Source organism: Phocoena sinus, chromosome 1, assembly GCF_008692025.1.
Source record: "Phocoena sinus isolate mPhoSin1 chromosome 1, mPhoSin1.pri, whole genome shotgun sequence".
Classification (NCBI taxonomy): domain Eukaryota; kingdom Metazoa; phylum Chordata; class Mammalia; order Artiodactyla; family Phocoenidae; genus Phocoena; species Phocoena sinus.
Window position 1 is genome coordinate 64819338 of NC_045763.1, and position 243793 is coordinate 65063130.

Below are 243793 nucleotides of genomic sequence, written 5' to 3' on the forward strand. Positions count from 1 at the left end.
AATTTTAAAATATTTTTGTCAAGGCAAAAAAAAAAAACTAATTGGAGCTTGATTTTAATTATATTAAACTTGCAATATAAGTTTAGACAAGCTGACATTTTAACAGTACTCAGACTTATCAACCAGAAATATGGTATACTCATTTACTGAAGCATTCTTTCATGCCTCTCAGTAAAATAGTACATGCATTTCTCATTCAAGTTATTCCTACATGTTTTACATTATTTGTTACTGCAAATGGAATTTTAAAATTATTAGTAGTATTTTATTTTCTGACTGCTTATTGTTACTATGGAAGTGGTAAGCATTTCTCTTTATAAATGATTTCAAGGATATATTTAAGAGTAAAACCACTGCATTTTCAGATAATGCCAGGTCAAGTAGAATTGCTACTATCTTAAGAATAGGTAAGTAATTCAAAGTTAACAAAAAGTAGATAGAAATAAAATCAGGATCGAAACACAGGTGTGCACTTAATGATTTTTTTTAAAAAGGAGAGTCTAAAGAAAGACATTATAAATAAATCAAAAGAAGACAAAATGGACTGAAGTCACAGGAGTTCATAAGTCTAAGCAGAAATGTAAAGTGTATGATGCTCTCTGAAAACAAACAAACAATGGGCAAGACAACTAGACTGTTAAAAAAGAAAAGGTCAAGCAAGAGCCTGCAAGTAATCATCTTTATTCAGCGATAACTGGGCTCCTGGTATAATAGTGAATTGTTGGGAGCCAACATTGCTACCAATAATCGCTTCTTTCATAGTAGTTTACTTTCTTTCACTAAATGTTTTAGAATCATCAAATCATTAATGTTGGAGTTACTTGACAACTTAGTTTGTCTTCCTTATATAAAAAATAAGGGAATGTAAGCTCCAAATAGGCAAAGTTAAGCTCCAATTAAGCAAAATTATTTTCCTTGATTTCCCTTTTTTGGTTAAAGTCAACAGAATTCATCTAAGCCAGAAATCTGGGTCATCTTAATCCCACATCCAATCAGTGATCCAACTGCTCTTTATTTTTGAATCTTAAACACACACCTCACTAACTCATAGCCACAGAGGTATTTTAGGTCCTCATCATTGTCTCCATTCTTTCATGCCACAAGTATTTCTGTGCAGCCTCTGCCAGACACATACTGCACCAGACACTGCAAATTCAACAGCAAAATTCTGTTCGTCTCTGTATTAGGCTCCCACTTACTCCTTATTTTGATCTATCTTCAATACATTTCCTGAAGAATTGTTACAAAACACAAATCTTATTACAATTTTCCTTGACTAAAATTATCAGTAACTTTCCACTACCTAATGGAACTAACATTGAACCCATTAGCTCTCCTCAATGTGATCTGTCCATATGATTTACCTCCCTTTCCTGCTTATGTATGCTTTTGGTCTACCATCCCACAGATCCTGTGCTATAGCCACAAAGAAGTATTAACGTTTACCCAAATATGACAGGTACTTTCATATTGTAAACATAGAATGTTAGCCTGCCTTTCTCTAGTATATTTGGGGGAAAGTGAGTATGTCTTGTATCTGATCCTGAGTCATCCCTTGGCTGTTGCTGTCATATGAGATATGATTTTCCCTACTGCTCTCAGCTCTAGTTCTGGTCATCATTCACTCTATGGCTGGGTAACAACTGATGTTCCAGGATGCTCTGATCTTCTATATAGTGCTGCCACTGCAGTGCTAGCTGCAGTGGAAGGTGATATGGGGACAGACACTCCTTCCTTTATGGGCCCATCCCGTAATTCTCCACAAGAATCAAGACAAGAAGTCTTATGTATGTAACAGACTTTACTGCAGTGTTGATAACTAGAAGAATTAAAATGAAGGTAAACAAATCTAGATGCTATGCATGATTGTTCCTTGTGTTCAAGGAAAAAGAATCCTTAATTCCTTTGTTCCTAGAATTGCTTTCCCATCCTGACATTCCTCCTCTCTCTCTCTGAAGGAACTGCATTCTTCAGCACATCCCAGGGTTAGTATTCATCCCACCCTACCCCTGCCCCCTTCCCACCAGAATACTCTAACCCATCCCTAAACACTGAAGTTGCTCTAGCTTTAGAACCATGAGGCTTCAGCAGTACAGTCCAGGGAGTGCATTAGAAAACTCCAAGGAATGTTTTGTCACATCATGTATATTCCTTTAAGATCGCCATCACGGTGTGAGGTACCAATATACCTCCTAATTCTTCCTGTAGTTTTGGGGTAGGTAACTATTGAGACATGTACACATACAAAGAAGCCCTTTATAAGAACATTAGAAATGAGTCTAAAACCACGTTAAAGCAAGTTTTTTCTATATGCAAAAGGCCTGCAATATTTCCCCTGGTCACAATTTATGTAGAACTGAATCTTAAAAGAGCAAATTTACCTTCTTTTTACATTCTTTTTCTAAGTCCCAGAGAATGCCCAAAGGATTATTGGATCTTTAAAAGTAGGCCATTAGGATACCTTTACAAACATTAGAACCATTCATTGCATGCTCTTGTCCAGAAAAACAAAAAGCGAAAAACAAAAAACAGGGGTTAGCCATGTGAGTGTTAGAGAGAGAAGGAAGAAAAATGATTGCCTTTTTATTTAAAATATTTTCACATCTTTTCACTTATTTCTTCGGCTAAAAATGCCACTTCTTCTAATGAAGAGATTCAAGTTGAAATGTGTTCTCTGGGATGCCTGTCCCTACTCCCCTGCAGTTTATCCAATAGTCTCCCCTGGGCCTCACATTAAATAACCTGCACTTACCTCCACTATAGCTCTTAACACATTTCTGTGTTTGTTTACACCTGTCTGTCCCATGTAGCCTGTGAGTGAGCTCCTGTGAGGACAAGAGCTATGTTTTATTCATCTTTGTCTTCTAGTATGTTATCACCATAGGTGCTTAATAAATTTTTTGTGAATAAATGAAAGAAGGCATAAATTCCTAAAGTTATACAAGTTAGTGGCAGAGTAGACAGCAAAACTCAGACTTTCTGACTCCTACTTTAGTATTTTCTACAAACATTACCTAATTTAGTCTCCAAGTAACAATTAATTTCCAAATTGCAGGCTTGAAATTCAAGAGATTTAATTAATTTTTCAAGGTCATACTCATAATGTCAGAAGTGCCATTATTTCAGTCAAGATAGGCTAGATCATGCTGCAGAAATGACCTAAAAATTCCAAAGGCCTAAAACAACAAAGTTCTATCTGTCGTTCCTCCTACAGTTTCACTATGGGTTAGGAGGGGGACTTAACACCTTCATTCAAAGACAAAGGCTGATAGAGCAGCCATAGTTGCGAGCATTGCTTATCTTTGTGCCAGAGGAAAAAAAGTGTTTTGGCACTAGCTGCCACATGGAAGTTACACATGTTGCTTCCACTCACAACTCATTGAATAAAACTGGTTATGGTCCCCACCCACCAACAAGGAGATCGTGAAGTACAATTCTACCATGTTCCTAGATGGAGATACTTGGTTAGCAACCATTTTTCATAGAAATTCAGGTTGGTCAGGACTATTGCAGAGACATCTATAAGTATACCACAGATGTTTAAGTTGAGTATAATTTTCATGTCTAGACTAGAATTCTTTCTCCCAAGCAGTTCTGGGATCTCCTTATTTCAGGAAAGATAAAATAGATGTGGGCTATATTTTAAGATGATTCAGATTAAATAAAACAAATGTGAAGCTGTTCAATAAATTATACATCTTGGCTTAAAACTAAGATATTTGAATGAAAAATAGCTGACTTCAACCACAGAGAAGATGATTATAGGAAAAACCATGACAAGTTGTTCTCAGATGACTCAATATAAAGAAATGGACTTAAAGTCAATTTATAAATTTAAATTGGGTGATTTTTCATAAGAGTTATATAAAAATGTCATGGCATACAAAAAAAAGGACACAATATTCTAGACCTAAGTCCATCATTAATTAGCTATGTGTCCTTGGGTCTTTGGTAGGCATATATCTTGCTATATAAAATGAAAACTGCAAGAGATGTATAAGGTTCCTTGCAATTTAAAATTATTTGACCCATGTCATTCAGCTTGTCATAACTCAATTTAGGAGTAACTGTTATAGTAATTAGAGTGATAATAACTGCTGTAGCAAGTACACCCCAAAAGTTCAATGGCTTAAAATAACATAATTTTATTTTTCACCCACATAACAGTATTCCTATCTGACAGGTGGCCTTTTTCCATACTCTGATTCAGGGACCCAGATTTTTTCCATCTAGTGGCTACATCCTCCACTGGAGCCTCAGAGTTCTCCGCCACCAGTCAGAAGAAGCAGGGAGAAGAGTGGAGAAGCCCAGTCCAGAAGTGGCACACATCACTTCTGCTCACCTTTTGTTGGACAAGGTCCTCACTGGTGAGAACACATGGCCTCATCTGGATACAAGGGAGACTGGAAAATGCAGTCCCTGGCTGCAGACTCTCCTCCCAGCACCAACTTCATACTGTGGAAGTAGGGATTCAAATTTGTGGAGAACATCTAGCCCTCATCTAGTCTTTCTTGATGGCCACCTCCCTCCTTCAAAGAATTAACCACTCCTCTCTGTTGCTCCTCCTGTACTCAGACAGAATGCTATCCTGGTACCTCCATCACTTGATAAATATTCAAGGGCAGGGACCACTTTTTATTTAGTCTTGCACTTCTCAACACATGGTCCTATTCCTGGAACAAAGTAATTATTCAATAACAAATTTTGACTAAATGAATTTTTTCAAAATCCTCTCTGCCACCTTTGTGCTTTTTCACAGTATGTGAACTTGGAAAAGTACCTTAAATCTAAAAGAATTTTGTTATAGAACTTTATCAGAACCCAATGATCCTGCAAAGCTGTTAGGGATATTATATGAAAAAACTTATTAAGTGTCTAGATACAAATGATGATTCCCAGCCCTTAATTCTCCACTGGAAACCACAACCCCTTCATAAGTAGATGGAGGGCAAGGTTCTTTTTGATATCCTGATTTTAGGGACAGGGCTTGAAATATTCCTTCATTCTTTCAGTTTATGTCCATAAACCTTAGGTTTTTAAATGAAAAAGATAAGTCATATCATACCTCTAGAAAGACAGAATAATTAGACTGTGTAAACTTACAAAAAAATATGTATGTGTACCCTGAAAAACAACATTTAGACTTTATAGAAAACACCTAGAAGATTTTGCCCATAAGCAACAATGAGACATTTTGGAAAAATCAAGTTTTAGGTCAATTCTTATTTAGTCCAGACCAAATATATAAATATGTAATGATATGTTTATTGCAGAATCCATTCATTTATCTGACAAACATTTATTAAGCACCTACTTTGACTTATGAACATAAACTGTTTAGGAAAAAAATCAAGCCATGTTTTCATATTACCTGGATAATTATAGAATGCTCATCATTGGATATGCAGCAAGATCTTTGGGGAGCATTTTAAATTATAACACATACATGGCTCTTTAAGGACAAGAGGCCACATCTACCCATTGCTTGAATCCCCAATAAATATTTATAGAATAAATTATTATCAAAATAAATCCTCTGGGTTTTCTTCAATCCCTTATTAAAACATTTTACCTATGACAAGGTCGAACTTTATCAGAATCCAGCGATTCTAGAAAACAGAAATGTTTAAAAACAAACAAACAAAACATCTTTTTTTGTTCCAGGCAGTGGTTTACTGCAAAGAAACTTTCCCCATGTGAGTTAGGTAAGAATAATGGATGCTCCCCTTGTTTATCTATGACAAAGCCAAACAAAATCCCTCTCTTTGACTTACTAATGATTAGCTGAACTGCTTGTCTCCACTGATCAATCAGAACAGAATGCTTATTAAGCAAAGTTTGGTTAAGCCTCTCTCCTTCCTGCAGGCCTCTGAACTTTGACCTGAGCCAGCATAAAACTCCTTAAGAATCCATCCTGAGAATAGGCAGCATTAGAGTAACACACTCTCTGATCCACACTTTCATCCCACTTCCCCACATTCTGTTTTTTTCTAGCCTTGTTTATTTTTCCCTATAAAAGACAAAACCCTGTCTAATTTTTGAATGCTTGCAAATCTCATGGCTTATTGCAATAGTCCCTATTATAATAGACCCTTTCCCCCGTTGCAATAATCCTTTCCAAAAAGTCTCTTCTTTCTTCCAGTTTTGTTTTTTATATTATACCTACTTTAAAAGAAAATTACTCTCCCCCAACACACCCCATACACAAATGTGAACTAAATATCTAATAGACTCCTGACTTTATTTTTCCATCTGACCTCATAGGTATGATTTTATGACTCTCTGACGTAAAAATGTGTATTAAAATTCAAGCTGAGTAAAGGCAAATATTTATACCAAATAAATATAATTTTGCAAATAAGAGTTCTGCATTCCATCTTTGGGTCTGGGGAGCATTTGTAGAAGGACTACCTGAATGTTAGGGGCTACTCTGTTTTTATTATCAAACTCTCTTTCCTTAAGATTGAATATGTACTGCCATCTACTGGTAAGTGGTACATAATCAAGTCAATACAAATAGTGTTGCTTCCACAAAATTATGTGAGCATACTTGCTGAAAAGATGGTCTTCTCAAATATATAACAGACTTAACAACAAATATTTATGTTCTGTATGCATTATATATTGATCCACCATGTTTAAATACTCTTTTGTCTCAGATTTTCTCAAAAACATTTTTTAGTTGGTAAAATATTTTTAAATGATTCGGGGTTAAATATCTGAGCAATTCAAATCATTACATACATTGAACAGGGTAGTAAAGTTCAGTATAATACAGAGCTCTGATGCAAAAAGTATGGTGCGTAGACTAGCAGTACCAGTATCATTTGGAAACTTGTTAGAAATGCAGAATCTTAGGCTTCTCCCCACACCCACTTGAACAAAATCTGCATTTTAACAAGATCATTAGGTAATGTATATGCACATTAAAGTTTAAGCACTGATACAAAGTACTGTATAGCACTGTATATCAAAAAACTTTTTTTCTTTAAAGGAAAGTGCTCAAGACTTTTGTCATGGTTTCAGAATCATTTTTCAATCTTCAAATGGATTTCATCTTGCAATTATTTTTTTTGAATCACTGTAAGATCAATCGAAGCAGTCTTGAAACAAATTATACCTCTGTTAAAGAAAGATAAAGAACAATACCCTCAGACTACATGTTAATATTACATTTGTGCATATTGAGGTTCATTATACTGTTCAGCAGCATTGATGAGACTTCCCATAAGATTAATTACTGAAATAACCATGCCAGCAGCCTTCCAAGTAGGTCAAGGGATAGATAATCAAGGGAAAGATCCAACCAAACTAAGGAGTTGGAGTTGAGAATAAGGTCAATTCAGGCAGTAAATCACATGCACATGGGCACATACACATACATACAGTGACAAGGAACTACCAAAATCAAGTGGACAGGCCACAGGAGCCAAACTTTAACAGTTCCCTGGTTGTTCATGGGTCCCACAATTACATGTATTAGAAGGGGGTGCCATTGCCTCAAGCAATTTTATTTACGGTACCAGATGCCTCTTACTTGAAAAAGGAACACAGATAAAAGTGTACATTCTACAGAGTAAAGGGTATAGCCTCAGTTTTTCATGAGCTATATATAAAAGGCCATTTTGAGGGGAAATTTGTTAAGACTTTCTTCATGGTTGAGCACACAATTTTTAAACACTTCATGTATGCTTGAAAATGTGCATTTTCTAGTTATTGGGTGCTAAGTAGAGAAATCAAAATTGTTAATTATGTTGTCCATGTTTATACCATTACTAACTTTTTTCTCTGTCTGACCCATCAATTAATATACATACATTAGTGTCTCCCACTATGATGATGAATTTTTTTAAATGTATCTTGTTCTAGCAATTTTGCTCCCTGAATTTTAAGGCTATTCTACTAGACTGTTTATATTTTTCTGAGGAATATAGTATTAAAATTATATTGTGAACCTCTTCATTTTTCATAATGCTTTCATCTTAAATTTTTATGATTTATACTACCCAAAGTAGGCCAAACCTCACAGGTTAAGGGCACAGCCTTCCACAAGACTTCACTACAAGCAGTACCCACGAGTTCAGGTGTCCAGAGGGCCACCTTCACTGCTAACCAGCTGGCTATAATTTCGTATAGGTTCTTTATATATGTTGAATACTAACCACTTACTAGATATATGATTTACAAATATTCTCTCCCATTCCATAGGTTGATTTTTCATTTTGTTGATGATCTTTTCCTGTGCAGAAGCTTTTAGTTTGATGTCATCCCACTTGTTTGTTTTTGTTGTCTTTTCTTTTGGTATCAGTGGAACTTTAATTTTCAAAGACAAAGACCGCCTTTCTAGGATTTCCTTTGTGTTGCCTTTTGCAGCAGGATTGAGATGACACTATTCATATCCACAAATAAATCTTTTGTCCATTCTCCTCCAGCAGTTGTTTCAGCAACTGCTCATTAAATTCCTAGCCAGGTGTCATTTTCTAATATCAAGGGTTCTAAGGCATCTAGAAGTCTAGGCATTCTATCATTAGTAGAGGTATAGGCAAAACCTCTAGCTAACTCACAATACACAAAGAGAGGTGGCGAGATAGACATTGGAACTGTAATGTCTCTTCAACTGTCTCATATTCCAGTTTTCTGTTGCCTAAATTAAAGCCTCACAATATTCTGCCTAGATTATTTTTAACAACTTCCTAATGGGCTTCCAATCTTGTCCCCTTCAAACCCATTCTCCACTTTACACGCAGAATGATCTTTCTAAATCACCCACTTAATTATGTCACTCCTGTCCTCAAAATCCTACATTATCTTGCAGCTGCTCTTAGGATAAAGTCCCAAATTCTGATAATACCTTTCAGGCCTTTTAAAAAATGAATTTCAATTAGTTCAATTCACTCTGCTATCTTTGTCCTTCAGGTCATTTCTTTTGCTTTTGTTTCTACCTGGAATACTCTTTCCACATCATCTCTTTATGTGGCTAACTCAGCTAAGCCCTTAATCCTTGCATAAAATGTTCCTAAATTTCCAAAGGCCAGATGAGATGCTGCCCTCCTGTACCATCAAGTACTACCGTAGAACTCAGTACTTAACTCATTGCAGCACTTATCACTCTCTTATTGTTACCTGTGTACTCCTCTGTTTTCTCAACCACTCTCTAAATTCCTTGAGGGTCAGCATCATATCTTAACTTGTTCACTATTCTATTTCTAACACCTAGCAGTGCATTCACATAGTAAGTGTTCAGTAAATTTTTTCTGCATGGGTGAATTAGTAAAATAACAAAATTATTCAGAAAAAGATATATGTTTGTTTTCTGCCAGTATTTTCTTCTGTGAGTAGAACTGTTCCCAAACTCATTTTTAGAGAACAATTTTCACTAATCTGAATACACTGGAATGTTGCTCTAAAGTTAACAGATACAAAGTAACACTTTATGTAAAATAAACTCATGTTGGACTCCATCCAGATAGAGTTAGTTGCTGATGTTCCCCAAAGTACTTCATTATAAGGTGGCCAGATTTGAAAGGCTTGGATGCCAAAATGTATGGCTAAAACATGTCTCTCTTACAAGGTAAGCCTTTCCAGCACAAGAAATGCTCCAGTGCTTTGCTTCAGAACACTGAAGTGCTTGACATGTAAGGAAATTTGTTAAAGATGATAGGTATTTTGAGATATTAAAAAAAGAGTAGAGAAGTGAAGCTTTTGTTCATAAAATAGAACTCTTTTGTTTTGCAAATCGAGTTTAATTCACACAGACACAAATATCCGCCACTCACTGGAAAGAAAAGTGTGAATTTTTTTTTTTTTAAGGGAGAGAAAAATACTGTACTTTAAATGATCTTATTCTCCTACCTTGCCAAACTGGAATCATGCATAGCTCTTTATAATACTTCATGTCACCTTGCAAGAATGAAAACAAAACAAAAAGCTAGCACACTTTTTTGTAAAATAAAGAAGCACAACCCACACACATATGGTCACCTTATCTTTGATAAAAGAGGCAAGAATATACAATGGAGAAAAGACAGCCTCTTCAATAAGTGGAGCTGGGAAAACTGGACAGCTACATGCAAAAGAATGAAATTAGAACACTTCCTAACACCATACACACAAAAAAGCTCAAAATGGATTAAAGACCTAAATGTATGGCCAGACACTATAAAACTCTTAGAGGAAAACATAGGAAGAACACTATGACACAAATCACAGCAAGATCCTTTTTGACCCACCTCCTAGATAAATGGAAATAAAAATAAACAAAGGGGACCTAATGAAACTTAAAAGCTTTTGCACAGCAAAGGAAACCATAAACAAGACCAAAAGACAACCCTCAGAATGGGAGAAAATATTTGCAAATGAAGCAACTGACAAAGGATTAATCTCCAAAATATACAAGCAGATCATGCAGATAATGCAGCTCAATATAAAAAAAAACAAACAACCTAATCCAAAAATGAGCAGAAGACCTAAATAGATGTTTCTCCAAAGAAGGTATACAGAATGCCAACAAACACATGAAAGGATGCTCAACATTACTAATTATTAGAGCACTGAAAATCAAAATTACAATGAGGTATCACCTCACACCAGTCATAATGGCAATCATCCAAAAACCCACAAACAATAAATTCTGGAGAGGGTGTGGATAAAAGGGAACCCTCTTGCACTGTTGGTGGGAATGTAAATTGATACAGCCACTATGGAGAACAGTATGGAGGTTCCTTAAAAAACTAAAAATAGGGCTTCCCTGGTGGCACAGTGGTTGGAAGTCTGCCTGCCGATGCAGGGGACGTGGGTTCGTGCCCTGGTCCGGGAGGATCCCACGTGCCGCAGAGCGGCTGGGCCCGTGAGCCATGGCCGCTGGGCCTGCGCGTTCGGAGCCTGTGCTCCGGGACGGGAGGGGCCACAGCGGTGAGAGGCCCACACTGCAAAAAAAAAAAAACTATAAATAGAACTACCATACGACCCAGCAATCCCACTACTGGGCACATCCCTTGAGAAAAACCATAATTCAAAGAGACACGTACCACAATGTTTATTGCAGCACTATTTGCAATAGCCAGGACATGGAAGCAACCTAAGTGTCCATCGACAGATGAATGCAGAAAGAAGATGTGGCACATATATACAATGGAATATTACTCAGCCATAAAAAGAAATGAAATTGAGTTATTTGTAGTGAGGTGGATGGACCTTGAGTCTGTCATACAGAGTGAAGTAAGTCAGAAAGAGAAAAATATCAAATGCTAACACATATATATGGAATCTAGAAAAAAAAAAAAGTTCTGATGAACATAGGGGTAGGACAGGAATAAAGACACAGACGTAGAGAATGGATTTGAGGACATGGAGAGGGGCAAGTGTAAGATGGGATGAAGTGAGAGAGTGGCATTGACATATATACACTACCAAATGTAACACAATAGCACAGAGAGATCAGCTTGGTGCTTTGTAATCATGTAGAGGGGTGAGATAGGGAGGGTGGGAGGGAGATGCAAGAGGGAGGGGATATGGGGATATATGTATATGTATAGCTGATTCACTTTGTTATACAGCAGAAACTAACTTAGCATTGTAAAGCAATTATATTCCAATAAAGGTGTTAAAAAAAAAAGAAGCGCAAATGTGAAATTTGGTGTATTATTGCAAACAAAGCACACGTTCTGAATGCTTCAGAGAAATATAACACTGTAGGTTGTTTGTTTTTTTAACATCTTTATTGGAGTATAATTGCTTCACAACGGTGTGTTAGTTTCTGCTTTATAACAAAGTGAATCAGTTATGCATATACATATGTCCCCATAACTCTTCCCTCTTGCATCTCCCTCCCTCCCAACCTCCCTATCCCACCCCTCTAGGTGGTCACAAAGCACCTAGCTGATCTCCCTGTGCTATGCAGCTGCTTCCCACTCAAGCTAGTAGGTTGTTTCTTATAACTGTATGCCAGGATGCCTATCAAAAGCACGTGCATATCTAGTCAAGAGGCTGACATAGTTTCAAAGAGAGGCCATTAATCTGGTGACAGTGCTCCATTAAACTAACTCTGCAAATCATTTTGTTGGAGGAATGAAATATTGAAGTGAGAGTATGACCCTTGTTTAATCGTCATTATTGACTAATTACAACACGACTGCTTAGGGACAAGCCAATTTTTTGTACCATGTAGAAAGATAACAAAGATAAAGAAACTTATCCCATTTGGAGCAACTCAGCTTTTTAAGGGCATACATTTCTCCTTTTGACTCTCCAAAGAAAACAAAGAGAAAGAAACTTGTTCTTCTATTTTAGTTAGGATGGATGGGAGCAGATTTAATTTACAGTAACTTACAATTACTATAACACATTTTTATTCTGTGAATAAACTATATGAAAAATTCAATAGAATTCTGAATAACTTATTGTCTAATATCTCCACTTTACACACTACTAAAGCTGATTATTTGTCTCTCAAAAAATAAAGTTTCTTAGATTTTGGTTTCCAATATAGAGATATGACAATAACAGCCAGAAAAATATTGATCTAACTAAAGGAATTAAATATCTGTTAAGGTTGCATTTACCAGCTTTTTAATTTAATCTAAGTTTGCCATTAGGAAAACTCATGAGATTCTTGTTGGAATCATTCTCCCAGATGTACACTCAATTCTTGATTATCTAAGATAGCAGAATGTAGATAATAGCAAAGATAGCTAAATCTACAAATCACCCCCTTGCCTAAACCTCTACTAACAAATTCCACAAAACAACTTCAAGTTAAAGTATTAATGATCAGGAAAATGACCAAAAGGTGAGTAGCAAAAGAGAAAAGAAAGAAAAGAGGACTCTGGAAAATGCGTTAACTGCAAGATTAACTCCCAAAATACTCCTTTATGAGGCGGTGGGGGGTGGGAGGAGAAGGATTCTTCCATTGAATAAAATGTAGGCCAAAGTTTGTCCTGCTGGGTGTAAGTAATATATACACAGAGATCTAATATATTATGAGATATAAATAGAGTAACTGAACAGGCTGCATGGGACAGTGGAATAAAATTTAGTTTCTGTAACTGCAGAATGATGCAGGAATTGGTTAAGCATTTTTCACCCACATATAAAATATCCTGAGTGTCTATAGTTGCTGCGCTAGGTGCAGGAACAGTGGTCAGTAAGACAGGTACAGTAACTGCCTTCATGAATATTTAGAAAAACAGATATTAGGTAAATGACTACAATTAATTAATAATTCATTCATCAACACTGTGAAAAGTCTATGAGGAAATAAACGGTGCTATGAAAATACAAAAAAAGGACCTGACTGAGTCTGAGATGGAATTATCCTCCGAGGAAGTAAAATTTAAAGGTGACAAGGGGGTTATTCCATTTTAACAAAAACGTTATTGAGCATACGCTGTGTGTAAGGTACCACACCTATTTTTCCTGAACAACAGTGGTAGAAGGCATACCTCTAAATGTATTCCCAGGACCAAGAAAGGATAGCAAAGTCTGAATGAATAGCTTGCATTCTGCATTCATTAATATCTTGCCAGAGAAAGAGTCCTCTCAACACATGTTCTAGGACCAGATCCTATAATGACGTGAAAACAATGGTCCCAAGAAGCCTCTAGAGCTGGACTTTCTAGTGGAACATGGGTGGTTATAGGGCTGATAATTTGGGTACATGAAGCTCCAGTTCTTCTGGCTTCAAAAGCTTCCATTTTATATTATATATATATATATATATATATATATATATATATATATATATATATTTAGGAATATATTAAAGGAAGGATAAAATAATGCCATTTGCAGCAATATGGATGGACCTAGAGATTATCATGAAGTGAAGTAAGTCAGACAAAGACAAATATCATATGATACCATTTATATGTGTAATCTTAAAAAATGATACAAAGGAACTTATTTACAAAACAGAAATAGACTCACAGACATAGAAAACAAACTCATGGTTACCACAGGGGAAAGCAGGGGAAGGGATAAATTAGGGACTTGGGATTAACAGATACACACTACCATATATAAAATAAGTAAACAAGGACCTACTGTATAGCACAGGGAACTATATTTGATATCTTATAATAACCTATAGTGGAAATCTGAAAAAGAATACATAACTGAATCACTTTGCTGTACACCTGAAATACTGTAAATCAACTATACTTCAATTAAAAACGCATGAAAAAGATAAAAGAAAATACACCCCCCCCCCCACCAAGAAGAAACCTTCCATTTTATGTCTCCTATTCAGTAGGCTGAATTAATATCACCCTTAGGACATGGGCTTCTGTTTAGGAAAATGGTAGAAACCTGCCAGGCTGTTTTTAGCCTTTATATCACTAGAAATCCTGAACTCTATAAATCCAATAACATTACATGTATGGACGGTACTTCAATAAGTGAGTACTCAACTGGTAATGAGTATCCATGTAAAACAGTATTGGTAATTTGTCAAGTGAATCTCAATGAACAACATGGTTTGCTCCATTCTTTTAAGAAGAAATATGAGTGCCTTAGTAGGTAGATAATGATGAAGATCACCATTCTCATTATGATAACAACTCATGTTTATTAAGTGCTTACTAAGTTGCAGACCCTGAATAAAGCATTTAATATACATGATCTCACTTAAGTCTCCCAATAAGTCTATGAGAAATGCTGTAATCATCTTACAGATGAGAAAGTTTGTTCACTTATTGTCATTCAAAAAATATATTTTATACCAGGCACATTTTCTGTACTCTGGGAACACAAACCAGATCAGTATTTGTAAAGTGATGGAGGCTACACTCAGCAAATAGTGGACCCAGGATTTGAACCCATAATCTTATCTACCATGCTTTTATCCTCCCATTGTTAATGGTAGTCAATATTCAAAAATTTAATGAAATTTCAATTTTAATTCAACTCTGAGTTGCAAAGTTCAGAGATAAAGGCAGGAAAGAGGTCTCTTGAGGAGAAGTGTTTGTTGTTCTTCCGGTCACATTCCTTACAGCTACAGTGACTCTCACTTGTTGCACTGGGCCTCCACCACCTTCTGGGCAAAGCAGATCCCATGAAAGCTATGGTCTGCGTATGTTGTTTGATTTTAATTTAAAAAGGATTTTTAAAGTAGCCAAAAATTTTAAAGTCAGTTTAAGAAGCATATTTTAAGGCTTTGTTTTTTGGGTTGTTTTGTTTTGTTTTACCCATTCATCTGATTCAGTGGCCCTTTATTGATTTTCTCATGTTGTGTCTCCTCTTTGCTGTTTTCTTGGAAAGTGAATCTATTCCTTCTTTATTTTCTTGACACTAATATAGATGGTCCTATCACCTAAAAAGGTAAATTAAATCTGTAAGAGCTACAAGTTTGCTGGTTCAGTGATGACATGCCAGGGTTAAAGTAAGTTGATTACAACTCAAGACACCAGAAATGACCAAAGAAGAATCACTGGTATATGTCCATATTTACTCACTTAATGAAGGAACAAAATGATATTATATGGATGACAAAGTACATTGTAGTAGTGACTAATCTGATTTTAATTGCTCCAGAGTCCCAGTTTTTCCTCTATTTTTGAATAATGTTCAAACAAATCAATTCTTTATTCATAGAAGACTTTTTTCACATCATTAAAATTGAGAAAAAATCCTATATATCATTGTGCTATTGGTTTCCATTTTAAATATGCCTACACATTTTCATTTGGAAATTGTTTGGAATTCTGGGCTAAAGCCTCTGTGAGTATTTGGCCAATTATGCCAAAAAGCTCAAGACAAATGAGACCCCTCTGAATGATCTAGTTTTGCATACAATGGAGATAAAACAATTGATGAGAAAACAGATCATTATCTAAGTCTTGCAGATTTACTTTTAACAATAAGATTGTTGATTTTTTTAACTGTATGAAAAATGTACCACTGTGATCTTCTGAAAATGAAAATTTCCATGGATACTGTTACAATTTCAAGTACGAGGTCATCTGAAAAATGTTCTTGTGATCATTTCTAGCCTAGCCATTTAGCTAAGGTTAAAAGCAAACAATACCAGTTATTTTTATGTTTATTCAAGTGTTGCCTTTTCAAACTTGAATTTATACAGTTTACTTCATATTGTTCACCTGTTTTAGCTATTTTTCATAGTTGGTAAATTCATTTCAGGTACATAAAATGCTTTTTTCTCTCCCCTCCCGTTTTTGCTCATCTCCAGTTTGGGAAGCTTATAGGTAGTATGAGACAGGAATTGATACAGTTGCTGCTGTTAACTACATTCATCAACTGTCAACTGTGTGCACGATATCAGATTGCATTAAGTACTGTGGAAAGTTATAAGTAGATAGATACTTAGCTTCTGCCCTCAATGAATGTGCAGTCTAATGAAATTCATATACACTCCTGGAAAGGTAAGATACCCTAGAGAAACATATTACAAGTATTTAAAGAGCAATATTTTCAAGTGCCAGTTCAACTGTCATAGAGAAATGTCTCTCATTCTTTGCTTAAAAAAATTTCACTGGGATTCCATTGCTAGTACTATTAAGAGCAATAGATATCAAAAGGGCCATGAAAGACCCAAGGATCTACAAAGATAACGTGGTAATTAAATTTTACAGAATGTCTAATAAATGCCAAGCCAGGGAGCTTTACATACATCATTTCACTTAATCCTCATGACAACCCTGCCTACAAGGTTTATCCCCATTTTCCACATGAGGAACTGAGGCTTAGAGAAATTAAGTATTTAGTTAGGTCATATAGCTAATAATGGCAGAGTCTGGAATGAAAACAAATTATTCTAACTCCAAAGTCCAAACTTTTCCCATTTCCCCACATGGCCTCTCAAGCTTCTTTACCTGGCCAATCTAATTTTCTCAACTATTTCTCCCTGCTATATTGCCTATGTCTACTCTCTGACCTCAGCCAATTTTTCATTATCTCCTCCTCTTTCTTTTGCACCTTTCTTCCTGGGCTGAACTGTATGTTGTCACCTCACTGGATGACACCAGCGCCACCACCAGGCACTGCAACTTCTTGAACTTCCCTGTGGGGCCCAGCCTCTCCAGACATGCTTCTGGCTACAGTCAGTGACTGGCTGTCTAATCCACCAGCTCCACTTTCAGACCTTCCCTTCCTTCCCTCCTCACACATTCTTTAATCCCTAAACTCCCTTTAATCCCAACAATATCTTTTGAAACTGAGACTTATACAATTCCCAATTTATAAAGCTCCTCTTTCTCATCATCATTCATGTAATTGCAATCAATTTTTAATAGATAATTCTAGGGAAAGGGGATTAGTATTAATTGAGCAGTTTCTGTGCCTGACAGACAATGTCTGCTGGGTCTTGTGCATCTTACCTGGTTTTATTTCCAATAAGTCATTATATCTAAGGTAATTGCTCACTCTCCTGAGTGTCTAGGGTATTTATTGACTCAACTCAACAAATGTTTACCAAGTGCTCATTATATATCAGGCACTGTGTGGGTTGCTGATGAGAAAGCGATGAGAGGACAGGTCTCTACCCTCAAGAATCTTACAGTCTATGGGAAGAAAGGCAATGGACAAATACAGCACTATGTCATAAAAAATAATCACAGCCATGATTAGGGTCATATGCACATATGGAAGGGACACCAGACTCAGAATGGGAGTAGGAAGGGTAAAGTGAGAAGGAAAATTTTCCAAGGGAGGTATATACATAGGCTATCTCTCAATTCTGAATATGGCTAAGCCAAAACAAGTAGGTGGTAGGCTAGAACACTGCCGGAAAAAAGAGGCACCATCTTCAGAGTGGCTGCATGTGACTGGAGAACAGTGTAGTAGATGCTGGTGGCGAGCTAGAGGCAGAAGGAGGAACCACATCTCAAAGGGCTTTGTGTGCCAGGCTAAGTTGCCTAGACATTAAGCTTAAGGCAATGGGGAGGAATTAACAGTTTATTTTTAGCTAAGTGAGTCTAGATTTATACTTTAGAAATGTTGATGTGCCTGAGGTTTGGAGATAGAGAAGCTAGAAGAAGAAGAGAATTAAGGAGAGAAGTTAAGTGACTTCTCTGCAGTATATCCAAGACAAAGATGGTGAGTGTCTGAACTAGTGAAGGCAAAACGTACTTTGCTTTAAGAAATAGATTTTAAAGATGTTAAATAGAAATGGCCTATAGGTTACTAGATACAGGGAAAAGAGGGGGACAGTGGAGCAGTTGGATCTAGGATGATGCCTTGGTGTCTGCTTTGGATGGTGGGGCCCTGGGGAAGAGCAGCATTGGTCGGATGGAGGAGGAGTTGAGAGTACCTTTGGTTATAGCTTGAGGTATCTACCAAAATTTCAAATGGGAATGCCCAGTGTACATTTCTGTATGAATCGATTGGGATGTATCACATGTTCATTTTTATTGTAAATTACTATCTCATGTGTATTTTTAATCTGACCAAATATTATTTTTTAATTCTTTGAGCAAAGAGTGGGCATTGCCTTTTAATTCTTTGCATTCATCACTGATCAAGCACAATATACTGCTTATGGTGGGAGCTCAGTAAAGATTTGTTTCTTGACAATTGAATTGATTGATTAATTGCTATGGGTTGACTCTAATACATACCAAGTAAAGTTAGATAAAGTTTGCCTGCAAAGGCTTCATAAAGGTTTTATGTGTGAAGGTTAGAAGAATAGCAGCATAGTATAATTATGAAAACTTTATGTATTTTTTACATGTAACCCTAAATATGTAGTATCCTAAAAGTAATTATTTATATATATTTTGAGAACAAAGATTGTCTTATTTTGCCCTCCATCTTCTCCCCAGCTTTTATGGCATGAAGTAGGTATTCAAAATATATTTTTTGAATAAATGTGAAAACCACAATCACTAGGTCACAGTGTATTTAAATAGCTATCTACAGTTTATATACCACAATTCCAAATTATGAAAACCTATATTTAATAACAGTTACATTAAATAATAGATGGAGTTTACCCAACTTTTACTATCCAATAATCAAAAAGTATCTTTGTTTACTATGTTTGTAATATATTTGCAGTTGGAGTCTGTCCCTTTATATCTGAGCAATTCTGCCTTCTGCTAGTGATGTCAGATAGAGGAGAGGCAGAGAGACCAAGAGATTAATGAAACAACCCATCAAGTTGTTTGAAAGGCAAAAATATATAAGAAAATCAAATCTGTTGAAATGCCCTATCCAAAGAGTGATGGTTGCATATTGTGTAAATTTACAGTTTCTGGAGGGAAAAAAAAAACAAAAAAAAAACTAAAGGAAAACTTCTGGGAGAGAGATTGTTAATGACTTGTAAAGATGTCCATTTTGGAAAAACACAGACTATCATCTTCTCCTCAGTGACTACGTTACACCCTGGTAGCAAAGAACATTAACTCATTCTGACCATAAAGTGAAATTAACTACACTGGGGAGTACTGAGTCCATTAGTGAAAATAGTTTCCCAAGGCTCTTGGTTAGTGATGGACTCAGACACCATGAAATAAGGGGGCAAGCTAGTCTTTTCAAAGAAAACTCAGTACTTTAGAACAGAGTTATTGCCTGTAATTTATAGGAGAAAGGAAAGGCAAAATCAGGTGGACCCTGCTGTATCTTACAATTCTCCAGAAAGTAGTAGTGAAAATGGAGCGGAAAAAACACACATACACAATATTTTAGGACAGTACCAGACTTAAGCCAGTGGGAGGTAAAAGGTAAAATAATATCCCTCAAATAGTGCTATAATGCAATAAACTATATTATTCAACTCATCATACAAAATATATTCTAATAGAAATAAATTCATTTTAAATGTTGGTAAGTTGTAAAATTGCATGACAAAGAAAAGATATTAGTAATATTTCAAAGGAAAAAATACAGAATGAGAAAGTATGTTTAAATAACAATCATAAGAAGTAAAAACATCTATATATCACTCAAAACAAATATCATTAATAAAATAATCATGGAACCATTCATTAAATTTAGATAATTTCCCTCTTTAAAGAAAACTCCTATTTTCTTAGTTTTCCTTCTCAGCTCCTTCTGAGGCAAGTGACAAGTCGATCTGTAGCTGACAGTCAAATTCTCCCTGGACCTATCTTTGCTTTTCTTGACATTTAATTTCTCAAGGTCAGTTTTTTTTTGTTTAAAAATATATCAATCCTAGTAAGAATTCTGAGTTCAAATTCTTTTCTAAACCTGGCTCACTTGACAGAATATAAGATTTTTGAAATGCAAAAAAATTTATTTATTAAAAGCCACAATCAGGTCAGACTTGAAAAGAGATATAGAAAGAAGAAGAAGAAGGAGAAGAAGAAGAAGAAACAGGAGAAGGAGAAGGAGAAGAAGAAGAAGAAGAGGAAAAAGAAGAAGAAGAAGGAGGAGGAGGAGGAGGAGGAGAAGAAGAAGAAGAAGAAGAGGGAGGAGGAGGAGGAGGAAGAAGAAGAAGAAGAGGAAGAAGAAGGGGAGGAGGGAGAAGAAGAAGAAGAGGCAGCAGCAATGCGAAGTTATAGTATTAGGACTTACTTGATGTATATTTTAGGAACACATGCTTGCTTTTTGAGTCTTACAGGAATTAGAGTCACTGTGAATGATCTGTATTCATTCATTTATTCCTTCATTCACTCATTTATTTTAAAAACATTTTAAAGAACTCTTTATATACCAATTACTATTCTAATTATTAAATATATATGGCATAGATCTTAAGTTTCCATATATGTGTAAATATCAGAAATGAAGTCTCCTTGGAATTAGCAGTTAAAAAGAATGCCCAAATATTCTCCATACTATAGGTGAGTATGGCTCTGCATGTCCCAAAACATTTTATCTGCTCCCCAGCATTTCTCAAAGCCCTTGTGTTAGGCAAGTCCATGTGAAAATTTCTGGACAAAGGGCTAAAAGCAAATGTGACACATATCACTTTGGAGCCAAGAAATTCATGGGCTGTTGGACTATGTTCTTTCCACTATGCTCCCTTTCCTTGCCATAGCAGCCTTGGAGATCATGTGTAACAGATGCTGAAGCTATAAAATGGTGATGCCTTCCTCAGGCCCATTGGACATGTAGTATCAGTGAGAAATGAACTAAGTAGGACTAAGCCACTGAGACTGGAGGGTCTGTCACCCTAGCCTGACTATTTCAGGTCAAACAGCATGAAGAGATTATCCTGAAATGATAGAGGAAGTGCTGATATGAAATACAAAGGTTATATTTCAAACATGTCTTGACTTCTAGAAACTATGCATATCAATTCAGAAGTATTGCATATTATACAAATACAACATTCATTTCTCACCTGGTTGGTGACCATCTCTATTCATGAGAGTATGAAAGAAGGTTCTGTAGCTCTGACAGTCACATTTTCTCAAGGATTCTTTCCTTCCTCATCAAGAGATTTCCAGGTTTCCAGTCTGTGGAGGAAGAGTTATACTGAAGACAAAGGGACTTTTAAATTTTAGTACCCATTGCATTATAGGCCCCTTCCAAGGTCTTTTGCCTAACTTTATATTTGTAATTTCAGATAATTTTTCTAAAAGAGGATTCTCTCAAGTTGAGTAAGTTCCAGGACCAATAAAAACCTGGATCCAGCCCTACCTGGTCTTTTATATTACACTTCTTACCTAGCACTAGGTGTTACCTGTTTTCACCAGGTATTGTCATTCTCTCCAAAAGTAAACTATATGAAAAAGTACCTCTTACCTGGCACTAGGCATTATGCTTCCGTTTTCATCAGGTATATATCTCACTCTCTTAAAGTAAAGTAGATAAAAAGGCCTTTTCTCCTCATGGTCTGGGAAAGTATCATGTATATATTTCCCTTTTAGGCAATTAAACCCAAGAGATAGTTCCTTTGGCTGAGTGTTTAAACCACTGCTTTTCTAGCTTCAGTTATTTTCAGTAGCTCTCATTTGCACATATAGACTGGCACTGCTTATGTTCAAATGGAAACACATACATACACCCACAGACTTAAGAGCACACACAGTAAGTATATTTTATGATGTGTTGTGTTCTTTTTTGCCATATATTAAGATGACTTTATAATAGAGACCCTTACCACAGGCCAACATCAGGTAAACAAGGCCAGTGTCTACAGATTTCTGACACACAAGTCATCCATTTTCATGAGGCCCAGCTTATCTCCAAGGCCACATATTGAACTCTGAGGCAAATTACCTGAACAATTAAAAGCCTGTGCTGATGATTTTTTTGGAGCTAGCACTCCCTGGCCCTTCAAATATAAGAAGACCAATGTTTGTATGATAAGCAGGTGGCTTTCGTCTTTTGCAACGCACTTAACTTTGTGCATCATGAGAGTAGTGGCATGATGGTGGCTGTCATTTTCATAGGGAGCCTAACTGCAGTCTGTATTCTGGCTAGCAGAACGGCAGCAGGAGAGGAGACAGGAGGTCAGGAAAAGTATAGTTAACAATTATGCATGCAGGTAGTGTGTTAGGAACTCTTTCCAAAGCTATGATAAAGTACTTCATTCTTTGTTTAAACTCTCATAATCACTCTTCTTCTTTATCTAAAGAGTCACATTTTTAGAAGAAGCAAAATTCCAAAAAAAAAAAAGTCAGCTTTCAAGTTTGTTTTTTCCCTCTAAATGTGGGGAAAAGGGAGAGTAGGAGGTTTTTGAAATTACTATAAATGGGGCTTTCAACCTAAAAGTTGATTCCTCACCAGAACAGTTGAGATGGTTAATTCAAAGAATAAGGCAGATGAGAGTTTACTTCTTGAAATTTTAGTGGTACTTAATGACTTTATCTCAATTTTATCAGTCTGTAAATTATATTCATCAATCTGTTGCCCCTTCACAGGTGAGAAGATTTTAATAAAAACAAATATCTTAAAGGACAATCCTTTGTTCTTGAAACTATTCCAAGGACTAAATAGTATACAGAGAAAAATAAAAAATATACTATTTTCTTAGCACTGGGATACAAAATTAAATATAATACTAGTCAAATGGGTGGAACAGTATGTAATCAATTTTGTTGTAATGCCACGTAATAAATATTATAATGGAGGCATGCACAGAAGCACTGTGGAAAAACTCTTGCAGAGATACCCTTCAACTCTAAAAGATCAATCAGAAATTCTCCAAGCAGAAAAGAGGATAAGGGAAATTAAGACAAAGGAATTTGAGAATTGTGAATAGTCAAATGGCTGGAACATTGGGATTGAGAGTTGGCTAGAAAGGCAGGGGGTGGCAAGGTCATTAAGGATTTTTTTTCTGCTAAATGAAAAGGGTTTTGACTTCATCCTATAACAATGGAGACACAACCAAAGAGTAGATTTACATTTTAGAAGGTTATGTGAGGCAGACTTGAGGAAAGAATTAGTAAGAATTAAACATTGCCATTGGAGAGTCAGAGATGGAGAGTTTTGAAAGCCTAGATAAGAACATGGACAGGATTTGATTATATAAGGTATGAGGTAAAGAAGGATGTTTGGGATGACCCATAGGATAGGTTCTAAACAGAAAGAAAGTTATTTTAGTTCATAGCATGTTGAGTTTGAGTTCTGTGGAGGACATCCAAGTAAACATATGCAGTGGATGGTTAGAAATATATCTGGAGCTCAGGAGCGATGCTTTTAGGACCTGTTAGAATATAAGCTATACCATAAACTATGGCCCTGCATTCTGTCAATCAGAAAACAAATATGGACTGAGAAAAAAATTGCAGACGGAAGGATGAGTAACAACAACATTTAAGGAAAAAACAATAAGAGTGCAAAAAAAGGTCAAAGAGTAAGGAAGAATATGAAGAACAGAACATGGTATCATGGAAATTGAGGTGTAAAAAGATGTAGCAAAGAGGAAGAAATCAGTATTATCCAATGCTTCCACAAATTCCAGAAAAATAAGGACTAAAAATTGCTGATTTAACCAATAGAAGATTATTAGTGATAGTTTTAAAGGTGATGCCACTGGAGTGTCATAGGAGGTAACAGAAATCTGATTTTACAGAATTGACATGTATATTTCAGTATACACACTTATAATAAAAATAAATATATATATAAGCAGTTTTTCTGTTCTTTTTTTGGATGTAGACTTTAAGAAAAATCTTTCAACTTAATTATCAAAGTGAACACACACTAAATCACAGCTGAGGAAGACATAAGTGAATGATCACTGAGGACCACCTATAGTGTATAGGACTCTGCTAGAGACAGCTGGGAACAGAAAAATGGTGACACATATTCCTGACCCCAAGGATTTTATAACCTAACTGGAGATGTTAAACAAGAAGACAGATGATCATAATACAAGGGAAGATGAGTGTCACAGGGCTGTAGCCTCAAAGTACCATGATTGACTTTTAACATGTGTCTTCTCATTACCAGCCTCTGATGCATTCCCTTCCAATTTCCCCAAAAGCTGAAAAGTTACAGCACTGAAAATGATTAACAATAATCATTTATTAATGTAAATATAAATTAATATAATAATTAATAACATTATTATAGCATTTCTTATGGCCCTGGCACTGTTCTGGGTGTTTTACATTCACTACCTTTAAAATCTCCATGATTGGTTATTATAACCATTTGACAAATGATTAAGACAAAAAGCCTACTGTGCCACTTTCAGAAAATAAATCATTTACACTTGAAAATTAAGGTTTGTTGAGGTCAACTAAGTGTATTAGAATTTTTCTTATTCTTGCATGCAACTGACAACGTTGCTAGTGAAACAATAAATGTACTCAGTGGAAGGATATTAGGTAACTCATATCAACAGGAGAAATCTGGGGACTGAGCTCAGAAAAATGAGCTAAAACCAAAGGAGGCTAGGTAGCAGTAGTCCAGGCTGGACAATGCCACAGAAATGATCAACTTTTGGTTTTCTAATCCTGGAAATTTGATGCTGTCACTATTGAACTCTTAATGCCACCGTGAATGACCTCTTAATGGTCTTTGGTCTTTGTACCACTTTTTCAGGATGAAAAGTACTAGCATGAGCATCAAATGGCTGGCAGAAGTTGGGGTGACAATTATTTGATCCTTCTAAATTTTGTGTGGGGACACAGGTCCATAGCTCAAAGCATGATCTAACCAAAAGTATTTCCCCTGAAAAAGGGTATTTAGATGATATAGAGACAAAAACACAAAAAAGAACTTGACAAATACCCAGCTACACCTTTCTTCTGATGCTAACACTTTTCATTCCCCCCAAAAGTGACTCAATTCTAACACAAATATTCTTTATTCAACAAAAAAGCCCCCATACATCCATTTCTATAAGGGAAACAATCCAAAGTCTCATTAGTTGCTATATCCTACTCGGAGCTCAGGATCACTGTACAATGTCCCTTCCTCTTTAGGCCTATTATAATTACATTAATATTACACATATGGACTAGGGGAAATGGAGAGGAAGAATAAAAGATACCAATTAAACTATAAAAATATGTTCATGACACAACAATGAAAATGATATGAGTAGAAGCTGTAATCTTTATTTCTGTATGTAATTATGAGGCCATAGTTAAAATATATGACTCCCTCCACTGTGGTAGACAGGCCTGTTTATTCCCTAAAAACCCACAAAGTGGGAGGGTTTTCTGCAAATATAAGAAGGGTGTTGAGATACAGATTTTTTTTTTTAAAAAAAAGGTTAAATGCCCACCAAACTGAGAAAAACATTCTCTAGTCTATCAGTACTTTGCCTCATTAGCTGAAAAAACTCCACTTTCCTAAAATAAGGTAGGAAGATAGATTATTCCCCTATCACTTCTTCCTCTTGGTTCAAACTCAGGATCTGTAGCAGCATAAAAATGGGATAACTCTTTCCCAATATGTGCAAGTACTGCTATTTACACTTCATTCTGCTGAATGACTCTGTATATTCATCCACTTATGATACATGAATTACAATACACAGTTGGTCAGAGAGAGGATATGCTTGGATGTGTTGGGTGATGCTGATATTAACCCATATTAGACCTAGTTACCACAGGGGTATGTGTGAGGCCAAAGACAAGAAGAGCTCAGCTAACAATCATGTATCAGTGACCCAGAAAGTGGTAGAGTTGGGTGGAGGGGTTGGGTGGGAAGCAGAGAAGAGAGATTGGTGAAAAGGACACACATACACACCTAAATCTGAAATGAAAGACTCCAAAATGTTAACAGTGATTATCTATAGGTTGCAGCCTTTTAAATGCTATTAATTTTATTTTATAAGTTTTAATGTATTCTCTACTTTTCAAAAATGATATTGCTTTTATTATTGAAATACAATATTTTAAGTACTATCGTGGTTCAGAAGGTGTAAAATACATCTGATTGAAATAATCAGGCAAATTTTCATAGACCACATTATTGGGGTATTAGGTATCTTGAGAAATTATTCTGCTAGTATTTGTGATATGGAGCATTCCTGCTGGGAGGGAGAAATACTGACATCAAAGGAGGAAAGCAGAAAATCATGGCATTTTTAAGAACCATTGGTATTCAGCATGATTGGAACATAAGTAACCAAGAATACTAGTAGAAGATAAATACTAGAAACAAATCAGGGAATTTGATAGCACTTCTAAAGAGAGAATTCTGGGCAGAGATCAAATATTGTTCTTTAATTTTTTTTATTGTGTATATGCCTGCACATACATGGAATCTGTGTCTGTCTATGGGTAGAAAGATAAGAAATTATCCTGATTAAGTCTAGAATCTGCACAGAAGGCAAGAGTCATTCTATGAAAGAGTGAAACAGAATTCTAAGAAACTTTTAAAAATGAACTGGCTGGAAAAGTGGAGTAGGGAAACTAATTATATATATATATATATATATATATATATATATACACACACACACACACACACACACACACATAAATTTACATATATAAATGTACATTTATATATAATATACAATATATATTACTATCTCAGTTTAATTGAGAAAAACTTTCTGTGCTGATTTTAGACATAAGCAATCTGAAAATACTGACATTCAAAGGCAGTGGAGGGGACTAACATGGGTAACACTTAAACGTCAGTAACCAGTAACACCAGTAACACTTACATGGCTTTCAGTAATTATTTGTAAGACAGATATGAAACAAGTAAACAAGTATTTGTTATGAATTCTCCATTTCTCAATATTCTTTGTTCACTTTGAATTACTTCTAGATGAGAAAGCCTCAAATATTTCATATATATATATATATATATATATTTTTTTTTTTTTCCCCCTTTGTGTGCTCTAGTTTGGGTAATTTCTAATTTCTCTTGACTGTCTTCAAGTTCTTTCTGCTCTGCCCAGTATGCTAATAAACCCATCCAATAAATTCTTAATTTATTATATGGCATTTTTAACTTCTAGAAATTGACTTGGTTCTCTTTTAGAGATTTTATGTCCCTGTTAAAATTCTCCATCTTTTAATCCATTTGGTTGATTTTTTCCTCTAATTTTTAAAATATTTATGAAACATTTTACATAAAGTTCTTGTCTACTGATTGCAACATCTGGGGCATCTGTGGTCATATTTTCCTACGTACTCATACATCTCACAGCTTTCTTTATTGTATGTAAGACACTATGTTTAAAATAACTTGAGAGAATGGAGTACATTTTGTTTTCCCTTAAAGAGGGCAAGACCTTCCAGGCTGCTAAGAGCAAGGCATTGTTCACTTCTATCCAATTAGGGATTGAGTAGGATGGGGGACCTATTGCAGCTTTAGTATTTTTTTGTTCTGTGGTTTTGAGGGTGAAATCAACCACATGTATATTACCAATTCCTCATTCTAGCAGGTCTTTGGAATCTAACCATGAAGGTTACACATCTCTCTCTCTCTTTCTCTCTCTCTCTCTGCTTTCAAGCACAGCCTTCCAGCTTCCTGAATTACTAAAACTCAGCAGAAGTTCTACTGGAGAAATTCAGCAAGGAGAACTAACTCTGTATCTGAGGGTTTTAAAGATTCTAATCCATTATACCAACCCAAAAGTCTTTGTAAATTTATAAATTATGAAAATATAAATTTTAAATTAACCCAGTAAAATCGCTCTGCCTGACGAGTCCAAGTCTCAGCCTACCCATGCCCAGATTTTGGCATTTCTACTCACCTAGGAAGGGGTCCTCCCTATTAATAATTCAGTGCCTACACTTTTCCTTGCAACTACAGCTCTCCAACTGTCAAACAGATAGATACATACATGCATAATACATAATACACACATACATGGAGAGAGAGGGAGAGAGAGTCTGAGATAGAATGGTTATCCATTTTGGCTAGTTGTTATGGGGAAATGTGACTTCCTATTCTACTCCCGCTATTGATTTCGAGTTTCATAGCATTGTGTTTGGAAAAGATACTTGACACAATTCTATCTTCTTGAATTTGTTGAGACAGGTTTTGTGGCCCAACATATGATCTGTCCTGGAGAGTTTTCTTTATATGCTGGAGAAGAATTCTGCTGCTGTTCAAAGGAATATTCTATGTATGTCTGCTAGGTCCATCTTGTCTAAAATATTCAAATGCACTGTTTCTTTATTAATTGTCTGTCTGATGACTTTTCCATTGTGTGAGTCAAGTATTAAAGTGCTCTATTATTGTACTGTTGTTTATTTCTTCTTTTAGTTCTGTTAGTATTTATATATATATATACTTAGGTGCTTCAGTGTTAGGTGCATAAATATTTACCATTTTATCTTGTTGTGAATTGACCCCTTATCATTATGACCTTGTTGTCTTTTGTCACCATTTTTAGCCTAAAGTGTATTTCATCTGATATAAGTATAGCTACCCCTGCTCTCTATGGTTACCATTTGCTTGCAATATCTTTTCCTATCCCCTCACTTTGAGCCTATGTGTATCCTTAAAGCTAAAGTGAGTCTCTTGTAGGCATCAGTATCACTGGATCTTATTTTTTAATCCATTCAGTTATTCTATTTCTTGATTGGAGATTTTAATCCATTTACATTTAAAGTAATTGTTGATAGTTAGGTCTTACTATTGCCATTTTGTTACTGTTTACTGACCGTTTTACAATTTCTCTGTTCCTATCTTCTCTTGCTGTCTTACTTTTTGATTTGATGACTTCTTGTGGTGGTATACTTTGATTTCTTTACTTTAATCTTTTGTGTATCTACTACAGTTTTTCCTTTGTGGTTAACCATGAGGTTTACATAAATATGTTAAAGTTATAACATCCTATGCTAACATATTAACATGATAACAACTTAACTTTGATAGCATACAGAAACTATACTTACCCCCTTATATTTTAGGTTTTTGATGTTACAAAATACATCTTTTTATATTGTGTAACCAATAACAAATTATTGTAGTTAGTAATAAATAGTCAAAATAATAGGCAGACTAGCCAAATAATAGAATAAAACTTTTATCTGGGAACATTTTGAGAGTCTCTTACTATGTTTGCCCTTGCATGATTATGTGAATGAACGTATATTTGCATAATGGCTCCTTTCTCTTGTTTTTGTCTTGTCCGTCCCTTTAACCTTCCCAGCAAATGACTTTAGATAGGTCTTTTTAGCTTCTGTAATTCCAAGGCTCACTCCTGCTGGCAGATAAAAATGCAATTTTAGGAAATATTTTTTTCAAAACACAATACAAAGGTATCAAAAAAGACACTAGATGAATTTAAAGAGAATAAGTCATTTCTTATGAATCCATGAAATCTCTACTGCCTTTGTACGTAAGTATGCTGCCATGAACTGAGTGCTTACCATGATATAGTAATATCCTAAACACTTTACATACATCATCTCATTTATGAATGAAGAAACTGAAATTTCTATTGAACTTCCAAAGAATTTAAGCTCAGGTCTTTCTGATTTCAAAGCCTGTGCTCTTAATCATTGCACTCTATTATTATAGAGCTTGGACTAGTGGATTGATTATCAGACGGAAAACACAAATTTAACCTTGGTTCTAAGAAAGATAAAGAGGAAAAGCTTGTTAAGTGACATCTTAATTTTCTTCTAAGATGAGATGCTGCTGCTGTAATCTCTGGATACTGCTTCAGGCCTATAGTGGTCACTGCTTCTGTTAAGGAACTCTAGGAAGAAATGAAAAGAAATCTTTTCTTCTAACGGTATCTGACTATTCGAAGAAAGTGCTCACAGTATGTCACCTCTTTGGCTCTAATCCCCTTTTTTTTCCATCACCCTCTTTTTTAGTGTAACCTGCTGCTACTTCTTCCTGTTACCTTGACTTCAGTATAGCACTTTCCTATTTAAGGCAAATTTTGTCCTGGTGTTTGTACATTGGTTTCAATGATGATTTATTTTGAAATACTTCAGTATTATTAGCATGTGTAAACAGTTATTTTAATCTGTAAAAATACTTTAGGATAATCTTATTTGCTAAGGAATGTTGTAAGTAGTTATTTATTTGAGAAGTTGGTTATGTTTAACATTTGTATTGGGTTAGAAGAATCTAGCACCCTTGCATATATAAGGTCTAAAAAATTGCAAGCCCAACTATCTATATTAAGGGGTCGGGAAACTATCACCACCCATGGGCCAAATCTGACAAACCTCCTGTTTTTGTAAATAAATTTTACTGCAACACAAGCACACTTATTTTTTTTTCATCTTATCTATGGGCTGCTTTTGTGCCACAACATGGAATTGAGTAGTTGCAACATATACTATATGGTCCACAAAGCTTAAAATATTTACTGTCTTGTCCTCAGTGAAAACGTTTGCCAAGGAACAAAACACGTGTTCTTGATCACACTACAAGCAGTGATTTGGGAACCCAGACTCTTTTTATCTTGTGGCTCAGCCATCTTTAACATGTGTTTTCCAAGGTGGCAAAAGAAGAGGAAAAATATGGAGGACACTGCATGGTATATACCTGGAAGGGGCTGCCATCACTTTTACCCAGATTCCATTGGTCAAAATTCAGTCCTTTGCCTTGATTAACTGAGTAGGAGGCTGGAAAATATGGGCTATTTGTGTCCTGAAGAAACAGAAAATAGGTTTGGTGAAAAGCTAGCCAGTCTCTGCCAAAGAGACCTTCTGCAAGTTGAATTTTTGGGCTTCATGTTTAATATGTGGTGAGGTAAGAGAAAGAAGTCGAAGGTATATTCTAAAATTTTAATATGGGAAACTTTAGATGGTTATGAACCTAGGGAAGTTTGGGAATATAGAAAGAGAAGCAAGATTGAAAGGGAGGGAAATAGTAAAAAATAATAATAAATTCCATCTCAATGTATGATTTTTTAAAAGATTTATGCATTCAAAGTAGAGGTATCTAGCATGCATTTGGAAATATAGGAGATATATGAAATTTAAGATATAACCTAGAGATACAGATTTTTGATTCTTCAAAACATAAACAGCAAGCAGGCAGTAAAAGTCATGAGATTGACCTGGGACCACACATAAATAGGAAAACAGAGCTATAAACAGAAAAAGCGTTGTGTGTATATAATATCTGCATTAGTAACAAAGTAATAGAAATACAGAGATGAGTAAAATCGTCTTTGCCTTAAAGAAGCTCACAGTTCCGTGGAAACTAGCAAGGAAATTATCGATTACCTGTTGTGTGATAAAGGTTACAAAAGATCTGTAGTATGGAATGGGAACATATAGAAAGGGCAACAAATAGTAAATAAAGGTATTGATTGAATGAATGAATTATATTCAAATATATAATACAAAAAAAATTCTACCATTCCTTGAGAAAGTGTCCCTTAGCTCTTAGATAGTTGACAAATCCTCCTATAAGTACACAGAAAAGACTTCTGCATCCACTACTACACACTTACCTTTATTAAGTGCCTACTCTATGGAATGCACTTTGTTGCTTTTTGTGTTTTTCTCATTCAAGTCTCATAACAATGCTACATGACATGGACTATTATTTTTAATTAAATCCCAAAATATATGTATTATTTCCAGAACAGAAAAACGGGGTAACAGAGAGATTATCTAATTTGTTATGGAAATCTACATCTGTCACACTTTTACCACTTCACTGTATACCCCTTTGTTCTTTTTGAAGAATAATTAGAAACACCAATACGACTTGCTCATTAGTTATCTGCAAATTAACAAGAAAAGGGAGAACTGATACCATGGATTTAAATAGACAGCTATTATTTTACAGAACATAAGGAAAATGCTACTAGCATTTTTTAGCAGTCCAGCATAGAAGCACAATGAACAACTGCTGTTGTAAAATATTTAATTTTGGGAAATTTACCATAGACTAATAAAATTAGAGAATTTTAAAAAGAAACACTTAAAAACTTGCATATATAACTGATGAGTATTAAAAGAGAAATTTGAATGGTATTAGTTACATTGTATTAAGTGAGCATGTCATAGTAAGTGGAGACATTTATCTTTCTAGATTGAAAATACTATTGAAAATCGACTAAATTTTACAAAGAATTTTTGTATCTTTTTATATTGTTCTTTATTTTTCAAATTCTAACACCATGAATATGTATTAAAATAGACTTAAAATGAATATATACCATTTCTGAATACTTTATGATCACAATTACTCAATTACATGCATCCTTTCTCTCTCTATTTCTCCTCTCTGCCCCCCCATATATGTAAAGGCAACACATTGAAAGTAAATATACAAAAATCTTACAATCTTCTAGGAAGTTAATAAGAATGTTTAGGTTTCCCTTTTACAATTTATATTTTCTGAATTTTTATAAGAACCATGAGTCACCAATATAATGGTGAAACTTTTATTTTGAAAAAAGAAATTGTTTTAACAAAATAAACAGGAAATATAATTAAATATATGAAAGCAGGCAAAGAAACTAATCAAAGAACACAGTGTTTTAATAAAAGTCAATAGCTGGGGCCGAAATTACTATTCTAAGGTTGCCAGAGAAACTGAGAATGGCTTACAAATTGCTGTACTCAGGTTATGAAACAATACAAGCAATGCCTTTGCAGTATTTCCTCCAATAATTTAAATCACTTTTCATTGTTCCTTGGGTATCTGGATATGTAAGGAACCTTTAGGTGAGCCAACTCACCTGATTTAAGTTAAATTATGATCGAGAAGAGAAAACATTTAATCACTCTTTATATTTTTAGAAGATTTACATACAAATCCATCTGTGAGATAGAGTACTTCTTCTTTATAGTATTATTTCAAAGTGCTTTAACTAAAAATAATGGTCATAAATTAAAATGACAATAGAATGTGATCTGGCATTGGTTCACTTTGTCATTCCATCGGGAACTTTAAGGATTAAATTCTTTTCACATTGCAGCTTTTGTTTTAGTATCTTGAAATCTTTCACAAGCTTTTTGAAAGGCAATTATATCATTAACAATCTTTTCTTCACAGTGTCTTTTATCTATTTCTTGAGCCCTAAGAAGAAAAAAGTAAGGTAACAGAATAAGATACTTTTAAATGACTAAAACCATAACAATCAATCAAATTGTTAATGATAATTAAATGTTTTCAAAATAGATACATACAAAATGGGAAAAAGATAGAACTCCACTTATTGCTTAAAATATTATTATATCATTAAATAATATTCATCTTAGGCTAATATTTCTAAGTTTTCTATTAGCTATAACTGAGAATTTTTACAAATGCTGGCTTAGATTCCCAAAGAGGCATCTAACCAAACTATGCCATGACTTGCAAAACTTTTACTTAAGCCTCACTAAATCCAAGCTCTTTCTAGGACTCTACTATGGACTGAACTATGACCTCCACAAATTCAAATGTTGAAATCCTAACCCACAGTATCTTAGAATGTGACTGTATTTGGAGAAAGGCCTTTTAGAGCTGTCCTTATGACAAGATGAAGGAACACCAAGGATGTGTATACACAGAACAAAGGCCATGTGAGGACACAGTGAGAAGGCAGGCATCTTCAAACCAAGGAGAGAGGCCTCAGGGGAAACCAAACCTGACAACACCTTCATCTTGGACTTCTAGTCTCCAGAACTTGAGAAGACAAATTTCTGTTGCTTAGGTTACCCAGTCTGTGGTATTTTGTTATGGTAGCCCTAGCAGACTCTGATTAAGTTAGAGAAAGGTGAACCAGGTTACTCTGGAAAACCTGAAAAATGGCATGGGCCTTAGGAAAATTCATTCATTCATCCTCATTCATTCAAGAGTTATGTGTTATAATGCTTGGCACTATCCCTAGATCCTGGAAACATAAAATAAATAAGACATGATATAATTTTGAGAAGCTTGTAGAAAGTAAAGAGAAATAAAGGTATATGAACATATAAATGAAATACATATATTTATTTGTATTTAAGTATACTCAGAAATGTGGACTTAGGGAGTGGAAGAGAGGCCTAAGTCTAGAAAGTCTGTAACTTATTGACTATGTGATTTTGGACAAGTTACTTAAGTTCTCTCTATCTCACTTTCTTCATCTTTATAAAGGGAATAATTCAACTCATGGGGTTTAGTAAAGGACTAAATGAGTTAATACATTTAAAATCCTTAGAGGAGTACCTAACATTTAATAATTTATTTTATTGTATGGATAACAGTGGCATTCATCAGGATAGGAAACTTAAGAGCAGCCAGATGGGAAGAAAGATTAGAATTCTATTTTGGTAATACTGAGTTTAAAGAGCCTGGCTATCTATATGGAATTGTCTAGGGAGCTGAATACAAAGAAGCAATGGCTTATGGTTAAGAGTACACATAGTGAAACCATTCTGCTTGGATTTGACATCCAGATCTGCAATTTACTGATTGATTTTTGGACAAGTTATTTAAGCTCTACATGCATCATTTCTTCACCTTTAAGAAGGGACAATCCAACTCATAGGGTTTAGTAGGGAGTAAATGAGCTAATACATTTAAAATCCTTAGAGGAAGGCTGGTACTTAATAATCACTCAATGAAAATTAGCTACAACTCTTTTGAAATAGGAGCTCTGGAGAGTAGTCATGTCTGGACATGCAACAGAGTAGAAGTCACAGAAAAATAGACCTTGCACATGTAATTAATTAATGGTACTAATTCAGTCTAAGACATTTATTGAAATAGCCCTGCTACAGATAACAATTATAAACTTGGACAAAGTGTAAAAAACAAACTATTTAAAAGAATTGAAGAGTGAAAAACATAATAATCTATTATATCAATATTAAGAAATTCCATTTACTATACCATCAAAAAATAAATACTTTGATATAAGTTTAATAAAAAGCATGCAAGGCCTATAACTGAATATGATAAAATATTGCTGAAAACAATTAAAGAAAATTTAAATTAATGGAGAGTTATATCGTGTTCAAGGATTGGAAGACAATATTACTAAGATGTCAGTTCTCCCCAAATTAATATGCAAAGAGCTTTTTGGGTAGAAATTAACATTTAAATTTGTTTTAAATATATATGTGATTAAATTTAGATTACCATTTATTTTAAATGTATTAACTTTAGGTAATTTGAATGTTTTAAAAGCTAATTGTAATGGAAATGCAAAGGTCCTGGAATAACCAAAGCAATCGTAAGAAAGGAGAAAAAAAGAGTCTGTATTTTCCTATTGCTATAAAACAAACTATTATAAAATGTATTGGCTTACAACAACCACCATGTATTATCTTCATAATTTCCATGGGTCAGAAGTCTAGGAACAGCATGGCTCAGCTGAATTTTCTGCTTGGGTTCTCACAAGACTGAAATCAAGGTGTCAGCCAGGGCCATGGTTCTCATCCAGGTCTTGAGGTTCTCTTTCCAAGATTGCTGGTTGTTGTCAGAATTCATTTCCTTCTCACTTTTTCTACATGGCTCCCTTCATCTTTAGGTCAGCCATGTCATGTCAAGTCTTTCTCCTACTTTGACTCCCTCTGACTTTGTCTCCTGCCTCTGCATTTCAAGGCTCATGCAATATGCTGCCCCCATCTGAATAATCCAGAATAATCTTCCTATTTTAAGGTCAACCCTCAATTACATGTGCAGAGTCCCTTTGCCATGTAAGGTAGCATATCCATGAGTGTAGTATTGATGGGGACAAGGGCAGGCTTCCCAAAGATATGCCACTCTGGAATGCAAATTATTTTGAGCTAAAAACAATCCAGGCCCAAAAGAACCTTTGAACTTCCCCCTTACTGCCTAAATAAAATTAAAATAGGGGGCCTGTGCCAGGAAGAAGCTGTCACCGTAGTTACTATAGTAAAGTATTGGGCATTGTAGACAGGGAGGAACCTACCAAAGCCCATTTGATCAAAGTGCCTTATTGTCTTAGGATGGCCCAGCAAACATGTTTCTACCAAACATTAACTATTTTTGTTCTTCCTGTGAATAACCTTACTTCCCCTTGAAGCCTCAGACCCCCACCTTCTTCTCCTTAGTCCAGAGTATATATATACCTTACCTTGCCTTGCTGACTTTGGAATACTTCATACTTACATGGATTCCCTTTGCACATGTAATACATTTGGTTTTCTCCTGTTAATCTGCCTTATGCTATTTTACTTGCCAGCCAAAGGAACTAATAGGGGAAAGAGGAGAAATTTCCCCTCCCCCACCATCTCTTATCCTATTCTTAGTCCTAGGGATCAGGGCATGGTATCTTCTTGGGGGCCATAATTCTGCCTAGCACAGAGGTATTGCATTACCCACTTCCAGGCTTACTAAGAGCAAAAACAGAGGGATTATTAGCTCTTAACAGGAAAATGGGAACCTAATCCTGAGACAGTAGAAAAGGAAATGAGGATAAATATAGGATATGTAGAATTTTATAGATAGGGAATTGGAAAATTGAACAAATTCAAGCTTGAAGGCCTAAAATTCCTTTGGGACAGAGTGACTTGTTGAGAAGGAAAGGTCAGAGGTGGTATGTGCATAGGAAGCTCTATAGCTGATGAGGTTTAAAATCATTTTTGTAGGTAATGGGATAAAGAGCAAGCACCTGAGGGAGCAGCTAAAATTGGAGGCCATAGAATTGATATCAGCATAAATCTACAAGTCACTGATGTCTTCTAGCCATTTTTACCTGAATACAAAAAATGAAGATAGATAATTGGATTGTTCCAAGGTAGGGGCTGAGGCGGTTAGCATGGTGGAGGCAATGAAAGAAAAAGACATCAGAGACACTGGGTGAAACGGAAAAAAGAATAATCGAATGAAAGAACCCTGGAAGCTACACTAGAAAGTCTATAAGAAAGGTTATTTGAGGGATGACTGTCACAATATATTTGAAGAATACATGTGGTGAAAGTAAAGGAAAAAAAGAGTTGAAAAGATAAGGATTTTAGCCATAAGTAAATATATGAGTTTAAAATTTAAGAGGTGGTGCAGTTCCAAGTGATGAGGTGGCGTTTATATGTCTATGGAAATGAGTTTAAAGGGTTCTGGGATCCAAAAATGTTTAGGTTAGGTTAGGCAGTTGGGAGGGTTGTTCTTCTGAATTTGGAAGTTAACAGTGATAACGGCAGAAGCTGGATAAAGAAAAGCTTTATATATCAGGATATAAGGACCACAGGGAATGAAGAGGGTAGTCAAGAAGGTCAATTGATGACAAAAATAAGGACAAGAAGAAGATGATGTAATTGGATAACTGCCTTAGGTGCCAGATCTTCCAAGCTAAATGATACTCTACTTCAAAATGTACACGATGCTGTTCTGCCCTGAGAAGTGTCATCACTTTTTTCGAGTAGGGACAAGAATATTTGGGGAAACTTATGACCAGCTTTTACCTGATATAGAAATTCTTTCATTTTAAAGTCTCTTATTAATTCCTTCTTAAACACTCCTATGGGTATTTTATCAATTTCCTAAACTAGAGCTTTATGGTTCCCCTTTCTTCATTCATTTTTCCTCATTCCAGAGCAGGATCAGGAAGTTATATTCTCAGTAATGACTTCACTAGTTATTGAGATTCACCAGAATACTTTTAGGTGAAGTGTTTGATACGTTAATGAAGAATCAAATGGCAGAAAAAGAATTGAGAAACTTCTGAAGTCTCTAGACAGATTTTACTTTTTTGAGTCACAGCTCTTTTCTGCACATTGATAATCTTTATTTGAAAACATTTATAATAAAACTTGGTAATGCCTTTTAGGATACATTATTGACATAACCAGAACATTGCCTTATTCCTGTGTACTCTCAAGGATAATATCTGTGCAGCAGCTTACAAGAGAAGATAATTCAGTTAATACACATTAGGAAGCTCACTTGACTCTGCATCCTCTACAGATTAATGATGGCCAGACATTCAATTTGCTGTAATAAAACTAAGCTGCTTAAATTTTCTTTAACATTGATTTGTGCTAGACTTACATTTTGATATACCAGACTAGCTTTCATTCTCTTTTCCAAAATATATATTTTCTATTAAATTATAAAAAAAATTATTTCCAAAATCTTTCTCTCTCTCTCTCTCTCTCTCTCTCTCTCTCTCTCTCTCTCTCTCACACACACACACACACACAAACACACACACAAAGTATACATTAAGGAAAATGTTTTTAAATTTTGGAGGAGAAAAATATATTTTTCATACTTAAAAAGATATTATATAAAGTACCTCAGTAAATAGCTTTAAATTTACTTATCGCTAGGAAAAGACAAATGTTTTCTTCTTATTTTACACTCCTTTCTAGTACAGACTACTTTTTTTAAACAATAGCATTTTAAAATGTAAATGAAATAATCAGTTATAATGATCTTTAAGTATTTCTAGATAAGCCTTAAACATACGTATTCACAGTTTGGTCACTTAAAATATAACCAGGATAAAACTGGCTGATAAGCTTCAATCTAATATCAGAACAAAAAAAAAAAAAAAAACTGTGAAAGACACACAAGGGTAAAAAAGGGTAAAAAAAAATTACTGGGGGTCCTGTCTGGTGTACCCTTTAGAATTATCTGTGTCTTTTTATCTCTTTGAGCTATTTTACAACTCTATAAGCTGAGGAAGAGGATGACCAAACCTCTAGAAACTTGATGGAGAAGACAGGTGACAGATCTGTATGACAACCTTACCCTTGTTTACTGTGCTTTTCCTGGTAACCTCTCATAATTGGTTCTCCGTCCTCAACACCTCCTTTTGTCTTTAGCTGAAGATGGTATTTAAGGTGATGGCTTCAGCTACTTGGGGGAGTTACTCAGTTTTCCCGGGTCCCTCCCACGTGTAGATGTTATTAAACTTTTGTTTGATTTTCTCCTGTTAATCTGTCTCACATCCATTTAGTTCTTAAACCAGCCAGGAGAACCTAGACGGCAGAGGAAAATTTTTTCCTCCCTAACAATGTAAAAGCTTCTATTATATCAAAACTGTACCTACCTAATTTCCTTCATTTGTTTAAGTAAATCCTTTTGATATTTTTCAGTTGCCAGTTTTTGCTGAACAACTAGGCTCTTCTCTTTTAAGACAGCCTGCTTCTTCTTCAATCTGTCAATTTTAGTCATTTCTTTGGTCAAAAGAGTGCGCTCATTATTTAAGTTTTGAATTAATAAACGGTCTTTAGCCTTTTGGTTTTTTTCTTCCAGAAACAGGACTCTCCTCTCTTTAACTTTCTCAAGGTAGTTGGATCTGTCCTGCCAAAGTCGTTGTAAACCATTCTGAATGGTCTTATTATCTCTTGCAGTTAGTTTATGCGTAGCATATATTTTCTTATTTAAATTTTCTTGAATAGTTAATCTAACTCGTTCTTGGGCCACTTGTGCCACTCTAACAGCTGTTACTTTATTTTTATAGCTTGCCTGCTTCTTTTGTTCTGAGCAATATTTATCAATATCATAAAGTGCTTGGAGTTTCATACCAGTTCTTTGTGTTGTAAAAAACTCTCTTCTTACACTCTTCTCCAACAGCATGTCTTTTATTTTAATTACTGGTTTTTGATGAGTGGTACAAAGTGGCTCGGTATACACAGGAAAATAATCTTGTTCTTTTGCTTTCAATAATGCAGCATACCTCAGTGAATCTGAAGTACGTACTGGTAGTTTGAACATTGATATCCTAAAACTGACATCCAATTCTTCATCCTCAATTTTATCTTCAGACTCTTTCTGACCTACATCACACAGCAGACAAATATAATCCATTAAACAAGTGTTAAGCACAGTTTATTTTCTGTCCCAGTTGTTTTGAAAGCCACATTAATAAAATTGACAAGAACCTGTTACTTACTTTATTAAGGGGCATTTTCCCCAACTGATATTCCTTTTCAATTTGTGATTTAATCGTGATTTTTGGAGAGAAACATCACTATTGGAATATTTTAACAAAGAAATGCACTGATTCCTATATTTCCTTTATTATCTCTCACAATTTTTAACTTGCACTGACTCAATAGCAGCATTTTACCTTATACTTATTACTTAATCATACGTATTATTTTTACATATAGTTATTATTACCTCAGATTTGCAAGGGACTTTGTAATTCATTTTACCTTATTTTTCTTAACTCTGGTGGAAACTAACAGCTGCCTTAAATATTGCTTTTCCCTTCACTGGATACTCAAAGAAATGAAATCTCTCAGCCTCCTTTGCTATTAAGTGTGGCTGTGAGACTAAGTCTTCTCTAGGACATTGTCAGCAAAAGTTATATGTGTCATTTCTGGTCCAAGGCTATTAAGAAACAAATGTGCTTCCTCTATATTTTCTTTCTTCTTCTGACCCACTGCACAGAGATTAGGATAAAGTGCTAGAAGGTGGTAGATCTACAAGGTAGAAGGACTCTGGCTCCCTGAATCCCTGCTTGAAAAAGTACTCGCTGACCAGGATTATCCAACTTGGACTCTTATGGAAGCCAGAAATAAAAGGTAATTATATTTGATCAATATATGTTTCTGGGTTTATTTGTTATCAGAGCCAAGCTATCCAATATAAAAACCTGAATCACATTGTTGTTCATTATTTATTTTCTGACAAACCAGATGATGAATTTAGGACCAGGTGGCAAATACAGGTAAAAAAAGAATGCTTATTAATCTTCAGAAAAGATGTTTCCCGTGTTTGACTGATTCCCTCTCTCTATTGAAATTGAATCTCTGCTAACTCTAGTCTATGAGGGTTTCATCTTTTCTAATCTTTTAATCTTCTAATAGAAGACTCTCTTAAAGTTTTTATATGTCGTAATGCCAAATCTGATGGTGGAACATTTATGGAAATTAAGGTGGCCATGAAGAAAGGCAGAACCTGTGGGCTAGTCAGGCAGTAGGAAAGAAGTGAACAGGTAGGATTTTCACTTGAGGCCACAGGAATATTAACATTAGAAAAGGAAGCAGAGCCTAGAGCAAAGTAGAAAAACAAGGCTAGCAAGTGAAAGCCAAGGTGTCCAAAAATAAGCATTAAGAGTTTGAGTCCAAAGCAAATCACTAGAGACTCAGAGGAATGAAAGCCAGAATTTCAAGTCTAGAGTAAACAGGGTGTGGTCTGGAACAACTACCTAGAAAAGGTACTCTTATGGGTAAATTTAATTTTATGTGTAAACCTTGACATGGGAAACCTGGCCAAGAATAAAAGATCAGGGATAGAAAACACAACACTAAAATGTTCCTAAAGGTTCTGGTTTGTGTGGAGTGAGGGAGTTTTCTCATACCACCAAACGACGCTCTGACACAAGCTGGGTGTCCTACAATTCAACTTAATTCTGATACTACCTACCTGGAGATAGGATCAGGTCCCATAGGTTAAGAGCTCAGTCCTACCATCCTGCCCTCTCCCTTCTCTCTTTGGATGCTAATTGCAAGTCTGAGATAGGAGGGAAGGGGGCAGGGCACAACCTTTAAAAGAATGCCACAGTACTTGAGGATACACAAAAACTGGTTAGAACCTACTGGGCCCAAGATGGCTTAAGACTGGACTTCCAGTAGATCTTGAGCCTCAGTATAGGCTCACTGTAATACATCAGCATGCTAAATGACACTCCCACAGGTGCCATGACAGTTCCTAGGCTGACCATAAAAGGCCAAAAAGTGGGCAGTGGCCTAATTCTTGGAAATCGCTGCCCCTTCCCCAAATTAGTTGGAATAATCCTCCCACTTGTTAGCCTATGAAATTACCCAGCCCATAAAGCTAACAACCCTATATCCTGGGGCCTCTTGCCTTCTGAGACAGCCCACACTCTGTCTATGGAGTGTATATCTCCCTGAATAATTCTGCTTTCACTCTATTTCTGCTCGCTCTTGAATGCTTTCCTGTGCACAGCCAAGGAACCTCACTTGGTGGTCTGTCCCAAGGACTTGCCCAGGACCTGGGATGTGACCATTCTCTTGCACCCCATTTCCTGCAACAAGTCCATCTTATCATGTGTGCTTCTGACCAACCAGCTATAGATTGGAGGTTCCAACAACCCTCTCCTTGGTATCAATTAATTTGCTAGAGCAGCTCACAGAACTCAGACAAACATTTAAGTTAGTAAATTACTGGTTTGTTATAAAAGGATATAACTCAGGAACAACCAGAGGGAAGAGATGCATAGGGCAAGGGACTGGAAAAGGGTGAGAAGCTTCCATGCTTTCTCTCTAAGCACATCACTCTCCCTGAAACTCCATGTGTTCACCAATCTGGAAGCTCTCTGCACCCAGTCCTTTTGGAGTTTTATGGAGGCTTCATTACGCAGGTGTGATTGATCAAATCACTGGCCTTTGACAACTGAACTCAATCCAGCTACTCTTCCCTCCCCAGAGGTCATGTTTGGGATTGAAAGTTCTAACCCTCTAATCATGTGGTTGATTCCCCTGGAAACCAGCCCCCATCCTTAGATGAGTTCCAAAGTCACCTCACTAGCATAACAAAAGACGTCTTTGTTGCTCTGCTGTCATCACTTAGGAAGTGTCAGGAGCTCTATGCCAGAACAGGGGACAAAGACCAAATATACCTTTCTTGTTATAAGTCACAACATCACAGTTACCAATATATATATATATGTTTGTCCCTTAATAGTTTAGTGTAAGTAAGTCTTGCCTCCTTGGTGAAACTGGAGGCTCTTTGAAGATAGAAGCTGTACTTCATTGTGTATACTAACTATAATTACTTTTTGGCTGATGATTGACATTTTTCTCAGTGGTTGGTTGAACATAATCCCATTAGTACTTTTAAAAACCTCCCAGTTTCCTTCTCTGCTTCAAGATATCACTCACTGCTATATCATTCATCTTTTAAAACTAGGACTCTAATCATGTCATGCCTTCTACCCAGACAAAGGAAAACAAAACCTTCATGGTCCTTTACAGTTAAGCTTAGGATCCTATATTATAGGAGAAGAGCTCCATTTTTTTCCCCCCTATACATCTGCCACATCTTTCTATCTTTGGGCTTTTGCTTATGTTATTTAATGTTTTGTCCAGTATGTTGTTTTCCCTATTTACGTAAGTTCAAATTCTATGCATTTTTCAAGGTCTCTTCACATGTCACTTTTCTTTATTCTTTAAATAAGAGTGGATAGTTTTTAATTCTCATATCACTTCCTTCCTTATAGAATTTACCACACATTTCATTTATATTAAAGCTCTATGTAGTAATTCTTTGCCATAGTAGCAAGCTAGATATAATTTCCTTAGTGGTAGGGACTGTATTTTTTTTTTCATCCTCCATTCTTAGTATTTTGCAGAGAGTAGGGTTTTCTTTTTAGGGGGGTAGTGGGCTTAACTAAATAGTAAATGCCAATAAATATATTTGTTGAATGGATGAGTAGATGAATGGACGAGTGAATCTGTTGCTCAAGATCAATGTCCTTTGCATAGTGGTGAAAGCCTAAAATCTGGAGACAATTTGGCTGGATTTGAATCTAGTTCTACTATTTATTAAGTGTAGGCAAGTTATTCAATTCTCTGGGCTTCAGTCTGATAACTGTGGATGATAATACCCAATTTATAGGGTTCTAACAGGATTAAGTGAATTAAAAAAATGAAAAAAGCCTGATAAAGTATAATATATAATTATTAGAGCAGGGCCTGACAAAGAGTAAGAACAATATGTTATTGTTTTTTTCATTATATTTGATATGGAAAACAAGGAGTTTATCTTATCTCTTTAATTCCATCAATGGCATAGTGTTCAAATAGCCACATAATTTAGTAATGAGTGGGGAAAATACAGCAAAGCATTTTATCACACCCCTCAACATCCACTGGACAGTTAACACAGAACATACAGGAAAGCCTTCTTTGTATGTATATTTTGTTTCAGGACTTTATAATTCATCTCATTCATTATAGTAAAAACAGAAGTCAAGTGATGGAAATGTTCTCATATTTCCATAACCAAATTTATAAACTTGTCTGTACATTCATGAGTCTTCTTCTACCCTGATACAATGAAGGAAGCATCCCTTCTTTCAGCAGAGGCCAAATTCTTTACATGTGCTTTGGTCCCATCCCCCTTTAGCTTCGCTTCTGCAATTATCTTAACTCTCTCCTTTATCATCCCCTCACTACTGGATCATTCACAGCCATGTTTAAACTACCATAACCACCTCTACCACCACCAATGCAAGAACAACAACACTCCCTTGACCCTCATTGCCCTCTAGCTACTATTCCATTTTTCCTGTTTGATTTCAGAGTGAAAACTACTGTGAGAGTTGTCTCCCTGTACTATGTCCTTTTATTCACCTTTTATTAATTTTTCAATTTATCAATTTTTTATTTATATATGGATTTCAACTCTACTGTACTCACCCACCTGTTGAAACTCTCCCTAACAAAAGCTTCTATGGTGATAAATACAAGGGACACTTTTTTTTCTGTTCTAATCTTTCTTGAACTCTCAATGGCATTTAACACAGCTGATCATTTCTCCTCCTTGAAATCTTTTTTTTTTTTCATATTTTCTGATTTCCAGATTCTCTAAAGCTCTCCTGATATCCTGAAGATATCTCTTTTTTTTCCCCTATGTTGTTTAAAGCTCTCCTGATTTTTCTTCCAAAACCAATCCCTTGAAAGTGATAGCAGTACAATACATATTTATAAGCACCTTAAATACTAATATGTAAAATACTTAAAATATTATTACTTGATCATCAACTAATAAGGTTGCTTACAAATCGTTGTTTTGATTGCAATGTTGTTTCAATTGCTCCTGTTAATGACAGCAACATCTCAGATAAACATCACCATTGTTGACATCCACATGCTTTAAAAATGTTTACCTGTGACTTTTTCAAGATCTTTACTGAGATATATTTAATATACCATGAAAATTAACCATTAAAGTATACCATACAATGATTCTAATATATTCAGAGTTCTGCAACCATCACCACAATCTAGATTTAGAATATTTTTATTATGCCAAAAAGAAATGCTACAACCATTAGAGTCACTCTCCAGCCCCCAGCCTCCACCACCTCACCACACCTAGGCAATGACTTATCTACCTTACATCCCTATAGATTTATATATACTGGACATTTATTACAAATGAGATCATACATATGTAGTCTTTTGTGATGAGTTTCATTATTCCAAAGAAATCATTTGCAGCTTTATGATTTCTTTCCTTTTTAAGTTTGCCTTTTGTATAATTTTAGAAACTTCTACTTATCTGGTAATTTTAGATAGAACAAAATATTCAAAAAATTCCATGCCTAGCCATAAACAGTGAAAACCAAAATAAATTTCTCTCTGGGCAAATGTTGGCTCAGTATTAAGGTCAAACTTTCTATAGGTTCCTGAATTACTATGAATCAATCTTTTGATGATTATATTATTTTCCTTTACCCAGGTTCACCATTTCTGTAATCTTCTAAGGAACATGATGCCTCCGTCTATTTTTGCTCCAACAGCAGGATCTTAATTTGAAGATCTAAACTTCTCAACCTAATATCCTGTCAAATATGCGTTCAACTTGGACCACACTGACCATACAGATCATACTAGTCCAACTCTACTGAAAAAATGGTTTGCCTCTTCCATTCTGTTGATTTTGGACCATTGGACAGTAAGAATCACTGTTGGATAGTGATTAGGCGAATAAAACCAAGAACAAAATTAGCTGGATTTCTGAAATGCCATATCCTAGTATTTCAGAAAGTAACTTTAAGCAAGATATTTAACTTCCAAGGCCACAGTTTCTTCATCTATAAAATGGAAGAACAAAACTGCCTACTTTACAGATAAGCTGTGAGGATTGAGTGAAAAATGTTTGTCACATTGGAAAAATTTTTTAAATCTAGGTTTTATTATCTAAGCTATAAATTTCACTTTGAACTCTACAAATTCTCACTTCCTTGATGATGACAGACATTTCATTTACACAAAGGCCTTTTTTTCCACACTCCTAGATGTTGTCTCAGAATCTGTCTCAGAATCTCAGAAACAAAAACAGCACTGTAGGAAGAGTACTGCAATTAATCAGAATACACTGTAAGCCAATACACATTTACTATCTTTATCTGAGATAATAAATTTTGATTAACCTTTTATTATACAATAATTACAAATCCCTTCTGGAGCTTTTCTCTCTTTATAATATACTTGAACTACACTTCTTAGCCTCAAATATCTGTCACACCTGACTATTTTCAAACAAAACAAAATTCTAGATTGTGTAAATCTTAAAACTGATATTAATCCAGATTTGCAATTAATTTTTAGTTTAAAGGTAATTGTTTATCCATTTATTTGTTCACTATTCTTTTTGATATTTTCAAATGACATGTTTATTGAGATATAATTCACATACCAAAGAATATATCTTTTTAAAGTGTGCAATTACAGTAATCAAGACAGTGTGGTATTGAGGAAGAATAGAAAAATAGACCAATGGAACAGAATGAAGAGCCTAGAAATAGACCCACATAAATATAGTAAACTAATCGTTAACAAAGAAGCAAAGGCAATACAATGGAGCAAACTCGTCTTTTCAACAAGTGATGCTGGATCAACTGGACATCCACATGCAAAAAAATGAACCCAGACACAGATTTTATGGCCTTTACAAAAATCAACTCAAAATGGGTCATGGACCTAAACCTTAAGTAAGCTTAAAATTACTTTCTGAAATACTAGGATATGGTATTTCAGAAATCCAACTAATTCTGTTCCTGGTTGAATTCTTAGATGAAAATACAGAAGAAAACCTAGATTACCTTGGGTATAGCAATGGCTTTATAGATGCAGCATCAAAGGCACAGTCCTTGAAAAGAAAAATTGATATACTGCACTTTATTAAAATTAAAAATTTCTGCTCTGAGAAAGATGACATCAATAGAAAGAGAAGACAAGCCACAAACTTAGAGGAAACATTTGCAAAAGACATATGAGATAAAGGGCTAGTATCCAAGATATAGAAAGAGTTCCTAAAACTCAACAATAAGAAAACAAGCGATCTAATTAATAAAATTGGCAAAGATAAAAACAGACACCTCACCTGAGAAGATACATAGTTGGCAAATAAACATATGAAGATATTCAACAGCATATATCATTAAGGAATTACAAATGAAAGCAACAAAGAGATATAGTACACTCTATTAGAACTGTGAAAATCCAAAACAATGACAATACCAAATGCTGGGGGGGTATATGGAGCAACAGGAAATCTTATTCATTGCTGGTAGAAATACAAAATGGTACAGCTACTTTGGAAGACAGTTTGGCAGGTTCTTACAAAACCAAACATTGTCTTACCATATGATCCAGTAATCATGATCTCTGGTATTTAACCAAATGAATTGAAAACTTATGTCCACACAAAAACCTGCACATGGATATTTATAGCAACTTTATTCATAATTGACAAACTTGGAAGTAACCAAGATGCCTTTCATACGTGAATGGATAAGTAGACTAGGAACATATACACAATGCAGTATTATTCAGCACTAAAAATAAATGAGCAGTGCAGAAGATCTACAAGGATATAGAAGGCTTCACCAACACTATAAGTTAATCAGACCTAACAGACCACCCAATGACAGAATACATATTCTTCTCAAGTGGCCACATTCTCCAGGATAGACCATATATTAGGCTATGGAACAACACCCAATGTGCAAAATGATTTGCTGAGATCGTAATTGGTATTGTTTAAAAATTGTAGATCAAGTTGGAATATTGGTAATATTGTGTCTCCCTATCTATGAAAACAGAATATATCTCCAGTTATTTAATTCTTTGATATTGTCCACCCTAGTTTTATAGTTTTCCTCACCAAGATACTGTATATAATATCTGCGTGTAGATAGATAGATAGATAAATTCAGATTTCGATTTTATCTATTTCACTTGGGGGGGGTTGCTAAGGTGAATAGTAAGTTTTTCTTTTCAAATTCACTTCTTAATTGCTGGTATGTAGGAAATTGATAGAATTTGTACATTAACTTTTTACCATTTAACCTTGCTATAATCACTTAATAGTTCCAGGAGGGCCTTTAAGGAAAACATTTATGCATAGAAAATAATGTTATTTGCAAACAAAATTTTATTTCTTCTTCCTTAACATGTTTATATTTCATTTCCTTTTCTTGTATTACAGCATTAACTACAATTTCCAGAGTGATATAGAAATGCAGTGATGAGAGGGAATATCCTTGCCTTGTTTCTGATCTTTGTAAGAAAAACTAATGGCTGAATGCATATGACAACAAGACTCATATATACACTGCCTAGAGGAGACTCACTTCAGATCTAAAGGCACAAAGAGACTGAAAGTGAGGAGATGAATAAAGGTATTCCATGAAAATGGAAATCAAAAGAAAGCCAAGGTAGCAATACTTATACCAGACAAAACTGACAATAAAATAAAGACTGTTACAAGAGACAAAGAAGTACACTACATAATGAGCAAGGGATCAATCCAAGAAGATATAACAATTGTATATATATGTGCATCCAACATAGGAGCACCTAAATATATAAAGCAAATATAAATAGGCATAAAGGGATATATCAAGAGTAACACAATAATAGTAGGGGACTTAAACACCCCACTTATATCAATGGACAGATTTCCAGACAGAAAATCAATAAGGAAACACTGGCCTTAAATGATGCATTAGACCAACTGAACTTAATTGATATATATAGAACATTCCATCCAAAAGCAGCAGAATACACATTCTTTTCAAGTGCATACCATTCCAAAATCTATGGGATGCAGCAAAAACAGTTCTAAGAGGGAAGTTTAGAGCAATACAAGCTTACCTCAGGAAATAAGAAAAATCTCAAATAAACAACCTAATCTTACATCTAAAGGAATTAGAGAAAGAAGAACAAACAAAACTGAAAGTTAGCAGAAGGAAATAAATCATAAAGATCAGCGCAGAAATAAATGAAATAGAGATGAAGAACACAATAGAAAAGATCAATGAAACTAAAAGATAGTTCATCGAAAAGATAAACAAAATTGATTAACCTTTAACTAAACTCATCAAGAAAAAAGAGGGCCCAAACTGAAAATCAGAAACGAAAATGGAGAAGTTACAACTGACCCAACAGAAATACAGAAGATCATAAGAGACAACTACAAGCACTACATGCCAATAAAATGGACAACCTGGAAGAAACGGACAAGTTCTTAGAAAGGTACAATCTTCCAAGACTTAACCAGGAAGAAATAGAAAATATGAACAGACCAATTACTAGTAATGAAATTGAATCAGTAATTAAAAAACTCCCAACAGACAAAAGTCCAGGACCAGGGCCTTCCCTGGTGGCGCAGTGGTTGAGAGTCCACCTGCCGATACAGGGGACATGGGCTCGTGTCCTGGTCCGGGAAGATGCCACATGTTGAGGAGTGGCTGTGCCCATGAGCCATGGCCGCTGAGCCTGCGCTTCCGGAGCCTGTGCTCCACAATGGGAGAGGCCACAACAGTGAGAGGCCTGTGTACCACAAAAAAAAAAAAAAAAAAGTCCAGGACCAGATGGCTTCACAGATGAACTGTACTAGACATTTAGAGAAGAGTTACACCGATCCTTCTCAAACTATTCCAAAAAATTTCAGAGGAAGGAACATTTCCAAACTCATTCTATGAGGGCAGCATCACCCTGATACCAAAACCAAACAAAGATATTATGAAAAAAGAAAATTATAGGTCATTGTCACTCATAAACATAAATGTAAAAATTATCAACAAAAATACTAGCAAACTGGTGCTCGGTTCAAGATGGCGGAGTAGAAGGACATGTGCTCACTCCCTCTTGTGAGAGCACCGGAATCGCCACTAACTGCTGAACAATTATCAATAGGAAGACATTGGAACTCACCGGAAAAGATAATGCACATCCAAAGACAAAGGAGAAACCACAATGAGATGGTAGGAGGGGCACGATCACAATAAAATCAAATCCCATAACCGCTGTGTGGATGAATCACAAACTGGAGAACGATTATACCACAGAAGTCCACCCACTGGAGTGAAGGTTCTGAGCCCCACGTCAGGCTTCCTAACCTGGGGTTCTGGCAATATAGGAATAATCAGTATTGTGAAAATGACTGTAATACCCAAAGAAATCTACAGATTCAGTGCAATCCCTATCAAATTACCAATGGCTTTTTTTTACAAAACTAGAAAAATAACCTTAAAATTTGTATGGAGACACAAAAGACCCCAAATAGCCAAAGCAATCTTGAGGGAAAAAAACGGAGCTGGAGGAATCAGACTCTCTGACTTCAGACTATACTACAAAGCTACAGTAATCAAGATAATATGGTACTGGCACAAAAACAGAAATACAGAACAATGGAACAGGATAGAAAGCCCAGAGATAAATCCATGCACCTATGGTCAACTAATCTATGACAAAGGAGGCAAGGATATACAATGGAGAAAAGACAGTCTCTTCACTAAGTGGTGCTGGGAAAACTGGACAGCTAAATGTAAAAGAATGAAATTAAAACACTTACTAACACCATACACAAACATAAACTCAAAATGGATTAAAGACCTAAATGTAAGACTGAACACTATAAAACTCTTAGAGGAAAACATAGGAATAACACACTTTGACATAAAGCACTGCAAGATCTTTTTTGACTCACCTCCTAGAGTAATGGAAATGAAAGCAAAAGAATATAAATGGGACCTAATGAAACTTAAAAGCTTTTGCACAGCAAAGGAAACTACAAACAAGACAAAAAGACAACCCTCAGAATGGAAGAAAATATTTGAAAATGAATCAACAGACAAAGGATTAATCTCCAAAATATATAAACAGCTCAGGTAGCTCAATATTAAAAACCAAACAACCCAATCCAAAAATGGGCAGAAGACCTAAATAGACATCTCTCCAAAGAAGACATACAGATGGTCAAGAGGCACATGAAAAGCTGCTCAGCATCACTAATTATTAGAGAAATGGAAATCAAACCACAATGAGGTATCACCTCATACCAGTTAGAATGGGCATCATCAGAAAATCTACAAACAACAAATGCTGGAGTGGGTGTGGAGGAAAGGGAACCCTCTTGCACTGTTGCTGGGAATGTAAATTGATACAGCCACTATGGAGAACAGTATGGAGGTTCCTTAAAAAACTAAAAATAGAATTACCATATGACCCAGCAATCCCACTACTGGGCATGTGCCCAGAGAAAACCATAATTCAAAAAGGCACATGCACCCCAATGTTCATTGCAGCACTATTTTCAATAGCCAGGTCATGGAAGCAACCTAAATGTCCATCAACATAGGAATGGATAAAAAAGATGTTGTACATATATACAATGGAATATTACTCAGCTATAAAAAGGAACGAAATTGGGTCATTTGTAGAGATGTGGATGGACCTAGAGACTGTCATACAGAGTGAAGTAAGTCAGAAAGAGAAAAACAAATATCGTATATTAACACATATATGTGGAACCTAGAAAAATGGTACAGATGAACCAGTTTGCAAGGCAGAAATTCAGACACAGATGTAGAGAACAAACATATGGACACCAAGGGGGAAAAGTGGGGGGTGGGTGATGGGATGAATTGGGGGATTGGGCTTGACATATATACACTGATTTGTATAAAATAGATAACTAATATGAACCTGCTGCTTAAAAATAAAATAAAATTCAAAAAAAAATACTAGCAAACCAAATCAAACACTACATTAAAAGGATCATACACCAAGATCAAGTGAGATTTATCCCAGGAATACAAGGATTTTTCAGTATTCACAAATCAATCAATGTGATACACCACACTAAGAAACTGAGGAATAAAAATCATATGATTATCTCAATAGATGCAGAAAAAGCTTTTGACAAAGTTTAACATAAATTTGTGATAAAAACTCTCCAGAAAGTGGGCACAGGGAGAACCTACCTCAACATAATAAAGTTCACATAAGACAAACCCACAGCTAACATCATATTCAGCAGTAAAAAGCTAAAAGCATCTTCTCTAAGATCGGGAACAAGAGCAGGATGCCCACTCTTGCCACTTTTATTCAACATAATATAGGAAGTCCTAGCCACAACAATCAGATAAAAAAAAAAAAAGAAAGAAATAAAAATAATCCAAATTGGAAAGGAAGTAAAACTGTCACTGTCTGCAGATGACATGATAGTATATATAGAACATCCTAAAGATATCACCAGAAAACTACTAGAGCTCATCAGTGAATTCATTAAAGTTGCAGGATAAAAAAATAATACACAGAACTCTGTTGCATTTCTGTACACTAACAACAGAAGATCAGAAAGATAAATCAAGAAAGCAATCTCATTTTCCATTGCATCAAAAAGAATAAAATACCTAGGAATAAACCTACTTAAGGAGGTAAAAGACCTGTATTCAGAAAACCATAAGACAGTGATAGAAGAAGTTGAAGACAACAAAAACAGATGAAAAGATATAACATGTCCTTGGATGGGAAGATTTAATATTGTTAAAAAGACCATAATACCCAAGGCAACCTACAGATTCAATACAATCTCTATCAAAATACCAATGGCATTCTTCACAGAACAAGGACAAATAATTTTAAAATTTGTGTGCAAACACAAAAGACCACAAATAGCCAAAACAATATTGAGAAAGGAACACAGAGCTGGAGAAATCACGGTCCCTGACTTCTGACTATATTACAAAGCTACAGTAATCAAAACAGTATGGTACTGGCAAAAAACAGACACAAAAATCAATGGAACAGAATCAGGAGCCCAGAAACCAACCCACACACTATGGTCAATTAATCTACAACAAAGGAGACAAGAATATACAATGGAGGAAAAAACGTTTTCTCAATAAGTAGTGCTGGGAAAACTGGACAGATATATGTAAAAGAATAAAATTAGAACATTCTCTCACAGCATATACAAAAATAAACTCAAAATGGATTAAAGACCTAATTGTAAGACTGAGAACCATAAAACTCCTAGAGGAAAGCATAGGCAGAACATTCTTTGACATAAATCACAACAGTAGTGTTTTGGATCTGCCTCCTAAAGCAAAGGAAGTAAAAGCAAAACAGATAGGACCTAATTCAACTTAAAAGCTTTTGCACAGCAAAGGCAACACTGATGAAATGAAAATACAATCTACTGAATGGAAGAAAATGTTTGGAAATGTTATGACCAATAACAGGTTAATATCCAAAATATATAAACATCTCATACAACTCAACATCAATAAAATCAAACAACCACTTAAAAATAGGCAGAAGACCTTAATAGACATTTTTCCAAAGAAGGCACACAGATGGTCAATGATGGCCAATGGGCATATGAATAGATGTGCAACATCACTAATCATCAGGGAAATGCAAATCTGAACCACAATGACATATCACCTCACACCTGTTAGAATAGCTAGCATCAAAAAAAAAAAAAAAAAAAAACCAAACAAACCCACAAATAATAAATGTTGGCAAGGATGTGGAGAAAAGGGAGCCCTTGTACACTGTTGGCAGGAATGTAAATTGGTGCAGCCACTGTGGAAAACAGTATGAAGGTTTCTCAAAGAACTACAATTAGAACTGCCATATGAACCAGCAATTCCACCCCTGGGTTTATATTAAAACAAACAAACAAACATGAATTTGAAAAGATACATGAACTCCAATGTTCATAGCATTATTATTTACAAGATATGGAAGAAACCTAAGTGTCCATCAACAGATGAATGGTAAATAAGTAGTAATATATGGGACTTCCCTGGCAGTCCAGTGGTTAAGACTTTGCCTTCCAATGCAGGGGGTGTGGGTTCAATCCCTGGTCAGGGAGCTAAGATCCCACATGCCATGCCTTGTGGCCAAAAAAAACCAAAACATAAAACAGAAGCTATATTGTAACAAATTCAATAAAGATTTATAAAAAAAGAAGTAGTAGTATATATATGATGGAATACTACTCAGCCATTACAAAGAATGAAATTTTGTCATTTGTAACAACATGAATGGACTTGGAGGGTATTATGCTAAGTGAAATAAGTCAGAGAAAGACAAATACAATATGATATCACTTATTTATGGAACCTAAAAAATAGAAGAAACTAGTGAAAATAACAAAAAAAGAAATAGACTCACAGATATAGAGAACAAATTAGTGGTTACCAATTAGGAGGGGGAAGGGGGAGGGGCAAGAAAGGGGTAGGAGATTAAGAGGTACAAGCTATAATGTATAAAATTAGCTACAATGATTCATTGTACAATACAGGAAATACAGCCAAAAATTTACAATAACTCTAAATGGAGTATAACCTTTAACAATTGTGAATCACTATATTGTACACCTCTAAATTATATAATACTGTACATCAACTATACTTCAACACAAAAAAGGAAAAAAATCCATTCTGATTTTCATTAAAAAAAAAAAAATTTTCTAGCTTCTTGCCATTAAGCATGAAGTTAGCTATAGACTTTTGTGTTCTTTCCCAAGTTGAGGAAGTTCCCGTTTCCTAGTTTACTTTGAGTTTTTATCATCAATGTGTGTTGGATTTTGTCAAATGATTTTACTGTATTGAATGGTCACATGATTTTTCTTTCTTAGCCTGTTCATGTAATTGATTATGTTATTTGATTTTTGTATGTTGAACCAGGTTTGGATACCTGGTATAAATTCCACTTAGTCATGGTTATGTTTCTTTTCATTCATCAGTGGATTCAATATGGCAATATTTTGTTGAGAATTTTTACATCTATGTTTATGGAATATATTGGTCTGTAGTTTTCTTTCCTTGCAATATCTTTTTCTGATTTTCTTACAAGGGTAATTTTGGCCTCGTAAAATTAGTTAAAAAGTATTCCCTCTGCTTATATCTTCTGAAATAAACTGTAGAGAATAAGTGTGATTTCCTTCTTAAATCCTTGGTAGAATTGACCAATAAATCTATCTAGGTCTGTTGCTTTATGATTTGGAAGGTTATTAATTATTGATTCAATTTCTTTAATAGATATAGGACTGTTTGATTGTCGATTTCTTCTTGTGTGAATTTTGGAAGATTTTGTCTTTCAGAAATTGATTCATTTCATCTTGACTGTCAAATTTGTGGGCATAAAGTTGTTTTATTCATTTATTAGCCTTTTAATGACCATGGGATCAAAAGTGATATCGCCTCTTTATAAATATCTGATATTAGTAAAACTGTGGCCTTTCTCTTTTTCTTAATCAGCTTTCCTAGAGGCTTATCAATTTTATATATATTTTCAAAGAGCCAATTTTTTTCTTTTGTTGATATTCTCTATTGATTTCTTGTTTTCAATTTCATTTATTTCTGCTCTAAATTTTATTACCTGTTTTCTTCTCTTATTTTGAACTATAAATTCGTCTTATTTCTCTAGTTTCTTAAGGTGGGAGATTAAATTATTGCATTTAGATCTTTCTCCTACTCTAAAATATGCATTCAATGCTCTAAATTTCCCTCTAAACCCTGATTTTGCTGTATCCCAGTAATTTTGGTAAGTTGTATTTTCATTTATTTACATATTTAAATTTTCTCTTGAGATCTTCTTTGGCTTATATATTATTTAGAAACATTTTATTTAATTTCCAAGTATTTTGGGATTTTTCCAGCTATCTTTCTGTTATTGGTATCTAGTTTCATTCCATTGTGGTCTGAAAGCAGATATTGTATGATTCCTATTCTTTTAAATTTTAGTGTTTTTAATGGCCCAGGACATGTTCTATCTTGGTGAATGTTCCACGTGAGCTTAAGAAGAATGGGTATTCTGCTGTTGTTGCATGAAGTAGTCTATAGATATTCCTTATACCCAGTAGTTTGATAGTGTTTGGGGTTCAACTATGTCCTTACAGATTTTCTGCCTACTGGATCTGTCCAATTCTGATAGACAGGTGTTGAAGTCTTCAACTATTACAGTGAATTCATCTATTTCTCTTTGCTGTTTTTTTCAGTTTTTGCCTCACATATTTTGATGATCTGTTGTTAGGCACATAAATGTTAAGGACTGCTATGTCTTCTTGGAGAAATGACCCCTTATTGTTATTTAATGCCTCTATTTATGCCTGATAACTTTCCATTGTCTAAAGTCTGCTCTGTCTACTAATAAGCCCATCAAAGACATTCATCATTACTGTTAAGGTGTTTTTCATCTCTAGTATTTGCTTTCAGTTCTTTCTTAGAATTTTCATCTCTCTCCTTACATAGGCCATCTGTTCTTTCATGCTGTCTACTTTATCCATTAGATTCCTTAGCATATTAATCATAGTTGTTTTAAATTACAGCCTGATAATTGCAACAGCCCTACCATATCTGAGTCTAATTCTGATCTTTGCCCTATCTATTCAAGTTGTGTTATTTTATGTCTCATAGTTTTTTCCTGATAGTGGACAGGATGTAGTGGGTAAAATGCATTGCTGTAAATAGGCCTTCATTAATGTTTGCAGTAAGGTGTCAGGGAAGGGAAGCATTCTATGGTCCTATTATTAGGTCTCAGTGTTTCAGTGAGCCTTGCCTCCGAACTATAAACTTCACATGTGTTTTCAGTCAACTCCTCCCTTAAGTGGGATAGGAATGCTAGATGGTAGTTGTATTTCCCATCTTCCATGTGGAAAGCTAGACTTGGCTTTGGTTAGGTAGGTATTTTCTTTCAAATCAGTTAGGCTCTGATTAAACCTCAGTAGTTTAGGCTCTTGTTATACAGTTTCTCTTAAGGGCAGACCTTGTTGTTAGGAAGAATAGAATGCTCCTGTGCATTTCAAAGTGATTCCTTTCACCTTCTCTTTGTGAGAAGCCTGAAAGTGTATTTCTCCAATATTTACTGTGAGAACTTATTTAAAGCTCCAGGAGGTAAAACTCACAAAAATGTGGGGGTCCCTTAATGACTGGGTCCCCTTGTCACTTTTCTCTCTCAGACTTTGCCACATTGTGCCTCTAGCAATCCATTAATCATATCAGGTTTTCCTACTCTGGCATTGGTTCCTCCAGAGGTTTCTGCTCACTGTTCCTCATTGAAAACTGTTCTGATTGCTCCTGAGCATGTGCACAGAACTTCTTGATCCTCAAGGTTGACTGTGATCCCAGGAGTATTCTTTGCTGTCCTTTCCCATGGTATCTCTGTTAAACTTCTGGGTGTTCTGTCACTTCACTTGTTGCTACCAGTTCCATGGAATTATCAACACCCTCTTATTGCTCTCCACCAAAACATCCATTGCTTTAAACAATGTCCTTTGGCATGGAATTTTCCAACTGTTTCAGATAAACTCAATCTTTTTAGTCAGAGCTCCAGAAATTTTCATCCTTATGGTCTGCTTCACCTCCTAGGCAGAACTTCTGTTCCACTACATAGAAGGTGGGGTGAGGGCAGGGGCCTGTTTCTACTGGAATGATAGTACTGCTCTATGAGCAGACACATGGAAAGAAAAGTAGTAGCCTCTGGTCTTATTTGTTTGCCCCTCCCTGTATGGAAGCTCTGACCTAAGAGGAAGCTGGAGTAGGGGTAATCTAGTCCCAGTTTTCTTACCCTTCCATGCCTGAGGTAGAGCTTCCACTTATGAGTAGAGGCTAGGAGAGGGTAGGGGTCTTCTGTCTTTGCCAGACTGGAATACAGCTTCTGCAACATAGGGCTAGGGGAGGGAGAAATGCCAAGAGCCTACCCCTCCATGGTATAACTGTAGCCCTACACTAGGAACTGAAGGAAAGAAGAACACTCTTTTCAGCCTCATCTGTCCAGAGTAGAGTATCCTAGGTAGAGGTTCTGTTTCTTTAACTTGGAGCAAAACTGAAGTGGGCAAAGAAGCAGGTCATGGCTCACATGCCACAAACTCTCACTCTTTTTACTGAGATTTAGTAGATTTTCTTGAATGAATGTTCTCCATTTGCTATATGTCCTTTGGATAATTTACAGGGACTTTAAATGATTGCTTTTTATAATTTTCACCAGTTAAATGGTGGTTTTGCTGGAGAGAGGGTCTGACAGTACTCTCTGGAAGTCCCCCTTCTACATAGGATTTCGACTTTATTAAACTTGCAATGTGACTCTAGGCTTTTGCCACATATTATTTTGCTTGGGGTTTGTTGGGATTGTGAATGTAATTTTTTTCCTTTATGAATATGGCTAAAAAAGGTTATATTTAAAGATAACTATGAAGAGGAGTACAACAGGGTAGGCCTGAGTTCTGGTATTCGGGTTACTTACAAGCCTCTTCTCATTTAGCCAAACTTATCATTCTTCACTCACTATACACTAGGTTCATAGGACTTCACTTTGATCCTCAAATATATGAAGCTTGTTCCTATTTTATAACTTTTGTTGTTGCCTTTGCTTGGCATACTTTTTGGCATACTACAACGTTCACATGGATCTTTCCTTTTCATCACAGAACAAGTACTATCTCTTCAGAAGCGACCTTACTTTTCTAAAGCAGACTGACATATAAAGAAGGTTGTGTTACCTAAAGTACCCCATCACCCTTCCCTAAACTCTCTATCAGATTTCTATTTTTAATTCATATTACTTACTACCATTTTTTAACATAGATCTTTACTGGAGTCTAATTGCTTCACAATACTGTATTAGTTTCTGTTGTACGACAAAGTGAATCAGCCATATGCATACATATATCCCCACCTCCCTTCCCTCTTGCGTCTCCCTCCCACCCTCCTTACCCCATCCCTCTAGGTCATTGCAAAGCACCGAGCTGATCTCCCTGTGCTATGCTGCTGCTTCCCACTAGCTATTTTCCATTCAGTAGTATATATATGTCGATGCTACTCTCACTTCACCCCAGCTTCCCCCTCCCCCCTCCCTGTGTCCTCAAGTCCACTCTCTATGTCTACACCTTTATTCCTGCCCTGCCACTAGGTTCATCAGTACCATTTTTCTTTTTTAGATTCCATATACATGTGTTAGCATATGGTATTTGTTTTTCTCTTTCTGACTTACTTCATTCTGTATGACAGACTCTAGGTCCATCTACCTCGCTACAAATAACTCAATTTTGTTTCTTTTTATAGCTGAGTAATATTCCATTGTATATATGTGCCACATCTACTTTATCCATTCATTTGTTTGTTGTCTATATTCCTGCTTTAGAATGTAAACCCCATGAAATCAGGAATTTTGATTCTGTAGTCAGAGCACCTAGATCAACTTCTTATTCAGAGTATCACTTTATACCTTTAAAAATTGAGAACTTTGAAGAGCTTTTTAAATTTATACCATATTGTAAATTAAAACAGAATTTTAAAAATTATTCATTTAAGAATAAAAAAGTCATTACATGTTAAAGTCAGCGATGCTATCATCACATATGTAGCCTCTGGAAAACTCTACCTATGAGAGAATGAAAGTGTAAAGGACAAATAATGTCTTACTATTATCATGAAAATAATTTAAATTTTGTAGACCTCCAGAAAGAACTGCTGGCCTACAGTGTCTGATATTACAGTAGCAACCTAAAGACAATGTATTTACAACCAAAGAATTACAAACTATGACAAAATAGATGGCACTACAAACCAGCCAATTAATTTTACTGTCTTCATATACTCTCAGCAAATGCTTATCCCAGCTTTTGCTTGCATACTTTCATTGAAGGATGTCACTAATTCTTGAAGTAGTTCATTTTAATTTTAAGCTTCTCTAATTTTAAGAAATTTTTTGTATCAAGAAAGTCATCCCTTGCTTAATTCCAAGCCCCATAGCATCATAATTATACTTCCCAAAATGATCTTCCATTGGTTATGATGCTTTTAAAGGGTGAACCATAATCTGAACACCAAGTACTGGTGTAAGAGTCCTGTCATTAGAGTGTAACGATAGGCTTTTCTTTCATTCTAAATGCCATAATATATAAAACCAAAGACCTACCAGCTATTGAACAGGCACAGAATACACTCTCCATTCATAATAAGATTGAGGGCAACTGAAAGTCTAACTCTATATCACATGAATTTGCTTTAGGCCATGTATCCTTTAGTCTGTGTTTAAATAGTTTTTTTAGGTGAAAAGCTTATACCTATTCTTATAAAATATTATTTTATGGGATTGAGCTTATTGTTTCAGTCTCAATATTCATAATCCTATTCTTTCATTGGATATTAGCTAACTCTTCCAGCCTCATGAAATATATAATCATGCTGTTTATACTTTATACTAGGTCTTTCCTAAAAATAGTGAAATAAAGAGGGGGTACCAAGCTATTCCATTAAAAATATAACTCCAAGTTAATACTGATTCATTTATAATTGTTGTTAAGTATTAGAAAAAACTGTACCTATGTGTAAATATTTTCCACTTTATCCAGAATGTTCTTATGAGAATCTCTTTAATTCAAAGATATGCCTGAAATCAAGATAGACTGTATAGAAATTATCTATCTATTGTTGTTTTAATACATAAAAATGGAAATTAGATTTAATTGACATAATTTGTACTCAGTAATCTCCTATGGGCCTCTATCATTTACCACCTATCTTGGTAAATTCTCAAAAATATTTTATGCAATGGATAAATTTCTTGGTGAAACCACAGAGAAATTTCATAGATAAAAGCTCAGGTCTATCGGCATATGAGGTCTAACAATAACAACAGAAACAATAACAGCAGCAGCTAACATCTATTGAACATTTACTACATGCTAGATATTTTACTGTGTGACTGAATTTATGCCATGTGCTCAGCCTTATGCCAAGTACTATACACATCTGTTATTAATTAATTTTTATAGCAGACTTGTGGAATACCTTTTTAGTACATCCTTTTATTATACCCTTTTGACTAAATAAGATGCAATACTATAGTTAGAATAATTAACACTAGCAGATAAAACTTAAAATCGAATGGTTAACAAAGGTTGATTTTTTACTCATGTAAATCTAAATTAGATGGGACCTCCCTCTTCCACAGTGTAGTGAGACCATCTGAAACATGAGCTCTCCAAGCACTTTGAAGGAAAAAAAGTGAGGGAATGGTGTGCTTAACTACCTTATCCCAGAAGTAACGTACTTACTTCGAATGGCAATCTACTGACTAGAACTAAATTTTATGGCCCCAATCAAACTTCGAGAGAAGCTGGGAACTGTACAGAAACAAGTGGAATATTTTGTAAGCACAAAACCATTGCCAGAGGTCACCACAGATCCTTTGATCCCCTTTTTTCCTAAATATAAAATATACTCCTGAAGAAAAAAAAATTAAAGTCCCATCAAGTTCAGCATCTCTAGATGTGTGCAACAGTCTATTAATCAGGTCTGGATAAAGTTTTGTCTAAAGATTAATGAATTACAAAGACAAGTCATCTGCCTCCTGCCCCACCCATCCATACACATACTGAATATACATACTGGTATAGGGAAAAATCAACTACAAATGGGAAGAACTGGAGGCACACACTAGTCACTGGTACCCTCTGTGAAGCTCTCCTACCTTTAGGTGTGGATGGTTCCTGGATTAGTCCTGATACTGCTTTTTGTGAGGAGTTCTGTCTTTCATTATCCTCCTTGGCCATATCTCAGGTGGGGCAAATTGCCTACTTTGGAGGCTACAAAAGCTTTCTCAGTGTATTTCCTGCTTGCTTGCTAAAGATTGGAGACTCAAGTGTATATTTAAGTCTTGGATGATCAAAGATACTTCAGACTAAGATACTCTGGTAATACCTCTGCATTAAAATTTCAGATGTTGATCTATTTCCTTCTGTCCGTTCCATGTGCCAGTAATCACATTTAGAAGTCTTTGGAGTCATACGTAGCCCTCAGATCTGTTTTTTTTTTTTTTTCTTACTTTCTTCCAATCTCTCTAGCAATTAATGGAAGTTACTATGAAGCTATCTGCAACAATAGGTGGGAAGCCCACACACTTAATCTAATCTCTGTCCTAAATCACCATTTTCAACTAAGAGGTTTGGGCCTTTATCTCAAAGCCTTATTAAATCTCCTGTTTTGTTTTACTATTTGGGATTATAGAAGCAGACAGATTTTCCATAGGTGCAAAGCCCTAAATTTCTGAACTCTCCATTATCTTTTATTTTGCTTTGAAAAACAGCTACTTTGCTGAGATCTTCTTTCTTTCTATAGGGTAATTTGCCAAACACAGTCCAGAATCAATACTCTGTTTTTCAACTTTTTCCCCTAAAGCCATAAGTTAGTAGACACATAGTTTGCCTTCCAAGTTATAACAGGGAAATGCTTTGCTACTACAAAACTTAGATTGCCATTTTTTCTAGTCTCTATCAGTTCGCATCTGGTCACTAAGATGAGGCAATATTTAAGGCTTTGCTATGGTATCAATTTCTGTATTTATCAGCATAATTAACCTTAATTTCTATCTTTATAAACACAGTAGCTTAGCAGAGTAAAGATTTATCTATTTCTCATCTAAGAACCAATGTGTGTCAGTAGTACCTTTCAGATATGCTAATGGAACACATGGCCTCCAAGATCTACAAGCAGGGAAAGAGAATGATGCTCTTAATTGCTTTTACTCTGAAGTGATTAAGTTTCACTTTTGCTCACCATCAAGTAGACGGAAATAATCACATAAATCCTAAGTGCGTGGGAAACTGGGCAATGTAGGAGAGTATATGGAATATATGGTATTGTCGCTTAGAATCAGAAAGTAAATCCAAATATATCTGACTCAAAAACCTATTTTCTTTCCATCAAGCTATACTTACTTTCATTTGAATTTAACCTTCTCCCTCTCCGTTCTTGGTAGTAAGAATATTAAATATACTTGAAAAGCAATGTGAATTATTATACTGATATAAAATATATTTTTGTTTTCTTTGAATTTTATATCTGGCAACAAAGGTTTCTAGTTTTATATGCATGAGTGTACTCTAATTACTCATCTGAAGTAATTTAGTTGATACTGCTTTATATCCTGGACTAAAATTCAGTCATTCCAGCAAACAATTTAGGAGAAAAGAAAAAAAAAAGCACTGTTCAAATTGCTTAAAGCACAAATGGATTGAAATCAGCAAGATATGATAAATTGGATGAATCTGGAAGAAAAATGTTGGAGGCAGAAAATGTAATGTGTTTCAATGGAAACCATAAAATATCCTTTAGACTCTTCATTGCAGACTCATAAGTGGATTTAGAAAGACAAAGTATATAATGGAGGTAAAATAACTAAAAGTTATATAAATCTGATCACAGGCACTTGGATATAATGACCCTCAAATAATTAACCCTGTGACCTTATATTCTGAATTGGAAATAGCAGTTTTGTTCTCAGAAATGTCTTTTTAGTTGGCACTTTCTGAAAAATATCTGAATTTGCTTCCTCATAACTGTACCTGAAATATAAATGCTGTCTGAAATAACTGTATAAAATTGTCCCATCTTTCAGCTATACTTATAATAGAGGGTTAAGAAAACACTAACACACACTTGTAGGGTTGCAGTGTCTGTCTGGTATGCCACACTCTTTCAGTATAAATCAAGAAATTTATGTCTAATTTCTAACAATGGAAAAAACTCAAAACACTAGATAGAACAGGTATTTGTGAAGCATCATGCCTCCTTAAAAAATCTGACCTGCAGTATTTCACAAAGAAAAAATAAAATATTTGGTTAAGCAATATAAAATAAAAACTAGAAGTTATTATAGTTTTAATTTAAGTTAAATAAGATAAATCATATATTTATTACAAGCTAGTAATTAGAGGAATATTGGATAATATAAAAAACAATCAGCAGTTAAGCTGTCATGTATAATTTGACTGATTTATTTGCTAATATAAATGAAACAATGTAGTATATACCCTTATTCATATGTTACAGGTAGGGCTTTTTAACTTCATAATCTTACAGAAGTTCCACTGACACATGTAATATGTCTACCACTAATATGCTAATTCCATGAGGGTAGGGTTTTACATGCCTTGTTTACTGTTGGATTTTGAATACCTAGAGCTGTTAAAAATTATATATGTAGTAATAACCTAAAGTGTAGTTTTAAAAAATCTAAGTGTAATAAAATACTCTCTAAATTTCAAAACCTGTGGGAAGTGTGGGAGGAAGGAGTTAAAGTATCCGAACAGTGACCCATTCATTCTGTTTATAAGGTGCTCATGGGGAAAGGAAAGAATGCAGATGATCTGGTCTAATTCCCATGCCATCTGGAATTCCAGAAAAAAAAAAAATGGGCAATGATATTTTCTAGGAGGAAGAGACCTTATCTATTGAATGACCTTAGCAGGATGGTGCCTGGCTAAAGGATTGCTTGTATTAAATAAACCTAGAATGTATGAGGTTACACCCTCTGGAGAATGTCATAGAAACTATACAACTTTCTGAAATATAAAGTAGAAATATTTCATAATGGAAACACTTGCCTCTGTGTGAGGTAAACCCATAAACCTCATTAGAGATTTCATCTATTTTGCTGGGCCATACGTGCAAATGCTTCAAGGGAAGAAAGAACCTGGAAAGCCACCCCAACGTCCCTGATCTCTCCCACTTCATCTGAGCCTCTTGATTATTTGTATCCTTGAAATTATTAGTAAAGTTTTAAATTGGCCTATGGATGAGAGAAAGTGAGAATGACACATAACTTATGTACTCATATATTATATCATTCAATTTGGGACATGTTCAAGACTGAAAGGCACTATTACTAATAATTACACCAGGCACTAATTGAAACTTTCCAGAGCAAAAGTGAGACACATAATCATGGTACAAATAGCCATGGGTGCTTCATTCATTAGTGTATTTGTTTATCTGATAACTATTTTAAAAGTTTTGGCAACTTGAAATGTCATGGTGAGAAAGTAAATAGGGAAATATGGTCCCATGTAGGAGTTTCAATACTCAGCATGTATAAACTATGAATTATTCTGGCTGGTCTTACAGTAACAATATAAGGATCATAAAAACCACAGTATGACATAATTATATGTTATTTCTAATTAAACATTAAAAATCATATATTACCTTTGTGGATAGTTTGCTTCCCCACATTATGTTTATCCATTTGCTTACTTGTTGCCATGCAATTTACCTCTCTCAGATAAAGATAGTTTTCATTTATACATTGATTCAAGATCACTTAAGAATACTCTGTGTGGGTACGATACACTGCCAAATGTTAGGGAAGACAGAGAGAAAGAAAACCCAGTCATTATTTTCAATAAATTCATATTTTGGCAGGGGGAAGTTTGCCAAAAACAATCATAATAAAAAGTACATATAGGAGTTCCCTGGTGGAGCAGTGGTTAAGAATCTGCCTGCCAATGCTGGGACACAGGTTTGAGCCCTGGTCTGGGAAGATCCCACATGCTGTGGAGCAACTAAGCTCATGTGCCACAACTCCAGAGCCTATGCTCTACAGCCCACAAGCCACAAGTACTGAGCCCATGCTCTGCAGCAAGAGAAACCACTGTAATGAGAAGCCTGTGTACCAGAACAAAGAGTAGCCTCCACTCGCCACAACTAGAGAAGGCCCATGTGCAGCAATGAGACCCAAAGCAGCCAAAAATTAATTAATTAAATAAATAAAAATTTTACAAAAGTACGTATAGAGTGTTATGAGATGTGTAAGATGAAGGCATTAATTGTAATTATTGAGGAGAACAAAAGCTTCGTGGAGAAAACAAATGTAATCAAGGTATTGAAGAACAAGTGGGTTTCAACAGGCAAAAATGGATACATTTCAGTTGGAGGAAAAAACATAAGCAAAGGCACAGTGTCATATTCTTGGAATTATAAGTAGCACTGTATACGTAACTGGAATATAGCCTTTGTAAAGAAGGATAAGCATTGAGATATCAGAGAATCTCTGGGAATATGTTCTCACAGGTTAAAATAAAACTGTATCAAGAAAAAGATAACAATCTGGACAACAGATGCTACAAGAAGCAAAATTAGAAAAAAAAATTTCAAATAATTACATTGAACTTACCAAAAAAAGAAAAGGGAATAAAAAGTAATATAAAACAAGAATGAGAAAAATTAGTAATAAAGGATATAAGTGAAAATCTTAGTTAGGTAGACGATACAAACAGTAAAATGGATGTTACTAAAGAATAATTCATGAGTTTAAAGATCAGACTGAGCAATTTTCCCAAAAGAAGTCTGGGGAGGATGAAGAGATACAAAATTAAAAAGAAATTGAAAGATACAGAGAAGAGAAGTAAAAGTGCTTAGGTAACTGGTGTCCCAGAAGGCGAGAAAAATAAAAATGGAGAGGAGAAAATATGTGAAGAAATAAATGTAAGATATGCTAAGTAGAAGAAAGAGTAAAAATAAATAAATAAATAAATAAATATATATATATATATATATATATATATATATATAAAATACAACCATATTGTAGTGAAATTTAAAGACCAGAGAGACAACTTTAAAAGCTTCTAAAGGAATAAGAATAAAATGATATCAGATTTCTCAACAGCAACACTGAATGCAAGAAGACAATGGAGTGATAGTTTTGAAATACAGGCATAATTCAGAGATACTACAGGTTCAGTTCCAGACCACCAGGATAAAGCAAATATAGCAATAAAGTGAGACCCACATATTTTTTGGTTTCCCAGTGGATGTAAATTATATTTACACTATAGTATATTATATTAAGTGTGCAATAGTCTTATGTTGAAAAATGTATATACCTTAATTAAAAGTACTTTATTACTAAAAACTGCTAACCATCATCTGAGATTTCAGCAAGTCTTGGGAGATCTTGCCCTGACGTTGATGGCTGCTGGCTGAAGTGTGGTAGTTGCTGAACATCAGGGTGATTGTGGCAATTTCTTAAAATAAGACAGTAATGAAATTTACCTCATCAATCCACTCTTCCTTTCACAAACAATTTCTCTGTAGCATGCAATGCTGTTTTATAGCATTTTGCCTATAGTAGAACTTTCAAAATTAGAGTCAATCCTCTGAAACCCTGCCGCTGCTTTGTCAACTAAGTTTATGTAATATTCTAAATCTTCTGTGGTCATTTCAACAATGTTCACAGCATCTTCACCGGGAGTAGATTCCATCTCAAGAAACCACTTTGCTCATCTATAAGATGCAACTCGTCATTTGTTAAAGTTTTATCATGAGATTGAAGCAGTTCAGTCACATGTTCAGCCTCCACTTCTAATTCTTTTGGTATTCCCACCACATCTGCAGTTACTTCCTCCACTGAAGTCTTGAACTCCTCAAAGTCATCCATGACGGTTGGAATCAACTTCTTTCAAACTCCTATTAGTGTTGGTATTTTGATCTCCTCCCATAAATCATGAATGTTCTTAACAGCATCTACAATGGTGAATCCTTTCCAGAAGGTTTTCAATTTACTTCGCACAGATCCATCAGAGGAATCGCTATTTATGGCAACTATAGCTGTACAAAATATATTTCTTAAAATAAGACTTGAAAGTAGAAATTACTCCTTGATCAATGGACTGCAGAATGGATATTGTGTTAGTAGGTATGAGAGAAACATTAATCTCATCATATATCTCCATCTGAACTATTGGATGAGCAGTTGCATTTTCAATGAGCAGTAATGTTTTGAAAGAAATCTTTTTTTCTAAGTGGTAGGTCTAAACAGTGGGTTTAATACTCAGGAAACCATGTTGTAAAGAGATGTGCTGTCATCTAGGCTTTATTGTTCCATTAATAGAACACAGACAGAGAAGATTTAGCATAATGCTAAGGACCCTAGGATTTTCAGGATGGTAAATGAGCATTGGCTTCAACTTAAAATCCCCAGCTGCATTAGCCCATAACAAGAGAGTCCTTTGAAACCAAACATTGACTCTTCCTCTCTAACTAGGAAAGACCTCAATGGCATCTTCTTCCAATATAAGGCTGTTTTGTCTACATTAAAAATCTGTTGTTTAGTGTAGACACTTTCATTAATTATCTTGGCTAGATCTTCTGGATAACTTGGTGCAGCTTCTACATCAGCACTTGGTGTTTCACCTTGCACTTTTATATTATGGAGATGGCTTCTTTCCTTCAACCTCGTAAACCAAACTGCTAGCTTCAAACTTTTCTTCTGCAGCTTCCTCAGCTCTCTCATCATTCATAGGATTGAAGAGAGTTAGGGTCTTGCTCTGGATTAAGCTTTGGCTTAAGGGAATGTTGTGGCTGGCTTGATTTTCTATCCAGACCACTAAAACTTTCTCAATATCAGTAATAAGAATGTTTTGCTTTCTTATTATTCATGTGTTCACTGGAGTAGCACTTTTAATTCCTTCAAGAATTTGTCCTTTGCATTTACAACTTGGCTAACTGTTTGGTGCAAGATGCCCAGCTTTTGACTTGCCTTTCTCAATAAGCTTAATCATTTCTAGCTTTTTTTTTTTTTTAATTTATTTATTTTTGGCTGTGTTGGGTCTTCGTTTCTGTGTGAGGGCTTTCTCTAGTTGACGCGAGCGGGGGCCACTCTTCATCGCGGTGCACAGGCCTCTCACTATTGTGACCTCTCTTGTTGTGGAGCACGGGCTCCAGATGTGCAGGCTCAGTAGTTGTGGCTCACAGGCCTAGTTGCTCTGCGGCATGTGGAATCTTCCCAGACCAGGGCTTGAACCCGTGTCCCCTGCATTGGCAGGCAGATTCTCAACCACTGCACCACCAGGGAAGCCCCCATTTCTAGCTTTTGATTTAAAGTGAAAGATGTTTGTCTCTTCCTTTCACTTGAACACTTTGAGGCCATTGTAGGGTTATTACTCGGCCTAGTTTCACTATTTTTGTGTCTCAAGGAATAAGGGAGGCCCAAACAGATGGCAAGAGATGGGGGAATGGCTGGTTGGTGGAGCAGTCAGAACATGCATAACAGTTATTGATTAATCATCTTTTATGGGCATGGTTTGTGGTGCCCCAAAACAATTATAATAGCAATATCAAATATCATTGATTACAGATCACCATAACAAATATAATAATGAAAAAGTTACAAATACTGCAAGAATTACCAAAATGTGAAACAGAGACACAAAGAGAGAAAATGTGGTTGGAAAAACACTGCCAATAGACTTGCTTGATGCACATTGCCATAAGCCTTCAATTTGTAAAAAATGCATATCTACAAAGTGCAATAAAGCAAAGTGCAATAAAATGAAGTATGTCTGTATTGAAAGAAAATAATCTTAAACATAGACTTTAAAATTTATGGTACTTCCCTGGTGGGCCAGTGGTAAAGAATCTGCCTTATAATGCAGGGTACATGCGTTCGATCCCTGGTCCGGGAACTAAGATCCCACATGCCGTGGGGCAACTAAGCCCGTGTGCCATAACTACTGAGTTTGTGTGCCTCAACTAGAGAGCCTGCATGCTGCAAACTACAAAGCCCACATGCTCTGGAACCCGTGCGCCAAAACTACAGAGCCCATGTGCCCTGGAGCCTGCACGCCACAACTAGAGAGAAAAAAACCCACACGACAAAACTAGAGAGAAGCCCACACACCACAACTAGAAAGAAGCCTGCATGCCACAACTAAAAAGAAGCCTGCAAGCTGCAATGAAAGATCCTACATGCCTCAGTGAAGATCCCATGTGCCACAACTAAGACCTGACGCAGCCAAAAATTAATTAATTAATTAATTTAAATTTAGCCAACTTATTGTTCAAATGTGAGGGTAAAAAATTATTGTCTACCATAAAAGGTAAAAGGTTTTCTACTATAGCCTCATATATTAAACACTTTTGAAGAAAAGTGAGATGAAACAAGATGAAAAATCAGCCTAGGAGTTGCAAATGGTATGGAAAGTAAGGTCAAACCAACTACTTGATAAGATTTATCGTTTCTTAAAAAAAGTTTTTTTTTTAAATAAAATCAAATAGAAAATAAGGAGTATATATATGATGACACAACTAAAACCTAAACAATAATAGGACTTGATCCTGGACAAAAAATAGAATATTAGTCAGATAACTGGCAAAACATGAATATGGTTCACAGTTAAGATAGTATTGTATGAATGTTAATTAAATTTCTGGTTTTGATAAATGTGCTATCATTATATAAGGTGTAATATATGGGGGACAGGTGAAGGATATTTAGGAATAATTTGCAATTTTTGTAACTTCTGTAATTTGAAATGATTTCAAAATAAAAAGTCAAAGGGAAGAAAGAAATGTAGATATCAAATATGAAGAAAAATAAGAAAAAAAGCAGAAACAGAAAGGGCAGAACTGGAAGAAAAATGTAGAAGCTAGAAATAGGCCCAACTATCTCAATAAATATAGTAAAAATAAATGGAGTACAGAAACTGGACCAACAATTTCCTATTTTCATAACATATATATATAACAAAAATTCAAAAGTGAAAAGATGAAAAAATATATTAGGAATATTTTATCCAAAATACACCTGAGCAGCTATACTAATATCAGACAATAGAGGGTCTGAGGAAAAAGCATTATCAGGAATAAATGAGATAAATATATAATAATAAAAGATTCAATTTACCAAAAATATGTAGCAATTATAATCATGTGGGTACTTCATAAAATAACTTCAAAATTTGACAGAATTAAGGAGAAGCAAACAAATTCACATTTTTAGTGGAAGATTTCAACATATCTCTTTCAATTCTTGGTTAAGTAGACAAAAGAAAAATCAGCAAAGAAATAGAATATTTGGATAACAATGAAAAATGTGATCCAAAGGACTTAAGAATTTGTCATAACTAGTTTTTTACAAACACCAAAAAATAGGTAGAAGCAGGGATTGAAAAGGATTCGTCTTATGAAAATCATGAAAGTTAGAAGAGGCTGCTTCCTATGGGACTGCAGCAGCACTCTTCCCACTCAATACTCTCAGAATTGCTCATCTTTCAATTTAGAGTAAATTAATAAGTAGCCCAGAAAGGTTTGCATCTCGAACACAATGGTTTTACTTAATAGTAACTAAATAGTAAAAGGAGGAGACTGCCAAAGTTCCTAATCTTCCAAACTAAGGTTTGTTGAACCCATATTTGAGTATGGTCAGAGAAAGAAATTATACCAATCATTCTGAAAGGAAATCTTTATACTGAAGGAAGGAGAAACACTGCTAAGAAGAAAAGGCATTTCTCATCCTGTATGACCTTAACTATATATTTGAATATGTCATTATTTAAAAATTGGTAAAGTGGATTAAAATGTTCCTAAATAGAAAAATGTAATAATTGCAAAGTAACAGAAAATACTACTTGGTTAAAGAAAATAAAAGTAATTTTTAATAGTGACTTGATAAAAACTCATGCTAAAAAAATAATAATAAACTGTTGAAGCAACATCAGTACAATTTCTGGCTGCTTTAAAATTGACCAATTTGTTAAAGCAAGTATAAGTTAATTGTGATTTAAATAAAATAAATATGGAGGGAATGTTATTTTTACTTTAATTCTTCTAATTATAATGATTTTAGATAAGTAAGATACTCTTTAACTCTCATGGCTTTTTTTAAACCTCAGAAACATTAAAATAAATGGGAAATAATTAATAGAATTTTATATAAAATGGGTGGGTCCACAATATTTGGAATGATGGAGTGACAGATTTTATTAGGTTTCATAGATTCAGATAGCTTAATCTAATACAACCATATTTCCATACATATGATTTAATTATTACATAGTGATACATTTACAGTCCTCAGGAGACATCATGGTGAAACAGAAAGGGCACTAGATTTTGAATCAGGAAACAGAGCCTGGGAATAGTACAGCTCTGAATCTTTTGGATTATGTGACCTTGGATAAATTATCTTAGCTCTTTAGACTCACTTTCCTCATCTGTAAAAGAGAAGTAATAAAATTAAATTAAATGTTACAATGTGACATTATCTAGCACTGGGATGGTTAACACATTTTAATGTTCATGATCCATTGATTGTGGCTGCACAAAGCATTCACTTGAGAGGGAAGTCAATCAGGATTCAGCATGATTTAAAAGTGATGTTTTCCAAGGGTTAAAACATCCCTTGTCTGTAACAGAATATGTGCTCCAAAACTCCCTATTCCCTCCTTTTCACCTTCCTACCTTTCCTTACTTTTCCTTACTTTCATATATTTAATATAAAATGTGAATACAAGTTGGCTTAATTTAAAATATCAATATAGATTTCAGATAAAAAAGAAAGAGTTAAATTGTTTAAACATATTAAGTTTTTTTGTTTCCTCCCTATACCCCAGTACCATAATCAAAAAGAAAAGAACATGTAAAGACAATGAGACAGAAAGAAATAAAATAGCAGTGACACCAAAAAAAACATTTGGAAGCTGGAAAGTAGATGAATGAAAGGTAACAGACAACAGATATTATAAAGTTTAAGTTTAATGCAAGGAAACAAAGAAGAAGAAAGCTGATTCACAATACAGAACACTAAAAAGGCAGGGAATTTGAAACATGGTTTAAATAATTGTGTGAAAAGCATAATTAGGTCAACAGATCGTTAGGCAACCATATATAACCAAGTGACTCCTCCACCCTTTTGTCCTGATGGGAAACTAAAATTCATCCTCCAGAAAAGTTAAACCAGAGAGAGTCTGCATTCAGGGACATCAAGGACAGCTAAGGATTCAGGGGTATCTGACTGAAAACTGGGAAATGAAACTCCTCATGCCAAGTTTTGCTGAGAACAGTGACAGTTACTCAAATATCACAGGCAAGATATTGGAACAGTCAACTTTTAAAGAAATCACATATTACAGGTCCTTGAATAAAGAATATTTATTCCCCAATTAATTATCCTACATTAAAGCTCACAAATCAATAAAACCCAACCATATGTATGAACAGAGTATCTAAGTGGCATTTTAGAACCTTATCTTTTTTTCTTATTCACTTTTATTTTTAAAATTTTTATTGGAGTATAGTTGATTTATAGTGTTGTGTTAGTACAGCAAAGTGAATCAGTCATACATATACACATATCCACTTGTTTTTTTTAGATTCTTTTCCCCTATAGGCCATTACAAAGTACTGAGTAGCATCCCCTGTACTATATAGCAGGTTATTATTAGTTATCTATTTTATATATAGTAGTGTGCATATGTCAGTCCCAATCTCCCAATTTATCCCTCCCCTCCTTATCCCCTGGTAGCCATAAGTTTATTTTCTACATCTGTGACTCTACTTCTGTTTAGTAAATAAGTTCATTTGTACTCTTTTATTTTTTTAAGATTCCACATATAAGCGATATCATTTGATATTTGTCTATCTGTGTCTGACTTACTTCACTCAGTATGACAATCTCTAGGCCCATCCATGTTGATGTAAATGGCATTGTTCTGTTCTTTGTTATGGCCAAGTAATATTCCATTGTATATATGTACCACATCTTCTTTATCCATTCCTCTGTTGATGGACATTTAGGTTGCTTCCATGTCCTGACTGTTGTACATAGTACTGCAATGAACATTGGGATGCATGTATCTTTTTGAATTATGGTGTTCTCCAGGTATATGCCCAGGAGTGGGATTGCTGGGTCATTTTTAAATATGAGTGAACAAAGAAGGATTAGCAGAATTTTTTAGAAAATCTCTAAGGATAAAGTAACTTGGAAGAATAGCAGAACATAGCATGCAGAAGAACCACCCACAAACACACAAACAAATCTATATGATATTCATATCCTCAGAGATATAGAGAAGATATTGCATCTATGAACTAAGAACAGTGTGTGTGTATTTTAGAAATTGTATTACATAATAAAAAAAAAAATAGAGTTAGAAGAAAACAATGAGTAAATATCCCACGGAAGTGGATAAATATAAATAGAGATGAGGAAATAAGTGATAAAAAGTAGAAAAATAAGTGATAAAAAGTAGAAATCACTACAGAATGACTAAAATAACTTTATAGAAGCTTTGGAAATGAGTCAAAGATTTACAGCGACTAAGCAAATACCCAATCAGGAAGAAGCCACATTCAAAACATTAAGATATTTCATAGCATTTTTACTTGCAGTTTCCCACCCCCACCCCAATGTGGTGAAGCACAGTCAGGAGGAATCAGCCCATTTATAGTTTCTCTTCCTTAGGATAGGATGAAATGAACAGAGTAGAACTTGTTTGGTATGTTCTAGCCTGTTTCTGGGCTGAAGGAGGACTGGTGTGTGTCTCACCTGACCCAAGGCTCAGAAGAGAAATGGGAATACAGTTTAGACTCCAGACTAGAAACCAAAGAAATAGTAGTGAGCACCATAAAAACTGCAGGGAACTGCTGATCCACAGACCTCAGGGGGAAAACAATGTGGACTGAGAAATACAATAGAAAAATCTAAGGCCCCAAAATAAAGCTGGCAAGAAACCTTTGGGAAATTAAGACATTTCACCAGGGGACATAAAACAACAATAAACAAATGGGACCTAATGAAACGTAAAAGCTTTTGCACAGGAAAGGAAACCATAAACAAAACAAAAAGACAACCTAAAGAATCAGAGAAAATATTTGCAAAGGATGCAACTGACAAGGGATTACTCTCCAAAATATACAAACAGCTCATACAGCTCAATATCAAAAGAAACAAACAACCCAATCAAAAATGGGCAAAAGATCTAAAAAAAACATTTCTCCAAAGAAGACATACATATGGCCAAACGACACATGAAAAGATGTTCAACATTGCTAATTATTAGAGAAATGAAAATCAAAACTACCATGAGGTATCACCTCACACTGGTCAGAATGGCCAACATCAAAAAGTCTATAAATAATAAATGCTGAAGAAGGTATGGAGAAAAAGGAATCCTCCTACAGTGCTGGTCTGAATGTAAATTGGTACAGCCACTGTGGAAAACAGTATGGAGGCTCCTTAAAAAACTAAACATAGAGCTACAATATGATCCAGCAATCACACTCCTAGGCATATATCTGCAGAAAGACATAATTTGAAAAGATACATGCATCCCAGTGTTCATAGAAGTACAATTTACAATAGGCAAGACATGGAAGCAACCTAAGTGTCCATCAATAAATGAATGGATAAAGAAGATGTGATATATGTGTGTATGTGTCTGTGTATGTGTGTGTGTGTGTGTGTATGTGTGTAATGGAATATTACTCAGCCAAACAAAAGAATGAAATAATGCCATTTGTAGAAACAGGGATGGACCTAGAGATTATCATAAGTAAAGCAAGCCAGATGGAGAAAGACAAATATCATATGATATTACTTATATGTGGAATCTAAAACAGTGATACAAATGAACTCATTTACAAAACAGAAATAGACTCACAGACATAGAAAACAAACTTATTGTTACCAAAGGGGAAAGGGTGGGAGAGGAGGGATAAATTAGGAGTTTGCAGTTAAAATATACACACTACTATATATAAAATAGATAACAAGAACCTAGTGTATAGTACAGGGAACTATACTCAATATATTATAATAACCCATAATAGAAGTAAATGTAAAAATATATATATGTACGTATAACTAAATCACTTTGTTGTATACCTGAAATTAACACAACATTATAAATCAACCATATTTCAATAATTTTTTTTAAAGTACCTGGGAAAAACTGAAAGAAATGAAAAGCCACACATACACTGACCCAGAGAGACTGCCTGCCCAGAAAAGACCCAAGAAGACCTTAAGCATTCACCCTGAGCTGAACTCAAGGCTCAGGAGTTCACTAAATAATAAGAATCTTCCATGCAAGTCTGCAAAGACTGGAAAAGGTGGCTATTTTACAAATGTCTAATTTTCAACAATCAATCACAAGGCATACAAAAGAAATAGGGAAACAAGGCCCATTCAAAGGACAAAAAATAAATCCCCTGAAACCATCCCTGAAGAAACACATATATCAGCCTTACTAGACAAAGATTTTAAAACAACTGTTTTAAAATTTGCTCAAAGAGACAACAGAAAAATATAGACAAAAAACTAAAGGAAATAAGGAAAAAAAATGAATAAAATAAGAATATCAACAAAGACAAAGAAATAATAAAAAAGAATCAAGCAGAATTCAGGGTGGCAGAAAAATAAAATAACCAAATTGAAAAAGTTCACTGGAGGGGTTCAAAAGTAGACATTAACAAAAAGCAAGCAGAATCAGCAAAAGTTAAAGACAGCCCATTTGAAATAATTGAGTCTGAGAAACAAAATGAAGAGAGAATGAAGATAAGTGAACAGAGACTAAGGAACTTATGAGATACCATCAAATGCACTGATATATGCATCATGGTAGACCCAAAAGGAGAAGAGAGAAAGGAGCAGAGAGGTTATTTGAACAAATAATGGCTGAACATCCCAAATTTGAGGAAATACATAAATTTGCAAATCAAAGAAGCTCTGTGAACTCCAAGGAAGATAAACAAAATCAGACCCATATTGAAAGACATTATAAATAAACTGTCAAAAGCCAAAAGCAAGGAGAGCACCTTGAAAGCCAAAAGAGAAAAGTGACTCATCATATACAAAGCATTTGCAATATGACAATAAGCAGATGTATCAGCAGAAACTTTATAATCCAGAAGGCAGTGGGATGATATATTTAAAGTGCTGAATAATTTTTTTAAAACTGTCAACTGAAAATTCTGTATTTAGTAAAACTATCTTTGATAGTCAATTTTATGTGTCAGTTTAGGCGATGGTACCCAGATATTTGGTCACACATTATTCTAGATGCTTCTGTGAAGGTATATTTTAGATAAGATTAACACTTAACCAGTAGACCATGAGTAAGGATATTATATAATAAAATAAAGACAAAAAAGACATTATATAATAAAATAAGGACATTATATAATAAAGACATTATATAATAAAAGTGTTGATTCACTAAGAAGATATAATAATTATAAACACACGCGCCAAACATCAGATTTACAAAATATATGATGCAAACATTTACAGAATTGAAAGCAGAAATAAACAACTCTGCATTAAATAATAGGAGACTTCAGTGCCTCACTTTCAATATAGGATAGAACAACAAAGAGATCAATAAGTAAACAAAGGAGTTGAAAAAAACTATAGACCAATTGGACCTAAGAGACATATGCAAAACACTCTATCAACAACATCAGAATATACATTTTTCTCAAGTGCACATGGAGCATGATCCAGGATATGCAATATGTTAGGTTGTAAGACAAATTGTAATAAATTTTAAAATTAAAATCATACCAAGTATACTTTCCAATCATAAGGAAATGAAAGAAATCAACAGCACAAGGAAAACTGGACAATTCACAAATATGTGAAAGTTAAATGGCACACTCTTAAACAGCCAATAAATCAAAGAAGAAATCACAATGGAAATTATAAAATATCTTGAGACAAACAAAAATGAATATACAGTATTTTAAAACTTATGGGATGCAGCAAAATCAGTGCTAAGAAGCAAGTGTATGGCTGTAAATGATTACATTATAAAAGAAGAAAGGTCTTAAATAAACAATCTAACTTTATACTTTATGGAACTAGAAGAAAAAACTAAACAGAAGAAAGGAAATAATGAATATTAGAATAGAAATAACCAAAATAGAATTATAAAAACAACAGAGAATGTCACTGAAAACAAGATTTGGTTCTGCAAAAAGATAAACAATATTGACAAATCTTTATCTAGAAAGACTAAAGAAAAAAAAGAGATAAGGATCAAATAACTAAAATCAGAAATCAAAGGGGACATTATTAACATTTTAGAAAAATTTAAAATATTATAAAAGAGTACTATAAACAACGGTATTCAAATAAATTGGATAACTTAGATGAAACGGTCAAATTCCTAGAAACATGCACCTACCAGTATTAAATCATGAAGAAACAGAATCAGTAATCAAAAACTTCCCAACATTTTCCCAAAAAAAGTCAAAGACCAGATGGCTCTACTAGTGAAGAAGAATAATCAGCAATCCTTCTCAAATTCATCCAAAAAAATTGAAGAGCAAGGATTACCTCCTAACTCCTATGAGGTCACATTAGCCTGATACCTAAGCCAGACAGATAAACTATAAGAAATGAAAACGAATATCCCTTATGAATACTGATGTGAAAATCCTCAACAAAATACTAGAAAATTCAATTAAACAGCACATTAAAAATATTATACACCGAGACTCTGGGAGGGTGCACGCCAAGGAGTACTTGCCAGAACTTCTGCTGCCAGTGTTCTTGTTCCCATGGTGAGCCACAGCCACACTCCGCCTCTTCAGGAGGCCCTCCAACACTAGCAGTTTAAACCATGATGATGGAGGAGGCTTCCGGGAATATGGCGGAAGCGTAAGATGCAGAGATCACCTTCCTCCCCACAGATACACCAGAAATATATCTACACGTGGGACAACTCTTACAGAACACCTACTGAACACTGGCAGAAGATCTCAGACCTCCCAAAAGGCAAGAAACCCCCCACATACCTGGGTAGGGCAAAAGAAAAAAGAAAAAACAGAGACAAAAGGATAGGGACGGGACCTGCACCAGTGGGAGGGAGCTGTGAAGGAGAAAAGGTTTCCACACACTAGGAAGCCCCTTCGTGGGCGGAGACTGCAGGTGGCAGAGGGGGAAAGCTTCAGAGCCGCGGAAGAGAGCGCAGCCACTAGGGTGCAGGGGGCAAAGCGGAGAGATTCTCGCACAGAGGATCAGGGCTGACCGGCACTCGCCAGCCCGAGAGGCTTGTCTGCTCACCCGCCAGGGCGGGCGGAGCTGAATTTCGGCTTTGGTTGGAGCACCGGGAGAGGACTGGGGTTGGCAGTGTGAACAGAGCCTGCAGGGCATTAGTGCACCACAGCTAGACAGGAGGGAGTCTGGGGAAAAGTCTGGACCTGCCAAAGAGGCAAGAGACTTTTTCTTCTCTCTTTGTTTCCTGGTGAGCAAGGAGAGGGAATAAAGAGCGCTGCTTAAAGGAGCTCCAGAGACGGGCGTGAGCCTCCGCTAAAAGCGAGGACCCGAGAGACGGGCATGAGATGCAAAGGCTGCTGCTGCCGCCACCAAGAAGCCTGTGTGCGAGCACAGGTTACCATCCACAACCCCCTTCCGGGGAACCTGTCCAGCCTGCCATTGCCAGGGTCTCAGGATCCAGGGACAGCTTCCCCAATAGAACACATGGCGCGCCTCAGGCTGGTGCAATGTCACATGGGCCTCTGCCGCCGCAGGCTTGCCCCACACTCCGTGCCCCTCCCTCTCCCCCGGTCTGAGTGAGCCAGAGCCCCTGAATCAGCGGCTCCCTTAACCCCGTCCTGTCTGATCGAAGAACAGAAGCCCTCCGGGGACCTACATGCAGAGGCGGGGCCAAATCCAAAACTGAGCCCCTGGGAGCTGTGAGAACAAAGAAGAGAAAGGGAAATCTCTCCCAGCAGCCTCAGAAGTAGTGGATTAAAGCTCCACAATCAATTTGATGTCTCTGGAATACATGAATAGACAACGAATCATCCCATATTGAGGAGGTAGACTTTGAGAGCAAGATTTATGCTGTATAGCTTTCCTTCCACCATTTGTCCTAGGGTTCTATCCATCCTTTTTTTTTTTTTCTTTTTTTAAAAATTTTTTTCTTAACAATTAATGTTTTATATTAATAACTTTATTTTATCTTTATTTTACTTTACTTTATCTTATTTTTCTTTCTCTTTTTCCTTCCTTCCCTCCTTCCTTCCTTCCTCCCTCCCTCCCTGCCTCCTTTCTTTCTTTCTTTCTCTCATTTGTTACTTCTTTCTTTCTTTCTTTCTTTCTTTTTTTCTTTCTTTCTACTTATACTAATTCTTTCTCTCTACTTTTTCTCCCTTTTATTCTGAGCTGTGTGGATGAAAGGCTCTTGGTGCTGCAGCCATAAGTCAGTGCTGTGCTCTGAGGTGGGAGAGCCAACTTCAGGACACTGGTCCACAAGAGAGCTCCCAGCTCCACATAATATCAAATGGTGAACATCTCCCAGAGATCTCCATCTCAACACCAGCACCCAGCTTCACTCAACGACCAGCAAGCCACAGTTCTGGACATCCTATGCCAAAAAACTAGCAAGACAGGAACACAACCCAACCCATTAGCAGAGAGGCTGCCTAAAATCATAATAAGTCCACAGACACCCCAAAACACACCACCAGACGTGGACCTGCCCACCATAAAGACAAGATCCAGCCTCATCCACCAGAACACAGGCACTAGTCCCCTCCACCAGGAAGCCTACACAACCCACTAAACCAACCTTAGCCACTGGGGACAGACACCAACAACAATGGGAACTACGAGCCTGCAGCCTGCAAAAAGGAGACACGAAACACAGTAAGATAAGCAAAATGAGAAGACAGAACACACAGAAGATGAAGGAGCAAGATTAAAACACACCAGACCTAACAAATGAAGAGGAAATAGGCAATCTACCTGAAAAAGAATTCAGAATAATGATAGTAAAGATGATCCAAAATCTTGGAAATAGAATGGACAAAATGCAAGAAACATTTAACAAGGACCTAGAAGAATTAAAGTTGAAACAAACAATGATGAACAACACAATAAATGAAATTAAAAATACTCTAGATGGGATCAATAGCAGAATAACTGAGGCAGAAGAACGGATAAGTGACCTGGAGGACAAAATAGTGGAAATAACTACTGCAGAGCAGAATAAAGGAAAAAGAATGAAAAGAACTGAGGACAGTCTCAGAGACCTCTAGGACAACATTAAACGCACCAACATTCGAACTATAGGGGTTCCAGAAGAAGAAGAGAAAAAGAAAGGGACTGAGAAAATATTTGAAGAGATTGTAGTGGAAAACTTCCCTAATATAGGAAAAGAAATAGTTAATCAAGTCCACGAAGCACAGAGAGTCGCATACAGGATAAATCCAAGGAGAAATATGCCAAGACACATATTAATCAAACTGTCAAAAATTAAATACAAAGAAAACATATTAAAAGCAGCAAGGGAAAAACAACAAATAACACACAAGGGAATACCCATAAGGTTAACAGCTGATCTTTCAGCAGAAACTCTGCAAGCCAGAAGGGACTGGCAGGACATATTTAAAGTGATGAAGGAGCAAAACCTGCAAACAAGCTTACTCTACCCAGCAAGGATCTCATTCAGATTTGATGGACAAATTAAAACCTTTACAGACAAGCAAAAGCTGAGAGAGTTCAGCACCACCAAACCAGCTTTACAACAACTGCTAAAGGAACTTCTCTAAGCAAGAAGCACAAGAGAAGGAAAAGACCTACAATAATGAACCCAAAACAATTAAGAAAATGGTTATAGTAACATACATATCAATAATTACCTTAAATGTAAATGGATTAAATACTCCAACCAAAAGACACAGACTGGCTGAATGGATACAACAACAAGACCCATATATATGCTGTCTACAAGAGACCCACTTCAGACCTAGAGACACATACAGACTGAAAGTAAGGGGATGAAAGAAGATATTTCATGCAAATGGAAACCAAAAGAAAGCTGGAGTAGCAATTCTCATATCACACAAAATAGATTTTAAAATAAAGACTATTAGAAGAGACAAAGAAGGACACTAAATAATGGTCAAGGGATCGATCCAAGAAGAAGATATAACAATTGTAAATATTTATTCACCCAACATGGGAGCACCTCAATACATAAGGCAAATGCTAACAGCCATAAAAGGGGAAATCGACAGTAACACATTCATAGTAGGGGACTTTAACACCCTATTTTCACCAATTGACAGATCATCCAAAATGAAAATAAATAAGGAAACACAAGCTTTAAATGATACCTTAAACAAAATGGACTTAATTGATATTTATAGGACATTCCATCCAAGAACAACAGAATACACATTTTTCTCAAGTGCTCATTGAACATTCTCCAGGATAGATCATATCTTGGGTCACAAGTCAAGCCTTGGTAAATTTAAGAAAATTGAAATTGTTTCAACTATCTTTTCCAACCACAATGCTATGAGACTAGATATCAATTATAGGAAAAGATATGTAAAAAATAGAAACACATGGAGGCTAAACAATACACTACTTAATAACGAAGTGATCACTGAGGAAATCAAAGAGATAACAAAAAAATACCTAGAAACAAATGACAATCGAGACACGACGACCCAAAGTCTATGGGATGCAGCAAAAGCAGATCTAAGAGGGAAGCTTATAGCAATACCATCCTACCTTAAGAAACAGGAAACATCTCGAATAAACAACCTAACTTTGCACCTAAAGCAATTACAGAAAGAAGAACAAAGAAAACCCCAAAGTTAGCAGAAGGAAAGAAATCAGGTCAGAAATAAATGAAAAAGAAATGAAGGAAACAATAGCAAAGATCAATAAAACTAAAAGCTGGTTCTTTGAGAAGATAAACAAAATGGAAAAACCATTAGCAAGACTCATCAAGACAAAAAATGGAGAAGACTCAAATCAATAGAATTAGAAATGAAAAAGGAGAAATAACAATGGACACTGCAGAAATACAAAAGACCATGAGAGATTACTACAAGCAACTCTATGCCAATAACACGGACAACCCGCAAGAAATGGACAAATTCTTAGAAATGCACAACCTGCCAAGACTGAATCAGGAAGAAATAGAAAATATGAACAGACCAATCACAAGCACTGAAATTGAAACTGTGATTAAAAATCTTCCAACAAACAAAAGCCCAGGACCAGATGGCTTCACAAGAGAATTCTATCAAACATTTAGAGAAGAGCTAACACCTATCCTTCTCAAACTCTTCCAAAATATAGCAGAGGGAGGAACACTCCCAAACTCATTCTATGAGGCCAGCATCACCTTGATACCAAAACCAGACAAGGATGTCACAAAGAAGGAAAATTACAGGCCAATATCACTGATGAACATAGATGTAAAAATCCTCAACAAAATACTAGCAAACAGAATCCAACAGCACATTAAAAGGATCATACACCATGATCAAGTGGGCTTTATTCCAGGAATGCAAGGATTCTTCAATATATGCAAAACAATCAATGTGATAAACCATATTAACAAATTGAAGGAGAAAAACCATATGATCATCTCAACAGATGCAGAGAAATCTTTCAACAAAATTCAACACCCATTTATGATAAAAACCCTCCAGAAAGTAGGCCTAGAGGGAACTTTCCTCAACGTAATAAAGGCCATATGTGACAAACACACAGCCAACATCATCCTCAATGGTAAAAAACTGAAAGCATTTCCACTAAGATCAGGAACAAGAGAAGGTTGCCCACTCTCACCACTCTTATTCAACATAGTTTTGGAAGTTTTAGCCACAGCAATCAGAGAAGAAAAGGAAATAAAAGGAATCCAAATTGGAAAAGAAGAGGTAAAGCTGTCACTGTTTGCAGATGACATGATACTATAGATAGAGAATTCTAAAGATGCTACCAGAAAACTACTACAGCTAATCAATGAATTTGGTAAAGTAGCAGGATACAAAATTAATGCACAGGGCTTCCCTGGTGGCGCAGTGGTTGAGAGTCCACCTGCCAATGCAGGGGACACGGGTTCGTGCCCCGGTCCGGGAAGATCCCACATGCCGCGGAGCGGCTGGGCCCGTGAGCCATGGCCGCTGAGCCTGCGCGTCTGGAGCCTGTGCTCTGCAACGGGAGAAGCCACAACAGTGAGAGGCCCGCGCACCGCAATGAAGAGTGGCCCCCGCTCGCCACAACTAGAGAAAGTCCTCGCACAGAAACGAAGACCCAACACAGCCAAAAAACTAATAAATAAATAAATTTTAAAAAAAAATTAAAAAACAATTAATGCACAGAAATCTCTAGCATTCATATACACTAAGTATTAAAAATCTGAAAGTAAAATGAAGAAAACACTCCCATTTACCATTGTAACAAAAAGAATAAAATATCTAGGAATAAATCTACCTAAGGAGACAAAAGACCTGCATGCAGAAAATTATAAGACATTGATGAAAGAAATTAAAGATGATACAAATAGATGGAGAGATATACCACGTTCTTGGATTGGAAGAATCAACATTGTGAAAATGACTCTACTACTCAAAGCAATCTACAGATTCAGTGCAATCCCTATTAAACTACCACTGGTATTTTTCACAGAACTAGAACAAAAAATTTCACAATTTGTATGGAAACACAGAAGACCCCGAATAGCCAAAGCAATCTTGAGAACAAAAATCGGAGTTGGAGGAATCAGGCTCCCTGACTTCAGACTATACTACAAAGCTACAGTAATCAAGACAGTATGGTACTGGCACAAAAACAGAAAGATAGATCAATGGAACAGGATAGAAAGCCCAGAGATAAACCCACGCACATATGGTCACCTTATCTTTGATTAAGGAAGCAGGAATGTACAGTGGAGAAAGGACAGTCACTCCATTAAGTGGTGCTGGGAAAACTGGACAGGTACATGTAAAAGTATGAGATTAGATCACTCCCCAAGACCATACACAAAAATAAGCTCAAAATGGATTAAAGACCTTAATGTAAGGCCAGAAACTATCAAACTCTTAGAGGAAAACATAGGCAGAACACTCTATGACATAAATCACAGCAAAATCCTTTTTGACCCACCTCCTAGAGAAATGGAAATAAAAACAAAAATAAACAAATGGGATCTAATGAAACTTCAAAGCTTTTGCACAGCAAAGGAAACCATAAACAAGACCAAAAGACAACCCTAAGAATGGGAGAAAATATTTGCAAATGAAGCAACTGACAAAGGATTAATCTCCAAGATTTATAAGCAGCTCATGCAGCTCAATAACAAAAAAACAAACAACCCCATCCAAAAATGGGCAGAAGACCTAAACAGACATTTCTTCAAAGAAGATATACAGACTGCCAACAAACACATGAAAGAATGCTCAACTTCATTAATCATTAGAGAAAGGAAAATCAAAACTACAATGAGATATCATCTCACAACAGTCAAAACGGCCATCATCAAAAAATCTAGAAATGATAAATGCTGGAGAGGGTGTGGAGAAAAGGGAACCCTCTTGCACTGTTGGTGGGAATGTAAATTGATACAGCCACTATGGAGAACAATATGGAGGTTCCTTAAAAAACTACAAATAGAACTACCATATGACCCAGCCATCCCACTACTAGGCATATAACCTGAGAAAACCATAATTCAAAAAGAGTCATGTACCAAAATGTTCATTGCAGCTCTATTTACAATAGCCCAGAGATGGAAACAGCCTAAGTGTCCGTCATTGTATGAATGGATAAAGAAGATATGGCACATATATACAATGGAATATTACTCAGCCATAAAAAGAAACAAAATTGAGCTATTTGTAATGAGTTGGATAGACCTAAAGTCTGTCATACAGAGTGAAGCAAGTCAGAAAGAGAAAGACAAATACCATATATATATATGGAATTTAAGGAAAAAAATGTCTTGAAGCTCTAGGGGTAAGACAGGAATAAAGACACAGACCTACTAGAGAATAGACTTGAGGATATGGGCAGGGGGAAGGATAAGCTGTGACAAAGCGAGAGAGAGGCATGCACATATATACACTACCAAACGTAAGGTAGACAGCTAGTGGGAAGCAGCTGCATAACACAGGGAGATCAGCTCGGTGCTTTGTAACCACCTGGAGGGGTGGGATAGGGAGGTGTGAGGGAAGGAGATGCAACAGGTAAGAGATATGGGAACATATGTATATGTATAACTGATTCACTTTATTATAAAGCCAAAACTAACACACCATTGTAAAGCAATTATACGCCAATAAAGATGTAGAAAAATATATATATTATACACCAAGAACAAGTGGGATTTATTCCTGGAATGAAAAAATGGCACAATATATGAAAATCAATGTAATATACATTAACAGAATGAAGGGAAAAAATCACACAATTATCTTAATCAATTCAGGAAAAAAACTGACAAAATTCAACACCCTTTGATGATAAAAACACCCGACAGGGAATAGGAGGAAACTACCTCAACATAATAATGGTATATAAGAAAAAAGCACAGCTAACATCATATTCAATGTAAAACACTGTAAATTTTTCCTCTGAGATCAGAAATAAGAAAAGGATGCCCACTTTTATCATTGTATTTAATATAGTACTTCAAGTCCTATCCAGAGCATTTAGGCAAGGAAATGAATTAAAACACATGCAAATCAGAAAGGAAGAAATAAAATTTTCTCTCTTCATAGAGTGCATATCCTATATGCAGAAAACCCTAAGGATTTTACTCACACACACACCCCATACTCACAAAATTCTGTCAGAATTAATAGACAAATTTAGCAAAATTACAGCATACAAAGCTAACATGCAAATATCATTTGTGTTTCTACACATTAACAATGAGGAATACCAAAAGGAAATAAAGAAAACAATTCCATTTATCATAGTATCAAGAAGACTAAAATATATAGAACAAACGTAACCAAGGAGGTGAACAGCCTGTACACTGAAACCTTAACGTGTTGCTGAAAGTAATTATATATGACACAAATAAATGGAAAGACATCCTGTGTTTATGAACTTGAAGACTTAATATTATTAAGCTTCTATTCAAAGTAATCTATGAATTCAATGCAATCCCTATCAAAATCCAATTGTTCTCACACATACACCCCCATTTTAAAACTTACTACAAAGCTTTGGTAATCAAAACAGTGTGGCCCTGATATAAAGACACACATACAGATCAATGTAAACAGAATAAGAGCCCAGATGTAAACTGCACACAGGGTCAAATATCTTTCAACATGGGTATCAGAACTATTCAATGGGGTAAGGACAATCTTTTCACCTCCATTCCATATGCAAAAAAGTGGGTTCCTTACTTAACACCATATACAAAAATTAACCCCAAATGGATCAACAGTCTAAATATAAGAACTAAAACTATAAAACTCTTAGAGGGAAACACAGGGCAAAACGCTTCATGACATTGGATTGTGCAATGACTTCTTGGTTATAACACCAAAAGCACATACGACACACAAAAAACAAATAGCCTGTACTTCATCAAAATTTAAAACTTGGGCATCAAAAGTAAAAAGGCAAACAACAGCATGGGAGAAAATATTTGTAAGTCATATATCCGATAGAGGATTGATATCCAGAATACATAAAAAATCATACAACTCAGCAACAAATATCAAACAATCCAATTAGGAAATGAGCAAAGAATATGAATAGACATTTTTCCAAAGAAGATATACATACAGTAGATAAGCACAATAAAAGATACCCAGGGAGAGACCTTCAAGATGGTGGAGGAGTAAGACGTGGAGATCACCTCCCTACCCACAAATACATCAGAAATACATCTACATGTGGAAAAATGCCTACACAACACCTACTGAACACAGGCAGAAGACTTCAGACCTCCCCAAAGGCAAGAAACTCCCCATGTACCTGGGTAGGGCAAAAGAAAAAAGAAAAATCAGACACAGAATAGGGATGGTATCTGCACCTCTGGGAGGGAGCTGTGAAGGAGGAAAAGTTTCCACACACTAGGAAGCCCCTCCACTGTTAGAGACGGGGGGTTGTGGGGGAAGCTTCAGAGCCACGGAGGAGAGCACAGCAACAGGGGCTCAGAGGGCAAAGCAGAGAGATCCCCACAAAGAGGATCAGGACTGACCATCACTCACCAGCCTGAGAGGCTTGTCTGCTCACCCACTGGGGTGGGTGGGGCTGAGAGCTGAAGCTCAGGCTTCAGAGGTCAGATCCCAGGGAGAGGACTGGGGTTGGCTGTGTGAGCACAGCCTGAAGGGGGCTAGTGCACCACAGCTAGCCGGGAGGGAGTCCAAGAAAATACCTGGAACTGACTAAGGCAAGAGACCATTGTTTCGGGGTGCGCGAGGAGAGGGGATTCAGACCACAACCTAAACAAGCTCCAGAGACAGCCGCAAGCCACAGTTATCAGTGTGGACACCAGAGACAGGGGCATGAAATGCTAAGGCTGCTTTTGCAGCCACCAAGGAGCCTGTGTGCAACCACAAGTCACTAACCACACCTCCCCTCCAAGGAGCCTGTGCAGCCAGCCACTGACAGGGTCCTGTGATCCAGGGACAGCCTCCCCAGGAGAATACACAGCATGCCTCAGGCTGTTGCAATGTCAAGCTGGCCTCTACAGCCACAGGCTCGCCCTGCATTCTGTACCCCTCCCTCCCCCTGGTCTGAGTGAGCCAGAGCCACCTAATCAGCTGCTACTTTAACCCTGTTCTGTCTGGGTGGGGAACACATGCCCTCAGGCAACCTACATGAAGAGGCAGCACCAAATTCAAAGCTGAACCAAAGGAGCTGTGCGAATAAAGAAGAGAAAGGGAAATCTCTCCTAGCAGCCTCAGGAGCATCGGACTGAATCTCCACAATAAACTTGATGTACCCTGCATCTGTGGAATACCTGACTAGACAACAAATCATCGCAAAATTGAGGTGGCAGATTTTGGGAGCAACTGTAGACTTCAGGTTTGCTTTCTGCATATAATTTGTTTCTGGTTTTATGTTTATCTTAGTTTAGTATTTAGAGTTTATTATCACTGGTAGATTTGTTTACTGATTTGGTTGCTCTTTTCCTTTTTTTAAAAAAATATATATTTTTTTCCTTTTTCTCTTTTTTTGAGTGTGCATACGTATACTTCTTTGTGAGATTTTTGTCTGTATAGCTTTGCTTTTACTATTTGTCTTACAGTTCTGTCTGTCCTTTTTAGTTCTTTTTTTTTTTTTACTACAGTTTTTAGCACTTGTTAACTATTAGTGGATTTGTTTTCTGGTTTTGTTGCTCTCTTTTTTCTTTCTTTCTTATTATGTTTTTACTTTTAATAATATTTTTCTTATTTTAATAACTTTATTTTATTTCTTTCTTTCATTCTTTCTTTTTTTTCTCCCTTTTCTTCTGAGCCTTGCAGCTGACAGGGTCTTGGTGCTCTGGCCAGGTGTCAGGTGTGAGCCTCTGAGGTGGGAGAGCCGAGTTCAGGACATTGGTCTGCCAGAGACCTCATGGCTCCACGTAATAACAAATGGCAAATGCTCTCCCAGAGATCTCCATCTCAACACTAGACCCAGCTCCACTCAAAGACCAGGAAGCTACAGTGCTGGACAGCCCATGCCAAACAACTAGCAAGACAGGAACACAACTCCACCCATTAGCAGAGAGGATGCCTAAAATCAAAATAAGGTCACAGACACCCCAAAACATACCACCAGACATGGTCCTGCCCACCAGAAAGACAAGATCCAGCCTCATCCACCAAAACACAGACACCAGTTCCTTCCACCAGGAAGCCTACACAACCCACTGAACCAACCTTAGTGACTGGGGGCAGACACCAAAAACAACGGGAATTATGAACCTGCATCCTGCAAAAAGGAGACCCCAAACACAGTAAATTAAGGAAAATGAGAAGACAGAGAAATACATAGCAGAGGAAGGAGCAAAGTAAAAACCCACCAGACCAAACAAATGAAGCAGAAATAGGCAGTCTACCTGAAAAAGAATTCAGAGTAATGATACTAAACATGATCCAAAATGTTGGAAATAGGATGGAGAAAATATAAGAAACATTTAACATGGACCTAGAAGAACTAAAGAGCAAACAAACAAGGATGAACAACAAAATAAATGAAATTAAAAATTCTCTAGAAGGAATCAGTAGCAGAATAAGTGAGGCAGAAGAACGGATAAGTGACCTGGACCATAAAATAGTGGAAATAACTGCCGCAGAGCAGAATAAAGAGAAAAGAATGAGAAGAATTGAGGACAGTCTCAGAGACCTCAGGGACAACATTAAACACACCAACATTCAAATTATAGGAGTTCCAGAAGAAGAAGAGAAAAAGAAAGGGACTAAGAAACTATCTGAAGAGATTATAGTTGAAAACTTCCTGAATATGGGAAAGGAAATAGTTAATCAAGTCCAGGAAGTGCAGAGAGTACCATAGAGGACAAATCCAAGGAGAAACATGCCAACACACATATTAATCAAACTATCAAAAATCAAATACAAAGAAAAAATATTAAAAGCAGAAAGGGAAAAGCAACAAATAACTTACAAGGGAATCCGCATAAGGTTAACTGCTGATCTTTCAGCAGAAACTCTGCAGTCCAGAAGGGAGTGGCAGGACATATTTAAAGTGATGAAGGAAAAACCTACAACCAAGATTACTCTACCCAGCAAGAATCTCATTCAGATTCGATGGAGAAATTAAAATCTTTACAGACAAGAAGAGCTAAGAGAATTCAGTACCACCAAACCAGCTTTACAGCAAATGCTAAAGGAACTTCTCAAGACAGGAAACACAAGAGAAGGAAAAGGCCTACAATAACAAACCCAAAACAATTAAGAAAATGGTAATAGGAACATACATATTGATAATTACCTTAAATGAAAATGGATTAAATACCCCAACCAAAAGACACAGACTGGCTGAATGGATACAAAAACAAGACCCATATATATGCTATCTACAAGAGACCCACTTCAGACCCAGGGACACATACAGACTGAAAGTGAGGGGATGGAAAAAGACATTCCATGCAAATGGAAATCAAAAGAAAGCTGGAGTAGCAATTCTCATATCAGACAAAATAGACTGTAAAATAAAGACTATTTATTACAAGAGACAAAGAAGGACACTACAGAATGATCAAGGGATCAATCCAAGAAGATGTAATAATTGTAAATATTTATGCACCCAACATAGGAGCACCTCAATACATAAGGCAAATGCTAACAGCCATAAAAGGGGAAATCGAAAGTAACACAATCATAGTAGGGGCCTTTAACGCCCCACTTTCACCAATGGACAGATCATCCAAAATGAAAATAAATAAGGAAACACAAGCTTTAAATGATACATTAAACAAGATGGACTTAATTGACATTTATATATATATAATTGACATTTATATATTTGCATTCCATCCAAAACCAACAGAATACACTCTCCTCTCAAGTGCTCATGGAACATACTCCAGGATAGATCATATCTTGGGTCACAAATGAAGCCTTGGTAAATTTAAGAAAATTTAAAACGTATCAAGTATCTATTCCAACCACAATGCTATGAGACTAGATATCAATTTCAGGAAAAAATCTGTAAAAAATACAAACACATGGAGGCTAAACAATACCCTATTAAATAACCAAGAGATCACTGAAGAAAACAAACAGGAAATCAAAAAATACCTAGAAACAAATGACAATGAAAACACGACAAACCAAAACCTATGGGAAGCATCAAAAGCAGTTCTAACAGGGATGTTTATAGCAATACAATCCTACCTCAAGAAACACCTCAAATAAACAAACTCACCTTACACCTAAAGCAATTAGAGAAAGAACAAAAAAAAAATCCAATGTTAGCAGAAGGAAAGAAATCATAAAGATCAGATCAGAAATAAATGAAAAAGAAATGAAGGAAAAAATAGCAAATATCAAAAAAACTAAAAGCTGGTACTTTGAGAAGATAAACAAAAATTGATAACCATTAGCCAGACTCATCAAGAAAAAAAGGGAGAAGACTCAAATAAATAGAATTAGAAATGAAAAAGGAGAAATAACAACTGACTGCAAAAATACAAAGGATCATGAGAGATTATTATAAGCAACTATATGCCAATAAAATGGATAACCTGGAAGAAACAGACAAACTCTTAGAAAAGCACAACCTTCCGAGACTGAACCAGGAAGAAATAGAAAATATAAACAGACCAATCACAAGCACTGAAATTGAGACTGATTAAAAATCTTCCAACAAACAAAAGCCCAGGACTCGATGGCTTCACATGCAAATTCTATCAAATATTTAGAGAAGAGCTAACACCTATCCTTCTCAAACTCTTCCAAAATATAGCAGAAGGAGAAACACTCCCAAATTCATTCTACGAGCCCACCATCACCCTGTACCAAAACCATAAAACGATGTCACAAAAAAAGAAAACTACAGGCCAATATCACATAGATGCAAAAATCCTCAACAAAATACTAGGAGACAGAATCCAATAGCATATTAAAAGGATCGTATACCATGATCAAGTGGGATTTATCCCAGGAATGGAAAGATTCTTCAATATACACAAACAATCAATGTGATAAACCGTACTAACAAGTTGAAGGAGAAAAACCATATGATCATCTCAATAGATGCAGTAAAAGCTTTTGACAAAATTCTACACCCATTTATGAAAAATACCATCCAGAAAGTAGCCATAGAGGGAACTTACCTTAACATAATAAAGGCCATATATGACAAACACACAGACAACATCATTCTCAATGGTTAAAAATTGAAACTATTTCCACTACAATCAGGAACAATACAAGATTGTCCACTCCACCACTATTATTCAATGTAGTTTTGGAAGTTTTAGCCACAGCAATCAGAGAAGAAAAAGAAGTAAAAGGAACCCATATCGAAAAAGAAGAAATAAAACTGTCACTGTTTCCAGATGACATGATACTATACATACAGAATCCTAAAGATGCCACCAGAAAACTACTAGAGCTAATCAGTGAATTTGGTAAAGTAGCAGGATACAAAATTTATGCACAGAAGTCTTGCATTTCTATACAAGAATGATGAAAAATCTGAAAGAGAAATTAAGGAAACACTCCCATTTACCATTGCAACAAAAAGAATAAAATCCCTAGGAATAAACCTACCTAAGGAGACATAAGACCTGTATGCAGAAAACTATGACACTGTGGAAGAAAAAATAAAGCTGATACAAACAGATGGAGAGACATACCATGTTCTTGGATTGGAAGAATCAACATTGTGAAAATGATGGCACTACCCAAGCAATCTACAGACTCAATGCAATCACTATCAAACTACCAATGGCATTTTTTACAGAACTAGAACAAAAAATTTCACAATTTATATGGAAACACAAAAGACCCAGAATAGCCAAAGCAATCTTGAGAGAGAAAAACAGTGATGGAGGAATCAGGCTCCCAGACTTCAGACTACACTACAAAGCTACAGTAATCAAGACAGTATGGTACTGGCACAAAAACAGAAATATAGATCAATGGAACAGGATAGAAAGCTGATAGATAAACCCAAGCACACATGGGCACTTTATATTTGATAAAGAGGCAAGAATATACAATGGAGAAAAGACAGCCTCTTCAATTAGTTGTGCTGGGAAAACTGGACAGTTGCATGTAAAAGAATGCAATTAGAACATTCTCTAACACCATACACAAAAATAAACTAAAATGGATTAAAGACCTAAATATATGGCCAGACAGTATAAGACTCTTAGAGGAAACATAGGCAGAACACTCTATGACATAAATCACAGCAAGGTCCTGTTTGACCCACCTCCTAGAGAAAGGGAAGTAAAAAACAAAAATGAACAAATGGGACCTAGTGAAACTTAAAAGCTTTTGCACAGCAAAGGAAACCATAAGCAAGACGAAAAGACAACCCTCAGAATGTGAGAAAATGTTTGCAAACGAAGCAACTGACAAGGTTTTTTCTCCAAAATATACAAGCAGCTCATGCAGGTGAATATCAAAAAAAACAAACAACCCAATTCAAAAATGGGCAGAAGACCTAAAGAGACATTCTGTAAAGAAAATATACCAATTGCCAACAAACACATGAAAGGATGCTCAACATCACTAATCATTAGAGAAATGCAAATCAAAACTATAATGAGGTATCACCTCACACCAGTCAGAATGTCCATCATCAAAAAATCCACAAATGATAAATGCTGGAGAGGGTGTGGAAAAAAGGGAACCCTTTTGCACTGTTGGTGGGAATGTAAATTGATACAGCCATTATGGAGAACAGTATCGAGCTTCCTTAGAAAACTAAAAATATAACTACCATATGACCCAGTAATCCCACTAGTGGGCATATACCCTGAGAAAACCATAATTCAAAGAGAGTCATGTACCACAATGTTCACTGCAGCTCTATTTACAATAGCCAGGACATGGAAGCAACCTAAGTATCCATCGACAGATGAATGGATAAAGATGTGGCACATATATACAATGGAATATTACTCAGCCATAAAAAGAAACGAAATTGAGTTATTTGTAGTGAGGTGGATGGACCTAGATTCTGTCATACAGAGTGAAGTAAGTCAGAAAGAGAAAAACAAATACCGTATGCTAACACATATATATGGAATCTAAAAAAAAAAAAAAAAATTGGTCTTGAAGAACCTAAGGGCAAGACGGGAATAAAGATGCAGACCTACTAGAGAATGGACTTGAGGACATGGGGAGGGGGAAGGGTAAGATGGGACAAAGTGAGAGAGTGGCATGGACATATATACACTACCAAATGTAAAATAGATAGCTAGTAGGAAGCAGCCACATAGCACAGGGAGATCAGCTCAGTGCTTTGTGTCCCCCTAGAGGGGTGGGATAGGGAGGGTGAGACGGAGATGCAAGAGGGGGGAGATATGGGGATATATGTATATGTATAGCTGATTCACTTTGTTATAAAGCAGAAACTAACACACCATTGTAAAACAATTATACTGTATTAAAGATGTTAAAAAAAGAAAAAAAGATGCTCAACATCACTAATGATTATGGAAAGGCAACTCAAAACCACCATGAAATATGACCTCACAGCCACTAGGATGGCTACCACTACTACAACAATAATAACAACAACAACAGCACAAAATAACCAGTGTTGGTCAGTTTGTGGCGAAATTCGAATTCTTGTGCACTATTACTGAGAATGTAGAATGTTATAGCCACTGTGGAAAGAAGTATGGTAGTTCCTCAAAAAAGTAAAATAAAATTATCATATGATCCAGAAGTTCCACCTCTGGGTATACACACAAAATAACTGAAAGCAGGGTCTCAAAGAGATATCTGTACACCCATGTCATAGCAGCATTATTCACAATAGCTGAAATGTAGAAGCAACCCAAGGGTCAATTGACAAATGAATGGATAAAAATGTGGTACTTATAATGGAATATTATTCAACCTTAAAAAGAAAAAAATTCTTAGATGTTACAACATGGATGAACTTTACGACCTTATGCTAACTAAAATAATCCAGGCACAAAAGGACAAATACTGTATAATTCTGCTTTTATGAGATACCCATAGTAATCATACCCATAGGAATTCTAGAAACAGAAAGTAGAATGGTGATTTCCAAGAGCTGGGAGGAGGGGAGAATTGGGAGTCAATGTTTAATGGGTATAGTGTTTCAGTTGAAGCATATGAAAAGGTTCTGCAAAAGGATGGTCATGATGGTTACACAAGAACATAAATATGCTTAATGTACAGTTAAGATGGTTAAAATGGTATGTTCTGTGTTATATATATTTACCATCAAAATAATACAAGAGAAACATACATAAACGAGGGATATAAAATTTCAGATTAAAAAGTCACAGTAAATTGAATTGAAAGAAAATCTACACAAGCAAACAAAAAAATATCTGAGCCAAATCACTGTGAAATTGAAGAACACCTAGTACAAAGATAAAATGCTGAAAGTTTCTAGTCAGAAGAGATAAACAATGAACAGAAGTTCACACACATCAGACTGAGAACTGAATGGCAATGGACTTCTCAAAGGAAACACTGGAAGCTAGAAGACAATAAAACAATTCTGAGAAAATTCTGAAGGTTCTACACAGTTAAATCATCAATTAAACATAAATGTAGCATAAAGACATGTTTAGATTTTCAAGGTTTTAAAAAATTTACCTCCTATATATAATTTCTCAGTAAACTAATAGAAGAAAGCACTGCATTAACTTAAGAAAATAAACCAAGAAAGAACAAGATATAGAATCCTGGAAACAGGAGTCACAACACAGCATAGAAATAAATGAATTCTCGGGATCACAATTGAAGTGATGTACCAAGATGACAGCTGTTAAGAACAAGTTTAGAAAGCAAGCAGTCCTGATCAGCAAATTAAGGGCTCAAGCAGAAGTATCTTGAAAATAGATATATGTGGGTGTGCTTGGTGATAAGTGGAGGTTTGACTCTTATGAGGTTTCCAAACAAGTTTTAAAAAAATAGTATAAGAAAGAAAACATAGCCTAATATATTGTGTGATTCAGCTGTGAGTAGTATTTACATAGCCATAATAATAAAAATAGTAAAAATTAATTAACCCCCAAATAGTGATAATATAATTCTATTGGGAGAAAAGAGGAGGGGACATGTTAAGAGTGTGTATTAGGGAGGATTTATAAGATAATTAAACCTCTATCTTTCACAGTAGAAATTGTATATAATATCTAAAATTGAAAAAGAAATTTTAGCAGAATAAGCATATTACTTGGAAATATAAAAGTAAATAACAGAAGAGTCATTAATAATTATTAAATGATTATTGTCTTGGGGTAGCAAGAAGAGTGAGTGGGGAGGTATGGAGCATGGGACTATTATTTTTCCTTCATTTCATTTTGGTTTATAAACCTAGGAGTTCAATAACTGGATTAAAATAAAATTACCTTTAAATAAAAGATGCAGAGCTTTAGGAAGTATATAAAGTACATGAACCTCATAACGAAGTGAGGAAATAACAAAGCCTGACAAATGAGGATCTGGTAGAGTTCGACCAGTTCACATACACAGAAGAAAAAAAAATCAATAAGGATAAAGACACTACCATGAATTTTTAAAAAGGAAAAAAAATCAAATATTTCAGAATTAAAAGGATGGAGGGAGGGGAAAATGGAAAATTGCTGTTTAAAGATTATAAAATTCCAGTTTTACAAGATGGAAAAGTCCTAGAGATCTGCTGTACAACACTGTGCTTATAGCTAACAATACTGTATTGTGCACTTAAAAGTCTGTTAAGAGCGTAGGCCTCATACTAAGTGTTCTTATCAAAATAATGTTTAAAAGGTTTAAGAGAAACCTTGAGAAAAGTTTTAAGACCTTCAAATTATTTTACAAAACTGTTTTTATGATTCTTCTGTGAAAGAAAGAGGTAAAGAAAATGTCATCTGATCATAACACATTTTAACAGAAGAAATTCTGCAAAAACAAAATAAAAACAGGTACACATATGATGACCAAAATTTTATTAACAATAAAATGTATTTTTGTGTACAAAAAATAATTATCTTCAAAGCCTGAAGGACATTTAATATAATTTTAACTGAAATAATTTATATTAATTAATCTGATACTTGACAGATTTCCTGAAGGAGGTAACATCCTGGCACAGCCATATGGTAACAAAACTATCAATTCAATATGGTTCTTGCTAATACTTATTTCTCCTAATTCCCAACTTCTACTCAAAATCAGGTCCTTCATATCCATGAAACAACTTTCTGCATATATATATTTATAAACTATTGAAAGAGATATGAATATTTTATCTAGAAGTCTCAAAATGTATTTCATATTTATAGTTCAAAATTAACATGCCCAACATCTAACAAATTTAATTACTCTTCATCAAAATATGTTCATTAAATATAATTTTTAATTCATATAACTAACCTTTTTGAATGAGATGTCTTGGTTTTCCTGTTTTTAATTCATATAAAATAGAAGAAACATGTTTTCTCTGTTCACTAGAAAATTTTAAATCAACAGGAGAATGTATATTCTGTGGAAACAAAATAAAAACAATGACAACAATAATAATATCTCATATATGTTTCAGAGTTCTCAAAGAACCCTCACATGTATTATAACATATTATCATAATTGACTTTTATTTAAAAAACAGCAGCAAAAACCTGTGAGGTAGGCAGAGTTAAGAAAAGATGAAAAGAGTTCCATTATATATGATTCTGATAAATTATCTTTCTATTAAGAGTTAATGATATACTTTGGACAATATTCTAAGGGAAATTGAGGGGAAGGGGGACCTGTCAGGAGGGTGCCATGACAAAAGGAATCAGAGGGGAGGAGAAATAAGGAATAAACAAAGAGAAGCAAGATACTGTTGCCCAGGAAGGCTGATGGAAGATTCAGAGTAAGAAAGGAGGGACACAATTATTTTACAGAATACTAAAGGATAGTAAAATAGGTAGAAATAAATAGGGCCAGAATTATCACAGGCCTTAAAAGTACAAATGGATCAGATATGTGTGGAAGGGATAATAAGTAGAATATTGATAAGGAGCTTTGTGTAAAGCAGAGGCACTGTCAGATGTAAACTATACAATGTCTGTAAACTGGTTGATGATGTTTTAATAATTGATACTGTGTTATCTCTCTTTCTCTTCACAGACCATTCAGGATTGATACAGAGGAACCAGGTCAATAAAGAATCCAGGCTCTTTCAAAATGTATCATCTCTATCTTACTGCATCACCTACATGGCTTCCAGCCTCAAGATTTACTCATGAGTCAAGATAGCTACTAGAGCATCAAACACCATGTCTATATTTCAGTCAGCAAGATGGAGGAAAGGATAAAATGACAAAAGGGCACAGGCCATGTGTCTTAAGAAACTTTCCCAGAGGCCCTTCCAATAATTTCTGTTCATAACTCACTGACCTCCCACAACTAAAAAGGAGAGGGTAAGAAATGCAGGCTTTTAGCTAGGTACTTTACTTCCTGGAGTAAAATGGTGGGTCTGTTACCAAGAAAGAAGAGAAGGGCAGATATTTGTAGGCAACTAACAGTCTGCTACAGGAAATAAAAAAATCAGAATCTTGGGAAGGGACATATGTTTGTATTTGGAAAAACTTTCCCAGGATATTATGCTTTCCTTGATGAGAACCACTGGTCTAAATTCTGAAGATCCACAAATATATACCCTCAGATAGATCTCTTTTCTGAGGTGCTTGGTTCTGTATATTTGTTTATGGAATACTTGTACAGTGCTTACCATTTGCCATTATTTTAAGCTCTTTATAGATATTAATTTATGTAATACTCATAACCACCATGAGCTGCGTTCTTTCGCCCTGGAAAATCTCACAGACACAACATACTCAAGAGATTTGAAGTCATATCTCTCCTCTAAACCTATTAATACTTATTTCTAGTTGTAGTGAATAGCATTACCTTCATCCAAGGGGAGAAAAAGTCACATAAATTCTCTAACGTGATAGCTGATAGAATTTTTAAACAGATAATTTTTTTCATATTTCCCCTGCCTTGACTGTCCACTTATCCAAACCTCCTTTACTCTACAATTTAGAAGAAACACTTGGATATGTGTCCTAGTCTCCTGTACTTACAATTTTATGCCCAAATTCCTACACCATATAACACAGATATATTTAATTAAATATCCTTGAGCTTATTTTGTCTTTTAAATTTTATATGTAAAGTCCTTTAACTGATTTTTTGAAAACATGGTCTCTATGCAGTGACTCATTGTGCAAGAATTTTTTTTAATGCTCATGATAGGTACTAGGTATTATCTCACCCTGGAATGAATCTGTTTTTATTCCTCTCTAAAAAATCCTTTACTATAACTCTTACACAACACTATTTTCAGTCTCTGCATGACAAAAATATTACTTTTTGCTAGAAAGACAAATAAATAGCTACTTTTGAGTTAACCTATTCTCTCTATATTTAGAATTTTTTTAGGTTGTCAAGAATAAATATAATATAATAATACACTATCAAAACATGACTATTTTAAATAATGCTGTTTCTATTTTCATTTGGGCTCAAATCTTACTATTAAAATATGACAAAAAATGTAGACCACTGTTTTGCAATCAAATCTGTAACAATCAGTTCTAAATGCTTTTTCAACCTCAGATTTGTCCATCAATCTTCTTCAGGCCATATCATTCTTATATCTTCTTACTTCTATGAATTTTGCTCTATTTTGGTAACTACTCTCTGTCTTTCCCTCCTGACAATGCAATTCATCATATGTTAAAAAATCACCTCAAATTCTACTTCAATCATAGAAATGAACCCTTTCTGTGCTCTAGATCTCACACTTATATTCTCCTCATGAGAAAATAATGAAAGTGGAATGAAAGGATATGTTCAACAATTCTGTTTCCACTAGTACTTATTTCTTTACACCCCCGAAAGAATAAAGAAAAATTTAAAAAGGTATATATCTGTCAAATCTGAGTATCCAGACTCTATCACAAATAAAGTTAATTTGCAGAATCATGAAATTTAAAAGCCTCCAAGTCAAATCAGTAGCTAGCTAGTTCCTTTTAGAAATATATTTTCTTTAGTTTGCCAACTTAGCCGTTTTTATATACTATCCACATATCATTGTTTGTCATCATTTAAAATAACTTTCCCTTCCTTGGCTTTTATAAAAGAAGAACCATGACAAATGGTGCATATGTGAGAGTGAAACAAATCTATAGAAAAATGATCAGAGTGTCTAAAGCGCTAAATGAACTGAGGCTTATACAAGCTGCCATCATAAAGAAAATGGGATGTTTGTTTTATGTACTGTAAGAAAAAAAAGAAAGGATATGCCCATTTATTGATTGATCTTCAAAATGACAGAGAAAACAAGTTATGACAACACTGGAGAAAATCTAATATCTTGTTTTCAATAACAGAAAGGATATTCTATTAACTAAAGTGCCTTAAATTTAACACTGGTCTTCAATAATTTAGGAAAATATTTAAAGGATTTTTGGTAGCATTTGGAAAAGAAATAATCACCAAGGAGCAATATATATTGAAAATAAATGAATTACATCAGATATAATTTTATTTTTAACAGGGTCAGAATTAATTCAGGTTCCAATATCCTTGATATGATAAACCTGCATTTCAGCAACATGTTTGAAAACACTTTCACTACTTATTGAAAGACAGTATGATTACGTGGAGATCAAAGATGTTGAGCTATCACATGGAAAAGAGTAAGGATTAATAAAATGATGCTAACCTGAAGGGAGATCTCTAATGTCTTGATATGTGGACATGTTCTTAGCCCTGTGCTGACAATAGTTATATGAATGATGTGAATAAAAATATAAAGAAAATGCTTATCAAATTTTCAAAGGGGGTGGTAAAAGAACAAAATCAGTTAATTCTGGACAAATTTAAAAGATTATCAATAGACTGGAGCAATGGGTCAAATTGAATAGATGAATATTAATAGGAATAAATATTGCAGTTGGGCAAAATGAATTTAATCACTACAATAATATAATTTAAAAACATGAATGATAAAAAATATTTTAGTTAAGAGTAAATTAAAAGTCCATTGTGTGATGACTTTATGCTGTATAAGCATTCCATCTAGAATGAGGGAAATGGCAATCTTACCATTTTCATTTCTGAACCATAGCTGAAGTACTGTTTCAGGTCAGTGCAACATATTTTCAGATGAATATAGATAACCTGGAACATGAAAAGAAAGGAGCCTACCTACTGAATTATTTTTAAAGTAAGCCCTATGTAAATAAGCCATGTATAAATCTAGTGTAGAGAAGAGATCCGGGCTTCTCACATCCTCCAACTGCCATCTTCCTCATTTTGTAAAATGTACCATTATCTTATTCAAACCATAAAAATGTAGGATTTCATCTCTATTTTATCCTTTTTCTGAAACACTTTATCTAAGTCATCAGCAAATCTTGGCAATTCTACCTCCTGAATCTATTTCAAATCTGTTCACTTCTCTCTGTTTTCACTTTACTTCTCTAGTGTAAGCTATAATCATCCCTTCCAAACAGAAATAGCTTCCTATTGGTCTCTGCCTTAACCCTAGCTGTTACAAGATATATTTATATTTGTCAAAAGGTAAATATGATCATGTTTCTCTTTAGCTTTAAAATCCCATAATGGCTGTCCAAGGTGCTCAGTCCTTACTATGAGGTACAAAAACCCAGCAAAATATGGCCCTTGACTACACAATCAAACACATCTTGTGCTTCTCTTCACTATACTCCTGCCACACTGGATTTCATTCAGTCCCTTGAACCCAACTCAACTAAAACAAGTTACTTCACACCTCAGATCTTTGTGTAAGCTCTTCCCTCTGCCTAGAACACTCTCCTTCCTATACTTTGCATGGCTAGCTTCCCATCCTTTAGGTCTTAATTGTAAATATTATCTCCTCAGATAAAAACATTCTGTGACAATCCTATGAGAAGTGGGCATCCTCTTATTATTCCCTATTTCAGCACTTTATATATTTAATTCATAACATTTATCACAAATTTATTTGTTTGTTTACTAGGGTTACATCTTGGTTTTTTTTTCTTTTTCCTTAGAATTTAGTCCACAAGGGGCTAAGGGCTTTGCTTATCTTGTTTACTCAAAGCCAGGAATGGCACTCAGCAGATACTCAATAATTATTTGTTACATGTTGAATGAATAGCACTAAAGAGAAGTGCCAGAAGGAATGAGTGAAGGGTTAGGAACTTTGGCTAACATAAAATAATATAATATAAACTTCATTTGTTGGAAAGCATCTAACAACTAGACATAATTTTAAAATAAATTCCTAGCTTATATTTTTTAAAGAACTCTACCCCAAGTAACACTTTTCAATATTCTATTCTTTCATTCCTGATATTTTTCATACTCTATGGTTACTCCAAAGCATTTCACTGAGCAACCCTTTACAATTATCCTATCCCCTTCTTCTAAGCTCTTTATCATGTACATCAACACAGATTCTCTAAATTTTCTGAAGCATCTTTTACTTTATCATTTCTCAATACCCACAAAAAACATAAACATAACCATCTGATATGAATAATTACGTATTTATTCAGGTACATGTCTCTATCTACCTACATCACAATGACAACGAAAGAACTCTTCTTTGATGGTATTGAGTGGAGGAGCTAAGAAAAAATCATCTATAAGAGGTATGGAAATAGGGAGAGATAATCTGTATATGATTAAATATCATTCAATCATAATGAGAAAAAAATCCTCAGAGTACTACTGAAAATTGGAATAGATTAACTGAGGATCTATGGAGCTTCCTGTAATTAACAAACCAAACACGTACATGGTTGTAAAATATCAGATGGATGACTGGAGTAGATATTTAATTCTCCAAAGAGAAATGATAATTTATCATTTAATACTAAGGAGTGGTGAGAGTGGTAACAATTTCCTCAAACTCCTTTCTAGACCAAGGGTAAATAATTTATGTCAAATTTTCTGTCTTTGAAAATCAAGATTCCTTTTCAACCCTTAGTGGTTTGAGTTTCTAAACTTGGGCTAGTTAGTGTTCTGAAGATTGTTTGGTTTTGTTTTCACATTATATATTATACAAATCAGAGTCCTTTGACTTTAAAGGAAATTATAAGTCTTTGATCAAAGCATATTGTTAACAGAGACTCATTGTTATGTTATCTATCTATCCCTGTACTATCTATATTATCCTATACCTGAGTGTTTGTTTTGTCTATATTATATATTATTCATTGTAAGTAGTCTCCATTTCAAGGATGATTCCAAAAACCTCTTTAGAATCACAGCCAAGACACCAGCCCCTTGGTATCCTACCCCATTTGTTGTTTTTGTTCTTGTTTCTGTTGCCTTTCCTCTTCTCAGCCAAGACATCATCTTTAAAAGTGCTAATCCAGATCTTAGGTCTTCTATATAATACTCAAAGAGATAACTTTAGGAGTATGCTAAAAGCGAAACTAAAAAAAAGTTGTTCTTTTATGTCTGAATGAAAACCTGTTAGCTCTAGTGTTTGACTACACACCCTCTCACTAACTTAGCAAGCAAAGCCTTCACCAGAGGGGAGGCTAATGTATAGTGATCCATGTATTGCAAGGTCCACTTGATCTCTGCTTTAAAGAGTAAGTGCTAGTTAACAGGAAAAACCATGGAGGAAGGGGCATGGTTTAAGATAAAAATTGTATGAGGAAAATGTTACTTTTTAAGATAGTCCCCTTTAAGCAACTGGCAGGTTTAACTGATATTTGAAAAATTGCTACTACCTTGTATTTGATCCCAATCTTACTTTATCTTAACAATGAAGACTAGAAGTGAAGTGATAATATTCTTGATATGTGGGGAAGAGAATTCACAAAGGATGATCTGGATAAACAAATACAGGAGAAACCTAGTAGATATAGAAAGAAATGTGACATTTCTCTTCTATATAAAAAAGTAGCCACGGGAAATGAGGATGGCTGAAATTATATTTTGCTGCAATTGTCCAGTTAAAGAACATGTGGAAAAAAAGCATTATAGGAAGATATGCTCCCTCAGTTTAAGAATGATTAAAGTCTAAGTTCTATCCTCACCAAGATTAGAGGTGCCAATGAGTAAACCACTGAGGCTCACTCTCTGCTATATGACACTGGTAATACAGCAACTGCTTAGTAGTAGTGGTTGTCAAACCCAGTAAAAAAGAGATGCTGCAAACTTCCAGAGTTTAGACTAAGCTACAATTTCAAGTTCAGAGAACACAACAGTAGTTCATGAATAGTAATAATTGAGAGTAGGCAGAGTAATGAAAGTAAAGGGCATGAGGATATTTCAGAGTATACAAGTTTATGTTTCTTTGAAAAATCTCTCCAGAAATGTATCGGATTACTATTTACATGACAATGCAATTCTATTCATAATCCTTTTAAAAATATATTTTTACATTGTCTAATAGACAACATATTATATAGTAATAATTGAAAATAATTCTGTATCTTGTTTGCCTAAGGATCACATTTTAAAAAGACTGTAACTCTACATAATCGATATAATTTTGTTCATAACTTTCAAGCACTTATTGTGTTCTACCTTATATAATAGTTAAGTACATTTTTTATCCTTAGAAGAAATTATTCTCTCTGAGGACTGGGGCCATGGTTTACTTATCTCAATATGCCTGCACCACTTTGACTGGATTCTTCAATCTCTGTTGCAGTATCAACTCACAAATAACAAAAAAGGATTGAGACATTTGATTAGTTTTTTCCAACAAATATGTATTGAGTGCCAGCTATATCCATGACACCATGTTAGACATAGGTACAAAGTTATTATTTTGTGAATATTTAAATTCTGTACTTCTCAAAATATGGCATAATTTAATGATTAACCCTCTATATAGATACAGAAAACATGAGAAGCAAGATAAAGACATTGAAAGTGAGAAAAACATATTAGAAAGCACAGGTTGAATGCTAAACACATTCTTGATAAAATGTGCATCTTATTAAACCTCAAATGTTAACTCAATTGATTAAAATAATATTTAGTAAATAAATAATTTTTAATCTAATCATTTTTAAATGAAAGGGATATAGTATGTATTAGTAATATAAGTTAACACTGCTTAAGTAATCCCCAAATGAGACCACTCACATGCTGGTTTAAAATTTAATGATGGGCAGTGAAATAGAATTTTCTAGGAAAAAAACCCTTTTTTCCTTAGCAATAAAATATACAGCTCAAGAATCTATATTTCTAGGTATATTTGAACAATGTTTATATTTATGAGAAGAGGAGAAAAGAACAAAGAGACCTCCAATATTTTATGATGTTTAGGTTGATCTCTAACCTACACACCTTAAGCAAATCTAGCATTTTAGAAAGTTTATGGTTTAAATTCGTTTAGAATCTGAAGAGGGATTTATATTACCATAAAGAAAACATCTCAATAAATTAACATAGTAGCCATATATATAATCATGTTTCTAAAGTAAAGCATATTATAACCAACTTAAATATGCTTTATAAATACATACTTATAAACTATTAAATTGACTCAGTAACAATTACTTGGATAATATTTTCTAGAATTGAGGATTTAGCCTTCCGCAACTGGGAGTAATATACTCATTTGTGGAATTCAGAATATTTGTAAATGTTGCTTCATACAAGCTCTTTTTACTAGACTAAGGACTAAAACAACTGTTTCTAATGCCGTATAATTATACTTCTTCCCTCCAAATGATACATATATCTCAGGAACTGCAGGGACTGTTTTGAGCAAAAAATAGGTTATATAATATATATGCATACATATGTGTGTGTGTATAAAACAGTATATGTACACACACTCAGGAGACAGATAGATAGAGATGTTCAATAAAGTGCTTTACCTGACCCTGAGTTGCCAGCCTGCAAGTTCTACAGCCTCAGTACAAATCACAGTCTGTCCAACTTCACAATGTATCCAGCACAGCTTGCTAAACAACCTCAGCCCTACTGCTCTTATTGGAAATATTTCTGCCATGGTCCAAATGTTTATTATTTACATGAAGTCCAACATTCCTGAAGCTGGATAAAATGACTCAAAACTGTAGTTACCAAACTTTCAAATGCAAACAGGATTATTTTCAGTTCTTAAGCTAATAAAATAGGTATTGTCAGAATCCTTATATTTTGTTAAACAAAAACTTATATATAAAGAAATGCCTGCAATTTATTGTGAGTCTCTACAGGCTTTCTAGGTGGATATAATCACCAAAACCCATGCTTAGATGGAATATCTCTAAAATTATCTTAAATAGATCAGAGAGCAGCAATATGATTCAAAAATTAATATTTTCCATGTCATGGTACCTAAATTTGTTTTGCGAAAATTCAATACTGTCAATTTTTAGGTGAGTCATAGTACACAAATCTTTGTCACTCAAGGCTTAGACAATATTAAAATACATTGAAATAGCCACTCTCTCTTACCTTGAATAAATGAAAATTCATTTTAAGTAAGTGGTAAAGAAGGGTTATTTTATTATCTTTTTATTTTAAAAGATGGACAGCTTGGAAAGTTTTGCATTAGCAGTCTTTGCAAAGCAAATTTTTTTTATGCTGGTACATTTCACTGGACTTCAAAATGGTAATATTAGCTTTCTCGCATGAGGAAGTAAATAATTTCATGAACAGTTTTATGCAATTTTCAAATCGTTAAATTATGCTGGTTTGGATGAATTATTAAGTGTATTTCTCTTCTCAACTTTACACTTATCTTGTGTTTACAGCTGATATCCCTAGTGTCCAATCAGAGACAGGTTTTCATCCTGTTGTCCAGGGAATGATGGGCACAATTCCTTTTGACACTGATGAGAGGTGAATACGTAAATCCAGCCCACTTCAGTGAAAATTGACCCATAATTTTTTTTTACCCTGAAGAAAAATACAGTAATAAAGTTTAAAGATGGAAAAAAATACAGTTAAACTCTTGAGGTGTACCATTAGCTAACGATAATCAGCAAACATTATATTTTGCCTTGAGGACAGTGAGCTCCAGATTTGCTTTTCGGTGCTCATGAATTCTAATAATCATGGCTCTCTATATGATAGCAAGAAACCTAAAAACATGAATGATAGGTTTTTCACATTTCAATGAACTTAAAACTAAAAAGGAAAGGCATAATTTTAAAAAATTCTTCTACCTCTTCTCTCCCCTAAGATTTTTCTTATGAAATGAGTGTATGCATTTCCTATAAATATTCAGTAATTGAAAATATACACAATTTCTCACATAAAGATTATACACCAATTTAAAAACATGTGGATCTTGTATAAAATTCTAGTGGTGCTTCTGAACTAGCATTTTCAAAATTACATCAGCATTCCTAAGCTTTAGGGAAAAGAATGACTTGGCATAGTATGTCAGATCAATTGCCCCTAAATCAAATATCCCACCTGTAATAGTAGCAAAAAGAAACACTGTGAACAGTTAAGGCTATGCAGCAAAACCATTTTCATTTACTTTAATATCCCATTAAGGATCTGCTATTAATTAATTTATCTATATAATTTAGTTTGTTTATATCATTGGCCTACAGCATTTCCAGAATGAGTTTTATTCTTATTACCACAGTATGGTAATCCCTTTCCCTTCTCTATCTTTGAAAGGTGTTCTAAGTTCTAGTGTAACAGGACCAGCAAGAAAATCTGTTTTACCTGCATAGTTCATAACTTTGTAAGATCCTTTTGAACTCTGTATTTTACTTTTGTCTTGCATCTTATTTTAATCTATCTTCTTTCAATGATAACCTTAATTCTTCCTGCTCCCATACAAAGATCTCAATGATAAGCAGAATTCTATTACCTACTCTTTTCATACTAGCACAGTGGATTAATATTTTCAGAAAATATACTAAAATGACTCCATGAGTTATAAATTATGACTCAAAAAGTATAAGTAGAGTTTGGATTATACTTCTTGCAAATGCAACAAATAGCATTTTAAATTAGTAAATATTTGTTGAGTGCCTCCTATGTGCATATGACTATGCTAGGTAAAAGGTGGCAAAACAACTAAATTACAACCTGCCATAAAGTGGCTTATATTCCTAGAGTTAAGACATTCACATAATACAGTATGGTATAAATAAATTTAAATAGAAATATGCGTAAGACAAATACTAGTTAACAGTATTCCAACTAAGAGAAACTAATTTCCTCTAACATTAAAAGAGAAGAAATCTTTGTTCTGGATGATATCAGGGACTTTATCCTTTTATTTAATGCTGTAAGCTGAAGAGAGAAATAAAGAGGTACAACTGTAGGAATAATCTCATTCTTAAACAAGAGGAAGTAAAGATGAGATTCCAGGAAGGAGGTTTTGGCCTTGGCACCAAAAACTTAATTTAAGGTGAATGAACAAAGGCATTTTAGTGCCTACTTTGAGATGGAGACTGTTTGATGGTGTAATTGTAGAAAGGAGGCAATGTACTGGAATGAAGGTGAATTGGAGGGAACACATAGCAATGCTTTTATATTTTAGCCCTATTGCTGAAAAAGAAGAGATTTTGCTCTCAATAACTGGCTAACTGATTCATAGCAGCCAAGATCAAATATAGTTAATTCTACCGAGCTTAATTCTCATACTAGAATCTTTCACAGTATGCAGTAATGGTTCTTTTCTGAAGGAAAAGCTGCTGGCAAGATATAATGCTCTATTTCTGTAATCATCTTTTCCCTCCTTTGGAGCTACTAAATCTCCAACATACAGACTCCATTCTCCTTCCAATTCTAGGACCTAACTATGATAGGAGATAATAAGACTAAGTCTATAAGACAATAAGACTAGTCTCCAGACTAATACTTGGAGTTCCCTATTAATTTACCTTTGCTCATAGCATAACACATAATTATGGTAATTAGTATTTTGTGTCATTCTGAAGCCTTCACCACTCTGTTCTGCCTTTGAAATGTTCCCAGTTCTACCTTGACATCTGCCTTGGACCATTTCCCAAGCCTCCATTCTAGCAATCCAGTCTTTAGTACCAGTTTTCTTTTTAAAACAGTCATTGAGCACAGTGTCTAGGCTTTGATACTCAATAACAGACTTCATTAATACCAGCTTTCTTTCTCAACCTGACCCAATTTCAATGTTGCTCAACTTTTCATATTAGTTGGTCACTTGCTGCTAGCCGTGTGGACAGTGAATAGAGCTCACTGGATATAAAGCTACTTACCAGACTGACCCTCTTTTGTTAGTTCCTAGCACTATAACCATTCTGTCTCCTGTACTGCTACAATGGCCAAGTCCAAATTCTTTCTTAGCCTAACCAGTTTTGCTTTAATTAATATATCATTTCCCATGAATTGCAAGATAAAATGCATGTTAAAGTTCCAATTTGCATGATACTTTTTTAAATGTAAATATTACCAGAAAGTTGAGCTCACTGGAAAGCATATTGAAGAAACTGGGAACATGAATTAGGCAGATGTGAAATAAATAGATAATGCTTAATTTACATAAGGAAAACATGAGGCAAACAGGAGACTGAAGAGAAAGGTGAAGAGACTGAACCAGCTGACGTGTACTGTGTACAACAGAATAGTAAGCAAGAAACAGTTAAAAGATAAACTGACACAAAATTATGAAATACCCACAAACTACTGGAATCTATGGTCTCTATTATGCTCTTTCATCTAGCCTCGGGAAACCTTCCTATATTCTCTTGTTCTCTATCTGTGACATTTTAATAGATAGAAAAATTAAGGCTGATAGCTATAAATTTTCACTCTTTACTCTCTCCTTTACATCATAAATAAAATAATTAGATAATCATCCTAACATCTGATTGCCCATTATCCTACACAAAGTTGAATAGCAAATGTAACTTGTTAATTCTTAGTAATTTGATAGGTATGTAACTGTGCCTGTGGTATTAAAATGTATAGAGAGAATTTTTCTTGCTAAATAATCATTTTAAACACTCAAGTGAAAATTAAAATGTCCATTAACGGCCCTATCCAACTTCAGTTTCCACAATTCCCCTCATAGTTTATTTCCCATTCACACATTTTCAAAGCTAATTTTCACCTCCACAACTTTGTTCATATAGTTTTTTTTTTTAAGTCTGACCCTTGATCTTTTCTTTTTTGACATTCATTTTTTTATATGTTCCATCACATATTTGGTGCTCATTTATATAGATGTGTTGGTCATTATTCTACTACCTCATCTGAAAACAAATTCCGAAAGAATGAAAATTTCCACTCTTCTTGATTTTCCCATAGTATGCTGAGCACTGAAGTTAGAGCAGAGTACTTGAAATTTATGCTCTGTGGTGACCTAAATGGGAAGGGAATCTAAAAATGAGTGGATATATGTATATGTATAACTGATTCACTTTGCTATACAGCAGAAACTAACAAAACACTGTAAAGCAAATATACTCCAATAATAATTAATAAAAAAATAAAACCAAGTTTTAACCCTCATATCAAAAATAGTTATATTGATACCTATTTATATGTATAAATTTATGCCAGTATATATCTATTACGTTTAAAGTATGCAGGCAAAGTTGATTTTGTGATTATGAAGGCCACGAAATTTGCAATATACCATGTGGTCTATCAATGGATAAATAAATGTTCTATGGATGGAAAAATCAATTGTCTCTAAGGTCTTTGAATATTCTTTCCACTTGTCAACTCTTAGAAACTTTATCTCCACATCAAATTATCTATCCATCCATGAGTCTTAAAATTGCAAACTTTTCCAAAATTTGGAGGTAAATAATATATCATTTGTGCACATGAGAGGAGTTTGTTTGCATGTTGATTTATCTTTGAATTTGAGTAAGATGACATCAAACACAAATTCGAGGATAATAGATTTAAATCTGAAGTATAACACAATAGTTAAACTACATTGCTAGAGATTCTTAAGATATTGGGCTTTTTATTCAGTAGCATATTATTTAAATAATAAAAATTCTGGGATGACAAAATGATTGTGGGGGATAGATATACAGATCAATGGAATAGAGTCCATAAATAAATCTTTACATATGGTCAATCAAGTTCTCACAAGGGTACCAAGATAATTCAATAGGAGGAGGATGAGGGGTTTTTTTTTCCAAAAAAAAAAAAAAAAATGGTGCTAGACAACTGGATATCCAATATAAAAGAATGATTTTGAACCTCTATCTCATACTATATAAAGATTAGTGCAAAATGAATCATATGCCTAAATTTAGGAGCTAAATTTATAAAACTCTTAGAAAAAAAAACATAAAAATAAATCTTTGAGACACTGGTTTAGAAAATGGTTTCTTAGATGTCATAAGAAAAATGTGTGACAAAAATACCCATGTAAATTGGATTTCATCAAAATTAAAAATTTACCATTAAGAAAGTGAACAGACAATCCACAAAATGGGAAAATGTTTTCAAATGATGTGTATGATAAGAGACTTGTATCAAAATATATAAGGAATTTTTATAATTCAACAATAAAAAGACAACTTATTATAAAATGATCAAAGGATTTTTGAATAGATAGCTCTCCAAAGAAGATATACAAATGGCCAATAAATATATGAAAAGATTCTCAGCATTATTACTCACTAGGGAAATGCAAATCTAAACCACAGTGAAGTACCACTTCATACTCACTACGATGGCTATAATTAAAAATACAGAAAATAATAAGTGTTGGTGAGAATTTGAAGAAATTAGGACTCTCATACATTGATGATGTAAATGCAAAATGGCACAGCTGCTGTGGAAAACAGTTTGGCAGTTCCCCAAAAAGTTAAACATAGAATTACCATATCATCCTGTTATTTCACTACTAGATATATACACAATAAAACTGAAAAGTATGTCTACACAAATATTTGTACATGGATGTTCATAGCAGAATTATTAATAACAGTCATAAATTGGAAGCAACCCAAGTAATAAATGGATTTTAAAGTATGGTATATTCATACAGTGAAATATTATTCAGTTATAAAAATGAATAAAGGACTTAGACATGTTACAACATGGATAAATCCTAAAAATATGCTAAGTGACAGAAGCCATACACAAAAGACCACATATTTTATCTTCTAATTATATTAAATGCCCAGAATAGGCACACTCATAGAGATAGAAAATATCTTAATGGTTGTTAAGGTCTGTTGGGAATACTGCTAATATATATGGAATTTCTTTTGGGGTTGATGAAAATGTTCTGGAATTAGATAGTGATAATGGTTGCAAAAGTTTGTAAAAAGACTAAAAATCACTGAATTGTGTACTTAAGAAGGATGAATTTTGTGTCATGTAAGTTATATCTCAGTAAAGATGTTACAAAAAATATTGTGAAGTTAACAATACAGTTTTGGTAGTGCTTGTCAGAATTCTAATGAAATGTCAAAAATGTGAAGTACCAAAAAATAATAAATATAATAGAAAGAGACCTGACTTTCCAGGTGATTTAGTTTTCAAGTTTTCAAAAAACTGTAAAGTATTGTTCTTCATGATAATTCAACAATGTAAACAAAAAGCCAAATAGACATGCAGAATTCTTTTTTAGCATTTGCTAAAACTGAAGCATAAAATGACTAAACTGTGTAAAACAACACATTTATCAAAAATTAACCATATAACACTTTCAGAACCTTTGAATTTATTAATAGAATTTTAATGTTTTTTTCTTTGAATTTATTAATAGAATTTTAATATGTTTTATTTCTTTTTGAATACTAAATACAAATAATTTAGTGGCATTTACAAAGTCATAATGAATCAAGTTTCCAGTTATATTACTTAGAACAGAAACAGAAACTACAAAGCCATTTTTTTTTAAACTGAGGTAAAATGAAAGCTGAAAGTCTAGGATCAAATGCTAGCTGATTTGATTTCTGGTGAGTGTTTTCCTCCTGGCTTCCAGTGAGCCAGCCCCCTTTTCTGTGTCATCATATGGCCTTTCCTTGGTGCATGCATGGAATGGAAGGTAGGGGGCGAGAATACATTCTCTGGTGTCTCAGTGTCTCTTTTTATAAAGACACTAATCCTATCAGATCAGTGCCTCACCCTTATGACCTTTTTTAAACTTAATTATTTCCTTAAAGTTCCATCTCCAAATATAACCACACACACTGGGCATTAGGGCTTTAAGATATAAATTTTGTAGGGTGCAGGAGGACACAAATATTCAGTCCATAAGACATTTATAAACGGGGTTCACAAATGTGATTAAGGATCTTGAGATCAGTTGATTATCTGGGGGAAGGAGAGTATATGATTTAATCACAAGAGTCCTTATAAGAGGGGGCCAGGCGATCAGAGAGGAAGTAGGAGCTGTATCAATGGAAGCAAGGAGTTGGAGTGATGTGAGATAAAGGTTATAAGCCATGTACTTCAGGCAGTTTGCAGAAACTAGAAAAGGCAAAAAAATGGATGATCCTCGAGTGCCTCCAGAAAGAACCAGCCCTGCCAACACTTTGATTTTAGTAAAACTAATTTCAGACTCCTAGTCTCTAGAACTGTAAGATAATAAATTTGTGTTGTTTTATGTTACCAAATTTGTGATAATTTGTTACAACAGCAATAAAAAAACTAATATACATAGCAACATATACTTTCAAGAAAAGTTGGGAAATGTAGATTATTTGAAGCAGCTAAAATATGGGAGTTCTATCACTGAGGAAGAAAGAGAGAAAAGATATTGGGGATCAACCATCACTCACTGCCACACCCAGAGATGCTGGAATTTTAGCTGAATATAGCAGTGGCATAGCCTTTAGGTTTCCCTCCTTTGGCAGAGGTTTGTGTTCTGTGTTTGGGAAGGATATATGAGAATGTTTGAAATTGTTCTTCAATATTCATTAAAACCTTCCTGTACAATGAAAGAATGCCATGCTTTAGCTGGGCATGTGTCTGGTCAGAATGAGACTATATTTTTTAGCCTCCTGTAGCCATACGCCTAATTTGTAGTCAACCAAATGTAAGCAGAATATTGAGTGTCGGCTTCCAAGAACTTCCCACAAAGCGAACACAACCCCTTTGCTCCCTCCTCCTTTATCCCCGCTTCTTTCCTTCTACTTACACTGAAGATCTAATGCCTGGAGCTGGAAAAGCCATCATGGACCATAAATGACCCTGGGGATAGATGCCATGCATGGTGGGGCAACAGGGTAGAAAGAGTTAAGGACTCTGAGAATGTTTTGATGCAAAGCTGGTATACCAGCCATGCACTATCTCCAGATTTTTATGTGAGAGAAAAACAAATTTCTGTTTTAAGTCACTGTCATTAGGGGTCAATTACTCCCAATTTTAACTAATGCTCTCCCTTCTTTCTCTTTTAATTCTCTCATAGAACCTTTCACTTTACTTTGCACTGTTTTCTCTAGATACACACCCATGACATGCAGGACAAAAGTCTGCCTTTAAAATATAACACTGGTGCAGTCATTTAAAGATGCATGTCTTGTGAACTATTATAAGTAAGAGATTTAGAAGGAATCTCATTAATTAAATATATGATGTCTAGATAAGTCTCATGAGCAACTGACATTAGGCTCAAAATTTCTAGGTAATTAGTAAGAATGCATCTTTATGTAGACAGCAAATACACTCTAATATTATAGCCATGTGTAACTACATTATAGCCACATAAGACATAGCATACAAAAAATTTAGAAATACATTTAGGTCATTACTACTAATAGGTTTATATAAAGCATACCTAATTCAAGTGTTCCTTTATCATTATGTAGTTTCATTTAAAAACAAATGACAAAATTGCATCTGACAGAGTTGATGTTTAACACAGGCTCTCAAATTTTTGGTTACAGGATTCCTTTATACTCTAAAAAATTATAAGACCCTCAAAGAGCTTTTGTTTATGTGTTTATATCTTTCAATATTTACTGTATTAGAAATTAAAAGTATAAATGTTTAAAATATTTATTAATTTATTTTGAAATAGGAATAGCAAATCTGTTCCATGTTCACAGAAGTTATACAATTTTATAAAACAGAATTATATTTCAAAAAGTAAAAAGATTGGGAGCATTTTACATTTTTGCAAATCTATTTAATTTCTGGCTTAGTAGAAGGCAAGTTTTCACATTTGCTTATACAATCAATCTCCCACAAGTCATGAAGTCTCTGGAAAAGCTTCATGATATAAGAGAATGAGACTGAAAAAAATTAATAATGCTTAGTGTTATTATTAAAATTATTTTGGCATTGGAGATAACCTTAAAGGATTTCAAACATCCACAGCAGTTCCTGGATTACACTTTAAGAACCACTATTGTACAGAATAGCTATAAAAAACAACCTCACAAAATAGAACTTATTATAAGAAGGCCAGTCAAAATGTACAAAAATACTCATAATTGTAAGGGAATACAATTTGGAGATTATATCAAGGTGACAGAGTAGATTCTACAAATAACTGTTTTCCACAATTTCTCTTGTGTCAAGAGAAAGGGAGAAAAAGGAAAAGAATATTTAGAAAATAATGAAAATGAGAGTACCTAAATGCATAAAGCAAACATTAACAAACATAAAGGGAGAAATTGACAGTAAAACAATAACATTAGGGGATTTTTAACACCCTATTTACATCAATGGACAGATCATCCAGACAGAAAATCAATAAGGCAAGAATTGCTTTAAACAACACATTAGATCAATGGACTTCATGGATGTGTATGGAACATTCCATCCAAAAGCATCAAAATACACATTTTTTTCAGGTGCACATGGAACATTCCCCAGGATAGAGCACATTCTAGAATGCAAAACAAAGCTCAATAATTTTAAGAGTATTGAAATCATATCAAGCATCTTTTCTGACCATAATGCTATGAGATTAGAAATTAACTACAAGAAAAAAGCTTCAAAAAAGACAAACACATGGAGACTAAACAATATTCTCTAAACAACTAATGGGTTACTGAAGAAAGCCCAGAGGAAATAAAAAAATACCTGGAGAAAAATAAAAAAGGAAACATGATGATCACAAATCTGTGGGACACAGCAAAAGCAGTTCTAACAAGGAAGTTTACAGCAATATAAGCTTACCTCAGGAAACAATAAAAATCTTAAATAAACAATCTAAACCTACACCTAAAGGAACCAGATAGAGAAGAACAAAGCCCAGAGTTAGTAGAAGGAAAGAAAAAAATAAAGATCAGAGCAGAAATAAATGAAAGAGAGACTAAAAACATAGAAAAGATAAATGAAACTAAGAGCTGTTTCTTTGAAAAGATAAACAAAATTGATAAATCTTCAGTTAGACTCAACGACAAAAAAAGAGACGGAGGGTCCAAATAAATAAAATTAAAAATGAAAAAAAGTTAAAACCTACACCACAGAAATACAAAGGATCACAAGATACTACTATGCACAGTTATACACTAATAAATTGGACAACCTATAAGAAATGTACCAATTCCTGGAAATGTAGAAATACAAAGGATCACAAGATATGACTATGCACCATTATACACTAATAAAATGGACAACCTATAAGAAATGTACCAATTCCTAGAAATGTACAATCTTCTAAGACTGAACCTATAAGAAATAGAAAACATGAATAAACAAATTATCAGTAATAAAATTGAATCAGTAATAAAAAAAAATCTCCCAACAAACAAAAGTCCAGAACCAGAAATCTTCACAGGTGAATTCCACCAAACATTTAAAGAAGTGTTAACACCTATCCTTCTACAACTATTCCAAAATATTGTGGAGGAAGGAATGCTTCTGAACCCATTCTATGATACCAGCATCATCCTGATACCAAACCCAGACAAAGACATCAAAAAAAAGTAAAGTAGAGGCCAATATCATTGATGAACAAACATGGAAAAATCCTAAACAAAATGTTACCAAACTAAACTAAACAACATTAAAAAGATTACAGGGGGGACCTTGAAGATGGCGGAAGAGTAAGACGCGGAGATCGCCTTCCTCCCCACGGATACACCAGAAATACATCCACACGTGGAACAACTCCTACAGAACTCCTACTGAAGGCTGGCAGAAGACCTCAGACCTCCCAAAAGGCAAGAAACTCCCCACGTACCTGGGTAGGGCAAAAGAAAAAAAAGAAAAAACAGAGACAAAAGAATAAGGACGGCACCTGCACCAGTGGGAGGGAGCTGTGAAGGAGGAAAAGTTTCCACACACTAGGAAGCCCCTCCGTGGGCGGAGACTGCGGAAGGCGGAGGGGGTAGTTTCGGGACCGCGGAGTAGTGCACAGCGACGGGTGCGGAGGGCAAAGCGGGGAGATTCCTGCACAGACGATCCCAACCCAAGAGGCTTGTCTGCTCACCCGCCGGGGTGGGCGGGGCTGCAAGCTGAGGCTCGGGTTTTGGTTTTGGACGGAGCTCAGGGAGAGGACTGGGGTTGGCGGCTTGAACATAGCCTGAAGGGGTTAGTGCACCACAACTAGCCGGGAGGGAGTTCGGGGAAAAGCCTGCACCTGCCGAAGAGGCAAGAGACTTTTTCTTCCCTCTTTGTTTCCTGGTGCGCGAGGAGAGGGGTTTAAGAACGCTGCTTAAAGGAACTCCAGAGACGGGCGCGAGCCGCGGCTAAAAGCCTGAACCCCAGAGACGGGCGCGAGCCGCGCCTGAGGGCGCGAGTCCCCGAGACGGGCGCGAGCCGCGGCGGGAAGCGCGAACCCCAGAGACGGGCGCGAGCCGCGGCTAAAACCACGGACCCGAGAGACGGGCGGGAGACGCTGGGGCTGCTGCTGCCGCCACCAGGGGAGCTGTGTGTGAGCACAGGTCACTCTCCGCGCCCCTCTTCCGCGGAGCCTGTGCAGGCCGCCACTGCCAGGTTCCCGGGATCCAGGGACAACTTCCCCGGGAGTACGCACGGCGGGTCTCAGGCTGCTGCAACGTCACGCCGGCCTCTGCCGCAGCGTCACGCCGCCTCTGACGCCGCGGGCCCGCCCTGCACGCAGTGCCCCTCCTTCCCCCATCCCCCAACCCCCGGCCTGAGTGAGCCGGAGGCCCCGAATCAGCGGCTCCTTTAACCCCGAACTGTCTGAGCAAAAAACAGACGCCCTCCAGCGACCTGCGCGCAGGGGCAGGGCCGGGTACAAAGCTGAGCTCCTGTGAGCTGTGAGAGCAGGGAGGAGAGGGGGAGGTCTCTCCCTGCAGCTGCGGAGGCGGCGGATTGAAGCTCCACAATCAACTTGATGTGCCCTGCATTGTGGAATACCTGAATAGACAAGGAATGATCCCAAATTGAAGAGGGGGAATTTAGGAGCGAGATCTATGATTTTTTTCCCTTTTCCTCTTTTTGTGAAGGTGTACGTGTATGCTTCTGTGTGGGATCTTGTCTGTATACTCTTGCTTCCACCATTTGTCCTAGGGCTCTATCCGTCCATGATTTTTTTTAAAAAATTCTTTTTCTTAATAATTAAGTTTAATTGTAATAACTTTATTATACTTTACCTTCGTTCTTTCTTTCTTTCCTTCCTTCCTTCCCTCCTTTAGACAACGAATCACCCCAAATTGAGGAGGTGGTCTCTGAGAGCAAGATTTATGATTTTTCCCCCTTTACCTCTTTTTGTGAAGGTGTATGTGTATGCTTCTATGTAAGATTTTCTCTGTATAGCTTTGCTTCCAACATTTGTCCTAAGGTTCTATCCGTCCCTTTTTTTTTTTTTCTAAATATTTTTCAATTCAATAACTATATTATACTTTATTTTATTTTTACTGTATCATCTTTCTTTCTGTCTTTTATCCTTCTTTCCCTCCTTCCTTCCTTCCTCCCTCCCTCCCTCCCTCCCTCCTTTCTTTCCTTCTTTGCTTCTTTCTTCCTTCCTTCCTTTCCACCTTTCCTTCTTTCTTTACTCATACTTCTACTAATTCTCTCTACTTTTTCTCCCTTTTATTCTGAGCTGTATGGATGAAAGGCTCTTGGTGCTCCAACCAGGAGTCAGGGCTCTGCCTCTGAGGTAGGAGAGCCAACTTCAGGACACTGGTCAACAAGAGACCTCCCAGCTCCACATAATATTAAACGGTGGAAATCTCCCAGAGACCTCCATCTTAACACCAGCACCCAGCTTCACTCAACGACCAGCAAGCCACAGTGCTGGACAACCTATGCCAAACAACTAGCAAAACAGGAACACAACCCCACCCATTAGCAGAGAGGCTGCCTAAAATCATAATAAGGCCACAGACACCCCAAAACACACCACCAGACGTGAACCTGCCCACTAGAGAGACAAGATCCAGCCTCATCCAGCACAACATAGGCACTAGTCCCCTCCACCAGGAAGCCTACACAACCCACTGAAACAACCTTAGCCACTGGATACAGACATCAAAAACAACGGGAACTACGAAAGTGCAGCCTGCAAAAAGGAGACCCCCAACACAGTAAGATAAGCAAAATGAGAAGACAGAAAAACACACAGCAGATGAAGGAGCAAGATAAAAACCCACCAGACCTAACAAATGAAGAGGAAATAGGCAATCTACCTGAAAAAGAATTCAGAATAATGATAGTAAGGATGATCCGAAATCTTGGAAGTAGAATGGACAAAATGCAAGAAACAGTTAACAAGGACCTACAAGAACTAAAGATGAAACAAGCAACGATGAACAACGCAATAAATGAAATTAAAACCACTCTAGATAGGATCAATAGCAGAATAACTGAGGCAGAAGAACGGATAAGTGACCTGGAAGATAAAGTAGTGGAAATAACTACTGCAGAGCAGAATAAAGAAAAAAGAATGAAAAGAACTGAGGACAGTCTCAGAGACCTCTGGGACAACATGAAACGCACCAACATTCGAATTATAGGGGTTCCAGAAGAAGAAGAAAGAAAGAAAGGGTCTGAGAAAATATTTGAAGAGATTATAGTTGAAAACTTCCCTAATATGGGAAAGGAAATAGTTAATCAAGTCCAGGAAGCACAGAGAGTCCCATACAGGATAAACACAAGGAGAAACACGCCAAGACTCATATTAATCAAACTGTCAAAAATTAAATACAAAGAAAGCATATTAAAAGCAGCAAAGGAAAAACAACAAATAACACACAAGGGAATCCCCATAAGGTTAACAGCTGATCTCTCAGCAGAAACCCTACAAGCCAGAAGGGAGTGGCAGGACATACTGAAAGTGATGAAGGAGAAAAGCCTGCAACCAAGACTACTCTACCCAGCAAGGATCTCATTCACATTTGATGGAGAAATTAAAACCTTTACAGACAAGCAAAAGCTGAGAGAGTTCAGCACCACCAAACCAGCTTTACAACAAATGCTAAAGGAACTTCTCTAGACACGAAACACAAGAGAAGGAAACGACCTATAGTAGCGAACCCAAAACAATATAGAAAATGGGAATAGAAACATACATATCGATAATTACCTTAAATGTAAATGGACTAAATGCTCCCACCAAAAGACATAGATTGGCTGAATGGATACAAAAACAAGACCCTTATATATGCTGTCTACAAGAGACCCACTTCAGACCTAGAGACACATACAGACTGAAAGTAAGGGGATGGAAAAAGATATTCCATGCAAATGGAAACCAAAAGAAAGCTGGAGTAGCAATTCTCATATCAGACAAAATAGACTTTAAAATAAGGACTATTAAAAGGGACAAAGAAGGACACTACATAATGATCAATGGATCGATCCAAGAAGAAGATATAACAATTGTAAATATTTATGCACCCAACATAGGAGCACCTCAATACATAAGGCAAATACTAACAACCATAAAAGGGGAGATCAACAGTAACACATTCATAGTAGGGGACTTTAACACCCCACTTTCACCCATGGACAGATCATCCAAAATGAAAATAAATAAGGAAACACAAGCTTTAAATGATACATTAAACAAGATGGACTTAATTGATATTTATAGGACACTCCATCCAAAAACAACAGAATACACATTTTTCTCAAGTGCTCATGGAACATTCTCCAGGATAGATCATATCTTGGGTCACAAATCAAGCCTTGGTAAATTTAAGAAAACTGAAATTGTATCAAGTATCTTTTCTGACCACAACGGCATGAGACTAGATATCAATTACAGGAAAAGATATGTAAAAAATACAAACACATGGAGGCTAAACAATACACTACTTAATAATGAAGTGATCACTGAAGAAATCAAAGAGGAAATTAAAAAATACCTAGAAACAAATGACAATAGAGACACAACGACCCAAAACCTATGGGATGCAGCAAAAGCAGTTCTAAGGGGGAAGTTTATAGCAATACAAGCCCACCTTAAGAAGCAGGAAACATCTCGAATAAACAACCTAACCTTGCACCTCAAGCAATTAGAGAAAGAGGAACAAAAAAACCCCAAAGCTAGCAGAAGGAAAGAAATCATAAAAATCTGATCATAAATAAATGAAAAAGAAATGAAGGAGGCGATAGCAAAGATCAATAAAACTAAAAGCTGGTTCTTTGAGAAGATAAACAAAATAGATAAACCGCTAGCCAGACTCATCAAGAAAAAAAGGGAGAAGACTCAAATCAATAGAATTAGAAATGAAAAAGGAGAAGTAACAACTGACACTGCAGAAATAAAAAAAATCATGAGAGATTACTACAAGCAACTCTATGCCAATAAAATGGACAATCTGGAAGAAATGGACAAATTCTTAGAAATGCACAACCTGCCAAGACTGAATCAGGAAGAAATAGAAAATAGGAACAGGCCAATCACAAGCACTGAAATTGAAACTGTGATTAAAAACCTTCCAACAAACAAAAGCCCAGGACCAGATGGCTTCACAGGTGAATTCTATCAAACGTTTAGAGAAGAGCTAACACCTATCCTTCTCAAACTCTTCCAAAATATAGCAGAGGGAGGAACACTCCCAAATTCCTTCTACGAGGCCACCATCACCCTGATACCAAAACCAGACAAGGATGTCACAAAGAAAGAAAACTACAGGCCAATATCACTGATGAACATAGATGCAAAAATCCTCAACAAAACACTAGCAAACAGAATCCAACAGCACATTAAAAGGATCATACACCATGATCAAGTGGGGTTTATTCCAGGAATGCAAGGATTCTTCAATATATGCAAATCTATCAATGTGATAAACCATATTAACAAATTGAAGGAGAAAAACCATATGATCATCTCAATAGATGCAGAGAAAGCTTTCGACAAAATTCAACACCCATTTATGATAAAAACCCTCCAGAAAGTAGGCATAGAGGGAACTTTCCTCAACATAATAAAGGCCATATATGACAAGCCCACAGCAAACATCATCCTCAATGGTGAAAAACTGAAAGCATTTCCACTAAGATCAGGAACAAGACAAGGTTGCCCACTCTCACCACTCTTATTCAACATAGTTTTGGAAGTTTTAGCCACAGCAATCAGAGAAGAAAAGGAAATAAAAGGAATCCACATCGGAAAAGAAGAAGTAAAGCTGTCACTGTTTGCAGATGACATGATACTATACATAGAGAATCCTAAAGATGCTACCAGAAAACTACTAGAGCTAATCAATGAATTTTGTAGAGTAGCAGGATACAAAATTAATGCACAGAAATCTCTGGCATTCCTATATACTAATGATGAAAAATCTGAAAGTGAAGTCAAGAAAACACTCCCATTTACCACTGCAACAAAAAGAATAAATATCTAGGAATAAACCTACCTAAGGAGACGAAAGACCTGTATGCAGAAAATTATAAGACACTGATGAAAGAAATTAAAGATGATACAAATAGATGGAGAGATATACCATGTTCTTGGACTGGAAGAATCAACATTGTGAAAATGACTCTACTACCCAAAGCAATCTACAGATTCAATGCAATCCCTATCAAACTACCACTGGCATTTTTCACACAACTAGAACAAAAAATTTCGCAATTTGTATGGAAACACAAAAGACCCCGAATAGCCAAAGCAATCTTGAGAACGAAAAAAGGAGCTGGAGGAATAAGGCTCCCTGACTTCAGACTATATTACAAAGCAACAGTAATCAAGACAGTATGGTACTGGCACAAAAACAGAAAGATAGATCAGTGGAACAGGATTAGAAAGCCCAGAGATAAACCCACGCACATATGGACACCTTATCTTTGATAAAGGAGGCAGGAATGTACAGTGGAGAAAGGACAGCCTCTTCAATAAATGGTGCTGGGAAAACTGGACAGGTACATGTAAAAGTATGAGATTAGATCACTCCCTAACACCATACACAAAAATAAGCTCAAAATGGATTAAAGACCTAAATGTAAGGCCAGAAACTATCAAACTCTTAGAAGAAAACATAGGAAGAACACTCTATGACATAAATCACAGCAAGATCCTTTCTGACCCACCTCCTAGAGTAATGGAAATAAAAACAAAAATAAACAAATGGGACCTAATGAAACTTCAAAGCTTTTGCACAGCAAAGGAAACCATAACCAAGACCAAAAGACAACCCTCAGAATGGGAGAAAACATTTGCAAATGAAGCAACTGACAAAGGATTAATCTCCAAAATTTACAAGCAGCTCATGCAGCTCAATAACAAAAAAACAAACAACCCCATCCAAAAATGGGCAGAAGACCTAAATAGACATTTCTCCAAAGAAGATATACAGAATGCCAACAAACACATGAAAGAATGCTCAACATCATTAATCATTAGAGAAATGCAAATCAAAACTACAATGAGATATCATCTCACACCAGTCAGAATGGCCATCATCAAAAAATCTAGAAACAATAAATGCTGGAGAGGGTGTGGAGAAAAGGGGACACTCTTGCACTGCTGGTGGGAATGTGAAATGGTTCAGCCACTATGGAGAACAGTAAGGAGGTTCCTTAAAAAACTACAAATAGAATTACCATATGACCCAGCAATCCCACTACTGGGTATATACCCTGAGAAAACCAAAATTCAAAAAGAGTCATGTACCAAAATGTTCATTGCAGCTCTATTTACAATAGCCCGGAGATGGAAACAACCTAAGCGCCCATCATCGGACGAATGGATAAAGAAGATGTGGCACATATACACAATGGAATATTACTCAGCCTTAAAAAGAAATGAAATTGAGCTATTTGTAATGAGATGGATAGACCTAGAGTCTGTCATACAGAGTGAAGTAAGTCAGAAAGAAAAAGACAAATACCGTATGCTAACACATATATATGGAATTTAAGGGAAAAAAATGTCATGAAGAACCTAGGGGTAAGACAGGGATAAAGACGCAGACCTACTGGAGAACGGACTTGAGGATATGGGGAGGGGGAAGGGTGAGTTTTGACAGGGCGAGAGAGAGTCATGGACATATACACACTAACAAACGTAGTAAGGTGGATAGCTGGGGGGAAGCAGCCGCAAGGCACAGGGATATTAGCTCGGTGCTTTGTGACAGCCTGGAAGGGTGGGATGGGGAGAGTGGGAGGTAGGGAGATGCAAGAGGGAAGACATATGGGAACATATGTATATGTATAGCTGATTCACTTTGTTATAAAGCAGAAACTAACACACCATTGTAAAGCAATTATACCCCAATAAAGATGTTTAAAAAAAAAAAAAAAAAAAGATTACAGACCATGATCAAGTGGGATTTATCCTAGGGTTGCAAGGATGACTCAATATTCACAAATCAATCAATGTGATACACCACATTAACAAACTGAAGAATAAAAAATCACATAATCATCTCAATTGATACAGAAAAAGCTTTTGACAAAATTCAATATCCATTTATGCTAAAAACTTTCACTGGAGTGGGTATAAACGAAACATTCCTCAACATAATAAAGGGCATGTATGACAAGCCCACAGCTAACATCATACTCAACAGTGAAAAGCTGAAAGCATTTCCTCTAAAAAAAGGGAAAAGACAAGGATGCCCACTCCCATCACTTTTATGCAACATAGTACTTGAATAAGTACGAGTTATAGAAATCAGACAAGAAAAAAAATAAATAAAAGTAATCCAAATTGGAAAGGAATAAATAAAACTGTGGCTGTGTGCATATAACATGATACAGTATAGAGAAAATCCCAAAGATGCCACAAACAAAAACTATTAGAGGGCTTCCCTGGTGGCGCAGTGGTTGAGAGTCTGCCTGCCGATGCAGGGGACATGGGTTTGTGTCCTGGTCCAGAAAGATCCCACATGACGTGAAGCAGCTAGGCCCGTGAGCCATGGCCGCTGAGCCTGTGCATCTGGAGCCTGTGCTCCACAACAGGAGAGGCCACAACAATGAGAGGCCTGGGAGAGTCCATAACAGTGAGAGGCCCGCGTACAGCAAAGGAAAAAAAAAAAAAAAACTATTAGAATTCATCAATGAATTAGTAAAGTTGAAGGATACATAATTAGTATACAGAAATCTGTTACATTTCTATACACTAACAGTAATCTATCAGAAAGAGAAATTAAGAAAACAATTCCATTTCCAATTACATCAAAAATGATAAAATACCTAGGAATAAATCTATACAAACTTGATAAATTGTAAGACTCTGATGAAAGAAACTGAAGATAATACAAACAAATGAAAGATATACCTTGTTCATGGATTGGAAAAATTCATATTGTTAAAATGATCATACTACCCAAAGCAATCTACAGATTGAATGCAATTCCTATCAAAATATCCATGGCATTTTTCATTAAACTGAAAAAAAATTCTAAAATTTGTATGGAAATACAAAAGACCCTGGGTAGCCAAAACAATCTTGAGGAAGAAGATCAAAGCTGGAGGTGTCACACACACTGATTTCAACCTATACTACAAATCTACAGTAATCAAAACAGTATGGTTCTGGCACAAAAAAAAACCTTATAGGTCAATGGGATAGAATAGAGAGCTCTGAAATGAACCTACACTTTATGGTCAATTAACTAAAACAAAGGAGGCAAGAATACACAATGGGGAAAAGACAACCTCTTGAATGAATGGTGTTTGGAAAAGTAGAGAGCTACATGCAAAATAATCAAACTAGCCTACTTTCTCAATCTATATACAAAAATAAAATCAAAATTGATTAAAGACTTAAATATAAGACCTGAAAACTTGTAGGAATAAAAATCCTACAAGAAATTATAATCAGTATGCTCTTTGACATTGGACTTAGGAATGCTTTTTTGGCTATGCATCCTCAGGCAAGGGAAACAGAAACAAAAATAAACAAACGGGACTACAGCAAACTAAAAAGTTTTTGCCCAGCAAAGGAAACTGTTAATAAAATGAAAAGGCTGCCTACTAGATAGGAAAAATATTTGCAAATGATATATCTAATAAGGGATTAGTATCAAAAATATACAAAGAACTCATACAACTCAACATCAAAAAACAAATAACCCATTTTAAAAATGGGTAGAGGACTTGAACAGACATTTTTTCCAAGAAAGATATATAGATGGCCAACAGACACATAAGACGTTCAATATCACTAATCACCACAAAAATGCAAACCAAAACCACAATGAAATATCACCTTTCAGTTGTCTAAACAGCTATTATCAAAAAGACAACAGATAACAAGTGTCGATGAGAATGTGGAGAAAAGGAAACCCTGATACACTGTTGGTGGAAATGTAAATTGGTACAGCTGCTATGGAAAAAGTATGGTGGTTCCTCAAAAAATTAAAAATAGAACTGCCATAAAATCCAGCAATTCCTCTCCTGTATATTTAAGCAAAGAAAGCAAAAACACTAATTAGAAAAGATATATGCACCACTCTGTTCACTGCAGCATTATTTACAATAGCCAAGATATGGGAGAAACCTAAGTGTTCATTAATAGATGTATGGTTAAAGAAGATGTGATATCTATACATCTATATATAGATACACACACACAGAATGGATTATTACTCAGCCATAAAAAAGAAAGAAATCTTGCCATTTGTGACATGGATGGACCTCTAGGGTTATATGCTAAGTGAAATAAGTCAGACAGAGAAAGACAAGTACTGTATGATTTCCCTTGTATGTGGAATCTAAAAAACAAAGTAAATGAACAAACACAACAAAACAGAAAAAGTTATAAATACAGAAAACAGGTGTTTGCCAGAGAGGAAGGGGATGTGAGGGGGAAAGAAAATAATGAAAATGAGACTACTATTCTCAAAACTATAGGATATAGTATTATCTTCACTGAAAGGTAAATAAAGGTATAATGTTGAATGTTCATTAGAAATCAGAAAAAAAATGAGAAAATTATGTATTCAAATAAATAAGTGTGAAAAATATCTTTAAAGTATATCTATAAAAATGCTGGAGGGCTTCCCTGGTGGTGCAGTGGTTGAAAGTCCGCCTGCCGATGCAGGGGTCGCGGATTCGTGCCCCGGTCCGGGAAGATCCAACATGCCGTGGAGCGGCTGGGCCCATGAGCCATGGCTGCTGAGCCTGCGCGTCCGGAGCCTGTGCTCCGCAACGGGAAAGGCCACAACAGTGAGAGGCCCGCGTTCCGCAAAAAAAAAAAAAAAAAAAAAAAAAAAAAATGCTGGAAAGTCAGAAGGAGAAAATAAAGATAAAATAAACATGATACAAAGTAATAACTTTTAAAATATTTAGTTGAAAGAGACAATTTTAGTTACATTCAAAATTTGTTTACTAAGCCTACTTAAGAATTCCTAAAATCTGAATCATATAATGATGAGAAATGACCAAATTTGTTGTCAAAGATTTACAAGTCTTTGACAATTTAAAAAGTCATATGAACTTGACAATTGCATGGGCAAGGCTCCTTAGTAAATATTCAAAAGATACCTAATTCCTATATTCCTGAAATTGTTTCAAAGCATAGGAAAAAAGAAAGTGTCTTAAGACAGACCACTGTCCTCAAAAAGCAGGCACCAAAAGAAAACAATACAACCTCACTCATCATTACAGAGGGTAAAATCTTAAAATAAGTATTAGCTATCCCAACTGAGTGATTCCCATTCAAACAAAAACACACAATGACTAAGGTCTGTTTTAAGAATGCAAGCACGGTTCAAAATAACAAGATATATTGATTTAATTCATTACCTTAGTATACTAGAAAAAAAAATGAAGACTCTCAATAGAATTAGAAAAGGCATGTAATAATGTTCAACAAATACTTGTGCTTTATATTTAATCCAACATCTCAGTACTAAGATACTTTCTTAACATGATGAAGAGTACCTACCAGAAATTTTGCAATATCATATTTCAAGATGAAATAATAGTGGTATTAGGATCAAAGTCAGAAATAATACAAGAATTACAAGAATACCCATTTACCTCCAATATTATTCTTGAATTTGAAATCTACTCAAGAAAACAAGAAAAATAGGAAAAAGTATGATTGTTGAAAAGGAAAAGTGATCATTTTCTAAAGAATACTTTGACAATCTAACAGAATAAACTGAAAAATCATTTCAAATAACAAGATAGTGACTAAAAAAATCAACACTAGTATTTATAAAAATACTAGTCTGAAATTATAATTTAAAAAAATTTCAAGTCTCAACATAAAATAATTGTTTTTATGTTTTACGTATTATTTTTGGAATAATCTTAAATGTGCAAGAGCTACATGAATAATACTACACAACCTCAGTGAGAATCATAGAAATAACTGAATAAATAGAAATATATACAAAGGTCCTTAAGCAAATTACTCAACATTATAACATGTCTATTCTCCCATAATCACTTTCTAAATACAGTGCCACTAAAATAAATATCTTTTAATATACAAAATGATTTTAAACTTCATTTGAATAAATAAAACACAAAAATAGCCAATAATAATGAAAATTGGTTTGCCTTATCACAAATCAACATCATATAGCTAAAATATTAAAATGATGTTATTTTCGAATAAGTAGATACAAGGAGATTATCACATGTGATAAATGTACTATTTTAAATACCTGGTAGAATAATAATTAAAAAATGGTGTTGGAACAATTTACTATATATAAAAATATAAAGTTTTTTCTTTTCCTCTAAAATTAATTATTTTTTTAAACAATGAAGTACAGTTAATTTATAATATGTTAGTTTAAGGTGTAGATCATAGTGATTCAGTATTTTTGCAGATTATACTTCATTATAGGTTATTAAAAAATAATGGGTATAATTCCCTGTGCTAAATAGTATATCTTTATTGCTTATCTATTTTATATATAGTAGTCTGTATCTGTTAATCCCATACCCCTAATTTGTCCCTCTCCCGTTCCCCTTCTCCCCTCTGGTAACCACAAATTTGTCTTTTATATGGTTAGTCTATTTCTGTTTTCATATTCTTCAATTTCTATTATTTTTCAGATTTCACATATAAGTGATATTATATAATATTTGTATTTCTCTGTCTGACAGTTCACTAAGCATAATATTCTCTAGGTCCATCCACATTGCTGCAAATGGCAGTATTTCATTCAAATATGTAGTTTTATCCTTACTACAACCCCAAACTAAAATAATTTCCAAGTGGAATGATATATAAAAGTAAAAATATAAAAATGTCAGAATAAAATAACTCATCTTTTTATAAGCCTAGAGTTGTGAAGAACATTTTTTAGCATTCTATAAAGAACAGACACCCCAAATACTCACTGGTTTGACCACATTAGAATTAGTTTTCTGAACAGCAAAAGACACTATAGATAAAACTAATACACAAATGATAAACTGGAAAAAACATATGATAAGGGAAAATTTCACTGAAATTGTCCCTTCTAAGTTAAATGGAATAAAATTCTATATAGCAAGTCCATACCAATAGAACAATGAACAAAGGATATGAACAAATAAAGAAAAAGAAAATAAACAAAAGCAAGTACAGAATAAAAGTGGTCAACATAAAAAAGTTATCTTTTATTAATGATAAGTATGATGTAAGTTAAATCTGCATGTTTCTTAATAAAACTACGTTAGCTTATTTGTTTAGACATTCCCAAAGGAGTTTAAGTTTTACAAATCAAAATCATTTAACTTTTACAAATTTTTAAAATTCATTATCAAATTGTGACATGAAAAGAGGGAAGAGCAAATGAATCATGGGATGTCATTTAGAAGGGAAAATTAATAACTTGGAGCATAATGGAAAGAGAAATTACAGTAATAGGTCAGGAGCTTACCAGGAGGGGAGTCTACAGCAAATTTATTTTATTTCTAGGCAAGGAGAAGAATAAGCAAAAGGACAGCTATCTGGAAATGTGCAATAGGGATATGGTTTCAGAAGCACAGAATGAAAACCATGATCATGCCAGAAAACCTGTCTTAGAAAAGAGTGGCAAAGTGCCTACAGTCTGGAAAATGAGGCAGGACAGAAGGACATAAATTTGAGCCAGTTTTCTTCCTATTATAAAATCAGTCTTCACCTCTGAGTCAGTTGCCCAAAAAGACTGAGAAACTTTGAATACCGAAGAGAACTAAGCTGAAGGGTACCAGGTAGATTTCCAGTCTCTGCATGAAATAATTCAGGCAGGAATACTCCTTGTAGTCCTTGGAAATGTAGACACAATATCTTTATACACAGAGTAAAAGATAACTTCCACATTGTGTATTTTAACAAAAAATGTTCTGTGGTTACTGTGCCAGTTGTCCTCTAACTGGTTCTAAAAGGTCAGGATAGCATGCAGATATATGAGTGCTCTGGGTGAACAGCTGAGATGGAACTATGATTACAAAAAACATATGTTTCAATAAAGGAAAAATGGACACTTCATTGAATAATATTAAGAATAAAGGAATTTTTACTTACATTTGTATTTATATTGGTCTTGTGACTCCTAGAAGAGAGTCAGTGTATCGTATGTTACTGATATTACAGCTCTTAGGTATGTGCATGGGACCAACAGAATTGATTTTGCAAGATGTTAAAAGATGCCAAGAAAGTTACCATCTGGCATAATTTATAAGTATCTCCCTTATAATTTTTTTTTTTTTTTTTTGCGGTATGTGGGCCTCTCACTGTTGTGGCCTCTCCCATTGCGGAGCACAGGCTCCGGACGCACAGGCTCAGCGGCCATGGCTCACGGGCCTAGCCTCTCCACAGCATGTGGGATCTTCCCGGACTGGGGCACAAACCCGTGTCCCCTGCATCGGCAGGCGGACTCTCAACCACTGCGCCACCAGGGAAGCCCCTCCCTTATAATTTTTTCCTAACTTCTATCTATTTCAGGTTTAAGTCACGTAATTTTCCTTTATTCACCTCAATTCACAAAGTATTTGTTGAAAGGTACTATGAGCACTTCATAGTTCCTGTCCCTATGCCTTTCCCACATGTGTTATGCTATAAGTTGTCTGCTCAATTCTCTCATTTTCCTAGTGATCTCTCTGTTGACCTTGGCAACCCTCACAGTTTAACAACTCAGATTATGTATTAATCTAGCATCCACTTACTGCTTTTTAAAAATAACTCTGAAATTGCTTGGTTGTAAAAATTTTCTTATCCATATCTATGGAGTCAAGCATAATATATGGTGTCACAGGTTTTTCCAGAAAGGAGAGACCAAGACATTTAAGTGTGCAAAAGGTTTATTGGGAAGTAATACTCTTTAAAGGAAAACGGAGGAAGTGGATTAAGCAGGGAGAGTCAAGTTTCTGCCAACCGACCAGGAGCTCTGAAGCAAAGTCTGTCTCTATCTGAAGGTCCAACAATGAGCAGTAATGGCCAGGCCCTTGTAACACTGCCTTACTCAGTAATTGCCTGAAGGCTGCCTAGAGAATAGTGTGACCTCGACTTGAAAGCAGAGGTGGACCCTGAACAATCTAACAGCTGGAGCTGTCAGCTAGCCACACTCCTTGCATCTGAGCAGCCACAAATGGTGTCTAATATTACCCTTGTATGCCTCTGTCCTAATCTTATTCATTTAGCTCCAAGTTTTCTCCTTTCAGTCTCAGTAAAATCTTTGATTAAAGGGGACAGGCTTTACTTATTTTATTTTTACTGCCAGGGACAAGCAGGGGACCTGATATTTAGAAAGCACCTAGTAAATATCTGCGAGATTTTATTAAATGGATAAAGTTAGCCCATTATGTGTTGATTAAGTCAAAAAGCTACAGCTTCACTTTTAAGTCATCAGTTTTGCTTCTTTGGACCCCAAAACATAGGTGAATTAAACTTAAATTAAATTACCCTTAGCCCCTGCTAGCCCTTAGTGACTCTTCTGATAAATATCTCATACTTCTACCTGACCCTAAAAGCCATTATTCCCCATAAGTCTTAATACTCAGGACAACTCCAACTCCTTTGATCAGACCCTTAGGTGTACGCAACTGACTAAACTGTATTTGAATTTGTATACTCCTTTCAATTCCATACTTTATATAATCAGTCCCTACCTAGTAAGTTATTCCTATTTCTTTCCCCTCTCCCTACAAGTTCCAGCATAGGAATTGCTTTATGGCAATCTTTAAGGCCTTAGAATTTGTTACAGTGCTAAGGACACTCTAAATATTAAAAAAAATACCCATTTGAAATGAACTGTATTGCTGACGGGGCCTGAAAATGACTGTTAGGCCATAACAAAGAGCATGTAAGAATGTCATTACAAAGCTTTTTTCTTAAGACTTTCCTAAGTTAGTACAACATCCCAGAAACTCATTGATGATAAAGGCCACTTTCCAGTGTAAGGAAAGACTCTGCACAAAACACTGAAGTTAAAAAAATGAAATATCTAACCGTAAGTTTCTTTTTAACTCTCCACATAATAAAATAAGGTGACCCATTCCACATCTCCTGAATCTGATATGAGATCGATGCTCGCAATACTTTCTTAGTATCATCTACTGTTAAACTAAACAGAGAAGAGGGAAAAAGTCATTTCATTATTTTTTGGCTTCTAAAACTATGGAGCTGATTATTCTTTCTCCCTGCCCTCCTATTTACCTGAATTCAAAGTAGGCACAAAAAACCCCAAACTCAAATATAATTGGTTACTTGGATTTGTAAAATTAATATTAGCACAACTTCACCCTGCCATGCAAGCTGTGCTCCACACAACTCCAGGGAACGTCATCCACACAGACTGTGATGTAAATGCACTCATACAACGTGCAAAGCAGCAGCCCTGAGTAAGGTAAAGTCGTCTCATTCCTCTCTTACTCACATAGGCCATGTGATTATAAATCATTACATTTTTTTAATAGTAAAAAGAGAACTATACCCCACTAAAAGATATACGGATGGCAAGTAAACATCTGAAAAGATGTCATCACATGTCATTAAGGAACTGCAAATTAAAGCAACAATGAGATACTATTGCACACCTATTAGAATGGCCAAAACCTACTTACACTGACAATACCAAATGCTGGTGAAAATGTGGAGCAACAAGAACCTCATTCATTGCTAGTGGGAATGCAAAATGGTACAACCACTTTGGAAGATAGTTTTGCATTTTTTTTTTTCAAAACTAAGCATCCTCCTACCATAAAACCCAGCAATCAAGTGTCCTTGTATTTATCCAAACAAGTTGAAAATTTGTGTGCACACAAAAACTTGCACATGGATGTTTATACCCACTTTGTTCATAATTGCTAAAATTTGTAAGTAACCAAGATGTCATTCAATAGGTGAATGGATAAATTGTTGTACCTCCAAACAATGGAATATTTTTTAGTTCTAAAAAGCAATGAGTTAATAAGCCATGAAAAGACATGGAGGAAACTTAAATGCATATTACTAAGTGAAAGAAGCCAGTCTAAAAAGGCTACACATGCTATATACTATATTATTCCAACTATATGACATTCTGGAAAAGGAAAAACTATGGAGACAGTAAAAATATTATAGGTTGCCAAAGGTTAGGGGAAAATAAGGATGAATAGGCAGAACACAGAGTATTTTTAGGGCAGTGAAACTATTCTGTACAATATTGTAATGGTGGATATATGTCATTACGTATTTCTCAAAACCCATAGAAGGTACAACACCAAGAGTGAACCCTAATGTAAACTGGACTTTGGGTGATAATGCTGTGTCAATGTAGGCTCATTGATTGTAACAAATGTACCATTGTGGTGCAGGATGTGGATAATGGATACTGTACATATGTGGGGACAGGGAGTAACATGGAGACTCTCTATACTTTCTGCTAATTTTGCTGTGAACCTAAAAGTGCTCTAAAAATACTGTTTATTAACTAAGAAAAGAGAATTGCTAATATGGAATATAACACAAAATAGAGGTTCCTGAAGGCAATATTTCTATATTTATGTTATAAAAAATGGAGATAAAATGTTTTTATCCACAATGCAAAATCTTTGTTTTTATTATATAAACAAAACATGATTTCTGATTAGAAAGAATATACAAAATTGTCAGAAAGAAAGGAATAATCACCTAACATTCTACCACTTAAATAACCACTATTAACAGATTGATGATTGTGATTTTCATGTATTTTTAATGCATATGCACTACAATTAAAAAGTTACTTTATATTTTTGAACACTTATTAAAAATTATAATATATTAAAAGACAAACAGTTCCTCAGATATGTGTGTGTGTGTGTGTGTGTGTATGTGTGTATATATACACACACACACACACACACCTTTAAGAAAATGTATTTAATAGTAATCAATGGAAAAGGTTCACAGGAGGATTATCTTCGAGTATATTTTGCTCTATTTTGTTTTACAAAAATGGTATTCAACATGGAATGTATATAGTTCCATCCATATTAGTTATGAGAAAAATGAATCTTTGGAACCAAAGGAAAATCAATAAAAATATCTTAGAATTCAACCAAACCATCAGTTCTAAAGCAAATCTTACTTTAGTATAGATGACTGCCATATTATGTTTCCAGGAACTATAGAATGCCATAAAGGAGAAGAAGATGTGAACATTCAGTGCGCTAGAAGTGGTTCAATGTAAGAAATCTCTTCCAGAGAAATTGATTGGATTGCCCTATGGATCTTTTTCCTCATTCTGTTGATAACTAAGGAGAACATATGCACACTCTCCAGAAGATGAGTCAAGATAAAGGGTGTGAAATTCCAATATTAATGCTTCAAGGCAAGAGGGTGTTGCTCAAGTCCTAAGAAAAAATTAGATCATGATTCTAGGAGGTGGGCTGTCAAAGAAAACAGAGATATACAACACATAGATTTGTTCTATCTTTCCATGAGGTTATAACAGTAAGGGTTCCTGGCCATCACTCTTTCTTACCTCTTAGATGCTTTCTTTCCTTCCTAACAACATATGACTAAACCAGCTTAAGGAAGCTTCAAATGTGAGGGTGTGGAGGCAAGAGGAAAAGAGGGCAACTAATCTTCTCTGAGATAAATATATGGCAAATTTCTTTCCTCTGCTCTTAATCTCTGTCCTTTTGGCTATAATGAGTGTGACCTTCTTTCATACTATACCCCTTCTAAAATTCATGTTTGCAATATAGGAAATAACTATTCAAGATAAAAAAGCATGGGTAACAAAGAATATCTCATAGTCTAGCCCAGGTTACTAAAATATTGCAATGGAATTTTAGACCAAAGCCTCAGTTAAGAACTGCTTTGTTTGCTATTACTCCCAGTACATATATTTTCCTTGGTAACTTTTGAGTAAAAGGATTGACTGTGCAAAAGCAGATTTCAAATAGCCTTGGGTGCCCCAGCAAAACCCATCATAATAGTATCTAGATTTCCCTAAAATCCCACATAATAATATACAAATGTCCCTAAAGCTTGATCTAATTGACCACCATAATTCTGTATTTATGTCAGTCTATTCAATAACAGAAGAAAAACCACCCTCTGACCAATATCTGTAAGCCATGGATAAATAATATCCCTAGCAATTGTTTTAGATCCTCAATGTCTTCTACTCCAATCCATTTTTTTATCAGATTCTTTCATCATGGCTTCTAACTTTTGGTTCTGTATATCATTTACCGTTTATTTTTGCACCATTAACTCTGGATGTTTATATGGACTTCTGGCTTTGCACCACAGTATTTACTAAATGAATGTGACTTGGACTCACTCCTCTGGTTCTTTCCATTTTAGGTTACCATTAATATTGGAAATTTTAAGCCCTTGGGAGACCAAGCACATTTCATCCCCAAACAGGAGCAGATTCAGACAATGATTGCTTTATCTAATTACTGAAACTCGAATTCCATTCTTGATTAAGCTTTACATTACTTTGCTCACAGTATCTTTCTCTAATGCACTCCCAGTATTAAATGCTGATATTTTCTCAACCCCTCCCCTTTCCCTACTCCCTAACTCTTTTAATGTTTTCTGGATCCTAGGTTCTCTTAGGTATTCTATAGTATTAACTGCTCTCACTATAGCTTCTAATAAACCAAGCTCCAAGTCACTAAAGACTAGACATGTGAGTAGTAAAAATAATGAAAGAATAATATATCAACTCAGTGAGCTGAAGAGAAGACTAAAAATGAAGCTAGCAGAAGATGGAATGACAATTATATATAGAAGAAATAGATTCAAAGATGAATCTTACAATGAAAAATTATTTCAGTTACTATAAGAAAGTGAGCTTTGAAGACTTCATAATGTTGTATGAATGGTAGCTATAAACAATGAAAAAAGCATAGGAAAATGTACATATTTATAGACTATGAAAGAATAATTTTTAATAAATGATATTAGTAGTGATATGGTTAGTAGAATTACTAATATCAAAGAGCTTTAGAAAACTCCTTATAATTAATATATTTTAGCAAAAGATTTATAACATTCAAAATACTTCCAAAATCTTGAAATGGTATATTACATGTAACTTCCTAAGTATTAAATAACATAACATTTATAATATATATTATTCCTATTTATGTATATATAATGGTCACTTGCCATAACACAACATATATACAAATATACATATATATGGATATGTATATATACATCTACATTTATATATGGGTGTTGGCTATCAGTATATCCAAATTGGTTATCAGAATACAACATACCCATATCCAACTTGGATATCAGTATACATCAGTGAAAGTCTTCTCTAAAACTTATAAAAAGCAGGTGACATGCCTGAAATCAACATATTTATATTCTACAAAGAGGGCAAAAGACACTTCACATAAACTTTATAGAGCATACTATCATCTGGAGCAAATTAATACAGTTGGCACTGCATGCTAATGAGGAAAAAGTTTTGCATAAGATACATTTGCCTTTTAAACCTATGTTTTTATTCAATGGATAAATTTTGGTGGGATTTAAGGGCTTGAGGACATTACTGTACTATATCTAGAACACGTGTCCTCAATTACATTGTAATCAGACTAATGTCAGTCTGGACAGTTTGTATTCCCTTCTAATTATGTTAATGTAATGGAAACATTTGTAGCTCAGGCTATTCAGGTACAGGTGCAAATATGAAGGAGTTTACAGACAAACACAGTGCTTTATAAATTATAAAAAGTTCATTCCAGTTAATTATACAATAATGCCTAGTTTTCATTTTTACCATTACCTAATGGTAAAAGCAAAACAAAATTCTAAAAATAAAAAAGCACAAACTTTGGAGTCAGATGATCTCGAGTTAAATCCTACCAATGTCACTTAACTGTTTGGCTTTTGGTAAGTTAATCAACCCCTATGAGCCTTAGTTTCCCTAATCATAAAAAAAGAGGTAAAAATACCTCTTCCAGTATTGTGAAAAATATATTACATACCACATGCAAAATATCTAGCACAGTGCCTGGTACATAGTAGGTACTCAATAAATATACATTTCTTTCTATTTTTATTGTGTCCTTAAAGCAATAGATGATTTTGCACAGAATACTGAGTGAATATTATACTATATGTACAATTATCAGCCTTTAATAAACTAAATATTTCTTTATGTTTTCAGCTACTGAGAATACATTTTATATTACTATTAATAACTACTTCCAATAATTAATAAGAGAAAGCACATCTATAAAGCATAAATTATAAAATGATTCTGTTAAGAGTGATTAATACATCACAAAAATTACATTTATACTACATTATATGACTTTTATCACATCAAGAAAATCTCAAGCATAATATTAACAATAGAAGACATTTAAAAGAGATTAAAGAAATTATCACTAATACAATATAAACTATAACTATAGTGTCTTAAAAATATTTCAAAGAAAAGTAATAAAATAATTATACTTACATGTTTCCAGCGTGCATACTTTTCTGTTATATTGGTTCCAGGATGAAATAAGAGATCCTTAAAGAGCTTATCTTCAAATCCTTTGTGTTTGTAAATCCATTTTTTTTCACTTTCACTAATAGTTTTTTCCTGATGTTTTTTATACAAGAACAAGTGGCTGAATATAAAGGTGGGGGGAGAACAGTCATTTAGTTTTTTTGCAAAAAAAAAAAGAAAGAAAACTACTTATGAGTTCACTTACATCTTACAAAACATAGTGGCAAACTTAATGTAATATTTGTTTTCATATTTTTACTATATAAAGCTAGGCATTAGGGCTGGCTCATCAACATTCATCAAGGGATGAATGAGTGCTGAGAAATCTCTGGGGACATGAATGCACAAACAATTCTGTAACTATATCTGGCTATGCATTTTATAATATAATGTCAGAGAGAACATGACTAAATTATCTATAGAAATATGTTAACCAATATAAACTCTTTTTATCTTTCTTCTCCAGTAAAGAAATAACTTCTTATTTCCACCTAGGAAAACTACTTTACAGCAGTACTGTCCAAGAGAATATAATGCATGCCATAAAGTAACTTAAAATTTTCTATTAGCCACACTAAGAAAAAAGTAAAAAGAAATAGGTGAGATTAATTTTAATACATTTGACCCTTGAACAACACAAGTGTGAACTGCATGAGTTCACTTATATATGAATTTTTTTCAGTAAAAATAGTACTATACTATCTGTTATTGGTTGAACCCGCCACACTGCAGAACCCGCAAGTACACAGGGACAAGTGTAAAGGACTAGAGCATCTGAAGATTTTGGTATCTGCAGCAGGTCCTGGAACCAATCTCTTGCAGATAGCAAGCGATGACTGTATTACGTTTTATTTAACCTAATGTATTCAAAATATTACTAGATAAATGGCATCAACAAACTAATATCACAATAGTAAAATACTAAATGTTAGCTCTGTAAGATCAAAAACATGGGAAGGATAACATCTCTCACCCAATCTATTCAACATTGTACTCAAAGTCCTACTCAGTCCAATAAGGCAATAAGAAGAAAACCATATATCAATATAATCTTTGAATACAGATGCAAAAATTCTAAATGCTAATAAAAAGAATCCAGCAATGTAAGCAAAGAATAATAAGACTATGACCAAGTATTACAAAGCTCATTACATAAACAATTTAATGAAGAGAAAAATGTAAGAGTATATAAATGGATGAAGAAAGTCATTGGATAAAATTCAGCAGCCAATCTTTATTTTAAATTTTTTGTAAGAGAGGATATCAAAGTAAACTACTTCAATATCATGAAGACAGAGTACCAAAAACCAATAATATTCATTATATGTGATAAAAGAGCAAAATCATTTGAATTAAAATGATGAAACAGGTAGGAACTTTACTGTTACCATTATTATTAAATAGCAAAAGAAAAACAAAAATGACCAAGGAAAGCAATTTTTCCATTTCTCAGATTTTTAAAGTGGGCTCCACCTGTTCATTCCTTCATTCAAATATTTTCACTGATGATCTACAAATTAGTTAGGGTGAAATATATTGAGAATAAAACTTATACTGGTTCAAATAAGACAGAATTTTACTTTTCTCACATGCAGTCTACACTGGTGGAGCAGCGCTGCTCCATAAAATAATTCAATCTTGCCTCAGCATACTCAAAGACACTGTCATTAACCCACATGACTAATGCATTCCAGCCCATGGGAAGGGAAAGGCATGAAAACAAAGGGGGTACAGTTACCATTTAAGTATTTGAAGCAGCAGTTGTTGTCATTAATTCTGTTCACTTACAAATCTAACAAAAACATAGTCAGATGAACACACTTAGCTGCAAGTAAAATTGGTTAACAAAATCTCTAGTAGTTACTCAACTGCTAAAAGAAAAGAAAAGAATGGATTTTCAAGGAAAAAGTAGTATTTTGAAAATGACCACTATGTGCTCTCTGAAGAGAAGAAAGTCTGTAATACCATGAATGTTATATTCTCTAATAAGTAGAGTTAGACAATATAGAAATAAAACACTAAATATATAATAAGTGAATTGCTTTTCACATAGGCTGGATTGGGATAGTATTGCTAAGAGGAAACAAGTTATAGTGAGAATCTCAGAAAAACATTCTAGTAAAGCAAATGACAAGTACAAAAGGCCAGGTGGAAGTATGCTTAGGGAGGCAAGAACACGCTTGGCATGTTTGAAGAATAGGAAGGTCACTGGGATGGACAGTTACTGCAGAGTTTTAAGCAGAAGAGTGGCTTTTATATCAGAGATCAAGATGGTGAAGTAGGAGGATGTGGAAATAACCTCCCCCCAACGAACACATCAAAAATACATCTACATGTGGAACAATCCTCACTGAAAAGTAAGCAGAGACTGGAAGAAATATTCCTGTACAACCAACGCTGTGAGAAAGATCCCCACAGAATCAGGTAGGAAGGAAGAGATGTGATCAGGTCAGGACCTGTGCCCCTGGAAGGAGACTCAGAAGAAAAGATACTACACAGGTGGAGACTCTCCCTGAGGAATGAGCAGTTTGAGCCACATATTGAGCACCCCAGCCCTGGGGTCCGACACTGGGAAGGCAAGCCCACTTGTCTGGTTCCAGGGCTGGTGGGACTAACAGCAGGGCTGTGGGAAGCCTGCTTGTGAGGAGTATGCACAAACTCCCTTGCTCCCGAAACAGTGCAGAGGGGGTGGATTGAGACTGCAGGGTGGCTGGCTGATTTCCTGGAACTGTCCTAGCCTGTGTACCAACCTAAGGAGAGTGGTCACTCATGATGCAGCTCCACACTGGGGAAAGGGCTCTGTGGCTGAGGGACAAAGGACACTCAGACACAAAGCAGCAACTGAGAAAAGCAGGGGCAACCATTACTGGTGCTCACACAGGCAGTGCATTGGAAACAGTCCAGGTCCCTGCCAAGGCCAGACCACCAGAGCTTATGCCCCAACCCACACCAAGCCCACACGCTAGCCACTCTTGCCCCATCATTGCTTCCCTCTGGGGTGAGAGTGCCGGTGCTGGGTGTGGGAAGAGCAAACATTTAATGGGAACAGACAGAGCCGGCTTGAACATGACCCCCAGGGCTTCTGCTCCAGCAGCTTGGGACAGGCCCCTTCCCCCAACAGGGTGGTGACAGCCACTGAGCAGAGGAAAAGCCCCAGCTCACTCATGGCTCTGGACCTAGCCACTCCTTCTCCAGCCCCACCTCCTACTAAGGTGATAGCTGCAAGCACACCTTCAGGAAAGATGTGACTAGTATTGTCAGATCTAGCTCTCCCATCAAGGCCACTGGGCACACACAGACTGTAGAGAAATGCTTCCACACAAGGACATTCTTTCAGGACTGTAATAAGTTACTGTTTCGCCTAATTTCATAGAGACAGAGAAAGTTAAGCAAAATGAGAAGATAAAGGAATTTTGTTTCAATTGAAAAGGTAAGAGAAAACTCCTGAAAAACAACCAATGAAACAGAAAGAAATAATTTACCAGATAAAGAGCTCAAACCATTAGTAATAAGAATGCTAAATGAATTAGAGAAAATTATAGATTAATAAAGTGCAAATTTTAACAAGGAACTAGAAATATAAAAAAAGAACCAATCAGAACTGGAGAATACAGTAACTGAAATGAAAAACTAAAAGAAAAACCAACATTTGCATTATAGGGATCTGAGAAAAAGAGAGAAGAGAGTTGAAAATGTATTTGATGAAATTATGACTGAAAACTTCCCAAACATGAAGAAGGAAATAGATATCCAGGTACAGTAAGTACAGTGGGTTCCAAACAAGATGAACCCAAACAGACCCACACTAGGACATATCATAATTAAAATGACAAAAGTTAAAGAGAGGATTCTAAAGGTAGCAAGACAAAAACAAAGTGTCATATACAAGGGAACCCTCAAAAATCAGCTGATAGCCTCACAGGGCTATCAGCTGATTTTTATGCAGAAAAAATTACAGGCCAGAAGGGAGTAGCATGATATATTCAAAGTGCTGAAAGGGGAAAACTGCAACCTAGGACACACTACCCAGCATGACTGTCATTTAGAAGTGGAAAGATAACTTCTCAGACAAGCAAAAACAATAAGAGTTCATTAATACTAAACCTACCCTAAAAGAAATGTTAAAGAATCTTTTCTAAGTGGAAAAGAAAAGGTTATAACAAGAAGAAAGAATCTATAAAGGAAAAATCCCACTAGTTAAAGCAAATACATAGTGAAGGATGAAAATCAACCACTTAAATAAGCTAGTACAAATATTTAAAAACAAAAAATTGTAAAATCAACTATCACTACAATAGTCAGTAAAGGATACACATGAAGATGTAATATATGACATCAAAAACAATATGTGTGGGAGGGGAGTAAAAAGTGTAGATATTTTAGAATGTGTTTGAATTTAAAGGACTACCCATTTTAAACAAATAGATATAGTTACAGGTCAACATATATGAACCCCATGGTAACCATAAATCAAAAACCTACAACAGATACACAAAAACTAGAAAGGAACACAGCATTCAATTAAAGAAAATCATCAATTCACAGGGAAGAAACTAATAGAAGAAGAAAACAACAGAGAAGAACTACAAAAGCAACCAGAAAATAAGTGATAAAATGACAATAAGTACATATCTATCAATAAGTGATAAAATGGCAATAAGTACATACCTATCAATAGTTACTTTAGATGTCAATGGACTAAATGCTCCAATCAAAAGACATAAGATAGCTGACTGAATTAAAAAAACAAGTCCTATCTTTAGAAAAAGTAGAACAAATTGAGACCAAAGTTAGCAGAAAAAGTAGAAAAAGAATAATAAAATGATCCCAAAGTTAGAAGAAGGAAGAAAATAATAAAGATTAGAGAGGAAATACATGAAATAGAGAACAGGAAAACAATAGAAAATGTAACCAACCTAAGAGTTGGTTCTTTGAAAATATAAACAAAATCACAAAGCTTTAGCTAGACTAAGGGGAAAAAAAAAAAGAGAAATGACCCAAATTGACAAAATTGTAAACGAAAAATGAGACATTACAATTTATACCACAGAGACATGACACATCATAAGAGACCATTATGAACAACTATATGCCAACAAACTGGACAACTTAGAAGAAATTGAAAAATTATTAGAAACACAACTACTCGAAACAAATTAGGAATAAACAGAAAGTCTGAATAGACCAATTACCAATAAGGAGATCAAATCAGTAATAAAATGCCTCCCAATGAAGAGAAGCCCACGACCAGATGGCTTCACTGGTGAATTTTACCAAACATTTAAAGAATTAGCACCAATTATTCTTAAACTCTCCCAAAAAATCAAAGAGGAGGAAACACTCCCAGACTCATTTTATGAGGCCAGCGTTACTCTGATAGCAAAGCCAGAAAAGGACACTAACAGAAAAGAAAACTACAGTTCAATCCCTGTTGAATATAGGTGCAAAAAGTCTCAATAAAACATTAGCAAACTGAATTTAGCAGCACAGTTAAAGATCCTTCACCATGATCAAGTGGGATTTATACATGGGATGCAAAGAAGGTTCAACATATGCAAATAAATGTGATCCATCACATAAATAGAATGAAAGAAAAAAATCATATGATCATCTCAAGAGATGCAGAAAAAGCATTTGACAAAATTCAACTTCTGTTCATGATAAAAACTCTCAACAACTTAGGTATAGAAGGAATAACACAATAAAGGCCATATATAATAAGCACTCAGCTATCATCATACTTAATCATGAAAAGCTGAAATATTTTCCTCTAGAATCAGGAGTAAGACAAGGGTGCCCACTCTCACCACTCTTATTCAACATAGAACTGGAAGTCCTTGCCAGAGCAATCAGGCAAGACAACGAGAGAAAAGAAATAAAAGAAAACATAGGAAAATGTTGGAAAAGAGGTAAAATTATCTCTATTTGCAGATGACATGATTTTATATACAGAAAATCTTAAAGACTCCATTAAAAAAAAACTGTTAGATATAATTGAAAAAGTCAGTACAACTATAGGATACAAAATTAACACTCAAAAATCAGTAATGTTTCTACCACTATCGACTATATGGAAAAGAAATAGAGAAAAACATCCCATTTAAAATAGCATCAAAAACAATAAAATATCAGGACTAAACTTAACTAAGGAGGTGAAAGATTTCTACTCTGGAAACAATAAAATATTAATGAAAGAAATTGAAGACACAAATAAATAGAAAAGTATCCCATGTTCATAGATTGGGAAAATGAATATTGTTAAAATGTCAATACATCCAGAAGCCATCTACAGATTCAATGAAATCCCTATCAAGATTACAATGGCATTTTTCATAGAAGTGGGAAAATATCCCAATATTTATATGGAGCCACTATATACCCAAATAGCCAAAGCAATCCTGAGAAAGAAGAACAACACGGGAGGCATTACATGCCCTGATTTCAAACTATATTACAAAGTTATAGTAATTAAAACAGTATTGTATTGACATAAACACAAGCCCATATATCAACAAAACAGAATAAGGAGCACAGAAATAAAACCGTGCATATATGGGTCAATTAATTTATGACAAAGGAGCCAAGAATCAACAATGGTAAAAGGACAGTCTCTTCAATAAACAGCACTGAGAAAACCAAACAGCAACATGCAAAAGAATGAAACTCCTCCACTATCTTACAGCATACACAAAAATTAACTCAAAATGGATTAAAGACTTAAATGTAAGACATGAAATCCTTGGAAGTAGACATAGGAAAAAGGTCATTGGCATGGTTCTTGGCAATGATTTTTTGGATATGACACCTGTAGTACAAGCAACAAAATCAAAAGTAAACAAGTGGAACTACATCAAATTAAAAAGCTTCTGCGCAGCAAAAGAAATAAGCAACAAGATGAAAAGACAAGCTACAGAATGTGAAAAAATATTTGTAAGCCATATATCTGATAAGGGGTTAATATCCAAAATATATAAAGAACTCATAGAACTCAGAAACAAACAAAACATGAATAATCCAATTTAAAAATGGGTAAAAGACCTGAACAGACATTTTTCCAAAGAAGAATTCCACATGGCCAACAGACACAAGAAAAGATGCTTAACATCACTAATCATCAGGGAAATGTAAATCAAAACCACAATGCAGTATCACCTCATACCTGTTAGAATGGCCATCATCAAAAAGACAACAGACAACAAATGCTGCCAAGGATGCAGAAGGGAAGGAAGACTTGTGCACTGTTGGTGGGGTTGTAAACTGATATAGCCACTATAAAGAACAGTATTAAGAATCCTCAAAAAATTAAAAGCAGAACTATGACATGACTCAGCAATTTCACTTCTGAACATATATCCAAACCACCCCCCACCCCCAAAAAAGCACCAACTCAAAATTATATCTAAACCACAGACATGCCTTATAAGAAATACTAAAGGAAGTTTTTCAGGTCGAAAGCTAGTGACCACAAACAGTAATTTAAATCCACAAAAAAAATAAAGAGTGCTGGTAAAAAATTGTGTAATTATAAAACAATATAAATTCAAATTTCTACTCATTTCTTCTCTTAACTAATTTAAAAAACAATTGTATAATATAATATTTATATAATTGTATTTTGTCTAAAACATGTATAAATGTAATGTATTTGACAATAATAGCACAAGACAGCAGGTGGAAGCAAAGCTGTTTTGAGTAATAAAATAATACTAGATGGTAATTTAAATCCACAGGAAAAAAATGAAAAGAACTAGAAATATGATAAATAGTATTGTCAATGTAACAAACTCAATGAATATATACTTGTTCTTCTTTTTTGCCTTAGCTCCTTTAAAGGACATAATAACACTTTATAAAGTGATAATTATAATAATATACTTTTGGTTTTGTAACATTTATATATATAATATGTATAACATTAATAGCACAAAAAGTTGGAAGAGGTGATAAACATATACAGAAGTAACATTTTTATTTTTATTTATTTATTTTTTTTTGCAGTATGCGGGCCTCTCACTGTTGTGGCCTCTCCCGTTGCAGAACACAGGCTCCGGAGGCACAGCCTCAGCGGCCATGGCTCACGGGTGCAGCCGCTCCGCGGCATGTGGGATCTTCCCGGACTGGGGCACGAACCCGTGTCCCCTGCATCGGCAGGTGGACTCTCAACCACTGCGCCACCAGGGAAGCCCCAGAAGTAATATTTTTATATCTCACTAGACTTGTCACTATATACCTGAAATAAATAAGTTCAGATGTATATTCTAAGCCCTAGAAAAACACCAAGAAAATAACTAAAATTATACAATTAAAACATCATAAAAGAAATTTAAATGTTACACTATACAATATTTACTCAATACAACAAAAGTAGTATAGGAGTATGAAAGGAACAAAAAGATATGAGACACATCTGTGAATGATGTTAATATTTAGGTTTATCTTAAATTATCTTATGTTTTCGATCTCTTAGATTATTAAATTTACATGGCTCCTATTTTAAATATAATTTTACTTTTTAATACATTTTTTTTTAAAAAAAAATTCTTATTTAATGACTTATTTTTATAATGACATGAGGTAGATCCATAGATTGAGAAGAGGTAAAAATCATTTCCACAACCTGTTGATATTAAAACGCAGTTTCCTTTTCATCAGAGTTATTTATTCATTTACTCTTTCATTTATTGCTCAAACACTTATTCAAAATGCACTGCTCTAGACTCTGGTAATATTTGTAAAATTCCAGAGTTCCTGGTCTTATAGAACTTACACTGGAGGAAATTCTTGGCAGTAGATTCTCTTTTTCCTTATAATACAAATTATAAGGGAAAAATCTTAAAAAGTAAGTTTTAAAGAGATCACTTATTTCAGTTCAAAAACATTTGCTTAATACTTATATTCCATTTTAATTTTACTTGAGGATCTCTAAGTAATTTTCCAGTTAGGAACTGTCTTCTTATTGACTACTGGCCAGAGGACCTGAATCATCTGGTCTCCTTAAAAACTCTCATTAGAAAATAGAAAATAGTTCATGAGTTTAAAAAAATGTGGGTTGGTTGTAAAACTTAGGTTTGCCTCTTTCATATGGGTTCATTAATCCATCAAGATTCTTCTTGGACAGTGTGAGACGGTCTAGATCTTAAGAAGTCAAGGAAAGTTGGGGTGGGTGGTTGTCCACAGAAGTATTCACATTGACTCTAATTTTCTAAGATTAAAGGCTAAAATGTGAAAATAAAAAAGTTATGGTATATGCCAGAGTTTAACTTAGAACTGAACCCAGTGAAATTGTAAGCACATTTTATTTGAGTATGCATGTATAGATTACACTGGAAATAATGCCTATAACTTTCATCAGATTTTCAAAGGAATCTGTGACACCCCCCCCAAGTTTAAACCTTGAAACAGACATTAAAATAAATAAGAATGTTCTAAAAGAGTAGAGGTATCAAAGTAAATAACAATAAAAACGATAAGAAAAAGCAAGTCTCAAACATTTAAAATGCATAACGGGTCAGCAAGATGACAAGGAAGCAGCCCTGGGCCCCCATTTCCCCCCAACAAACACACCACTTCAGCAACAATTCAGGGACAAATTCCTATTGTGAGAAATCCACAAGCTGACTGAAAGGCTCATGCATCCTGGTGAACATGAAACTAGGCTCACCAAAGCAAGTTGTGAGATTCAGGACATCCTTTCTTCAGAATCCCTACCCCTGGCACTGTACAATATGATCAAGAAGAGAACTCCTAGCTCCCAGCTTCTTTGAGGGGAGGGAAAGAGCTAGTTCACATATCCAGTGTCCCTAACTTTTCCGAGGGACCTCTTCAAAGGGTTGGCTTCTCTCTTGCCATTCTCAGATCTTTGATAATCTGACACAGTCTAGCCACCTGGAGGAGAATGGAGACAGATGCTTGGGTTGGTAGATGCCATAATTCCTTTCCCCTGGCTCACCACTGAGTAAGTCGACAGAAACCACAGAATGCCACAATTTTTCTTGGGGCTGCCCAAAGTACTGGCTTCTGACTTGCTAACAGTTAAGTGCTGATAAGACCTGGCATAACCTAGCTTCCTGGGGACTAGTGAGAGTAGAGATGGAGATCTGGGTTGGCAGTCACCATATCCCTTGCTCCCAGTTCAGCACAGAGCAAGTAGACAAAATGTCTAGCTCTCAGTGTCTCCCTGAGCAGGTGTGGAAACACTTAATTGCCCATCAACAGCAGAACGGATAAATAAAATGTGACATATGCCTAAAATAAAATATTATTTAGGCTTAAAAAAGAAGCAAATTTTGCAATATGCAGCAACATATATGAATCTTGAGGACATTATGTTAAGTAAATACACTGGTCACAGAAAGACAAATACTGAATGATTCCACTTACATGATTCACTCTGTCCTTTTATAACTCTGGAAAATTGGAATCATATATTAAGGAATACTATAATGACTTGAAACCTGATGACTAGAAAGCTAACATAAGGCCCCATAAATAGTTTCTAAAATGAAGACATATATTCACCAGATCCAATGCTCCTCCCCACTGATCAAAGATCCAGAAGAAATGTTAGGAAAAGAAATTGTGATTCTTTTCTATGGGATTAAGTAACAACACAAATTATTAATTACTAATTTAAAATTCAACATAGGTATTATAAATAACAAAATTATAGGATGATTGTTTAAAAGTTAAGCTTGACTTCTTATAGTTTGCTGTTGGTTACCTGGCTTCATCAGGTATATCAAATTATTAAAAAATAATCATTATAGTCAGTAAAACAAAAATAGTCATCTTTAGAACACTTATATCTCAAAATATGATATTATAAAGAGAAGTTAATACAGGAGCAATGATAAATGATTATAATTTTTCAGATAACTTTTACAGTGGTTGAGAGAAAAAATATAGATAGATGTTAAATGTATGCATAGAAATATTAGTAGTTGACACAGCCTTTAAATACTTCCTCCAACCACATTCACCCAAGTGGCTCATTACATTAAATAAAGTTTACTTAATGATAAGATTCTCATCTAGAAAGTATGAAGCAAATTTTAATAAGGTCTTCTTTATTATACTTACTAGCAATAGTCATATTACTAGCAGAAGTAATACAATAACAGCTATTATATTCATAATATTAATATCACATAGTATGACAATTACTACTACTAGTAATAAAATGATAAAAAATAGAAATTTATATATCCATTTATATGCCAATTCAAATTCCAGAAATTGCTTCTAAGTACATAATAATGAATATGCATAAATATATGTTTATGGATTTTTATCCCTACAATTTTTATGATTTGGAGAAAATAAAAACAACATTAATGTCCAACAGGAAAGCTCACCTAAGTAGAATATATCTACTTAAAAGAATACATCTAGCTATTAAAAATTCTTATACAATAACATTCAACACTACAGAAAATAAAAACAAGCATTTTAGATAATAAGAGGTATAAATACAATCATTTTTGTAAAAAATTATATACATATATATACATTTAAAGAAATACACACACAGACACAGATTATCAGTCTTTACCATTCCCTCTCCTTACGCACCATTGCCCAACCCCCATCTACACATTTGGTTGTATATTCTTCCCTTCCTCACATGGATACAAACTTTTGCCCTTGCTCTTTTTTTTTTTTTTTTGTGCGGTATGCGGGCCTCTCACTGTTGTGGCCTCTCCCGTTGCGGAGCACAGGCTCCGGACGCGCAGGCTCAGCGGCCATGGCTCACGGGCCTAGCCACTCCGCGGCATGTGGGATCTTCCCGGACCGGGGCACGAACCCGTGTCCCCTGCATCGGCAGGCGGACTCTCAACCACTGCGCCACCAGGGAAGCCCTTGCCCTTGCTTTTTATAAACACTGGATTTTGCTATATATATTTCTTTGTAACTTGCTTTTCTCTTAATAATCACTGAAATCTCTGTCAAATAGATTTTAGAACTGTTATTTTTTAACAACTGTAGAGTATTTTATACTATCTCTGAATCATAAACTTTCAACACAGGATACATAAGTTTTTCTAGGTTTTTTTTTTTTTTTTTACTACAAATAACACAATTTTGCTCCCAGCTTGCCCCTCACAACTCTCTCCTCTCCCATCTCCCTCCCTCTCTCCCTCTCACACACACATACACACACACACTTTATCTTTCAAGTAGAAATTTCAAGAAGTGTTATTGCTGATGTGAGAGTGCATTAGTCAAACTTCAACAGAGAAACAGAACAAATATACGGCAAGGAGAGAGAGATTTTAAGGAACTGGTCCGTGCAATAATGGGAGCTGACAACTCTAAAATCTGTAAAGCAGGTCAGCAGGCTGGAAATTCAGAGAAGAGCCGATGCTGGAGTCTTGAGTCCAGAATCTGCAGGCTGGAAACTCAGGCAGGGTTTCTACCTTGTAGTCTAGAAACAAAATGCTTCACCTGGAAATTGCAGTCTTTGTTCTTAAGGGCTTCAACTAACAAGATGAAACCCATCCACAACATGAATGGTAATCATCACTCAAAGTCTACTGGTTTAACTGTTAATCACATCTAAAAAATACCTTTACAGCAATATCTAGACCAGTTGGGCATCATAGTCTAGCAAATTGAGACATAAAATTAACCATCATGGGGAAGGGGGCAGGGACAATGAATAGGCGGAACAGATATGAGTTTTAGGGCAGAGAAAATACTCTGTATGACACCATAATGATAGATACATGTTATTATACATTTGTCTAAACACATACAATGTACAACACCAAGTATGAACCATATGGACTTTGAATGATTATGATCTGTCAATGTTAGGTTCATCCTTAAATCCTCATAAGAAACATTATCACAATTTTTAACCTTTGTCAATCTGTTAGAAAAAAAATGGTATCTCATTGCTTCTTTAATTTGCATATCTTTGACTATTAATGAGATTAATAACCTTTTCATATTTATGTTGGTAACTTATATTTCTTTTATGAGCTGTCTGTTCACATCTTCCACCCATTTTAAAAATCTGAGTTGTTTTTCTTTGTCCTACTATTTGTATGAGCTCTTTATATGTTAACATTTTCTGATTTATCCTGACACATTCTTTTTTGGGTTTTTTTTTGGTTTTTTTTGGCTGTGTGGGGTCTTAGTTGCAGCACGCAGGATCTCTGTTGAGGCATATGGGATCTTTCATTGCGGCACATGGGCTCTTCATTGCGGTTCGTGGGCTTCTCTCTAGTTGTGGCATGTAGGCTCTGAGAGCACAAGGGCTCAGTAGTTGTGGTGCGTGGCCTCTCTAGTTGTGGCACATGGGCTTTAGAGTGCGTGGGCTCAGTAGTTGTGGCACATGGGCTTAGTTGCTCCACAGCATGTGGGATCTTATTTCCCTGACCAGGGATCAAACCCACATCCCCTGCATTGGAAGATGGATTCTTTAACCACTGGGCCACAAGGGAAGTCCCTGGTGCATCCTTTTTAATGTAAACACTTCTCTGTTTACAGCTTGCCTCTCTCCCACCATAAGGTTATAAGAATATTCAACTGAATTATCTTCTAAAGTTTTATATTTAATGCTTTAATCCATCTGAAATATATATATTTTAATATGGCATGCAATAGAGAAGCAATTATGGTTTTGTTCAGAAAGATAACCAATTTTGCCATTACCAATTATTAAATAAACCATCCTTTTCCCATCATATTAAAGTATTACTTCCATTCGTTAAGATCTCTTTCATATACAGATCTTTTTAGGACCCTTTATTCTGTTCATCTCATTTCTCTATACCTGTGCCAATGACCAAATATTGATTATAATGGCTTGGAAAATTGTTCTTTTTCAGTTGTTTCTTGACTATTCTAAGACATTTATTTCCTCAGAAAATTTAAAAGCATATTTTCAAGTGTCTCTACAAAACCAGGATTCTAATTAAAATCACTGTAGTACTATAGTATTTACTATTGAAAAACACCCATGCGTAAGTGGACCTTCACAGTTCACACCCGTGTTGTTCTAGGGTCAACTGTACCTATAGAATTATTAAAAAAAAAAAAGGTAAAAACGCATTTTCTTCTTAAAGATGTGTGTGTATGTATATATACATATGATATATATAAAAACACAAAGGAGGGGGAAGAACGTGGAGCTCTTTTAAAGAAAGGAAGCTTCCACTTTAAGAAATTTGGGGGAAAAAAGAGAGTAAATCAAACCCACAGGAGGCAAAATGAAAGGAAATAAAGATTAGAGAGGAAATCAGTGAAATAGAAAATTAGAAAACAAATAGGGAAATCCAATGAAATTAATACATGATTTCTCGAAAACATTTTTTAAAAAGGCAAATCTCTAGCTACGCTAAGAAAAGAAGTCATAAGTTATTGAAAAAAAAGAAACTACATTACTGTTGACCTTACAGAAATTAGAAGTGCCATAAGAGAACTCTAGGAACAGCATTAGGTCCAAAAAGTAGACAATTTAGATGAAATGGAAAAATTCCCCAAAAGATACAAATTTCCAAACCTAACTTAATAAGGAGTAGAAAAATGAAACAGACTTATAACAACCAAAGAAACAAAACCAACAAAACCCACTGAATTAGTAATTTAAAATATTACAATAAAGGAAAGCCCAGGCCAAGATGACTTCATTGGTGAATTCTACCAAACATTTAAGGAAAAAATAAAATCCTTCACAAACTCGTCCAGAAAATAAAGGAAGGAACATATCTCAATACTTCGTACGACTCCAGGGAGAGTTTTGCCAGCAGGCCAGATAGTGATGGATTCTCTTTTTTTTATAAAAGGAATGGAAAATTCTTTGTAATATGGAGGTTTCACTGTAAAGGCATTTGCTTTAGCAGGATTACCTTAGAAGCAGGAAGAAAGATGACTTTTTAAAATTACAGGATCCAACTCCTTTGCCAGTTCTGTTATAAGAAAGATAGTGATTTAGATACAAAATAGCAGCAAACTGTGGAATCATAGAATCATAATACTTCTAAGAACTAACATTTGTAAAGCACTGCCTATGTACCAATCACTCCTGAGCACCTAACAGGTATTATCTCAGTCTGTCCTCACAAACATTACTGTCCCTGTGTTTTGAGCCTCAGAGGAGATTCAGCTCACTCAAGGACCAAGAGCTGGAGCAAGGGCATACCAGTTCTCCCAATTTCTAGGTCAGGTCACTTCTTACCTCCCAGAGAAATTCTCTGGCAGACCGGTAAGTAACTTTGCAGGACAGCTTTCTGGCACTCTAGTGGGTGGCTTATCAGCAATTTCAAAAATAAAGAATTCCACAGGCATCCAGGAAGAATAGATGTATCTAAGTCAATATATATTAGAGATGGCAAAAATTCCTCGGGATTTTTGGTTATGTGGTTGGCATTGTTCCTTATTTTGAGCATTAATGAGTTCTATCTACCTTCTCCACTCACTACTCACAGTTTTTGCTTTTACTTTGGTTATTCTAGTCAGATTCTAAGAGGCATGTTGGGAATCCTGTTCTTCGTCATTATTTTTCTTCATTGTGAATAAAAAAATTATCTTATCCTACTTCATTATGTCTCCTCTCTTCAGCAGAAGTTAAGGCTGAAGGGGGAAACATTTTAGTTCATTTTCATACTGAAACTCAAAACCATAAACAGAACAGGAAAATTTTAGAGTCTTGTTTTCCAGTTTTCACCCTGGATCCTTATTTACCATAGTGTCAAGTACTAAATTAAGTTTATTGTTTTCCAGTTATTGTTAAAAAAAATCTTAAGTATTTTTAAAATGCTGTAAATTTATGACTGTTTCTTTCATTTATGATTTCTCTTGTTTTCAACTGTCAGATCTTATGGGCCAGGAAGGTCTTTATAATTATCAGCATAAAAATGATATATATTTAATAGGCCATATATCTAGCATAATTATAGGAGAAAAGTGATCAAAAATTTAAAAACATCCTGTATTTAAATTTTGTATTCATTCAAATTTGATTTGTAACACTTTATTTTTTATTAAATAACAAAACCCAACAAGACACAATAGTTTGCATACTATTTGCTACTGCAGATGTCATATAATCAGCAACTTTGAATAAACTCTAAGGATATATATGTAAAATCGTAACAAGTATGGAATTGCGATTGCTATTAAAAAGGTAGATAATAACTTCAACCTGCTAAGGAAGGAAGCAAGGGAAGAAAAAGGAAAGTGGAGGGAGGGAATGAGTAAGGTTTGGCTACTATTCATGTAATCCCTTAAACCAAAATCTTTAGTGACACCCACTGTGTACTAAATTTTTGTGTTAATTTTAAAAATTATTTCTAATGAATTTTACATTTTAGAGCAGTATTAGGTTCACAGCAAAACTGAGAGGAAGGTATAGAGAATTCCCACACATGCATACCCTCTTTCATTGTTAACATCCCTCACCAGAACAGTATGTTACAATTGAAGAACGTACATTGACACATCACTATCATCCAAAGACCATAGTTTACATTAAGGTTCACTCTTGGTGGTATACATGCTGTGGATTTGGACAAATGTATAATGACAAGTAATCATCATTATGTGAGATACTGAGTATTTCACTGCCCTAAAAATCCTCTGTTCTGCCTATTCAGCTCTCCCACACGTCAACCCTGAACCACTGATCTCTGTACTATCTTCATAGTTTTGCCTTTTCCAAAATGTCAGATAGTTTGAACCACAAAGCATCTAGCCTTTTCAATTCTTTCACTTAGTAATATACATTTAAGTTTCCTCCATGTCTTTTCATGGTTTCACAGCTCATTTTTTTTTTTTTTTTTTTTTTTTTTTTGCGGTACGCGGGCCTCTTTTTTTTGAGGTACGCGGGCCTCTCACTGCTGTGGCCTCTCCCGTTGCGGAGCACAGGCTCCGGACGCGCAGGCTCAGCGGCCATGGCTCACGGGCCTAGCCGCTTCGCGGCATGTGGGATCTTCCCGGACCGGGGCACGAACCCGCGTCCCCTGCATCGGCAGGCGGACTCTCAACCACTGCGCCACCAGGGAAGCCCACAGCTCATTTTTTATCACTAAAATTATTCTATTGTCTGGATCCAACATGTTATTTATTCATCAAGTCACTTAGTAAAGGATGTTTGGTTGCTTCCAAATTTTTGCTATTATGAATAAAACTGCTATAAACAACCATGTACAGGTTTTTGTGTAGGCATAAATTTACAACTGCTTTGGGTAAATACCAAGAAGCATATGGTAACGATCATATGGCAAGAGTATGTTATTTTTTAATTTCATTGATTTCTGCTCTAATTATTTTGTTTCTGTGTACTTTAATTTGCTCTTTTTTCTAGTTTCCTAAAGTGGAAACTTACATGACTGTTTTAGACATTTGTTCTTTTCTAATATATGCATTTAGTCCTATAAATGTCCCTCTAAGCCCTACTTTCTCCACATCCCACAAATTTTGATAAGTCCTGATTTAACTTTCGTTTAGCCAAAAATGTTTTTAAATTTCTCCTGAGATTTCTTCTTTAAACTATGTGGTATTTGGAAGTGTTAGAAGTTTTTTAGTCTTCAAGTAATTTGGAATTTTCCAGCTAAATTTGTTGTTGATGTCTTGTTTCATACCACTGGGTCTTAGAACATAACACTGCATGCTTCCTATTCTTTTAAAGTTGTGTTTTATGGCCCAGAATGTGGTCTATTTGGGTGAATGTTCCATGTAAGCTTGAGATGAATGTGGATTCTGCTCCTGTTGTTGAATGAAGTAATCTATAAATGTCCTTTTTATCCAGTTGACTGATGATGTTGTTGAGGTGAACTATGTTTTTCCTGATTTTCTGCCTGCTGGATCTATTTCTGATAGCCAGTATTGATTTCTCCCACTATAATAATGGATTCATTTGTTTCTCACTTGTAACTGGTCTGTTCATATTTTCTATTTCTTCCTGGTTCAGTCCTGGGAGATTGTGCCTTTCTAATAATTTGTCTATTTATTCTAGGTTGTCCATTTCATTGGCATATAGGTGCCTGAAGTAGTCTCTTATGATCCATTGTGTTTCTGTGGTATTGGTTTTAACTTCTCCTTTTTCATTTCTGACTTTATTGATTTGAGCCCTCTCTTATTTTTTTCTTGATGAGTCTGGCTAAAAGTTGATCAATTTTGTTTATCTTGTCAAAGAACCAGCTCTTAGTTTCATTGATTTTTAAAATTGTTTTAATCTCTATTTTATGTATTTCTGCTCTGATCTTTATGCTTTCTTTCTTTCTACTAATTTAAGGTTCTATTGTTCTTTTTCCAGTTCATTTAAGTGTAAGGTCAGGTTGTTATTTGAGATTTTTCTTGTTTTCCGAGGTAAGTTTGTATTGCTATAAACTTCCCTCTTACAACTACTTTTGCTGCATCCCATACACTTTGGACAATTGTGTTTTCATTTTCCTTTCTCTCCACGTATTTTTTAATTTCTTCTTTGATTTCTTCAGTGATTCGCTGATCGCTTAGAAGCATATTGTTTAGCCTCCATGGGTTTGTGTTGTTTGCTAGTCTCACAGCACTGGTTGGAAAAGATGCTTGATATCATTTTAATTTTATTAAATTTACCAAGGCTTGCTTTGTGGTTAGCATGTGACCTATCCTGGAGAATGTTCCACGTGCACTTGAAAAGAATGTGTATTCTGCTGTTTTTGGACTGAATAAAAAGAATCCCAATTAGAAAAGAAGTAAAACTGTCACTTTTTGCAGATGACATGATACAACATACAAAAAAAACCCTAAAAATGCCACCAAAAAGCTACTAGAGCTCATCAGTGAATCTGGTAAAGTTGCAGGATACAAAATTAATATATAGAAATCAGTTGCATTTCTATACACTAACAACAAACTATCAAAAGGAGAAAGGAAACAATCTCACTTACAGTCATACCAAAAAGAATAAAATACCTAGGAATAAACCTACCAAAACAGGTAAAAGACCTGTACTCAGAAATCAATAAGACACTGATGAAAAATATTAAAGATGGCACAGATGGAAAGGTATAACATATTCATGGACTGGAAGAAGTAATATTGTTAAAATGACCATACTACCCAAGGCAATCTACAGATTCAATGCAATCCTTATCAAAATACCAATGGCTTTTTTCACAGAACTGCAACAAAAATATTAAAAATTTGTGTGCAAACACAAAAGACCCTGAATACCAAAACAATCTTGAGAAAGAAGAGTGGATCTGGAGGAATCATGCTCCCTGACTTCAGACTATACTGCAAAACTACAGTAATCAAAACAGAATGGTACTGGCCCCAAAACAGACATATAGATCAATGGAATAGGATAGAAAGCCCAGAAATAAACCCACATACCTATGGTCAATTAATCTATGACAAAGGAGGCAAGAATAGGCAATGGAGAAAAGACCATCTCTTCAATAAATCATGCTGGGAAAACTGGACAGCTACATGTAAAAGAATGAAATTAGAACATTCTCTAACATCCTATATAAAAATAAACTCAAAATGGATTAAAGACTTTAATATGGGGCTTCCCTGGTGGCGCAGTGGTTGGGAGTCTGCCTGCCGATGCAGGGGGCGCGGGTTCGTGCCCCGGTCCGGGAGGATCCCACGTGCCGCGGAGCGGCTGGGCCCGTGAGCCATGGCCGCTGGGCTTGTGCGTCCGGGGCCTGTGCTCCGCAATGGGAGAGGCCACAGCAGTGAGAGGCCCGCGCACAGCAAAAAAAAAAAAAAAAAAAAAAAAAAAAAAAGACTTTAATATGAGACTGGAAACCATAAAACTTCTAGAAGAAAATATAGGCAGAACACTCTTTAACATAAATCATAGCAATATCTTTTTGGATCTGTCTCCTAAGGCAAAGGAAACAAAAGCATAAATAAACAAATGAGACCTAATTCAACTTAAAACCTTTTGCACAGCAAAGGAAACCAACAACAAAACAAAACAAAACAAAAACCTACTGAATGGGAGAAAACTTTTGCAAATGATATGATCAATGAGGGGTTAACATCCAAAATATATAAACAGCTCATACAACTTAACATCAAAAATCAAACAACCCAATTAAAAATGGACAGAAGACCTGAATTGACATTTTTCCATAGAAGACATATAGATGGCCAATAGGCACATGAAACGATGTTCAACATTGTTAGTCACCAGAGAAGTACAAATAAAAACCACAGTGATATCACCTTACACTTTCAGAATGGCTATCATCAAAAAGACCACAGATAACAAATATTGGCAAGGATGTGGAGAAAAAGTAACACTTGTACACTGGTGGTGGGAATTTATATTGGTGCATCCACTGTGGAAAACAGTACAGAGGTTTCTCAAAAAACTAAAAATCGAACTACCATATGATCCAGTAATTCCACTCCTGGTTATATAGCCAAACAAAAACGCTAATTCAGAAAGATACATGCACCCCAATGTTCATAGTACTATTATTTACAATAGCCAAGAGATGGAAGCAAACTAAGTTTCCATCAACAGATGAATGAATAAGGAAGAACAGATGACTGGTGTGTTTGTGTGTGTGTATGTGTGTGTGTGTGTGTGCGTGTGTGTGTGTGTATAATGGAATGTGACTCAACTATAAAAAAGAATAAAATTTTGCCACTTGTAGCAACATAGATGGACTTGGAGGGTATCATGCTTAGTGAAATAAGTCAGACAGAGAAAAACAAATACTGTATGATATCACTTATATGTGGAATCTAAAAAAATAAAACAAACTAATGAATATAACAAAAATGAAACAGAATCACAGATTTGGAGAACATACTAGTGGTTATCAGCCAGGAGAGGAAAGTGGGGAGGGGCAAGATAGGGGTAGGGGATTAAGAGGTACAAAATACTATATATAGAATAAATAACAGGGATACATTTTACAACAGTGGGAATATACCCAATATTTTCTAATAACTATAAATGGAGTATAACGTTTAAAAATTGTGAATCACTATGTTTTACACCTGAAACCTATATAATATTGCAATTCAACTATATGGCAATTTTTTAAAAAAAGCTATTTTACTTTCACTTATTCCTTTTCAAATGTTCTTCCTTTATGTAGCTACGTTTCTGACCTAAACCATTTCTTTCTCTCTAGGAAACTTCTCATTTCTTGCAATTCAAGTGTACTTGTAACAAATTCTCTCAGTTTTTGTCTGAGAAAGTTTTTATTTTCCTTTACTTCTTAAGGATAATTTTGCAATGACCAGAATTCTAGGTTGATTTTTTTTTTCTCTCATTACTTTGAATATTTCACTCCACTCTCTTCTTGATTGCATAGTTTCCTAGGAAAAGTCAAATTTAATTTTTACCTTTGCACCTCTATAGTAAGATGTATTTATCCTCTGGGTTTTTTATGGATTTTTAAAAATTTCTTTTGATTTTTCTTAGTTTGAATATGATATACCTAAGTGTAGGGTTTTTAGCATTTATCTTGCATGTTGTCCTCTGATGTTCTTGGATCTGTGGTGTGGTGTTTGATACTAATTCGGGGAAATTCTCCATTGTTCTTGTTGCAAATATTATGTCTGTTTCTTTCTTTCTTTCTTCTCCTTCTGGGATTCTTACTAGGTGTATGTTATACCTTTTGTAGTTGTCCCACAGTTCTTGTATAATCTGTTGTGGTTTTTTCCAGCCTTATTTTGCTTTTCAGTTTTAGAGTTTTCTATTGAGACCAGAAATTCTTTCCTCAGCCATTTATAGTCTTAAACAAACAATACTAAATTATTTTGGAAAATTTGGGCCACATTGTCTTCCTTTGTGAAAAAATTTCCTAGTCCACTATGGTTTTCATTATCAAAGGTAACCGATATATAAACTCAAATGGAGTTTTATCATTTAATCCTGGAGAGAGTAAACTAAGAATAATTACTTTTTCCTCTAAAGCATTCTCATTCTACTCTATTAAAAAATACTGCTTCTCAAGTTCTTAGCTATCCTACTAAATGAAATAAGGAAATTCATATTCCTCAGAAATTATTAAAGCTTCAATTTAGGCATGCTCTCCTACTGAAAGTATTCTCTGACTTTCTACAAGTAAAGTTAATCTATGCCCAGTCCACCCCAAGGAAATACTTCACTGTAATGAGACTGACTTTGTTTAACAGATAGTCAAAGCCTATAGATCACAGATACAAAGCTGGCTGTTAGAGTAGCTTAAATTTAAGTGCCATGTTCCCCATGTGATTTATTTTGAATTATATATTTTTAAAGCATACTTGCTTCTCAAATGGCCACACACGTTTGCTTAAGAGAGTCAGAACTGTACTAATCTGAATCCACAAGAGGAAGCAGACAAAGGGGATCCTTCTATGATAGCTTGAATCATCAGGGCATGCACCAAGGTCATGCTGCTCTTATTACACCTCTTGAATTCTGCTGATGGATGTGCTGTTCCTTCCCCAAATGCAGAAAGACCCACTTGATGTTTGAATGAGTCTATCCACCTCCCTATGCCATTAGTCAGCTACTGAGTTTAATACGGACAAGGAGATGGCAATAAAGCTTGTTTGTGTATCTATGTAGAAGTCCATTCATTTTGAAAGAAAAAAACATGCAAAATATTCTGAGTCTTACATCACTTCTGAAAATGGAAAACTAGTTTCTAAAAAGACTAATAAAAAGTCTGTTTTTTATTCTGAGTTTCAATGGAATAAAAACATCTTGTAAAGTATTAGTACAATTAAAATTATTCTGCATAAACTTGAAATAAAAAGAGAAAATGATTCAGTCTAATTCTTACAACTTAAGTAGAGCCATTATTCAACTTAGTAAGTTGAACATAAGACCTGACACAACCTATTTTATTGATATTAAATTATTAAAATTGTTTACTGAATCATAAAATGTTCTTGATATTTTACTAATATTGTAACAATGATGACTTTTTGGTTTGCAAATAGTAGAAGAAAGCACATCTGTGTACCAAGATAGCATTAAGCTAAGCTAATTTTAAAGCTGAAAATTTTAGATAACATTGGCTTGAATATGACCTTGAATTTACAAATTATGATTAATGATACCCACCATATGCAAAGTTAGATATTATTTTAAATTGTCTACATCTGGCAAATTCACCTTACTAAATATTTTTCATAGGAATTTTCACTTAAATTTATCACTTAAAATAGAATTTTCTTTAAAAAGAAATTGTGTTACTACTATCTTCAATATACCTAGTTTTTAAGGTAGAAATTAACTTAATTATACATAAATAGACATTGTTGAATAAAATCAGTATTCAGAATTACATAATTTACTGTAACAAAATGATAGACTATTATAACTTTTCATCTTGTAATTCCAATATGAGGTCTCAAAATGTACTCAAGTAGTGAAGGTAACTACCATCTGAATAATAGACATAGTTCTTAAAAGTTGCATATAATGCTTTTATATTATGAAATCATGTTAAGTACCTTATAAATCCTTATACTTAAAGTAAATCTTTTATGTGAATAATTTGAAAAGATATCATTTCCTGATTCCTATATATTGCAATATTACTATGTTGAATACTATTTGATAAATTTATCCCTTTAAAAACTATTAATAATGTACATAAAAGGAATGCATTAATAGATGTTAATATTCAAAGTTTGGGTTTCAGAATTAATTACAACCCATTTATTCCCTACCCTGTTTGTGGGCCTTCCAGTTAGTAAATCTTGTTTGTTCTCATTTCCCCCAACAAGGTGCCCTTAAGTTTGGTGGGCCTATTGGCTACCCAGTCCTGACCTATGGTCTAATTCCCTAGATTATAACCAGCATCTCTTTCTTTCACAGGAAGTGTTATTTGCAAAATATTGGCATGATTCCAGAATATTTATATTCAAATACTTACTGAGTAATTAACAATATAGATTTCTAATTTATCAGATCAGAATCTACCTAGAACAAATTTCTGTAGTCCTGTTTAACATGACACACTTCTATGCTTTATATAGATTTTATAGTTCAGGAAAACTAAACTGATATTTTTCTACCAACTTAAAAATTAGGAAAAAATGTTTTGGCTTTCTTGAACACAGGTTCAAGCCACCTCAAATTCAACTCAGAGACCAGTAACATATATAACAAAAACCAGCAACAAAATTATCCATCATATCATAAACTTAATTAAATTAGAAGTTTTCTCCTTATCTTCATCATAGCCTTCTATAATAGGGGTCAGAAACTTTCTGTAAAGAACCAGAGAGCAAATATTTTAAGCTTTGCAGTATACATTTGGTTTGTCCCATATTCTTCATTTTTTTCAACAACTCTTTAAAAAAGTAAAAAGCATTCTTCTTGGCTTATAAGCCATATTGGATTTTGCCTACAGGCTGTATTTCGCCAACCCCTGATCTATATCACATTCTGAAACATAAATATATGTCTATACATACATACATACACACATTTTCCTCCCATTTTGCCTTAGAGACTTCTAGGGGAGAATGGAAAACAAGTGCATATATACATATTTTAATATAGATACATAAGTACATATACAAACTTGCTGTAAATTAACTTTTTTAAATATACATATTAATTTATTTATTTATAACTGTGTTGGGTCTTCGTTGTTGCACAGGTGCTTTCTCTAGTTGCGGTGAGCAGGGGTTACTCTTAATTGCGGTGCACAGGCTTTTCATTGTGGTGGCTTCTCTTGTTGTGGAGCACGGGCTCTAGGCACATGGGCTTCAGTAGTGTGGCTTGCGGGCTCTAGAGCGCAGGCTCAGTAGTTGTGGCGCATGGGCTTAGTTGCTCCACAGCATGTGGAATCTTCCCCGACCAGGGATCAAACCCGTGTCCCCTGCATTGTCAGGCGGATTCTTAACCACTGAGCCACCAGGGAAGTCACTGTAAATTAAATTTAAACTATAGAAATGTTCTAGAGATCCCATATTAGTCTTGCCTATTATGATAATATAGCTATACAGGTAAAATGAATTTAGTGTACATTTAGTAGAGGTGCACAGCACCTGAAGAGCCTCCCATTCTGGCTTCCTATATTGATATATTATTATCTTCAATGTATGGATGGCTTAATATAAAAGATATTCCCTTTTTCATCTTCCTAAGAGCTAAGGCATAGTCATATTATGTAGCTTCAGACTATTTAATGCTTTCTCCCTGGATTTTCACTTTCTAGGGAATTAACCAAAAGCACAAGGACAATAAAAGTGTTGACAGCAGCTGCCACAGAATAACAGGGTGATGAGTAGCTAGTAATTACAGACAAATGGAAGCACTCTGAGTAAATTGTTTCTCTGGTGGAGTCTTGGTTCTGTCTTCTCATTGCTGCTCATTTTTCAAGCCCAGTTGTGTGGCTTCCTGAACACTGTGTGAGCTTCCTGGATAAACCTCCAACAAATTACATCATTGCCTAAGTGATTTAGAGTTACTTCTGTTATTTGCAAGAACTCTAGGTGCTACAAAATCTAATATTCCAAATTTTTATGCAGGAAGGATAAAAAAGTAATTGCTTCAATAATTTTATGAAAGAAGTAACAACTCATGAGCTATTCAGCATGATACAACCAGAAAGCCACCATAAACATATTACAACCTCTCTGAGAGTGATGCTACCTATATAAATTTGAAAAGAGTTTTGTGAGATATTCTACTACTAAAATATAATGGACTACTTTTCATCTTTCTAAATTTATAGTAAATATCTAAATGTGTACTTTCTTTTCTTTTTATCTACTTTTTAAATGAATCCTCAATTGTTTCTATTATAATATCTATCAAGTAGTTATATCTATGTCACATAACTACTGTGAGGATTGAGTGAGCTAACAAATATAAAAGTAGACTTAAAACCTTAAACATAGAAAAAGTATATTTCAGTAAAAATCTATTAACAATAAAATCATTATGTTATTTTTGTAAAGTAATATATAGTTAATGTACCATTATATAACATGTTCCATTATATATAATTATGTGAAAATAAGAATTCCATTAGATTATAATCTCCATGAGAACAGTGATTTTTTAGTGTTTTGCTCACTGTTGTAGCTTCAGGATCTAGAAAGTGTCTAGGCTATAGTAGGCACTCAATAAGGTTAACAGCTGATCTCTCAGCAGAAACTCTGCAAGCCAGAAGGGAGTGGCAGGACATACTGAACGTGATGAAGGAGAAAAACCTGCAACCAAGATTACTCTACCCAGCAAGGATCTCATTCAGATTTGATGGAGAAATTAAAACCTTTACAGACACGCAAAAGCTGAGAGAGTTCAGCACCACCAAACCAGCTTTACAACAAATGCTAAAGAAACTTCTCTAGGCAAGAAACACAAGAGAAGGAAAAGACCTATAATAACGAACCCAAAACAATTTAGAAAATGGGAATAGGAACATACATATCGATAATTACTTTAAATGTAAATGGACTAAATGCTCCCACCAAAAGACACAGATTGGCTGAATGGATACCAAAACAACACCCATATATATGCTGTCTACAAAAGACCCACTTCAGACCTAGAGACACATACAGACTGAAAGTAAGGGGATGGAAAAAGATATTCCATGCAAATGGAAATCAAAAGAAAGCTGGAGTAGCAATTCTCATATCAGACAAAATAGACTGTAAAATAAAGACTCTTAGAAGAGACAAAGAAGGACACTACATAATGATCAAGGGATCGATCCAAGAAGAAGATATAACAATTGTAAATATTTATGTACCCAACATAGGAGCACCTCACTACATAAGGCAAATACTAACAGCGATAAAAGGGGGAATCGACGGTAACACATTCATAGTAGGGGACTTTAACACCCCACTTTCACCAATGGACAGATCGTCCAAAATGAAAATAAATAAGGAAACACAAGCTTTAAATGGTACATTAAACAAGATGGACTTAATTGATATTTATAGGACACTCCATCCAAAAACAACAGAATACACATTTTTCTCAAGTGCTCATGGAACATTCTTCAGGATAGATCATATCTTGGGTCACAAATCAAGCCTTGGTAAATTTAAGAAAATTGAAATTGTATCAAGTGTCTTTTCCAACCACAACACCATGAGACTAGATATCAATTACAGGAAAAGATCTGTAAAAAATACAAACACATGGAGGCTAAACAATACACTACTTAATAACGAAGTGATCACTGAAGAAATCAAAGAGGAAATATAGTAGGCACTCAGTAAATATTTTTAGAATGAGCCAAAAAATAAAAATTAATAATTGTATGTCCTACCTGATATCATGCCATGAGACAAATAAGGTACACTAGTATAATTCTATAATTTGTAAATGAAAATTTCATTGAAATATTATTCTCTAAGATCCTAGCAAGTGGTAGCAGAATAATAAAAATGCTTCATTTAGCTCTGATCTGTAAGAGTTAGCGTCCTGTATCTATAACTTACTAGTTTTATAACCTCACACAAGTTATTTATAGGAATGTTTACAGGATTAAATGAAATAGATTACATAAAATGTCTGGCACAAAATTCCAAACCAGAACTTGAACACATGTCTGCTAACTGTAATCCATTGCCAACTTTGGATAATACCAAAAAATTCACTGTAGTTAAGGATACCTGGTTATGCCAAAACAACTGTACATTATTGTCTAATAAGTGAAAAAAAGGGTAGGAGGTAGTCTTTATAAGAATCACCTATATAAAATATCTAGGAATAAACCTACCTAAGGATACGAAAGACCTGTATGCAGAAAATTATAAGACACTGATGAAAGAAATTAAAGATGATACAAATAGATGGAGAGATATACCATGTTCTTGGATGGGAAGAATCAACATTGTGAAAATGACTCTACTACCCAAAGCAATCTACAGATTCAATGCAATCCCTATCAAACTACCACTGGCATTTTTCACACAACTAGAACAAAAAATTTCACAATTTGTATGGAAACACAAAAGACCCCGAATAGCCAAAACAATCTTGAGAACGAAAAAAGGAGCTGGAGGAATCAGGCTCCCTGACTTCAGACTATACTACAAAGCAACAGTAATCAAGACAGTATGGTACTGGCACAAAAACAGAAAGATAGATCAGTGGAACAGGATAGAAAGCCCAGAGATAAACCCACGCACATATGGACACCTTATCTTTGATAAAGGAGGCAGGAATGTACAGTGGAGAAAGGACAGCCTCTTCAATAAATGGTGCTGGGAAAACTGGACAGGTACATGTAAAAGTATGAGATTAGATCACTCCCTAACACCATACACAAAAATAAGCTCAAAATGGATTAAAGACCTAAATGTAAGGCCAGAAACTATCAAACTCTTAGAGGAAAACATAGGAAGAACACTCTATGACATAAATCACAGCAAGATCCTTTCTGACCCACCTCCTAGAGTAATGGAAATAAAAACAAAAATAAACAAATGGGATCTAATGAAACTTCAAAGCTTTTGCACAGCAAAGGAAACCATAATCAAGACCAAAAGACAACCCTCAGAATGGGAGAAAACATTTGCAAATGAAGCAACTGACAAAGGATTAATCTCCAAAATTTACAAGCAGCTCATGCAGCTCAATAACAAAAAAACAAACAACCCCATCCAAAAATGGGCAGAAGACCTAAACAGACATTTCTCCAAAGAAGATATACAGAATGCCAACAAACACATGAAAGAATGCTCAACATCATTAATCATTAGAGAAATGCAAATCAAAACTACAATGAGATATCATCTCACACCAGTCAGAATGGCCATCATCAAAAAATCTAGAAATGATAAATGCTGGAGAGGGTGTGGAGAAAAGGGGACACTCTTGCACTGCTGGTGGGAATGTGAATTGGTTCAGCCACTATGGAGAACAGTATGGAGGTTCCTTAAAAAACTACAAATAGAATTACCATATGACCCAGCAATCCCACTACTGGGCATATACCCTGAGAAAACCAAAATTCAAAAAGAGTCATGTACCAAAATGTTCATTGCAGCTCTATTTACAATAGCTCGGAGATGGAAAGAACCTAAGCGCCCATCATCGGATGAATGGATAAAGAAGATGTGGCACATATACACAATGGAATATTACTCAGCCTTAAAAAGAAATGAAATTGAGTTATTTGTAATGAGATGGATAGACCTAGAGTCTGTCATACAGAGTGAAGTAAGTCAGAAAGAAAAAGACAAATACCGTATGCTAACACATATATATGGAATTTAAGGAAAAAAAATGTCATGAAGAACCTAGGGATAAGACAGGAATAGAGGCGCAGACCTACTGGAGAACGGACTTGAGGATATGGGGAGGGGGAAGGGTGAGTTTTGACAGGGCGAGAGAGAGTCATGGACATATACACACTAACAAACGTAGTAAGGTAGATAGCTAGGGGGAAGCAGCCGCAAGGCACAGGGATATTAGCTCGGGGCTTTGGGACAGCCTGGAGGGGTGGGATGGGGAGAGTGGGAGGGAGGGAGACGCAAGAGGGAAGACACATGGGAGCATATGTATATGTATAGCTGATTCACTTTGTTATAAAGCAGAAACTAACACACCATTGTGAAGCAATTATACCCCAATAAAGATGTTAAAAAAAAAAAAAAAGAATCACCTATGACCAATAAAAATTAAAAACCAAATTTGATCGGGCATTTAATCTCTAAAGCTTTCTACGTTTCTCAGTGTATAAATAAGGAGAATTTTTTTTTAATTCTCTATGTAAGAATTTTCTCCTTTGATATACTCATTTTCTTTTATCAACCATCAAAGATTCTAAAATTACTGATGATTTTAAACCCAGATAATTTGATATTTGATAATAACTTAAACTGCTACATAACCATCATAAGTAAAAATAATGTTGTCAAAATGCTAGTCATTTCAAGAGAGCTTTCCAATATCCAACATGATATTCAGAAAATGAAGTAAAAGTATGAGAACTCCTAAAGATTTAATAAAAAATGTATGCATAATTGATTCAAAAATAAAATATATGTGATACAGCTTTAACAAAAAAACCACTTTACTTTCAAGTGAATTAAAGTAACAAAAATGCTTTTCTCAAGAAAAACGGGGGCAAAATTGGGCAACAGCAATTAACTTCATTTGATTTTTAATGTTTCAGTAATTTCAACTTTGAAAATATGTGACAATGGCTATAATCAGTAGTCCAGGTCTTTTATAAGTGGCAACAATTTATTCCATCTTACAATCTTTAAAAATTAAATAAAATTATCTATAAGAGCTACACTTGACATATTTTGCTAATTTTACACTAGTTACTAGTGAATTAAGCCCCTGCAGATAATTTGTATGCTACTCAATAATTCAAAAAATATATTTCTAATAAACATACTTATCAATTAGCAGCTTTTGGTTGTAAGAAACAGAAAACTACAAAGTTAAGGTGGCTTAAACACAAATGAGAAGTTACTGGCTACCAAAACTGAAAAATCCAGGGGTAAGGCTCCAGGCTTGGTTTGTTTGGAACTCAGCCCCATTCCTCTGAAGTTTTCTTGGCTCACCCTTCTTCCACGTGTCAATTCTACCCCAAGCAGGTGTATCTTATGTTGGAAAAGAAATAAGCATAGTAATAATCCAGGAGAAAGATAATAGATGATACATGATTACCAAAACCAAAAATAAAACAAAAAGCTTGTACTTCATGCTCATTTGGGTCAAACAGAAATTAATTCCCATGAGCAGGGAACTAGTATGGACTGGATTGTGTAAACCTACCAATCCCTGTGGCAAAAGACATAAATTTACTCTAACTGGCTCAGAACAATCTGGTCCCACCTCTAACATCTGAGTGTTTGATTTATCCTACTCTTCACAATGGTGAGTGGTGGAGTAGATGTTAAGTATACAACAAGAAGGTCCATTAAAACCTACCTTTTTGGAAATCAATATCAATTTCCTTCTCATACACATACCTACCAAATCAGCAATGTCTAGATGAAGTATATGCACCCCTCCTTCAAAAGGAAAGAATCCAAAAACACACCTAACATTGAATCTAGGTCCAAGTTCCAGATCCTTGGTAATTCATGGTCCAGCATCTCTGGATTAATACTCAATTATCCATCCCCAACCTACCTACCCAATATATAAATGTATATAAAAAAATCATAATGACTACAGATGAATATAAAGTGGTCACTAGACCATAACATATATCATATCTTGCCAAAAAAGAATAGGTAGGACTTTTTGCCTGGGCAGTACAGTTCATCCCCTGGTCAGTAAAGCTGAAAGCATTCCACTGGACTTTCATCCAGGCACTCCCTTGAATACTGCCCTCTCCTTGAGATGAGCAATTATAAGGATGTCTGGAAGATGTTACTGTAGCAGAAGACTATGTCATAAGAACTGGAATACTGGATGTGCCAAAGGCCTTGAGAAAATCAACATTTTCAGAGAAGTTTTAGATTTATCTGGCCACTTAATTCCCCTAAACACTTAGTAAGCTGCTCATATTTTCGCTGCCCACCCCCAAAAACAAACAACTTTCTCAATGTAGAAATCTTTCTTCAGCATAAAAACATTATGCTCCACCCTTCCCACAGGACTAAGTTTAATGACTTGTATCTTCAACTGGGCTTTGCCTGGGGTTCCACTAATATTTCTTTATGGTTTTATCACCAAATCAAAGGCTCTATCTTCCTAGTGAGGTATACTATTCTTTGAGTCAGGAAGAGACTGCTATAGCAGGTACTAATTTCTTCTAGTTTCTTACCTTTCCAAGTCCTAAGTTTATCTTGGAGTAAATACATCATCTTTTCTATTGACAGACTCTCAGATTAACAGACATTTCATCAAACTGAATTACAGATCATGGGCGAAAAAGACCCTTCTTAGCAAAGTCATATTTTCTTCCCACACTGCTTTCATTTATATACATTTCATTATATATAATTAACATTTCAAGTTAATTATGTATCTTTCCTAAACTAATCTACTATTAGAGTTAAATATAGAGGAGACAAGCAAAATGCTGATGATACATAGGACCACAGAAGTAATCAAAATATTTCAATATCTGGTACTTTTTCCTACTAATCCTCTTAACTTCATACCTTCTGTAGGCAAAAGTCAATGTATAATATAAATAAAAGTTTAACCAACTATTTCTTAACTACGCAAAAAGAATGACCAACTTGTCAGCTTAGGATAAATAATTTTTCCTCCTCATTCTCTTCCATACCCCAGTTTAGCCAGTTTTACAGTTTGAAGCCTATTCTTTATAGTATCAACTTATTTTTACACATAACAACAAGAAGCTCAAACTGGTATAAATATCAAAGGGTAATATCAGGGGTAGGGTAGAATTAAGGTTTTATTGGGGATTCCAAATCAATTTCTTGAGGACTGTTCAGTCATGTAAACCAATATATCCCTTTACTGTTTACACTAGTTTGTCTTGGATATTCTTTAATTTCTTCTACTTCTTTTATTAAGATAATCAAAACAATCCTAATAAAACAAACTGCCTTGTAACAGAAATTACTCATCTGGGTGTCAAGTGTACGGTCAAATCAGCCCAAATCACACTGTACATAATGGGGAACAGTTAAATATAGAGGAAACAAGTAAAATGCTGATGATACATAGGACTATTGGTTCTATTTATATAAATTTTTATTCCTTAAATCCTGTCAACTATAAAATATTTCACAATAGGTGGTTAACATTGCTGGAATTATCAATAATTGCTTATTTATGTGAGTTTATTTTTAATATTATTAAGAAACATAAATTAGATTTAAGACTATAGAAAGGATGAGAATTGATGCTTGATAAGAGTCTTTTCATTGTAAGTAGAGTGTAGAGAGGTAAACTATGTGGCAATTATCTTTCTCATAATGCAGAAACCTAGATCAATTTCTTTTTAAAAATTTTATTTTTTAAAATTCTTATATTCCTTAGAATCTAAACACAAATTAAAGCAACAGTTCAAAGAAACAAGAAGTGGATCTGAACCCAGCTTTCCACCTCAGGACATTTATTTCACTCAGATAACCTTGACCTTTGGTATTATTGGTAGACTTGAGTATTACATGTAGAGAAGTGCTTAGGGTCTCATCAGGATGGAGATTATAATGAGAAACCTTTGCAAAAATCTAGGATCAGATGAAATGCACCTCCTGTGCACCAATATCATTATTCTCCTCACTCTACAAATTGCCAGAAGAAGAAAATTATCATCTTGGACCTACCTTGTCCCTGCATGAAAGAAAGAAAAACAATCTTCACTGAAAATTTTTAAAAGCAATCTATTCCTCATCTGGGTTTTCATTCCAAATTCAGACTACCGGAGTAATCTGTAAAACTGGAGATGATCCTTTTAAGTTCCAGTATACACTTAAAAGTAATCAAAACATCCTCTATGGGAAAACCAATCTTCATAACAGAGTGTCAAAGAATTTAGAAAAAGTTCCAAGGAATATGAGTTCACACTCAAAATCACAGAACGCAGAAGGGAATGACATACGGTAAGTGAAATCCGCAGTAAAAGCAGACCGTAAAATCAAATCTGTAAAGATAGCAACTACTGGAATTATAAGTTACTGAATGAAATCAGTATGTTTAATATGTTTTACAAAATAAAGGGAGATTTAAAATATGAGGAAAGAGCTATTAAGAAAACAATACGAAAATCTGAAAGAGAACCAAATAATACTTCTACCTATTAAAATTAAAATTTCAATGGCTAGATTAAGTAGCAGATTGATTATATATCACTGAGGAGAAAATTATTCAACTGGAAGATTAATCTAAGGATCCTCCTTATAGGATGTAAAATAGAAATAATTATAAAAGAAAGGTTAACAGACATTGTAAATTTGTATTTGTTGCATGATTTGAGAGTATTCAATTATGTTTTAAAGGGAAAGAGAACAAGCAAGCAGAACAGGCAAAGCTTGTAAGATGCCAAGTATAGATACTGAACTAGCAAATGAGAGCTACAGATAAGATTCATAAGATGTCTTAGGTATACATAATAAGTAAGGTAGTAACCTGAAAAGCACATTATATAATAGATGAAGCATAGGTGTGTGAAGAATACTGATATAATGGAAGAAATAATGTATGGAATGACTAAATAACATTTTAAAACATTCATAAGGCATTTATCACATCATTTTCAGATGGACAGTTGTGTCTCCCACCAAATCAATCACCCATCAGCAACCTAATATGACCTCATGCATGCTATTCTCAAAACATGAAAGTAAAATTCATCACTGCTTACTAAGTTATCAGTTACATAGTTTATAGCTAAGGTGAAGGACACTTGCTTGCTCCTACATCTCTCTAAAATGTCAAGTGTGTTGGCTCAAATCATTTTCTGGCTGTTGAAGACCCTCACTCATCCTCAACTCTGGTCCTTATAACCTAACCATCAGGGAAAGCCTGAGGGAACATAGTGAGAAACAGGACATATGAACATTGCATAATGCAGGATTCAGATAGTGTGGTCACTTCACCCCACTTGTACTCACATCTATTCCATTTTTCTCCCTTTCTTCTTGCTGTATGTTTTAAATATATTAAATAAACTAATTCAAGTATCTTAATTTGATCTCTGAGGCTTTTTACTCTGTGACATCTGAAATAGCCTGCCTGGTAACTTACTTGGAGGTTATAATAGCATCTAGGTAATTTTCCACCACTACAGCTGGCAATAACAATGGGATGCAATTAAAAGGCATTCTAAGTAAATTGTAAGAGAAATAAGATCATGTTTCACAAATGAATTTTACAATCAAAGCAATATTTAAGAGACTGTAATACAAAAGAACTACTAAAACTTACCCATAATACAGAACAGAGAAGAAACTAAGCTAGAGGTTGGAAAATAAATCCAGAACAAAACTCAATGGAGGCCTGATTACCCTCCCCAACAAGACCTTGGAATCAACAGGAAGAAACCCTAAGACAAGGGTGTTACCAAATACCAACATATTAGTCTGTGAAGATGACCTCTGCTGTAGTCTACCTGTTAATATACTTAGAGACCACCATTGCAAAGAGGTAACTTCCCACCATAAGAAAAATGAGGAATATAGTAAAAATATTTTGAAGAGATTATCAATAAATAAAATGATGACTGGAAATTATCTAGAATTGATAAAGGAGAAACCAATCCTTAGATGCACACAGCCCAGCAAATATCAAGTTGTAAAATAAAAATAAATTGATTCTTAGAATTGTCAAAGTAAATATCTTCAGAAAACCAACAGAAATATCTTAGATTTAAAAGTAGTAAGAGAGAAAAGGAAGATAACCTGTAAAGGAACAATTAGCCTAACAATTTACTTTTCAACAGAAACAATGGAAGCCAAAAATAATGAAAATGTATTCAATGAGCTAAAGGAAAATATCTATCAGCCTAAAATTAGAATTCCCAAAAAAGTATATATCAAGTTTGATAGAGGAAAAAAAAGCCCCTTAAACTCTTTTATCTCCATTCTTTTATTTCATTTGTTTTAGCTTATAATTTTAGAGGCATTATGGCTATACTTTCATCTCTAAAATAAAACACTAAATATCTCAGTTCAGAATGGAATAGGAGAGTTTAACTGATTCTAAAACAGAGATTCAATAAATGCTCCTATTTGCAGGAACATTTACAAGAGGTTCCTAGAATCTTTAAATCCTAATCATTCCTGGGTTCTGCAGTATGCATCAGCCTCAATCTTTGGCTTCTGATACTTTCAGGACAGGCTATAGCAGATGTTGGCAAACTTTTTCTTTAAAGAGCCAAATACAGACAGTAAAAATTTTAGGTTTCTGGGTACTACAATCTCTATCTCAACTACTCAGCTTTTCCATTGTAGCTTAAAAGCACATTGATAGACAATATATAAAAGAATGGGTGTGACGGTGTTCCAATATAATTTATTGAAAAAATCAGGTAGCCATCTTAAAGACCAGAGATTTCTGATCTCTAGCTACAGGTTCCTAAGATCTGCAAAGTCAGTTATACATACCTATCTGCTTCCTAGTTTGCAAAATTTTGTTGTTCTCTTTCTCTTTGCCCTTCTCTTGCCCTCTGCCTTTCTAAATCCTCATACTATCAGTTTAATGGGATTTAGAGAATGAGTAGAGGCAAATTGAAATGCCAACACAATATTATTTTTCAAAGTATGTGTTATTAAAGGAAAACTGCTAGAATTTTGTTGAGGAATGCACTGCAGAGACAGATCAATTTAGAAAGAACAGACATCTTTATTACATTGATTCATCCAATATCATAAAAATGATATATTCTTATATTTATTTTCATCTTGTTCTATCAGTAATGTTTGGTAGCTTTCTTTTCAGAGGTAATTCACACCTTTCCTTTCATGTATCCTTAGTCCGTGGTTTATGACAGCCATGGAAGTGCGCTGCTCAGATCTCCTTGAAGAGAATCCAATATGAGGAGCACAGCTGACTGACAGCCCCAGCTGCTGCCTCTTTAGATCCATCACTACATTTTTGCCAAGGCTATTCCCAGTCAATGACTGAGGTATTGTACTAGTGCTGGTCCATTTCTGCCTGAGGCAGGATTCCTCCAATGTTCAAGTTTTGCTCAGGGATTCCCCAATGGTCTGGCCTAAATTTCTTCAGAATTGTGTTACTGAGTCTCTTTCTGCCCAATCCATTGCCTCTCTCCCTTCACAGGTTGTCAAATTATCATCAGAGTGTGAAGGTTTCTGCCTGCCTATTCCTACTCCTTCCTCTTTTGTCAAAGGTATTTCTCCCAATAAATTTCTTGTACAACTAATCTTGTTTTTGTGTCAGCCTCTGGAAGACCAATCCAACAAATGGTGAGGCTTTTATACTACTATAAATGGTAGCTTTTAATTTCATTTTCCAATTGGTGATTGTTATTATATATTTAAATACTATTGGTTTTTGTATTATTATTTTACTAGCTTGCACATTCAAAATCATGACATCTACAAGAAATTACAATTTTCTTACTTTCTAATCTTTTAACTTCCTTTTTATTTTCCTTACTTTGTTCCACTGATCTATGCTCACCATTGCAGTACTAAATAAAAATGCTAACAGTTGACACCCTTGTTTTGTTCCTGGCCTCAGGGGGAATAATTCCAATATTTCACTACTAAGTATTAATAAATGTGTTAAAATATATGTATTGTTAGATTAAGAAAGTTTCCTTCTAATCCTAGATTCTTAAATAAATAAATATATATATATATATATATTTAACCTTAAATGACTGTTGAATTTTATGATTTTGGTGCAGACATTGAGAGGATTGTATACAGGTAGACCTCACTTTACAAGGTACTGCATTAATGAAACACTGAATATACCAGAACTATAACCTCACTTTGCACAACTCTATTATATATTATTTTTCTATTACTGAGTAACAAATTGCACAAACTTTGTGGCCAGTCTGGGTTCCTTCTTATCTGGAAAAAATCTGCTTCTAAACTCATTCAAGTAGTTGGTAGAATCCAATTTCTTGCATAGGACTAAAGTCTCCATTTTTTTGCTGGTTATTGGTGGAGGGTCACTCCTAGCTCATAAAGTCACTCTCATGTCATTTAAATGCGGTCCCCTTCACCTTTAAGACAGCAACAGTACATCAAGTCCTTCTTGTGCTTCAACTTTCTCTGATATCCTGTTCTACCATCAGCCAGAGAACACTCTTTGTTTTTAAATAGGTTATTTGATTAGGTTAGACCCACTCAGATAATCTATCTTAAGGTCAACTGACTAGTAAGGAACCTTAATGACATCTGCAAAATATCATCTGCTGCATAATACAACATGATTGTGGGAGTAACACCAGGGAACAAAGATCATATGGGCCATCTTGAAATTCTGCCTATCACAAGTTAGATGAGATCAAATGAGATCAAGTCTCAGTTACTTTGGAGCCTTGAAAAATGAGGACACATTCATTCAAAATATACACAAATTTTAGTTAACCTGATACTGGGCAAAGTGAGAAACACTGAGGTGTTTTCCCCCACTCATATTGTTATGTGATTCATTTTCTAATGTTAAACTAATTTTTTATTCTTCAAACAACCTATGTTGGTTGATTTGTTTTCTAATGTTAAACTAATTTTTTATTCTTCAAACAAACCTATGTTGGCTATAGGGTATTAACTACTTTATATGTCACTAGATCTAATTTTCTAATATATTTTTAATAATTTTTACATTTGCATACATAAGACAGGCCTGCAATTTTCTTTCTTGTAAGGTCCTTTTCAGGTTTTGCTTTTAATGTTATGCTGACCTTTCAAAACATGAAAAGTATTCTTATTCACTCTTCGGAAATTTTGGTTAAGATGGTGTTATATGTTCCTTAGATGTGCAGGATAATTCACCAGCAAAGTCATCTAGACCTGAAGTCTCTTTGTGGGAAAGATTTTAATAATGGATTCAATTTCTTTAATGTATGAAGGACTATTCAGCATTTTTATTTCTTCTGTCAGATTGAAAATTGTGTTTCTTCAAAGAATTTGTCCTTTTCACACAAACTGTGAAATTATTTGGCATAAGTTACTCATTGTATTCCCTTTAACTTCTGTGAAGCTGCAGCGATGGTCTTTTTTTTTTTTTTTTTTTTTTTTTTTTTTTTTTTTTATGGGTTTCGCGGGCCTCTCACTGTTGTGGCCTTCCCGTTGCGGAGGACAGGCTCCGGACGCGCAGGCTCAGCGGCCATGGCTCACGGGCCCAGCCGCTCCGCGGCATGTGGGATCCTCCCAGACCGGGGCACGAACCCGTGTCCCCTGCATCGGCAGGCGGACTCTCAACCACTGCGCCACCAGGGAAGCCCCAGCGATGGTCTTTATCATGGTAATTTGAATTTTTTCCTCTATCTCTTTGTTATAGCAGTCTTGCTAGAGCTTTATCAATTTATTACTCTTTGAAAATAACCAATTATTGGCTTTATTGACTTTTTTAACATCTTTATTGGAGTATAATTGCTTTACAATGGTGTGTTAGTTTCTGCTTTATAACAAAGTGAATCAGTTATACATATACATATGTCCCCATATCTCCCCCCTCCTGTGTCTCCCTCCCACCCTCCCTATCTCACCCCTCTAGGTGGTCACAAAGCACCGAGCTGATTTCCCTGTGCTATGCAGCTGCTTCCCACTAGCTATCTATTTCACATTTGGTAGTGTATATATGTCCATTTGGCTTTATTGATTTTTATGCACATTTTCTCATGTTCATTGTATGCTTGTTTTATATTTCATCTATTTCTGACACTATTTTTATTATTCCTTTCCTTTTACTCTTTTGGGGTATAACTTCTGCTACTTTTCTATCTTCATGATACAGATGCTTAGAGCCTTGATACGCCAAACTTCTTCCTTTTTTATATATGAATTTAGATCTATTAGGCAATAATCATAATTTTGTCTTTTGCTTTCAAATATGCTGTGGTAGAAACTGCTAACTACCTTCCAATTCAAATCCTCCCTTTTAGCCTTTGTAACAGAAGCCAAATTTCACACAAGTAGCAAAATGGCCAGATAAAAGATCCTATTTCTTAGCATTCCTTGTTGCCAGTGTGCCCATATTACTAAATTCTGGCCAAGGAACTGTTAAGAGGAAATGCTTTATTCCCAATTAGGCTGATTAAAGTTGCTGTTTTAGTGTGGTGATGTGCCCTTTCTGCCATTCAGTACTGCATGAGCCTTCCAGCATGCAACCAGATATAGCAATTGGAACTTTGGCAGCCATTCTGAAACACAAGTGAACTTAGGATAGAACACACAAGATAGGAAGATAGAATAAAAAGGACACTTGGGTCCTGATTTTGTGCAGAGTCACACTTGTACAAAGTACACTTTGTACTTCTTGGACTACGGACTCTTCTAATATAAAAAACAAAACTTTTTCCTAGTTTAAACCATTATTTTAGGAGGTCTCTGTTACACAGAACTGAATCCAGTTATGACTAAAACATACAAATATATTGTTTCTTCTTTTAAATAAAATATTATCAAATTAGATAAAGCTTTCAGTAGTTTAATATAATAATGATGACTACAGGCCTCTGTATTTTGCTCCTGGTCTGAATAGGATCACATATTATTTTCCTATTTATATACATATCTGATGGAACTATTTTGGACTACCATATGGTGCACTTTCCTCCTCAGGTTGCCATGGGACATTTGGCTTAGCACTGAAAATTCTTGATAATAGTGAATGGACACCAATTCTACAGCATTACCTTTCAGACACTGAAGAATCCCTTCTTGTTGTTATGCAACACCTGGCTAAGAACGTAGTCATGCTGAATTGTGGGCTTATAAAGCACATGACTATCAAGAACAAGTATATGATGTCCAAGCATGCTAAGATCAGCTCCCTAGCACAGCTGGATTCTGCACTAGTTCAAGATTTAGCCAAGCTGTGGCAAAGGTGTAATTTGTAAACTTTGGAATGCTGTAATATCTGCAAATAAAATTGGCACCATGTGCCATCTGTACATATAAAAAAAAAAGATGTTGGATGTTATACATATGTGATCTCTGCTAAAACCCAGTTTATTACAACACTAGTATGCAAACAATTCCTACTTTAATACTATATGTCAAAAGAAATTTATAACCATACCATTCAGACAATCATAATAGTTAGATATTATTCTTAAAAGACAAGCTGAAACCTGTCTTTCTGAAAGTCCCATCCTTATTCTTGATTCTTTTATCTATTCTATTTACTATTTGTATATAGCATATATATACTAACAGTATACTACACTAGTATATATTGTACATATACTATTTTATAGTCAATATCATATACTATTCAGCTATTTTGAAATATCCTTAAGTAACTCTTTTGATATGTAAATATCCAAGTAACTCTAACCATTCTTTCTTGTAATTGTAGGATATTTGATTTCTGTAACCCTCTTATATTTTTAAGAAATCCAGCTAATACATATCTAAAATATGGAAGTCACAGAAATTTAGCTTATTAGAAATACCTGGTGAATGATGCTGGTCAACCAGCTTCATGTTTTATAAGGGCACTCTGAAATAGTAATCATGGCAGTCACATATTTTTTAAATCTACCCATATTCCCATGTAAAAACAGATATAACAACTAGATAGTAAAAATTTTTCATTACCTATAACAACATTATGTGAGAAGATATCCCCAGGAAATCTAAAATTTATAGGAATACAGAAAAACCACTGACATCCTTCAGACCATTGTGATATTAGCAATTATGCAGTAGGAAACAAATGAAAGCAATGCATGTGATGGATAGAAATAAAACAAAAAATCTAAAGACACTTCCTGGAAAGCTTGGAGAGACAATTTAAGAACAGAGCTAATTTTAGTTTTTTAAGGAACCTCCATATTGTTCTCCATAGTTGCTGTTCAATTTACATTCCCACCAACAGTGTAGGAGGGTTTCCTTTTCTCCACACCCTCTCCAGCATTTATTGTTTGTAGATTTTTTTGATGATGGCCAAAATCAACTATACTTCAAGAAATATTTTTTAAAAACAACAGAAGCTAAATCCTAGTGGGGTTTTGCATATACTAATAGTGTGTGAATACAAGGGTTCAGTGGTAAGATCTGAAGGTCCTAGATAATTCTGGGCCTATAAACCCACAAAACTAATTAGCCAGTGCTTTTCTCTAGGTTAAAGCCCCAAACTGAGAAGAAACTCCTGAAGACAGAATCAAAATTGAGCAGCACAGAAACAATGGAGAAAAATAGAGAGGAAAAAAAAGTCTGCATTAAAAAGTTAGTGCTGGGGACCAGAGAAAGAGAATTCAGAAAGTAAGCCATGATACTTTCGGAAACTACACACACACACACACACACACACACACACACACACACCAAACAAGAACAGAATAAAGAAATTTAGAACCTGAAAAAAAGCTTCTTAAATTTGATTAAAAACTAATTTCTCATAAAATGGGCAATACAATAGGATCACTATCTAAAGCCATAAAGATTTATTATAGAGTTATTATAAAGCAAAAAGACAACAAGAAGCAAAGTAACATCACTACAGACAATAAAAGCAAGCCTGACAGTGAAGCCCGCAAAAAAGATAAAACTATAACCTATTATTTCAAAATAAACTTAAGTCCCGTTCTGCATATTAGGAGCTTGGAAACTGTCATTCTGTCCTAACAACAACTAAAAAGCTGAATAGACTGAAAAACCAATGACTTTTCTTGGATCTCTAAGACAGAGGAGAACACAGGGCACACTGTTGCCTTAAAGATTTGAGAGACAGGTGAATATAAATCATCACAGATTACCTGAGCAAACAGTCATAAGAGGAAACTGCCACCAAAACTAGTGACAAGGTAGGAAAATCTGAACTGTCATTGACAAATTGCTGGAGGCTCAGTGTGTACAACACTGAGAGTTTAAAACTCCAGGGGTACTCAGTCATAAGGAGACTACCACAGTACTGTGAGATTTACCTCCAGGAGTTCCACCAGATTCCCACAGTAAACATCAGAGAAAAATCTCCTTGTGCTTCCAAAAGTGGGAGGGGAAAATGAAACAATTTGAAATATATCAGAGCACTCTGTTCTTTTTAAACAAGGCCTGCCCTCAGGTGAATGTAATTAACTACAGCCTAACCTACTGGGGTATTATCAGAGCCTAACTGACCTGGGAGAAGGGAAAACCCAACTGCAACTGGCCCAAGCCTTCCACATGAGAGAAAGGAAATAGAGTTGAACCTTGAACAGCATGGGGGTTAGAAGCATCAACCTCTCACACAGTTAAAAATCCACATATAACTTTATAAAGTCAACCCTCCATATCCACGGTTCCACATCTACAGATTCAACGAACATTAGATCATGTAGTACTGGAGTATGTATTTATTGAAAGAAATCTGTGTATAAGTGGACCCATGCAGTTCAAACCCATGTTGTTCAAGGGTCAGCTGTACTAAACTCCAGCTCACTCTAGCAATCCAGTCACACCAAAGAGGGGAGAAAAAAAATGAGAAGCTCTTGTCAGTTTATAGTTCACATTCACAGACCCACTAAAAGTCTAAAACTTAATCATAGGAATATAGAATGCTACCCCTCCCCACACCTCAGCATCAATAACCAAGACCTATTTTCAACAGTTCCTTTTACCTGGTACATAATGTTGAGTTATCAGAAAAAAAAATGACAAGGCATACCAAAAGGGAAAAAAAAGCACAATTTAAAGAAACTGAACAATGATCAGAAACACATGGCAGGGAAGTTGGAATTATCAGACCAGAACTTTTAAAACAATTATGAATAATATGCTAAAGGCTCTAATGGATAAACCACACAGCTTACAAGAATAGATGGGCAATGTAAGCAGAGAGAGAAAAAAACTAAGATAGAATCAAAAAGAAATGCTAGAGATCAAAACACTGCAACAGAAATGAATATGTCTACAATGGGCTTATTACTAGATTGGATATGGCTAAGGAAAGAACATCAGTAGAATACTTGAAAACAAAAAAGCAAAGAGGACAAAGACGAAAAAAGCAGGATAGGATATGCAAGGGCTACAGAACTATAAAGTTGCAACATACCTGTGATGGAAATACCAGAAGGAGAAGAGATAAATGAAAAGAAGAAATATTTGAAACTATAATGATGGAGAATTTCTCCAAATTAAAGCCAGACAACAAACCACAGATCCAGGAAGATCAGAGGTTATAAAGCAGGAAAAATGCTGAAACTTTACATCATTTTCAAACTAAAGCATATCAGAAAGAAGTCAAGGGAGAAAAATCTTACCTATAGAGGAATAAAGATAAGAAGTATATATGACTTCTTCACAGAAATCATGCAAGCAAGAAGAAAATGGGGTGACATGTTTAAAGTATTGAGAGAAAAAATCTGCTAACCTACAATTCTATTCCCTATGAAATTATCTTTCAAAGTGAAAAATAAATAAAGACAAAAACCTAGGGAATTTTTTTGCCAGTACTGCTGTATAAGAAATGTTGAAAGAAGTTCTTTAGAGGGAAAAAAAATAAGTCATTATCTTGCATTTACAAAGAGTAAGGAGGAGAATCAAAGAAGGAATAAGTGAAGTTAAAATAAAATCTTTATTTTTCTTATACTTAAGAGGTAACAGTTTGTACAAAACAATAGCATCAATAGATTCAATTATGTATATATATATATATATATATATATATATAATATATACACATCTACATACATACATATAAATGCCAATGTATGTATCAGTGAAATAACTGAAGTCAGTGATACAAGGGACAGGAAGGGGGAATTAGGATTTTTTTTTATTATATGATACTAATACTACCTGTGAAATTGTATAGTGTTTGAAACTGGGCTTGGATTAGCTATATATGTATATTGCAATCTCTAGGGCAAACACTAAGAAAGTGGTAACCAATATGCGAAGAAAGGAGAGAAAATGGAATCATATAAAAAGCTCAATTAAAACCACAAAAGGAAGAAAAAAGTGGAATGTAAAATAGAAAAACAATGGCAACAAATAAAAAACAGTAATGGATATGACAGATATTAATCAAACTGTATCAATTATCACTATGAAGTTAATAGTCTAAATGCACAAATTTAGAAACAGAGGTTGCAGTGTATTGCCAAGATGGAGTAGGAAGATCCTAAGCTCACCTCTTCCCACAGGCACACCAAAATTACAACTATTGATAGAGCAATTATCTATAACAACAACCTAAAGACTAGCAGAAAAGATTTTCTACAACTAAAGATATAAGAAGCAACCATAATGAGATGGGTAGGAGGGGCAGAGCTGTGATATAATCAAGACCCCCAACCCCAGTAGGTAACTGACAAATAAGAAGATAATAACAACTTCAGAGGTTGTCCCCAAGGAGCAAGGGGTCCAAGCTCCACATTGGACTCCCTAGCCCATGGGTCCTGCACTGGAAAGATGATTCCCCAGAATGTCTGGCTTTGAAGGCCAGTGGGGCTTGCATATGGGAGAGCTTGAAGGCCGTAGGAAACAGAGACACATTGCTCTGAGTGCCAGTGCAAACACAGTAATTTGAAAAGAGCTTGGTCAGATCCACTAACTGACCTTAGAGATCCTCCCAGAGAGGCAGGAGGCAACTGGGATTCCTTATGGGGACAAAGACTCTGGCAGTAGCCATTTTGGGGAGGTCATTCTACCACAAGGACATTAACACTGGCAAGAGCCATTATGAAGTCCTCCCTCTAGCCTATTATTATGCATGCCAGCCCCAACTGCCAGCACACCTATAGTAGTCAGCCCCACCACATTAGAAGGGCCCATGCAACCCACATAGGGGACATACCCTAGAGCATATAGCTCTGGTGACCAGAGGAGAGTATGCTGCTGGGCCCCATAGGACATCTCCCACATAAGGCCACTTCTCCAAGATTGGGAAATGTAATCAACCTAATAAATAGAAATAAACATAGAGAATTAGGCAAAATGAGGAGACAAAAGAATATGTTCCAAACAAAGGAACAAGGCAGAACCTCAGAAAAAGAATTAAACAAAATGGAAATAAGCAATCTACCTTGAGGAATTCAAGGTAATGATCATAACGATGCTCAACAAACTTGAGAAAAGAATGGATGAACACGGTGGGAATTTTAATGAGGATTTGGAAAACATAAAGAACCAAACCTAGCTGGAGAATAAAATAACTAAAAGTAAAAATACACTAGAAGAAATCAACAGTAGATTAAGTGACACAGAGGAACAGATCAGCAAACTGAAAGACAGAGTAGTGGAAATCACCCAAGCTAAATAGAAAATAAGGGGAAAAAAGAAGTTTAAAAAATGAGAATAGTTAAGAGAACTCTGGGAAAAATAAAGCATAATAACTTTCACATTATAAGGGTCCCAGAAGGCAAAGAGATAGAGAAAAGGGAAGAGAACTTATTTGAAAAAAATAATTATTGAAAACTTCCCTAACTTGGGACAGAAAACAGACATCCAGGTCCAGGAAGAACACAGAGTCCCAAATAAGGAGAATCCAAGGAGGTCCACAACAAGACACATTATAGTTAAAATTGCTAAAATTGAAGACAGAGAGACAATCCTAAAAGCAGCAAGAGAAAAGCAACTAGTGAAGGAAAAGGGAACTCCCATTAAACTGTCAGCTGACTTTTCATCAAAAACTTTGCAGGGCAGAAGAGGGTAGCACAATATATTCAAAGTGATAAAAGGAAAACCCCTACAACCAAGAATACTCTACCTGTCAAGACTTTATTCAGATTTGAAGAAAAAATAAAAAGTTTTTGCAGACAAGCAAAAGCTAAAAAAGTTCAATATCACCAAACCAATTTTAAAAGAAATGTTAAAGGATCTTTTCTAAGCAGAAAAGACCAGGACTAGAAATATGAAAATTATGAAAGGAAGAATGTTATCGGTAAAGGCAAACATGCAATAAAAGTAGTGAACCAAGCACTTATAAAGCTAGTAGGAAGGTTAAAAGAGAAAAGTAGTAAGTTTATCTATATCCACAATAAGGAGTTAAGGGATACAGAAAACAAAAAAATATAAAATATGATGTAGAAAGAGGAAACCTTCAAGATGGTGGAAGAGTAAGACATGGAGATCACCTTTCTCCCCACAAATACATCAGAAATACATCTACATGTGGAACAACTCCTATAACACCTACTGAACACTGGCAGAAGAGCTCAGACCTCTCAAAAGCCAAGAAACTCCCCCACGTATCTGGGTAGGGCAAAAGAAAAAAGGAAAAACAAAGACAAAAGAATAGGGACAGGATCTGCCCCTCTGGGAAGGAGCTGGGAAGGAGGAAAAGTTTCTACACACTAGGAAGCCCCTTCACTGGCAGAGACAGTGGGTGGCAGGGGAGAAGCTTCAGAGCCACAGCAGAGAGCACAGCAACAGGGGTGCAGAGGGCAAGGCAAAGAGATTCCCGCACAGAGGATCAGTGCCAACCAGCACTCACCAGCCTGAAAGGCTTTTCTGCTCACCTGCTGGGGCGGGTGGGGGCTGGGAGCTGAGGCTCCAGCTTTGGAGGTCGGATCCCAGGGAGAGGACTGGGGTTGCCTGTGAGAACACAGCCTGAAGGGGGCTAGTGCGCCACAGCTAGCCAGGAGGGAGTCCAGGAAAAAGTATGGAACTGCCGAAGAAGAAATAGACTTTTTCTTGCCTCTATGTTTCGAGGTGCACGAGGGGAGGGGATACAGGGTGCCGCCTAAACGAGCTCCAGAGATGGGCGTGAGCCGCGGCAATCAGCGTGGACCTCAGAGGTGAGCATGAGACGCCAAGGCTGCTGCTGCAGCCAATAAGAAGCCTGTGTGCAAGCACAGGTCACTATCAACATCTCCCCTCCCCGGAGTCTGTGCAGCCCGACACTGCCAGGGTCCCGTGATCCAGGGACAACTTCCCCGGGAGAACACACGGAGCACCACAGGTTGTTGCAACGTCACGCTGGCCTCTCCTAACACAGGCTTGCCCCACATTCTGTACCCAACCCTCCCCCCAGCCTGAGTGAGCCAGAGCCCCATAATCAGCTGCTCCTTTAACCCCATCCTGTCTGAGCAGGAACAGATGCCCTCAGGCGACCTACACACAGAGGTGGGGCCAAATCCAAAGCTGAGCCCCAGGAGATGTGTGAACAAAGAAGAGAAAGGGAAATTTCTCCCAGCAGCCTCAGGAGCAGCAGATTAAATCTCCACAATCAACTTGATGTACCCCACATCTGTGGAACACCTGAATAGACAATGAATCATCCTAAATTGAGGCAGTGGACTTTGGGAGCAACAATCTATATATATTTTTCCTTTTTTGCCTTTTCAATGTGGCTGACAGGGTCGTGGTGCTCTGTCCAGCTGTCAGGCCTGTGCCTCTGAGGTGAGAGAGCTGAGTTCAGGACATTGGTTCACTGGAAACTACCCAGCTCCACATAATATCAAACAGCAAAAATATTCCAGAGATCTCCATCTCAACGCCAAGACCCAGCTCCACTAAATGACCAGCAAGCTACAGTGCTGAACACCTATGCCAAACAATAACAAGAATGGGAACACAACCCCACCCACTAGCAGAAAGTCTACCTTAAAGCGTAATAAGGTCACAGACACCCTAAAAAACACCACCGGCCGTGGAACTGACCAAAAGAAAGACAAGATCCAGCCTCATCCACCAGAACACAGGCACTAGTGCCCTCCACCAGGAAGCCTAAACAACCCACTGAACCAACATAGCCACTGGGGGAAGACACCAAAAACAACGGGAACTACAAACTTGCAGACTGTGAAAAGGAGACCCCAAACACATGAAGTTAAGCAAAATGAGAACACAGAGAAACACACAGCAGATGAAGGACCAAGGCAAAAACCCACCAGACAAAACAAATGAAGAGGAAATAGTCAGTCTACCTGAAGAAGAATTCAGAATAATGATAGTAAAGATGATACAAAATCTTGGAAACAGAATGGAGAAAACACAAAAACCGTTTAACAAGGACCTAGAAGAACTAAAGAGCAAACAAACAATGATAAACAGCACAATAAATGAAATTAAAAATTCTCTAGAATGAATCAATAGCAGAATAACTGAGGCAGAAGAATGGATAAGTGACCAGGAAGATAAAATAGTGGAAATAACTACTGCAGAGAGGAATAAAGAAAAAAGAATGAAAAGAATTGAGGACAGTCTCAGAGACTTCAGGGACAACATTAAACATATCAACATTCGAATTATAGGGGACCCAGAAGAAGAAGAGAAAAAGAAAGGGACTGAGAAACTATCTGAAGAGATTATAGTTGAAAACTTCCTGAATATGGGAAAGGAAATAGTTAATCAAGTCCAGGAAGGGCAGAGAGTCCCATACAGGATAAATCCAAGCAGAAACATGCCATGACACCGATTAATCAAACTATCAAAAATTAAATACAAAGAAAAAATATTAAAAGCAGCAAGGGAAAAACAACAAATAACATACAAGGGAATCCCCATAAGGTTAACAGCTGATCTTTCAGCAGAAACTCTGAAAGACAGAAGAGACTGGCAGGACATATTTAAAGTGATGAAAGGGAAAAACCTACAACCAAGATTACCCAGCAGGAATCTCATTCAGATTCGACGAAGAAATCAAAAACTTTACAGACAAGCAAAATGTAAGAGAATTCAGCACCACTAAACCAGCTTTACAACAAATGCTAAAGGAACTTCTGTAGGCAGGAAACACAAGAGAAAGAAAAGACCTTCAATAACAAACCCAAAACAATTAAGAAAATGGTAATAGGAACATACATATCAATAATTACTGTAAATGTAAATGGACTAAATGCTCCAACATAGACTGGCTGAATAGATACAAACACAAGACCCATATATATGCTGTCTACAAGAGACCCACTTCAGACCTAGGGACACATACAGACTGAAAGTGAGGGAACGGAAAAAGATATTCCATACAAATGGAAACCGAAAGAACGCTGGAGTAGCAATTCTCGTATCACACAAAATAGACATTAAAAAAAGACTATTACAAGAGACAAAGAAGGACACTACAGAATGATCAAGGGATCAATCCAAGAAAAAGATATAGCAATTATAAATATTTATGCACCCAACATAAGAGCACCTCAATCCCTAAGGCAAACGTGAACATCCATAAAAGGGAAAGCAACAGTAACACAATCATAGTAGGGGACTTTAACACCCCACTTTCACCAATGGACAGATCATCCAAAATGAAAATAAATAAGGAAACACAAGCTTTAAACAATACATCAAACAAGATGGACTTAATTGCTATTAATAGGACATTCCATCCAAAAAGAACAGAATACACGTTCTTCTAAAGTGCTCATGGAACACTCTCCAGGATATGTGATATCTTGCAACACAAATCAAGCCTTGGTAAATTTAAGAAAATTGAAATCATATCAAGTATCTTTTCTGACCACAATGGTATGAGACTAGATATCAATTATTGGAAAAAAATCTGTAAAAAATATAAATACATGGAGGCTAAAAAATACACTACCTAATAACCAAGAGATCACTGAAGAAATCCAAGATGAAATCAAAAAATACTTAGAAACAAATGACATGACGACCCAAAACCTATGGGATGCAGCAAAAGCAGTTCTAAGAGGGAAGTGTATAGCAATACAATCCTACCTTAAGAAACAAGAAACCTCTCAAATAAACATCCTAAACTTACACATAAGCAATTAGAGAAGAAGAACAAAACAACCCCAAAGGTAGCAGAAGGAAAGAAATCATAAAGATCAGATCAGAAATAAATGAAAAAGAAATGAAGGAAATGACAGCAAAGATCAATAAAACTAAAAGCTGGTTCTTTGTGAAGATTAAAAAAATGGATAAACCATTAGCCAGACTCAACAAGAAAAAAAGGGAGAAGACTCAAATCAATAAAATTAGAAATGAAAAAGGAGAAGTAACAACTGACACTGCAGAAATACAAAGGATCATGAGAGATTACGACAAGCAATTGTATGCCAATAAAGTGGACAACCTGGAAGAAATGGACAAATTCTTAGAAATGCACAACCTTCTGAGACTGAACCAGGAAGAAATAGAAAATATGAACAGACCAATCAGAAGCACTGAAATTGAAACTATGATTAAAAATCTTCCAACAAACAAAAGCCCAGGACCAGAGGGCTTCACATGCAAATTCTATCAAATATTTAGAGAAGAGCTAATACCTATTGTTCTCAAACGCCTCTGAAAGAGAGCAGAGGGAAGAACACTCCCAAACTCATTCTACGAGGCCACTATAACCCTGATACAAAAACCAGACAAAGATGTCCAAAAGAAAGAAAACTACAGGCCAATATCACTGATGAACATGGATGCAAAAATCCTCAAAAAAATACTAGGAAACAGAATCCAAAGGCACATTAAAAGGATCATACACCATGATCCAGTGGGGTTTATCCCAGGAATGCAAGGATTCTTCAATATACATGAATCAGTCAATGTGGTACACCATATTAAGAAACTGAAGAATAAAAACCATATGATCATCTCAACAGATGCAGAAAAAGCTTTTGACACAATTAAACACCAATTTATGATAAAAAACCCTCCAGAAAGTAGGCATAGAGGGAACTTACTTCAATATAATAAAGGCCATATATGAGAAACCCACAGCCAACATCATCCTCAATGGTGAAAAACTGAAAGCACTTCCACTAAGATCAGGAACAAGACAAGGTTGCTCACTCTCATGACTGTTATTTAACATAGTTTTGGAAGTTTTAGCCACAGCATCAGAGAAGAAAAAGAAATAAAAGCAACCCAAATTGGAAAAGAAGAAGTAAAGCTGTCACTGTTTGCAGATGACATGATACCCTATGTAGAGAATCCTAAAGATGCTACCAGAAAACTACTAGAGCTAATCAATGAATTTGGTAAAGTAGCAGGATACAAAATTAATGCACAGAAATCTTTTGCATTCCTATATACGAATGATGAAAAATCTGAAAGAGAAGTTAAGGAAACACTCCCATTTACCATGGCAACAAAGAAAATAAAATACCTAGGAATAAAACTATCTAAGGAGACAAAAGACCTGTATGCAGAAAATTATGACACTGATCAAAGAAATTAAAGATGATACAAATAGATGGAGAGATATACCATGTTCCTGGTTTGGAAGAATCAACATTGTGAAAATAACTATACTACCCAAAGCAATCTACAGATTCAATGCAATCCCTATCAAATTACCAATGGCATTTTTCACAGAACTAGAACAAAATTTTCACAATTTGTATGGAAACCCCAAAAGCCTGAAATAGCCAAAGCAATCTTGAGAAAGAAAATTGGAGCTGGAAGAATCAGGCTCCCTGACTTCAGACTATACTACAAAGCTACAGTAATCAAGACAGTATGGTACTAGCACAAAAACAGAAATATAGATCAATGGAACAGGATACAAAGTCCAGAGATAAACCCACGCACATATGGTCACCTTATCTTTAATAAAGGAGGGAAGAATATACAGTGGAGAAATAACAGCCTCTTCAATAAGTGGTGCTGGGAAAACTGGACAGCTACATGTAAAAGAATGAAATTAGAACACTCTCTAACACTGTACACAAAAGTAAACTCAAAATGGATTAAAGACCTAAATGTAAGGCCAGACACTATAAAACCCTTAGAAAAAATCATAGGCAGAACACTCCATGACATAAATCACAGCCAGATCCTTTTTGACCCACCTCCTAGAGAAATGGAAATAAAAACAAAAACAAACAAAAGGGACCTAATGAAATTTAAAAGCTTTTGCACAGCAAAGGAAACAAAACGAAAAGACAACCCTCAGAGTAGGAGAAAATATTTGCAAATGAAGCAACTGACAAAGGATTAATCTCCAAAATTTACAAGCAGCTCATGCAGCTCAATATCAAAAAAACAAACAACCCAATCCAAAAATGGGCAGAAGACCTAAATAGACATTTCTCCAAAGAAGATATACAGATTGTCAACAGACACATGAAAGAATGCTTAACATCATTAATCATTAGAGAAATGCAAATCAAAACTATAATGAGATATCATCTCACAGCAGTCAGAATGGTCATCATCAAAAAATCTACAAACAATAAATGCTGGAGAGGGTGTGGAGAAAAGGGAACCCTCTTGCACTGTTGGTGGGAAGGTAAATTGGTTCAGCCACTATGGATAACATTATGGAGGTTCCTTAAAAAACTACAAATAGAACTACCATACAACTCAGCAATCCCACTACTGGGCATATACACTGAGAAAAACACAATTGAAAAAGAGTTATGTACCACAGTGTTCATTGCAGCCCTATTTACAATAGCCAGGACGTGGAAGCAAACTAAGTGTCTATCAACAGATGAAAGGATAAAGAAGATGTGGCACATATATACAGTGGAATATTACTCAGCCATAAAAAGGAACGAAACTGAGTTATTTGTAGTGAGGTGGATGGACCTAAAGACTGTCATATAGAGTGTAGTAAGTCAGAAAGATAAAAACAAATACCGTATGCTAACACATATATATGGAATCTAAAAAGAAAAAAAAAAAAAAAGAAAATAGAAGAACCTAGGGGCAAGATGGGAATAAAGATGCAGACCTAGTAGAGAATGGACTTGAGGATATGGGGTGGGGGAAGATTAAGCTGGGACAAAGTGAGAGAGTGGCATGGACATATATACACTACCGAAACAGATAGCTAGTGAGAAGCAGCTGCATAGCACAGGGAGATCAGCTTGGTGCTTTGTGATCACCTAGAGGGGTGGGATAGGGAGGTTGGGAGGGAGACACAGGAGCGGGGAGATATGGGGACATATGTATATGTATAACTGATTCACTTTGTTATAAAGCAGAAACTGACACACCATTGTAAAGTAATTATACTCTAATAAAGATGTTTAAAAAAAAACTAACACCATTGTAAAGCAATTATACTACAGTAAAGATGTTAAAAATAATTTAAAATGGGGGAAAAAAGTGGTTATCACTGCATGATAAGGTAAGGGGAATTTTAATCTAACTTTGTAGCTTTCTATATTTTTGTAACTATCCACAATAAGATATATTATTTTCTTAGGCACAAGGAGAATTTTTTTTTTTTTTTTCGGTACGCGGGCCTCTCACTGTTGTGGCCTCTCCCGTTACGGAGCACAGGCTCCGGACGCGCAGGCTCAGCAGCCATGGCTCACGGGCCCAGCCACTCCGCGGCATGTTGGATCTTCCCGGACCGGGGCACGAACCCGTGTTCCCTGCATCGGCAGGCGGACTCTCAACCACTGCACCACCAGGGAAGCCCCAAGGAGAACTTTTTAAAAACTTTTCTATATGGGGATATATGCATATGTATAGCTGATTCACTTTGTTATAAACCAGAAACTAACACACAATTGTAAAGCAATTATACTCCCATAAAGATGTTTAAAAAAATCTGAGGAACAAAAGCAAATAACTAAATAAATAGGAGATATTCCATGTTCATGGATAGGAAGATTTTATATAGACAAGATATCAGTTCTTCTCAACTTATCTATATATTCAGTGCAATACCAATCAGAATACCAGCATGTTATTGTATAGGTATTGACAAACTGATTCTAAAGTTTCTATTGAGAGGTACAAAATCCAGAATAGCTAAGACAATTGAAGGAAAAGGACAAATTAGAGGACTGAGATACCACCCAACTTCGAGATTACTATAAAGCTACAGTAATCAAGACAATGTGGTACTGGCAAAAGAATATATCAATGGAACAGAACAGAGAACTCAGAAATAGACAGAAATATAGTCAACTGATCTTTGATGAAGGAACAAAGGCCATACAATGGAGCAAAGATAGTCTTTTCAACCAATGATGTTAAAATAGTCGTGCAGAAAATGAACACGCAAAAAAACTAGACACAGAAATTACTCCTTTCATGAAAATTAACTCGAAAATGGATCTATTACATAAATGTAAAGTGCAAAATTATAAAACTCCTAGAAGATAACATAGGAGAAAACCTAGATGACCTTGGGTATGGCAATGACTTTTTAGATGTAACACCAAAGACATAATCCATGAAAGAAAGAATTGACAAGCTTGGCTTCATTAAAATTAAAAACCTTCTGCTCCACAAAAGACAAAGTTACGAGAATGAGAATATGAGCTATAGACTAGGAACAAATTTTTGAAAAAGGCACCTATAAAAGAACTGTTATTCAAAATATACAAAGAACTCTTAAAACTCAAGAAAAAAAAAAAAACTCAACAAGAACTCATTTTTTTTAAAAAGCCAATACCTTAACATACACCTCACCAAAAAGATATATAGATGACAAATAAGCATATGCAAAGATGCTCCACATTATATATCACCAGTGAAATACAAATTAAAACAACAATAAGATACAACCACACATGCCAAAATCCAGAACAATAACACCAAATGCTGGTGAAGATGTGGAGCAATAGGAACTCTCATTCATTGCTGGTGGGCACGCAAATAGTATAGCCACTGGAAAAGAGTTTGGCAATTTCTTATAAAACTAAACAAAATCTTACCATACAATCCAGCAATTGTGCTTCTTGGTATTTATCCAAAGATGCAGAAAACTGTCCACAAAAAACCCTGCACATCAATGTTTATAGCAGGTTTATTCATAAATGCTAAAATATGGAAGTAATCAATACATCTTTCAGTAGGTATATGAATAAAGAAACTGGTACATCCAGACAATGTAGTATTATTCAGCTCTAAAACGAAATTATCTTATCAAGCTATGAAAATACACAGAGGAATCTTAAATCCATGTTACTAAATGAAAGAAGCCAATATGAAAAGCGTATATATTATATGATTCTAACTATATGACATTCTGGAATAGGCAAAACTATGGAGACAATAAAAAGATGAGTGGTTGACAGAGTTAGAGAGGGGGATAGGGGTGACTAGGCAGAGGACTGAGGATTTTAGGGGGCAGTAAAATTAAACAATGTGATTCCATAATGATGGATATATGTCATTGTACATTTGTCCAAACTCACAGAATGTTCAATACCAAGAGTTTACTGTAAACTATAGATTTTGGGTGATTATGATATGTCAGGGTAAGTTCATCAATTTAAAAAAAAATGTACCACTCTGATAGGGAATGTTTATAATGGGGGAGGCTATGCATGGGTAGGGGCTGAGAGTATAATGGAAACCTCTGTACCTCCTGCTTAATTTTTCTGTGTAACTGAAACTAATCTAAAATAAAATAGCCTTATTTTAAAAAATAAACTAAAAGGTATCAAGAAAATCATAAAAGACATACAAGACCACATAAACTAGAATTAGACTAATTTAGAAATGCAATGATAGGCCTCAGAATAGACATTTAAAACTCATTTTATAAATAAATACTAACCTAGGAGAAGGATAATTATAATGAACATAACAGAAAATACCCTAAGAGAAATGGAAGATGAAAATAAGAAAGATTTTAAAAATTAAAAAGAAATAAAATCATTAGATAAGGAACTAATATACTATGATTATACTAAGTAGCCATTCAACAATTATTTTTTAAAAAACAATTATTTTAACTATATATCTCCAATCTAAAGACAAAAAAATCCTTTAACACATTTTAACTTTATTAAATGTTTCTTGTTGATAGCAGTTTATGTATAGTAATCCTGCAACTATTTTGTGTTAATTAGGATTCAGCTAATGAGTAACATTACTGATAATGTTAGCAACCAGAATTCACATGGTGGAGGAAGGGAAGTGTAATATGGAAAGAAGAAGTCAGTGAAGAACCTTCTGTGTTGGATTAGCATTAGAAATATGAATTTATGATTTAAAAAATCCATTTTCTATTCTGTCTGCTGAAATAGCCTAAGAACCATGACACTCCAGTAGCAATGAACACATTTAGTGCCCAGACCTTGGGTCCTAAATACCATTCCCTACTAAAAATACTAGGGCTCTTTGGAAAATAGCTGTTTCCAGGTCTTCAGAAATAGAAGTAAAAAGAGCACAGAATTTGGGCTATGTTAAACAAAAGAACGTAACACTTGTAGATTTAACATACACCGTTTCATCTCTTTATAACTGACCACAAATATCCAACACACCACAGCTGTCTGCCATTGGATACATATCCCAACCTCTCAACCAAGTTTAAATTCTTAATTCTTCATCCATAGGATAGAAAATACAGGACAAATTCAAAAGCTCTTCTGTATTAAATGATATAAAGTGGATTAAAATACCTAACATGGTATTTGCATACCAATTTGCATACACCACACATTCAACAAATGTTTGTTTTCATTCTTTTACCTTTTTTTACATCCCACTGACCCAACTAATAATCCTCCTTGTGACCTCAGTGTAGTTACCCTTACTTAGGTTTAGGAGGCTGCCAATCTGATCCCAATATTTCATTCTAAGAATAAAAGTATGCCTCCCTTGTACCATATCATTTATATTAGAATAATACCACTTCAGAAGATACAGCATCATGTATACATATATCCCCATATACATATAACTGATTCATTTTGTTATATAGCAGAAGCTAACACAACATTTTAAAGCAATTATACTCCAATAAAGATGTTAAAAAAAGATAACAGCATTCATCATAATAATTTTCTAAATTTAGACAGTACTTCAAGGCTGTATATAAAATTACAACCAGTTTAAGTGAACAAATTTCAAGCAGAGTACAAAATATTTGCACCTAGGGAGACATTTTTCATTGCTAGAAATAGACATATGAGAGGACTACTAACTTGGAGCTTTAGGTTGGAGGAATCCACAGGCACCTCTCAGGGTAGTTTTGCATGTTTCTTAGTTGTTTCTGTTTTTGCTTTTCCACAAATGAATCCAGAAATATTTTTCTGATTCTAGCTTGCACAGTCTCTCTATTTATTAATATATTCATCAATTCAGCAAATATTTTTTGAGCATTTAACATGTGTCAAGCACTCTGTTATATACTATAGATACAGAGTATGTAGTACATTTGGAGATATAGATAATTATGCAGACAACTTCAATTCAGTATTGTAAGTGTTGATAATGAAAGTATGTGCTAAACATTGCAGGGGCAAATATCACAATAGTTTTCCCTAAACAAATTGAGAGCAACTCGAGGATTTTTAGGTTGGTGAATAAGATTAGGTTTATAATTTTGAAAGATTGCTCTGTGCATGCTGTGGTAAATGTAATTGGAAAGGAGCAAGAAATCCAAGGAAAGAGTAAGTTTCCCATAAAATCATATAATGCAGACAGCATAAGGTAGAAGAACAGCAATAATAATATTTTTAAAATAGCAGCTAATAAGAATGTAATATCCACATTTGCCAGATGCTATGTGCTTTATATTCATGATCTCAATTCTCATAAGCAAGCAGCGAACTAAGTACTGCTATTAGTCCCTGCTCTCTACCATTTAACATATGAGGAAATTCAGGCCCAGAGTAGTTAAGTAATGTGCCTAATGGAACAGCATTTTAAAGAGAAAAAGAATTCAAGTCAGTCTGTATCGAACCACTGTGACATATTATTACTACTGACATTTCTCCCCACAAAGCTCATTCAAATTCTTTTCATGCATGCTGAATTTTCAGATATTGTTTCCATGTACAAAGTTTTTATCTCGTGTTACAGGAATATCAAAGGAAATTTGATTCTAAGAGAGAAAAACTCAGTCCCAGGGGCATAAACTAAAGACAAATCCCTTTAATTAGATGTTTATTTCACAGAAAATGCATACTTAATTTAAATGGAACATATGAGATAGAAATAATATTTTAAATAAATATGTACCTCTTAGCAATTGCCTGATTCTTTTCACATCTTTTATTCCAAATCACTTTACTTTTCCCCCACTGATGAACCCACTCTCTCTCACACTTTGACCTTGGTTTGAAAAGTATATAGAACTTCATCCTCAGAAGTTGCAGGCACTATATTATGTTCAGTTTTTTCTCTCATACTATCTCTCTTAATCAGGGCTATTGCCATCTGTGATTTAGCACATGCAGGCTAACACATAAGAACATCCCCTCTGTCTTACCACAGAATGTTGAATATCATTTCAGTGAAATGTCCTAATCTTTCTTTCTCAGGGAATGTCTATTTGCCAGCTCCAGATCTATTTAATCCTACCTATATTTCAGGGCCATGTTCTATTTCTATCTTATGAATTCTCCCATTTAGCATCTGAGAATAAACTATAAGAGAATGTTCATTTCTTTTTTCATATGTTTGATGTTTGTCATGACTAAAATAAATTGATGACAGAGTATCCTATCTTATCTCCCCAAGTACAATGTTGAGAGGTTCTTATAGGAAAAGTTTTCCTCTGTTTGTAAAATGTCAGCTACTCGAAAGGGATGTAAGGAACAAAGAGAGAGGAAGAAGCATTAATCAAAGGGTAATGTAGACTGACGTGGTACCAGATATTTTGGCAAAACTCTCTTCATATTCAAACAAAATGCAAAATCCTCATATATATATATATGGTTTATATTTCTCTCATGTTATATTGTACATGGCTTATATTTCTATTATATCCCATTACATGAGAGAAATGTAATATATATTTTTGACTGTTTTTAAGTTTAATTTAAAATAACTGTCAGAATTACTCAGACAATGATTAATAAAAACTTTAATGATTAGTTATTTATATGGTCAATTTAAAAGAAAAAATAAGAGAATCAAATTTTGATTATGCTTAATGTTATATTACTATAGAATCTGTGGTGTGCTCCTAAAAATTAGTTTAAATAATCTATAAAGTACCATTTTGATAGGGAATACAAAAAAGCATATATTAGAGAAATGTCTTTTAATCATCTTTTAATATTCAAATACTGAAGAAAATAAAACATACCTCACTTTTTTCCTAACTAAGAAACCACGTATCCATCTTTGAACAATCAAAACTGGTGAGTTATGAGCCAGAATTTCATTAATTTTTGAAATAATAAATTTGATATTATCAATTTCATCCTTATAGGTTGATCCCTGTATAAAGAAAATATATTTAATATTTATAGCTCATGAAAATATTTCCAAAAGATATTTTAACTTGGAAGTCTGATGGTATAAACTATTAAAACATTCACGGGTATCTTATTATACACATAACAGTTAAATAATAAATATATTTTCATATCTATTTTTATTAGATCAGAAGACCAAGAATTAGTAGCACCAAATAATTTTAATTCTCTACAAAAAAAATGCAAGATCAATGAGGACAACTTTCTCCATTCTAGATTCTTCTCACAATCTGCTATCACAGTTTTAAAATTTTGCCCATAATCACATTGATCTCTGAAAGATAATGGCATGAATAGACATCCAATGAAACTCTAAAAGTATTCTGTGGATCATCACAGAGGAAACTGATACATGATGGATTTATAAAACAACTTACAGTAGTTCAAAACTTTGTGGCATCTTAACTAGAATGTTGCACACTTTTACTGGAAGACAGCACATTCCCCTGGGGAAAGATATTCTATATTGCCTTTAAAGAAATTATCTCTAAGATTATTGTTCCTGCAAATTTTTTATTTGGGATCATAGACTCCTTATATGATACTGATCATTTGACTGGCTAGAAAAAGCCACTTTAGTTATGTCTTGAATGTAAGAATTATGCATTAAAAACCTAACACATTTCTTTGTAAGGTACCTACTCTGAAAATTATCAACCCCATCATGTTTAAAAAAAAAAAACCTTTACTACATATACACTTAATCAGCTGCTAAAAAAAAAAAAATCACAAAGCCTTGTAGATTAGTACTACTTCAGATTTATACTTACAAACATTCATTGCTAATTAGCAAATCCTTTACTTGGCCCTGGCTTGCTTCTGTTTCCAACAGGAGCTACTGTAAACCTTCAGTACTATTCTCTATAAAGCCTTTTCCCTAGCACTAACTAAACATCTTGCTTCCTTCTCACAGAGAATATAGGACTATCAAGTCTGAACTTTATCAACTAATACTCCTCCCTTCCCTACAAATTTAACTATATTCCCACTTAACTCTTATATATCTATACTGAATAGAAGCAACTTCTACTTAATCTTAAATCAAGAAGTATCTCACTTCTTGTCCAAGATTGGCTCTCCATCATGGTTAAGTTTAATCTCCCTGTTTTCAATTACTTCCCTGCTACTGTCCCTATGCCTCACCTATAAATATGATGTAGTCTCACCCATCTGTAAAATGCACACACACAAATAATCATACACATCCCAACCCTCCATCCTTTGTATCTAACTTTTATTAAGAGTCCTTGAAACAGAATTCCATATTTGCTGTCCCACCTTCTCTCTTCCTGTATCTCAATCCACTGACTTCTATCCCTATCATCCTATCTAATACTTTTACAAAATTATCTTTGGACATTTCTCATTGAAGCACTTCCCTTGGCTTCTGTACACCACACTCTTGGTTTTCCTATAACTAATGTTTACTTCTGGAATTTTTAAAGACCTATCCATACCCTACTTAATGTCACACTGAAAGGATTTTCTCCATTTGTCTTTTTTCAATCTGAACACACTGTCCAGATGACTGCAACCAAATCCACAGCTCCAACACTCACCTATGTCCTGATGTCTCTCAGATTTCTCACTTTAAGCAGGAACTCTCTCTGGAGCTACAGAACAATATGGTCATACTGATTATCCAATTACAGGCTTACCTTGGAGATACTGCAGATTGAGTTCCAGACCACCACAAAAAGGGAATATTGAAATACAGCAAGTCACATGAATTTTTTGGTTTCCCAGTACATATAAATATTATGTTTACACTATAATGTAGTCTATTAAGTGTGCAATAGCATTGCCTAAAAAATCAATGTACATGCCTTAATTTAAAAAATATTTTATTGCTAATAAAGCTAACCATCATCAGAGCCTTCAGCGAGTTGTAATCTTTCTACGGTAGAAACATCAAAAATCACTAATCACAGATCCTCATAACAAATATAATAATAATGAAAATATTTGAAATATTGTGAGAATTACCAAAATGTAACACAGAGACATGAAGTGAGTAAATGCTGTCAAAAAAAATGGCACTTATAAACTTGCTCCATGCAGGGTTGCCACAAACCTTCAATTTGTGATAACTGCATTATGTGTGAAGTACAGTAAAGTGAAGTGCAATAAATTCCTGTAAATTCAACTTGCTCAAACATGAATCTTCTTCCTTAACCTGCTTTCTCACATGCTCTTAGTGGATGGTGCTATTGCCCATATGAACCTAACCCAGAAACCCTAGAACCATCCCAGGCTATCTTTCTCTTTCACTTCTTCATATCCAAATATTGCTAGATCCAATATATTCAACATCCTAAGCATGTGATCTCTACATTTTCTTCTGTTCTCTACCATTGCTTTATTGCATGTCTTTATCACTTCTCTAACTTACTAAAAATGTCCTGATATCTGAAATAATCCCTACTCCCTACTCCCTTCAAATCATAATATGCACTATTGCTAGAATGAACTTTTCAAAATGCAATGATATGATATGATGATATGGCATTTTTGCTGGTATATGATTGAAAGATTAATTACAAATTTCTTGACTTGGCACACAAAATCCTTGATCTAGTCCCTTCTTACCTTCTCAATCTCATCTTCCTTCACCCTATATATAATACCTTCCATTCTGGCAATATTCAACCACTTGCATTCCTGAAAACTACCTGATAATCAAACCTCAATGCTTTTTGCATGCCATTCCAGTTTCTTGACTGCCCTTCTCAATTACTTGTCTTACTATCTTAGTCTTTTGGAGACTCAGTTCTTTCCTCAAAGAAGTCTTTCTTGACATTGATCTGAGTTTAATATCCTTCTACAATATTATCCTGTGTTAATAACTTATTTGTCACACTTGGCAATGTTGAATTTTATCTGAGCCCTGTGATCCTGGAAAACACTGAAGGTTAAGAAATCTCCTTAACCCTTTATTTCAGGAAATGGTTTTATTCAAAGAAGAACGCTTCCACCATATTACTTAGATTGTACCCATGAACGTCCCTCTTGTTCGTCTTTGACAAGGCCCTGACAGACTTTCTAAATTCACATTCTTTGCCTATTAATGATTAGTTTAACTGCTTTGTCTATACTGAGCAGTCAGAATAAAATGCTTGTTAACCAAACTTTGGTTAAGATTCTCTCTCCTTCCCCTAGTCCCCTGGACTTTGCCCCACCCTCAGCCTGTTACCCTAAACACAAACATACACACACACACAAACACACACATGCACACACACACACCATGAGACCAAATGTGATAAAAAAAAAAAACCCATAAAATTACAGGAAATCACTACTATACCAGAAACCAGTAAAGGATAACATTTAAATAAAAGATTATATCATAGGGGCTTCCCTGGTGGTGCAGTGGTTGAGAGTCCACCTGCCGATGCAGGGGACACGGATCCCACATGCCACGGAGCGGCTGGGCCCATGAGCCATGGCCGCTGAGCCTGCGCGTCTGGAGCCTGTGCTCCGCAGCGGGAGAGGCCACAACAGTGAGAGGTCCATGTACCAAAAAACATAATAATTTACTTGCTCATAAGAGGCCTACACCCTCCCTCCCTTTCCTTATTTAGATGGTATATAAGCATGAATTCTCACCTCGGGGAGTTACTCATTTTTCCCTGGGTATCTTCTCAGTATACATGAGGTATAAATGTTAGTAAACTTTTGTTTGTTTTTCTCTTGTAATCTGTCTTATATTACAGGGGTCTCAGCCAAGAACGCAGAAGGGTAGAGAGAAAATTATTTTTGCTCCCCTACGGTAGTTTGGGAGCAGGGAGGTTGATTGCATAAGTAAGAAGGGAGGGAGAAGAATACAGGAGGGAACTTAGATGACTAGGTTTAAGTGGTCCTGGTCAGATGCTGCAGTTCTCACCAGCAGAGAACCATTAAGCTCACACTGCAGTTTACAGCAGAGTCCTGCTTCCCACCAACGTGTGAATAACTCATCTCTTTAAAGAGATAAAACGAATAATCATCAGCTGTGGGTGGAGTTAGTGTCCCTGCCAGAAAAAAAGTAACCTCAAGACAATACTCAAGTTTTATGATGTCCTAAAACAATTATCCAGTAAAATGCCAATAAAGATATCACTGCAAACTTGAACAAATGGCATAACCATTTGATATCTGAGGACAAATGGATGTATCTACTTTCTAAGGGAAAGTAATGCATTTCCTCCACTATGTGAGTGATGACTCTGGAGAAAAACTGCCTGGGTTTAAATTCCAGTTCTACCACTTGCTAGCTATGTGATCTAGGGTAAGTAACCCACCTGTCCCCTATTCATCATCTGTAAAACAGAGATAACCTCACTGGGTTTTTGTGAGAAAATATTTGTAAAGCACTTAGAACAGTGCTAAAACATTCCAAGCATCCAAACAATGTTATCTGTCAACAGTTTAAGGACTTCTGTATGCCTTATTTGATACTTAAAAAAATTAGTAGAGGAATATACTAAGCAATTTATCCAAACTAACAATGTAAAATTTAAAAATTAATAAATAAACTATAAAAGATGATTAGTACTAATATTTTCAATCCAATAAAAGGAATTAAAGAATTGTAGAAAAAGCTTAACAAAGGACAACGCATGCTTAGGCAAAATACTATCAAGAATCAACAAAACAGATGATAGAATAATGAAATATCTATACTCTACCACTTGCTATTGTAACCCTGGGATGAAAATAGGGCTACTGTTAACCCTGGTATAAAGCATAATGAGGCATTTCAAAAGAAAAGTAAAGACTTTTGTAAAAATGACTCAGATGGAAGAGAGTATTTTGTGTTCCAACAGGAAGAGTACTTTAAAAAAAAATCTAAAACTACGTTCCATGCAGACTGCATGTAATTACATAAAGAGATTTCCAATTAATTTGATATTCTCAGTACATTTGTACATATTTAATTTTTTCTTTATTTTTTCCATGTTTTTATTTCTTTTATATGTATCTAGTCCCTAAAGTCTACCATTTTCTATTCCATTTGTTTTTTTTTTGTATCAGAATTTCCTAATTTGACACAGATTTTCTCAGCATAATGGAAAAATGTAAATCATACTAATCCCACAAGTATTTATTTCAAATAGAATTAACACATGCAGTTTTCACTTCTTTATTCCATCTGTAATATATTCACTTTAATAGTCACATGAAATGGTGAGTCCCTGTGTGAAACTCCCCACAAAAGCTAGGAAGATTTTTTATTTTATAACTATTTCTAAGGATCACTGGTAAACACTTTGGGAACACACTATAGTCAATTCACAAATCAAAAAAAAAAAATTCACCTGAATCAAGCAACATTAGATAACAAAATAAAATTTAGAACCATAATAATAAAACACAATAAATTTTTTAGAAAAGAAGAAAATCACAGACAAGAACAAAAACTTTACACAAATTTCCACCACTTGAAGTACCTATTATCATTTAAAAAATATTCACTTCCAAATACTTTCCCCAACTCTGAGCTTATCTTTTCATTCACTTAACAGGGTCTTTTACAGAGCACATATATATTTTTTTTTAATTTGATGAAGTACACTTTACCATTTTTTCTTTTTAAACACTGTGCTTTTAGCATCACGTCTAAGTCTTTGCCTCGTCCTAGATCCCAAAGGTTTCTTTCAGTTTTATTTTCCTAAAAGTTTTTTAGTTTTAAGTTTTACATTTAACTCCAAGATCTATTTTGAGTTAATTTTTGTATGAGCTGTGAAACTTACATTGAGGCTCTTTTGTGTGTGTGTGTGTGTGTGCGCACGCAATTGTTCCAAGTAACATTTATTGAAAAGGCTATATTTTATCCATCAAGTTCTGTGCATATTTTGTTAGATTTACACCTAAGTATTTCACTTTTGATTGATTATAAATGACATTATATATTTAATTTTGGTGACCAGGTATTCATTTTTAGTACATAGAAATATGATTGATTTTTGTTTGTTTACCTGGAACCCTGCAGCCTTGCTAAGCTCACTTTTTAGTTCTAAGAGATTTTTTTGGTAGATTCTGTGGTATTTTCCACATATGTGATCATTTCATCTGCAAATAGTTTTATTTCTTCTTTTCTCATCTGTATGTTTTTTATTTCCTTTTCTTACTTTATTCCACTAGCTAGACTTTCCAGCAGCATGTTGACAAGAGAAATGAGAACAGGTATCTTTGCTTTGCTCCCAATATTGGGGAGAAAATATTCAGTCTTTCACCATTAAGCATAATGTTGGTTGTAGGTTTTATCTTGATGTTCTTTATAAAGAAGAGGAAGATCCCTCTATACCTATTTTTCTGAGTTTTTTAACGATGAATGGATGTTGAATTTTGTCAAATTTTTTTTTCCATGAATTGATATGATATTTTATATATATATATATATTTAGTCTTTTGATATGGTGAATTATATTAATTGATTTTTTCAAATATTGAACCAGCCTTGCATACCTGGAATAAGTCCCACTTGCTCACGGTATATACTTCTTTTTACATATTGCTGAATTGTATGTGCTAATATTTTGTTATAGATTTTTATGCTTACATTTGTTAGGGATATTTTTATCCCAGGGATAAATCCCACTTCATCATGGTGTATATCATTTTAATGTATTGGTGAACTTGGTTTGCTAATATTTTGTTGAGGGTTTTTGCATTCATGTTCATCAGGTATATTGGTCTGTAATTTTCTTTTCTTGTAGTGTCCTCAACTGGTTTTGATTTCAGAGTAATGCTGACCTTGTAAAATGAGTTTGGAAGTGTCTGCTTAGCTTCTATTCTTTTGAAAAGTGTGAGAAAAATTGGTATTAATTCTTGTTTAAATGTTTGGTAGAATTCACCAGTAAAGCCATCTGGTTATAAACTTTTCTTTGTTGGGAGGTTTTTGATTACTGACTCAATCTCCCTACTAGTAATCAGTCTGTTAAAATTTTCTATTTCTTAATGATTCAGTCTTAGTAGGTTGTATGTTTCTAGGAATTTATCCATTTCTTCTAAGTTGTCCAATTTGTTAACATATAATTGTTCATAGCAGTCTCTTATAATCCTCTGTATTTGTGTGGTATCAATTTTGATGTCTCCTTTTTCATTTCTAATTTTACTCACTTAGGTCCTCTCTCTTTTCTTAAGTCTAACAAAGGGTTGGTCTATTTTATCTTTTCAAAAAAAAAACCTCTTAGTTTCACTTATTTTTCTGTTGTCTTTTTAGTCTCTATTCTGTTTATTTCCACTCTGATCTTTCTTTATTTCCTTCCTTCTACTAACTTTGGTTTAATTTGTTCTTCTTATTTCTAACTCCCTGAGGTGTAAAGTTAGGTTGCTCATTTGAGTTCTTTTTTTTTTTTCTTAACATAGGCATCTATCACTATAAAATTCCCTCAAAACAACTTTTGCTGTATCCCATAAGTTATGCTGTCATTCCATTTTCATTTGTTTCAAGATATATATATTTTATTTCTTCTTCGATCCATTGGCTGTTGTATGTTGTTTAATTTCCACATAATTGTGAATTTTCCAGTTTTCTTCTTGTAATTGATTTCCAGTTACATACTATCATGGTCAGAAAAATACCTAATATGATTTCAATCTTCTTAAATTTGTTAAGGCTTATTTTGTGGCCTAGCATATGATCTATCCTGGGGAATGTTCTATGTTTGCTTGAGGAGAATGTGTATTCTGCTGCTCTTGGATACAATTCCTATGTCTGTTAAGTCCATCTGCTCTAACAATTAAGTCCAATGTTTCTTTCTGATTTTCTGTCTGTATGATCTATCCATTGTTGAAAGTGAGATATTAAAGTCCCTTACTATTATTATATTGCTGTCTATTTCTCTCTTCAAGTCTCTTAATATTTATATATTTAAGTGTTCCTATTTTGGGTATGTAAATATTTACAAATGTTATACCTCTTATTGTACTGACCTTTTTATCATTATATAATGAACTTCTTTGTCTCTTATTACAGTCTTCAGCTTAGAGTCTATTTTGTCTGCTATAACTACACTTGCTTTCTTTCAGTTTCCATTTGCATGGAATATATTTCCATTTGCGTGGAATATCTGTTCTTTTTTATTTTTCAGTCTTTTTTCTCTCTGTTATTCATATTGGGTAATTTCTATCTTTCCTTTCCTTCATTATGTCATCTTTCCCCTCCATTCTGCTGTTTAGTTCATTTACTGTGCTTTTTATTTTGGGTACTGTATTTTTGAGTTCTCAAATTACCATTTGTTTCTTTACTGCTACTGTTACTCTGCTGAGGCCTTCTATATCTACATGTTTCAAGCATGTTTATAATTGCTCATTGAAGTATTTTTATCATGGCTACTTAAAATTTATCAGATAATTTTAACAATTCTATCTTCTCAGTGCTGGCATCTATTGATTGTCTCCTTTCACTCAGTTTAAGATCTTCCTAGTTCTTTGTATGTTGAGTGACTTTTGCCTGAAACCTAGATATTTTTGTATTATAATACTTTCATTGTTATTTAAAATTTCTATTTTAGCTGGCTTTGTCTGACACTGTTCCAGCAGGGGAAATGTGAGTCATTATCATGTTACTTCAAGGGGGAGGTAGAAGTCCAAGTTCCTCACCACTCAAGCCCCTACTAACCCCCAGCTGGGGAGGAGAGCTCATTGTTACTTCTGTGTGTAGCTGGGAGTTTCAACTTCTATGTGCTCTTCATTGACACTGCTATGGGTGTAGTCTTGTTATAGCTGAGCAACTGTGAAAGTCCTGATCTCCATTAGGACTCCTCTGACACCACCCAATAGGTGTTGGGTTGCCTCATTAGAGCCTCACAAGGATGGAAGTCCAGGATCTCCATTCAGGCTTTACTGGGATGGGTGCAGGAAGGACCAGTTTTCTCTCTGTGGTTATCGCCTAAAAGTTATCTGTTTTACTAGACTGAATGTTTCTTGGTTGTTTGGATAGAAAAGATACTTCTATTTGTATTTCTGGTATTTTGTTTTTTTGTTTGCACCCTTTGGCCTTTCTGGGTTACTGCCTTCTTCAGCTAAAATTTTAGTATATATAAAGGAAAAAAAAACAGCAAAACAGCAAACTCACTCCATCATTTTCATTCCTCAGGTTCTGATTGCCTTAGCCAGTCAGTTTCTGCTCTTCATTACTCATAGTCTTTTTATGTTTGTTCTGTATATAATGTCCAAGGAATTTCTATAATATATAACATTATATAATACCTTATATAATAAATAGTAATTATATAATGTATATAATGTCCAGGGAATTGAGCAGTACTTTACAAGAGAAACATCTACTCTATCTTCCCAGATATAATTGTCATATAGCACTGCATAAGTTTAAGGTGTACAGCACAATTATTTGACTTATGTACATCACTTTCAGTCTGTATGTGTCCCTAGGGCTGAAGTGGGTCTCTTGTAGACAGCATATATATGGGTCTTGTGTTTGTATCGATTCAGCCAATCTATATCTTTTGGTTGGAGCATTTAATCCATTTACATTTAAGGTAATTATCGATATGTATGTTCCAATTACCATTTTCTTAAATTGTTTTTGGTTTATTATTGTAGGTCTTTTCCTTCTCTTCTGTTTCCTGCCTAGAGAAGTTCCTTTAGCATTTGTTGTAAAGCTGGTTTGGTGGTGCTGAATTCTCTTAGCTTTTGCTTGTCTGTAAAGGTTTTAATTTCTCCATTGAGTCTGAATGAGATCCTTGCTGGGTAATCTTGGTTGAAGGTTTTTCTCCTTCATCACTTTTACTATGCCCTGCCACTCCCTTCTAGCTTGCAGAGTTTCTGCTGAAAGACCAGCTGTTAACCTTATGGGGATTCCCTTGTTTTATTTGTTGTTTTTTCCTTCCTGCTTTTAATATTTTTTTCTCTGATTTTAATTTTTGATAGTTTGATTAATATTTGCCTTGGTATGTTTCTCCTTGGATTTATCCTGTATGGGACTCTCTGCACTTCCTGGACTTCATTAACTATTTTCTTTCCCATATTAGGGAAGTTTTCAATTATCATCTGTTCAAATATTTTCTCAGTCCCTTTCTTTTTCTCTTCTTCTTCTGAGACCCCTATAATTCGAATGTTGGTGTGTTTAATGTTTTCCCAGAGGTCTCTGAGACTGTCCTCAATTCTTTTTATTCTTTATTCTGCTCTGCAGTAGTTATTTCCACTATTTTATCTTCCAGGTCACTTATCCGTTTTTCTGCCTCAGTTATTCTTCTACTGATCCCTTCTAGAGAATTTTTGATTTCATTTATTGTTTTGTTCATCAGTGTTTGTTTACTCTTTTGTTCTTCAAGGTCCTTGTTAAATGTTTCTTTTATTTTCTCCATTCTATTTCCAAGATTTTGGATCATCTTTACTATCATTATTCTGAATTCTTTTTCAGGTAGACTGCCTATTTCCTCTTCATTTGTTAGGTCTGGTGGGTTTTTGCCTTGCTCCTTCATCTGCTGTGTGTTTCTCTGTCTTCTCATTTTGCTTAACTTACTGTGTTTGGCATCTTTTTTTGGCAGACTGCAGGTTTGCAGTTTGTGTTGTTTTTGGTATCTGTCCCCAGTGGCTAAGTTTGGTTCAGTGTGTTGTGTAGGCTTCCTGGTGGAGGGGATTAGTGCCTGTGTTCTGGTGGATGAGGCTGGATCTTGTCTTTCTGGTGGGTATGTCCAAGCCTGGTGGTGTGTTTTGGGGTGTCAGTTGCCTTATCATGATTTTAGGCAGCCTCTGTGCTATGGATGGGGTTGTGTTCCCAGGTGTTTGGCATAGGGTGTCCAGCACTGTAACTTGTTCGTCGTTGAGTGGAGCTGGGTCTTGGCATTGAGATGGAGATCTCTGGGAGATTTTCACCATTTGATATTACGTGGAGCTGGGAGGTCTCTTGTGGATCAGTGTCCTGAACTTGGATCTCCCACCTCAGTGGCACAGCCCTGATGGCTGGCTGGAGCACCAACAGCCTGTCCTCCACACGGCTCAGAATAAAAGGGAGAAAAGAAGAAGGAAAGAAAGAAAGAAAAAGAAAGAAAGAAGAAGATAAAATAAAGTAAAATAAAAGTTATTAAAATAAAAAAATAACGAATAATTACTAAGAAAAACTTTTTTAATAAAAAATAAACCAGACAGAACCCTAGCACAAATGGTAAAAGCAAAGCTATACAGACAAAATCACACACAGAAGCATACACATACACACTCACAAAAGGAGAAAAAGTGAAAAAAATATATATATTGTTGCTCCCAAAGTCCAGCTCCTCAATTTGGGATGATTTGTTGTCTACTCAGGTATTCCACAGATTCAGGGTACATCAAGTTGATTGTGTAGATTTAATCCACTGCTCCTGAGGCTGCTGGGAGAAATTTCCCTTTCTCTTCTTTCTTCACACAGCTCCTGGGGTTCAGCTTTGGATTTGGATCTGCCTTTGCATGTAGGTCGCCTGAGGGCATCTATTCTTCACTCAGACAGGACGGTGTTAAAGAAGCAGCAGCTTTGGGGGCTCTGGCTCCCTCGGGCTGGGGAGAGGGAAGCTGCCCCTGGAGCACGGGACCCTGGCAGTGGCAGGCTGCACAGGCTCCTGGGAGGGATGGTGTGGATAGTGACCTGTACTTGCAAACAGGCTTCTTATTTGCTGCAGCAGCAGCCTTAGCATCTCATGCCCGTCTCTGGGGTCCATGCTGATATCCCCAGCTCACGCCCGTCTCTGGAGCTCCTTTAAGTAGTGCTCTTAATCCCCTCTCCTCCCATACCAGGAAACAAAGAGGCAAGAAAATGTCTCTTGTCTTTTCGGCAGCTCCAGACTTTATCCTGGACTCCCTCCCAGCTAGCTGTGGTGCACTAGCCCCCTTCAGACTGTGTTCATGCAGCCAACCCCAGTCCTCTCCCTGGGAACCGACCGAAGCCCGAGCGTCAGCTCCCAGCCCCTACCCATCCCGGCAGGTGAGCAGACAGGCCTCTTGGGCTGGTGAATGCTGGTTGGCACCACTCCTCTTTGTAGGAATCTCTCCGCTTTGCCCTCCACAACCCCTGCTGCTGCGCTCTCCCCGTGGCTCTGAAGCCACCCGCAGTCTCTGCCCGCAAAGGGGCTTCCTAGTGTGTGGAAACCTTTCCTCCTTCACAGCTTCCTCTCACTGGTGCAGGTCCTGTCCCTATTTTGTCTCTGTTTTTTCTTTTTTCTTTTGCCCTACCCAGGTATGTGGGGAGTTTCTTGCCTTTTCGGAGGTCTGAGGTCTTCTGCCAGCATTCAGTAGGTGTTCTGTAGGAGTTGTTCCACATGTAGATGTATTTCTAATGTATTTGTGGGTAGGAAGGTGATCTCCACATCTTACTCTTCCACCATCTTGAAGCTCCTCTTCTGGGCACAAGTTTTTTGTTTTGGTTTTTGGTTTTTTTTGGTACGTGGGCTTCTCACTGTTGTGGCCTCTCCCGTTGCGGAGCACAGGCTCCAGACGCACAGGCTCAGCGGCCATGGTTCATGGGCCCAGCCGTTCCATGACATGTGGGATCTTCCTGGACCAGGGCACGAACCCGTGTCCCCTGCATCGGCAGGCGGACTCTCAACCACTGCGCCACCAGGGAACAGGCACAAGTTTTAATCACATTAATTTGTTCTTTTAGAATGAACATAGACTTCTTAAATTTCTACGTCCATGCCCTTCTGATAAAAGAATAATACTTATTGAAAAAATTGTGTGAAATATTATGAGGTTCATTATAATTTTTCAGTTTTCATAATGTTCTTATACTCAATAAGTGGAACTAAATGTTTTGAAAATGTATTTCAAACACTACTAAATAAATAAATATCCCCATAGGTTGTCATTTATTACTTTCTCAAGTGTTTGTTTATACTGCTATAAATTAAATAAAATCTTTCAATAATCAACAAATAACCAAAAGAACATTGCTTCTATCAAAAATAATGAATAAAAATTTATAGGTAAACTGAAAAACTTTTATTCAAATAGATTTCTTTAAATCTCTACAACTCATAAAAATTTTGCTGGAATTTGGTGTACTTATATCTCTTTCAGGCTTACTCCAGTTGTGATGCGTTCTATTAATGCTTTCTCCACAACATTTTTCTTCAATTATTCCCTTTTTTTTTGACATTTTCAACCTCTTTTTAAAAAATTAAAACTAATTTCCCTCAGCTTAAAAATACATTATAGTATCATCTCACTTTTTTTTTAAGGCTTTCCATTAATCATATTGTCTACAGTTAAGACATTATGTTTCCTTTGTCCAAAATTTTCTCAGAAAAGTTTCTATACTTGGCAATCACGTATTAACCATTACAATTTCATATACACCCCTACAAGTTAGTGAAATTTCAAAGATGTAACAACCTCTTCACTATCAAAAAGACTTTCAAAATAGTTTTGTATAGTGCTACCTTTTATTGGCTCTTTAAAAACATTATTCTATTTTAAATCACTCTTTTCTCTTAAGTGGTAATAAACCATGTCTCTGTTTTTCCCCCTATGTCATTGGATCAATCTCTGTTTTCCTCATTATTTCCACTGCTTTCTATGCACAAAATGAGAATGCACTCTAAGGCTCTGTCCTTAGCTCTTAGACTTTATTGATCCCTACATTTTCGTGTGACAGTTTGGCTTCAACTATGAGCCCGAGCAAATGACTATTGGATTTACATCTTAGACCTAGAACACTATTTCTGAATTTTAGTTCTTCATTTCCAATGCCTGGCTGATATCTCAATATCAATATCTTGCCTCAAATAAACATGACCAAACTTAACTTTCTACCAAAACTCTTCAAATGCCACCATTTCTGTTAACTAGGTTATTTATTTCCCTGATTACTGATTCCCAAAGTTCAAAATGCCAGAGGAGTCTTTCTTCACTTATTCTTCTCCTATTGCATTCAATCAATTATTTAAAAAATCTTGCCAAATCTTTGTACTGGTCCTTTGTAATGTAATGTTGATTGTAGGACTAAGACCAAGACAGACCTGAAATCTCACCTTCATGACTGTCTAGATGTCTTATATTAGATAAGTTCCTAAACCCCACTATATTTAATTTTCTTCCATAAAATAAGAGTAATACCTTTCCAAATCAAAGGATATGATGAATAGATAAAACACTTTTCAGAAAGTCCTTCCCCATCCACCCTAGCTGAAGTATTAGCCTAAATCTCTACCCGTTTCATCTTATGTTACCATTTTATTTTATTTAGAAATTAACACTATCTGACATTCTATGGTTGACTGATTGACTGGTTTTTGCTTACAAGTTTATTCCCTATGTCTTTCCATTGGAGTTCATGAGAGCTGGACCTTTGTCAGTATTATTTACCACAGAATCCAAAATAATCCCTCTCACATATTAGGTGCTCAATACATATTTGGTAAAGGAATGAAGGAATAAAATACATGAAGTGCCTGCCACAATGGCTTTTAGAGTGTCTGTCCTCTACTTTATGCTGTCTTCTTTATTCTTTGCCACTGCTATCTTCCTGTATCAACCTTAATCACATCATTTCTGGCCTACAATAATTGGTCTCTCTGCCCTCATCTGTCTCCTAATCCCCATTAATCTGCTAGTAAAATCTGGATTAATCTCCTTTAAAAAAACTTTTTGTTTATAAAAACAAGTCATTCATAGACACCAACTATGACAGAATGTCTTTTAATTTCCTATTCAAACTACTTCAATAGATCTTCATAACATTCATTAAGAAGTCTAAACTCCTTAGTATATCATCCAAGATTCTTTTCAGTACTCCCCCCGCCCCGTCTCTAATTTCCAACTAATTCCTTATATAAAACTCAGTCATTTTGATTGTCCTTAAAAGGGTCATGTCTGTTCCTACCTTTGATTACACCATACCACACAACTAGAATACCTAAATGAAATTCTTCCTTTAGAGTCCTGGTTAAGATACCATACTTAAATACTGCCTTGTTTTATATTTCCCTATGTTTTTTAAACTATTATTATAGAATCATTAATATACTCATAATTTTTAAAGAATCATATGCAGCTATAAAAAGTCTTTCTAATCTCCAGCCTTCCCAGGTATAATCACTGTTTATTGTTTATATATCCTTTCAGATGTGATTAATATTCAAATGCTTTTAGATTTTTCATCAATATTCAATGTTTATATATGTATATATGTAGAATTATATATACTTACAACATATTATAAACACTGTTCTGAAACATACATCTTTACTTTCTGTATCACGTACCTGACTTGTCTAACAGAATTAACCACTGATTTTGCAGAATTAACCACTGATTTTGAATACTTACATGACTTATTTGCTCTAATATTCATATGACATGAAGCATGTTTTCTTCTATTTTTGTCTATCCATTTAAGTATTTTGTAACCTCCAACTAGATATCAAATTTCCCAAATACTTCTTTCAACATTTTAAAAGTCAACATACAATGGTGATTTGAACATGTAATGTCACCATATTAACTATTTAGAAATTGAATATTTTATCCTCTTCCATTAAAAATCCAAATAATAATCAAATGCCTGGAATTAAACATTAAAAAAAAAATAAACTCTTTCCTAATGGAATCATTCAAATATGGAAAAAAAAAAAAACAGATCCACTTTCAATTAAAAAACAAATATTCTGAGTCAACCAAAAACTTCTAAAACTAAGAAATGAGAATAGCAAAGTGGCAGAATATCAGATTAAATAAAATTTTAATTGTATTTCTATATGCTTATAAAAAACAATCCAAAATGAAATTAATAAATGATTCCATTCATAATATCACAAAAATAAATAAAATGCATAGAAATAATTTTTTTAAAAATTAAGTGAAAGACTTGTACACTGAAAACAACAAAACTGAGAGAATTAAAGAGTACTTAAAAATAAAATGACAGTTCATGTTCAAGGACAAGAATACTATTATAAAGATGGTAATTCTCCACAAATTGATCTATAAATTCAATGGAATACTTATCACTATCCCAGCAGGAATCATTGTAGAAACTGACAAGCTGATCCTAAAATTCATTTGTAAATGCAAGGAACCCTGAATAGCCAAAGCAATATTGAAAAAGAAGAGCAAAGTTGGAGAACTCACACTTTCCTATTTTGAAACTTAACACAAAGCTATAGTAATCAAGACTGTGTACTACTGCCATAAGGACAGCTATATAGACCACTGGAATATAACTGAGAGTCTAGAAATAAATGCTTCCATTTATGGCCAACTGATCTTCAACAAAAAATATCAAGGCAATTCACTGGGGGAATGGGGCTGGTATAATTGAATATCCACATGCAAAAAATGAACTTAGACTCTCACTTCACACCATGTAAAAAAATTCATTCAAGATCAAAAATAGATATAAATTTCAGAGATATAATTATTAAAATTTTAGAACATAAAAGAAAATTTTTTAGCCCTGAATTAGGCAGAGTTCTTAGATATAACACCAAAAGCATGATCCATAAAACAAAAAATTCTAAATTGGACTTCATAAAACTCAAAACTTTTTGCTTCAAAAAAGACCATTAAGAAAATGAAAAGACAAGCTAGGAGAAAATATTTGCAATTCTTCTATCTGATAGAGGACTTATACCCAGATATCTGCTGTTACAAATCAATAATGAGACAAACATCCACTTTAAAAATGGGCAAAAAATTTGTATAGACATTGGACCAAAGATATATACATAGTTAATAAGCAGATGAAAAGATGCTTATCAACATCATTACTTTTTAGAGATATACAAATTAAAACCATTGTGAAATACCCTTTACAAATGTCTATAGTACAAAAGACAGAAAATACTGTTTGCAAGAACATACAGAAAATGGAACCTTCATGCATCAGTGGTTTACACTTTTTAGAAAACAATTCAGTTTCTTAAAAAGTTAAACATAAACTTACCATACGTCCCAGCAACTGCACTCCTAAGTATCTACCCAAAGAAAATGAAAATATATGTCTACACAAAGACATGTAAGTAGGTGTTTACAGCAGCATTTTCATAATAACAAAAACTAGAAATAATCCAAATGTCCATTGGTGAATGAACAAAGAAAATGTAATATATTCACATAATGGAATAATACTCAGCAATCAAAAGGAACAAACTACTGATACATGCTACAACATGAATAAGGCTCAAACACACCACCCTAGGTGAAAGAAGGCAGGTGACAAAGATTACATATTCTATGATTCCATTTTTATAAAATGTTTAGAAAAACAAATTAATAGAGACAGAAAACAGATCAATGGTTACCTAGGACCAAGTTGGGAGTGGGGATTAACTGCAGATGGGAAGGAAGGAAACTGGTGGAGTGGTGGGAATTTCTAACACTGGATTGTGAAGATAGTTATACAGCACTGTTAGTTTACCAAGATTATGGAATCATACAGGTAAGATGGGTGAAGTTTACAGTATGTAAGCTATACCTCCTTAAAGCTATTGAAACATAATGGAGACCCAAAAAAGTCAAATATTTGTTTCTCTACAATTTGATAATCTTAAACTCAATAATTTTTAGCAGTAGGCATATAAGCTTTTATAATTTTTTAGTTATAAGACATTCCTAATATATTCACTAGTTTACTATATTTTATGTAAATGATAAAAAATACTGGTTTATATATTTTAGGTAAAGAATTTAGAAGCTAAAATTTTACTTCTATACATTTATTTAAAATGAAACCGTAATGAAGCCAATTACCTTTTTCAAAGCAGGGCAGAAATTAAAGAAAAGTCGGTGGTTATATGTTTTGAATCTTTCAGGAAGATGCCAGCTCTGAATTATTTCTTCATCAGAAATCACATGATGATCCAGTGCTTTGAGAGCCCATATACTGTTGACAAGAACATGTCTATATCCTTTTTTAAGGCTTACTGGACAATCAAACATAGTGAGAGCAATGAGGCTTGGACAAGCAGATAACATACATACATTCTTTAACTTTGCAAGCCCATTGTCATGTAGATAGAGAAGTTTTAGGTTCTTCAATCTACTCCAAAATCTGGTATCTGGTAGACTCTTGATCTGAAATATCATTAATAATAATATGTTAAATACAAATATAAATTTTCCATGAATTACATTGAAAAAGGAAAAATATTAAACATCTTCTATAGTTCAATATTTTCCCAAATAGCAAATTTCTCATTAGTAAGCAAAAACAGAATTTCTAATTACCCAAATGATGACTGGGGTAAAGCAAAATACACTAGGTGTCTGTAATTACTAGTGTAATTAAATAAACAAACATATATACTCCATTCAATAAAAGTCCCTTTGTAATAAGCAAACTCTTTAAACTTTTATAAAATACTTTCCTTACATGAAAAACTTAAGGGGGTCAAATCAATCAATGTTATAGTGATACTCCACATTAACAAAATGAAGGATAAATATCATATGATCATCACAATAGATATAGAAAAAGTATTTGACAAAATTCAACATCCACAAAAGACAACCCTCAGAATGAGAGAAAATATTTGCAAATGAAGCAACTGACAAAGGATTAATTTCCAAAATTTACAAGCAGCTCATGCAGCTCAATAACAAAAAAACAAACAACCCCATCCAAAAATGGGCAGAAGACCTAAATAGACATTTCTCCAAAGAAGATATACAGACTGCCAACAAACACATGAAAGAATGTTCAACATCATTAATCATTAGAGAAATGCAAATAAAAACTACAATGAGGTACCATCTCACACCAGTCAGAATGGCCATCATCAAAAAATCTACAAACAATAAATGCTGGAGAGGGTGTGGAGAAAAAGGAACACTCTTGCACTGCTGGTGGGAATGTGAATTGGTTCAGCCACTGTGGAGAACAGTATGGAGGTTCCTTAAAAAACTACAAATAGAACTACCATATGACCCAGCAATCACACTACTGGGCATATACCCTGAGAAAACCAAAATTCAAAAAGAGTCATGTACCAAAATGTTCACTGCAGCTCTATTTACAATAGCCCGGAGATGGAAACAACCTAAGTGCCCATCATCGGATGAATGGATAAAGAAGATGTGGCACATATATACAATGGAATATTACTCAGCCATAAAAAGAAACGAAATTGAGCTATTTGTAATGAGGTGGATAGACCTAGAGTCTGTCATACAGAGTGAAGTAGGTCAGAAAGAGAAAGACAAATACCGTATGCTAACACATATATATATGGAATTTAAGAAAAAGAAAATGTCATGAAGAACCTAGGGGTAAGACAGGAATAAAGACACAGACCTACTGGAGAACGGACTTGAGGATATGGGGACGGGGAAGGGTGAGCTGTGACAGGGCGAGAGAGAGGCATGGATATATATACACTAACAAACGTAAAGTAGATAGCTAGTGGAAAGCAGCCACATGGCACAGGGATATCGGCTCGGTGCTTTGTGACCGCCTGGAGGGGTGGGATAGGGAGGGTGGGAGGGAGGGAGACGCAAGAGGGAAGAGATATGGGAGCATATGTATATGTATAACTGATTCACTTTGTTATAAAGCAGAAACTAAAACACCATTGTAAAGCAATTATACCTCAATAAATATGTTAAAAAAAATTCAACATCCATTTATGATTAAAACTCTCAACAAGCTGGGTATAGACGGACTCTACCTCAACATACTAAAGGCCATATCTGACAAGCTCACAGCTAACATCAGTCTCAGTGGTGAAAAGATAAAATATTTTCCTATAAGAGCAAGAGTAAGACAAGGATGCCCTCTCTCACCACTTTTATTCAGCATAGCACTGGAAGCTAGAAGTTCTAGACAGAGCAATTAGGCAAGAAGAAGGAACAAAAGGCAACCAAATTGGAAATGAAAAAGTAAAACTGTCACTTTCTGCAGATTACGTGATATACAGGCATACCTCAGAGATTTTGTGTGTTGAGTTCCAGGCTACTGCAATAAAGCAAATATTGCAATAAAGCAAGTCACAAAAATTTTTTGGTTTCCCACTGCATATTAAAGTTGTTTACACTATACAGTAATCTATTGTGTGCAATAGCATTATGTCTAAAAATACCAATGTACGTATCTTAAGTAAAAAATACTTTATTGCTAAAAAATGCTAGCCATCATCTGATAATGTGAGATTGCCACAGACCTTCAATTTGTAACAAATGCAGTATCAGTGAAGTACAATAAAATGATGCCCAAAAAATGCAGTACGCCTGTATATGGAAAACCCTAAATACTGCACAAAAAACTGTTAGAACTAATAAATAAAATCAGTAACATTTCAGAATACAAAATCAATACACAAAATTATGTTGACTTTCTACACATTAAGTATTAACTATCAGAAAGAGAAATTAATAAAACAATCCCACTCACAACTGCATCAAAAAGAATAAAATGCCTAGGAATATATTTAACCAAGGATGTGAAAGATATGTACACTGAAAACTATAAGACATATTGAAAAGAAATTGAAGAAGACATAAATAAATTGAAAGATACTCTGTGCTTGTGAATTGCAAGAACTAATATTGTTAAAACGTTGATACTACCCAAAGCAATCTACAGATTCAACACAAGCCATACCAAAATTTCAGTGGCATTTTTCACATAAATAGAACAAATAATCCTAACATTTGTATGAAATTACAGAATACCTCAAATAGGCAAAATGATCTTGAGAAAGAACAAAGCTGGAGCCCTCACACTTCCTGAATTCAAGGATATTACAAAGTTACAGTAAAAAAAAAAAAAAAAAACAGTATGGTACTGGCATTTAAAAAAAAACAAACAAACACATAGGTCAATGGAACAGAAAGATAGCCCAGAAATAAACCAACACATATATGTTCAATTGATTTACAAAAAAAGAAACAAGAATATACAAGGGAAAAGAAGAGTCTTGTCAATAAATTGTGTTGGGAAAACTGGACAGACACTTGTGAAAGAATGAAACTTGACCACTATCTTATGCTACACACAAAAATTAACTCGAAATGGATTAAAGACTTGAACACAAAATCTGAAACCATAAAACACCTAGAAGAAAACATTGGTGGTAAGCTCCTTGACATGGGTCTTGGCAATATTTTTTTTTGATTTGACACCAAAAGCAAAGGCTAAAAAAAACAAAGCTGAGCAAGGGAGATGATGTCAAACTAAAAAGCTTCTGCACAGTAAAGGAAACCATCAATGAAATGAAAAGGCAACTGGGACTTCCTTGGTGGTCCAGTGCTAAAGAATCCACCTTACAATGCAGGGCACGTGGGTTCGATCCCTGGCCAGGGAACTAAGATCCCACATGCTGCGGGGCAATTAAACCTGCATGGCACAAATACTGAGCTCGTGCACCTCAACTAGAGAGCTTATGTGCCACAAACTACAGGCCCACGTGCTCTGGAGCCCACATACCACAATGAAAGATCCCACATGCTCAACAAAGATCTCGTGTGCCGCAACCAAAGACCCAACACAGCCAAAACTAAATAAATCTTACCAAAAAAAAGGCAACCTACTGAATGGGGGAAAATATTTGCAAATCATATCTGAGAAGGGGCTAATATCCAAAATACATAAAGAATTCACACAATAGCAAAAACCCAAACGATCCAACTAAAAAATGGGAAGAGGATCTAAGTTAATGTTTTTCCAAAGAAGACATCCAATGGCCAACAGGTACATGAAAAGATACTCAACATCACCAATCATCAGGGAAATGCATATTAAAACCACAAATTCAATCACCTCACACCTATTAGAATAGCTATTACCAAAAAGACAAGAAATAACAAGTTGGCAAGGATGAGGAGAAAAGGGAACCATGTGCAGTGTTTGTGCAATTGTAAATTGGTGCAGCCACTATGAAAACAGCAAGGAGGTTCCTCAAAAAATGCAAAATAAAGGGCTTCCCTGGTGGCGCAGGGGTTGAGAGTCCACCTGCCGATGCAGGGGACACGGGTTCGTGCCCCGGTCCGGTAAGATCCCACATGCCACAGAGCGGGTAGGCCCTTGAGCCAAGGCCGCTGAGCCTGCGTGTCCGGAGCCTGTGCTCCGCAACGGGAGAGACCACAACAGCGTACCGCAATAAAAAAAAAAAAAAAAAAAAATTCAAAATAAAGCTTCCATATGATCCAGCAATTCTACCTCCAGGAATTTATTTCAAGGAAATGAAAACACCAGCTCAGAAAGACACATACATCCCCATGTTCACTGCACCATTATTTATAATAGCCAAGATGTGGAAGCAACCTAAGTGTCTATCTATAGATGAATAAGTAAAGAAAATCTTGTGTGTATACACAGTGGAGTACTGCTGACTCATAAAAAAAATGAAATCATGCCATTTGAAACAAAATGGTGGATGTTGAGAGCATTATGCAAAATGAAATAAGTCAGACAGAAAAAGACAAGTACCACATGATCTAACTCATGTGGAATTTAAAAAAGCAAACAAAACCAAACTCTTAGATACAGAGAACTCATTGGTGATTCAGAGACAGAGGGGGTGGGTGAAATGGTGAAGTTGCTGAAAAGATACAAATTTTCAGTTATAAAATAAATGAGTCCTGGGGATATAATATACAGCAGGGTGAGTACAGTTAATCATACTAGATTATATATTTGAAGGTTGCTAAGAAAGCAGATATTAAAAGTTCTCATCACAAGGAAAAAATTGTAACTCTTTGGTGATGGATGTTAACTTGACTTATTGTGATCATTTTGCAATATACACAAATATTGAACCATTATGTTTTATACCTGAAATTAATATAATACTATATGTCAATTATATATCATTAAAAAATTAAGAAGTCAAGAAGTAGCCTTAAGACTGTGGATTTAAGAAGTAAACCAAATCACATACTGTTGGTCTAGATATTTTAAATCAAAAATGTTTGCTTACACTTAAAATTTTTGTGCTTACATATATTTTTTATTTAGTTTTAAACTGTTTATATTTCACATATAAGACTACCTGGGAGAAATACTGTACATAGATAACGTAAGTGCTTATTAAATATCAACTTCATTTATATGCAGATAACTGAAATGGCTATTGCTTACGTGATTTCCATGGAGATCAAGTTTGACTAATTTTATACAACTCTGAAGTGGACGAATATCTGTAATAAAATTGTTTGAGACGATGCACACTCTAAGAGAGATACAAGATTGAAAACTTTCCATAGATTTTAAATGAAGGCCACTGAACTTCACAAAAACAAAATCTTTTTGATCTTCTATTATATTTTCATTATAGTGACTCCATTCTCTATGATTGGTTAGCTCTTCTGTGACTGTTCCATGAAACATCTAGGAAAAATGGGAAATTTTGAACGTTTTTTTTAACTTTCAAAAATAAATCTATATGAAAAAAATACTTTCTAATAGTGAGAATAAATGGGTAGAAAAGTTAAAATTTTTAAGAATATAATTTCCATAAAACCTTCTATCCCAAAGCATTTTAAATATATAACATGTATATAATTACAACTCAAAAATGTATCATTTCTCTCACCAATGAAATAATCAGTAAGAGGAAGAAAAACTTTCCTTTTCCTGAAATACTTAAAGAACATGAAATTCAGTGAAATAGCTGGGATAAAAACATCACTTCTAGGCAATACAACTAAAACAAACATAGAAAACTATACCCCTCAGACTTCCCTCGTGGTGCAGTGGTTAAGAATTTGTCTGACAATGCAGCAGACACAGGTTCGAACCCTGGTCTGGGAGGATCCCACATGCCACAGAGCAACTAGGCCCATGTGCCACAACTACTGAGCCTGCACTCTAGAGCCCGCAAGCCACAACTACTGAGCCCGCATGCTGCAACTACAGAAGCCCATGCTCCACAACAAGAGAAGCCACTGCAATGAGAAGACTGCGCACCACAGCGAAGAGTAATCCCTGCTTGCCGCAACTAGAGAAAGCCCATGTGCAGCAACAAAGACCCAACATAGCCATAAATAAATAAATAAATTTATTTTTTAAAAAAGAGAAAACTATACCCTAACATACCTTGTATAACAATTTTGGTTAAAAGATGTTTTAAGTAAAGAAGAGCATTGAATGATAAATTCCCAAGTTAGGAGAGTGATCATCTTTGTGAGAAAGGCTGATAAATGCAGCTAAATGAAATTAAGGGGCAATAAAGGGCTACAAGGATGATTCAACAATGTAAATCAATCATTGTGATAAACCTCATAAATGGAATGAAGGATAAAAATCATATGATCATACCAATAGATGCAGAAAAATCATTTGAAAAAATTTAACATCCTTAAATAAAAATTCTAAACAAAGTGGGTACAAAAGCACTGCAATCCAGCATAACAGAGGCCATTAATTATAACCCTGCAGCTAACATCATACTCAATGATGAAAGGTTGAAATCTTTCCTCTAAAATCAGGGAAAAGAAAGTGCCCACTCTCACCATTCCTATTCTACACAATACTGGATATCCTAGCCGGAGTAATCAGGCAAGAAAAAGAAATAAAATCAGAAAGGAAGAAGTAAAATTGTCTTTGTTTGCAGATGACTTGATGTTATATACAGAAAATCCTGAAGACTCCATCAAAAAAATGTTAGAACTAATTTAAAAATTCAATAAAATTGAAGGGCACAAAATCAACATGCAAAACTCAACTGCATTTTATATTTGTTAACAATGAACTATGTGAAAAAAATAAAGACAATCCCATTATAATAGCATCAAAAATATTCAAGTACTTAGGAATGCATTTAAACAAGGAGGTGAAAGATCTGTACACTGAAAACTGTAAGACATTAATGAAAGGAATTGAAGAAAACAAAAATGATTGGAAAGCTACCTTGTGTTCATGGATTGCAATAGTTAATACTCTTAATACTACTCCATACTACTACTCAAGTCATCTATAGATTCATCTATATATATTCATCTATAGATTCAGTGCAATCCCTATCAAAATTTCAATGACACTTTTCACAGAAATAGGAAAAGCAACTCTAAAATTCATATGGGACCACAAAAAAAAAAATAGGAAAAACAATCTTGTGAAAGAACAAAACTGGAGGCCTCATACCTTCTGAATTCAAAACAACATATTACAAAGCTACAGTAATCAAAATAGTACGGTACTAGCATAAAAACTGGCACATAGATCAAGGCAAAAGAATTGAGAGCCCAGAAATAAACCCATAAATATGCAACAACAATATCTGACAAAAGAATCAAGAATACTCAATAATGAAAGAACAGTATCTTCAAGAAATGGTGTTGAAAAAACTGCCTAAGAATGAAATGTTCACATGCAAAAGAATAAAATTGGACCCTTGTCTTAAACCACTCACAAAAATTACTGGATGGGGCTTCCCTGGTGGCGCAGTGGTTGAGAGTCTGCCTGCCAATGCAGGGGACACGGGTTCGTGCCCCGGTCCGGGAAGATCCCACATGCCGCAGAGCGGCTAGGCCTGTGAGCCATGGCCACTGAGTCTGCACATCTAGAGCCTGTACTCCGCAACAGGAAAGACCACAACAGTGAGAGGCCTGCGTACCACAAAAAAAAAAAAAAAATTACTGGAAATGGGTCAAAGACTTAAATGTAAGAGCAGAAACCATAAAACTTCTAGAAGAAAGCTTAGGGGAAAAAAAGTTTCTTTTACATTCATTCATCCTGGTAATGACTTTTTGGATATGACACCAAAAGCAAAGGCAACAAAAGCAAATACCAACAACTGTGGCAACAAACTAAAAAGCTTCTGCACAGCAAAAAAAAAATCAAACAATCAACAGAATAAAGAGGAACCTATGGAATGGGAGAAAATATTTTCAAATCATAGATCTGATAAATGGCTAATTTCCAAAATATAAAAGGAACTCATACAAATCAGTAGAAACTGATAATAACAAAAACAACAACCTGATTAAAAAATAGGCTAAGTACCAGAATAGATATTTTTCCAAAGAAGACATATAAATGTCCAACAGATACATCAAAAAGTGCTCAACACTACTCATTAGGAAAATGAAAATCAAAACCACAATGAGCTGTCACCTCACACCTTTTAAAATGACTATATTCAAAAAGACAAGATTATGTGTTGACAAAGATGTGGAGAAAAGGGAACCCTTATACACTGTTGGCTGTACCAATGTAAACAGTATAGAGGTACCCTTAAAAATTAAAAGTGGAACTACCATATGACATAGTAATCCCATTTCTGGGTATATATCCCCCCAAAATGAAGTAATTATCTTGAAGAGGTATGTGCATCCCCATGTTCTTTAGTCCCAATGCCTAAGTCATGGAGGGAACCTAAATGTCCACTGACAGATGAATGGCTAAAGGAAATATGATATCTATTTTATATACACACACACAATGGAATATTATTCAGCCATGAAGAAGAAGGAAACTGCCATTTTCTAAAATATAAATGCCACTGGTGGCCAAAATATGGTGCAAGAAATGGGGAGATGTTGGTTAAAGGGAACAAACTTCCAGTTATAAGATGAACAAGTTCTGGGAATATAATGTACAGCATGGTGACTATAGTTAAAAATACTGTATTGTATACTTAAAAGTTACTAAGAGAGTAGATCCTAAAGGTCCTCAAACACACTGGAAAAAAACAAACAAACAGATAATTATATGTGGTGATAGATGTATTATGAACCTTACCATGGTAATCATTTTTGCAATATATATATGTATTAAAGTATCATATTATACATATTAAACTTATATAATGTTATATGTCAATTATATCACAATAAACCTGGAAGAAAAGATTTCTAAGTACAAATAATTAGGTATGTCTCATTTAGATTAATATTTGTTGTTAATTCCTTGAAATCCTTCCATTTGAATTCTCTACAACCAATATCCAATGTCCTGCAAAAAAGAATGCACATTCTTTTTTCATTTATTTACACTGTGTAACAAAGCACCCCTAAACCTACTGCCTTAATAAAAACACCATTGATTATTTCTCAGGTCTGTGGCTTAACTTAGTTCAAGCGGGCAGCTCTTTTTCAAGGGATGTTGACTTAATAAGATTCAGTCTTGTGGGGCTCATCCAAACTAACATCTACAAGGTGACTAATTTACATATGTGAAACACTGGCAAGGAGAGCAGGAAGGTAGGTTCAGCTGGAGTGCTGGGATATACGGGTCTCTCTCACCATACTATCTCAAGGTCTCTCCATCTACACCAGTACTCACGATGTCATCCTCTCACAGGTCTATTCATGTGTCTCTGTAATAGGGAAGTAAGACTTTCTACATGGTCAACTCAGGGCTCCAAAAAGTATAAACACAGAACCTGTCGGGCCTTCTGAAGGTTTAGGCCCATCTGGCAGAGCTTTACCTCAACCACATTCTATTACTTAGAGGAAGTTATTCTGATGATTTGAACCAGTTTATAATGTAGTTAGAGAAAGAAGAAAATAAAATATAAGTTGTTCTGAGCTTGGTGACCTCAGGCAAGTTATGTGTATCCTCAATTTGTTATGTATCCAAATTATGTTCCTCAGTTTCCTCATCTATAAAACATGGATAGTAATAGTATTTGATGGAAATAATTGTTGTGAGGACTAAATGAGTTGGCCTGAAGGCTTTAGAACACTGTCTGGCACATAGCAAGCACTGTAAAATGAGTATTACTTAATAAGGCAAATACCTAGCTCAATTAACAACTCAACATAGACTGCCCCTTCAAAAAGTAAGTTAGGGCACTTCTGGTTTCCAGTCCAACATATAAGGAGCTTAGAAGTTGTCACACCATCCTAAAAAGTAAAAGCTGAACAAAATGAAAAAAATCAACACATCTTCTTAGATTCCTCAGTAAAGGGAGGTCACACAGAGAGCCAATACCCCCAAAATCAGAGAGACAGGTAAGTGGATATAGAGATTCAGAACTTACAGGAGCAGAAACTCACCAGCAGAGATCTCTGGAGGAACTAGTGCCTCCTGGGTAGGAAATCCTAAACTATAACTTATAAGTTACTGCAGGCACAGTGTTGACAACTCTGATATTAAAAATTCCAGGAAGGCCTAGTCAATGAAGGGACCACCTTGCTTTTGTAAGATTAACATCCAGGAGCTCTAACACGTCCTCAGGGTGAATACTGGACAAAAATCCACTCATGCTTCCATAGGGGAGAGGAAATAAATAATTTTGAAATACACCAGAGAATTCTGCTCTTCTTAATAAGGCCTGCCCTCAAGAGAAACTATTTAATGGACACTAAACAACTGAGATTTTATCAGAGCCTAACTGACGTGGGAGAAGAGAAATACTCAACTCCATCTCCCTCTAGCCTTCCATTTGGAGGAAGGGAAACACCCAACTCCAGCCCACTCTTGCTATCTTGCCCACCTAAGAGTAAGGAAAACTAAGAAGCACTTGTGAAATCCACAGCCCAGGGTCACAGGCTCATTAAAAGACTAAGACCTTAACATATAATCATAGAATACTTTTTTTCTACCCACACCTTACCACCACACCACATCAGTATTTTATGAGTTCCTTTTACCAGTACATCATTTCTGGCTTTCAACAAAAATTACAAGGCATACTAAAAGACAAAAAACACAGAGTAAGCATAAGAACCAATATCAGCTATGGCAAAGATGTTGGAAATATCAGACTGGGAATTTAAAACATCTATGATTAAACATGCTAAGCACTTGAATGAAGAAAAGTAGAAAACAAACAAGAACAGATGGATAGTGTAAGGTAGAGTGATAGAATTAAAAAAAGAATAAAAAAATAATGCTAGAGATCAAAAATACTATAACAGAAACGATGAATGCCTTTGATGAGCTAATTTAGTAGATTGGACGTGGCTGAGGAAAGAATCTCTGAGTTTGAGAATATGTCAATAGAAACTTCAAAAACTGAAAAGTAAACAGAACAAAGACTGAAAAAAGCAGAACAGAATATCCCAGAACTGTGGGATAACTACAAAAAGTGTTCAATATGCATAATGGAAATACCAGAATGAGAAGAAAGTGATAAAGGAACAAAGGAGCATAAAAAATATTTGAAACAGTAATGATGGTGAAATTCTTCAAATTAATGTTAGATACAACCCACTGATCAAGTAAGCAGAAAACACCAAGCAGGAAAAAGGCCAAAAAAAAAAAAATACAACTAGACATATCATTTTCAAATTTCAGAAAATTAAGGATAAAGGAAGAAATTTGAAAGATGACATAGGAAGAAAACCTCTTATCCACAAAAAGGGAAAAATAAGAATTATATCTAACTTCCCCTAAGAAACTATGCTAGCAAGAGGAGAGTGGAATAAAGTATTTAAAGTGTTGAAAGGAAAATCCTGCCAACAAAAAAATCTATACATTGTGAAATTATTCCTCAAAAGTGGATGAGAAAAAAGACTCTCAGACAAACAAAACTTGAGGAAATTTCTTGTCAGTAGACCAGCCTTAAAAGAAATGTTTAAAATAGTCCTTTAGAAACAAGGGAAATAGTATAGTTCAGAAACTCAGATCTACATAAGAAAAAGGAAGAACACTAGGGCAGGCACAAGTGAAGGTAAAATAAAAATCTTTTATTTTTCTTATTCTTAGTTGATATAGCAGGTAAAAATTTGTTCAAACATTAACAGCAAAAATTTATTTGATTATATATGCATACATATGCTCAGCTGACACTTGAAAAACATGGCTGTGGGTAGGGGTGAAGACCCTTACACAGTTAAAAATCATTTGTCTCTCAGTATCCACAGGGGATTGGTTCCCGGATCCACCACAGATACCAAAATCCATGGACGCTCAAGTCCCATAGTGAGCCCTCCACAAAACTATCCAAGGTTCTGCATCTGTGGCTTCAACCAGCACAGATTGTGTAGTACTGTATTTATTGAAAAAAAGAAAAACATAGACGTAGACCCAACAGTTCCTACCCATGCTGTTTAGAAGTCAACTATATATTTTTGTATAAGTAACTATGCTATGTATAAATGAAGTGAATGACAGCAAGGATACAAGGAACAGGAAGGAAGGATCAGGAATATTTTTTATTATAAGATATTTATACTACATACGAAGTAGTATAGTGTTATGTGAGAGTGGATTTGGATTATTGCAATCTCTAGGGAAATGGCTTAAAAAGCAAAAAAATAAGTAAAATAGATATGCTAAGAAAAGATAGAAAATAGAATCATACAATGCTCAATTAAAATCACAAAAGGCAGAAAAAAATGGAAGGCTAAAATTGGTACAAAGAACAAGAGCAATAAATATAAAAGATTAACAAATACAGATATTAATCCAACTATATAATCACTTTACAGTAAGTCCCCTACATATGAACGAGTTCAGTTCCAAGAATATGTTTGTAAGTCCAATTTGTTCATAAGTCCAACAAAGCTAGCCTAATTACCCAACTAACACAATTGGCTATATAGTACTGTACTGTAATAGGTTTATAATACTTTTCACACAAATAATATATAAAAAACAAACAAAAAATAAAGAAAACATTTTTAACCTTACAGTACAGCACCTTGAAAAGTACAGTAGTACAGTACAACAGCTGGCATACAGGGGCTGTCATCGAGTGAACAGGCAAGAAGAGTTACTGACTGGAGGAGGGAGAGGAGGTGGGAGATGGTAGAGCTGAAGGATCGTCAGCAATAGGAGATGGAGGGCAAGCTGCAATTTCACTCACACCTGATGTTGATGGCTCAGGTTCTGGTTCCTTGCTGGATTCAACTCTATCTACCCTCTTGAAAAAATGATCCAGTGATGTCTGGGTAATAGCTCTTTTTTTCTCATCATAGATGACACAGTAGCACTGGATTGCATCCTGAATGGCTGTTGCAACCTTCGTGTACCATTCTACGTTCAGGTCCTGTGCCTCAAAACTAACTGCCTCATCAAACAAAGAAAATCCCCTTGCCATTTCCTGCATCGTGAATCTCTTCAGTGCTTCAGCTACTTCTTCTTCCTCTTGTCTCTCTTCGTCCTTTCTCTGGGCCTCCAGTTCCATCAGGTCTTCACTAGCAAGCTCCTCGTGTTGCACAGCAAGGAGTTCAATGAAGTTGTCTTCTTGCAGATCTAGCTCGAAATAAAGATACTGTACTCTATACAACACTGTAAAGTACACAAAGCACTACCACTTGTAGAGGATGCACTCACGTGACAGTGTATGCCAGACACACAAACTAACTTACGAGATTGGACATGTGAACACACATTTGCACCTATGAAAGTTTGCAACTTGAAGGTTCGTATGTAGGGAACTTACTGTAAATATATCAATAGTCTAAGCATCAAAACAAAGACAGAGTGGATCAAAGTTAGAGTGGATCAAAAACTAGCCCAACCATATGTTGTCTACAGGAAAGCCACTTTATACATAAAGATTCACAAAGAATAAAGGTAAAGTGATTGAGGTGAATCTTAAAACATTCAAAGAAAAATTAATATGAATTCTTCTCAAATTCTTCCAAAATATAGAAGATGAGGGAACATTCTGAAACTCATTTTATGAGGCCAGAATCACCCTAATACCTAAACAAAACAAAGATATCACAAAAAAAGAAAATTACAGGGCAATTTCCTTGATGAACATAGATGCAAAAATCCTCAACAAAATATTATCAAACAGAATTGAACAATGCCTTAAAAGGATCATACACCATAATTAGGTGAGACTTATTCCAGAGAAGCAGGAATGGTTCAACATCCACAAATCAGTCAATGTGATATACCACATTAACAAAATGAGCAACAAAAATCATACGATCATCTCAACAGATGCAGAAAAAGCATTTGACAAAATTCAACATCTTTTTATGATAAAAACTCTCAACAAACTAGGTGTAGAGGGAACACACCTCAACATAATAAAGTTCATATGTGACAAGCCCACAGCTAACCTCATACTCAATGGTGAAAAGCTGAAAGGTTTCCCTCTAAGATTAGAAACAAGACAAGAATGCCCAGTCTCACTTTTATTCATCATAGTACTGGAAGTCTTAATCAGAACAATAAGGCAGGAATAGGAGATAAAAGGCATTAAAATTGGAAAGGAAGAAGTAAAACTGTCACCATTTGCAAATGACAACATATGACATACAGAAAACCGTAAGGACTTCACACACACACAAAAACCTGTTAGAACTAATAAAATCAATAACATTACAGAATACAGAATCAATACACAAAAATCTGATGCATTTTTACACATTAATAATGACTTATCAGAAAGAGTTAAGAAAACAATCCCATTTACAACTGCATCAAAAAGAAAAAAATACCTCAGAATAAATTTAACCAAGGAGGTAAAAACACCTGTACACTGCAAACTACAACACACTAATGAAAGAAATTGAAGAAGGCACAAATAAATTGAAAGATATTATGTGTTCATGGAGTGCAAGAATTAACATTGTTAAAATGTCCATACTACTCAAAGTAGATTCAATGCAAACCCTATCAAAATTCCAATGGCATTTTTCACAAAAATAGAACAAATAATCCTAATATTTGTATGAAACCATGGAAGACCCCAAAAGCCAAAAAAATCTTGAGAAAAAGGAACAAAGCTGGAGCCACCACATTCCCTGATTTCAAACTATATTACAAAGCTATAGTAATCAAAACAGTATGGTATCAGCATTAAAAACAAACATAGATCAATGAAACAGAGTAGACAGTCCAGAAATAAAACCACACATATATGGTCAATTGACTTACAAGAAAGGACCAAATAATATATAATGAGGAAAAAAAATTCTCTTCAATAAATGATGATGAGAAAACTGCACAGACACATGGCAAAGAATGAAACTTGACTGCTATCTTAAATCATACAAAAATTAACTCAAAATGGATTAAAGACTTGAAAGTAAAAACTGAAATCATATAACTCCTTGAAGAACATATAGGTGGTAGACTCCTTGACATTGGTGACGGTATTTGGATCTGACACCAAAAGCAAATACAACAAAAGCATACATAAACAAGTGGAAATACATCAAACTAAAAATATTCTGTACATCAAAGGAAATCATCAATAAAATAAAAAGGCAACCTACTGGGTATTTGCAAATCATATATCTGATGAGGGATTAATAGTCAAAATATATAATCACACAACTCAACAGCAAAAATGATAATCCAAATAAAAAGTGGGCTGAGGATTTGAATAGACATTTTTCCAAAGAAGACACAGAGTTGGCTAACAGGTACATGAAAAGGTACTCAACACAACCAATCACCAGGGAAATGTAAATCAAAACCACAATGAGGTATCACCTCACACTCATTAGAATGGCTATCATCAAAAAGGAAATAACAAGTATTGGCAAGAATGTGGAGAAAAGGGAACCCTTGTGCACTGTAGGTAGAAATGTAAATTGGTACAACCACTATGGAAAACAGTATGGAGTTTCCTCAAAAAACTAAAAATAGAACTACCATATGATCTAGAAATTCTACTTCTGGGTACTTATCTGGAGAAAACAAAAACACTAACTTGAAAAGATATCTGGACCCCCATGTTCATTGTAGCATTATTTACAATAGCCAACACATGGAAATAGTCTATGTGTTTTGTGATGAATGAATGGATAAAGAAAATGTGATGTGTGTGTGTGTGTGTGTGTGTATACACACACAATGGAATATTATTCAACCATAAAAATGAATGAAATTTGTCATTTGTGAGAACATGAAAGGACCTTGAGGGCATTATGCTAAGTGAACTAAGTCAGAGAAAGACAAATACTGTATGATCGCAGTTATTCATGGAATCTTAAAAAAAAAAAAAAAAAAAAGGAAGCCCATAAAAACAGATAACAGATTGGTGGTTCCCATAGGTGGGTAGTGTAGGTTTGGCAAATTGGGTGAAGGGTTCAAAAGGTACTAATTTCCAGTTATAAAATAAATAAGTCATAGGGAGGTAATGTACAGCATGGTGACTGTAGTTAATAATACTCTATTTCATATTTGAAAGTGACTAATAGAGTAGATCTTAAAAGTTCTCTTCAAAAGCAAAAAATATTTTGCATGGTATGGTGACAGATGTTAACTAAACTTACCATGGTGATCCTTTCTCAATATATACAAATATTAAATCATTACGTATTACATCTGAAACTAATACGTTATATGTCAATTGTACCTCACTTAATACTATAGTTGATAGCTCCTCCTCTACCTACCTAAAAGCCTGCTTGTGGAGTGCTGCTAATTTTAAATATGACCATTAAAGAGGAATCCTTTTGTTCCTTTTAGACTCCAATAATTTTACAATTACTTTGTGAAATGTACATAAAAGTATATTATTAAGTTCAAATAATAATATAAAGTTTCAAAAGGCAAATTTAGTTTAAGTACAGCAACACATTAGAGAAAGCATCAGGGCTCCAATTACAGTTTCAAAGAAGTTCTAGGCTTAAAAAGAAATCAGTATCAAATGAACTTATTTACAAAACAGAAATAGACCCACAGACATAGAAAACAAACTTATGGTTACCAAAGGGGGAAGGGGTGGGGGAGGGATAAATTGGGAGGTTGGAATTAACATATACACACTACTATATATAAAATAGATAATCAACAAGGACCTGCTATATAGCACAGGGAACTAGACTCACTATTTTGTAGTAACCTATAGGGGGGAAAAGAATCTGAAAAAGAATATATCTGAATCACTGTGCTGTACACCTGAAGCTAACACAATATTGTAAATCAACTGTATTTCAATAAAAAAATATATAAGTGTGTATGTATGTGTATATATATATCAGTAAATCTTTCATTAGTTTGTATTGACTGTAACACTAACTTTAAAATTATCATACATTATTAATCATACTATAAAAACCATGTTTTTATAAAATACAATGTACATCAATTATAAATCTCATCTTTGTTCCCAAATTTTTCCATTTAAAAAACTGGTGGTAAATACACATAGCAACTGTAAGTGCTTATGATTAATGAATATCTAAGTTAAATGTTGAAAAGTAAAAACTCTTTATTCTGTATATTTAATTTCAAATGAATATATAAAAAATATTTAAAATATTTTTCAAAAAAATGCTTTGTAACTGTGTCAATGACCTTTAGATATCACACCCATCCACTGGAATTTTAGATACCAATAATATAGGTACATTATTTTATGTTAAAAGTGTGTTAAAGTATAATATTAGTTTTGATGATCTATGTTGCAGTACCTTATTTTGTAAACATTAGTTATGACACTATAAATAAGTGGAATGCCAGACAATGGACTCTAGAATTATCATATAAGCTGATATGAAAAATAAAATCATATAAAAGGAAAAAAAAGTTTTTTTGAAAAGCAAACTATAAGGATTATAACTAGTAATATTTTATATCTGTTGTGGTTGCAAACTACTTTTAGTTTAGTATGTCTGCAACAGACTGAAATCCATAATATATACAGTAATTATAATTTTAAAATACATTTTATTTAGCCAATAAATTTATTAAATCAATCCTGTTTTGATGAAGACTTGCTATGATTTTACATCACAGAGAAAATGCTCTTTAAAAACTAAAGAGAGGGGTTTTAGTAGAACAGTCAGAACAGTACATGTCTCCTGGAAAATAAAAATGGAATTTAGTTGGTTTATAAATTAATGTAAATAAGCTTGCTTCTTTGAAACATTACATGCTCATTTCAAATGACATAAAATAACATTTGGAGCAAGAAATCAAGACTCACTTATAATCAAGACATCTTACTTTTTCCCCTGTAAATATATTTGCTTTCTAAAATTTAGAAAGCTACATATATTTGTTATTAAAAAAAAAAAAAAAAGCTTTTGTGAAAATGCCAGTTTTCAATTTCTGTTTCTATTCCACACTCATTGATTGTAAAATCATAAACCTGAAAAACTAAAGGGTGATAAGCCAGAAGATAGATATAAAACAACCAAAACTAATTAAAACAGCCAGAAAAATACATGGACAGAAATAAGAAAATAAGAAATTAATAAGAAAAATTTAACATAGCAAATATTTGTTTCTTCTAGCTTAAAAACTTTGGTTAGCATTCATAAAACAGAGTTTGAATATTCTAAAGTTGGGTCATTAATATACTTCTAGTAAGAGTAATAAATAGTGTACTTACTAATTGAAATTTAATTATTGACTCTCCTAATTTATATTCTTCACCACTTGCCCTCTCTGTGCCCTGGAAAAAAAACTCATGCTAATATTGGGACAGGTATATTATGATTTTATTACCTGACAATCATTTGAAATATTCTACAGAAAAACTAAGAGAGCTACAGAAAATCAAAGATAAATTCCTGAAAGAGGCCAGAAGATAAAAAATCTTTCTAACATAAGAACAAAGAATTATATTTGACGACTTCTCAGAAACGATGCAAGCAAGAAGACAGTGGAGTACAATATTTAAAGTGTTGCTAGAAAAAAACTCACCAACCTAGAATTCTGTACCCTCTGAAATATCCTTCAAAGTGAAGGAGAAATAATGACTTTCTCAGACAAACAAATATTGAGGGAATTTGTTGCCAGTAGAATTACCTGGCAATAAATGTTAAAAGAAGTTCTTTAAAGAAAAGGAATATACTGTAGATCAGAAACTCAGTTCTACATAAAGCAAGGAAGAGCACTGGGAAAGAAAAATGTGTAGGTAAAATAAAAATCTTTTATTTTTCTTATTTTTTTTTTTTTTAACATCTTTATTGGGGTATAATTGCTTTACAATGGTGTGTTAGTTTCTGATTTATAACAAAGTGAATCAGCTATACATATACATGTGCTCCCATGTGTCTTCCCTCTTGCGTCTCCCTCCCTCCCACTCTCCCCCTCCCACCCCTCCAGGCTGTCCCAAAGCCCCGAGCTTATATCCCTGTGCCTTGCGGCTGCTTCCCCCTAGCTATCTACCTTACTACGTTTGTTAGTGTGTATATGTCCATGACTCCCTCTCGCCCTGTCAAAACTCACCCTTCCCCCTCCCCATATCCTCAAGTCCGTTCTCCAGTAGGTCTGCGCCTCTATTCCTGTCTTATCCCTAGGTTCTTCATGACATTTTTTCCCCTTAAATTCCATATATATGTGTTAGCATACGGTATTTGTCTTTGTCTTTCTGACTTACTTCACTCTGTATGACAGACTCTAGGTCTATCCATCTCATTACAAATATCTCAATTTCATTTCTTTTTAAGGCTGAGTAATATTCCATTGTGTATATGTGCCACATCTTCTTTATCCATTCGTCCAATGATGGGCGCTTAGGTTCTTTCCATCTCCGGGCTATTGTAAATAGAGCTGCAATGAACATTTTGGTACATGACTCTTTTTGAATTTTGGTTTTCTCAGGGTATATGCCCAGTAGTGGGATTGCTGGGTCATATGGTAATTCTATTTGTAGTTTTTTAAGGAACCTCCATACTGTTCTCCATAGTGGCTGAACCAATTCACATTCCCACTAGCAGTGCAAGAGTGTCCCCATTTCTCCACACCCTCACCAGCATTTATTGTTTCTAGATTTTTTGATGATGGCCATTCTGACTGGTGTGAGATGATATCTCATTGTAGTTTTGATTTGCATTTCTCTAATGATTAATGATGTTGAGCATTCTTTCATGTGTTTGTTGGCATTCTGTATATCTTCTTTGGAGAAATGTCTGTTTAGGTCTTCTGCCCATTTTTGGATGGGGTTGTTTGTTTTTTTGTTATTGAGCTGCATGAGCTGCTTGTAAATTTTGGAGATTAATCCTTTGTCAGTTGCTTCATTTGCAAATGTTTTCTCCCATTCTGAGGGTTGTCTTTTGGTCTTGATTATGGTTTCCTTTGCTCTGCAAAAGCTTTGAAGTTTCATTAGGTCCCATTTGTTTATTTTTGTTTTTATTTCCATTACTCTAGGAGGTGGGTCAGAAAGGATCTTGCTGTGATTTATGTCATAGAGTGTTCTGCCTATGTTTTCCTCTAAGAGTTTGATAGTTTCTGGCCTTACATTTAGGTCTTTAATCCATTTTGAGCTTATTTTTGTGTATGGTGTTAGGGAGTGATCTAATCTCATACTTTTACATGTACCTGTCCAGTTTTCCCAGCACCATTTATTGAAGAGGCTGTCCTTTCTCCACTGTACATTCCTGCCTCCTTTATCAAAGATAAGGTGTCCATATGTGCGTGGGTTTATCTCTGGGCTTTCTATCCTGTTCCACTGATCTATCTTTCTGTTTTTGTGCCAGTACCATACTGTCTTGATTACTGTTGCTTTGTAGTATAGTCTGAAGTCAGGGAGCCTGATTCCTCCAGCTCCTTTTTTCGTTCTCAAGATTGCTTTGGCTATTCGGGGTCTTTTGTGTTTCCATACAAATTGCGAAATTTTTTGTTCTAGTTGTGTGAAAAATGCCAGTGGTAGTTTGATAGGGATTGCATTGAATCTGTAGATTGCTTTGGGTAGTAGAGTCATTTTCACAATGTTGATTCTTCCCATCCAAGAACATGGTATATCTCTCCATCTATTTGTATCATCTTTAATTTCTTTCATCAGTGTCTTATAATTTTCTGCATACAGGTCTTTCGTATCCTTAGGTAGGTTTATTCCTAGATATTTTATTCTTTTTGTTGCAATGGTAAATGGGAGTGTTTTCTTGATTTCACTTTCAGATTTTTCATCATTAGTATATAGGAATGCCAGAGATTTCTGTGCATTAATTTTGTATCCTGCTACTTTACCAAATTCATTGATTAGCTCTAGTAGTTTTCTGGTAGCATCTTTAGGATTCTCTATGTATAGTATCATGTCATCTGCAAACAGTGACAGCTTTACTTCTTCTTTTCCGATTTGGATTCCTTTTATTTCCTTTTCTTCTCTGATTGCTGTGGCTAAAACTTCCAAAACTATGTTGAATAAGAGTGGTGAGAGTGGGCAACCTTGTCTTGTTCCTGATCTTAGTGGAAATGCTTTCAGTTTTTCACCATTGAGGATGATGTTTGCTGTGGGCTTGTCATATATGGCTTTTATTATGTTTAGGAAAGTTCCCTCTATGCCTACTTTCTGGAGGGTTTTTATCATAAATGGGTGTTGAATTTTGTCAAAAGCTTTCTCTGCATCTATTGAGATGATCATATGGTTTTTCTCCTTCAATTTGTTAATATGGTTTATCACATTGATAGATTTGCGTATATTGAAGAATCCTTGCATTCCTGGAATAAACCCCACTTGATCATGGTGTATGATCCTTTTAATGTGCTGTTGGATTCTGTTTGCTAGTATTTTGTTGAGGATTTTTGCATCTATGTTCATCAGTGATATTGGCCTGTAGTTTTCTTTCTTTGTGACATCCTTGTCTGGTTTTGGTATCAAGGTGATGGTGGCCTCGTAGAAGGAATTTGGGAGTGTTCCTCCCTCTGCTATATTTTGGAAGAGTTCGAGAAGGATAGGTGTTAGCTCTTCTCTAAACGTTTGATAGAATTCACCTGTGAAGCCATCTGGTCCTGGGCTTTTGTTTGTTGGAAGATTTTTAATCACAGTTTCAATTTCAGTGCTTGTGATTGGTCTGTTCATATTTTCTATTTCTTCCTGATTCAGTCTTGGCAGGTTGTGCATTTCTAAGAATTTGTCCATTTCTTCCAGATTGTCCATTTTATTGGCATAGAGTTGCTTGTAGTAATCTCTCATGATTTTTTTTATTTCTGCAGTGTCAGTTGTTATTTCTCCTTTCTCATTTCTAATTCTATTGATTTAAGTCTTCTCCCTTTTTTTCTTGATGAGTCTGGCTAGTGGTTTATCTATTTTGTTTATCTTCTCAAAGAACCAGCTTTTAGTTTTATTGATCTTTGCTATCGTTTCCTTCATTTCTTTTTCATTTATTTCTGATCTGATTTTTATGATTTCTTTCCTTCTGCTAGCTTTGGGGCTTTTTTGTTCTTCTTTCTCTAATTGCTTGAGGTGCAAGGTTAGGTTGTTTATTCGAGATGTTTCCTGCTTCTTAAGGTGGGCTTGTATTGCTATAAACTTCCCCCTTAGAACTGCTTTTGCTGCATCCCATAGGTTTTGGGTCGTTGTGTCTCCATTGTCATTTGTTTCTAGGTATTTTTTTATTTCCTCTTTGATTTCTTCAGTGATCACTTCATTATTAAGTAGTGTATTGTTTAGCCTCCATGTGTTTGTATATTTTACAGATCTTTTCCTGTAATTGATATCTAGTCTCATGGCGTTGTGGTCAGAAAAGATACTTGATACAATTTCAATTTTCTTAAATTTACCAAGGCTTGATTTGTGACCCAAGATATGATCTATCCTGGAGAATGTTCCATGAGCACTTGAGAAAAATGTGTATTCTGTTGTTTTTGGATGGAGTGTCCTATAAATATCAATTAAGTCCATTTTGTTTAATGTATCATTTAAAGCTTGTGTTTCCTTATTTATTTTCATTTTGGATGATCTGTCCATGGGTGAAAGTGGGGTGTTAAAGTCCCCTACTATGAATGTGTTACTGTCAATTTCCCCTTTTATGGCTGTTAGTATTTGCCTTACGTATTGAGGTGCTCCTATGTTGGGTGCATAAATATTTACAATTGTTATATCTTCTTCTTGGATCGATCCCTTGATCATTATGTAGTGTCCTTCTTTATCCCTTTTAATAGTCCTTATTTTAAAGTCTATTTTGTCTGATATGAGAATTGCTACTCCAGCTTTCTTTTGGTTTCCATTTGCATGGAATATCTTTTTCCATCCCCTTACTTTCAGTCTGTATGTGTCTCTAGGTCTGAGGTGGGTCTCTTGTAGACAGCATATATAAGGGTCTTGTTTTTGTATCCATTCAGCCAATCTGTGTCTTTTGGTGGGAGCATTTAGTCCATTTACATTTAAGGTAATTATCGATATGTATGTTCCTATTCCCATTTTCTATATTGTTTTGGGTTCGTTATTATAGGTCGTTTCCTTCTTTTGCATTTCTTATCTAGAGAAGTTCCTTTAGCATTTGTTGTAAAGCTGGTTTGGTGGTGCTGAACTCTCTCAGCTTTTGCTTGTCTGTAAAGATTTTAATTTCTCCATCAAATCTGAATGAGATCCTTGCTGGGTAGAGTAGTCTTGGTTGCAGGTTTTTCTCCTTCATCACTTTCAGTATGTCCTGCCACTCCCTTCTGGCTTGTAGGGTTTCTGCTGAGAGATCAGCTGTTAACCTTATGGGGATTCCCTTGTGTGTTATTTGTTGTTTTTCCCTTGCTGCTTTTAATATGCTTTCTTTGTATTTAATTTTTGATAGTTTGATTAATATGTGTCTTGGCGTATTTCTCCTTGTATTTATCCTGTATGGGACTCTCTGTGCTTCCTGGACTTGATTAACTATTTCCTTTCCCATATTAGGGAAGTTTTCAACTATAATCTCTTCAAATATTTTCTCAGTCCCTTTCTTTTTTTCTTCTTCTTCTGGAACCCCTATAATTCGAATGTTGGTGCGTTTAATGTTGTCCCAGAGCTCTCTGAGACTGTCCTCAGTTCTTTTCATTCTTTTTTCTTTATTCTGCTCTGCAGTAGTTATTTCCACTACTTTATCTTCCAGGTCACTTATCCGTTCTTCTGCCTCAGTTATTCTGCTATTGATCCTATCTAGAGTACTTTTAATTTCATTTATTGCGTTGTTCATCGTTGCTTGTTTCATCTTTAGTTCTTGTAGGTCCTTGTTAACTGTTTCTTGCATTTTGTCCATCCTACTTCCAAGATTTCGGATCATCCTTACTATCATTATTCTGAATTCTTTTTCAGGTAGATTGCCTATTTCCTCTTCATTTGTTAGGTCTGGTGGGTTTTTATCTTGCTCCTTCATCTGCTGTGTGTTTTTCTGTCTTCTCATTTTGCTTATCTTACTGTGTTTGGGGTCTCCTTTTTCAGGCTGCACGTTCGTAGTTCCCGTTGTTTTTGATGTCTGTCTCCAGTGGCTAAGGGTGTTTCAGCAGGTTGTGTAGGCTTCCTGGTGGAGGGGACTAGTGCCTGTGTTGTGCTGGATGAGGCTGGATCTTGTCTCTCTAGTGGGCAGGTTCACGTCTGGTGGTGTGTTTTGGGGTGTCTGTGGCCTTGTTATGATTTTAGGCAGCCTCTCTGCTAATGGGTGGGGTTGTGTTCCTGTTTTGCTAGTTGTTTGGCATAGGTTGTCCAGCACTGTGGCTTGCTGGTCGTTGAGTGAAGCTGGGTGCTGGTGTTAAGATGGAGGTCTGTGGGAGATTTCCACCGTTTAATATTATGTGGAGCTGGGAGGTCTCTTGTTGATCAGTGTCCTGAAGTTGGCTCTCCTACCTCAGAGGCAGAGCCCTGCCTCCTGGGCTGGAGCACCAAGAGCCTTTCATCCACACGGCTCAGAATAAAAGGGAGGAAAAGTAGAGAGAATTATTAGAAGTATGAGGAAAGAAAGAAGGAAATGAGGAAAGGAAGGAAGGAAGAAAGAAGCAAAGAAGGAAAGAAAGGAGGGAGGGAGGGAGGAAGGAAGGAAGGAAGGAGGGAAAGAAGGAGAAAATGTAGAGAGAATTAGTAGAAGTATGAGGAAAGAAAGAGGGAAAGGAGGAAAGGAAGGAAGGAAGAAAGAAGCAAAGAAGGAAAGAAAGGAGGGAGGGAGGGAGGGAGGAAGGAAGGAAAGAAGGAGGGAAAGAAGGAGAAAATGTAGAGAGAATTAGTAGAAGTTTGAGGAAAGAGAGAAGGAAAGGAGGAAAGGAAGGAAGGAAGAAAGAAGCAAAGAAGGAAAGAAAGGAGGGAGGGAGGGAGGAAGGAAGGAAGGTAGGAGGGAAAGAAGGAGAAAATGTAGAGAGAATTAGTAGAAGTATGAGGAAAGAAAGAAGGAAAGGAGGAAAGGAAGGAAGGAAGAAAGAAGCAAAGAAGGAAAGAAAGGGAGGGAGGGGAGAAGGAAGGAAGGAAGGAGGGAAAGAAGGAGAAAATGTAGAGAGAATTAGTAGAAGTTTGAGGAAAGAAAGAAGGAAAGGAGGAAAGGAGGAAAGGAAGGAAGGAAGAAAGAAGCAAAGAAGGAAAGAAAGGAGAGAGGGAGGGAGGGAGGAAGGGAGGAAGGAAGGAGGGAAAGAAGGAAAAAAGACAGAAAGAAAGAAGATACAGTAAAAATAAAATAAAGTATAATATAGTTATTGTACTAAAAAATATTTAGAAAGAAAGAAAAAAAAAAAAAAAAAAGAACAGATAGAACCCTAGGACAAATGTTGGAAACAAAGCTATACAGAGAAAATCTTACACAGAAGCATATACATACGTGTTCACAAAGAGAGGCAAAGGGGGAAAAATCCTAAATCCTGCTCCCAGAGACCACCTCCTCAACCTGGGATGATTCGCTGTCTAAAGGAGGGAAGGAAGGAAGGAAGGAAAGAAAGAACGAAGGTAAAGTACAATAAAGTTATTACAATTAAAATTAATTATTAAGAAAAAAAAATTTTTTTTTTTTTTAAAAAAAACCATGGACGGATAGAGCCCTAGGACAAATGTTGGAAGCAAAGCTATACAGAGAAAATCTTACACAGAAGCATACACATACACGTTCACAAAGAGAGGCAAAGGGGGAAAAATCATAAATCCTGCTCCCAGAGACCACCTCCTCAACCTGGGGTGATTCGCTGTCTAAAAGAGGGAAGGAAGGAAGGAAAGAAAGAAAGAAAGAACGAAGGTAAAGTACAATAAAGTTATTACAATTAAAATTAATTATTAAGAAAAAAAAAATTTTTTTTTAAAAAAACCATGGACGGATAGAGCCCTAGGACAAATGTTGGAAGCAAAGCTATACAGAGAAAATCTTACACAGAAGCATACACATACACGTTCACAAAGAGAGGCAAAGGGGGAAAAATCATAAATCCTGCTCCCAGAGACCACCTCCTCAATTTGGGGTGATTTGTTGTCTAAAGGAGGGAAGGAAGGAAGGAAAGAAAGAAAGAAAGAACGAAGGTAAAGTACAATAACGTTATTACAATTAAAATTAATTATTAAGAAAAAAAATTTTTTTTTTAAAAAAAAATCATGGACGGATAGAGCCCTAGGACAACTGTTGGGAGCAAAGCTATACAGAGAAAATCTTACACAGAAGCATACACATACACGTTCACAAAGAGGGGCAAAGGGGGAAAAATCATAAATCCTGCTCCCAGAGACCACCCCCTCAACCTGGGGTGATTCGCTGTCTAAAGGAGGGAAGGAGGGAAGGAAAGAAAGAAAGAAAGAACGAAGGTAAAGTTCAATAAAGTTATTACAATTAAAATTAATTATTAAAAAAAAAATTTTTTTTTAAAAAAAAAAAAAAAAAAAAAACCATGGACGGATAGAGCCCTAGGACAAATGGTGGAAGCAAGAGTATACAGACAAGATCTCACACAGAAGCATACACGCACACATTCACAAAAAGAGGAAAAGGGAAAAAAATCACAGATCTCGCTCCTAAATTCCCCCTCTTCAATTTGGGATCACTCCCTGTCTATTCAGGTATTCCACAATGCAGGGCACATCAAGTTGATCGTGGAGCTTCAATCCGCCGCCTCCGTGGCTGCCGGGAGAGACCTCCCCCTCTCCTCCCTGCTCTCACAGCTCACAGGAGCTCAGCTTTGTACCCGGCCCTGCCCCTGCGCGCAGATCGCTGGAGGGCGTCTGTTTTTTTGCTCAGACAGGACGGGGTTAAAGGAGCCGCTGATTCGGGAGCTCCGGCTCACTCAGGCCGGGGGTTGGGGGATGGGGGAAGGAGGGGCACTGCGTGCGGGGCGGGCCTGCGGCGGCAGAGGCGGCGTGACGCTGCGGCAGAGGCCGGCGTGATGCTGCACCAGCCTGAGACCCGCCGTGCGTACTCCTGGGGAAGTTGTCCCTGGATCCCGGGAACCTGGCAGTGGCGGCCTGCACAGGCTCCGCGGAAGAGGGGCGCGGAGAGTGACCTGTGCTCGCACACAGCCCCCCTGGTGGCGGCAGCAGCAGCCCCAGCGTCTCCCGCCCGTCTCTGGGGTCCGCGGTTTCAGCCGCGGCTCGCGCCTGTCTCTGGGGCTCGCGCTTCCCGCCGCGGCTCGCGCCCGTCTCGGGGGCTCGCGCCCTCAGCCGCGGCTCGCGCCCGTCTCTGGGGTTCGCGCTTTTAGCCGCGGCTCGCGCCCGTCTCTGGAGTTCCTTTAAGCAGCGCTCTTAAACCCCTCTCCTCGCGCATCAGGAAACAAAGAGGGAAGAAAAAGTCTCTTGCCTCTTAGGCCGGTGCCGGCTTTTCCCCGAACTGCCTCCCAGCTAGTCGTGGCGCACCAACCCCTTCAGGCTATGCTCAAGCCGCCAACCCCAGTCCTCTCCCTGCGCTCCGTCCAAAACCGAAACCCGAGCCTCAGCTCGCAGCCCCGCCCGCCCCGGCGGGTGAGCAGACAAGCCTCTCGGGTTGGTGAGTGCCGGTCGGCACCGATCGTCTGTGCAGGAATCTCCCCGCTTTGCCCTCCACACCCGTCGCTGTGCACCACTCCGCGGTCCCGAAGCTCCCCCCTCCGCCTCCCGCAGTCTCCGCCCGCGGAGGGGCTTCCTAGTGTGTGGAAACTTTTCCTCCTTCACAGCTCCCTCCCACTGGTGCAGGTGCCGTCCTTATTCTTTTGTCTCTGTTTTTTCTTTTTTCTTTTGCCCTACCCAGGTACGTGGGGAGTTTCTTGCCTTTTGGGAGCTCTGAGGTCTTCTGCCAGCCTTCAGTAGGTGTTCTGTAGGAGTTGTTCCACGTGTAGATGTATTTCTGGTATATCCGTGAGGAGGAAGGCGATCTCCACGTCTTACTCTTCCGCCATCTTCCCGCCGACCCTATTTTTCTTATTCTTAATTGATCTATCAGATAACAATTTGTCAAAATACTAATAGCAAACAATGTATGAAATTATCTATGCTTAATTACATATCATATATGTATGAATGCTTATACATAAGTGAAATTAAAGACAGCAGTAATAAGGAACAGAGGAAGGAATTAGGTTTATTTTCTTATTATAAGGTAGGGTACTTACACTACCTGGGAAAAGGTATAATGTTACTTGAAAATGGAATTGGATTAGTTATAAATGTGATTGCAAACTTTAGGGCAACCACTAAAAAAAGTAAAATAAGAACTATAACCAATATGCTAAGAAAGGAGAGAAAACAGAATCATATACAATGCTCAATTAA

General features: G+C 35.3%; 1 protein-coding gene across 1 annotated transcript; it reads right to left on the minus strand.

Moving 5' to 3' along the window:
* Nucleotides 1–33125: 33125 nt before the first annotated feature.
* Nucleotides 33126–220980, minus strand: LRRIQ3 (leucine rich repeats and IQ motif containing 3). The gene is made up of 7 exons (XM_032653134.1): nucleotides 220732–220980; nucleotides 215406–215729; nucleotides 197558–197691; nucleotides 138211–138367; nucleotides 97526–97634; nucleotides 39206–39935; nucleotides 33126–33297 (listed from the first exon to the last, which is right to left on the minus strand). The coding sequence occupies exons 1-7, from the start codon at nucleotides 220978–220980 to the stop codon at nucleotides 33186–33188; spliced, it is 1815 nt and encodes a 604-aa protein (XP_032509025.1). The 3' UTR covers nucleotides 33126–33185.
* Between the last annotated feature and the right edge of the window lie 22813 nt (nucleotides 220981–243793).

Excerpts from the sequence above, each read along its gene's own strand:
- LRRIQ3 (XM_032653134.1), bottom strand. The coding sequence starts at position 220,980 with ATGTTTCATGGAACAGTCACAGAAGAGCTAACCAATCATAGAGAATGG. Across the intron at positions 138,368-197,557 it reads TTAGTTAGGAAAAAAGTGAG|CCACTTGTTCTTGTATAAAA; the intron begins GTATGTTTTATT and ends CTTTATATTCAG. Across the intron at positions 33,298-39,205 it reads AAACAAATGAAGGAAATTAG|GGCTCAAGAAATAGATAAAA; the intron begins GTAGGTACAGTT and ends TTTTCTTCTTAG.